The sequence below is a fragment of the Phaseolus vulgaris genome, chromosome 4 (genome assembly GCF_000499845.2).
Source record: "Phaseolus vulgaris cultivar G19833 chromosome 4, P. vulgaris v2.0, whole genome shotgun sequence".
NCBI lineage: Eukaryota > Viridiplantae > Streptophyta > Magnoliopsida > Fabales > Fabaceae > Phaseolus > Phaseolus vulgaris.
This window is the reverse complement of record NC_023756.2, coordinates 1,102,096-1,335,961: the sequence shown is the minus strand read 5'-3', so window position 1 is coordinate 1,335,961 and position 233,866 is coordinate 1,102,096. Positions and strand designations below refer to the sequence as shown.

General features: G+C 33.0%; 18 protein-coding genes, 1 long non-coding RNA gene and 1 pseudogene across 35 annotated transcripts; 15 read left to right on the top strand and 5 right to left on the bottom strand.

Moving 5' to 3' along the window:
• Positions 1-11,950: 11,950 nt before the first annotated feature.
• On the bottom strand, positions 11,951-15,185 carry LOC137836729 (uncharacterized). The gene is made up of 7 exons (XM_068645432.1): positions 15,016-15,185; positions 14,791-14,931; positions 13,933-14,007; positions 13,586-13,812; positions 13,233-13,280; positions 12,327-12,522; positions 11,951-12,238 (listed from the first exon to the last, which is right to left on the bottom strand). Exons 1-6 carry the CDS (start codon positions 15,131-15,133, stop codon positions 12,331-12,333), a joined length of 801 nt encoding a protein of 266 aa, XP_068501533.1. The 5' UTR covers positions 15,134-15,185; the 3' UTR covers positions 11,951-12,238; positions 12,327-12,330.
• Positions 15,186-15,991: 806 nt separating this feature from the next.
• Positions 15,992-20,677, bottom strand: LOC137836728 (sirohydrochlorin ferrochelatase, chloroplastic). 2 transcript variants are annotated; one of them, XM_068645430.1, is made up of 8 exons: positions 20,538-20,677; positions 18,647-18,823; positions 18,207-18,279; positions 17,864-18,081; positions 17,699-17,760; positions 17,116-17,226; positions 16,918-17,010; positions 15,992-16,427 (listed from the first exon to the last, which is right to left on the bottom strand). In XM_068645430.1, the coding sequence occupies exons 3-8, from the start codon at positions 18,242-18,244 to the stop codon at positions 16,320-16,322; spliced, it is 630 nt and encodes a 209-aa protein (XP_068501531.1). In that variant the 5' UTR covers positions 18,245-18,279; positions 18,647-18,823; positions 20,538-20,677; the 3' UTR covers positions 15,992-16,319. The 2 variants fall into 2 exon arrangements, with proteins under 2 accessions (XP_068501531.1, XP_068501532.1); XM_068645431.1 differs by having other exon boundaries at positions 18,739-18,823.
• A 16,210-nt stretch (positions 20,678-36,887) lies between these two features.
• On the bottom strand, positions 36,888-37,196 carry LOC137836574 (cyclin-dependent protein kinase inhibitor SMR6-like). Its single transcript, XM_068645237.1, has one exon. The coding sequence runs from the start codon at positions 37,194-37,196 to the stop codon at positions 36,888-36,890; it is 309 nt and encodes a 102-aa protein (XP_068501338.1).
• A 6,523-nt stretch (positions 37,197-43,719) lies between these two features.
• On the bottom strand, positions 43,720-47,563 carry LOC137836727 (polynucleotide 5'-hydroxyl-kinase NOL9-like). The gene is made up of 9 exons (XM_068645429.1): positions 47,425-47,563; positions 46,522-46,793; positions 46,400-46,433; positions 45,676-45,845; positions 45,357-45,540; positions 45,066-45,246; positions 44,614-44,713; positions 44,295-44,422; positions 43,720-43,945 (listed from the first exon to the last, which is right to left on the bottom strand). The coding sequence occupies exons 2-9, from the start codon at positions 46,781-46,783 to the stop codon at positions 43,892-43,894; spliced, it is 1,113 nt and encodes a 370-aa protein (XP_068501530.1). The 5' UTR covers positions 46,784-46,793; positions 47,425-47,563; the 3' UTR covers positions 43,720-43,891.
• A 1,024-nt stretch (positions 47,564-48,587) lies between these two features.
• LOC137836726 (uncharacterized) lies at positions 48,588-53,066 on the top strand. Its single transcript, XM_068645428.1, has 17 exons — positions 48,588-48,747; positions 48,822-48,934; positions 49,666-49,774; positions 49,884-49,948; positions 50,052-50,090; positions 50,312-50,408; positions 50,520-50,616; positions 50,719-50,782; positions 50,855-50,931; positions 51,027-51,105; positions 51,379-51,455; positions 51,546-51,630; positions 51,714-51,782; positions 51,875-51,942; positions 52,011-52,059; positions 52,238-52,708; positions 52,795-53,066. Exons 1-16 carry the CDS (start codon positions 48,681-48,683, stop codon positions 52,613-52,615), a joined length of 1,533 nt encoding a protein of 510 aa, XP_068501529.1. The 5' UTR covers positions 48,588-48,680; the 3' UTR covers positions 52,616-52,708; positions 52,795-53,066.
• Positions 53,067-53,686: 620 nt separating this feature from the next.
• On the bottom strand, positions 53,687-57,751 carry LOC137836725 (mitogen-activated protein kinase kinase 3). The gene is made up of 9 exons (XM_068645427.1): positions 57,375-57,751; positions 56,997-57,254; positions 56,336-56,554; positions 56,109-56,246; positions 55,797-55,964; positions 55,366-55,479; positions 54,972-55,079; positions 54,513-54,604; positions 53,687-54,216 (listed from the first exon to the last, which is right to left on the bottom strand). Exons 1-9 carry the CDS (start codon positions 57,474-57,476, stop codon positions 53,856-53,858), a joined length of 1,560 nt encoding a protein of 519 aa, XP_068501528.1. The 5' UTR covers positions 57,477-57,751; the 3' UTR covers positions 53,687-53,855.
• A 14,012-nt stretch (positions 57,752-71,763) lies between these two features.
• On the top strand, positions 71,764-73,756 carry LOC137836720 (LOB domain-containing protein 25-like). Its single transcript, XM_068645425.1, has 2 exons — positions 71,764-71,901; positions 73,054-73,756. The coding sequence occupies exon 2, from the start codon at positions 73,081-73,083 to the stop codon at positions 73,570-73,572; it is 492 nt and encodes a 163-aa protein (XP_068501526.1). The 5' UTR covers positions 71,764-71,901; positions 73,054-73,080; the 3' UTR covers positions 73,573-73,756.
• A 6,918-nt stretch (positions 73,757-80,674) lies between these two features.
• On the top strand, positions 80,675-93,107 carry LOC137836703 (protein RST1). Of its 5 annotated transcripts, none has more exons than XM_068645393.1 (25): positions 80,675-81,151; positions 81,823-82,107; positions 82,241-82,324; positions 82,440-82,716; positions 83,117-83,370; positions 83,592-83,775; positions 83,863-84,050; positions 84,163-84,263; positions 84,842-84,917; positions 85,846-85,977; positions 86,053-86,134; positions 86,271-86,343; positions 86,676-86,835; positions 86,948-87,078; positions 87,168-87,259; positions 87,464-87,555; positions 87,629-87,844; positions 87,963-88,040; positions 88,259-88,441; positions 88,816-89,709; positions 89,809-90,105; positions 90,774-91,424; positions 91,702-91,852; positions 91,980-92,098; positions 92,282-93,107. In XM_068645393.1, the coding sequence occupies exons 1-25, from the start codon at positions 80,762-80,764 to the stop codon at positions 92,678-92,680; spliced, it is 5,589 nt and encodes a 1,862-aa protein (XP_068501494.1). In that variant the 5' UTR covers positions 80,675-80,761; the 3' UTR covers positions 92,681-93,107. The 5 variants fall into 5 exon arrangements, with proteins under 5 accessions (XP_068501494.1, XP_068501492.1, XP_068501493.1 ...); XM_068645391.1 differs by having other exon boundaries at positions 80,689-81,151; positions 82,437-82,716; XM_068645392.1 differs by having other exon boundaries at positions 80,689-81,151; positions 82,437-82,716; positions 87,168-87,264; positions 87,469-87,555.
• Positions 93,108-94,384: 1,277 nt separating this feature from the next.
• LOC137836715 (pentatricopeptide repeat-containing protein At5g40400-like) lies at positions 94,385-96,837 on the top strand. The gene has a single exon (XM_068645420.1). It carries the CDS (start codon positions 94,672-94,674, stop codon positions 96,565-96,567), a length of 1,896 nt encoding a protein of 631 aa, XP_068501521.1. The 5' UTR covers positions 94,385-94,671; the 3' UTR covers positions 96,568-96,837.
• Positions 96,838-102,893: 6,056 nt separating this feature from the next.
• Positions 102,894-107,219, top strand: LOC137836679 (putative disease resistance RPP13-like protein 1). The gene is made up of 2 exons (XM_068645366.1): positions 102,894-106,199; positions 107,021-107,219. The coding sequence occupies exon 1, from the start codon at positions 102,980-102,982 to the stop codon at positions 106,160-106,162; it is 3,183 nt and encodes a 1,060-aa protein (XP_068501467.1). The 5' UTR covers positions 102,894-102,979; the 3' UTR covers positions 106,163-106,199; positions 107,021-107,219.
• An 11,267-nt stretch (positions 107,220-118,486) lies between these two features.
• Positions 118,487-132,482, top strand: LOC137836724 (uncharacterized). The gene is made up of 2 exons (XR_011085340.1): positions 118,487-118,622; positions 132,193-132,482. It is a non-coding gene; the product is annotated as an uncharacterized lncRNA (long non-coding RNA).
• Positions 123,719-127,280, top strand: LOC137836550 (protein RST1-like). The gene is made up of 6 exons (XM_068645219.1): positions 123,719-123,904; positions 124,024-124,101; positions 124,320-124,502; positions 124,877-125,791; positions 125,890-126,186; positions 126,860-127,280. Exons 1-6 carry the CDS (start codon positions 123,779-123,781, stop codon positions 126,992-126,994), a joined length of 1,734 nt encoding a protein of 577 aa, XP_068501320.1. The 5' UTR covers positions 123,719-123,778; the 3' UTR covers positions 126,995-127,280.
• Positions 128,118-232,873, top strand: LOC137836710 (putative disease resistance RPP13-like protein 1; annotated as a pseudogene).
• On the top strand, positions 160,602-174,641 carry LOC137836573 (putative disease resistance RPP13-like protein 1). Its single transcript, XM_068645236.1, has 5 exons — positions 160,602-163,617; positions 172,257-172,367; positions 172,475-172,772; positions 173,410-173,534; positions 174,432-174,641. The coding sequence occupies exon 1, from the start codon at positions 160,602-160,604 to the stop codon at positions 163,578-163,580; it is 2,979 nt and encodes a 992-aa protein (XP_068501337.1). The 3' UTR covers positions 163,581-163,617; positions 172,257-172,367; positions 172,475-172,772; positions 173,410-173,534; positions 174,432-174,641.
• Positions 164,190-167,370, top strand: LOC137836719 (E3 ubiquitin-protein ligase UPL6-like). Of its 2 annotated transcripts, none has more exons than XM_068645424.1 (3): positions 164,190-164,907; positions 166,753-166,849; positions 167,085-167,370. In XM_068645424.1, the coding sequence occupies exons 1-3, from the start codon at positions 164,894-164,896 to the stop codon at positions 167,211-167,213; spliced, it is 240 nt and encodes a 79-aa protein (XP_068501525.1). In that variant the 5' UTR covers positions 164,190-164,893; the 3' UTR covers positions 167,214-167,370. The 2 variants fall into 2 exon arrangements, with proteins under 2 accessions (XP_068501525.1, XP_068501524.1); XM_068645423.1 differs by lacking the exon at positions 164,190-164,907 and adding an exon at positions 166,326-166,635.
• Positions 175,751-181,646, top strand: LOC137836706 (putative disease resistance RPP13-like protein 1). 6 transcript variants are annotated; one of them, XM_068645408.1, is made up of 6 exons: positions 175,751-179,282; positions 180,131-180,198; positions 180,328-180,451; positions 180,695-180,782; positions 180,861-180,944; positions 181,056-181,646. In XM_068645408.1, exon 1 carries the CDS (start codon positions 175,867-175,869, stop codon positions 179,200-179,202), a length of 3,336 nt encoding a protein of 1,111 aa, XP_068501509.1. In that variant the 5' UTR covers positions 175,751-175,866; the 3' UTR covers positions 179,203-179,282; positions 180,131-180,198; positions 180,328-180,451; positions 180,695-180,782; positions 180,861-180,944; positions 181,056-181,646. The 6 variants fall into 6 exon arrangements, with proteins under 6 accessions (XP_068501509.1, XP_068501506.1, XP_068501508.1 ...); XM_068645405.1 differs by having other exon boundaries at positions 180,691-180,782; XM_068645407.1 differs by having other exon boundaries at positions 175,751-179,263; positions 180,691-180,944.
• Positions 186,410-189,593, top strand: LOC137836572 (putative disease resistance RPP13-like protein 1). The gene has a single exon (XM_068645235.1). It carries the CDS (start codon positions 186,486-186,488, stop codon positions 189,591-189,593), a length of 3,108 nt encoding a protein of 1,035 aa, XP_068501336.1. The 5' UTR covers positions 186,410-186,485.
• LOC137836571 (putative disease resistance RPP13-like protein 1) lies at positions 195,025-198,365 on the top strand. The gene is made up of 2 exons (XM_068645233.1): positions 195,025-195,148; positions 195,190-198,365. The coding sequence occupies exons 1-2, from the start codon at positions 195,025-195,027 to the stop codon at positions 198,363-198,365; spliced, it is 3,300 nt and encodes a 1,099-aa protein (XP_068501334.1).
• LOC137836704 (putative disease resistance RPP13-like protein 1) lies at positions 202,938-209,476 on the top strand. Of its 6 annotated transcripts, none has more exons than XM_068645401.1 (6): positions 202,938-206,756; positions 207,271-207,569; positions 208,335-208,393; positions 208,763-208,837; positions 208,928-208,996; positions 209,100-209,476. In XM_068645401.1, the coding sequence occupies exon 1, from the start codon at positions 203,333-203,335 to the stop codon at positions 206,693-206,695; it is 3,363 nt and encodes a 1,120-aa protein (XP_068501502.1). In that variant the 5' UTR covers positions 202,938-203,332; the 3' UTR covers positions 206,696-206,756; positions 207,271-207,569; positions 208,335-208,393; positions 208,763-208,837; positions 208,928-208,996; positions 209,100-209,476. The 6 variants fall into 6 exon arrangements, with proteins under 6 accessions (XP_068501502.1, XP_068501500.1, XP_068501501.1 ...); XM_068645399.1 differs by having other exon boundaries at positions 208,738-208,837; XM_068645400.1 differs by having other exon boundaries at positions 207,271-207,637.
• Positions 217,775-219,752, top strand: LOC137836549 (putative disease resistance RPP13-like protein 1). Its single transcript, XM_068645218.1, has one exon. The coding sequence runs from the start codon at positions 217,860-217,862 to the stop codon at positions 219,750-219,752; it is 1,893 nt and encodes a 630-aa protein (XP_068501319.1). The 5' UTR covers positions 217,775-217,859.
• Positions 232,874-233,866: the final 993 nt, after the last annotated feature.

The window sequence follows — 233,866 nt, the reverse complement described above, 5'->3', positions numbered from 1 at the left end:
TCGTCCCACAAGATTGGCAATAAATTTTTTATTCATCACTGCCAGGGCTGAAAGGAAGGTTCGTTTGTGTGTGAAACTGTTTGATTTTTTCGTGGGTGAATACTCATCCGTTTGACTTGAAATTTGTCGCATTTTGTCCCAAATTCAGTTGAGATTCTTACGTGGAATTTCAGGAAAAAACTATTCCGAGAGAATTTTTCAAAAATTTTGGGCAAACCAAAGGCTATCCTCTACCAAAACTCGTGAAATTTCGCCCTACTTTCCGAAATTTTAGTCTGGGTCCGTATTGCGCTGAAAATATTCACACAGGTACTTTCATATGTTGTTTGCACCCAGGTAAGGAGCACGTCCATAAACAAATCACAAAAAGAAGATACGGGGGAGAAAAGCCAGGACACCTGTTTTCGGAAAACCAGTTCTGTTCACTCTCGGTCTGGACTTACTACGCCCTACTCCCCGGGTATTCTGGTCTGAAATTTTTACCATACGTTCGTCACTGTGTCTACTGAGTTTTGACTGAGATTTCAGCCCCAGATTCGTCCCACAAGATTGGCAATAAATTTTTTATTCATCACTGCCAGGGCTGAAAGGAAGGTTCGTTTGTGTGTGAAACTGTTTGATTTTTTTCGTGGGTGAACACTCATCTGTTTGACTTGAAATTTGTCGCGTTTCGTCCCAAATTAAGTGGAGTTTCTTACGTGGAATTTCAGGAAACAACTATTTCGGGAGAATTTTTCAGAAATTTTGGACAAACCAAAGGCTATCCTCTACCAAAACTCGAGAAATTTCGCCTTACTTTCCGAAATTTTAGTCTGGGTCCGTATTGCGCTGAAAAAATTCACACAGGTACTTTCATATGTTGTTTGCACCTAGGTAAGGAGGCACGTCTATAAACAAATCACAAAAAGAAGATACGGGGGAGAAAAGCCAGGACGCTCTGTTTTCGGAAAACCAGTTTTGTTCACTCTCGGTCTGGGACTTACTACGCCCTACTTCCCAGGTATTCTGGTATGAAATTTTTACCAGACGTTCGTCACCGTGTCTACTGAGTTTTGGGTGAGATTTCAGCCCCAGATTCGTCCCACAAGATTGGCAATAAATTTTTTATTCATCACTGCCAGGGCTGAAAGGAAGGTTCGTTTGTGTGTGAAACTGTTTGATTTTTTTCGTGGGTGAATACTCATCCGTTTGACCTGAAATTTGTCGCGTTTTGTCCCAAATTCGGTGGAGATTCTTCAGTGGAGTTTCAGGAAAAAACTATTATGGGAGAATTTTTCAGAAGTTTTGGGCAAACCAAAGGCTATCTATCCTCTACCAAAACTCGTGAAATTTCCCCCTATTTTCCGAAATTTTAGTCTGGGTCCGTATTGCGCTGAAAAAATGCACACAGATACTTTCATATGTTGTTTGCGCCCAGGTAAGGAGGAACGTCCATAAACAAATCACAAAAAGAAGATACAGGTGAGAAAAGCCAGGACGCTCTATTTTAGGAAAACCAGTTTTCTTCACTCTCGGTCTGGGACTTACTACGCCCTACTCCCCGGGTATTCTGGTCTGAAATTTTTACCAGACGTTCGTCACTGCGTCTACTGAGTTTTGGCTGAGATTTGAGCCCCAGATTCGTCCCACTAGATTGGCAAAAAAAATTTTATTCATCACTGCCAGGGCTGAAAGGAATGTTCGTTTGTGTGTGAAACTGTTTGTTTTTTTTGTGGGTGAATACTCATCCGTTTGACCTGAAATTTGTCGCGTTTTGTCCCAAAATCGGTGGAGATTCTTACATGGAGTTTCAGGAAAAAACTATTCCGGGAGAATTTTTCAAAAAATTTGGGCAAACCAAAGGCTATCCCTCTACCAAAACTCGTGAAATTTCGCCCTACTTTCCGAAATTTTAGTCTGGGTTCGCATTGTGCTGATAAAATTCACACAGTAACTTTCATATGTTGTTTCCACCCAGGTAAGGAGGCACGTCCATAAACAAATCAAAGAAAGAAGATACGGGGGAGAAAAGCCAGGACGCTCTGATTTCGGAAAACCAGTTTTGTTCACTCTCGGTCTGGGACTTACTACGCCCTACTTCCCAGTTATTCTGGTCTAAAATTTTTACCAGACGTTCGTCACCGTGTCTACTAAGTTTTGACTGAGATTTGAGCCCCAGATTCGTCCCACAGGATTTGATATGAATTTTTTATTCATCACTGCCAGGGCTGAAAGGAAGGTTCGTTTGTGTGTGAAACTGTTTGATTTTTTTCGTGGGTGAATACTCATCTGTTTGACCTGAAATTTGTCGCGTTTCGTCCCAAATTCAGTGGAGATTCTTACGTGGAATTTCAGGAAACAACTATTCCGGGAGAATTTTTCAGAAATTTTGGGTAAACCAAAGGTTATCTTCTACCAAAACTCGTGAAATTTCGCCCTACTTTCCGAAATTTTAGTCTGGGTCCGTATTCCGCTGAAAAAATTCACACAGGTACTGTCATATGTTGCTTGCACCCAGGTAAGGAGGCACGTCCATAAACAAATCACAAAAAGAAGATACGGGGGAGAAAAGCCAGGACGCTCTGTTTTCGGAAAACCAGTTTGGTTCACTCTCGGTCTGGGACTTTCAACGCCCTACTCCACGGGTATTCTGGTCTGAAATTTTTTCCAGACGTTCGTCACTGTGTCTACTGAGTTTTGGCTGAGATTTGAGCCCCAGATTCGTCCCACAAGATTGACAATAATTTTTTTATTCATCACTGCCAGGACTTAAAGGAAGGTTCGTTTGTGTGTGAAACTGTTTGATTTTTTTCGTGGGTGAATACTCATCCGTTAGACCTGAAATTTGTCACGTTTTGTCCCAAATTCAGTGGAGATTCTTACGTGGAATTTCGGGAAAAAACTATTCCGGGAGAATTTTTCAGAAATTTTGGGCAAACAAAGGCTATCCTCTACCAAAACTCGTGAAATTTCACCCTACTTTCCGAAATTTTAGTCTGGGTCCGCATTGCGCTGAACAAATTCACACAGTAACTTTCATATGTTGTTTGCACCCAGGTAAGGAGGCACGTCCATAAAAAAATCACAGAAAGAAGATACGGGGGAGAAAAGCCAGGACGCTCTTTTTTCGGAAAACCAGTTTTGTTCACTCTCGGTCTGGGACTTACTACGCCCTACTCCCCGGGTATTTTGGTCTGAAATTTTTACCAGACGTTCGTCACTGTGTCTACTGAGTTTTGATTGAGATTTGAGCCCCAGATTCGTCCCACAGGATTGGCAATAAATTTTTTATTCATCACTGCCAGGGCTGAAAGGAAGGTTCGTTTGTGTGTGAAACTGTTTGATTTTTTTCGTGGTTGAATACTCATCTGTTTGAGCTGAAATTTGTCGCGTTTCGTCCCAAATTCAGTGGAGATTCTTACGTGGAATTTCAGGAAAAAACTATTCTGGGAGAATTTTTCAGAAATTTTGGGCAAACCAAAGGCTATCCTCTACCAAAACTCGTGAAATTTCGGCCTACTTTCCGAAATTTTAGTCTGGGTCCGTATTGTGCTGAAAAAATCCACACATGTACTTTCATATGTTGCTTGCACCCAGGTAAGGAGGCACGTCCATAAACAAATTTCAAAAAGAAGATACGGGGGAGAAAAGCCAGGACGCTCTGTTTGCAGAAAACCAGTGTTGTTCACTCTCGGTCTGGGACTTACTACGCCCTACTCCCCTGGTATTCTGGTCTAAAATTTTTACCAGACGTTCGTCACTGTGTCTACTGAGTTTTGACTGAGATTTGAGCCCCAGATTCGTCCCACAGGATTGGCAATAAATTTTTTATTCATCACTGCCAGGGCTGAAAGGAAGGTTCGTTTGTGTGTGAAACTGTTTGATTTTTTTCGTGGGTGAATACTCATCCGTTTGACCTGAAATTTGTCGCGTTTTTTCCCAAATTCAGTGGAGATTCTTGAGTGGAATTTCAGGAAAAAACTATTCTGGGAGAATTTTTCAGAAGTTTTGGGCAAACCAAAGGCTATATCCTCTACCAAAACTCGTGAAATTTCGCCCTACTTTCCGAAATTTTAGTCTGGGTCCGTATTGCGCTGAAAAAATCCACACATGTACTTTCATATGTTGCTTGCACCCAGGTAAGGAGGCACGTCCATAAACAAATCACAAAAAGAAGATACGGGGGAGAAAAGCCAGGACGCTCTGTTTTCAGAAAACCAGTTTTGTTCACTCTCGGTCTGGGACTTACTACACCCTACTCCCCAGGTATTCTGGTCTGAAATTTTTACCAGACGTTCGTCACTGTGTCTACTGAGTTTTGGCTGAGATTTGAGCCCCAGATTCGTCCCACAAGATTGGCAATAAATATTTTATTCATCACTGCTGAAAGGAAGGTTCGTTTGTTTGTGAAACTGTTTGATTTTTTTCGTGGGTGAATACTCATCCGTTTGACCTTAAATTTGTCGCGTTTTGTCCCAAATTCAGTGGAGATTCTTACGTGGAATTTCAAGAAAAAACTATTCCCGGAGAATTTTTCAGATATTTTGGGCAAACCAAGGCTATCCTCTACCAAAACTCGTGAAATTTCGCCCTACTTTCTGAAATTTTATTCTGGGTCCGCATTGCGCTGAAAAAATTCACACAGGCACTTTCATATGTTGTTTGCACCCAGGTAAGGAGGCACGTCCATAAACAAATCACAGAAAGAAGATACGGGAGAGAAAAGCCAGGACGCTCTATTTTCGGAAAACCAGTTTTGTTCACTCTCGGTCTGGGACTTACTACCCCCTACTCCCCGGGTATTCTGGTCTGTATTTTAACCAGACGTTCGTTACTGTGTCTGTCAAGTATTGGCTGAGATTTTAGCCCCAGATTTGTCCCACGGGACTGGCAATAAATTTTTTATTCATCATTGCCAATGCCGAAAGGAAGGTTCGTTTGTGTGCGAAACTGTTTGATTTTTTTCATGGGCGAATACTCATCCGTTTCACTTGAAATTTGTCGCGTTTTGTCCCAAATTCAGTGGAGATTCTTACGTTGATTTTCAATTAAAAAACTATTTCGGGAGAATTTTTCAAAAAATTTGTGCAAACCAAGGCTATCCTTTACCAAAACTTGTGAAATTTCGCCCTACTTTCTGCAATTTTATTCTGGCTCCGTATTGCGTTGACAAAATTCACACAAGTACTTTCATATGTTTTTCGCACCAAGGTAAGAAAAGCAAGGACGTTTAGTTTTCGGCATAAACAAATTACAGAAAGAAGATACGGGGAAGAAAAGCAAGGACGTTTAGTTTTCGGAAAACATGTTTTGTTCACTCTCGGTCCGGGACTTACCACGCCTTACTCCTTTGGTATTTTGGTCTGAAATTTTTACCAGACGTTTGTCACTGTGTCTGTCGCGTTTTGGCTGAGATTTGACCCCCAGATTCATCCCACAAGATTGGCAATAAATTTTTAATTCATCACTGCCAGGGCCGAAAGGAAGGTTCGTTTGTGTGCAAAAATGCTTGATTTTTTTCATTGGCGAATACTCATCTGTTTGACCTGAATTTTGTCGTGTTTTATCCCAAATTCAGAGGAGATTCTTACGTGGATTTTCAGGAATAAACTTTTTCGGGAGAACATTTCATAAATTTTTTGCAAACCAAGGCTATCCTCTACCAAAACTTGTGAAATTTCACCATACTTTTTGCAATTTTATTCTGGGTCGGTATTGCGCTGAAAAAATTCACACAAGTACTTTTATATGTTGTTTGCACCCAAGTAAGGAGGCACGACCATAAACAAATCACAGAAAGAAAATACGGGAAAGAAAAGGCAGGACGCTTTGTTTTCTGAAAACCAGTTTTATTCACTCTCGATCCGGGACTTACCACGCCTTACTCCTTCGGTATTTTGGTCTGTAATTTTCACAAACGTTCGTCACTGTGTCTGTCGAGTTTTGGTTGAGATTTGTGCCATAGATTAGTTCCACAGGATTGGCAATAAATTTTTTATTTATCACTGCCAAGGCCGAAAGGAAGGTTCGTTTGTGTGCGAAACTGTTTGATTTTTTTCGTGGGCGAATACTCATCCGTTTGACCTAAATTTTGTCGCGTTTTTTCCCAAATTTATTGGAGATTCTTACGTGGATTTTCAGGAAAAAACTATTTCGGGAGAATTTTTCAGAAATTTTGGGCAAACCAAAGGCTATCCTCTACCAAAACTCGTGAAATTTCGCCTTACTTTCTGAAATTTTAGTCTGGGTCCGTATTGCGCTGAAAATATTCACACAGGTACTTTCATATGTTGTTTGCACCCAGGTAAGGAGCACGTCCATAAACAAATCAAAAAAAGAAGATACGGGAAAGGAAAGGCAGGACGCTTTGTTTTCGGAAAGCCAGTTTTGTTCACTCTCGGTCCGGGACTTACCACGCCTTACTCCTTCGGTATTTTGGTTTAAAAATTTTACCAGACGTTCGTGACTGTGTCTATCGAGTTTTGGCCTAGATTTGAGCATCAGATTCGTTCCATAGGATTGGCAATAAAATTTTTATTCATCACTGCCAGGGCCGAAAGGAAGGTTCGTTTGTGTGCGAAACTGTTTGATTTTTTTCGTGGGCGAATACTAATCCGTTTGACCTGAAATTAGTCGCGTTTTATCCCAAATTCAGTAGAGATTCTTACGTGGGTTTTCAGGAAAAAACTTTTTCTGGAGAATTTTCATAATTTTTTTGCAAACCCTATCCTCTACCAAAACTTGTGAAATTTCGTCCTACTTTCTGCAATTTAATTATGGGTCCGTATTGCGCTGAAAAATTCACACAAGTACTTTCATATGTTGTTTGCACCCAGGTAAGGAGGCACGTCCATAAACAAATCACAGAAAGAAGATACGGGGAAGAAAACCCAGGACGCTTTGTTTTCGGAAAACAAGTTTTGTTCACTCTCGGTCCGGGACTTTCCACGCCTTACTCCTTGAGTATTTTTGTCTGAATCATTTACCAGACGTTCGCCACTGTGTCTGTCGAGTTTTGACTTAGATTTGAGCCCCAGATTCGATCCACAGGATTGGCAATAAAGGAAGAAAACCCAGGACGCTTTGTTTTCGGAAAACCAGTTTTGTTCACTCTCGGTTTGGGACTTACCACGCCTTACTCCTTGGGTATTTTGGTCTGAAATTTTTACCAGACGTTTGTCATTGTGTCTGTCGAGTTTTGGCTGAGTTTTGAGCCCCAGATTCGTCCCACAGGATTGGCAATAAATGTTTTATTCATCACTGCCAGGGCCGAAAGGAAGGTTCGTTTGTGTGCGAAACTGTTTGATTTTTTTCGTGGGGGAATACTCATCCGTTTGACCCGAAATTTGTCGCCTTTTGTCCCAAATTCAGTGGAGATTCTTACTTGAAATTTCATGAAAAAACTATTTCGGGAGAATTTTTCAGAAATTTTGTGCAAACCAAAGGCTATCCTTTACCTGAACTTGTGAAATTTTGCCTAACTTTCTGCAATTTTATTATGGGTTCGTATTGCGCTGAAAAAATTCACACAAGTACTTTCATATGTTGTTTGCACCCAGGTAAGGAGGCACGTCCATAAACAAATCACAGAAAGAAGATACGGGGAAGAAAAGCCAGGACGCTTTGTTTTTGGAAAACCAGTTTTGTTCACTCTCGGTCCGGGACTTACCACGCCTTACTCCTTGGGTATTTTGGTCTGAAATTTTTACCGGACGTTCGTCACTGTGTCTGTTGAGTTTTGGCTTAGAATTGAGCCCCATATTCGTTCTACAGGATTGACAATAATTTTTTTATTTATCAATCCCAAGGCCGAAAGGAATGTTCGTTTGTGTGCGAAACTGTTTGAGTTTTTTCGTGGGCGAATACTCATCCGTTTGACCTGAATTTTGTCGCGTTTTGTCCCAAATTCAGTGGAGTTTCTTACATGGATTTTCAGAAGAAAAAAAAAAAAACTATTTCGGGATAATTTTTCAGAAATTTTGTGCAAACCAAGGCCATCCTCTACCAAAACTTGTGAAATTTCGCCCTACTTTCTGCAATTTTATTCTAGGTCCGTATTGCGCTGAAAAAATCCACACAAGTACTTTCATTTGTTGTTTGCACCCAGGTAAGGAGGCACGTCCATAAACAAATCACAAAAAGAAGATACGGGGAATGAAAGGCAGGACGCTTTGTTTTCGGAAAGCCAGTTTTGTTCACTCTCGGTCCGGGACTTACCACGCCTTACTCCTTCGGTATTTTGGTTTAAAATTTTTACCAGACGTTCGTGACTGTGTCTATCGAGTTTTGGCCTAGATTTGAGCATCAGATTCGTTCCATAGGATTGGCAATAAATTTTTTATTCATCAGTGCCAGGGCCGAAAGGAAGGTTCGTTTGTGTGCGAAACTGTTTGATTTTTTTCGTGGGCGAATACTCATCCGTTTGACCTGAAATTTGTCGCGTTTTATCCCAAATTCAGTTGAGATTCTTACGTGGATTTTCAGGAAAAAAAAAATTTGGGAGAATTTTTCATAATTTTTTTGCAAACCATAGCGTGAAATTTCGTCCTACTTTCTTCAATTTAATTCTGGGTCCGTATTGCGCTGAAAAAATTCACACAAGTACTTTCATATGTTGTTTGCACCCAGGTAAGGAGGCACGTCCATAAACAAATCACAGAAAGAAGATACGGGGAAGAAAAGCCAGGACGCTTTGTTTTCGGAAAACAAGTTTTGTTCACTCTCGGTCCGGGACTTACCACGCCTTACTCCTTGAGTATTTTTGTCTGAATCATTTACCAGACGTTCGTCACTGTGTCTGTCGAGTTTTGACTTAGATTTGAGCCCCAGATTCGTTCCACAGGATTGGCAATAAATTTTTTATTCATCGCTGCCAGGGCCGAAAGGAAGGTTCGTTTGTGTGCGAAACTGTTTGATTTTTTTCGTGGGCGAATACTCATCTGTTTGACCTGAAATTTGTCTCGTTTTGTCCCAAATTCAGTGAAGATTCTTATTTGGATTTTCAGAAGTTTTGTGCAAATCAAGGCTATCTAATTCATGCATCTTAATTAGGTCATCCAAAAGTGAGGAAACAATTTTGGAAGTTTGATTCCCAAAATTCCATTTTTTTAGTCCCCAACCAACCTGCAAAAATAGGGATAGTTATATCAAAATTTATCTTCAAAATGGATTCAAATTGCCTCATAGTAACCAAGAAGAGGAACAAGAGATTTTCCAACACAAACAAACCACATGAGATAAAAATGGTTAAAAATTTTAAAATTTATCAAAATGGGTAAGTTGTGCCACCCTCACACAACTTTAGTTAAAATTTGATTTTACTGAAGTCGTGTCATCTTGTCACGACTTTAGTTCAAATGCACTAAAATTTTGTCGGTGCCACCTTAACACGACTTCTTCACAATAAAATCGTGTCACCTTGACACGATTTACCCATTTTGATGATTTTTTAAAATTTTATCCATTTTAGTAATTAAGTGGTAAAATTTTACCAAATAGTAAAAAAATTGATTTTTCATATTAAAGAAGTAAATTCTAATACTAGATTAGACATTGAGTAAATAGTTTAAATTTTTTTCATATGTATATTTTGGCATGTAAACACTTGTATAAGAATTCAATTTTGGCTTCTAAATCCTGATTCAAACCTTAAAGTTAATGCTTAACTACTATTGATCACCTTGTTTGTGGCATGACTAGTAATTATAACTGTTAAAGATGAGTTTACTTTTCAAAATTTGCTTGCTAATTAAAGATGTTAAAGACACATGAACAAAACTAGAAAGAAGAAATTGTGGTTATTAATATTTTTTTTTATCAGCAAAGAATGAAATTAAATTTAGAGAGATACAAAGGGTATTCCAATCCTTTTACACGGTATCCCAACCCTTTTACACGTGATTATTAATATCATGCATTCAAAATTCAACATGTTCATTCTTACAAACCCCACTTGTCTTCTTTAATTACAAGTGGGTCATCTACCCTTAGTTTGTTGACTTATAACATTGAAAGTGATGTAGCAACTTTCAAGATTTGAATAAGTGCTAATTCCATTTCTGATGTAACAGTTTGAGTTTCTTGATAAAAATGTTTTTTTTGGTGTTAATCAATGAGAGTTGGAAGTTTATGTTGAATATTCTCATAATAAAGTTCAGAACAGATTTGTAAATTAAGACATTGTTCATTTCTAAAAGGAGAACACTCTAAAAACACTAAAAAAACAAGAGTCCAGAATTATATTGAAGGCTCTAAATAAACTATCATATTTAAAGAGATTTTCAAATTTTTCTACTTTAGAACAAAATATAATAAAAACCAAAATAACATTACATGAAATATCAAATCACACCCTCTTTTTCTTATTCCAGAAAAAGTTGACCCTTTTAAGAATAAATAAACAAAGGAAGAGACCCCAAAAGCAATGTTGTTTGGTCTTTAGAACAAGTAGTCAATTTTTGGTGCAATTTCATTTTCAAGTGCAACTTTTGCCCACTCTTTGACCAGTTCTTTCTCATTTTTAAGACTTGCTTACACAAATTGCTTAAAATTTAACAATGTTGGTTAACAATTTTTTATGATGGAACAAATTTTTGGGAGTTGCTTTGATAAATGTTACTTAAATTACTTATACTATTAAGAAGTTTTTTCACCAACAAAATTTAATGACTTTAATTAAGCTCTCACTTTAACAATTTTAATATAATTTTTTTATGAAATTATTAAATTTATGTCACAAAGAACCACAAATTTGAGAGATAATCAACTTATTCTAAGAAGGATTTTTCTACAGTTAATCTTTTGGATAAATTTTAATCATTATCTTGTTTTCCCAATACCAATTTTCATATGTTTGCTATTTGGATGAGTAAGTAATATTTAAAGAAGATTAATTATAATTTTTTTTCTCGTTTATACTTTTTATTCTTTTCATTTCTACTTTTTCCTCTACATGAGTCTAATTAAAAAAATTAACATTTTTTAAATTATATAAGTATATGACTATTTTTTAATAAAAGTTATTTTATCAAAGTTAATTAATGTAGTACTAAATTACATTAAACGATATAATGGTGCTAAATTTATAACATTTTAAATGGATATTCCCAAAGAAATTCTACTTAAATACATGCAATGTAGCCAAGTAAAAATATAATAGTGTTATTAGTCTTACTTGCTTCGCCTTTAAAATTAAAAGTTCCTATAAAAAATATTAAATTTAAATTTAAAAATATTTTAATATAATTTATAACAATACTAGGACAAAAAAAAAACCTAATATTAATTAGATAATTTGACTTGATTAAAAAACAAAAACGCATTACACACTAATTTTTTATCTCGAAATCATTGCACACCATTTTATAAATTGGACAAGTCCTCTCTCTCCTATCTTTTTGGAAACAAAATGGTATAAAAATTGGAAATTAATGATTCTTAAATCTCACTTAGATTCTCTCATAATAAATACATGAAATCTATCATTGAAAAACCGCTTAAACAATTACACATTTGAGATGTTCTAACAATTTCTTAAGAATATTTGTTAAAAAAGTTAGAAGCAAAAACATTTATTTCACCATAAACTTTAATTTTTATCTTTAAATAACACTTGCTATAAAGTAATTCAGTGGAAGATTTGTATAAGGGTCAAAAAAATCGTGAAATATTTTTAACAGAAGAAATATATGCTCATCAATATATCATTCCTTTATTGTGTTTATACTTCTCTTATTCTACCCAATATACATTGTAAGTCAATACTAAAAATTATAGAAAAATAACAGAGTAAAACTTCAAATTACTTCCACTGAATTTGTAAAATAACAAAATTTCAAACAATGTAAAACTTCAAATTACTTCAAAATATCAGAGTGACGGAGGAAGAACAGGGGCTGAGTCTCTGACAAAATGTTGGCATGTCGATATCTGACAAAAATATGACTTTTTGAAAGTCACTAGCTATGCGAGATTTTAGCAGAATGCATGAAAAACTTAGATTCTATCTTCATTGTCGTCATTGTACACAAAAAAACGAAAGAAGAAGAAAGATACAAGTAATGAAAATTTGCATGTGACACTCATCAAGAAACAAGAAGGGAGTGACCTTATAGCATAGACAGCTCGTATTTGACAGGCTATTTTTAACTGCAAAAGTAATAATACAGTCCAGTCTAATTCATCATTCATCTATTCTTCCAGTCTCTCATTTTCTTCTTCAATGGTTTTGTTGAAGCTCCAAAAGGGGCAAAACAACTCCCTAAAATTAAAATGATTAGCTTTACATCATCACAAGAAGACTTGGAAATGGAGCAATATAGGATGCTAATTTTAAATTTGCAGTATACCTTGTTAAGTGGTTTTCACCAAGATACCTCCAATTCTATTTCTGACAAAAGAGAATGCTTCCCAAAATTGTAAATGTGGCAAAGTCCACCAATTACCAAGAATTCCAACCAAAGTGAACTTTTGATCTCTTACTTCAACGGCAGCCAAGCAAAGAAGCTTGTAGTCCTGCACTTCAACTTTGCTGGCGTATAGTGACTGCAGATAAAATGTGAAATGCAGAGCAAGAGTAAGATCTTAAGGGTTTGTTTGATTCTTTCTTATTTTTTGTGTTTAAAAGATTGTTCTCTGAAACAATTCCGCACTACTCAGTAGAATTTTTCATCCAAAATCTATTAAGTTTCGAAAATTCTTTCCAAAAAAAGTGTTTTAAAAATTAAAAAAAGAAACAACTGAGAGATGGTTTCTCATCCCCTTAATAATTTTTTCAAATGCTTTGCTCAAGTGCACGGGGCAATTTTTGGAAAATAAAAATGTATTGAGGAGGCAAACACTATCAAATGTGTTCAAGGGACAAATAAATCTTAAAAATCAGGAAAGTGTTTTTAAAGACAACAAACAAGCAAGACCAAAATGCCCTGTATTTTGACTTTAATAACACTACAGATTTAGAGTCAAAATATATGATATTTGTAGTATCGTCAAACATGCATGTTAGTTTGCTGGAACAAGCAAAACTTTAGGGACCTCAATTTTGCTTTCTGAAGGCCGCAGATAAGAAGGAAAAAGGAACTGGTTTCTAAACAAAATATGATTGAATGCCACAGGAACACTAACATCAAAAGAAATTCCACTATTCCATCAGTTTAGCATAAAATGATATTAGAATTAAAGTGGAAAAAACAAATAGTTACTAGACCTCCATAATAGAAAGTAGAAACATAACCAAATATGAGATGGCCATGCACCTTTAATTTAAGAAATCGAGCTTCTTGGCGCATAGATGTTTGACACAACTGCAACATAAGAAATTATAATCAAACATGGTCAAGAAAAATAAAATCATATAAACATTATCAGTGTTTTCAAAAAAATATTTAGTTAGTCAAAATAGAATAGACCTTGGATAACAATTAAGGCCACAGAAATTCTTACAAAAATGATGTTGTCACATAATGAAAACTCAGGTTACCCAATGAATTATGTTGAAGAAACCAAGTAGAAAAATCTTAAGGTGGTTTGAAATTGAAGGGGGAAAAACTACAAGATAATTCAGGTACATTCTTTAGTTACACCATCAAATTACTATGCAGTATCTGACCTGATCAACAAATACATAGACTGAGAAAGGGTTGGGTTTTGTGCTGAGGAGGAATAAAGTAAGTTTAATGCAAAATATAGTAATTGAGTCATCCAAGTTTGTCAACACCGTGACAAAGAAAAAAATAGGCAGCCAAAATTTTCTAGCCAATCTCCACAAGTATTGCCCATTTTCTTCCTTCTCTGAAAGTTCCTGTAATTCATCATCATCCACCAATGCATCCCCAGCTAGTTGCAGCAAACAAAAATACTCTTGTTAATGAAAGGGAAAAACAGCAGTGAGGACAGTTTCTAAGAAAATAAACAGAAAAGCAAAAGTACATAATACCAATCACATATGCAGCTCACCATCCATGGCATGAGCTATAATTGGTGCAGATACAATTGACACACCTAAAAGGGTTCCACTGCAAATGTAACTGCCTGGAATATGCACGCACAACAGCAACATGCGTCAAAGTGACATAAAATTTGATAATACTCACAAATGATCAGAAGGGTGTGCCAACTTTCAAGTACTTAAAATCAAATATAAGCAAAAACAATTAACATCATTCTTTCTTGTAATCACGGCATTGATTATTCATCACCGAAAACAACGATTAACACTATCGGAGACCAAGACTGCATACAATGTGAGTATTCCCCTCTCAAACACGGTTTATTACATACCTAAATGGACATCAGCAAGATAGGATTTAAATCCTGGATCACTTTGGTTGAAGGACACAAATCGCGCTTCCACATTCGTCAACCAACGTTGGTTAACACCATTGCCTAACGTCATTTTTTTATTTGTAGGAATTGAATTGGTTAACATCATTTAATTTCACTAATCTCAGTTCAAAATTAACATCATTAGAATCTGTTTATATTTAAGTTCCCGCATGCATAGCAACTTTTGCTGGTAGCCATCGGTAAGGAGTATCCACCCACCTCACCGAAGACAAATCTTCGTGACTGACCAATTAGGGAGTCAAGAGGTAGTAGATACTTACAAGTTAGAACTCAATGTGCATGGTTAATTACTTCATTTTTACAATAATTATCTCAAAAGTGATAGCAAAAATGGTTTATGACTAATGAACATTTTGTAAATAATTGCATGCTTGAAAATTAAACTCGAACTAAGGTAATAAAACGTTGGCAGTTAATTAACATTGAAAACTGAGGAATGGAAGAGAGCAAGAGAATCAGTTGATTTACCAGAAACGCGAAAATTGCGTAGGTAATTAGCAGCAACATTGAGAGGGGAAAGAGCGACGAAGGCGCGAGGAGAGAACGAGAGTGGAAGGTTCTTCACTTTCAGTAGAGTTCTCACCGAAGCGAATTTCCATTTACTGTAATCTGAATCAAAAATTAGAAGAGAGAAGAAAAATTATAACGAGAAAAGAGAGAGTAATGGTAGAAATCGAAGAAGAAGAAAATTACTGATTGAAGTAGTGAGAGCGAAGTGGTTGATGCGAGAACTTGAAGAAGAAGAAGAAGAAGACGAAACGCAGAATCTGAAAAGTGTAACAAACTTTGAAGGCTGTGTTTGGCACTTCATTTTTCTTTTTTCTTTCTTTCTTCCTTTCAGTGGTAGACCATAGTCACTGATGAAGAACATCATCTGACAAATATAAAAACTCTTCAAAATTAAAAATATAATAATAGAAATTGAAATTCCTACTAGGTAATTTATATTATTTAATATTATTAATCATCTTTTAAAGTGATTTTTTTAAAATGTCGATTTTATGATGATAAAATAAAAAAAATAAATCAAAAAATCCCAATCAACTATATGACATTTTCAGGATGGTATTATAAAATAAAATAATTAAAATTTATTTACATTCAAATCCGTTATTTTCTTTAATTATAATTGAATCCGGAATTTTAAGGTTAATAAAAAAAATGTATTTGCTCATTTTAAGAAAATTTAGTCTAAATTTTGTTTTATAAAAAGTATTACCATGATAAATAAGAGAAAAGATAAATAAATTAAGAAGGATTATTTCTTATTTCATTTTTAAAAAAAATTAAACATAATTTGTATTTAAAACAGTTGAATATGAAAAGTATCTTAAAACTATTTTTAAAATAATACCACTTTTCATATTATAATAAACAATATATATACACACACCTACTGTGTTCTTTAACATATTTGCAGTATCGAGTAAATAAGGAATCTTATTACAAAGAAAAACAAAGGGAAAAATGGATATTTTCGTGTTGATTTAAAATTATTTTTGAACGGATTCGAAACAAGAGAATGATTATCCTCCTTCTCGATCGATTTCCTGACAATCGTTCTTTCGGTTTTAATCCCGTTGGAGAATAAAAATTATAGAAATTGTATATAGAGAAACGTTATTACTGTTAAAATACTGATGCAGCTAGGAGTAAGAACAATAAAACATGACATCAGAATAAATGGTATAACATAATGTTGAAACTTGATCTGCATAATTGATAATTTGCCCTTGCAAATTATTTCATCGAACTATATTATACATATTCAACTTAACATTTGGGAAGCATGGCATGGTTGATAAGAACAAATTTGCTTTCAAACAAGAACAATGTGCTTGAGCAACCATTGAACAATCGACCTAATGGGTCATTGGCAAATCTGGACACTATATTAAACAACCTCACTGAATTCACAACTTCAGAACAATTGCAATTTACAGATTCTTGCTTCCAGCCTCATATACCTCAGAGACAGTATTCAAAACAATCTAGTTTCAGAAACTATAGAGCCTGCATTTTCCAGTCCCTGCACAAACTGAACACTCATCTGCATCTCCAGACACATGCTTTATGCAATGCTTGATTCTATCATTCACAACATCCTGCGGCACAAGTTCGTTAAATTTCAAAATGACATATACAATGCAAAACTGAGAAAAAAGAGAGAATGGTCATAGAGGACAAAAGCATGTGAAAAGCTCTATTGGTGAGAGAAAAACTATATGAACCATTGCTATGGCCACAACATGGTAAAGACGCTTTAAGAGAGGATAGTTGAGATCCTCAGTAAATTAGTGTAGTATAATATATATATATATATATATATATATATATCTGAATTCTGCTACAAGGATTATAGTTAGTCATGGGTTATCCCCTGAAAGAAGTTCCACCAAACCTGACTCATTAATGGCGTGTTTGGAATTTCATCCAATGCATATGTTTAAAAGACCACATCAAATTAGATTTACACACAGAATCTACAAAGTCTAGGCTCCAGCCAACACTTTATAAAGGAGAAACAAAGATGCATCAAAAAATTTAACAATTCAATTTGGGAAACTTATAACAAATAAAACAATTGTATCATACCACAAGTAGTTCATGTAGTCCGAGGGGTGCAGTTACAATGTAAGACACATCTGGGTGTTCCTTCGCTGCCTCAGCACTTAAAGAAGGAATATCCTGAGTAATGGTGACGTTTAAATTTTGTGCCTATTTTCTATCCTCATCAAGTCAAAGTATAATTTAGACTGTTTATAGAAAAGTACGAGGTTTATGTAGACCTACCTGACTCCAATGCCTTCCAGGAGAGAGAAAGAAGGGACTAACAATAATGCGATTTGCACCTTGTTGAACGCAAGATTGAAAAGCATCTCTTATTGATGGTTCAGCTAATTCCTGCAAATGTATAATACTTTTATGAAGCGTAAAGAATTTGTTCCATAGCTACAATTTTGTCAAGAAATGAAAAGAATGACAAGTTTAAATGCACAAAGAATTTTGGGTTATTACTATTGCTATTTCTGGCAGCTAAATCTAGATTCCAGGTGAGACATAGAGAAAGGGCAAGAAGCTCAACTCTATTTCCTCGTGAAAGAACATTAATGGTTTATTGTGCATGCCATAAAGTTCAAGCAAAGCACTAAAAATCCTAAAACAATGCTAGACTAACTCACATGCTAGAAAGTGATTTTCAAGACCGAAGAGGCCTTATCCTACAATTCAGGCATAAGATGACAATTCACAAATAGCCCATAGGCTATAGCAGATCAAGTATCTATCTACCATCATTCAGATTTCATGTTTTATCTTAATATGGTCTTTCTACGCTTGAAATGATGAAAAAACTCAACAGATTATAGAAGATTACCATATGAGCAGGCTCCACTATCTCATAACCAGTTTTATACTTAAACATCTTCACAAAGTCGTCTGACATTCAAAACAAAACAACTTTTAGACATCAAATTAAAGCATTCCCAGTACATAATCAATTTCAGAGACCGTAGAGAGGTAATAGATGGGTTTGGCTTACTAAGCATGAAATTGGACTCTTTGCGACGCGAACCATGATCCACAATTATCACTGCATCTCCATGACCGACTTCACCAGAGTTTTCTCTAAAGCTGCCATTTTGAGCGCTCAGACACAAAAATCCACTTAAATTCCGAGACTTGGAAGAACAGCAGAGAGAATTTGATGACTTGAAGGGCAGACATCTAGGTTTTGTTCCAGTTTCACATGAAGAAAAACTGTAGCAGCAACAAGAACAATGCTAATAAGAAAAAGGGGGGAAAGGAGAAATTTCAGATGTTGTATACAAAGAGAAAGAAAGGGGATATCCAAAAACTTAATTGAGAATTAAAGCAAAAAGTACCTATAGAAGGTATGAGATTGAACAGAGAGAGACTTCATCAGGATGGATGATCACAAGAAAGTCAACAACACTCCTACAACCAAGAGAGACAATATACTATAGTTCTGTTTTGGACTCCCTTCAAATTGTTATCATGTCAATGACTACAATGATCTATTAAATAGAAAGGGGCAACGGGACACAACCATCTCACTCAAACAACAATAATCCATCTCTAGTTATTTATTTTAAATAAATACAAATCTAAATAAATAATAGTAAACACAAGAGACCAATTTTGATCTGATTTACCATCCACATAAATAAACTAAGAGAACAACAATTCAATCTCAGAATTCACCATTCTTTACTCCAGAAAATGAACTAACACAATAATAAATGACAACTACGCCAAACAGACAAGAAGATAAGTGATACGGGCCAAATTGCAGAGCTCACACCACAAACTGTGAATAGTCACTGGTGACAGAGACCAAGCATGTAGGACACCAACTAACACGAACTAAACCTTGACCACTGCCAACAGCCGTGCCACACCAAGGAGACTGGCTTCAACATTCATGGAAAACCTGCAGCTTGGAAACCTTGTAGTCAAAGGCAGCACTTTAAGTCAGCATCTGCACATGTAGTTACCAAAGAGCAATGCAAGTCAAATACATCATATTTGACAACTAAAAAGATGGAGAGGGTAAAGTGCATGCTTCAACAGTAGAAAGGGGAGCCTGCTGCACCCACTCACTCCTTTTATGGTGTTGCACAAAGAGGTAACTCACTTTTATCATGAACATTATCAAAATTATAAAGTGTTTACTGTACATGCACCACCAGAAGGAATATTAATAACTTGAATGGAAGGGACAGCATGAAAAGTATCAATAGACCAACTTTACTAATTTGCATCAACTGTCATCATGGATAACAAAACAAATCAATCTCATCAACTTTTAATCGGAGGAATAAAGTACAGAGATTGCAGGAATAAATATGAGCCGAGTTTGATAACACAAATGATAAAGGTTTTGACACCAATGAAGAAGGGCTTCAATGAGCAAAACCTATGCTGAGTGAATGGGGACAGAAGATTCTACTCTTCACTTGGAGATCGAATTGCAAACAAACACTCTAGATTGATGATAGAAATCCACAGAATGACATTAGGTTTTGTGAAAGTATAGGGTCCTTGAGAGTGATGTTTGATTCCAAATTCGGAGATTTAAGTGTTCTTTAGCCTTCAGGGGTGGCAATGGTAATTGTCAAAATGTTGACAAAACTTTTCTAATACTTTAATCAAATAAATAGCTTTTAATAGTCCTCTATATTGAATATATGATGATATCTAATTACATAAATATTATGAATGCAAAACTGTACGATCATTATGTGTTTGATGCATTTATATTACTTAAATTAAAAACATCAAACTGTAAAAAGACAACAAACTCATAGTTGCAATTCAATTATCAGCTTAATTTGTCATATTTTGATTCAGCTGAACCAAAAATTAAATTAACAACTCAGTGCACATCCAACTAGAAACCTTATAAGTATTGATACTTAATCCATATCTTCACAAAATATAGAAAAGAAACCTATGAAACCAAAACGAGCCTCTATTCAGTATTCACAAGGCTAAGCTAAATGTTAACACATCATGATTTATGAAACTAGCTGCTATGAAAGCTCCATGTAACAAGTCTCTATTCAGTAGTCGCAAGGCTAATCTAAATTCTTAAACACAACATGATTTACGAAAATCACTAAGTTTATATCAAATCACTTTGTTTATAATCTTAAACAAATTGTTCCATTATGAAGAAAAAATAAATAACTAAGTTTCACCATATGTTAAAATTAATTTATGCATGAGTTTTTTTCGGATTAACTTCTCTAAAAACTAATTTGAACTAAATAAGTTAATTTTAGCTTTACAAGAAACTTTTATTTTTCTTATTTTCTTTCCCTATAAATACTTAACGAAAAACTCATCCACACATACTCTAAAACAGTGCCGCAAGGGCCAATACCAGTATCCAAGAAAATTACAAACTACAATTCCTACTTTTCATTTGTTCATTAGAAAATTGAGTTTGAGCATTGAACTTCTCTTGACCCTTCCACACTTTGAATCTTTCCCTGTGTTCTTCTCCGTTATCAAGTTACAGTGGGATGATGGAACAATCATAATTTTGAATGAGTTTTACGTTATGAGAACAAATAAATTAAACTCAAAAGTAACTAAAACCATAAAATCAATGCTGCAACATGAACCACCAATTTCGTTCATTCAAATTGAATACCTAAACATAGAACAAAGAGAGAGGAAGAATGGACCTGACGGTGGCGGAGGTCGCCGGCGAATATTCCGGCGGTGGCTCTTTCGAGAGACGACGCCAAGGAAACAAAAGCTCCAAAGATAACACAAAAATAGAGAAAGTTTTTTCTTCTTCTGAAATCTAAGATCTATATTATCCACTCTATTGAAAAAAAAATGCTTATTTATTTTTTTATAAAAAAAATAAAATAAACAAAATAATAACTTTTTAAAATAAAATAATAATAATAATAATAATAATGTTTACTTTATTTTTGTAGTAGTAACATGAAAAATTTGTACAAAATTGGTTCTTCTCAGATTTTTTGTTGAGAATGAATATTTTCTGTAAAAAAGTATTAGTGCTAATATTGAACATGGAAACAATGTTTAGTTCTTAATTTTGTAATAAATTACTGATGTAATCTGAATCATATTTTAGTTAACAAAAATAACATAAATAGATAAATTTTAAATTCAATTTTTTTTGCTAAATTTTAAATTTGAGTTTTACTTCCTTAGAAAAAAAAACCTTTTAGTGATGATTATACGATCATTTGACTATTAGATTTACTAAAATTTAATATCAGAGGCTAAACCATTATTTGAATCAAAGCTAGAGTAGTTTTATAAAGAAGTATACTAATTAAATAAATAAAAAATTCAAATCTTATATTTATATTTAAAAATAATGTAGTTCACTTCATTAAAAAATATCTGTCGGTTTTTTTCATAGAAATTAATCATTTTATAATAATAACATAGTGAAAAAAATAATGGCTTTGACCTAATTTTCTCATTTTATTATTTTATTATTATTATTATTATTATGGTTATTATTATTTATAAAGTACATATATGTTTTATTGCAAGTAATATTGTTTCATTTTTGTTTTTAAAAAATGGAATTGTTGTAGAATAACTAAGTCCACCCCTATTTTTTATACTGATTGTGAGACTAACGAGGCCCATGAATAAGGCCCAACATTATCATGTAGTTTGGGCCCTTACACTAATTTCTTTGATGAATGATGTTCATGAGTTGCTCTATGATATTTATTTTTTTCTTTTTAGATGAACTATTAATGATACTTTTTTTGAGATACTAATGTTATTTAAAAATTTAATTCTTTTAATATAAATTTTTCTAAATATCTAAATCAAGATCAAATTCTTAATTATATGCTTAAAATAAAATTATTTATCAATTATGTTATTCGATATTTTTCTTTTCCACAATAATTACATAGTGAGGTTATTTCACGTAGATTAATGACAACATTAAATATATCACTTTTTAAAGCATTTTACAATAATAGTTTCACCATTAAAAATTAACTACTTTCGTTCTTCACTATAGATTTTCTCAACTAATTTACACCTTTTGAAAAATCACTTCATTTATTTTGTTTTAAATGGTTGAATCTTTGATTTATTTTATTTTAATTTAATTATTGCATCTAAAGTTTAAGATAACATTATAACTTATTTTTTTATTTATACTTTTATTTTTCACCTAATTTTATACCGTAATAGTTTACATATTTGTAAAATAAAAAGAGATGACAAATGCTTTTTAATATAGTAATGGTAATATTGTTGCGTCTCATTATAATTTATATAATACGATAAAATATAATTATATGACGAAAAAAATTATAATATATCCTTTTAAGATACTCGATTATGTTTAATATATAATCAATTATCTTGATATTGAGGAAGTTTCAAACAATTATGAGTACAAAGATGAAGTGTAAATTTTTTATCTTAAGCAACAAGTAGGTGATGTTAAGACTTTGTCAGTTTAATGCATGTCTAAAAATACTACACTAATCTTTGATTTTATTTTTATGATTATTAATAATTAATTATTATATTCCTCATTACTTATGAACCATTTAACCTACTTATAATAAACATTATATATATTATTTAAATATTATATAAGGGAACTATGTAACACTCAATTTTAATGTTTACACTTAGGATGGTTTTAAAAAATACATAGACTAAAATTGTAAGATAGGTTTAATATATATATATATATATATATATATATATATATATATATATATTAATTTTTAACTATTTGGTTTTATTATAAAATCTCACAAACTCTTAAAAAACAATTTTCTTTCTTCTAAATTTTTTAAGTCATTTATTATATTTTTTCTTTTATTACAAGTCCAAATTTTAAAGATAACAGATATTAGGATAATTTTAACATACTAGATTATATTTTTGAGTAATTTTTATTGTATCGATAAAGTTCGTATGATCGATATTATGACTCGGCATCGATCCAAATCGATCGACATGACCAACAATGAGATTGATTAATGACTATGTGTTTGTTAATCTCCTTTTATTATGTATATTAATGACAATGGGCCCACAATAATTGTATAAACTAACACAGATCCCAAAGAATCATGTACGCAATCATCTAATTCATCTAATCCTAAATACTAAGTGTCAAGTGCTGAAGTCTGACTTGAACGTCATAATATCTTTTGCAGGTACCATCCGAGTCCGGAACTAGTGAGAAAGAGGAGTGAGTGAGAGCGTGGGAGTTCAACTAAAAGGAAGGAATGAGGTGCAGATCGTCTGACCGATGAGTTGATCGAATCGTTCTCTTAGTTTCAAATCCATTCGAGAACATTTATTTGTCGATCAAGCAAAAGTGTTATTACGGGAGAAAAAAATAAAGAATAACACCTATTCTTATGTTTTTATGACTGTTATGGTGAGAATGCCCGGAAATGTATAGTAATTTGGAGTTAGGATTAAGTACAAGACTTGTTAAGTAAAAAAAATATATTAATTTCACCTATAGTTTAGTCACGTAAATTAAGAATATCATGAAATTAAAAATAAATGAAATATTAATCACAATGTTAATGTTATATGATAAATGGAACTTACAACCCTAAAATTAAATAGTTGAGAATAAGATATTCCAATGGATCATATGTTAATCTTTTGTTGGAAATATTCAATATTAGTAATTCAGAAGTGTGTGAGAAAAAATACTAATAATTTAATTTTACATGAATTTTGTAAATATTGAATCCTTATTCAATGCTGTGTATTTGCTAGTACATGCAAAGTTTAAAAAATGATGATATTTTAAAGAAATAGACAACAATGACAAGTATAATAAGAAAGGTTAAAAGATTCTATTTATAACCCCTTTCTTAACATGGATAAGAAAAAAACAAAAAGAAAGAATAATGAAAGTAAAATTATGAATGAATTTAAAAAAAAAAAAAAAAAAAAAATGATGATGATGATTATGGAAGAATGAAAGGTAGGTATTATATTGTTACATGGAAGTGAGGGACAAGGCATATGAGAATGATGAGGTAAGTGTAGGTAGGACAGTGCAGTGTCATTATACACTATCATTGCCCTCTCTTTCTCCTCTCTCTGCCACACCCTTTTTTCCAATTCAATATTCATAACACAGTTACTTTTTCTGCCAAATGCCATTTCCACAACCCTTTCATAAACCTTTCAACACATCATCATTTTCAACTCTACACCTCTATTCCAACTCATCAACTTTCCAACACTCTATCATAAATTCTATAAAATATCTAAATCATCAATACCAATATATCAAAATAAATTACAACTTATTTTTTTAAAATAAAATTATATAGATTCAAATGTATAAATTTTTATCTCCTATTAAGGTTTATGATTTAGGGTTTAGGTTAAAATCGGATGAAACTTAAAAATTTTAATATCTGTTTTGACTGATTGACATATTTCAAAAATATTAAGATTAGAAAAAAATTAACAAATTTAAATCACACAGAAATATTAGGTAATATATTGTTAATTACGAATCAAAAGTTAACTCATATTAATAATAATATGTTCATAATAAGTATATAAATAATCACAAATTTTGATAAAAAAAAATACGTTATTTTTACGTATTAATTACACTAAGCACTGAATACTAAATACTTTCTTTAATATCATAACACTTTTTACAGGTATTATTCTGATTGAGAATCGACCAAAAAAATAAGAATTTGACTGAAATGAATGAGCGAGAACATAGAAGAAAAGTGTAAGCCAAATTAATTTAAAAAGTGTAAGAAAAGAACGTGAGTGAACCGATCGATCAAGAGAAAATTCAATAGGTAAAAATCCTCTCAATCTTAACTCTTATTATAATATATTTTAAATAACTTTAATATGAAATTAACTCAAATTTTAAAAAAATAAACTTATAGAATTATAAATATGGATCTCAATAACAGATATAAAAAATATGTATACACTCATTATCTTATATTTGAAATTGAAAATGATGTCTTTAAAATGTTCATGATTAGTACTGAAACACCAGACTCTTTTCAAGTAAAAAATCTAACTAAAATTTTAGATAATTTAAGCTTTATTTGTAGATAAATTAAATTAGTCTAACAGGAAAATTTGGAAGGATTAAAAAATGGAGCATTGATGGTGAGATGTGTAGGACGTAGGTCCCAGATGTGAGAGGACAAAGGGCATTTATGTAAATAAATATGCCCAAATTTGTTGTCGTGGGACACAGCAGCCGCCACAGCCCGCATTTCGCGGGCTACAAACATCGTTTCTGTCTGTCTTCACCGTTTTGGCGCCAACTCGCTTTGTTTCAAATTTTCACGGGCAGTTCGGGCAGATGTGACCCAAACCGCGTCATTACAGCCAAAATAATAATAATAAAATAATCAAAATATTGTAAGGGAAGGATTAGCAAGAAAAACAAGTAACTCAAATTCATAAATTTTAATGTTTTGGTTGAGTTTTTGTAAACAAAAATTATTTTATTGAAGACTGAAAATATTTTTTATTTAAATTTTCTGTTATTTAATTTTTTAAATGAAATAATTTGATAATTAATGAGCAAAGTAAAATTAAAATTATGTTGTTTTCTTGATGATAAAAAAGAGTAAAATATTTAAATAGATATAAAAAATTATTTAATAAAACAACTAAAATATATAACAATATAAAATACTTATAACTTAATTAAAATAAAGCTTAATAATATCAATATTTCTTACAAGAAATAATTCGTGGTAATATATATATATATATATATATATATATATATATATATATATTAAAATCTTAATTATGTGATAGTGAATGCACTCTTTAGCCATTTTATATTATTTAGTATTTTAACGAAGAGTAATAGTGATCTGCATTTAGTTATTTGTTTTTGTGAAATTTTAAGTTTATTCATAAATATTGTTATTAATGATTCACTTATATCCTTTATATATTTTTTTTCTCTTTAGTAAATCCAAGGAATTTGATTTATCAAAAATGTATTACAAATGTTAATATACTTATGAGAGTGTAATAATCTCTAAAACTCAAATTTCTGCATGTGAACATAACTCTAAATACGTGTAGGTTTGAGACATAAATTATTTTTATTTAATTGAAATTTTTATGTTTAAAATTTATTACTTTATCTAAAAATGAGTTATAGCATTATTAACATCAATCATCACATTTGATTTGTTTTGAAGATTGTTATTCCTACACAATTTTATTCTCTAAAGATGCTTAAGTGAATTTTGAAAGAAAAATAAATATATAAATTGTCTTAAACTCGATTTCTGGACGATGTAAAACTATATTATTGTCTTAAACTCGATTTCTGAACGATATAGAACTATATTGGACATAACCTATCCAGATTCTTTTATATAAATATTAATGAAAACATTATTCATTTTTTTTAAATGATTAAAGATGTAGATATTGTTGGATAGAGGAGAAAGAATCTTTGAGAAGGGAGAAAAAGTGACACGTAAGCAGTGTGGTATTATGTTGATGTTGGGTTCCAAATTTAGAATATTTGATATGCTTAGGATTCCTTGGAGACCCATGTGTAGGTGTCTCTACTTCTCTCTCTTCTCTTCTCTTTCTTTCATACATTGGATTCCTTCTTCTTTCCCCATTTTTTCTTCTCCAATTAATACCCTCACTCTTCACTTCTTTTCTTTTCTTCAATTCTTTATTTTTATTTCTTATGTCTATGCCATACAATCTCCACTTAAATGCACCTTGTTACCATACATTCCACCTACTTCCATCAACTTATCTCCTTCAAAATTCAAACTACTCTTATTTTCTCCATTTTAAATGAGATTAGAGTTTGTTTTTGACTTTAACATGGCAAAATAATCACTCTACAACTTATTTTTAAAATAAAATAATAATTTCTATAAGTGTCAAATGAATGGAATTGATATCAAGATATTATTGATCTTAAATCAGCATAACTTCACAAACTTTGTAAGAATTAAGAATACACTTAAACCCTCTCAGTATTATGTTTTTTTTTTCTTCTCTATCTATTCTTATAAAGTTATGGAATGCAAAAATAATACCAGCTCAATTACTTGTTACTTTTTTGTTAACATTTTGATTCACATAAAATTTCAAACTAACCATTTATGTGTGGTAAGGTTGGATGAAGGATCAACCTTTGTTAGACTATTGTTCTTATATAAGGAACTGAGAAAATTCTTTCTAATGGTTGAACAAGTTGTTTTTTTTATCGTATTCTTATTTTTCATTTAAACTTCTCTCAGTTAAAAATACATCTAAAAAAATTCTCCAAACGCTCGAGTAATGCAGCAATAAGAACATATATTTATTCTGATTATTGTGTCTTTTTATATGGTCTTAATGTACCGGATACAATATATAGGTCTAACAATACAATTATAATATTTATTTAGAAGATACTTATTGCATGATAAAAATAAAGTAATGAAATGAAATTGAATTGAAATATAGATATATGTAATATTGCATGATCTAAGGGGTTGGTAGTGGAAGTGGTGGACACCATAGTAGTTATAGGGAGAAAGGTAGAGTAGTAGAGTATGGACCAAGCTATGAGGTAAGCTAGAATCCATGGTGGTGACAAGTCACAGTCATTGCAAAATGGTAGCAGAGTTAGGGTTCCTGCACTGTCATACCACACTATATGTCAAAACCCTCTCTGCAAACTTTGTACTTCTACATTCATTTTTCCTCTTCTCAACCATCGCAATTTTCTCACAACAAAAACTCATAAACATGCTTCATGTATCAGTTACTCTCAGTCAAATCTTCTGAACATGTAGTAGAAATTAAATTCACAGTTTTTTTTCAATAAAATACCACCAAAATTCTACATAATAATAACTGATTTTTACTTTATTTTATCTTTAACAGCAGCTTTGTAGGTCCCTTCTTTTTTTCAGTGAATTTAGTTTTCATTTTTCTCCAAACGATGTAATTTTTTAACCAATTTTAACTTTTACATGGGTTTTTTTATTTTGACATTTTAATTAATTAAACTATTTTTTTGTATAATATGCTAGATATACTTTCAATGAAGAATAAAGTCATAAAATAAAATAAATCGATAATGTAAGACTTAAAAAAAAAATATCCATGTTAAAATCTAACCTGTTTTTTTATTACTTTATTTCATTTGGTTATTTGATTATTTTGATTATTTTCCCCTCTTATTTACGTAGATTGTGACTTGTGTTTATTGTATGAGTCATGCAAAGCGAAAAGGTTACTCACAAATGATAAAGTACTGATTAAAAAGAACATATCATTTTTTATAAAATTTATATAAAATGTTTACCGAATTTATATATGACTACTTTTATATATTTATATGAGAAATATATAAGAACTTTATTTAGAAAGTATATTATGTTAAAGAGGAAAATAAATATTATGAATATATATGTGTTCTTATGGGAAATGGATTTGAAAAATTTTGAGGTGGAAAAAATATGACTTGAACTTCACATTAATTGATCACAAAGAGAGAATGAAAGTTTACTTAAAAAAAAGTCTAAAAGGATTAATTCAGTAAAAATATAAAATATTTGTGAGAATAAAAAAAGTATGAAGAGATGTCTTACCATACATTTTATATTAAATTTGTTCTTTGAAAATACTTTTTTGAAAAAACTTATACTAAACAAATTATTCGAGTAACATTTTACTCAATTTAAAATCTTGATTTACAAAAGAATCATATATAATAAATTGAGGGATGTTTAATAAACCCAGAAAAATACATACAATTACATATTATTTATCACTTCAATTGAATTCATATAATAATATTGTATAAAATACATAATCATCCAAATTAATATAGTATAATATTATATCATCATTATACTTAATAACTGAACTAACAATTACACTCTCAAAATCTCACTTGAACAAAACTATTTTCCTTAAAACAAATTATAAAAGATAATATGTCTAACATGAAAGCATTTTTATAACAAAATTACAAAAGACAATAGAAAGATATATCACTAGTCACTTAAGTTATGCAGTGTTTTTAAATAAAAATATTTATCATTTGAACGTCTTACCAATACTTTAGTGATAAACTCATATAAAACACCTAACTAAATCTACCTAATCATCATAAGAAATTTAAAATACAATTTAAAATTAAAAAAATACATATTTCTAAAATAGCTAATAATTCTATATATTTAACCCTTCCAAATCATTAAATAAATATAAATATAGGGATTCATCAATTTCATTACACTAACAACTCATTAATATTAAAGAATAATAATATTCATACACAAATTAATAAGACAATTTTAGTTTGTAATAACTTTCTTTACTTAGAAGTTTCTTGAAATCCAAGTAATGATTGCAAAGAGATAGAATTTTATCAAATAATAAAAATCCTAGAACAACATAATCAAACCATTTAAGAAATCAGTCAAAAACTAAACTAGTCGAGTGAATAAATTTTCTCAATTAAATTAACCAATAATACCTCAAATACTAGTAGAAAGAAGATTTGAGAGTTTTTTTAAGTCAAGATATTTATTATAAATTGAAAGAGATAAGAATTGAGTGAAGTTTGAAAAGGAAAAAAGAAATAAGTGGGCTAAAAGAGAAAAGAAAAATAATGAAAGAAAAAAGAATGAGAAGAAAGAAAAAAAGGGAAAGATATAGCCCAAAATGTCCAAAAAAATTGAAAAGTGTGTAATGACTTGACCATGATTTAGTATGTTAACTAATTCCTTAATTTCAATAAACTAATATATTCTCTTTTTTTGTTGGGTGAAAATAATTTTAAACTTTATTTAACTTTAAAACTAACAACAATTGTGTTTTTCTTTTCAGAATGACAATTTTAATATTTTCAATTTAGATAATAAAAATGTAAAAAATTAAAATTATAAAAAAATAATAAATTTTAGTGATAACAGTTAATGAAGACAAATCAAATAAGTGATTAAAAATAAATAAATAACATGAAAAACTTAAAGAATTGATAAATAATAAATATAAATATGAACACACATATTTTATTAATCTTTTTTATTTTTATTAAAAAGTTAGTATATTATGCTATGTAGCATAAACACTAACACGGACACTGATACGACACGGACATGGACATAGAGATACGTAAAATCTCTAAAATGTGGAACACAAGGACATAAATCTATATATTATATAATTATGAATTATATAAATTGACAATAAAGATTTATGTTCAACAAGTATGTTCCAGATTATTTTTTGGAATAGAAAAATGTTTTTCATGACTGATTCACAAAGATTTGTTTTTTTATTTTTATAATCATAATAACAATTTATACAATAAAATTTGAATTTTTAAAAAATTAATGTATTTTTTCTTTTTAAAATTGTGTTAGAACCGTATTAGAATTGTTAGAAATCTAACAAATACTTTTTAAATTGGACACTTCATGAATACGCGTCCTACAGGTGTTATACGAGTGTCTCGAAAACCGACACGCCATTTAAGAGTAGTGTCCGAGCTTCATAGATATTATGTCGACCTTTGTTTCACCTCAAAAATAATATATATTTGACCTAATTTGATAATTATTTTTACATCATAAACTATGTAAAAGCACATTTCCACTAAATAATTTTTCTCTCAATGTTCCTTTACACATTTTTTTAATCTTTACTTCTTATATAATATAGTATAATTGATTCAGAACTTCTATCTCATTCTCACTTAAATTATTCTTTTAATTTCATCAAACTCAAAGTCTTAAATTACTGATAAAATGAATAATATTTATTAATTTTAAAAATAAATTATTTGTACTGATCCAAGATGGTGGATCTGCCATGAACCCTCTAGCAAGTAAGTAGTATGGGAAGAAGGGACGCAAACGTGTGTGGTAGAAAACACAATAAATGCTAAATTTTGCTACATTACCTTTGCCTTGCACTCAAACATAATGCTTTTAATTTTCTAGCTAATTAAGTACAAGAATAAAAACCCTACCCCCACCAAATAAATAACTTACAAATAAAATATTGTTATGAGATGAATGATGATAGGTTTTAATAACATGGAATATTTTTTTAAAAACAAAATTTTATTAAACAAAATATCATCATTCAATGGAAAATTACAAGAAAATCAACTCAAAAAGTTGTAATCTTTCATATGAAAGTAAAAACAAGAGAAATATAAAAAAAAAAAGACGAAGGTAAAAACAGGAAAAATGTAAAAAAAAAAAAAATCAAGATCAAAATGTGTTGTGTATCTATGCAACGCGATTTACACGATCTATCTTGAAACATTTTTATTTATTGATAAGCTCATCTAATGGATATAATTAAAACTTCTCTAATATATGAACCAAATATTCATAGAATAAAAATGTAATTGATATTACAGAAAATCATTAAATAGAAATTAATTTTAGATAAAAAAATAATTACTCACTATATTGACTAAATTAGATATTATTTCAGAGATTACAAAATTATTGGTATTTAATAGTTTCTAAATTTATAAATTAGAATCTAAAGTAGTTGGTAACTAAAACTTCGATAGTTAGATACCAATTTAAATTTAAAAACTACTTTAGATACCAATAATTTATGTAATCTATAAAAAGTCAATATAGTAACTAATTAGTTTTTGTCTCTAAAATTAATTTATATTTAATGACCTGCTAGTAATGTCAGTATAAAACAATAATGAATTTAATACAAATTAAAAACTTAAGTGTAACACCGAGTCCACCTTAAATAAAAATAAGATAGTTGAACAAAATTAAGATTTTGAGATAAAAAATAATTTGATAATAATATCTTATATAAATTTATTTATGATTGAATCTCCATAAAAGTGTATCCTCTTATAATGCATGACTTATCATTCAATGTTGAATCCTTATCATAAACATTCATTAATCATGTGAATAATAAATAATAGAAGTTTAGAAAAGAATGTTATAACACTATAGTAATAGATCATGTGTGTGTTTTTTTTTAATTTTTTGTCTTTGGATATATATTTTTGGTCCCCACAAAAAGAACATGTAGCTCCAAAAACTAGTTAAGAATTGACAAACATAAGATGCAAAAACAAATTCAGTGATGGTATTGATGAACATTACAATAATTCAGGAGTTGTATCTTTAACGAAAAGGATTGTTTGGTTAGTTCCAATTTGAAAGCTACAAAAATGTTACTTTCTAATTTCTCTCATCAAAATTGGTCACTATTATCAATTCATGCACACTATTGTTTTTTTAATTTATTATTATTATTGATTGAAATGCATTAAAAGCATTTTTTTTTCATGTATTTCGTTTCTTATTTAATGATTTGTTTTTCTGATTTTGATGGGTCTTTGTTAATTTAAAATAATCAAAGAAAGTGTGTTTGAAATAAAGTGATGTTAATTAGCATTTTTTTTCCACAATATTATTAGTACCAAGTGCCAATGAAATTTGTTGAAACATAATTTCTATTCAGAAACTTACTTGGATGTTAACATAGTAAGCAAAATAAGAGCATTTAATTACTTGTGATTTAGTGATGAATATTTGTCTGTGTTTATTAAAATTAAGTAAAAAGTGATTCATTTTAAAAATAATAGTTTCGATGTTTGTTTTTAATCTACGTTTTTTTTTGTCACAAATTAGGTATGATATTATAAGAAAATCATCAAATAAAAACTAATTTTAGAGATAAAAAAATAATTATAGTTATTATAGTGACTAAATTAAAGATATTTTAAAAATTAAAAAAAATTAGTTTCTAAATAATTGATAGTTAAAAACTTGGTAGCTAATTAGATACTACTTTAGAAACTATTTATCAATAATTAGATACTAATTTATAAATCAATAATTTGTTTAGTCTCTAATCCTTAATTTAATCACTATAACAACTAATTATTTTTAATATCTAAAATTGATTTTTATTTAATTTATAATATGAATAAACTATTTTATATAGAAGTACAAAAGAGTCGAGAAATTGAATTTGTCAACATTCTTAAGAATATATTCCCTACAAATTTAACTATAAGAAGGGGACAAATTAAAATTAAATATAAATAACACCTTATTTAAATATCATACAAAAAAAATCCATCAATTAACTGAGATTCTATTTTTTTTAATTTTTATATCGAGTTCCAATAAATGATACTCTGAAAAAATACAAATGTGATTGGTAAAATTAAATGCTATTCACTATAACTTTCTTAATTAAAAGTAATTAATTCATATATACTCGAGTCTGAAAAAAATTATAAATTTAAAATAAATAAATAAAATAGTTTAGGAAGCCAAGTAAAAAAAATCCAACTATTTTTTTAGAGTTTAATTTTGTTCATCGAGTCCATTAGAACATGCAAATAAATCCTTTTTTTACATTGTTTTTCAAAGTTTAACTAAGTTGTTTGAATCAAACTCAAATTATATATTCTAGTTAACCTAAAACTAATTTTCACTAAATGTTTTAAAAACACATTTTACCCTGCCTTTGAATACAAATTATATTTTTCTCAATCTCAAACACAAGATCAACCCAATTGAAGAAGCAAACCTAAGAATTTTTTTTCTTTCTTAAATAGAAAGAATCCAAGAATGTTGGTTTTCCTATTCATATATATATATATAAGTGATGAAGTAATTGGTGACATCATGGCTCCTAGCACAAGCTATTTTGTTGACTTAATGGAATTTAAATTAGGGTTAATGAATGATGTGGACATTGGTGTATAAAAGCTACAAGGTTTAATATTTTAGTCATAACTACCTATTTTGGCATGTTATTAAGAATGTGATTTCATAAATAAATGTAACAAAAACAAAAATCTCATTAGATCAAAGAGGTGCTTCCTAGAAGGAAGCAAGGGGCAAAGTCAAAAGTGAAAATGGATGAAATTTTTTTAATTTTTTTACTTAACTTTTCTTTTTCCTTATAGGAAAGCATCATTATGTGGTACCCATTTGTGCCATGATGGTAGAAACCCCATTGCAAATCCAATTCTAAAATGACCACAATGTGACAAAGTAAGAGCTATCTAAAATGACCACATTTACTACAACTTTACCATGTGCTTTCTTAAAAGAACCCTAATCCCTAGAAACCCTTTCTCATTATTCAACACCAAAGAGAACCTCATATTAGGTAAGCATTATCATCATCATCAACAACAACGACTTTTAAACAAATCCCTTTGTCATGCTAACCCTATCATGTCCACTCCTTAAACTAATGAAAGATTCTTATCCATGGTAAGAACATGCAAGGCCAAAAATCTCATCCACACAAACACAAATCTAATTAATACCCAAAATCATGCAAGCACTAAAGATTCAAAAGGGTCAATGAGATTGTTTGCTATGCTTAATCAAACCATTCATTTTGAAATAGTGACAATTGCATAGGATTCTAATCATCCAATGTACTTGCCTTAATAATTTCCACTTTTAATTATCTCAAGAGTGCTATGACCTTGGTTGTGGTGTGCAAGGGCAAGATAAAGTGGGTGGGGCATAGAAGAAGATTAAGGCAAGAGCTTTGAAGAGGGGTGTAAAAGGGTACTTGGGACTAGTAAGGTTGGAACAAGATTCATTTTAATTTGTCATCATCTATCAATTTGTGTTTTTAAAAAAAAAAACTAATTTCTGAAAATTTACCACTAACATGATTTTTTCCCTTTTTCTTGATGGATTCTTGTGTATGCATATAATAAGATATAATCAAAGTTCTATACATTGTTTTAAAAGTTCAACTACATATCAATTATACCACTAATTTGTATAAGAGAAGTGTGATACCATACCATACTTATGAATTTTTTTTTAGCATTAATTAAAAGTTATGAAATTTCACAATTTTTTGTGTACCCAATGATGTTAACTATTGAAAAGATTTTTTCTTTTGCATGGGTAAGGTAGCTTTAGACTAGTTAGACAATTTGACCCACACATGTACAATATAACACGCTTGTGTTTATGACTTTTGTGTATGGGACTTAGTGGAGAAAAAACTATTGAGTTGAAACCTACGAACCACAAGAAGTAAAAAGGAGTACGACTCTTTTTTTTAATTTTTTTAAAAAAAAACATAATAATAATAGGTAATTATTCTTAGTGTAGTTTTAGAGTAATTATCTATAAAAATTAATGAACTTGTCATGATGATTTATTATTAAATAATATTACTTTTTTAAATATTTGTTCTATAACTAGTACATATAAATGTAGATGATCTTTTTATACATTTTTCGTCTACTTATTTGAAGGGTCTACTTACAATAACTTTGTTAAATTTTCATGTTTTTTTATCTTTGTTTCTTCATGTTTGTCAATTTCTCATACAAATATTGTGTTTTAATGTTTTGTTTTACACCCTTTTATAAAATTAACTCAACTTTCTAAAGAATTGCATTGTAATATATTTAATATTGAAAAACTTAATCCAACTTTAAAAGAATTGCATGATTGCATTTCCAAAGATTAAAACTTTTTATTTACAATGAGATCAAATTAAATAAATAACAAAATTAAAAAAGCAAATAAGTTTTTTCTCAATGAAATCTGTGCTTAAAAATGGCAGATTTTCATTAAAAAAAATCAAATGCCAGTAAAAAAAAAACCTACTTAAAATATTCGTGGCTAAAAATGTTTTGAAGATAACTATATTTGAATTGATTTATTCACTTTTTAACACATCAGAAAGGTTCTTTTTTACAAAAAAAAAAAATATGTTTATTCCTCAAAAACTAATTACATATTTTTTGATATTCTAACATAGCAAGTGTTTCTTATTTCTGCATAATTTGCATATTTGAACATGAATTTGGATTAAAACTCAAACCTTTGATGCAGTTCCAAACACAAAAACAAATCATCCGTTTGGAGTGGGATTTCTTAAGAATATTAGAAGCATGGTGGGAGCAGAACAAAAGAGAGAAACATAATTTATGACAGAGAAAGAATTGAGTCAGAAAAAGTTTCTTCTTCTGCTGAAGATTTCAGATTTTGGAGTAACAAGTCCCAGCATGTCACATTAGTACATGGTCAGGGGATGAAAATTTTCACCAAATTTTTGATAAACTTTGATCTCAATAACTCCAACTCCCACACCCATGTGTGACAGTTTCACATTAATGCAAATAAAAAATTAGCATGAAATATTAGGTACTAAGAATTAAGCCCTTTTGGTCTAACACACCAAAAAATTAGGCATATCCAATTGCACATGAGATCCAGCAATAAAAGCAGAGAAGAACCAACCAAACTAACCCAAAAAGGGAAACAATAGCTGCACCAAACCACAACCACACCCTCTTCAAAAGGCTAAAACTTACACAAAAACAGAATCTTCACTCACAGCACAAAAGGGCCACACGGTGGAAAGCACAAAACCCCAAAACAAAAACTTACACAAGTCATGTTTGTCAAGTGTTGAACCCTCTCACTCAGTCACTCTCCAAGTCATTGGAATCCCATGATTTCATTTCACCCAAATAGCACCAAATATCAAGATATTTAAAGCTTCTCATTAATGAAAAAAAGGGTAAATAAACTACATAATAGCTTCTAACAAAAACTCAAAAAAAAAAACTACTCAATCCTCCTTTCTAACTTCTAAATATCATTCCTCTTTTCCTTCATACTTTATACACAAGTTCTTGCTTCTCAGCCTAGGAAAAGAAGAAAGAGCAATTACAAGCATTCAGAACCAAAAAATTCACCCCTCTAAGAACAAAGCAAGCAATTTCAACCACTCATGAACAACCCACAAACACATACATAACATATCATGTATGTGCAAGTAATGAAGCAAACACACATCATTTTCAAATGTGTCTGCAATATTAACCATTGATCTTCTTCTCATCACTTCTCATCACGAACAACTGAAATTACTTACTTCATCATATACATATATATAGAAATTGAATTTTGAGTTCCAAATAAAAGTACACTACCCAAATCTCTCTCTTCTAAGTCCCTGTTTGCTGTTAGTTGAATGAAGTCGAATCATTTGGCTTTATGAAACTTGAACACACTCTCCAAATCAGGTGGCGTGAAGAACTCTCTCACGCCGCCAGTGCCGCCGCCACACCTGGTCGGAAGTCTGCACTTTCGCGGCGCCGGCGGGCAGGGCAAATTGTCGGGTATCCTTGATTCCTTAGCTGTGGGTGTTGTGGAGAGTTCTTCAGCATTGTCGTCTTTGTTGTCGCCGCCATTGACGCGTTTGGTGTTGATGGGTTTGAGAGACCGAACAGCTATTCCGGCAATTACCCACTTCTTGGATTCTGATTCCAGGTCAGAATGAGAGAACCCCATGTTGGAAAAAAAGAGGGAAGAGAAGAACCTTGGGTGAAAGGTTACAGCTTTTGGGTGAAGAAGAGGAAGAAGAGGGAATAAGAGAAAAGGGTTTTCAGTTTTTGTCTTGAGGGATCAAAAGGAATGAAGAAAAAAAAGGAGTGAGGGATAACAACAAAAGGGTGTGTGAGATTTGAGAGGTTTTTTCATGGAGAAATATGAATTTTCAGAGAGAAAAAGAAGAGGGAAGAGAATGAGAGAGAAAGGGGGTGCCCGGGGTTTTACGGGCAGAACCAAGGCGAGATTTTGGCGCCAAAATTTCATTGATTTGGGCAGCAACGGCTCTTTTTCCCGCCTTTAGCTTTTGGCGGAATTTCCAATTTTATCCTTTTTTTTTTAATTTTAATTTTATTTATTTGTTTAATAAGTTTCTAGGGAGTGATGCTTTTTTTAGACAAGATGTGTAATTTTGTTTTACTTTTAAATTTTATTCTTGTTTCTAATTATTTATTTGTTTATTAGTAAATTAAAACTTTATTTATTTATTTATTTACTATATACCTCAAATGAATATGTGCAAATATAAGAGTCATTTAATTAAAATAAAAGAAACAAAAAAAATGCACAAAATTGAAAATTTAACCAAAACTACATGTTTTTTTGTCAAATGTCAGGAATATATAATTGATTTTGAGTTTAATTCATTTTAAATATTTGTGTACTGCATGAAAAAAATATATAAAAAATGTTTGAGTTTACTCTAAACTAATTTTTAATTGAAATTAATGTTATAAATTAAGTTAATATAAAATTAGTTTTTGCAGAAGATCAATCAAAGTCCAAAAAAATGTACTGTATCACTGAATTGCACGTGCACCTGCCAAATAACTAGGAAATCCAATCACTCAATTCGAAGCAAAAGATCATGCTAATAATAATAAAAAGAAAATAGTAATATATTCAGAAATTTACACAAAGTGAAAAATAGAATAATTGTAAAATCATAAATAAAATAAAATATATAAAGAAAGAGTGATTAAGATATATATAACATGTATCAAAAGATACATAAAATAAAGCTGGAATAATATTAAAAAAATTAGGGAATAAAAATATAAAATAAGAGATGTATAAAAAATAGTTGTTCAGCAAGTCATCAACATGTTTATAACCTTTGGCTTAACCAAGAAAATTATATTTTAATATTTATATGTCTTCAAAATGAATAAACTGCAATAATATTTAGTTTTATAATGAAAGTTAAATAGATGAAAAAACGTTTAAATAAATAAAATTGGTTAAATTTTTATTTATTTCTAATTTTAAAAACTGAAAGACTTATTATTTGGAGTTAAACAATTTACTTTGTAAGTTTTTAATAATTATTTTCTAACATTTGACTAACACTAAATTAATTTTTTTAAATTGTAGAAAAGGAATTGTTGACACTGTTCTTAAGTTTTTCTTATTTAATAATTATGTTTTTAATTATAATAATGACAAAATTATTAATAAACAATGCTGCTAAAAAATTAATCATGTTTTTCACTATTTTCATTCTCTTTTACACACTTATTATGATCAATTTTCTTATCCTAAATTCTTTGAATGATCATAATAACAAGACACAAAAAAGTAAACATTTAATATATATATATATATATATATATATATATATATATATATATATATATATATATATTCCATGCATCATACGCAAGATCTGAAACAGCTTCTGTTTTCAGAACAGTGCTGACAAAGGAAGAAGACATCTAGTGTTAGATGAAGCAATAGGTTCAGAAGCTATGTCATTCAGAAAGGGTAAATTCATATATAACATCATTTTCACAGTAAAAAACAGTGAATTTTTTTTAAAAAATTCAAATTTTATTGTGATGTATAATTAAAATAGGTATGTTAGAGTATTGCATTTATTATCATATTCTGCATGTAATAATAAACTGTGTAGTATATTGTGGATAAGAAATCATGACCATTTATTGCATGTTCTAGCTTATTTATGAAATTATTTAAAAGATTTCAAGTTGAATAAATTTGCAAACATTGAGTACATGCAATTTTAGTTTTCTTTTACAAATACCAAATTAAAAATCCATAATTTTTTCTAAAATTTTATATATTATTATTATTATTATTACTAGCAGGTTTGATTATATCTGTAGTTTTTTAACTTCAGGAAAACTTTTATTTTAGTCTTTAAAACTTAAAATATTTTAGTGCTTAAACATTAAATTTCTCATGGTAAATATGAGAATATTAACATATAATTTTAAAGAAGAACGAAACATGTAAAGAAACATCCCTAATAACAAAGATTAAAAGTGTTATAAATATTGGAACTATAACAATAATTATGATTAATCATCGATCAATTATCCTCATTATTATCACGATGCTCCATAATTCACGTTTGATGGTTGGACCTTCGTCAAATTTACAAAAAATGACATAATGTTGGATCAAGGAAACTATAAATGCTACCAATCATATTTTAGACATCTTCAACACTTACAAGGAAAAACATATCTCCAAAAGATATTAGTGACATGTGATAAAAAAAACATTTGTAACTTCTTGATCTTGGGTGCACAACAATTTGCTCCCAATCATCATCCTCTTCACGTGATTAAGTGTAACACCATTTGGGAACCTACATAATGTAAACATCTCACATTCATAATCAACAGAGACACAAAATGAATTATATGCATTCATTCCTTCCAAGTGAATAACTTTAAATTTCTTAAAATTACGCATCCTTCCACTCCTCCAACTACACCCATTTTATAGCAGAAGCGATGAAGGTGGGATAAAGTATAACCTTGACATGCATTGGGTGGTTGTGGTGGCTCAGTACACGTGTCATCAGATAGACATGCACACCGCCACATGTTTATACTTATCACAATCACTAGAAACACGTGTTGACTTAGACTGTGTTGGATGGAATGTAATCCTAACATGCATTGGGTTGTTGAGGTGGCTCAAGACGCGTGTCATAAGAAACATGTACACTGCCAAATGTTTATGACTTATTGTAGTCACTAAAACCGTGTGCTGACCTAGACTCTGATTGATGGGATGTAACCCTGACATGCATTGGATAAGATATAACTCTTACATTTTTATGAATTTCATAAATTTTTTCCAAAATTTTTCCCTTCATATTATTTAATTTAATAAATCAAAACACTAAAGAAAACCAACTCAAAATTATGTTCCCAATAAACAAATTTTAACTTATTTTCATCATCCTCTTCACGTGATTAAGTGTAACGCCATTTGGGAACCTACATAATGTAAACATCCCACATTCACAATCAACAAAGGCACAAAATGAATTATATGCATTCATTCCTTCAAAGTGAACAACTTTAAATTTCTTAAAATTATGCATCCTTCCACTCCTCCAACTAAACCCATTTTATAGCAGAAGCAATGAAGGTGGGATAAGGTGTAACCTTGCATGCATTGGGTGGTTGCGGTGGCTCAATACACGTGTCATCAGATAGACATGCACACTGCCACATGTTTATACTTATCACAATCACTAGAAACACGTGTTGACTTAGACTGTGTTGGATGAAATGTAATCCTAACATGCATTGGGTTGTTGAGGTGGCTCAAGACACGTGTCATAAGAAACATGTACACTGCCAAATGTTTATGACTTACTGTAGTCACTGGAAACATGTGCTGATTTAGACTCTGATTGATGGGATGTAACCCTAACATGCATTGGATAAGATATAACTCTTACATGTTTATGAATTTCATAATTTTTTTCCAAAATTTCTCCCTTCATATTATTTAATTTAATAAATCAAAACACTAAAGAAAACCAACTCAAAATTCAGTTCTCAATAAACAAATTTTAACTTATTTTCATCATCCTCTTCACGTGATTAAGTGTAACGTCATTTGGAAACCTACATAATGTAAACATCCCACATTCATAATCAACAGAGGCACAAAATGAATTATATGCATTCATTCCTTCAAAATGAACAACTTTAAATTTCTTAAAATTATGCATCCTTCCACTCCTCCAACCACACCCATTTTATAGCAGAAGAGATGAAGGTGGGATAAGGTGTAACCTTGACATGCATTTGGTGGTTGCGATGGCTCAGTACACGTGTCATCAGATAGACATGCACACCGCCACATGTTTATGGCTTATCACAATCACTAGAAACACGTGTTGACTTAGACTGTGTTGGATGGAATGTAATCTTAACATGCATTGGGTTGTTGGGGTGACTCAAGACACGTGTCATAAGAAACATGTACACTGCCAAATGTTAATGACTTACTGTAGTAACTGGAAACGTGTGCTGACCTAGACTCTGATTGATGGGATGTAATCCTAACATGCATTGGATAAAATATAACTCTTACATGTTTATGAATTTCATAAATTTTTTCCAAAATTTCTCCATTCATATTATTTAATTTAATAAATCAAAACACTAAAGAAACTAACTCAAAATTCAGTTTTCAATAAACAAATTTTAACTAATTTTTTACAATATTTAAATTAATTCAATATCAGAACTTGAATCCCGAATATAAAAGTATAGTCTAAAAACAAAATCTTAAATCCTAAATTATACAGTGTGATATTGGATAAATAAAAAACACAAACAATACTATCTGAGTGAAATTTTCTACCAATTAATTTTCACTTGAAAACATAAAAAAAAAAAACCCATAAACTACCTTGTTATGCTAAAAATGGACCCATTTAGAACAAATGTGTAAAACTCAACTATAAAATTTGAAGTTGAAGGAAACACATATTTATTGTATCAAACCCTAGAAGAAGATTAGTGACTAAAATAAAGCCAAGATCCCAAATGAAAAGAAAACCCATTTGGCTAAACATCTAAATCCAAAAGATGAATTGTGAGAAGAAAAATAGCAAGAAAAAAAAAGTAACACCATGGTACAATGGTGTGTTGTGAAGATGAAGGAGACATTTTTAGCATGAGTTGAATTAAATGGCTATGTAGTTTGATATATTTTGATAAAGTAGCTAGGCACATAGCCCCCACATAATTGATTTGGTAGTCTTAATTAGAGACCAAGGAGACACTGCCATTGGTACCCACCATTGGGTCACTTTAACCATATAAATACACATATTCTGCAGAAATAATGTTTGTAATAAGTTTTATCATCTTATCTCTTATCATTTAATATTTTAGGTAAAATTTTGCATGAACTCACTCAATATTATGTTGCAACGTGCAAGCTACTCAAGACTCAAATTTTACACCAAACACAGTAAGAATAAATTATGTTTTTTCAAATCATATTTACTTATATAATATGTAAAATAAATGATAATGTAATATTTTAAAAAATAGAGTGTGAATGTAATTTGAAAAAATATATCACTAGAAAAAATCATTAATAGACAAAAAAATTATTAATATTTAAAATAATTTATATTATTAATAAAAAAATATAAATTGGTTTCAACTTGGAATATTTGATATTGTTTTGGACCAAACTCTTCATAGTCACTTTCTATCAAAATCAATTTTCAATTCAAAAGAAAAGGTCTCAGTACTAAATTCAAATGCCAATGTTTTCTTTTACATTTTATAACTTTTTCAGATTGAACTTTATTAAAAGTATGCTATTGCTTTTAAATATGAATTATATAATATTTAAAATTTAACAATCGCTATCATTTTATAATTATTTATTGTGGGTATATTATCACTTTTAAGTTCTAACAAATTAACAATCATGCTTCCAACATTATACTACTGGTGAAAAATTGTTTGTTTTAATTGAAAAATAATTATTTGTATAAAAATTTATATGGACCACATCCAAGTTTTAATAACGAATAACAACAAATTCATAGGTGAACTTATTTAATTTGCCAATAACAACATGCAAGGACAATCTTTGACATTTGTATTATTTTTACTAGAACAGATAGAACCCATTTATCTTAATTGATTATATGACAATTAGTTATCATTAATATTTATTAATAAGGATGATTTTTTAAACCATTTTTGGTGTACACATTTTATTACTGATTTTATCTCTAAATATAAATAATTATCCTTGAATGCTATATAATTATAACATTATAAAAGTTAATACAAATTTTATTGTTATAACTTCATATTAATTATTTATAATTTTCATATAAATTTTAGTAATTTTTTATTTATTTTAATTCTTATAATATTTAATTTTTTTTATTATCATAAAACACATAAATGCTTACTTTTTCACTAGTTATAATAAAATAAATAATTAAAAAATTGAAATAAATTTAATTTCTTGCCGTAAAGTATATTTTTTTTGTGAAGATTTTATAATGATTTTTCTTTATGTTAATTCTAATATTATATTTCTAAAAATATTTTTTTGACATTAAATTATTTTACAAAATCACAAATAGTAATATGTATCAAATCTTCCAAGTACAATTTTAGGGATTAATAGACCATGAAAAAGATACTAAAATCCCAAACTCGAAAGGAAATAATCATACTGCAAACAATCATGAGTATAATTTACATGCTAAAATATCCATAGATGTACATCTGCTGTATATAAATATAAATAACTGAAAACAAAATTGGATTTTAGTAAATACAATGGCTATTACCCTGCTAATATGCTCTCTACTGTAATGGTTCTCTTTGCCAACAGATGAATAACTAGTTTATAGCCAAAGTATTTGCTGACATGTATGGTGAGATACATCCCTGAACCTGAAAGGAAGACATTTTTTACATAAGAAACAGAGTCAGAAATAATAATAATCATAATGTTAAGGGAAATGATGCTTTGACAATCTTGAGTGTTGTATACAATTCTTGATGTGATGATGGGTTTAGATATAAATATATATAAAGGATAAATTTGTAATTAAATGATATGAAAAAATATTAAAATAATAGTATTGTATTCATCTCAGGAATGTTTAACTGAACACATTTCTAGCAACTAGTAAAAAAGGCTCAGACAACAGAAAGGAAGCAGATTGAATAAACTTTCAACATATTGTCTTTCATTTCTATAAGATTATGTTAAGAAAAAGAATGTAAAACAACATCTTGCCTGCAACAAACAAGAGGGAATTTGGATATAACCCTGTAGCAAGAGGTTGACTTTTTCCAAGGAACTATGTGGCACAGGAGTAATGACAAAGAGCACACCTTGTACTGCGTCAATGCCCCTCACAATCCCTGAAACATAAGAAATCAAGATAAGCTAACTTACAAATGCACATTAGCTCACAGTATTTTTGTCTTGCAACCTTAATAGCTTTTTAATCTAAAAATTCAATTTTGCAGAAGTTTTCAGTAAAAATGATCCTCGGTTTCAGAACAGAACATGATGAAACATTTCGAATTCAGAAGTTAGTCAAATGACCTACCAAGACCAAAACACCAAGGTAAATTTTCAGGTCCTTCAGAATCAACAGCTAAGCCAACGATAGTAGCATTCAAACTGAAGAACATTTCAGAGCTTGGGACCTACAAAGATAGCGGGAGATTATTAAAAAAATTGTTATGCTTACCTTTATATAAATAAATAGATATATGAAATGAAATATTATTGAAATTCCTAACAAGAAAACAACATATTTATATCAATAAGATTTGAAAATCAAGTTGGATAAGAAATAAAAAATGGACCAAATGCATCAAAACCAAACTCATGAAGGGCAACTCGGTCACAAGACTCCACTGTTGTGGTGCCGGTGAAGAGTTAGATGCAAGCAACTTTAACTTCTAAATAGTCAGTAACAAGGTAGCAACAATACGGAGGATACTGAGGTGTGGTGTGACTCATTCAGAACAGGTAGCAAGCAAAATTTAAGCCAACCTCACAATGAAGATGCCGAATCTTTACACTTGCAATGGGAACTTCATAAGGACAGTGAGAGGCCAAGGCATGTGCAAGTTCCTTGATCGTAGAAATATTTGAATCACTAGAAAAGCACTGTCTGAAATAAGCCATTATTCGTAAATCACGTAGGGGACGTGCATCCTTCTGAAAAAGTACCCTGGGGAAACAAATAAGGATATTATATGTTACCTGAAGCATAAAGATAGTAATAAAAGGGCCAAACAAGCAGCCGTAATTGATAACAACTTTCATCAGATTTGAACTTACGATCTATTCGATGAATCCTGACGAGCTGAATTTATCTCAATTAGGTTAATCGTTCCATCATATTCTTCATCTAACCAGAATTCTCCAGCAGGCAGATTCTTATTTTCACTGGATATGTTTATCTTAACTACATGTGTTGGAGAAATATATTTCAACATGTCCACTAATACATCATAACCAACACCTGAAATGCCAGAAAAAAAGAAATCATGGAACAAAAACAGATGATATATCGCTACAATCCTATGAAAGAAATAGTTTCAAATACAAATGCAGGATAAAAAATAATCAGAATTACAGCTGAAGAAAGTGAGCTTACCTTTCACCCAGCCAGAAGTATTCACAATAAGAGGCAACTTGACATTACAAGGATTTTCTCCTTTCTCAGAGATGCAATACTCCTTTTGGTAATAATCATAAATGGCAAATACATAACTTAAGTATGTTGATGGATCTCTTTTAGAAGAAACGTCACCAAAGAAAAGACACCTGTTACAGAAAAAATGACAGATAGCCAAGGAAGTCTATCACATGTTTAATCATGTAATACACGAATTGGCTGACACATACAGATTTGAACACAAAGATTCAAGGCACAAAATATGTCATCCAACTGTCTACGAAAAATTTCATAGCGATCAGAAAAGACCCCTATCCCAACCACTACATTCCCCAAAAAGAGAGGCACAGAACAATGACTTCTACAGCATCTTAAGAAAAAGGAACAACCATGTACAGAACAAAATCATATGAAAAATATCAATGTAGAGTATTATTTCTATTTTTGTAAAACAGTGATCTGATGTCAAGGTGGCTTCTACTTAATCCAGAAGCATGAAATACACATCGGTAGCAATCATCTTGACCTAACTGACAATTGGAGAATACAACATGCCAAAAATCCACATGACTAATGAATAGATGTTAATGCTGTCACAAATCAGCAGCCTTGTCAAATGTTACAAAAGATTCAAAGCAAGATAACAAAAATTAAACAAACACAGTTTCAGCTCCCAAATTATTGAGATGAGATAGCACCATACCTCTCTGGTGTTTTCAGGCACGGAACTGTCAAATCTAAAATAATTAAAAATAAATAAATATTTTTGAAATAAATTATAAAATACTTTTTTGCAAAAAATAAGACAGGGATTCACAAACCAACCTGGAGTTACTTTATGAACAACGGTTAGTGACAGAAAAGCAGGAGGAGTAAACTCAGGTTGGCCAACATCAGTGTCAAGATAAGCTACTTTGGCGTATTTGTGCAGGAGGATATTTAGGAGATAGCGGGAAAAGGTTGTCTTCCCACAATTTTTGGCGCCACATATAAAAACAATAGGAGGTGTTGAACTGTAAGCAATGGACTCTGCAGCCTCAGACCATTGCTCCGGAATACATATGTCCCGTGAAGGAGAAGAATCCATCACTTTCTCTCTGTAAAATTGCAAGAAAGCTTTGATTGATTAGGCAGTTTCTTTTTTGCCAGTGAGTTATGCAAATTTCCAAATGGTGCAATCCAAAAATTAGTTTTAAAACCCACATTTCTCCTCAAACAAAATTTTAAAACATTTTTTTCTCCAAAATTAATTTTAAAAGAAATACAAGTAATGCATTGATTCTTTTTATAAAATTCAATCTTAAAAGTGTTTTTAATATATACCTGGAGAAACTATATGTACCAGCAACTAAAAAACCATATGCAACTAGCCACTAGCTATATTATAAATTGTTAAAAAGCAAAGTTAGGTGTTAAAACCTGATTATTCTGTGATCCACCTTTATTTGACCCTAGTCTACACAGAATATCATGTACAGCTAATAATTCTCACCACAAACCAAAACAAATCCTAAAAGTAAAAAACCGGCTGTAAAAATAAAATCGAATCCAAAAAAAAAACCTAACAAATCTAGCGAAAGCAATTGCAGAGTTCCTGAACAATCACAACCTGCGTTTGTACTGTACCAAACACTTCCTATAATTAAAAGGAAATAAAAATTTGATAGATTTTGAAGCTAAATATGAAGAAAATGCGAACGAAATTAACAATAATGTGAAAGAGAGAACCTGTTTGCGAGAACGGATTTTGAATGCGACGAGTGTTCAACGTTGGATTTTGATTCTGATAACAATGGGAAGAGAATAATGAAAGGGGTTTAGATTAGGGTTTTTTATTCAAAGAAAAAAAGAGACTTTTCCAAAACCCAATATATCGATATTTTTACTATAAATTTATATTAATAAGTAAATATTTTGTAGAAGTTATATTATATCAAAATATTTAATCTATTATCTTAGCTATAAATTTAGTCATTTATTTTAAAAAAATATATTTATTCTTTTATCTTCTAAGAGGGAGTGTATTTAGCAAAGTGAGGTAATGTAAATAGCAGGAGTACGGTGAAAAGTAATAAAACATTGGACATCTGGCCCATTATCGTCCTGAACCCCTACATTTTTCTTCCTAAACCCCCATAATGTTATACAAAGACAAACTTATCCCTAATATTTTCTAAAAACCCTAAAATGCACACAACACCCATACTTTACTCTTTCTTCTTCCTTTGCACACAAACAGACTGCATTACTCTTTCAACGGTGGTGCTACTTCATCTCTTGGCACAGGAAGACATTTCTCTTTGTGGTGATCGGTGTTGTCTCCGACGATTTAGTGGTGATTTGGTAATTTTTCTCAACGGTTCTCTGTTTGGAGAATAAGATAAATAATTTGTTTTTGGTTTACGGATCTATAGTTTTATTTTTATTGTGGATTTTCATTTCCACAGTGCATATATTGTGATTTTAGATAGCAAATAAGGAATTCACATTTTGTTTTTAGTCTTTGAAATATTGAATCTGTAAAACTTCCATATTGGTGCATCCATAAATTTTTCAGATTATTAGTGGGTCTAGTAATCTTCTAGATTTGCAGATCCGTAGTATGTTTCTGGATGTAATTCAAAAAATACAGGTGTCATTTCAAATAAAAGGTCAATGTTAATTTTGGAGTTTTAAATATTATGGAGGTGCAGGAAGAAAACCATATGGGTGCAGGAAGAAACTCCAAAAAAAATTAGGGAACCCAACAAAGCATTTATTTTTTATTAAAATATTTGACAGAATTTAATAAATTTTTAGTTCCGAAAATGAATTGAAGTTTGTTCCCGCGAATTTTCCCTCTCATTCATGGCGCCAAAACTCTCATCAAATATATTCATTCTTCTCTTCTCATTTCTTTTCTTCGCTCCCAAACCCAAAGCCAAATCAAATCCCAAATCCCATTCTTCATCTTCTTCTTCTTCTTCGGTTCTTCTTCTTCTCTAATGGCAATGGATACTGGAAGCTCTAACTCTCTCTTCACTCACATCGCCTCCAGAGAACTCTTCCGAGGTTCGTCTTTCTCGAACTCAATTTTCACTGGAAAACTCTCACGTCGTTTTCTCACTCTCTTTCTATGTTCGCAGTTCGAAAACGACCGCGAATGGACGGATTCGTCTCCGCCTTCAACGAAATCGGATCCCTCGCCATACAGCACAACGCCGAAGACACCGTTCCTCTCTCTCTGTCCTTCTGCAAGGTACTCACACTAATGAACCTTCCGTTTTCACTTTGTATACGTAGCTTCTATCAATGTTCTGTAAAACTGTTTGCAACCGCGGTTTTGCCACGTCGTCACCGTTTTTGAAGCCAAATCGACACCAGCTACATTGGTCTGTGATTTATCACGGCGTTGACTACGTATCGAGATTTTTGACGTCATTGTAATTGCGATTGCGCCAGTTGCATTTGTCCGGATTTTATTACGGTTTTTGACTGTGCTGTCAGTGCTTTTGAATTTAGATTTGAAGCTTTAGATTCGTCTTTTGCATGTGAAAAATGGAAGATGTTCGAAGTAACTTCCCTTTGAATGTGGAACACGGATTCATGTTTGACTTGAAATCAAATATGTACTTAAGGAATCGTGGCGATATTATTTGCAATTATACCCAAATTATTAGGAATTTGAATGCAGTGTTTAGGTTTTTAAAGTCACCGTGATTGCAATGCTTGCTGCATTCGTCCGCAGTTTGTTAGGACTAACTGCTGGGTTTGGGTTTTTGGAGTCATTTCAACCTCATCGTGGCTGCAGTGGCCTCATTTGTCTGCAATTTATTAGGATTTTGAGTGCAGCGTTGAGGTTTTTGAAGTCACTGTGATTGGGATTGCAGCTGCGTTGGCTGCATTTGTTTGCTGCAATATTCTACAATATCAAACGTTGTGATGAAACTGCTATTATAACCTGAACTCCTTGTTTATCTTTTCTCGCAGACTGCGAAATTTGCACACATTCTTGCTGTGTCTGATGAAGACGGTTATGTTAGCTTGTTTGATACTCGTCGCAAGTTCCCTGTTACCGCAAACTTTGGAGATAACATAGGTATTTTTTCTTATTTCTTTATTTGTTTTGAATTCTACGATGACATAATTATAGAAGCAGCAGAGTTTTGTGGTCGGTTGTGTGAAAATTTTCCCTATTTTACTCTCAGAAGATGAGAAGATCTGCAATTGGGTTTCGCATCAGAATGCTGTTTTTGATACTTGTTGGATTAAGGTACATAATTCATATATCTTTTAATCCATTTAATTAATTCTTAATCTCAGCTGTTTGTTTGTAGTTTTGTGTATGACTTGATATGGTTTGTAATTACTTGCAGGAGGATATGCAGATTCTCACGGCATCCGGTGATCAAACAGTAAGTCACTCTGTTGCGTGCACAGGACTTCATGACAGAACTTCATGACAGAACTTGTTGATTAAATTTAGATCAAATTAAGTCTATATAGATGCTGATTTAATGTTACTGAGATCGAATTGCATAAATTTTGTGATCATTGTGTAAATAGATATAGAAAATAATAAGCTGTTTTTCTTCAAGATAGTTTTGTGTTGAATCTTATTATTGTATGTTCACAGATAAAATTATGGGATGTTCAAGAACAGAAGTGTCTTGGTGTGTTGACTGGGCACACGGGAAGTGTAAAATCTATGTGTTCCCATCCAACTAATGCTGGTGATGTTTCGTTTTACCCGCGTCTCTGCCTTTATGCGTAAACTATGGATTTTTTATAACTGCATAGTGATTTATTAGCTATTAATATTCATTTTATACTAAAATTTTCAGATATTATTGTCTCTGGTTCTAGAGATGGATCCTTTCGTATTTGGGACTTGAGATGCAAGTCCACTGCTAAGAGTAGGCGTGGAGAAGTTAGCCTATGGTAAGTGACTTTTTTTTTTAAATTTGAAAAACTCATGAAATTATTGGTGTATTGACATTTATATTTTATTCAAAAATTCATTTATTATCATTTGATTGCTAGCTCAATGGGTGGTGTCAACGGAGCACATGTTTCATCTCAATCACGACGAACTAGGAGGGGAAAGGTTAGTTTCTGATGGATTTATGTTCATTTGTATTCTGCAAACTAAAATTTTCTAACAATTCCTAATTTTCAGGCTGCTTCCATGAGCATTACATCTGTTCTTTGTCTCAAAGACCAGGTTTCCGTAGCAACTGCTAGCGCAGTCGATAGGTTGGTTGGAAAAATTACTTATCTAAGTGAACATTTAATTTTCCAATGTTTTTACCCGAATTGATTAGTTTGACTAACAAATTGGTTTCTTTCAGCGTGTTGAAGTTTTGGGATACCAGAAATTTAAAAAGTAGTGTCGCTCAGACGTGTCCATGTCCTCAGTCAACTGAAAAGGTTGGTTGGAACTTTGCTCTAAAGGGATAATATTTTTTTATATATTTTCAGTAAGTTAGCAATTAACGATGTTGGATAAATTGGATCATGATTCTTAAGTTTAGTAAAAGGTTATAGTGTCAACTTGGAATAATCACTATAGCACCCGTAAAACTGTGGTTGGAAATGTCAGTTGTATTATGCCTTTCATGTCATTAGAATTTTTTTATATATTGGAAAGCTTAAATGATATTGTCTAGAGTCTCTTGACAGTCTTCTTCATTGTCATTTCAGCAAAATTTACACGGAATATCTAGCCTGTCCCAAGATGAAAGTGGACTTTTTCTTTCAGCCTCCTGCATGGATAACCGGTATCATCCTTCATAGTGTGTATGTTTTATTCTTCTAAGTTAAGAATATTCAGCTAAATATAAAATCTACCGTTTCTTTCTTTTTTGCAGAATTTATTTATATAACACTCTTCAACTTGAAAAAGGGCCTTTAAAATCTTTTTCTGGGTGCCTAATTGAATCATTTTTTGTAAAGGTGAGAATTGCACCTGTATTCCAAATCTTCTGCATTCAGTTTCTCTCCTGATTCCTGACTTTGTCTGACGTGTGCAATTTCAGTCTGCAATTAGCCCTGATGCCTCGAACATAGTCAGTGGTTCTAGTGATGGAAATGCCTATGTTTGGAAGGTTTCATTCTTACTTATAAATTACAATGAAATAATAAGTTTGATGCATATGTTGAAGTTGGGATATAATTTCACTGAACTTTCAAAATTCAGGTTGACAAGCCTCTGGAAGATCCTACTATTTTGAAAACTCTCGTTGGTGAAGTTACAGCAGTTAACTGGTAATTTGGAAACCTGGTGTGGTTCTAGTTTTCTTTAACATTCGTTTCTAACACTATTTATTTGACAGGTGTAGCTATGAAATTGGAAAATTTGCAACTTGTTCTGATGACTTTACTGTAAGCGAATCAAACTTTTTCTTATTCATTTAACTTGAAATTTATTTGACTTTAAACCAGATATTGCATTTTATCTGCAGTATCTTTCAGTTTAATTGTGTCTATTAATCGATTTGTTTAAAAAAGCCTCAAATCGTTTCTTTCAGCATTCTAATTTCCCTCAATATGCTATTTTCAGGTTCGAGTATGGAATAAAAACAGTTATGTCTCTAGAACACAATGTGCATCTGCCGTTCGAAGAAGAGTAATGGCAATTCCTAGTACAGAGTGCAAAATGCTTTTAAATAATGGGAAAAGGTACTCTAAAACAGACGAAGATGCTTTTTCACCCGATCATAAACTACATCCAATTTCCTCACCCACTCCAATCACACCACCTAAAATGAACATATCTGAAGGCCACTCGAACCAACTTTCCTCAGGATTTGATCCAAGTGCGGTTTCTCAAAAAACCCCTGAATCTTCTTTGAAAAGCCCCTCATCTGTATTGAACCCTCCATCCTCCCTAAAAAGAACTATCCGAGACTACTTTTCCGCATCTCCAAGAACCTTGTAGGCTTGTTAAACTACGGAATTCTTGATCAAGAAACAAGTTTTTGCACATATTGTTTGCATGGGTGGCTTGGAATCTCTTCATCCATGATTTTGTGTAAGCTTCATTTCTTAGGTTTTATACATCTCGTTATTTGCAGATGTAGAAGACATGATTCAAGGAATTTGTTTTTGTCTCCACAGGTTGTTTGAAATGTAAAGTACGTCAAAGCATTCGTTATAGCAAAAATATTTGTTTTATACCCCAAATTCAGATCAAGCTGGGGAGGGAGGGCAAAAGACTGAACATGAAAAGCTGCACAAATGTCTGCTTCTGCTTATTTGCGAGAGACAATTAGATTAGACAAACGGGGTGTGTTTGTATTTTATTTGATTTTGCATAAGAAACCTGAGTATCAGGTTTTACCCAATACAAGTACGAAAAAAAGTGATGCTGACTCAAATACCCACTTTAATCTGAATTAGAGAACAAATTCAATGGAAAGCATGGCTAGAAATAAAATGTAATAAACGTTTCAAAATAAACTAGAATAAACTTAATTAAATACTTGTCCGTCAATGTAAAATAGTGGTGTGTTCAAAAATCTATTGCGACATCTTTAAAATAAGATATTATGTATTGAATATTGATATACAAGTTAAGTGTTACTCAAAAAAATATTTATTAAATTTTTAATAATTTTATTATACTTTTAAAATAAAAAAATACATTAATTTTTTAAATTAAAACTTATTGTATAATTTTTTAAAATAATTATAAAAATAAAAAATAATTTTCTTAATTAGTTAATTTTTATTGTCAATTTATATAACTTATGATTATATTATATACATATATGTGTCTTGTATTTTAGATATTATATATATCTCTGAATTATCTTATTTTAAGAAGACTGAAGTTAATGATTTAAAAATTTATAAATATAAAAACCAGTTTAAGAAAAACAAAAATAAAAAAGCGTTTGGATTAGAGTCAAATAATAATTAACATTTTATACATTAAAACATCACATGACTATAGAGGAAAACTTTCTTCTAAAACTACTTTTAAAAAGGTGGAAAGGAGGTTCTAGAGTAGCTGAAACAAGATCAGATCAAATTTAAAAGAATTCATATCACTATCAACATTTTTTCAGAACATAGATACAACACAAATTTGTATACTTTACACGTGGGAGAACACGATTCTATGAAAGCCAAGACACTTCGTGTGACACAAACACACACCACAACTTAATATAACATTACTGATTAATGTATAGCTCTTGTTTCACAATGGAATAGCACCCAATAAGACTTGTTGGTTCCACCAAGAATTGTTCATGAAATGTTCCCATTCTTTTGCTAGCAATATCAATTCCAAGATCCTTGAAGTTTGGCAACCCCTCAACTTGAATGCCATCTCCACATATCAGGAACTGGTTTCCAATCATAAAGGATCCTGAAACTCTGATTGCAACTCCATCTTCACCATGAGCACGGCATTGAAGCTTCTCAACAACATGCACCAACTTCTCAGGAGGCCACTCACCAACCAGTGTAGCTCTAATACTTGATAGAGATGCAAAGATGTTATTTGGACCACAGTGTTGTTTTCCAGAGAAACTGCAAAATGTAGAAGGATAGTGTTCTTGTTAGTGATTGAGGTCTTGAGAAAACCATGGAATCAATCAAGTTAATCAGATGTCATCATCCCTTATTAATATTCTAAAATCATTAACCATAATCTACTTCATCTGAACATGCCCTTGATAATTATGTTCCATTTTCATAGGCATAACATAGGCTTTCATGCAAATTGTTTCTATTGTATTTTTTCTTTAATCTTAGTAAAAGAAGAGTGATGTGTTACAAATGTCATCTTCTTGATGCAGAAATAAAACATAGAAAACAGAACACACCTGAAAATTGAGGTTTCGTTATATAAGTTCCTTGTATGTTGCCAGAGATCATCAGGTCCATCAAATAGCAAGTAATAATGTATTGTCAACATCTGAAGAGGAAAAATGCAAAGTCAAAAGAAATATTCTGACATTAAGCACCAATTGAAGCCTCTCTAAATCTCTAAAATGTTGAGATAAACAATGAACACAGCAAGAACAGTATCCATGCAAAACAAGCAAATGAAATTCTAATTTTCTTTATTGTTAATTCATTTAGACAGTTTGGAAGAAGGCCTAAAATGAGAATTACAAACTTTATCTCATTATCATTAAGCAACCTGTGAAAAGAAGCACTTGTTCATTCACACTAAATAATGGCCACTCATTGTTTTATGTTTTTTACTCACATCACAACTATGGAATAAAATAAGTATGCCCTTTTAATAATACAGAGATAAAAAATTGGCAGCCACTTACGTCTGCCAAGTCTTTCATTCTTTGTGTAGGATCAAAAACGCTTCGAACGAATCCGGCTAAATCTACCTTTTCATTCTCATACTTTGTGATAAAAGGGTTCAAAAGCAGCTGCACTAGGACAACACAGAATCATAAACTCAGGCATCACAATATATAAAGCATCTAAAGATAAGATTGACTTGGTAAGCTCTATCACATTCCAGAGAAAACAATCTATTCTCCATCAGGAAAATATGCAAATTTCAGAAAGTTAGTAAAAAAAATGCATGATCGCCAACATGTTGATGTTTTGGTAAAGTGAAACACAAAACATAGCTTCAACAGCCACAAAATTGCATAGCATAGATGCTAGACAACATGGTTGTATCACATTAAGGTTTATCTCATTTCTCACCTGCTCTGCTGTTGGCCTTTTGTCTGGATCCTTTTGCAGACAAGCATCAACAAAGGAGCAGAATTCTGGTGAAAACTTGTTTTTTGATGGTGATGGAGATGGATCATCCAAGATCTGCACTAAATTAATCAGATTACTCAAACGGAATAGCCAATTCATACAGGGTTAGGACATATTTCTATATCATTGATTACATTGTATGCCTTACAACACATGGTATGAATCATCACAAATATCTGAAATTTATAGCATTATTAGAAAGCTAAATTATATATACTTTGTTTCCTTTTGTGTGATTAATGTTATTATCTCAGATGACAAGTTTTTATACAAGTGATAAGAAAAAGGCATGTAAATAACAATATTCTTCTACATTTACATTCAATCAAACAAAAGTAAACAAATAACATCAGTATGCATTGCACACACACCTGCAACATAAGATTCACAGGACCTTCATTAGCTGTATATGGGAATTCTCCAGTTCCACACTCTAGAAGGGCAAGACCAAGGCTCCAAATATCGGCCGGATAAGAATAGCTTTCATTTCGAATCCTCTCAGGTGACATGTATGTAACAGTTCCAACAAATGTAGCACACTGCGAAGGAGCAATTTTTTTTATGAACAAGAACTTCACAGCATGGTTGTAACAACAACCAAACAATAAAATCATTGACATTTGCAAACAATTCTATGGAAGCAATACATGACCAACATACTGAGACAGATAGAATATACTGACCATTGCCACTGAACTCTCTAAGCCAGCACTGATACCAAAATCAGTAATTTTTGGCTCTCCCTTCAAATTTACCAATAGATTTGCCGGCTTTATGTCTCTGTGAACTAGATGTCTGACTCCATGCAGATAGCTTAGACCCTTTCAAAAGATAAAAGGTGAACAGTTACATATCTTAGTCTTTCTGAAAGCGAAAACCGAAAACAAAAAATACAAGATTATTTTCCTACGTGTAGGAGCTTCTGAAACATGAACGATAGAATAGGTTCGGGTATCCTTCTATTCATTCGCAAGATATCTGCAAGTGATCCTCCATCCATATACTCCAAAGCTATGCTTATCTGTCCAGAATCTGGGGTGTAAAATGCTCCATGAAATTCTACAAGACCCTCATAACAAGGTGCTTCACATAATGTCCTTATCTCAGTAAGGAGCTGCTGCCTTTTCTCCTGATTAGCACAAACAATTACAAACATTGAGCAAACATGTGATAACAACAACTATTGCCACAACAATTGTGTGCTGTTTCGAAAACAAAGATCAAGAGTGTACTACCCAACCCAGCATCAATACAATACCACATTTAGATAGCAGGATAACATATTACAACAATGCATGCTTTGTTATCAATTATAAAGAGTATTAAGAAGTGGACTTGAAGCCTAATTCAACCTCATAAAACTTGCTTATAAGCCTAATTCGACCGAGTACAACGATGTGTGAATGGATGACAGAGTAACCTTTACATAGTATGCGCATTCTAATCAAATTGTTAGAAAATTTGAACAACTAAAAGTAACATGAAAAGACATAGTCCTATCTATTACCCCACGTGAGACTCAAATTAAATTAGCAACCACAAGAATCAAGGGCAGGAACAATTCTACCTACCTTCTCAAAGATATTGATCTTCTTCAGAGCCAGAATCCTATGTGTTGGTATATGCATGGCTCTCTGCACAACACTACTGGCACCACTACCAATTGCTCCAAAAATCCTCATTTCTTGGGAAGCACACTTGTACGTTTTCTCACTCTGATCAGTCACATCCAAAGACCTTGAAGACGTGCACTTCTGCAACCCAAGCTCGTTGATATTGTACACCCCATATGATCTACTCAACAAGTTCACAGTTCCACCATCCGAAAACTTCTCAATTGAACCAATCAACCAAAAACACAATAAAAAAATGAAATTAGACAAAATCATTGATACCCATTTCAATACAATTAAGAACAAACACTGGACAGTAGCGAGGGAGAAGGTTACTGTGTAAGAATCACAAGGGTCCAAGGTTGAACTTGATGAGAAACCCTTCTCGGCATCGAATAAAGGTGCAAGCTTTTTCCTCAATTCCTCCAACCCAGACATTGTTCTGAGAATTCACATGAAAAAAAATGAATGCAACCCTTTTGTAGCTCTAATCTAAGGCGAAAAAACAAAAGGGGCTTCAGTTCCAACGTGCGATTTAAGGTTTTTCCGTGGGTTGTTGGGGTGGGAAGGAACACAACGTGTTCGTGAGATTCAAGGTAACAAGCGGTGTGTTAGCAACGTCACGGTACTCAAACTCGTGGATTTGTGTCTAACATACGAAAAATCAAAATGTTGCATAAACAAAGTGAATATTTTTCCCTCGCATGTTCTTTATTAGTGAAAACACACACTTCACAATATAATAAATTAATATTTTTTTATTTTTTTTTAAATATTATTATATTATTATAAATAGTGTCAAATATATGTTGTTTACTCTTCTTCATGATATATTTATACTATTCTGTTTCTTTATCTTCTGAAAGATTTAATATTTACAAAAACTATTTAATCTTTTTAGTCAATCAAAATTGAGATTGGTCCTCTTATATTATTTCCATTTTCAAATGATAGTAGTCTTAATTTTTTTTTCTTAAATTTACTTTTAAAATAACTGAATAATTTAAAAAAAATATTATTTAAAATTTCATGTTTAAAACATAAAATCTAAATTGGTGAAGAAAGATATTTAAAAAAAGAGTCCAATGCACCAATACAAGATTCACTTCAGATTTCTGAAATTACTAATAATTTTTATATAAAGATTGACATGTAACTAACTTAAAAAGATTTTAAAATTATTTTATTTTATTTTTATTACTAATATTTTTTATTAAAATTGTTCTGTAATATTAATTTAAAAAAATTACAAATATTTTTTTAAAATATTCCTATGAAATAACAAAAATAATAAAATGAGACATATTAATAAAAAATAGAAACAGAATTTGTGTAAAAATAAAACGGTTGGGAAGGATAATATTTTTATATATAAGAAGATATATAGATATAGATGTGTTTGTATTATTAATCTTTGGATAATACTTTTATGGCATAAGTAATTGTTTTGTAAAATATTCTAATCAAATCATTAAACTTATTCATATTTATATTTTATAGAATATTTTCATAAATTAATATTAGGATTGGGTGAAGAACCAACAACGGCAGTTTCCCACTTTTTCATTGATGCAGCAACTATGAATGTATTTTATCATTATCTTTACTCTATCAAGAAAATAAATTGAAAATTTTGCACTTTAAACTGGTGAATAAGTGATAATTTTTTTTTAAAATTTTTTTAAAGATGTTCTTACTGAAGATGATATGTGGTTCTTTCGAGTTATTTGTCTAAATATTATGAGTTATTCGAGTTGTTCTACTGAGTGATGAGACATGTGTAGAAGATTTTTCAATTCACAAACAGTAAGAATATAGGTGATTTTGTAAATGAGTAAATGAATATGAGAGATTAGACGTACTTAGTGAGATAATGAATGTATTTATAAACACTTATGGACCTATCTAAATAGGAGCCCAATAGAATAACTACTTTATCATAAGGCATATTCTTCCTGCACCAGATCATTTTGGACTGCACCCAATATACATAAAGGAAAAGACTAAAATACCATTAATGAAATGAAAATAAGAGTTTAGGTAAAATGTGCACCCAACCCAAGAGTGCACCCTTCATTTTTCTGTGCTCACTGTGAAGCAGCGCGCGAAAACTTGGAAACTTAAACAAAGAGCAACCCAAGAACCTCCATTCTTATTATTCTCGTGACTGTGGCAGCATCTGAACTCGAAAGAGGCACTGCGATGATAGCAAACGAAGCCACCGGAGAAGGATTGAAGCCACCGGAGAAGGAGACGAAGCCATTGGAGAAGGACTGCTGCGAAACCTTGATTTGTTCCCAAAACATTAGAGTTTTCGCAGCATCACTGCTGGATTGGGTGTGGGTTGGGTGAACATTTTACCTAAACACTAATATTCATTTCATTAAGAGTATTTTGTCTTTTTCTTTGTATATATTGGGTGCAATCCAAAATGATATGGTGTAGGGAGAATCTGCCTTATCATAAATGTTAAGTCACGTTTTCTTACGTAGACCCTATTATGTTGGATACTTAATAGTTAAAATCGAGGGCAACTTCTTTCTGCACCTCTACAAATTTCTTCCTACACCCCATCATTTTCAGAGAAGACTGTATTACCCACTTTGAAAAATGATTTTTGGATTGTCTTTTTCGAAATATTTCCAGAACATCTTTTCCCGAATATGTTTTATGAATTCTGGATTTATCAATCTGAAAAGCGGAAAGCAAAAAAAAAATATGTGTTCCAAAATGATTTTTTATCTTCCAGATTTTCTATTTCAAAAATATCCTTTAGTTATGGAACCACTATCCCATAAACACCTAAAACTGTAAAGGATAATTTTAGTATTTTTGAAGAATGTAGAGGTGTAGGAAAAAAAATGTAAAGGTGCAAGAAGAAACACCCAAAATGGAATTATGAATAACGTGGATAGTTACTAACAAATTATAAGGTGAACTTTCATACTTTAATGACAGTTTTTATCCACTAGTACATAATTAATATATTTATTATAAATATATAAATATATATATATATATATAATAAATATCTATATTTTAGGAATGATAAGTAATAGTAATTTAGAAAGAAAAAAAAATTAATCAGATAAATATTGTGATAATTAAATCGTGTGAAGGACATTTTCAGTTGTCTTGGTGCAAAACTAGGGTATGGGTTAGTTGATTTCATTCTCGTATTGAATATTGAAAGTTAAAAGTTTATAAAAGATTAAAGGAAATTCTCTCTGTTTATTTCAAAAGTTTTTCTATATCCACATAATATTTTTTGTATTGTTTTTTATAATGAATGTTTTGATTTATTAATTGTCAAACTAAATAATTTTTTAGTTTACTTTTATATGTATTGTTATTACAACACTTATTATATTTTAAAATTATTAGGACAAATGAAATGATTTTTTTATACTTTTTTTAATTGCCAAATAAATGAGTGAAAGTAGTAGAATGTTCAAATGTGGGTGGTCAAATTTGTTTATTAGATGTTTGTTCAATAATGACTTAAAATTTGCTAATAAAATCAAAATGAATTCTTACTTTTGTATTTTAATTATTAAGGAAAAGGATTGAATAATTAATTTTCTGAAATTATTATTAAATTTTCATGTGAAAATAATTTAATATGTGTATAAATAAATAAAACATAAGTTTTTTAATAGTATAGCAAAGAGAGAAAAAAAACACCATTGTCATTGAATAATAGAGAAGGAGGAAATGAAATGAAAATCAAAGGAATGATCAAACATGGAAAAAATATATTCACATTAATATTAATATTATTATTATTAATAGTAATATTAATATTATTAGTATTTAATGACAATGAATTCTTACTTTTGTATTTTAATTATTAAGAAAAAGGATTGAAGAATTAATTTTCTGAAATTATTATTAATTTTTCATGTGAAAATAATTTAATATGTGTATAAATAAATAAAACATAAGTTTCTTTAAAAGTATAGCAAAGAGATAAAAAAATCAAAGGAATGATCAAACATAGAAAAAAATATATTCACATTAATATTAATATTATTATTATTAATAGTAATATTAATATTATTAGTATTTAATACAAATATAAATACACTATATATTTAATAAAATAAAATTATCAAACGGCGTCAATGATAACATCTTCTTTTAGCAATTCTAAATACTATATATAATTTAAAAAAATATTTTTAAGTTAAATTATCTAAAGATAATTCATATATAATCAAAATGAAATTGTCAAAATAAAAAAGATGTACAATATTTAAATTATTCATCTTTAAATAAAATAATAATTTATTTATTTATTTAATAAATAATTAAATTAATAATTTATTTTTATTTCAGAATAATTCAATAAGGTTTTGTTTTTACAAATAACGTTATATATGTATAATAATCATAATAATAATAGTTTACTTATATATATATAATTTATTTTAAATATGTTCAATTATGGTTATAATTTAATAAATAAAATTATTAACAAAAATATTACTTCTATAAATTCCCTTAAATAAAAATATGAAAAATATTTTTTTTGTCTCCTTTTTAAAAAATAATTTATTATTATATAAATAATTATCACATTTTAATTAATATTTTATTTTTGTATATAAAATAAAATTTGTAATAATATTTATAAATTTACGTCACATATTAATTCAATAAATTTTTTAATTATTATTAATTTATAATATAATATCTATAATAAAGAGAATAAATCAAAATTTCAAAGATATTATGAGAAAACAAACGTAATAACGTTTGTCTTTCCAACAATATTAATATTAATAATAATATTAAGAATAACATGGTTAATAATAATAACATTGTTAATAATAATAGGACTAATATTAATAATAGTAAAAATATGATTATTCTTATTTATACTAATATTATTATCATTATTAATTTTATTAAAATTAATATTAATATTATTAATAATAATATAAGCATAATTAATATTATTATTAACCTTATTAATAATTTAATAATATTATTATTGTATTTATTACTATTATTAATGTTGTTATTAATATTGATATTGTTATTAATATTATTAATATTGTTACCATTATTAATGTTATTAATATTATTAAAATTATCATTGTTAAAATATGTAGGTAGTATATATAGGTGTGTTTGTTTGATGTTTTATAGATTCAATCAAATTACAATAATGATGATTGGAAAGTTCAAAATTACACTAGCATTTTGTTTGTTAACAATATTTTTTGGTTCGCAATTGAAGTGTGTTAAGGCTGGTATTCCTTTCTTTCCTTCAAATGTAACAGTTCGTATAACCAATCGCTTTGACATGAGATATTTGGCTGTTCAGTGTAAAGACAAACACAATGATCTTGGGGTGCAGCAACTGAATGTTGGCCAAACATTTAGTTTTTCGTTTCTTCCAGATATTTTTTTCCCTGAAACCTTATACTTTTGTCATTTTGTATGGTTGGAAGGAGATCATTATTTTGACATATATGTCGAAAAGCGAGATACTTACTGTAAAGGAGATTCATGTTCTTGGGACATATTTGCGAATGGACCATGCAGAATGATATCGGGACATCGACAATGCTTTGGTTGGAATCCACCTGTCGTAGAAGAAAGGTTGCCTCTGCAACAAAGTAATAACACTTTATATGTATAACTTTTTCATCTCTCCTCAAAATTTATGGAGATTTCTCAGTAATAAAGAGAATACAAATAATGGTTATTATATATACATAAATGAGCAAGATAATTTTAGAACTTTACCACTCTTAATCTTACCTTTACAGCTCTTAATCTTACTCATAATCGTAGTAAAACATTATCCCTCGTATTATTAGATCTACAATTTGAAATAAAGATAAAATATATAGAATCAAAGACCTAATAAATACCAAATTAAAACTAATATGACAAAATTAAAACTTGTAAAATACCCATATGAAGTTTCCCTAAGACTTCCTCTCAAGTTGGTGAACAAGTGTTTTTCATTTTCAGTTTGGACTACAAAATTATTTACTATAACAAACTTCAAAACATTTCAACGGATTATTATATACAAATGTATGTAAATTGAATATTAATATGAATTAATACTCACATATACAAATTTATAGGTAAATTTAACATTACAATGCATATTTTTTTGACATAGTTGCGAGTAGATTAAGTAAGACTGGTTTGAAATTTTGAGAGTACTTTGGTAGGAATCCTCCCTTTGCATGAAGAAGATTGTTTGTGCAAAAAAAATAATAACATTTTATCAGTAAAACTTTTTCATTTTTTTTATCAAAATATATGGAGATTTATCAATAATAAAGAAGAATAATTTGTAGTATTTCTCATTACAAACATACATTAAATATATAAATAAATGGGTAAAATATTATGAAAATCTTATTATTCTTCCTTACCAACAACACAATGTCTCTCTAACAATCATATATTTTAACTGAAAATTACCTTTAACTTCGACTCCTAAATAATATGAGATTATTAACAATTATCCATAAATGCTGATCCAGTATACATGATAGATTAAAAAAAAAAAATAATATATCTTATTTTGTTCGTGATAACGACTTTAATAATCTAAGCTTTAATTCCGCAATGATATGTGTACCAACACACTTTAAGTATCTATAAGAATATTAACAATTAATTATTTAATAATCTAAATGTACCATAAAGTTATTGAACCTTATTTAATAATCTAATTCCAATTTAATAATATTTGTGTGTTTTGAACCTTTTGGCCATGTTATTGAAAACAGTTATTTTCAAATACCCCAAAGAAAAAAAATCACAAAGATGGTGGAAAATAATATTATGGGTATTTTTTTTATTAGAAATAATAACTCAACTCCTAGGTTAGAAATAAACTTATATGGAAGCTAAAATTGAAACAATATATTTCAAAAATACATAAATATAAAAAAACTTATTTTAAATTTATGAAAAGTATTTATACTGTAATATAAAGATATTTTTAATTATTACTATATTTAAATATTAAAATTTATCTAAGAAAAAGGAAATTAAGTATTACAATATAAAGAAAAATTCAATTATGATTTGTTTCCGTATCTAATGGATTCTAATTAATCTTAATACTAGGAGGAAAACAAGTATCTCTTTATAAATGGAAAATGTAGGTATATATGATAATAAAATATGTATATCGAAATCTCATATTTTTATTTAACGTATAGTTGTAAGTAAATATTAAAATAATTAGTAAGTATATTTTTATATAATGATTTTTTTAGTAAACAAACATTTATCAATATATAAATTATATTATAATTAAAATATATGATAAATAACTTTTTACTTATACTATAATTAAAATGTAAAATAAATTATTTTTAAAAAAATATATAAATGACATTATATATTTATTATAAAAAATTAATTATCATAACTTTATATGTTAGAATTTAATTACCAAAAAATAAGATGAAAATACCAAATAAAAAAAATAAAACTATAAAATTATGCATTCTAAGACGATAACCTCTAAAAACACTATTATTTAAGAAAACAAAATTCTAAAAACACCATCATTAATCATTTCTAAAAAAAACACTTACATTTAATATGGAGATTCAAAAATATAATATAAGACTAGAAAAAAATATTCACATTTAATATGGAGATTCAAAAATATAATATAAGACTAGTTGTTGATATTTTTACTTTAATGCAAATGTATGTGATCTCACTATGACTTCACTTTTGTGGAGTCTCTAAATTTGTCATGTAGATTTAATATCTTACACTAAAAGAAGTAATTTATTTTTCATCATTACCATTACATGGTTAGATACACATTAGTTTTATAATTTATATAGAATTCCAAAATAAATTGATGATTTTTTATTACATTCTTTCATAGTCTCATATGGATGAGGAGTCGAGATTAGAATTAATTTAATTACAATTTATTTATTTTTTAAAAATAAAATGTGATAGTACTCTAAACTCCAAAACGAATAATATTTCAAATGTGATAATTATACCTAATAATATCATCTCAAAAGACTTAAAATCGAAATTGATTGACCATAATATTATCATTTCAATAGACTTAAAATCGAAAATAATTGATTATAATATTATTATTTTACAGACTTGAAATTAAAATAATGGAGAAAGAGTAATGTAGTTTATTTTTTTTTAAAGCTTTCGTATTAGACATCAATGAAGTTTAACTATTTATTAATAGATTTTTTTTAATAATAAATTGTGAGGAATGATTTTGCCTACATTTTGAAATTTATTTTAAAATGTAAAATTTTAATATTTTGTTTTCATAATACTATTGTCGGTGGGGATGAAAAATGAAGAGTTAAAAAGGTAAAAATACGAAGTTGATTTAAAATCCAAAATCTTACCCTATTTTTCCCTTTTTTATGCATTTTTTTCCATTAAAAATAGTTACCAAAAACTTGGTATGAGAAAATATGAAAACAAAGTGAATTTTTTTGTCTTAATTCAATATATAAAATAAAATTTCTAATAATATTTATAAATTTACATCACATATTAATTCAATAAATTTTATAATTATTATTAATTTATAATATAATATCTATAATAAAGAGAATAAATCAAAATTTCAAAGATATTATGAACAAACAAACGTAATAACGTTTGTCTTTCCAACAATATTAATATTAATAATAATATTAAGAATAACATGATTAATAATAATAAGATTAATATTAATAATAACATTGTTAATAATAATAGGACTAATATTAATAATATTAATAATATTAAAAATATGATTACTCTTATTTATACTAATATTATTATCATTATTAATTTTATTAAAATTAATATTATTAATAATATTATAAGCATAATTAATATTATTATTAACCTTTTTAATAATTTAATAATATTATTATTGTATTTATTACTATTATTAATGTTGTTATTAATATTGATATTGTTATTAATATTATTAATATTGTTACTATTATTAATATTATTAAAATTATAATTGTTAAAATATGTAGGTAGTATATATAGGTGTGTTTGTCTGGTGTTTTATAGATTCAATCAAATTACAATAATGATGATTGGAAAGTTCAAAATTACACTAGCATTTTGTTTGTTAACAATACTTTTTGGTTTGCAATTGAAGTGTGTTAAGAGTGGTGTTCCTTTCTTTCCTTCCAAAGAAACAGTTAGTATAACCAATCGCTTAGACATGAGATATTTGGCTGTTCAGTGTAAAGACAAACACAATGATCTTGGGGTGCAACAACTGAATGTTGGCGAAACATTTAGTTTTAGGTTCCTTCCAGATATTTTTTTCCCTGAAACCTTGTACTTTTGTCATTTTGTATGGTTGGAAGGAGATCATTATTTTGACATATATGTCGAAAAGCGAGATTCTTATTGTATAGAAGATTCATGTTCTTGGGACATATTTGCGAATGGACCATGCAGAATAATATCGGGACATCGAGAGTGCTATGGTTGGAATCCACCTGTCGTAGGAGAAAGATTGTCTTTGCAACAAAGTAATAACACTTTATATGTATAACTTTTTCATCTCACCTCAAAATTTATGGAGATTTCTCTGTAATAAAGATAATACAAATAATGGTTATTATATACATAAATGAGCAAAAAAGAATCACAAAGGTGGTGGAAAAGAATATTATGGGTATTTTTTTATTAGAAATAATAACTCAACTCCTAGGTTAGAAATAAACTTACATGGAAGCTAAAATTGAAAGAATATATTTAAAAAATACATAAATATGAAAAAAACTTATTTTAAATTTATGAAAAGTATTTATACTGTAATATAAATATAATTTTAATTATTAATATATTTAAATATTAAAATTTATCTTAGAAAAAAGGAAATTAAGTATTACAATATAAAGAAAAATTCAATTATGATTTGTTTCCGTATCTAATGGATTCTAATTAATCTTAATACTAGGAGGAAAACAAGTATCTCTTTATAAATGGAAAATAATAAAATAAAATAAAATAAAATAGAAATAAAAAATATAAAAAAATATTGAATTATTATGTCAAGATAGTTATAGGAATGAAAAAGAAAGAATAATATAGGTATATATGATAATAAAATATGTATATCGAAAACTCATATTTTTCTTTAACGTATAGTTGTAAGTAAATATTAAAATAATTAGTAAGTATATTTTTATATAATGATCTTTTTAGTAAACAGACATTTATCAATAAATACATTATATTATAATTAAAATATATGATAAATAACTTTTTACTTATACTATAATTAAAATGTACAATAAATGATTTTTTTAAAAATATATAAATGACATTATATATTTATTATAAAAATTTAATTATCATAACTTTATATGTTAGAATTTAATTCCCAAAAAAAAGATGAAAATACCAAATAAAAAAGAATTATGCGATCTAAGACTATAACCCCTAAAAACACTATTATTTAAGAAAACAAAATTCTAAAAACACTATTATTAATCATTTCTATAAAAAAAAAACACTCACATTTAATATGGAGATTAAAAAATATAATATAAGACTAGTTGTTGATATTTTTACTTCAATGCACATGTATGTGATCTCACTATGACTTCACTTTTGTGGAGTCTCTAAATTTGTCATGTAGATTTAATATCTTACACATTAGTTTTATAATTTATATAGAATTCTTAAATAAATTGATGATTTTTTAGTACGTTAATACTTTTATTACTTTGATTAGGAGTCAAAATTAAAATTAATTTAATTATATATATTTTTTCTTAATTTTTTGAGACGTTATTTAGAAATAAAATCGTGATGGAGTTCTAAACTTCAAAGAAATAATACCTTATATGTGATTATTATAGTTAATGATATCTTCTTAACGAATTTGAAGTAAAAAATAATTGATCATAATGCTATCATCTCAACAGACTTAAAGTCGGTAATGATTGATTCATTACAACAAAATCATAAAATAGAAACCAATTTTTAGAGACCAAAATAATTAGTTAGTTGCAATAGTAACTAAATTAGAAACCATTTAAGAAACTAAAAAAAATTGGTTTCTAAATTAGTTTATATTATTGTTAAAAAGTTTATATATTGGTATCTAATTAACTACAAAAGTTTTAACTACCAATTATTTAGATACCAATTTAGAAACCATTTAACAATAATATACACTAATTTAGAAACCAAAAATTTATTTAGTCCCTAAAATAATCTCTAATTTAGTCATTATAGCAACTAATTAATTTTTATCTCTAAAAATAGTTTATATTTCATGATTTTCTTGTAGTGATTATAATTTATATCTCAACGAATTTGAGATTAAAACAATGGAAGAAGAATAATAATGATAGTGTAGTTTAACCATTTATTAATAGATTTTTTTTAATAATAAATTGTGAGGGATGATTTTGCTTCCATTTTGAAATGTAAGATTTCAATATTTTGTTTTCATAATACCATTGTCGGTGAAGATGAAAAAATGAAGAGATAATAAAAAGGTAAAAATACGAAGTTGATTAAAATCCAAAATCTTACCCTATATTTCCCCTTTTCTATTCATTTTTTTCCCATTAAAAATAGTTACCAAAAACTTGGTCTGAGAAAATATGAAAACAAAGTGAATTTTTTTGTCTTGAGCTAGTCTTTAGGGTTGAACTATTAGCATTATTTTTGTCTCTGACAACTTTCAGGAATCTGTTTTTGGTGACAGAAGTGATGGTATAGAACCAATAATGGAAGCTAAACAGTGTTTTTTTTAAATATATTTTCTTTCTTTCTTTCCCAAATGACCAATAATTGAGGACAACACAGTGTTTATACAGAAATTGAGAGGACAAAGATTTGCATGAGATATCTTGGAATAAAGCTTTATAGAAATGGATCCTTAAATGTGTGCCCTACAAAAAAGATGGGACACCTAATTTAGTATGCATCATCTCATCAAATACTTAAAACCACTTTGTTTCATCTTCATTGGAGTTCTTCCCTATATCATTATTTACATTTTTTTTTTCACTCATATAAAAAAAGTAGATTAGGTAAATAATTCCACTTATATATATATATATATGAATTCAACCAAGGAAATAATTAATGGGTTAAATCTAATAAAAAAATAGTTAACTTTGATTATTTACAATTTTTTTAAATATATTATGACTTTATTATTTTATTTATTTTTTGAGTCTAGAGTATAGATATGATTTTTTTTTTCAATACATTATGATTCTTTATTATTGTCAATATATGAACGATGTCAGGTACTTCTGATTAAAGATAGACGGTCATTACACCAAAACCTTTAAGATTGAGGTTCAATTGATGCAAGTCATGGGAAAAAACATCATATTTAATTGGTTATATACTCAATATTATGTATGTAATTATTGAACTAGACACTAATAAGATATCAAGACAAATTGGATAGTTAAACTAAACCCGTTTATGTAAAAGACTTACTAAATTGTTATAAATAGATGAAGATTTCAAAGTATATATTGTTCATTTATTACACATGTTTTATTTCATGTATATTTTTTTTATTTGCTTAAGCATCTGAGTATCTTTAGGAAGAAACTTATCTATCTGACAAGAAGGTAAAATTAATACATCTTAAATTAGTGGATGTGTGAGAGGAATAAGGTTTTAGATGTGAGGAGAAACAAAAAAGAAAACATTCATCCTATAAAATCACTTCAATTCATGAAAAAATATAAACATGAATATTTATTTTAGTACATCAAACAACTCATATGTTAATTTGAATTTAGAAAACATTTTTTCAAATTTGCATGGATATATAACTTGTAACCTTTTAAGACTAAAATAAAAGTTTTACAAATATAATTTGATGATACAACAAGCAATAGAATATGAGTTGTAAGACTTTTTTTTTCACGATGAATAATAATAAATCGTTTAATAAATAATAACCAAATAAATCAACATAAAAGTTTTATACTAATTTAACCCTCGATTTATGTATTAAGTAATTTTAACTTTATCAAATTTTGTCTTCCTCTCCCTACATATATCTTAGTATATTGTTATTTAAATAAATAAAAGTCTCGAAATTTATATTAAGAATTTGTTTACCCAAATCCCAAAAGACAGTTGACAAAAACAAGGAATTTTTGTTTGCCACTGCCGACTTTTACCTGTTCATAATCACTTTTTTAATATTTTTTTTATCAATTCTTAATTATACTTTATTCTTCTTTTTATAACTTTAATCAAATCTGGAAAACCTGGATACGTGTGAAAAAGTTATACTACTAGAAAAATATTAAATAAAAATCAATTTTACAGATAAAAAAAGTTAATTGTTATAGTAATTAAATTAGAGATATTTTAGAAATTAAAACTAAAAATTTATTATTATTGTTAAATTGTTTCTTAATTGGTATTTAATTAGCAATCAAGGTTTTAATTATCAATTATTTAGTTTCTAAATTTGGTAGCAAAAACTTTGGTCGCTAATTAAATAATAATTTAGAAACCATTTAACAATAATAAAAACTAATTTAGAAACCAACCAATTTTTATTCTCTAAAATGATATCTAATTTAGTCACTATAACAACTAATTATTTTTTATCACTAAAAATTAGTTTCTATTTCATAATTTTATGATAGTGTTACAACATAATTAACCGACAATGCTTCAATAGAAACATTAGAAACTTGTCACTGCCTTAGTTTTCATGTTATATTAATTGATTCCATTAAATTTAAATAAATATCTCATTTTATTAAATTGACCAGTTAAAGTAACTTTTTTCTCATCAAATATTAGCTTAGTGTTATTGATTTAGTTATTTTTAGATAATAATTTTGGTTCTAGATAAATATAAGAGAATTTTTTTTCTTGACCGATTTTTAACCTACATAGTGTATAACTATATCTTATTTTCTACATAAATTGGGTGTCTTGTAATTGAATTATCAATATATATTTATCTTTCAAAATACTGGTTTCCTATTATTTACTTGCTTAGTGGTGTCATTGCCTGTTAATTTGGGAAGCACAGAAAAATATTGTAATGTAAAGTCTACATATAAAAAATAGATTAAGAACAATTTTAATTTTAACTTCTTCTTGTAAAAAGTGATGTTTGATAGAATCAATTGATTAGTTATTTAAAAATGAAAAGTAATTAAAAGTTACAAAAATAAACAATTTTTAATTTATTTAATTAGAAACATTTAGTAATAACGGTTAAGCTTGGTAGTAAAAGGGTTCATGTTATATATCACTTTAACATCATTTTTTATTTTATAAAAAATATTGAAATAGAAGATTGTACTTTCTACATATATGTTGCCAATTTAAAATTTGTGCACTCTCAATCAACCACAAATTATGACTGAAAACGACTTTACAAAATTTGAGATTAGAAAAAATAGAAAAAGGTATTTACTTTTACATGTTAATGCATAAACTATTTATTATGGTCATGTGGGGTTGATTATATATTGCAATTAACATTGGATATTCTTGCATAGTGTTTGACATTATTATAAAGGTTTTGTCATAGTCATTCTTTTTCACTTTGTTTCCTCATTTTGGTTTTTTTTCCATTGCTCACATGAAAATGTTTCTTTTTCCATTGCTCACATGAAAATGCTCTTTGCCTCTCTTTGCCCTCATGTTTTTTTTTGTCTCACTATTAATTTGCGGGTTTCTCTCATCTTGTCTTGCAACTAACTAGGATTCTTCCCTCAACTTCACATCCAATAGTCACTTTCTAGAAAACTCTCTCTCACACACACTTAGATGCCACACTTTTTCACACCCAAATATTAAAGATTTAGCAGATCTTCAAAGACCAAGCCTCCACCTACATTTTAAGGTAAATCATCATATTATTCTTAATTTCTTCAAAGAAACCTAGCTAGTTTAGCTAGCTAGCTTCACCAGGTATATGTATATATTATCCATACTATCTTTTTTCATCCCAATTATATATAATTACCTCTTTTCTTGTAGTTGAAAACTTTGTCTTATAAATTAGTGTTTTTATCAGGTTTTTTTGATTTTTTTAAGAAAAATATACATGTATATGGTGATTGGTGTATCATCCAATAGAAAGAGATAACAATTGAGAAAATTCAATATGTACTACCAAAAGCTACTTGGTTGGTTTACCTTTTTCTTGCCTTGTAGCCACTTGCAACCGAGTTACACACATACAAAAGGGTATACCTACAGATTTAGAGAGATTTTACATGGAAATAGTCAGAATATGTAGAGAATATTGAACATGAAAAGAAACTGATAAAGCACAATTTATAAAATTTTCATGCATATATATATATATATATATATATATCATACTTTATGTGTATCTATCTTTGATTTCCTTTTCTTTTTAGTTTCTTTCCTCCATTTGTACAAAAAATGAAAAAAGAAGAAGAAGAAAACAAAGGTTCTGGGTACTGAGAATATGTGAATAGTGTAGCACTCAGTTTCAAAGAAGACTTTGGTACAAAAAGTTAATAAAAAAAGTTCAAAAAAGTGTAGCAGCAGCTAAGTGCTTTAACAAACAAGCAAAGTCTTCATAACCCTAAGTTTAATGAGACTTGGAAGAGCTTAATTAAGTTATGAAATAGCCCTATTACTTTCTAATCACTTCAAAATACTCAAACATCTTTCCATTCACGTGTCTATAATTCAATCATTTGAAATACCATTTGAGTTTGTTTGGTAGGTGTTGGGTTGTATGGTTATTTTAGTTTTTTATATGGGTTGGATCAACTCTTAAGTTGTTCATATGTATATATTGTTTTTTGTTGATAAAAAAAACCATTTGAGGTATCATGGTAATGACATTATATGATCACTTAGAATTTTTTTTATTATAAAAACTTTCATGTTAGGTATTACTATGCAACTTGACATCACAGCTAGACTGAAACGTCAAGTAACAACAATCATTTGTCATCACACCAACACTTAGAAGTTTACTATGTAGAGTTTGTGATTGTTATTTATTGGTATATAGTGTCTGAATTTGAGGCAAGTGAAGATCATGGCTTCTTCTAGCTACTCCAATTCTCCATGTGCAGCCTGCAAGTTTTTGAGGAGGAAGTGCATGCCAGATTGTCTTTTTGCTCCATATTTTCCCCCAGAGGAGCCTCAGAAGTTTGTGAATGTGCACAAGATCTTTGGTGCAAGCAATGTGAGCAAGATTTTGAACGAGGTGCAACCCTATCAGAGAGAGGACACTGTGAACTCTCTAGCCTATGAAGCAGAAGCAAGGATCAAAGATCCTGTGTATGGTTGTGTTGGTGCCATTTCAGTGCTCCAAAGACAAGTTCTTAAGCTCCAGAAGGAACTTGATGCTACAAATGTTGATTTGATCCGCTACAACACTTGCAATGAAATGCCAAATAGTAGTAATCATCATGAAGGAAGAAGCAAGATTATTAATGATGATGATGATTTATATTATGCTTCTTCTTCTACTAATTGGAACAATAATCCTTGTGATGAAAATGGGTACCCCAGAGGAGATATATAAGAAGAGTGTGTGCTTAATTCTCAACCCTCTATTCATCAATTGTCACGTATTAAATTTCAAGTTAGCCACTTAGGATTTTCTTATTGTAAAGTATTGAATCATGGGTCATATTCTGTGTATATATATCTATTTGAGGCCAAGTGTATGTATATATTAATATAATATGGTGTATATGTTATTGTGAGATGATTCTATAAATATATTAAAATCAATAAGTGTGTCTTTTGATTATATTTGAAGGTTGTAAAACAAAATCAAGTTTTATATAAAAAAAAATTATGTGTAAACAAATTTTTAAGAGTAACTAAACACATTACAAAACTAATTAATTAGTGTTTAAAGGACAAAAATAATAAATATATCACCAATTTTTAGTGAGGTGGTGTTGATAAGGTTGAGTTTTTTTGAATGAATGTTAATATAGGTGATGATATCTTATTTTTTTTTAAGGTTGAAGTACTAAAGTATTTATAATAAGGTTGGAGTATTCCTAAAATAGTTTATATTTATTTATTCATTATTTTTTCTTTTTTAGTAAGGTGGTGTTGGTAAGGTTGAGTTTTTTTTAATGAATGTTAAGTGATGATGATTTTATTGTGTTTTTGTTGTTCCCGATAGAATTTAGGTATCCTAAAATAATTCATATTTATTTATTATTGATTTTAGATAATAGAAAAAACCATCATTTTTCTTATTTTCTCATTGAAAAAAGACTCACAATGTAATTATCCACCATTAGTATAATCTCTTAAAAACCTTGAATGCAAATTGATATATGAACAAGTGAAGCAAAACAAATCTAGATAAGATGAAATTATTGTCTTTGGCATAACATAATACCTTAAATAACAAACACTTTCAAATGAAAAAAAAAAAAAAACTTGTGATGCTTTTTCTCATTGGCATGGTTAGATATGTGTCCTTTAATTTTGGCCACTAATTATATTCCACTATTTCTTTTTCTAAGAAAATTTATTTATATATATAAAAGGGCCCCCACTCATTATAAGGCATATATCGACAAGAGTTATTTAAGGTTGGGGTGTGTTAGCCAAATGGAATCTTATTACTTTTTTATTTAATACTTTCATACATCTTATATATTTCATTATATATAATGTCACCTACACCTTTTCAAGCATGCACTTGCACTTTCCATATATATATATATATATATTATTTATTCTTTAGGTGAAGTTCTCAAAATGGCCTTATCTATCAACCTTTTCAAGCATGCACTGCAGTTTCCACGAACCTTACTTATAATTTTTTAATATGAAAACAAGAATAACAAATATTAATAATATTATATATTAAAAATAAAAAAGCATAAATTATGCAAGTTTTTTTATTGTGCTATTCTTTTGAGTGATGATGTGAGTGGTTTTAAATAATCTTAACTATTTTTAAATGATTATATATCTCCAGGTTATTCTCTATATAAGAAAAGTCACTTTGTATAGCGCAATCTATAAATTATTATATTAAATTAAATTTATTTTGTTTTGTCTAATTATTTCTTAAAAAAATACATAGAAGATTTATAGAACAATTTTAAAAAAAATATTATCAATAGAGGAATGAATAATAAATGTGGAACATTTTAGGAGTGTTCTAATGTTATTACAAAATACTTAAGAAGTAAACTTTAAATCTAACTTAATCTTATAAGATCAAATCATCCGATAAAGTTTGCATCTATTTATTTATGAAATATTTTAATTTCTAATCGACATGAAATCTCTTTCACATGTTATATATGCATAACCCAAAAAACAACAAAGTTCATCAACACATATTATCAATCATCCATAAGCCGATTTTATAAGGTTGAGTTAGACTTATAACTTCTTAATATGGTATCAGAGCCATTTAGAGTCTATCTTAGCAGGAATTTGTTGGCTATAGATCTCGACGTGAGGATGTGTTGGAGATCTCACATCAAATATAAATAATGATATTTCATAATTTATAAGTAAGCGCAAACCTCATCTTATAAGTTCATTTTATAAAGTTAAGTTAAACTTAATGTATATCGAAGGGAAGAAGTGGAAGTGTTGACTTTCCTCCTTATGCATGTTGAGTTGAGTTGGTTTTTGTTTTTGGCAAAGAAAGAATGGTAACAAATATTTTGAGGAAGATATGATGTTTGGGGCAAAAGAAATATTTGCATGTCTTGCCTTCATTTCAACACTATGATTATGAGAATCAAGTGTGGCACAAATGCCTAGGGATGAGGATTGTTGTGTTGTTGTTCATGCATGTGATCACAATTGGGTCATTCAAGTTTCAACCAAGTGGGACAAGAAAACGTGCATGTTGTTGCCATATAGGGAACTTTCTTCCACATCTTCCTCCTCCTACTCTCTTCATATTAACCACTTTAACTTCTTACTATGGATTTTGGTACAAAATTAGTGGGTTATTTTATAATATTTTAAATTAATTCATAAATAATTTCACTACTAAATAATCATTAAATAAAAATCAAAAAGTTTAGATAAAAATAATTAGTTATTATATTAACTAAATTAGGTACTATTATAAAGATTAAAAATAATTACATATGGATCTCAAATTCGTTTGTAATAGTTACGTACAACAGTCTTACATACGGATTTTTGTCCGTAAATGATCTGTATGTAACTATGTTTTACATATGAATTTATTGTCTTACATACGAATTTGAGTTGGAGTTGTATGTAATATCAATTTTTTTTTGTAGTGTGCTATATAGACCTTATATAAGTATATATATTAATAATTTGTTAAGTTTCTAAAATAGTATATGATTTAGTTAATTAATATAATGATTAATTATTTTTTGTCTCTAAGATTAGTTTTTATTTAATAATTATCTTGTAGTGTAAATAAATAAAAGAGTTTATAAAAAAAGAATAAGAAGATTAAATGTTAGTTTTTAATGCTTTGTTGAACTTCGTATATTTTTGTTGTTGTAAGAAACATTGTAACATTTAAAATCAAATTCTAAAAGATTGTAATTGGATTTTTAATCTTCCTTTTTAATAGTAAAATATGAGAATTATAGAACTTTTGCATTTAAGTAAGAAAATGTTAAAAATAATGTGTCATAGTGTGATATAAAAAAACAATAAGATAGTGGATAACCTTATTAAGAGTCATTTTTATAGGTTGATTTAACAAAATTAAATGTTTCATATTATATTAACCTTAATACAAGAGATTATCTTAACAAAATTTATCAAATGTTTCATATTATATTATTCTATTATCATTGATGTGATAGATATAATATTATTATTTTTAAATGATAACAAATTAAATAATAATGTGAGAATCTGAATGTCTAATGTTGAGGTGTTGAATTTTACACATTATCAATATAAAAAAATTATTATCACTTAGTTAAAGATTAACGTAAGGTGTCAGCCTAACTATGTCAAGTCCTAACATAGAAAACTTTTTATAAAAAAAATTATTATTAAAAATTCTTATATATATTATCATTTTAAATGCATCAAACTGTTGGAATTATATATACATATTACCAATTTTTAAAAAATTACAATTTTTTTGGTAAAAAAAATTAAACCCTTTATCACTTAAATTAAACGAAGGTGTTATTTTTTCCACTATAATTGATTATTAGATTCTTCAGTTCGAGAAAAACATTACTTTCATTTTGAAAAAATAATATAAAAGGTAATTTTAATTTTTTTTTCGTAAAAAAAAACCCATTGATTACATCATGTTTCTATCTTTGGTTAAATTTTTATTTCGTAATTATTAAGGTGTGGTATTTATTTGTTAAACAATGAAAGAAAAAAAAGGAAATTAATTAATTTATAATTTACAAAAAGTAATTTGTCCAAATTATCATATTTAAGTTTTTTAAAATTTGATAATTTTTATTTGTGTATGAGGTAATCTTAATTTATGAAAATATTTATATAATTTTTTCTTATATATTTTTTTTATGGAAAAAGTTAGTTTTCAACCAAATAATTTTAAATTTTCAATATTTTTTTACCAAAATTACTTATCAAAGCTGTCTTTGAGCTAATTTATTCTTTTTTATTGTTGGACTATCACTCTTTGTATTGAAGTTTGTCCAATTAAATCTGAGTTTGACCTAAAAAGTTGGTGATTGTGTTCTAAGTCTTTTGGTTCTTGTTTAATATTTGGTAATTTATTTTTTTATCCATTGGTGTTAAAGCTAATTAGCTAGATTTTGAATTTCAAAAAGAAAGATTTGGGGAGAGATTAGGGTTAGGGTTAGGGTTAGGGTTAGGAAGGTAGAGACTATAGAATAGGAGAAGATGTTGGGAAAAGATACCAAACATATGGTCCTAATAATGTTCATCATTGTTTTCAAGAAAAACACAAAGTTGGTCTCTCAATTAATTACTTGGTAAAAATGGATGTTCTTTTTATTGTGGCATACATAAATATTATTACAAGATTTATAATTTAAAATAAAAAATTTGATAATATTAACATGGTATAATTATGGTATAATTAGTATTTTTATTAGAATAGATTCTAAATTACTCGAATATTATTAAAAAGTTAAATAATATTTAAATTATATTATAAGATAATTAGTATTATATTAATTAAATTAAGTTAAATATTATTTTATACATTAAAAGATTATTAATATTTAAAATAATTTTTATTATTAATAAAAATTTATAAAATAATTTTCAATTGATATAACATTATTAATAACAAAATTTATTTTAAATATTAATAATATTTTAATTTATAAAATAATATCCAACTTAATCGATATAATAATTGATTTTTTTCTTTAAATTGATATTTAATATTTTTCTTATGTTATTTTATTTGATTAATTTATAAAATAAAATTTACTTTCTTATTTATGTGTTATAATTTAATCATATTTTTAATTAATATAAAATCTTCAATATTAAAGAAGAACAAAATGCAACAATTAAAAATAAATAAGAGGGACAAATACAACAAATCTCATTAATTATTAATTTTTCATTATTTTTAACCAAACAAACAAAGTTAATTTTCTTATTTTTAAGGTCTTCAATTAATTTATATGATTGATGGATGAGACATTAGACATGCAAAAAATCAAAGCAAAAAATGGTAGGCACATGTCATGAGAACAAAAGTCTTCCATCAACATGCATGATTTGATATAGGTCACTAGCTCATACATAGCTATAACCTATTTTGTAAAATTAATGTCTAAACCTAATTTATTATTTTTTAACCTTTTTTTTTTAAATTAGTATGATTATTTTAAAGTGTTTTTTCACCTTTTTTCTATTAAAAACTCGTTTCATGTATAAATATGTTAGCATGTTAAATATTGGATAGACCACCATTTTAAAAATGTTACTAACATGTTTACTCATCGATTAGTGAAAAATTAAACTAAAATTAAAAGAAAACTAATTTTAAAAGCTAAAATTCAGTCTAAATTGCAAACTAAAATTTAAAAACTAAAATTAATTGTAATGTTTAGAATTTTTAAAACTTACAACCAAACAACAAAAGGATTTGGCTGATTAAATAAAGATCCAATAATATATACTAGTATTTTTATTATGTTATTTTGTTTTAATGAGTTAACTAGTTGCAATTATTCTTATACGACTTAAAAAAAAGTCAACAAACTTATCAAATAGTGTGGATTGTGATGAGATGAAAATATAATTTTGTTTACATAAAAAATATAAATTTCAATGTTTTTAATTTTCTTGAAGATAAAAAAAATATTTTAACCAAATTTTTTGGATATTATAACTATTTTAAAACCCATTTTGTGTTACAACAATTTAATAATTCTAAATAATATTAAATATTAAATCAAATTATTTAATTAAAATATAAATTATCTTTTTTGTTAAATATATAAAGAGACTCTAAGTTTAAAATATTCAATGTATTCTCCATACTAATGATATAGACCTAAAACCGATTAATATCCGCTCCTTTTAAGTGTAGTAAGTCTTGAGTGTCAAGACATATAACTTTTAGGAGTTGAATTACAAACCATATTCGTAAAGATAATTTCACCAAAATAGACATATTTTCTCGAAAAAATGAGATTTGAAAAATCACATACTTAAGTTAACCACCACATCCATAACAATCTAATTAGTTTGTCTAAGACATCATCCAATGTTTGAGTTGAATATAATTTGACGATATACAATCCCTAGTATCGACGCCAAAGGACATAGAGACTAAAACATCTAAATGCTTTTTAAGTTTTTTTCTACCTATATTGCATGTATAATGCTTGAATATGTATGCAATTAGTATCCAAGACACTTTAGAAAAAGTTGAGGTGTTTATAGCTAATGTAAATCTAATCAATTGTAAATCCTTTGAAGATTGAAATGAATGGACAAATTGTCGATGATGAACTTAACTTGATAAATAAGTATGACACACCATCACTCAAATAATAAATAATACAATTTTAACAACTAACTATAATAAAATATTTTCATTCAACAACTTAATTAAATTTAATTACATTTCAGTCTAGTATTGGCATGTTCATAATTAAACTTTATCAATTATTTTCCATTTGAAAAAGCATAACATAACATTGTACCAAAACTAAACCAAATTACTTTAAATTTGTTAAACAAATTTTCAAAGTTAAAAAAAATCTCAATTTTATCAATCATTAATTTTAAAATTAGTACATGCATAAGTTTAAAATTTATGTAAGTAACCATGTAATTCAATTATAATTTTACACATATACAAGCCCACACTCAACTTATATCAACTTAGGATTCAAACCCAAAGTTTCGGTACTTAAGTTTTAGAATGATACTTTTAGTATCAACATAGTTCTAATATTAAGTTGCATACTCATGCTTAAAATGAAATTTTTTATATAAAAAAATAAAATGTATGAGATTTATTTTTTTTTACGTTAAAAGTACATCTAATCCTCAAAACATGTTAAATTTTGGCTTAATTATAATTTTGGTCTTATTTTTTAAAAATCCGTAATTTTGATCATAATTTTTTTATGATTTACAAACTAAATTAATCAATATTATTTTAATTTATTAAAATATATAAAAAAATATTAAGCATAAAATTTTTCTGTAATTGTGTAAGAGTGTGATGAAGCTTCTTTGGTTTTGGTTGAATATGAAGTAATGAGTGAGAGAGAGTAACTAACTTTCTCACTGTGATGGAGTCTTACGGTCCTCTTCTAGAGAAGACCCGAGTGCCTCAACCGGGGCTCCAAAAGCTCGCGGTTGAATCCATTTTCTCGAAGCTTCGATCCGCGCCGAAGCATCTCGACCCGGAATCCGAACCCGGAAGACGCGCCATTTTCCTCTGCCTCACCTCGCCGTCTCCTCACGTCGTCGACCACTCCGTCCGCCTCCTCTGCCGCCTCGCCGCCGACTCAGTCGTCCCCGTCGCGCGCGCCTCGCTCGAGCTCCAGGCCGCGCTCGAAGGCTCCGACCCGAAACTCGTGCCTGTGTTCGTCAAGGGATTGGGCTTCCTCGCTCGCCACGAGTTCCGCAACAATGCCTCTTCACATTCCGCTTCTTCCCACACTCATCCGTTCGTTAGGGTTAGCCACTTACCACACTCACCACACTCAACGTGAAAATTATTCCGCCTTCGGAAATTGACTGAGTTGAATTCATTTTAAGTAGTTTTTCTTTGTGTTGGATAAAAAATATACTATAAGATTTGGTTCTCATTTGCTTTTGTGATGAAATCATGAGAATTCAGAATCACGTTTGATCAAAATATTTGCGAAATTAATTTCATCCAGAGGCCGAAGAAGCTGAAAGATAGAAACTTGATTATAATTACTGAAATGAGTGTGAGTTTGTTTTAAATTGAGGAAGTTCAGTGAAAGAAAATAATTGGGAAGGACATGGAGAGGGAGAGTGATATTTTCATGAACTATTTGATTTATGTGAATTATGTTATTGGTTAGATAGAGAAAGTTGTGTTGTGATGGATCAGTGTTATCATGTGCAAACATTGTTGTTTGTAGTTGACAAGAGAGCAAAAGAATAAACCCTGAGAATTTTGTATAACTTGATGCACTAGTTAACTTCACGAGCAAGGTTCCAAAGAATGGCTGTGACTGTGAATGTGCCCTCATTGACTGCATTTGCCTGCAATTTCTCACAATGTTAAGGATCGCGAAGAAATCATCACTGCAAGTGCTATGTGAAACCTTGCTCCTGACCTTGAATGAAGTTTGATATTTTATTTAATGTTTGGCAGGTGTTGTTGTGCCGGCCAGAGGTTCAGTCTGAACTTCTGCAGCAGGTGTTGCTGTTTATGTTGCAGAATAAGCAGGTGGGAATGGTGCGCGTTTGTGAGTTTTTAAGGCCGTTGTTGGATGTCTCAATCATAAAATTGTTAGTTTTGGAGTCATCCTCTTCCTCGTTTGCCATGCAACTGGTATCGTCTATGGTGACTTTCTGTTGCTCTTTTCCACATGACTCCATGCCTGTTTTTAAGCTGCTAATTGAGTGCCTTAAGTATCTTCCGCATGAGGGATCCGAAGTAAGTGTAATACGAGAATAAGCATTGGATATGTTGTGTTAAATTAGTTCTTTGTTCGTTTTGTTTTATTAGTTTAGTGATAGGTGGAGTGAAATGATTATCTTGTTGCTGTTTTGTTTTCGGACCTTCCCAGGACTACAGGAAATTAATATTTATTGTAGAACATATGGTGGAGGCATATATAGTTGTACTGAAATCTTTGGCTGGAATGAAATCAGTATGTCCCTTGTAATTTAAACTTCTCATTTGCGTTCCTTCCTTTTATGATGATGTTTTCTACTTCAATTTAATTAATGCCTTGCCCTTGTATTTTTGTTGATCCCTGTTAGCAGCTGATAACTGAAGCTCAACTGTGTGCTGTTGAATTTCTGGAAACAGTTCTTTCTCTATCTACATGTCTTCAATGGCACCCTGGTGGTCATGAGCCCGTATGTGAACTCTTTATGCGCTTGTTAACTGTACAGAAAGATATTGGGTTAGCATGGTTACCTGGTTTGTCATCAACTATTGTATCATTATTCATAATCATTGTTCAATCAGAACTTGAACACGAACAAATTTCTATACTGAAACTCCTTCTCTTGATCCTGAAGTGGAAATATGATAGTGGTATGTTTTCTATAGCTGTCTTGATTTTGAGGTTTAAGCATGCATGCAAGTCCAATGCACTTTCATTTTCCATCAAGTTCTAAGTCAATCTCTAAAGTGTTCATATTTCATATTTTCATGGAAAAGATGTTTATGAATTTTCCAGGATACTGCTCTTGCATACCCTTTCTTTGTCTAGTTGCAAAGAATTGGGTTCAGGATTGTAGGCGGTACTTGGCACTAGGGCTAAGTTTACAATATGCACACCACCTGTATATAATTCCACTGAAACATTTCTTTTTGACTCCTGCTGTAAAATGCTCTCTGCTCGAATTCATAAAATAATCCCTCTAATTATGCTCATTTGATACTGCTGTTAGTATCATCATTTTTTATAACTTATTTATTGTTAACGATGCAGATGCTGCTATAAGCAGGACTGAATTCTCTTTATTATTTGAAGAGACTTTGTTTCTTCTTCCCATTCTTAGTCTCATGTCTTCCCCTTCCAAATCTGTTAAAGGATTGGCAACTGATTTACTTCACCTTTTGGAGAAGCTCCTTGCCAACATGTTTGTGGCTCCAAAAGATAAACTAATCCTTGAGGAGGGAGTTCATTATCTCAGCACGCCAGGAATTATAGTTTTCAGACTTTTGCGTCATCTGTGGTATCAGGTATTTTGTCTGGGATATCATTTTTCTGTTTAAACGTTTATTTATATTATCTATGCAAATTGTATATACATTTTGACAGAAGCATTTATATGCTGTAGTACTATATGTAAACTCACAATTTATGTGACCAGGAAAGGGCAGTAAAATAGTATATTGTACCTATATCTAGTTTTCTACCCCAGCAATAATAGACTTTAAGAAATATGTATATGTTTTTTCAGGATGGAGAATCTTCTTCCAGAACTTCCCTTCTGAAGTTGACTTTACCGGGATTGAATCAAAGTGAAATAATGTATGATAGACCAGCATCTTGGGTTTCCCATTTAAGAGGGTTCTGTCTGTCAATTGTTGACCAACGAAAATCTTCATTACCTCTCTCACATTCTCAGGAAGTGTTTTTGAATGGTATAACCTTTTAGCTTTTGTGAAATGGAGTTATAGTTGTGTTAAAGGGTGCAAGAAATTAATGTTATTTCAATGTCTGCCTTGCAGAGATGCCCTTGTTACTCAGTTCTGTTCTCAATGTTTTATTGATACACCCATCAATGGGGGCTGCTTCTGTCGATTCTTTGTCTTCCATTGCCATTATGGATCCCAAACTAGGAGTTCCTTTGTTGCTAACAATTATGTTTTACAGTAATATATTCAGAAGAAATGATGTCAATTGCCATGATATGCTGGTAATTTCTCCATTTTGTAGTGACACTTATTGCATGTCTTACCTTGTTTTTTTGTCTCCCATTATATGTACATTATTTTTCTTCCTCTGTTGTTTTTTGGTTTTTTTTGCAGTTAAAAGTTTTTGAAATGCTGCCATCACTTGCTTCACACTCGGCAATGATTCCACTTGTTGTTCAAACTATCCTGCCAATGCTTAACAAAGACTCAAAAGTGTGCGTACACCCGCTAGATTGTGTAAATGTGTATTTTGTTTGGTTCTTTTAAAAATATATTATTATTATTATTATTATTATATTATTCTTGCTCATTAGTATCCTGTTTTTGGAGAGATGATGTGTACCATTGAGGTCCCTTTTTTAGCATTGAGTATAACATAAAAATGTAATCAAAGTATGTGAATTCTGAGCTGCTTTTGTTTTTAGTTGGAAAATGGAACATAATGACATCCAAAAGCCAATTTTGTATTTATAATTTCTGCTTTTCCTTTGTATTACTTTCAGGAGCCTTACTGGTTTTTGAATATTCTTTGCAAATGACATATCCCTTCTGTACTTGTGCCCGTAAATATAAGTACAAATCTAGTGCTCCGGATACGGTAGTATAGCCTAAATCTTCTTCTTCTTCTTCCTCAAGTCCCCATGGTGGAGGATGTTTGGTTTTTAAGATAGAAAATTCGTTGTGGTGCTTAAATGTCATCTTGGCCTTGAAACTAAAATATGGTCATTTTGCATTCTTAAAAATATTAAATATATATGCAATTTAGCTTTAAATACTTTTCCTCAACATGCAGCTCATTACATTCTACGGCAACTAGATTGCTTTGTCGAACCTGGGAGACTAATGATCGAGCCTTTGGGAGTTTACAGGTGAGCTTTTCACTCTACACTTTCCTGTATTTTCCATTGCAACAAATATTATTTTAGGCGGACATGTATTCATAACTATTTTATGCTGAAGATGAGATGACTTGAAATTTTGTAATTGATCGAAGAAATGTAATTGTGAACTCAATAAAATTGTAACTGTTTGTGAAAAGTTTTCTCAAGTAAATTTAAACACATTGAAATGGTGCTAGTATTCCGTTCTGTAACTCTATTATTTATTAAGATGTGCTACATATGATTAATATTTCCATTGTTCTTAAGAGTAGAATTTATTTCTAGAAAATTTATTTGTAGATAAATAAAGTAAATAACTTATTTTCTAAGCTTTTTACTTGGCTTTGATGATTAAAATCTGAGATAACTCCTGACATATTGATAAACGGTTAGTCCAAACTGTTTTTGAATTGGAAAGCTAGCTGCTAGAGTTAATGTATTTATTTATTCTTAAATTTGTTTGCATTTAAAATTGTTTGATATCTAGAAGTTAACATAGAAGTAGCAAGAATAATAGTTGCTTTTTTGCAAAAGATCCACACTTTTCTCATATTTTTGGAGAGGACATATTCACCCAAGCAAAGTTCAAACTTAAATCCACAATTCTTTGATGCTAAGTAAACAGTTCTTACACATAAAACCACAATTCTTTCTGTACTGTGATATATTCTTGTGAATCCATGAAAAGGACACATAAAAAGGTTTTCTATAAATTTATGTACAATCTGACAGTTTGGCATTTTGTCTGTCTCATTCTTTCTAACTTTTGTCCATGCAACATATTTCTTAGATTTTTATTGAGGATTGAAATTCCAATTTTATTTGAGTATTTTACAGTCCCTGGCCATGTCTTCAAAATCTTACTACAGTAAATTTTTCCTATATATATATATATTTTACATTTGTCTCTATCTAGGGTGTCTTGCTCCCTAAAGGGTTCACCAATTTCACATCTGAGAGAGAAATCTGCATCAGCATGGCTGCTTCCATTCGAGATGTTTGCCATAGAAGTCCTGATAGGGGTGTTGATCTCATCTTGTCTGTTTCGGTATGCTCTGCCTGTACTGTTTTCTTGATTTTCTTTTTGCAGTGCATCCTTTGATGAGAAATTACGGTTTAACAGTCTTGCATTGAGAACCAAGATCGTGTAATTAAAGCTCTAGGCTTGCAAAGCCTTGCCTTCCTGTGTGAAGCTGATGTGATTGGTAATTTTCTAAACATATTTGTGGAACAATACTATACCAAGGAATAGTAATTTATGCATTTACAATTGTTTGATACCAGATCATGTTCAATTTATTTGTTAAATAGCATTCTGATCTGATATGTTGACTTCTTTAGATTTTTACACTGCATGGGATGTCATTGCAAAGCATGTGCAAGGTTACAAAGATGATCCTATTCTTGCTCATAGGTAAGCATGTCTAAGATTCCTCTGCATACACTTATACGTTGTCGACATAGATTATAATAATGATGGTGGTGAATTATAGAAAATGAAAAATTAGAAGTTATATCCCAACTCATCAAGTGACATTGACAACTTCAGAATTTTTCATTCTTGAGGATCATGAATTTTCTTAAATAAAATATTGCTTTACGTATTTATCTTCTTCCAGTTAATAATATTTGATTCTGTGTAGTATTTAGATTGAGGTGTTCTTTCTCCATAAATTAATATATAATTTCCTAGTTTAAATTGTCATTCTGTTGTCTCATTAAAAGATATTTCCTGTATTATGGCAGCCTTTGCCTTCTGCTAAGGTGGGGTGCAATGGATGCAGAAGCATATTCAGAAGCATCAAAGAGTGTGCTTCCAATTGTTTGGAATGTAGTTACCTCCAGTCAAGATAGACAGTGGGCAAAAGCAAGAATTTCAGCCCTGGAGTCACTTTCCCAATATGAAGTATATCCACTGATACCAATGTTGCTCTTCTGCATGAGTGGACTGTTATTTTATTGAATGAAAGAGTAATTTACACTTGTTCCTTTAATATTGTTTTGCTGTCACTTTCCAGCTATCCCAACTTGAAAATAGTATTCCAGATTTCAAGAAAATGATTTTAGAGTTGTTCTTTTCTGAAACAAGCCCCAACGTTCTCAAGGCTATGGAGGATTTTCATGTCAAGATAATAGCATATGAGCACATGTAAATACTGCATCCTACAATTTACTTATATAGGATGGTGTAATCTTAGTATGATTGAATTTGTTATTTTTTATATCCATTTGCCTTAGAAATCGCCGAAGACTAGTCAAGGAAAAAAGAGTTACAGGAAGCAAGATTGAAAAATTGATGAATGTATTTCCACAGGTTATATTCTCTTCAGGTATGGTGGTATCAGCTTTCCATTGTGTTCTTTTCCCAAGAATTCTTGCAAGAAAAAATTCAGATCTGATGGTTGAAAAAATAAAATGAAATGCTTAAATCAAGTCTTTTGTTACCAATAGCTCTTATCAGACTCTGTCTGGTTTAATATAATGATTTTCTTGTGTTATTTGCATACGCCTTGATCTTAAGCAACTATTTACAGGAAAGATAAAGGAAACTAGAGAATTACCTGGTGCCGCTTTAATATGTTTTTCTTTCACTCCTAAAGATGTGAATGAACATCAAGCATCCAAAGTAAGATTTTGACAGTTAAATATAATCGGATTAGATTTGAATGAACTTTTGATCTGATATTATAAGTATTCAGAGGTTAAGAGATGTACATACTGGGTATGAAATTGCTCTAGTGGAAGTAGCTGCTTCTCTTCAGCTCTCAAGAAATATCTTGCTTGCGCTGATGGCACTGCAGTCATGGAAAGGCTTTGTGCGACGTTGGATGAAGGCTTACACACTGTCATATGATGCTAAGGCACAATTGAGTGTCCTAGATAAAACTTCTAAAGCTGCTAGTGACATTTTGAAGGTCAAGATTGGTCTTTTGTCATTATAAACCATCCTTTTTACCCATTTATCAGTTATTTGTATTGAATGCACAAGTTTGTCATGTCTGATTCAGGTTTTGTTACATGCTTTTTGTGCAGAGTATGATGGCTATGGCAGATGAGGCTATACCTAGAGCTGCTGAAAATATTGCACTGGCTATCGGTGCACTTTGTGTGGTGAGAAGGTTTTCTATGGTTATGCACTCATTTAAAATCTTTAAAGATTCTGCTTAATTATCATCTGTGCCACATGTTGGCATCTTAACATATACACTGTTTTCAAGATTATTGAACATGTAGTGAGTCAACTCTCTAATAATCTAGTTAGTAATGTAGCTTGTGTAATTAGCATAATAACATTTGCTTGCAACTAACTTTGGCCTTTCTATTGCCAGGTTTTGCCTCCTTCTGTTCACACAGTTAAATCTGCTGCTTCAAAGTTTCTTTTGGAATGGTTGCTCCAACATGAACATGAACACCGCCAATGGTCTGCTGCAATTTCTCTAGGATTAATCTCTAGTTGCCTTCATGTAACAGATCATAAACAGAGATATCATAACATCACCGGACTTCTTGAGGTATTCTTGTTCTCTATTTTTAATTAAAATTAAGTGCCGATGAAAGTAAGTTTGAATATCAAAAAAGCTATAACATTTTTTATGAATTTCTCTTGACATTTTAGATTAATCACAAGTGTTTATGGAACTTTTCATAAGTTCACCTTTTTCGCTTAGATTTTATGAATCAAAAGCTTTTTGGAGGTTCTATACATTTATGGGATTATATTAAGAGGTTGTAAGAATGCTATTACACACATGAAGGCTAAAGTCAGAGTTTTAAATGGATTATCCTGTCAATTTTTATTATTTTTTTTCAATTTGGTTCACTCTTGAGAGAAACTTGTTGATAAGATTTTCTGGCATTGCATTTAAGTGATTGTATGAACTTCCAGGTTCTTTTTGATGGCAGAAGTTCCCTTGTAAAAGGAGCATGTGGTGTTGGATTGGGTTTTTCTTGCCAAGATCTTCTTACTAGGGTTGAAACTTCTGTTACCTCTACTGTGATGAAAGAAACAGAGAAGATTCCAGAATCTGAATTGCTAGGAAGAATTATTACGGCCTTAGCTACAATGATACAACAGAAAACTCGATGTTCTTCTGATGTTTTACACAGTCTATGTTCTTGCTTTCCACTGGGTTCATATGACATAAGCAGTAAAGCATATGAACAGATATCTGACAACACCGAAGACTTGGAAGAAGATATCTGGGGTGTTGCTGGACTTGTTCTGGGTCTAGCTAACTCCATTAGTGCAATATACAGAGCTGGAGAGTTGGAGACAGTTATTAAGATAAAGAACTTGGTAATATCATGGCTTCCATATGTGCATTCACTAGTTGAAATAAAAACTTTTGTAGGGAAAGAATCTGAAATTGTTTTAGCACTAGGGTCCTGTATTGCACTTCCCACTATAGTAGCTTTTTGCCAGAGAATGGAATTGATGGATGATGCTGAGTTGGAGCACATTGTGATTGCCTATAAAGAGTTGATTTCCGAGTTAATTTCTGTGAAAAAGTCTGGCATTTTGCACCATAGTATGCTGATGGCATCATGTGCTGGAGCAGGGACTGTACTTTCTTGTATATTGAATGAAGGTGTTTACTCCATTGAGGCTCAACACGTTAAATGTTTACTGGAACTGTTCAGGAAATGTTACGTGAATCCTTTCCCTTCTCTTGTTCATCTTGGTGGCATGCTAGGAGTTGTTAATGCTATAGGAGCAGGTGCAGAAATTTTGGTCAATATGAATTTTCCAAAGTACACTAGGCAATCTGATTATCAGAAGGTAATTTACCTTTTTGATAAAAATTGATACCAGCTATCTCATCGTATTAGTTATTTTTTTCTTGCTTCATATTTAAATATCTTACTATTTAAAAAACAGGAGTCTTCCTCTGTAATGGGCCCTCTCCTATCAAGTTCTGATTTTGAACCATACTTGACATCATTGGTGCAAGAGTTGTTTCTTGTGGCACAGAATTCTGATACTCAGCAGCTACAACAGTTTGCTTCCTGGGTGCTTGCCTTCCTTCGACATCATTTATGGTCCAGGGAACTTTTGGGGGTTGATAGTGATAGCAGTGTAGCTGAAACTAGTTCAAAATCTGTTTCCCATAGTTTTTCTGAGAACAGTGTTGTTTTGAAGCTTAGTTTGTGGCTTATGGATTTCAAATACACTGAGGTAAATGTTTTATTTTGTATAAATTTTTATATGTATTTATTCATTTGCTTGCATTGGACTACTTTCCTTCCCATCTGTAACTCTTTTTTTCTGTTTATTCTCCTTTCTTTGTCCGATAGAAGGTGTGATCCTTTGCATTTAATGTCTAAGTTGATGCTTAATTTTTCTTTTTAGAATTATCTAAACAGATTTTCTTATCACGTTTGGGAGTTGAAAATCAAACTAACTACAAAAGTAGCTTAAAATCCATAAATCATTTAGTCATGATTATATATAAATTTGAAGTGTCCACTGGAAGCTAGTTGTGGGGATTTGAACTAAGTGTGTTTTTAGAAGTCTTATGAATGAATATAATATTACACTTTTTCGTGTACCCTTTTTAATTGCTGGCTTAAACAATAAAATCATCTTGATTTTTTGTTGATCTTGGTTATTCGATGATATTCATCATTGCATTATTTCTTACATGTTTTGTGCCATTGCGTAAACTGAATTCAACATAGTAACTACTTCTGCTTCTCCTATTTAATTATTTTTTTCTTTGATTTTGGCATGGGTGTATATGATAAACTTCCCTTGTACATCTATATTTTCTATTACAATAGTTTTATGATATGTTTTTTTGTTAGTACTTCTCATTTTTCTCTTATTTTGTCATCCAAATTCAGCCCGGAACTGTTGACACAGTCATTGCTGTATTAAGGTGTCTTTCTAGAGCTCCCAGGTTGCCAAGCTTGGATTGGGGCTCAATTATTAGGCGTTGTATGAGGTATGAGGTCAAAGTTGTTGAATTGCTACCCAAAGACTCTACTTGCAAGAATGGAACTCTTCGGGAGGAATCCACCATGTTTGCAATGGCTCATGCAAATCAATTTGATTCGCTTCTAACTTTTCTTGATGAGCTATCTGACTTTTCCAGATTGAGAACACTTGAAATAAATCTGCAGTCATGTCTGCTAAACCATCTGGCAGACCTTGTAAAAGTATTTTCAAACTCCAGGCTTGAGAAACTATTTGGTGATGTGAGCAATCACTTATTGTCTTTTACTTCATATATAGAGTCGGGCACTTACCACAAAAGCTTGTTATGTATTTCATGCTGGAAAGGTCTCTATGAATGCCTGGACGAGGTTTCTGTGGATACATCTAGTCACATATCTCATATTGAGAGGTGCATGGAGGTTCTATTTACTTTATTACCGGCAGTTCAATCTTCTGTAAGTGTAGTGTCAGGGGATGTTAGTTCTGCAGAGGAATGGTCCGAGGCTGTAAGATGCTTAGGGAAGGCTCCAGAAAGTTGGCTATTGGATTTCTTGAAGGTATGGTGTCCATACATGATATATTGTACGATATCTCTTCATCCAACTTTCCCCTCAAGAAAAATATTTTGAGTTGTCACACAATAATAGTAGTAATCTTTTACAATATGTGATAATTTCTGTTGTTTGTTGCCTGTATTATGTTACGAGATGTTTTGTTGTTTACCTTAAGCTAATTCTTCTTGTTGTTGATTCAAACTAATTGAGGTCTAGCTTATTATTAGGTACGAATTGTCACTTTAAACCTGTGATCTATGCTGACAGTTGCAATCCACAGGTTTCACATGAGGAGTTTGTTCAGAGTGCTGGAAAATCTATTGAAATCCAGAAAAAGGTTTGTGCTAAGATTAAGCTTGTGAAGACTGGTTCCCTTTCAGTGACTGAACTTGGAAAGATGAAATCCTACATTTTGAACTCCCAATCACAAGGTTAGTTTTCTGCTTTGGTACTCAATGTTTCTTTATTTTTTGGCAAAGGAAAGCTCATATCAGTTTGGGCTGAAATAATTGATTGTTCACATGTCAAATGTCAATACTATTGGTCTAATTTTTGCAGGACTCTGGGATATACTCTTTGAAGTTGTGGCAGCTTTGTACCGTGCGGAGGGAAGTATTAAAAAACAGTGGCTTATTGATGCTGTTGAAATTAGCTGCGTATCCAGTTTTCCTTCCACGGTAGTAGTTCCTTACTGATTATCACAACTTATTTGTAGTAACTTTCAGGCATATCATGGAAAAATTCAAAAAACTGAATTCAACAAGAATTGGTGTGCTATAAGGGTTGCATATTCTTTATTTGAAAAAGATTAATGCATTAATTTTCAGACATTCATTTGTTTTGGAGCTTACTTTGTGCAGGCACTGCAGTTTCTTGGTCTGTTATCTGCTTCATGCTGCAAGTATATGCCCTTTATGATCGTGGACCAACAAATGGTAGTGAATGATCTACCAGTCACCCTTGTGTCTCTTCTAGCAGACCAAAACTGGAATGTTGTTGCTGAGACTGTCACGTCGCACCTCTTTTCATCGACAGAACGCATATACAACTGGGCTGCGCAAATAGCAGACGGTTCCTATATTCCTGGTTCGCAACCCATAGATGAAAGTGAGAATCAAATGGCTGTTTTTCTGCTCAAAGTGATGCATCATACATGTGTATTACTTAAAAATTACTTGCCATTGGATAAGCAACTCCGGCTCTCCAGCATGGTTATTGCTCGAGATGGAAACTATAGTCCCCAAAATACAAGATTATGACACTGAAATTGTTGCATACTCAAAACAACACCCTCACTATCACCATGCTACACGCAGCACGACGTTCTTGGGAATTGAGCTTTGGCATTCATGGAATGTGGACAATTCTGAGTCATTTCTTCCATTCCTGATTCGGTTCCGAATTCAATTGAGAGAGGACACAGTGTTGAGCAGAAGCCAACCGTGTGGAATGTCTCTGACAAAGCATGGAGCTGTTCATACACATTTCAATGCATTAAAATTCGGCGGAAACATAATGCATGTTGTACCTTTATTTTTGTGTTCTTCTTACACATGTACTATAGTTCTAACCTTGGGGTTTTTCACCGAAATATGTAATGCATTTCGATTAGATTACACAAGAAAAATTATTGTGTTCCAAACCCTTGATTCCAAAGTTGAGTGAATGCTTCCATTGGAATGCCTAGTTTTTCTGTGACTTGATACAAATCCACGTAATGGTTGGAATCCTGAAAAAGTGTTCAAAAGTTGTTTTTATGAAAAAGTTCATTTAACTTTTTATACATTATATATGTGAATTTTTTAAAATGTAGAAAAGTGTTGGCTGTCTATTAAGTGCTGAAATTCCATACATCATAAAGTAGAAATAGAGGGATTATAAATTGTTATTAGGTAAGGAAGTTTCTTACAACCAGTTCAAAGTGTTTTGTTTCTCGATAAATTTGTTTCACAACTACTGTGTTGTTCTTCACATACTTGCTTGGTCTGGAGTGTTGTTGAGACTGTTCTCTAAGGCATGAAGTTATAAATAGAACCATAACATATTTTTTTTATACTCTAACAAATCACCCGCAAGAAATCTCCTTAGTTAGTTGCCTTGACCTTAGTAAGTTTTAATATTAAAGAAACTAGCATTTCTAATAAATTTCTCGACATTTTAGATGAAATGTAAGTGTTACTAAAACTTTTCATTGATTCACCCTTTTCCCCTTGATTTTTATGAATCAAAAGTTTTTTTTGGAGGTTGCAACACACTTTGTTCCAATTTGGTTCACTCTTGAGAGGAACTTGTTGATAAATTTTTCTTGCATTTTATGTCACTGGTTGTGTGAACTTCGAGGTTCTTTTGTATGGCAGAACTTCCCTTGTAAAAGGAGCATGTGGTGTTGGATTGGGTTTTTCTTGCCAAGATCTTCTTGCAAGGGTTGAAACAGTATGATGAAAGAAACAGAGAAGGTTCCAGAATCTGAATTACTAAGACTTATTACTGCCTTAATGATACAACAGAGAACTGTTATAGACAGTTTATGTTCATGCTAAAAAAAAAAGAAATAATAAAATGTCCAATTCACTAGTTGGAAAAAAAAGCAAACTTTCCAGAGAAAAGAGTCTGAAGTTAACATTACAACTAAACTTTTTTTTTAGAATAGTTGGTAACAATATAGTGATAGATTATGAAAAGAAACGTAGATGATAGAATAGTTTAAGATTTATTAATGAGTAAAAAAAAACTTTAGAAAATGAAACAATATGAAAACAATGTCATCTTACAGGTATTAAGGATTTTTTTATATATTAATACATATGTAAACATTTAATAAATTCGTAAAATTTATGAAATTAAAAATTATAGTAATTGAACTGAAGATGGAGTTAAAATAATAATAAAATGTCCAATTCACGTGCTAATTTTTAACGTGCTAAAATTTTATATTGAAGAACTTTAAAAAACAAGCCTTTCATGATGGTAAGGCATGTATCAGAACACAAATTTTCACTTCGTCACAGAAGCAGGTTTCAACAACAGTGACAAGGGTTCCTATCATCATTCCTCTTACGAGCATTTCTTACCCTAATTCTCCTTCCAACACTCCTGATTCCCTGACTCCAGACGAACTTTTTCAGCTTCATATCATTAGTTCCCATGGCTTTCTGAGCAAACTTCCTCATCTTCTTAAATGTGCAGCCATGGAGGTTAATGGTTTGGGAAGGGTTTCGGCAGCGTCCAACATTGTTCTTTCTTTCTCAACATGATTCGTCGACCTTCAATTTATCTTCCCACACTGTTTCAATCATTCTCCAACTCAACTTTCACCGATAAAACCCTTCTTTTTTCTTCTTCTACTCTCATCACTCTTCATGATTCTCACTCCAAACGCACTTTGAGTCCCTTTTACAATCTTCTGCCTCCCACCCAGAACCCCAACAACGTCGTAAACCTCATCTCCTCCATCCTCAAACACAAAAGTTCCCACCTTTCCCTTCTCCAAAGTAATGAAATCAAAGGGATTCTCCCCCAGTTGGGTCCCCATGAAATTTCAAGGGTCTTGCTCAGATGCCAGTCTGATCACTCTTCAGCCCTCACTTTCTTCAATTGGGTTAAAAATGATTTGAATATCACGCCAACAGTGCAAAACTACTGTGTAATTCTTCATGTACTTGCTTGGTCTAGAGTGTTCTCTCAGGCCATGGAGTTATTGGCTGAATTGATACAAATGGTTGAGGTTGAGGGTGTTTGTGCTTCTTCAAATGAGGGCATTTATGAGAATCTTGTGCGCTGTACTGAGGACTGTAATTGGAACCCTGTGATATTTGATATGCTCGTCAAGGCTTATGTGAAGGTGGGAATGGTTGAGAAGGCTTTGGAAACTTTTAGGAGGAACATTGAGACTCGTCTTATCCCCAATGTGATTGCTTGCAATTGTTTGCTGAGTGGGTTGTCTAGGTTTAATTACATTACTCAATGTTGGGAAGTGTATGAAGAGATGGGAAGACTTGGAGTACAGAGGAATGCTTATACTTTCAATATTATGACCCATGTTTTATGTAAAGATGGAGATACAGATAAGGTGACAGGGTTCTTGGAGAAGATGGAGGAGGAAGGATTTGAACCTGATTTGGTTACATATAACACACTTGTTAACAGTTATTGTAAGAAGAGGAGATTGGAGGATGCTTTTTATCTATACAAGATCATGTATGTCAGAGGTGTGATGCCTAATTTGATCACATATACAACCTTGATGAATGGTCTTTGCGAAGAAGGGAAGGTCAAGGAGGCTCATCAGCTTTTTCATCAGATGGTTCACAGAGGTATAGCTCCAGATATTGTGTCTTATAATACTCTTGTGTGTGGCTATTGCAGACATGGTGAGATGCAAATGTGTAGATCAATATTGTATGAAATGATAGGAAATAGGATTTGTCCTGACAGCATCACTTGTCGGGTTATAGTTGATGGATATGCCAGGGATGGAAAACTTCTTTCAGCCTTGAATACTGTTGAGGAGCTTAAGAGATTTAGAATTAAGATTCCTGAAGAAGTATATGATTATCTTGTAGTTGCACTGTGTAAGGAAGGTAAGCCATTTGCTGCTAGAAGTTTTCTGCATAGGATATCTGAGGATGGTTATACACCTAAAATGAACACATACAATAAACTGGTTGAGTCTCTATGTGAATTCAATAATGAGGAAGAAGCATTAATTTTGAAATCTGATATGGAAAATAAGAGCATGAAAGTGAATGCTGCTGCCTATAGAGCTGTTATAATCTGTTTGTGTAGAGTAAAGAGGACTGTGGAAGCTGAAGTTTTGTTGGAGGAAATTATTGGTTCAGATATGTTACCTGATGTAGAAATAAGCAGGGCATTAATAAAAGGGTATTGTGAGGAAAATAAGGTTGATAAAGCTGTGTCCTTGTTGAAACTCTTTGCCAAGGAGTTTCAAGTTTATGATACTGAAAGCTACAATGCAGTTGTTAAAGTGTTTTGTGATGTTGGGAATGTGACAGAGTTGATGGAGGTTGAGGATAAGCTGCTGAAAGTGGGGTATGTTCCTAACAAGTTAACATGCAGGCATGTGATCCATGGATTGCAGAAAGCTATGGAGCTAGATGATGAGATTTTGAACCATAGTTTGTCTTAGGACAATTTTGAAACATAATTTGAGTTCTTTCCATCTATGTAAATTATCATGTTTGAGCTTCATTTTTGTAAGTCTGTTCATATTAATTTTACTCACTTATATTATAAAAATGGTTCTTTATCACATAAGAGTTTGAAATCATAGCAAATGGAAATTTCAATTTACAATTCTTGTATATGCAAGGGATTACCTCTAGCTTTGAAAACAATTAGATGTCTTTTACACAAAAAAGACATTCATTTCCATTAAAAGAAGTTTTATGGAGTTCAATCAAGACTGAGTTTTCAGAAAAAATAGTAACAGAAATAGCTTGAATATTGTTCAGAATATGAGTGTTAAGCTGCCAAACCCTCATGAAGTTCTTTGGTGACAACCAAACTGCTATGCATAATGAACCTAAACTGAGACAATTTCAGTAATATTTTTAAAACAGGGTCTAATGTGTAAGGCCATGCATCCATCCAATTTAGTGTTCACCCACACAACCTTGTAATGGTCCAATTTTAGTTTCCTTAATATTCTGATCTTGAGACTCAAATTCATATTTTCAACTTTTTCCTGCTGAGACTGATCTCATAGTTTTCTGTTTGTATTCAAGAGTACTAAGATTCAATATCTTGAAAAAAGAGAAGCAAATAAATGTAACACTACTGCCTATTAGAAAAACAACTTTATACTCAATTGGTTCAGTAGTGTGAGTTATTGAAAACCTTCTGCTACTTGTGTTCAATTCCTACCATTAGAAAGAAAATCACATTTAGCCCTCAGTAAGATAAAACACAACTTGAGATATTTTATAAATTATTTGATTCATACACTGCTAGTTAGTTCATTTAATGCATTAGTTCAACTAAATAATATAAATACCTGGGATTAGAAATATCTTAATTTTAATTACTAATTTAAAGCATCTTTTATACGATACTTTGGCAATATGATTGTAGTGTTTCTCATATAATTAACAAATATTTCAACATTGAAATTCAGCCTTTTCTTTTATAGATATAAAGTGAGTTTGGTTCTGGTGACATGCCTTCTGCTTTTGGACTTACTCAGTTGTGAAATAGTGATCGATGGTTGTGACTTGAATATTCAGAAAGTCTTTCTCAGATAATTAACAAATATTCCAACATTGAAATTCAGCCTTTTGTTTTATAGATAAAGAGTGTGTTTGGTTCTGGTGACATGCCTTCAACTTTTGGACTTACTCAGTTGTGAAAATTCCCATGATCCATTACGACTTCCTTCAAGAAAGATGGTTGTGACTTGAATATTCAGAAAGTGGATGTGGACACTAAAAATTGTGAAGTGCAGAAGTTCTAGCATGTGGCGTTTATTCTCCAAAGATTACTCTGTAGTTGGAAGGTATGGTTCCATCCATCACCATCCTTTAGCTTGGTATTCCACAAAATTGATTTTTCTTGTCCACACTCATCCATCTTTCTTCTTGATCCATGCTTGGTGCGTTAAATTAATAAAGTTTCTGACAAAGAAAACAAACTTAATAGAATGCAGTTATTCACACCAGTTCAGTTTTCATGTTCTTGATTATTTTTGAATGAAAATACAGGTTGATGATATATTGAAAAGGCTGTCCATGATAAAATGAAGCTAGGGGTATTGACTGGAGACAAGATGAAAGGAAATCACTGAGAACATTGGGTACATTAAGAATGGCTTCTTCTGAATTCTGTTTCTAAGGAACTTGTATTGAATATAAACTAGTTTTATTTTCCTTTTCCTTTTACAGCTATGCTTTTGGTTTACTTTTAGATAAGACATTAAACAAATAGTGATCACTCTTCATTCTTGAGATATTATGTTGGCATGAGTGGTGTAGGAGGAATTCACGTCTAAATATTCACTTCATTATACCTATGTGGTCTATGCTTTTACCTGCCTTTAAAAAGATTAACATTCTCTGAATTCATAACAAATGAAGAAATTGAGGATTTTAATTCTAGCTAAGAAAGTCTTTTGAAGAGCTTATTGGAAGTGTATTTGAGCTTATGACTCGTATAATCTCTATTATTTCAATAAGCTTCTTAGATAACCTTTTCCCAAAAAACTCCTTTTAGCTTATTCCTTTAAGTTTAATGATCAAATTTAGAGAACAAACTCTAATTGATAATAACTTAAAGTTGTTTTCATGAACACATACTTAAGCTACCTTTTCCACACTCGTGTATTTGTTTCTGTGTTATTTAACATGTGGTCATAAAATGTGAAAAGGACTAGGTGGATTATGTTAAATTATGGAGAAATTGAATTATAGATAATCAACCAAAATGGGAAATTCCTACATATGCAGCACTGAATTTATTATGCAGACACTGTTTAGGACACTGAAAATTGTGAAGTGCAGAAGTTATTGGTAAAGTAATCAGTACAGATTATAACCCTTAGAAGTGGCTGTTGTACTCCATATTTTTCATAACTGTTTCTCTTTTATTTTCTTCTTTTCTTTGATAAAACCTTTCTCTGGAATAAAATTTTAAAGATTCTCAACAGCAACGAGGTCCATAATATGCTTATCCTATCTCCAATCCAATGTTGTTAAAAATATTTTCTTCTTTTGATGAAAGAAACATGTTTGCAACCATTTTACCTTCTTTTGATTAACTTTAACATTAAGGCTTCGGCATTTCCCAGCATGTAGGACTGAAAATTTATTATGCTAATGTATCGATGATGTGTTGACTTATCTTTTGTTAGGTTTCGATTTTAACTTAATGATTTAATTGGAAGATAAGAAGCTTTACTACTAATCAATCATTCATACCATCTTTTTTTACAGTATCCTTTTCTATATCTGGAGGGAGTAAAAGAGACCTCTTTAGAGATCTTACTCTTAATTAACCTCATTGGCATTGATGTTTCTCCTCTGCAATCAGTGGATGTGTGTATCATAAACTAATAACTAATTAGGTTGTAATGACTAACTATATAAAGATAACCTTTGCAACACTTACACGAAATGAAGTCCGTATAAATTTAACCAAATTCACTACTTGCTTACTCTTAACACATCTGAGTGTGAGTAAATCTCTGTTTTTTGAATTTGGTTCTCTTGAATGTTTATTACATATAAGATTAGAACCTTTAATTTCTGCTATCAGGCTTTGATGGGATGTTGGGAAAAGTTCCATATTGCTTGTCTCAAGTCTTAATGTGAAATGCTTTTAAGCTGAAATCTAACATGGTACAAGATTCTATAGCTCATTTGTGTTTAGTTACAACAAACTGAGACAATTTGAGCTTTGAAATTTTCTTAAAACAGGATCCAATGAGCAAGGCCATACATCTATCCAAGTAAACAACAACCAGAACCGTTTGTAAGCTTTTTAAAGTGCAACCAATTTGTTTCAGCAAAAAGTTTAAAACGAAGAAAAACCAAGAGAACCTGAAACTTAGACGATATGAGATAAAGCCACGTAAAACGCAAATATGCAACAACAAAAGCATCAAGAAAAGCTAAGTAATACCGAGATCCATTAAACGAATTGTATAGAAAAGGATCCCATATATAAAAAAAAACAAGTTCAAAGGGACAAGAGTAAACAATTTCAGAATCATGAAAAAGAAGTTGATGATGTTTAAAAACACAATAATTTTCAGAAAAAACAGAGAACGAGTACATGGAATTGCACAATCTCATTATTCTAGCCACACTGTTATAGATAGCATGACCAAGGCGAGTATGCATAGCTACAACTTCTGAAAATACCCTAAAATCACGAAACTATATAATTAATTACTAAAAACAAAACCTTGTTTGCATATATAGTATTTTAATCACACTATTACACATTGAAAACACCACAACATTATTCAAATAATGTTAAAAGATCACTACTCATCCATCTTCCTAAAATAGCTAACTACTCATTTCATCATTATACCATCCCTGCACTTAATCCATTTCAAATCACAAACTTCCATTCACTCCATTTCCAACTCCTACCATGACAGCAGAACTTGTTGGTGGTGCTCTTCAGTTGAAGATGCACTACAAGGGTCTGTGTCACCTCTCCACTCTCACACTCTTTTATTTCCCTTTGTCTGCAACTTCAACACCTCCTAATTCTGCACAATATCTCTCTACCTTTTCTATTACAATCTTCTTTGTTTCAAACACTAATCCTATAATTTTCAATTACTATTTTTCCACACTTTCTTTTACACCATCCCCTTTTATATCTGGAGGTAGTACAACACACTCATAAGTCTCCACTTAATATACTACTTTTACAAATAGAAAGAAAGAAAATAGAACAAAACTATTAAACTAAAAATTATATATCTTCCTATTCATTCATAAGTCTCATATTTATAGACTTTTTTAGCTTGAGCACTAGATATGAGTTACAGAGGCTGAAGAGCTGTGCCAAGATTGTTGGAGAAAGTGCAACGTTAATTGAATCTATGTGGATTCTCAGTGTGCTGCAAGTGGTTTAAGACTGAATGGTTGTGTTCTCAGAAAGACTCAGCATTGATTGGATCCAGATTTCACAACAGACACATTCAAACATCTAACTGTTCAAACATTATTCCAATAAAACCTCATTAAGTATCTATTCTCAAACAATTCTGATTATTCCAATAAAAAATCCTTTCTGTACTGTTTTATTTCACATCCTTCTAATCTCTCTTCCCATTAAAAAATAAAACTAAATTATATTTTACTATTTTATTACCTCTCCTCTAGAGTCTATATATTCTCTTGCAAGAGAAAAACTCTTGCTCTGCACTAAAAGTTTAAGGACTCTGAACAGCAACAACAAACTTACAAAAGTGTAAAGTTTCTTGTTTACCAAGTATTGTCTTGTATAGTTGGAGATAAAAAGTCAATTAGGAGCTAACTCCTTCCTACAAATCTTCTATGTTCAAAGAGTGGATTTAGAGTTTCATTAATTTTTTATTCATACACTTTATATGTAGCATAACTTTCTAAATATGTAAACCAAGTACAAAATTTCTATCATGAGATTCAAATATTAACATTATTTTACAACATACCTGTGTGTGTCAGTGAAGTTCATGATATTAATGTCAACTACAAGACTATAATAATAGTTCAATATTAGTATTATGGTCTTTCTAAGATTAAGAGGGTTTGATTTTCAAACTGGTGTATACTAAATACATATCGGAAGAAAGAAAGTTTAGTATTTTGGTTTGATGAGATAGGACCTTGCTTGTGTTGATTTTATAATTAAGATGAAAAGAAGTCTAAGAAGTATGAATAAAAAACTCAACAATATAATGAACACTTAAATAAGAGTGACAAACAAAAAGCTAATGTACATAAACATGCATTAATCCAAATTGAATCAGTTACTAATTTTCTCCACTTTAACCATCTGCAAAGATTGAACTAATTAGATAACTGACACTCTTAAAACAGAGAATAAGAATTTCTACAAAGAAAGGACATGGTTGCAACTACAAGAAAGCATGTTATTCAAAAGGACTTAAAGTTGATGATGCTTAAAGAGATAATTGTTTTCTGTCTTCACTGTAGTATAACTGCAGGGTCTGATGCTATAAAATTCTATAACTTGTCATATATAAATCAAAATATCATGAAAATCACCAATACCTCTTATTTAAATGGATTGCTTAACAATCTCAGGAAGTAAGATGAAATTCAATTAGCCAGCTTAATCTTGATCTACTGAACAAGTACATTAAAATAATTCTTAGGAAGAGCTTTTGTAAGATTGTGACTTCAACTCTCCAAATTTTATACACTCATATAATGTCTTTACATCAGGCACCATCTCAGAAAAACAACATTGAAAATATTTGCTTAATAATTTTTTAGGAAATCTTTAAGTTTTTTAAAAATATCTCTTACATAAATATAAAAATATATTCATTTATTATATAGAGTATATGAATAAATAAATCAAACTCCTCCAATATCATATATCTTTTATGTTTTTAAGGTATATTAAGTGATAAATAAAGAGAGAAAGAAACCAAATTAAGTGAATAAGGAAAGGATGCGAATTAGTACATCAACTAAATTTGCATGAATATAATATAAAAAATATTATTTGGAATCAGATATTATCCAAACAGTTAAAATATTGGTTTGGAACTACTGTCAGATTTCACTGATGATTTGTTTCATCTTATTATCAGATATCCATTCATGGATTACAGTTGTCAACACTTTTCTTATCAGAAACAGTTAACAATTATTGCTTCACTGGGGCCCACAACCCTCTTCCCATTCGTTCATTCATCACATCCAACAGCTCACATTTTATATTGGTTGAGTTCCCATTAAACAAAAACATCTTCTTTTTAAAGTCAAGTCATCTTTTCTAACTACTCTTCTCATCACTATACCATTCATTCCTGCACTCAATCCATTTCACTTCATTTCCAACTCACTCCTACTATGGCAGCAGCATTTGTTGGTGGTGCTCTTCTTTCGGCCTTTCTTAAGGTTGCGTTCGACAGGCTCGCTTCTCCTCAAGTTCTAGACTTCTTTCGTAGAAGAAAACTTGATGAGAAACTGCTCGCCAATTTGAACATCAAGCTGCATTCCATAAATGCTCTCGCTGATGATGCTGAACTAAAGCAGCTCACAGATCCACACGTCAAAGCATGGCTTGTTGCTGTCAAAGAGGCTGTCTTTGATGCAGAGGATCTGTTGGGTGAAATAGACTATGAACTCACCAGATGCCAAGTCAAAGCTCAATCCAAACCTCAAACCTGTACTTACAAGGTATCAAATATCTTCAACTCTATTTTCACTCCATTTAACAAGAAAATTGAATTTGGGATGAAAGAAGTCCTAGAGAAACTAGAATATCTTGCAAACCAAAAGGGTGATCTTCGTTTGAAGGAGGGTACTTATTCTGGTGATGGATCAGTTAGTAACATGCCACAAAAATTGCCATCATCTTCTTTGGTGGTAGAAAGTGTTATTTATGGGAGAGATGCTGATAAAGATATAATATTTAATTGGCTCACATCTGAAACTGACAATCCTAACCAACCATCAATACTTTCTATTGTGGGCATGGGTGGCTTGGGTAAGACCACCCTGGCCCAGCATGTGTACAGTGATCCTAAGATCGAAGATGCAAAATTTGATATCAAAGCATGGGTTTGTGTTTCTGATCATTTTCATGTTTTGACCATGACAAGAACAATTCTTGAGGCAATCACAAATGAAAAAGATGATAGTGTTAACCTACAAATGGTTCACAAAAAACTGAAAGAAAAATTGTCAGGAAAGAAATTTCTTCTTGTTTTGGATGATGTTTGGAACGAAAGACCAGCAGAATGGGAAGCTGTGCGAACTCCTCTTAGCTATGGGGCTCCAGGAAGTAGAATTCTTGTCACAACTCGCAGTGAGAAAGTTGCTTCTAGCATGAGGTCTGAAGTGCATCTTCTAAAGCAATTAGGAGAGGATGAATGCTGGAAAGTTTTTGAAAATCATGCATTAAAAGATGGTGGTATTGAATTGAATGATGAGTTAATGAAGGTTGGTAGAAGAATAGTTGAGAAGTGCAAGGGATTACCTCTAGCTCTGAAAACAATTGGACGTCTTTTGAGCACAAAGTCATCCATTTCAGATTGGAAGAACATATTGGAAAGTAACATATGGGAGCTACCAAAAGAACACAGTGAAATTATTCCTGCGTTATTTTTGAGCTATCGCCATCTTCCTTCTCATCTTAAAAGGTGCTTTGCTTATTGTGCCTTATTCCCCAAAGATTATGAGTTCGTGAAGGAGGAGTTAATTTTTTTGTGGATGGCCCAAAATTTTCTACTGAGTCCACAACAGATTAGACATCCAGAAGAAGTTGGTGAAGAGTACTTCAATGATCTACTGTCAAGGTGTTTTTTTAACCAATCAAGCATCGTAGGACGTTTCGTCATGCATGACCTTCTGAATGATTTGGCAAAATATGTATGTGCGGATTTCTGTTTCAGGTTGAAATTTGATAATGAAAAATGTATGCCGAAAACAACCCGTAATTTTTCATTTGAATTCTGTGACGTCAAAAGTTTTGATGGTTTTGAGAGTTTAACTGATGCTAAAAGACTTCGTTCATTTCTTCCTATCCCAGAAGCTTGCAGAGGTAGGTGGCATTTCAAGATTTCGATACATGATTTGTTTTCCAAAATAAAGTTTATACGCGTGTTATCTTTTCGTGGTTGTTTAGACCTTAGAGAGGTCCCAGATTCTGTAGGTGATCTTAAACATCTCCAATCGTTAGATCTTTCGTGTACTGGGATACAAAAGCTACCTGACTCGATATGTTTGCTCTATAACTTATTAATACTGAAGTTGAGCTCTTGTTCAATGTTGGAGGAGTTTCCCTTAAATTTGCATAAGCTTACCAAATTGCGTTGCCTGGAATTTGAAGGTACAAAAGTGAGAAAGATGCCAATGCATTTTGGAGAATTGAAGAATCTTCGAGTACTAAATCCGGTTTTTGTGGACAGAAATAGTGAGCTAAGTACTAAACAGCTGGGAGGACTCAATCAACATGGTAGGCTATCAATCAATGACGTGCAGAATATTTCCAATCCTTTGGATGCATTAGGAGCAAATATGAAAGATAAACACCTTGTGGAGCTAGAATTACAATGGAAGTGGGACCACATCCCTGATGATGCAAGGAAAGAAAATGAAGTACTTCAGAATCTACAACCTTCCAATCACTTGGAGAATTTGTCAATGAGTAACTACAGTGGTACAAAATTCCCAAGTTGGGTATCCGATAATTCATTATCAAATCTGGTGTTCTTAGAGTTGAGGAACTGTAAATACTGCCTATGTTTGCCTTCCCTTGGACTTTTGTCATCACTGAAGACCCTTGAGATTGAAGGGTTTGATGGAATAGTGAGCGTTGGTGCTGAATTTTATGGGAGCAACTCTTCGTTTGCATCCTTGGAGAGGTTGGAATTCAGGAATATGAAGGAATGGGAAGAATGGGAGTGTAAAACTACTTCTTTTCCACGTCTTGAATGGCTTTCTGTGTATGAATGTCCGAAACTGAAAGGTACGAAAGTAGTTGTTAGTGATGAGCTCAGAATTAGCGGAAACAGTATGGACACATCGCATACTGATTGCCCTCAATTTAAATCATTCCTGTTTCCGTCCCTTACTACTTTGGACATAACTAATTGTCCAGAAGTGGAGTTGTTCCCAGATGGAGGTTTGCCATTAAATATAAAACATATCTCTCTTTCATCTTTAAAACTTATCGCCTCCTTGAGAGACAAATTGGATCCCAACACATCTCTTCAAACCTTGTCTATGAGATATTTGGAGCTGGAGTGTTTTCCCGATGAAGTTTTGCTGCCACGCTCTCTCACCTCTCTAATAATCTATAATTGTTCAAATCTTAAAAAGATGCACTGCAAGGGTCTCTGCCACCTCTCCTCTCTCATACTTGAGGATTGTCCCAGCCTTGAATGCTTACCAGCGGAGGGTCTCCCCAAATCCATCTCTTCTCTTATAATCGTGAATTGTCCATTGATCAAGGAGCGTTGTCGGAATCCAGATGGCGAAGACTGGGGAAAGATTGCTCACATCCAAAAACTGTATGTTCAAAATTAGGCGTGCACCTATTTGAATTTGTCTGGCACTTCAACAGGTTAGAATTCTCCACCATATCTTTGTACCTTTTCGATTACCATTTTGTTAGTTGCAAACGGTAACCCTATAATTGCCATTTTTCAAACAAGAGCAGCACATGATATACTTGAACTCAACTACGTTTTTCATCAATCAATTACTTTTATTTTACTCTTATTTTCGTGCAAAATTATTTCAATTTTTCTGTTGAAATTAAATTCCAACCGAATGTTTTTCCTAATTTTAGAATACTACGAAAATCGTGAAGGTGGTTTGGCATTTGGCATCCATTCCGAACAGAGTATTCTGTGTTCTTATTTCATGTTACTACAGTTTCTGACAAAAAAATGAACTTAAACTTAATAATAGATCACTGGAACTAAATGATCCAAAAAATGAAGTTTTGAATGGAAACTGCAGTGGACATAAAGGACATTCTGTATCTAAGGAACTTGTAATTGGAATTTAAAAGTATATTTCATCAAGATTTTTAGGCATTAAAATAAGTCTTATGGTGTTCAATGAAGACTGAGTTTGATAGGATTTTGGGAAAAGTTCCAAATCTCTGAGTGTATTCAATTCAAGCTGTAGCTAGTCCAACTCCATTGCAGCACATTTGTTTATTTTAACACTTTTTTTATCTAAATATGAAGCTAGCTGTGAATGCAATTAACATTGTGAAGCTTTAGAACTGCACTTTAATTGGAAAAATCTAAACATGCAGCTCTATAAAAAATTTGTATGCTAATGTATTTATGATGGATACACCCATTCTTTCTTGATTTTTAAGTTAATGATTTAAATGAAACAATGTGCTTATGCTTTTTATTTCTTCCACAGGTCTTCCAAAGTTGGTGCTTATACAACCCTTAATTCTTAGAATGGAGTTTTGAAATGCAAATACTTTAAACATTAATTCTTAGAACATTGTAGATTGGAAAGTGGATTTCTGAACCAAACTGTTTTGTTGAACCTCTTAGTGGGTCTATTTCATTCTAAACTTGTCTTTGAAGGAATAAAATAGAACCCACTTTTCTTATTTGCATGCTACTGTTTCAATTATATTTTACTACTTTACTACCTCTCCTCTACAATCTGGAGATCCTCCTGCAACAGAAAAACTCTTGTTGTGCACTAAAAGTTTAAAGTCTGGAATTATTCAGTCCTCCAACTCATCAAAACCATTTCTTTCTGCTTCTCCTAAATTTCTAAACAACTTTCGTACAAGAAACTTCCATATAGCACTGCTCAACAAATTGAACATCAAAATGTTGTTGTCCATCAATGCCCTCACTGATCATGCAGAGCAAAAACAGTTCAATTTATCAGCACAATTATTTACTTTCCTAAAATATGAGAAATTTTGAAAACCGAACACATAACTGCATACACTAGAAGAAAATCATGAAATATAAATCAATTTTAGAGACAAAAAATAATTAGGATAAATAAACACATGTATTTAATCTTTTTCTTAATTTTCTTATATTTTCTAACGACCTTGTACACTTTTTTTAACCTTCTTTTTTTCTAATGAATGTTTCTCAATTTGTTTCTAGTGTAGTTCAAAATTTTCATTTTATGCATGCTTTTGAAAAAAAAAATCATTTACAAAGAAAATAAATCCTACTTTGATCAATGAATAGATATTACATTTTGCTTTTACATCTACCCTAACCTCTTTTAGGAAAATTTTAGTCAGAAACCTTTCTTTTTAAATATTTTGCATTATATAATACCTAAAATCTACAATATTTTTACAAGAATTTAACATGCCGCGAATTCTCTTAAAAGAGAGGGACACCTTCGGGAACGCGACCAATGGAAAATTTAATAAATCCTTTTATGAGGATAGACAAATTGTGACATCTGACATCTATTCATTACTCACGTTTAGTCCCAAATTCAGTGGAGATTCTTACGTGGAATTTCAGGAAAAAACTATTTCGGGAGAATTTTTCAGAAATTTTGTGCAAACCAAAGGTTATCCTCTACCAAAACTTGTGAAATTTCGCCCAACTTTCTACAATTTTATTCTGGGTCTGTATTGCGCTGAAAAAATTCACACAAGTACTTTCATAGGTTGTTTCCACCCCGGTAAGAGGACACGTCCATAAACAAATCACAGAAGGAAGTTACGGGGAAAAGCCAGGACGTTTTGTTTTCGGAGAACCAGTTTTGTTCACTCTCAGTCTGGGACTTACTACGCCTTTCTGCTTGGGTATATTGGTCTGAAATTTTTACCAGACGTTCGTCACTGTGTCTATTGAGTTTTGGCTGAGACTTGAGCTCCAAATTCGTCCCACAAGATTGACAATAAATTTTTTATTCATAACTGCCAGGGCTGAAAGGAAGGTTCATTTGTGTGTGAAACTGTTTGATTCTTTTTGTGGGTGAATACTCATCCGCTTGGCCCGAAATTTGTCGCGTTTTGTCCCAAACTCAGTGGAGATTCTTACATGGAATTTCAGGAAAAAACTATTTCCGGAGAATATTTCAGAAATTTTGTGCAAATCAAAGGCTCCTCTACCAAAACTTGTGAAATTTCGCCCAACTTTCTGCAATTTTATTCTGAGTCCGTATTGCGCTGAAAAAAATCACAAAAGTACTTTCATATGTTGTTTGCACCCAAGTAAGGAGGCACGTCCATTAACAAATCACAGAAGGAAGATACGGGGAAGAAAAGCCAGGACGGTTTGTTTATGGAAAACCAGTTTTGTTCACTCTCGGTCTGGGACTTACTACGCCTTACTCCTTGGGTATTTTGGTCTGAAATTTTTACCAGACGTTCGTCACTGTGTCTATTGAGTTTTGGCTGAGACTTGAGCTCCAGATTCGTCCCACAAGATTGGCAATAAATTTTTTATTCATCACTGCCATTGCTGAAAGGAAGGTTCGTTTGTGTGTGAAACTATGTGATTCTTTTCGTGGGTGAATACTCATCCGTTTGGCCAGAAATTTATCGCGTTTTGTCCCAAATTTAGTGGAGATTGTTACGTGGAATTTCATGAGAAAACTATTTCGGGAGAATTTTTCAGAAATTTTGTGCAAACCAAAGGCTATGTTCTAGCAAAATGGGTGAAATTTCGCCCAACTTTTTGCAATTTTATTCTCGGTCTGTATTGTGCTGAAAAAATTCACACAAGTACTTTCATATGTTGTTTGCACCCAAGTAAGGAGGCACGTCCATAAAAAAATCACAGAAGGAAGATACGGGAAAGAAAAGCCATGACGTTTTGTTTTCGGAAAACCAGTTTTGTTCACTCTCGGTCCTGGACTTACTACGCCTTTCTGCTTGGGTATTTTGGTTTGAAATTTTTACCATACGTTTGTCACTGTGTCTATTGAGTTTTGGCTGAGACTTGAGTTCCTGATTCGTCCCACAAGATAAGCAATAAATTTTTTATTCATCACTGCCAGGGCTGAAAGGAAGGTTCATTTGTGTGTGAAACTGTTTGACTATTTTCGTGGGTGAATACTCATCCGTTTGACCCAAAATTTGTCGCGTTTCGTCCCTAACTCAGTGGAGATTCTTACGTGGAAGTTTAGGAAAAAACTATTTCAGGAGAATTTTTCAGAAATTTTGTGCAAACCAAAGGCTATCCTCTACCAAAACTTGTGAAATTTCGCTTAACTTTCTGCAATTTTATTCTGGGTCCGTATTGCACTGAAAAAATTCACACAAGTACTTTCATATGTTGTTTGCACCCAGGTAAGGAGACACGTCCATAAACAAATCACAGAAGAAGGATACGGGAAAGAAAAGCCAGGACATTTTGTTTTCGGAAAACCAATTTTGTTCACTCTCGGTCTGGGACTTACTACGCCTTACTCCTTGGGTATTTTGGTCTAAAATTTTTACCAGACGTTCGTAACTATGTCTATTGAGTTTTGGCTAAGACTTGAGCTCCAGATTCGTCCCACAAGATTGGCAATAAATTTTTTATTCATAACTGCCAGGGCTGAAAGGAAGGTTCGTTTGTGTGTGAAACTGTTTGATTCTTTTCGCTGGTGAATACTCATCCGTTTGGTCCGAAATTTGTCGCGTTTTGTCCCAAATTCAGTGCAGATTCTTACGTGAAATTTCAGGAAAAAAATTATTTCGGGAGAATTTTTCAGAAATTTAATGAAAACCAAAGGCTATCCTCTACCAAAACTTGTGAAATTTAGGCCAAATATTCTTCAATTTTATTCTGGGTCCGTATTGCGCTGAAAATACTCCCACAAGTATTTTCATATGTTGTTTGCACCCAAGTAAGGAGGCACGTCCATTAACAAATCACAGAAGGAAGATACGGGGAAGAAAAGCCAGGACGGTTTGTTTATGGAAAACCAGTTTTGTTCACTCTCGGTCTGGGACTTACTACGCCTTTATCCTTGGGTATTTTGGTCTGAAATTTTTACCAGACGTTCGTCACTATGTGTATTGAATTTTGGTTGAGACAGGAGCTCCATATTCGTCCCACAAGATGGCAAGAAATATTTTATTCATCACTGCGAGGGCTTAAAGGAAGGTTCGTTTGTGTGTGAAACTGTTTGATTCTTTTTGTGGGTGAATCCACATCCTCTACCAAAATTGGTGAAATTTCGCGCAACTTTGTGCAATTTTATTCTCAGTCTGTATTGCGCTGAAAAAATACACACAAGTACTTTCATATGTTGTTTGCACCCAGGTAAGGAGGCACGTCCATAAACAAATCACAGAAGGAAGATACGGGGAAGAAAAGCTATGACGTTTTGTTTTCGGAAAACCAGTTTTGTTCACTCTCGGTCCTGGACTTACTACGCCTTTCTGCTTGGGTAATTTGGTCTGAAATTTTTATCATACGTTCGTCACTGTGTCTATTGAGTTTTGGCTGAGACTTGAGTTCCAGATTCGTCCCACAAGATAGGCAATAAATTTTTTATTCATCACTGCCAGCGCTGAAAGGAAGGTTCGTTTGTGTGTGAAACTGTTTGACTATTTTCGTGCGTAAATATTCATCCGTTTGACCCAAAATTTGTCGCGTTTCGTCCCTAACTCAGTGGAGATTCTTACGTGGAAGTTCAGGAAAAAACTATTTCGGGAGAATTTTTCAGAAATTTTGTGCAAACCAAAGGCTATCCTTAACCAAAACTTGTGAAATTTCGTCCAACTATCAGCAATTTTATTCTGGGTCCGTATTAAGCTGAAAAAATTCACACAAGTACTTTCATATGTTGTTTGCACCCAGGTAAGGAGGCACGTCCATAAACAAATCACAGAAGGAAGATACGGGAAAGAAAAGATAGGACGCTTTGTTTTCGGAATACCAATTTTGTTCACTCTCGGCCTGGGACTTACTACGCCTTACTCCTTGGGTATTTTGGTCTAAAAATTTTACCAGACATTCGTCACTATGTCTATTGAGTTTTGGTTGAGACTTGAGCTCCAGATTCGTCCCACAAGATTGGGAATAAATTTTTTATTCATAACTGCCAGGGCTGAAAGGAAGGTTCGTTTGTGTGTGAAACTGTTTGATTCTTTTCGCTGGTGAATACTCATCCGTTTGGTCCGAAATTTGTCGCGTTTTGTCCCAAATTCAGTGCAGATTCTTACGTGAAATTTCAGGAAAAAAACTATTTCGGGAGAATTTTTCAGAAATTTAATGAAAACCAAAGGCTATCCTCTACCAAAACTTGTGAAATTTCACCCAAATATTCTTCAATTTTATTCTGGGTCCGTATTGCGCTGAAAATATTCCCACAAGTATTTTCATATGTTGTTTGCACCCAGGTAAGGAGGCACGTCCATTAACAAATCACAGAAGGAAGATACGGGGAAGAAAAGCCAGGACGCTTTGTTTTCAGAAAACCAGTTTTGTTCACTCTCGATCTGGGACTTACTACGCCTTTATCCTTGGGTATTTTGGTCTGAAATTTTTACCAGACGTTCGTCACTATGTCTATTCAATTTTGGTTGAGACAAGAGCTCCATATTCGTCCCACAAGATGGCAAGAAATATTTTATTCATCACTGCGAGGGCTTAAAGGAAGGTACGTTTGTGTGTGAAACTGTTTGATTCTTTTTGTGGGTGAATCCACATCCTCTACCAAAATTGGTGAAATTTCGCCCAACTTTGTGCAATTTTATTCTCGGTCTGTATTGCGCTGAAAAAATTCACACAAGTACTTTCATATGTTGTTTCCACCCAGATAAGAAGGCACGTCCATAAACAAATCACAGAACGAAGATACGGGGAAGAAAAGCCATGACGTTTTGTTTTCGGAAAACCAGTTTTGTTCACTCTCGGTCCTGGACTTACTACGCCTTTCTGCTTGGGTATTTTGGTCTAAAATTTTTACCATACGTTTGTCACTGTGTCTATTGAGTTTTGGCTGAGACTTGAGTTCCAGATTCGTCCCACAAGATAGGCAATAAATTTTTTATTCATCACTGCCAGGGCTGAAAGGAAGGTTCGTTTGTGTGTGAAACTGTTTGACTATTTTCGTGGGTGAATACTCATCCGTTTGACCCAAAATTTGTCGCGTTTCATCCCTAACTCAGTGGAGATTCTTACGTGGAAGTTCAGGAAAAAACTATTTCGGGAGAATTTTTCAGAAATTTTGTGCAAACCAAAGGCTATCCTCTACCAAAACTTGTGAAATTTCGCTTAACTTTCTGCAATTTTATTCTGGGTCCGTATTGCACTGAAAAAATTCACACAAGTACTTTCATATGTTGTTTGCACCCAGGTAAGGAGGCACGTCCATAAACAAATCACAGAAGCAAGATACGGGAAAGCAAAGCCAGGACGTTTTGTTTTCGGAAAACCAATTTTGTTCACTCTCGGTCTGGGACTTTCTACACCTTACTCCTTGGGTATTTTGGTCTGAAATTTTTACCAGACGTCTGTCACTATGTCTATTGAGTTTTGGCTGAGACTTGAGCTCCAGATTCGTCCCACAAGATTGGCAATAAATTTTTTATTCATAACTTCAAGGGCTGAAAGGAAGGTTCGTTTGTGTGTGAAACTGTTTGATTCTTTTCGTGGGTGAATACTCATCCGTTTAACCCGAAATTTGTCGCGTTTTGTTCCAAATTCAGTGGAGATTCTTATGTGGAATTTTAGGAAAAAAACTATTTCGGGAGAATTTTTCAAAAATTTTGTGTAAACTAAAGGCTATCCTCTACCAAAACTTGTGAAATTTCGCTTAACTTTCTGCAATTTTATTCTGGGTCCGTATTGCGCTGAAAAAATTCACACAAGTACTTTCATATGTTGTTTGCGCTCAGGTAAGGAGGCACATCCATAACCAAATCACAAAAGGTGATGAGAATGAAAAATACATGAAGATGACCAAGGATGCTATACTCTAAAGGTATTCTCAACAAGCAATTACAGAGGCCATCAATAAGAGGAATGGTCAAGGACAACAATAGTTGAAGTTCTTCCTAGTAGTCTTCTTAAAAATATGAGGCCCAAGCCCAACATAAAGCCCAAGCTCAAGTCATAACTCAAAGAACTACTAGGAGCAAGGGCACAAGCATTAAATAAATGAGCATCACCACTCTTGTATAGTTGTAGGAGGTGTGGATATTAAAATAGGAGTGGGAATGTACAAAATAAAGTCACATTGTCCATGTGACTTAGGGGGATGGTGTAGGAGTAGTTTAAGAGGTTCCAAAATACAAAAAAAAAGGTCACACCTTCCATGTGACTCAAGTTTGGCTCCAAATTTGAATTAGATTTAGAGGGAAATTTGAATTTGGTTAGCTTTTCATTTCAGCACCTCTAAGGCTATAAATAGAGGTGCTTGCTCTTGTAAAATTCAGATTTCAAAATAGAGTAAAGTTACTATGCTCAATTTGTGAGTGATTGTGAGACTAGTTCTCCTCTTCCTTGTCTTATCTTGTGATGCATTGGGAGCATTCAAGTGGCGGCAAATCTGCACTTATCTTGGAACATTCATCATCCAAGTGGCGTGTCCATTTCCCAAACCAAGCTTCAACCACATAAGTTTCATCTTCCTTCATCTTGTTTCTTCAATTTCAATCGGTAGATTCATTTCTTCTTTCAATTCTGTCCAGTTTTTGCAATTACACATTTCAATTGTTTTTCTATTTGTGTTCTTGTTTTGTTCTTGCTTTCCTTTCAATTCCGCCAAGTGTTTGTGATATTGACATGGCACTCATTGTTTGAATGAGTTTGGCTTCTCTTTTGGATGACATTATCCTCCATTGAGATGACCTTAAGCCTCCTTATATATTGTGTATCTTGTTTAGTGTCAATCCAGCTCATATCATGTGGTATCTAGAGCTATGGTTGTGCTGAAAATTTTTTTTGAGTTGTTGGACACTTTGATTCTGTTTTTGTGTTAGTAATTCTGTTTTTGCTTTATTTTAAGTCTTTTTTGCTATTTTTAATTGGTGAAATTCATTGTGTTTGAGTCATTTTGATTTTAGAATTCATACTTGTTTTGTCTAGTCATGTTTTTCCTACAATGTCATCAATTCCTTGTAGTCCTTTTATTGCTAATTTTGGTTGATTGCTTTTATTTGAGTACAGTTTTATTTGTGAATATGTTTTTATAATGTCAACTGAGATGTCAAGTTGCATAATAATGTCTAACATGAAAGCTTTTACAAAATATATATATACATATATATATATATAATATAATATAATTTATATTTGATATTTTAATGTATGTATATATATAATTAGTGTCCTGCGTTAATATATTTTTTCAGAATATAATTTTATTTTTTAATTTTATTTTCATATTTACAATTTACCTTTCGGTAATTTCTACATGTCCAGATTGTTATCCAACCACAACATATAATAGTAAGCGTGTTAACAAAATATCGTTGTTCCATCCTTCAAAAGAATATCGAGACATTTATTTTAACTCAAAATTAGTTACATAATTTTGAACAGGTAACACTAGTTTAATTATTTATTACTTAATCTTTTATAATTAAAAAATTCTTATTGTATATGGGGATAAAAAAAAATATAATCTTTATTATTGCATTTAAGACTCTAACCCTAATATTATGGAAAGGCTAGAGACGTGAATTATTGATATTGGATAGTAATATATTTTTATGATTTTGGATTGTATTTTCCTATTTAGATTTTATGTTTCAAAAGGAATATGTTGGATTGACTTTTGAGATAATTATTTAGATTTTATTTGAATGTTATTTCTAATTATTATTTAGTGTTTTTTATATGATATTTAGAATTACCATTTATTGATATTATTATTATTATACATATACATATATATTATAGTCATTATATGCATATTGATTTTAGTTTTCATATTAGAAAATTATAAGAGAAAGAAAAAAACTAAACTAAAACGTTACCATTTTTAAAAAATGAAGTTAACCCATCAATTTGTAATGGAGTAGGCTGGGTAAGACGAAATTACCCTCTAGGGTTTTAAAATTAAAAATAGATTTTGGTTTTCCTTCTCCTCCATTGTAGTTCCATTGGAGTGCACTATTTTTTCTTTCGTCTTGGTTGAGTTTTGTGGACCACTATATTTGGTTGGTTATTAGCACTTGTGTGTGATGATTAAGACTGCTTCTTCCTCAACTTCAATACCTTCTTCCTCCATACTAAATATGAAAATACCATTTTATTCTTTTTTTTATATTTATAAAATCCTTAAGTTTTTTTTGGATTTGAAATAAACCTATAGATTATATAATCCAGAAACTAATCACGCATTTGGAAAAAAAAAAAGACTTCTGAATTATATAATCTGAAAGCTAATCTCATATCTAGAAAAGACTCTCAAATTAATGTAAATTGAAAGTTAATCACACATCTGAAAAAAATACTTCTGGATTATATAATTCAAAAGCTAATCTCATGTATAGAAAAGACTTCTGGATTATGTAATACGGAAGCTAATCACAAAGACTTTCAAATTACATAATCCATAAGCCAATTACGAATTTAGAAAAACACTTCTAGATTATGTAATCCAGAACATTAAAAAATTATATTTTTAGAATATAAATATTTAAGAGGGTGGTCCAAGAAAGTATGGAAGTGCATGAAGAAGTAGTTGATGATTCACCGTGTTTTCGAATGGTTTTTGGAATCCATTTTAGATGCATTCCATCATTGTAGAAAGGTAAGATCAATTATTTTAACTTTCGAATTTAGGATTCTGGAAAATATAATCTAGGAATACATTCTAGACTCCTAAATCAAGAAGTTAAAAATCATGCTCCTAATCCTATTCCAGAGTTCAAATTCTGGTAATACATTGTAGAATCCAAAATCTGGAAGTAAAAAAACTGAAATGGGTGTCAAAAACCACCAAACCACCAAAGCATTCTGAACGACCAAACACAAGTGCAAATAATGAGAATCACAGCCACCAGAAGAGTGCACACGAATGGAGAAGAAGGAAAGCCAAAACCTAATTTGAATTTTAAAACCATGGAGGGTAATCTCGTATTTTCATTACGGTTATTGGGTGCAGGTCCCAATTCGTATGATGCAAGAAGCAATAGCCTTTTTTTAAACAAACTTGATAGGACAATACCCAACCCCTTTTGGACTGCTTCTTCCTCCACTTCCATACCTTCTTGTGCCACCCTCATACCAAATATGAAAATACTTTTTTATCCTTATGTGTCACCCCATACATAATCCAGATGATGTTTTTGAATCCGGAAATGTTCTTTAAGATTTATGAAATCCATAAGTCCTTTTTAGATTTGAGATAAACTTATGAATTGTGTAATCCAAAAGCTAATCACGCATTTGAAAAAAGACTTCCAGATTACATAATCCGGAAACTAATCTCAATCCAAAAAAGACTTTCAGTAAGCTAATCAAGCATTTGAAAAAAAAATGCTTTCAGATTACATAATCCAGAAGCTAAAAAAATCACACATTTGAAAAAAGACTTCTGGATTACATAATCTGAAAACTAATCTCAATCCAAAAAAACATTTCCAAAAGTTAATCTCATGTATAAAAAAAGACTTCTGGATTATGTAATCCAGAAACTAATCACAAAAAACTTCCGGACTACATAATCCAAAATATTAGAGAAGGATATTTTTAGAATAAAAAAACTTATGGAGGTGGCACATGGAGGTGCAGGACGAAGCTCCCCTTTTGATACAGCTCCAATGATACATACATAAAAACTCACAAAAATGTAAAAAATTATCAAATACTCGTAAATAAAATATTATATTATACATAAAGATAAATGTGAACGTGATTTTTTTTTTCTTAATTTAGAAATTAAATAATAAATAATTGTAATTCTTCCGTGAAATCACTCAAATGTCATATCCAGTATTCAAGGATAATATTCTAAGTCATAAGTAAACATATTTCAATCATAGTCATCTAATATAATCATTTTAAGATTTAAATTAAAAAAAATTATTTACATAATTTATTTATTATAGTGTTCATATATAATATAAATATAAATTATGAGAGAAAACAAGTTGAGTATTATAATACACATACTTGCACTCATTCTAAAATAAGCATGTATTCCCTAAGGTTTGAGTAGAGTTTATGATTCCTAACCACAACCATCATTATTCCCAATACAATCACTTCTACAATTATCACCACCACTTATTATTGTCTGCATGTCTACCACCATTCATGACACTACTACTACCACCACTTCATCAAGCAACATCACCACAGTCTCCACCACCATCCTCATTGATACTGTTATTATTACCTCTATTATCAACATCCCTATTATTATTACCTCTATTATCCACATCAAGTACTACCATAGACAATGTCTTCATTGTTGTCATCAATGCCAACATCACTGCTACTAGATTTACTATAATAGGGATAATATAACCGATAATTAATTTATAGGTATAAAAATTTATATCATATGGGCAATAATATGATATAGAATAATAATAACAAAATTTTCTTAAAAAAAACTGAAATGTTTTGTCCCAACACTTGGCATAATGTAGAATAGCTGCTAGAGTTCTTTGAGTCCTTGTAGAAACAGCAGATTAGATAAATAAATGATAGCATCAGAGTACATCAACTCATACATAAAAAGATCAGTTGCAAGCCCTCAGCCTAATGCACTTAGGCAAAAAACAATTCCACACCCAAACATACATTTGCACAGAAAATAGGGATACCCCAACTAAATCATTCACTGAACATATTACATAAGTCCCGGAAACTAACCTTGCTATAACATTTACATATTGCAAAATCAAAAATTGCTTCTTATGTAGAAAGGAATGGCAATCAACATATATAACCACCTAATAAGAAGAAAAACAACTTGGTCCAGGAATGTGAGCGTTGTCGGAATCCAGATGGCGAAGATTGGGGAAAGATTGCTCACATCCAAAAACTGGGTGTTTGGTGATAAGATGAGTCAGAAGTTCAAAATTAGGCGTGCACCTATTTCAATTTGTCTGCCACTTCAACAGGTTCCTATTCTCCACAATATCTTTGTTCCTTTAATATTGTTCAATATCTTGTTCCTTTAATATTGTTTTGCTGTCACTTTCCAGGTATCCCAACTTGAAAATAGTATTCCAGATTTCAAGAAAATGATTTTGGAGTTGTTCTTTTCTGAAACAAACCCCAACGTTCTCAAGGCTATGGAGGATTTTCATATGAAGATAATAACATATGAGCACATGTAACTACTGCATTCTACAATTTACTTATATAGGATGGTGTAATGTTAGTATGATTGCATTTCTTATTTTTTTATATCCATTTGCCTTAGAAATCGCCGAAGACTAGTCAAGGAAAAAAGAGTTACAGGAAGCAAGATTGAAAAATTGATGAATGTATTTCCACAGGTTATATTCTCTTCAGGTATGGTGTGTTGTTGTAGTGCAAGTTATCATGGTTGTGAAGCATAGTTTTCTGTTAGCCTTGTAACTAACACCATGCTGTTATGGCATTGACAGTAAGAAGTAGTTAGAGTTAGTTAGATTAGTTTTGCCTATACAATAGAGGTTGTAAATAGAACTAAAGATGTGTGTGAGAGATTGATTTTTCCTTGAGATTACATTGTTGCTGTAATGCTCTGTTTTCAACTAATAAATTCACGTTAGCTTTCAATCACAATTAAGTGCCTTGTTCCAACAAACTGGTATCAAGAGCATTGGTTAAGATCCAATTTCCGCAATGGCAAATCAAGGTACGACGAGTTCCCAATTTCCAGCGAATCTTCCGGTGTTCAAAGGCGAGAATTATGATCGGTGGTGTGCGCAGATGAAGGTCATATTCAGATTTCAAGATGTGCTTGAAATTGTGAATGATGGAGTTGCAGAATTGGCAGCAGATACCAATGAGGCTGCAAGAACCTTGCATCATGATATGAAGAAGAAAGATGGAAAGGCTTTGTTCATCATACATCAATGCGTTGATGGTAATGTCTTTGAGAAGATCATTGAGGAAGAAACGGTGAAGGGAGCATGGGCGACTCTAAAAAGGCTCTATGGAGGTGATGAAAAGTTAAAGAAGGTGAAGTTACAGGCTTTGAGGAAGCAGTATGAGGTGTTGAATATGAAAGAAGGTGAAGCCATATCAGAATTCTTTTCAAGATTGGTAGTCTTGACCAATCAGATGAAAACATGTGGTGAAAAGGTCACTGATTTGCAGAAGATTGAGAAGGTGTTGAGGGCCCTAACTGCAAATTTTGATCACATTATGCAAGAGATTGTCCAAGTAGAGGATCAAACAATCAAGGGAAAGATGAGGCCCAGCTGGCAGAAAGTGACTCAGATGATGCAATGTTGATGGCTACAACACAATTGGATGATGACACATCAAATGTGTGGTACCTAGACACAGGTTGCAGCAACCACATGACTGGAAACAGAGGTTGGTTTGTAGATCTAGATGAATCTAGTTCTAGAGGAATCAGATTTGCAGACAATAGTCAAGTGAATTCTGAGGGCATTGGAAGCATCATGGTAAAGAGGAAGGATGGCAAAGAGGCTATCATCACAGATGTGTTGTATGTGCCACGCATGAGGAGTAACTTGATTAGTGTTGGTCAATTACTTGAGAAGAATTATACAGTGAAGATGGTGGATAAAGAAATGAAGCTGTTTGATTCAAAAGAGAGATTGGTTCTTAAAGCTCCACTGTCAAGCAACAAAACCTTCAAAGTGTGCATTAACATGATTGATCACAAATGTTTTGTTACCACTGTTGCTGATGATCAGAATTGGACATGGCATCATAGATATGGCCATTTGAATTTTAGGAACCTGAGCATGTTGAATGCAAAGGGTATGGTGACTGGTCTTCCTAAAATTCAGGTTCCAAGACAACTTTGCAAAGAATGCTGCATTGCTAAGTCTGCAAGAAAGGCATTCAAGCATGATTTACCCATGAAATCATCACAGAAATTGCAAGTTGTACATTCTGATTTGTGTGGTCCTATGGAGGCTCAATCTATTGGAGGTAATCACTATTTTCTCACTTTCATTGATGAGTACACTAGACATGTGTGGATATATATGATTGAGAAAAAGAGTGACACCTTCCCACAGTTCAAGAAATTTAAGCTACTTGTTGAGAAGGACAGTGGTTGTAGCATTAAGAAATTGAGATCTGATGTTGGAGGTGAATACACTTCCCTGGAATTTGCCAAATTCTGTGAGAATGAGGGCATAATTCATGAGATTGTAGCTCCATACACACCACAACATAATGGCATTGCTGAGAGGAAGAATAGGAGCATAATGAATATGGCTAGAAGTATGCTCAATGGAAAAGGAATGCCAAAGAGGTTCTGGGCAGAAGCTGCTGCTACTGCAGTGTACATTCTGAATAGAAGTCCTACAAAGAAGCTGCAAGGTGTGACACCTTATGAAGCATGGACTGGTGAGAAGCCAAGTGTTAGTCACTTTAGGGTGTTTGGCTCACTGTGCTATAGACATGTACCAGAACAATTGAGGAAAAAGTTGGATGATAGAAGTCAAACAATGGTGTTCGTTGGTTATCACTCAACTGGTGCTTACAAATTGTATTCACCAACAGATCACAAGATGGTCAAGAGTAGGGATGTACAATTTGATGAGGCAAGAGGCTGGTGCTGGAATGAAAATTCAACACAGAGAGAAATTGTACCACCTACAGTGAGAGCCACTCTTGATGACTGTGATGCTGAAGAGAATCCTATCAGGGTTGGTACTGAAACTGGACCTGAACAACCAGTGGTCAGAAGATCAACTAGAACAAGGGTACCTTCAGTGAGATTGACAGATTATGATGTGTTTCCTGATCAAGCAATAGGCCAAGAAGGTGAATTACTTGAGGAAAACATGTTAGCTGAATCAGAACCAATAAATCTCGAATTAGCAATGAGAGATTCAAATTGGCTAGATGCTATGAAAGAGGAATTGGCAGCTATTGAGAAGAATAAGACTTGGGTACTTGTGTCACAAACTGAGAAGAAGGCAATTGATGTAAAGTGGGTTTACAAGCTGAAGCTGAGGCCAAATGGTGAGATTGCAAAGTATAAGGCAAGGTTGGTAGCAAAGGGGTTTCTGCAGAGGGCAGGTATTGACTTTAATGAGGTATATGCACCAGTAGCTAGACTAGAAACTGTCAGGATCTTGGTAGCAATAGCAACACAGTATGGATGGAATTTGCATCAACTGGATGTAAAATCTGCATTTTTGAATGGTCCATTAGAAGAGGAAGTCTATGTGAAGCAGCCACCAGGTTTTGAAGTTAAGGGTCAAGAGAGCAAGGTGTATAGGCTCAAGAAGGCACTGTATGGGCTGAAACAAGCTCCAAGAGCTTGGAATAAGAGGATTGATAGTTTTCTGATGAAGGCAGGATGCACTAAGTGTGTTTCAGAACATGGAGTATATGTGAAGGGCTCTAGTAAGTCTGATCATATAATCCTATGTCTTTATGTGGATGATCTACTGACCACAGGTGCAAATGAGCAAGAAAATATGAAGTTCAAGTCAATGCTGATGAAGGAATTTGAGATGAGTGATATAGGAAATTTGTCATATTTTCTAGGGATGGAATTTAAATTCACTGACAGAGGGGTCTTTCTTCATCAAAAGAAGTATGCTGAAGACATTTTGAAGAGGTTCAAAATGGCAAACTGCAATCCAGATATTACACCTATGGAGACTGGTTTGAAACTGAGCAGAGAATCACCAGGGGAGCTTGTAGATGCTACACTGTACAAACAGATCATTGGTTCACTGAGATACTTGTGCAACACTAGACCTGATATCAGTCATAGTGTTGGGTTATTGAGCAGATTCATGGAACAGCCAAGGTCATGCCACTTGCTTGCAGTCAAGAGAATTTTGAGGTTTATAAAAGGAACTACTGATCATGGTGTGTTGATGCCAAGTGAAAACAATTTGAAGAAAATTGAAGTTTTGGGGTATTCAGATTCTGACTGGGGAGGTGATGTGGATGATAAGAAGAGTACTGCTGGGTATTTGTTCATGATTGGGAAGGCATTGATATGCTGGAGCTCAAAGAAACAGGATGTGGTAGCTTTGTCATCATGTGAGGCAGAGTATGTAGCTGCATCATATGCTGCTTGTCAAGCTATGTGGATTAAAATGCTATTGGAAGAAATGAGGACTTGTGACAGTACCAAGGTGAAGCTGCTGATTGATAACAGGTCTGCAATTGATCTTGCAAAACACCCTGTTAGTCATGGCAGGAGCAAGCACATTGAGAGGAGGTATCATTTTCTTAGAGAACAAGTGAATGAAGACAAGCTTGATGTGGAACATTGTAGAACCGAGGTTCAGTTGGCTGACATACTGACCAAACCTCTCAAGAGAGTGAGGTTTGAGGAATTGAAGAAGCTTATGGGAATGGAAAGCTTGGATAACTTGTACTAGGAGGTGTGTTGTTGTAGTGCAAGTTATCATGGTTGTGAAGCATAGTTTTCTGTTAGCCTTGTAACTAACACCATGCTGTTATGGCATTGACAGTAAGAAGTAGTTAGAGTTAGTTAGATTAGTTTTGCCTATACAATAGAGGTTGTAAACAGAACTAAAGATGTGTGTGAGAGATTGATTTTTCCTTGAGATTACATTGTTGCTGTAATGCTCTGTTTTCAACTAATAAATTCACGTTAGCTTTCAATCACAATTAAGTGCCTTGTTCCAACATGGTGGTGGTATCAGCTTTCCATTGTGTTCTTTTCCCAAGAATTCTTGCAAGAAGAAATTTAGATATGATGGTTGAAAAAATAAAATGAAATGCTTAAATCAAGTCTTTTGTTACCAATAGCTCTTATCAGACTCTGTCTGGTTTAATATAATGATTTTCTTGTGTTATTTGCTTACGCCTTGATGTTAAGCATCTATTTACAGGAAAGATAAAGGAAACTAGAGAATTACCTGGTGCCGCTTTAATATGTTTTTCTTTCACTCCTAAAGATGTGAATGAACATCAAGCATCCAAAGTAAGATATTGGCAGTTAAACATATTCTGATTAGATTTGAATGAACTTTTGATCTTATATTATAAGTATTCAGAGGTTAAGAGATGTACATACTGGGATGAAATTGCTCTAGTGGAAGTAGCTGCTTCTCTTCAGCTCTCAAGAAATATCTTGCTTGTGCTGATGGCACTGCAGTCATGGAAAGGCTTTGTGCGACGTTGGATGAAGGCTTACACACTGTCATATGATGCTAAGGCACAATTGAGTGTCCTAGATAAAACTTCTAAAGCTGCTAGTGACATTTTGAAGGTCAAGATTGGTCTTTTGTCATTACAAACCATCTTTTTTTACCCATTTATCAGTTATTTGTATTGAATGCACAAGTTTGTCATGTCTGATTTAGGTTTTTTTACATGCTTTTTGTGCAGAGTATGATGGCTATAGCAGATGAGGCTATACCTAGAGCTGCTGAAAATATTGCACTGGCTATCGGAGCACTTTGTGTGGTGAGAAGGTTTTCTATGGTTATGCACTCATTTAAAATCTTTAAAGATTCTGCTTAATTATCCTCTGTGCCACATGTTGGCATCTTAACATATACACTGTTTTCAAGATTATTGAACATGTAGTGAGTCAGCTCTCTAATAATCTAGTTAGTAATGTATCTTGTGTAATTAGCATAATAACATTTGCTTGCAACTAACTTTGGCCTTTCTATTGTCAGGTTTTGCCTCCTTCTGTTCACACAGTTAAATCTGCTGCTTCAAAGTTTCTTTTGGAATGGTTGCTCCAACATGAACAAGAACACCGCCAATGGTCTGCTGCAATTTCTCTAGGATTAATCTCTAGTTGCCTTCATGTAACAGATCATAAACAGAGATATCATAACATCACCGGACTTCTTGAGGTATTCTTGTTCTCTATTTTTAATTAAAATTAAGTGCCGATGAAAGTAAGTTTGAATATCAAAAAAGCTATAACATTTTTTATGAATTTCTCTTGACATTTTAGATTAATCACAAGTGTTTATGGAACTTTTCATAAGTTCACCTTTTTCGCTTAGATTTTATGAATCAAAAGCTTTTTGGAGGTTCTATACACTTATGGGATTATATTAAGAGGTTGTAAGAATGCTATTACACACATGAAGGCTAAAGTCAGAGTTTTAAATGGATTATCCTGTCAATTTTTATTATTTTTTTTCAATTTGGTTCACTCTTGAGAGAAACTTGTTGATAAGATTTTCTGGCATTGCATTTAAGTGATTGTATGAACTTCCAGCTTCTTTTTGATGGCAGAAGTTCCCTTGTAAAAGGAGCATGTGGTGTTGGATTGGGTTTTTCTTGCCAAGATCTTCTTACCAGGGTTGAAACTTCTGTTACCTCTACTGTGATGAAAGAAACAGAGAAGATTCCAGAATCTGAATTGCTAGGAAGAATTATTACTGCCTTAGCTACAATGATACAACAGAGAACTCAATGTTCTTCTGATGTTTTACACAGTCTATGTTCTTGCTTTCCACTGGGTTCATATGACATAAGTGGTAAAGCATATGAACATATATCTGACAGCACTGAAGACTTGGAAGAAGATATCTGGGGTGTTGCTGGACTTGTTCTTGGTCTAGCTAACTCCATTAGTGCAATATACAGAGCTGGAGAGTTGGAGACAGTTATTAAGATAAAGAACTTGGTAATATCATGGCTTCCATATGTGCATTCAGTAGTTGAAATAAAAACTTTCCTAGGGAAAGAATCTGAAATTGTTTTAGCACTAGGATCCTGTATAGCACTTCCCACTATAGTAGCTTTTTGCCAGAGAATGGAATTGATGGATGATGCTGAGTTGGACCACATTGTGATTGCCTATAAAGAGTTGATTTCCGAGTTAATTTCTGTGAAAAAGTCTGGCATTTTGCACCATAGTATGTTGATGGCATCATGTGCTGGAGCAGGGACTGTACTTTCTTGTATATTGAAGGAAGGTGTTTACTCTTTTGAGGCTGAACAGGTTAAATGTTTACTGGAACTGTTCAGAAAATGTTACGTATTGAAGGAAGGTGTTTACTTGAATGCTTTCCCTTCTCTTGTTCATCTTGGTGGCATGCTAGGAGTTGTTAATGCTATTGGAGCAGGTGCAGAAATTTTGGTCAATATGAATTTTCCAAAGTACACTAGGCAATCTGATTATCAGAAGGTAATTTACCTTTTTGATAAAATTGCTACCAGCTATCTCATCGTATTATTTATTTTTTTCTTGCTTCATATTTAAATATCTTACTATTTAAAAAACAGGAGTCTTCCTCTGTAATGGGCCCTCCCCTATCAAGTTCTGATTTTGAACCATATTTGACATCATTGGTGCAAGAGTTGTTTCTTGTGGCACAGAATTCTGATACTCAGCAGCTACAACAGTTTGCTTCCTGGGTGCTTGCCTTCCTTCGACATCATTTATGGTCCAGGGAACTTTTGGGGGTTGATAGTGATAGCAGTGTAGCTGAAACTAGTTCAAAATCTGTTTCCCATAGTTTTTCTGAGGACAGTGTTGTTTTGAAGCTTAGTTTGTGGCTTATGGATTTCAAATACACTGAGGTAAATGTTTTATTTTGTATAAATTTTTATATATATTTATTCATTTTCTTGCTTGCATTGGACTACTTTCCTTCCCATCTGTCACTCTTTTTTTCTGTTTATTCTCCTTTCTTTGTCCGATAGAAGGTGTGATCCTTTGCATTTAATGTCTAAGTTGATGCTTAATTTTTCTTTTTAGAATTATCTAAACAGATTTTCTTATCACGTTTGGGAGTTGAAAATCAAACTAACTACAAAAGTAGCTTAAAATCCATAAATCATTTAGTCATGATTATATATAAATTTGAAGTGTCCACTGGAAGCTAGTTGTTGGGATTTGAACTTAAGTGTTTTTTTAGAAGTCTTGTGAATGAATTTAATATTACACTTTTTCGTGTACCCTTTTTAATTACTGGCTTAAACTATAAAATCATCTTGGTTTTTTGTTGATCTTGGTTATTCGATGATATTCATCATTGCATTATTTCTTACATGTTTTGTGCCATTGCGTAAACTGAATTCAACACAGTAACTACTTCTGCTTCTCCTATTTAATTATTTTTTTCTTTGATTTTGGCATGGGTGTATATGATAAACTTCCGTTGTACATCTATATTTTCTATTACAATAGTTTTATGATATGTTTTTTTGTTAGTACTTCTCATTTTTCTCTTATTTTGTCATCCAAATTCAGTCCGGAACTGTTGACACAGTCATTGCTGTATTAAGGTGTCTTTCTAGAGCTCCCAGGTTGCCAAGCTTGGATTGGGGCTCAATTATTAGGCGTTGTATGAGGTATGAGGTCAAAGTTGTTGCATACTCAAAATAACACCCTCACCATCACCATGCTACACGCAACACCATGTAATGCATTTTGTGTTCTTCTTACACAACCCTTATGTACTATAGTTCTAACCTTGGGGTTGTTCACGGAAATATGTAATGCATTTCGATTAGATTACACAAGAAAAATTATTGTGTTCCAAACCCTTGATTCCAAAGTTGAGTGAATGCTTCCATTGGAATGCCTAGTTATAGACAGTTTATGTTCATGCTTTCCAGTGGGATCTTAAAACATAAGTGCTAAAGTATGTATGAAGACTTGGAAGAAGATATTGGGACTGTTGCTGGGTCTAGCTAACTCCATTCATGCATTATACAGACCTGGAGTATATATATATATATATATGTAAACATTTAATAAATTAGTAAAATATATAAAATAATAATAAAATGTCCAATGCAGGTGCTAATTTTTAACGTGCTAAAATTTTATATTGAAGAACATAAAAAACAAGCCTTTCAGGATGGTAACACATGTATCAGAACACAAATTTTGACTTCATCACAGAAGCAGGTTTCAACAACAGTGACAAGGTTCCTTGGCATCTTCATCATCATGAAAAAGCAATTGATGATATTTAGCAACAATAGAATCTTAAAAAAATAGAGCATCTAATACATGGAATTTTGCACCAGTTTCATTATTCTAGTCGTCACAGTATTATAGTAGCATGACCAAGACGATTATGCCAAACTTTTAAAAATATTCTTCAACATTTTTATAGTAACTTCTTCCCAAAATTTGTCAAAATGCAAAATGTTTTTGTTTCCACTAAAAAAACATTTCCTATTTATTTAAGAATAAATATCTAGCTTTATAAGACCCTTTAAGTATCCCACCATCTTATTTCATTCTGTCCCTATATACACAAGTTCTAAAAAACACCTCATACGTTACAAATCATGAGATACGCAATTAAGTGAATAAAGAAAGGATGAGAATTAGTACATAAAATAGATATGCTTAATTATAATATATCTGAAGTTAGAGAATATGAAAGCAATTAAAGTTTACGAGGCATATTTGTTTATTGCATCTTATTGTGAGACATTCATTCATGGATTACAGCTGTGAATATTTTTTTGTATCAGAAACCATTGATGGGAAGACTTAAAAAAGGTCTTGGTTGAGCAGCCATCAAAGAGAAAGATTCCTTGCACTTAATCACTGTCCATTTCAAATCACACACTTCCATTCACTTCATTTCCAACTCCTTCCTACGATGGCAGCAGAACTTGTTGGTGGTGCTCTTCTTTCCGCCTTTCTTCAGGTTGCATTCGACAGGCTCGCTTCTCCTCAACTTCTAGACTTCTTTCGTAGAAGAAAACTTGATGAGAAACTGCTCGCCAATTTGAACATCAAGCTGCATTCCATAAATGCTCTCGCTGATGATGCTGAACTAAAGCAGCTCACAGATCCACACGTCAAAGCATGGCTTGTTGCTGTCAAAGAGGCTGTCTTTGATGCAGAGGATCTGTTGGGTGAAATAGACTATGAACTCACCAGATGCCAAGTCAAAGCTCAATCCAAACCTCAAACCTGTACTTACAAGGTATCAAATATCTTCAACTCTATTTTCACTTCATTTAATAAGAAAATTGAATTTGGGATGAAAGAAGTCCTGGAGAAACTAGAATATCTTGCAAACCAAAAGGGTGCTCTTGGTTTGAAGGAGGGTACTTATTCTGGTGATGGATCAGGTAGTAACGTGCCACAGAAATTGCCATCATCTTCTTTGGTGGTTGAAAGTGTTATTTACGGCAGAGATGCTGACAAAGATATAATCATTAATTGGCTCACATCTGAAATCGACAATCCTAACCACCCATCAATACTTTCCATTGTGGGCATGGGTGGCTTGGGTAAGACTACACTCGCCCAACATGTGTACAGTGACCCAAAGATCGAGGATGCAAAATTTGATATCAAAGCATGGGTCTGTGTTTCTGATCATTTTCATGTTTTGACCGTGACAAGAACAATTCTTGAGGCAATCACAAATCAAAAAGATAATAGTGGAAACCTAGAAATGGTTCACAAAAACCTGAAAGAAAAATTGTCAGGAAAGAAGTTTCTTCTTGTTTTGGATGATGTTTGGAACGAAAGACCAACAGAATGGGAAGCTGTGCGAACTCCTCTTAGCTATGGGGCTCCAGGAAGTAAAATTCTTGTCACAGCTCGCAGTGAGAAAGTTGCTTCTAGCATGAGGTCTGAAGTGCATCTTCTAAAGCAATTAGGAGAGGATGAATGCTGGAGAGTTTTTGAAAATCATGCATTAAAAGATGGTGATCTTGAATTGAATGATGAGTTAATGACGGTTGGTAGAAGAATAGTTGAGAAGTGCAAGGGATTACCTCTAGCTCTCAAAACAATTGGATGTCTTTTGAGCACAAAGTCATCCGTTTCAGATTGGAAGAACATAATGGAAAGTGACATATGGGAGTTACCCAAAGAACACAGTGAAATTATTCCTGCGTTATTTTTGAGCTATCGCCATCTTCCTTCTCATCTTAAAAGGTGTTTTGCTTATTGTGCCTTATTCCCCAAAGATTATGAGTTTGTGAAGGAGGAGTTAATTTTTTTGTGGATGGCCCAAAATTTTCTACTGAGTCCACAACATATTAGAGATCCAGAAGAAATTGGTGAAGAGTACTTCAATGATCTACTGTCAAGGTGTTTTTTTAACCAATCAAGCGTCGTAGGGTGTTTCGTCATGCATGACCTTCTGAATGATTTGGCAAAATATGTCTGTGCGGATTTCTGTTTCAGGTTGAAATTTGATAAAGGCCGATGTATACCGAAAACAACCCGTCATTTTTCATTTGAATTTTGTGACGTCAAAAGTTTTGATGGTTTTGAGAGTTTAACTGATGGTAAAAGACTTCGTTCATTTCTTCCTATCTCAGAAACGAGAGCTTGGTGGCATTTCAAGATTTCGATACATGATTTGTTTTCCAAAATTAAGTTTATACGCGTGTTATCTTTTCATGGTTGTTTAGAACTTAGAGAGGTCCCAGATTCTGTAGGTGATCTTAAACATCTCCATTCGTTAGATCTTTCGCGTACTGGGATACAAAAGCTACCTGACTCGATATGTTTGCTTTATAACTTACTAATTCTGAAGTTGAACAATTGTTACGAGTTGGAGGAATTGCCCATAAATTTGCATAAGCTTACCAAATTGCGTTGCCTGGAATTTAAAGTTACAATAGTGAGAAAGATGCCAATGCATTTTGGAGAATTGAAGAATCTTCAAGTACTAAGTACGTTTTTGGTGGATAAAAATAGTGAGCTAAGTACTAAGCAACTGGGCGGATTGGGAGGACTCAATCTTCATGGAAGGCTATCAATCATTGACGTGCAGAATATTGGGAATCCTTTGGATGCATTAAAAGCAAATTTGAAAGATAAACGTCTTGTGAAGCTAGAATTAAATTGGAAGTGGAACCACGTCCCTGATGATCCAAAGAAAGAAAAGGAAGTACTTCAGAATCTACAACCTTCCAATCACTTGAAGAAATTGTCAATCAGGAACTACAATGGTAGAGAATTCCCAAGTTGGGAATTCGATAATTCAAATATGGTGATCTTAAAGTTGGGGAACTGTAAATACTGCCTATGTTTGCCTCCCCTTGGACTTTTGTCATCACTGAAGACCCTTATGATTGAAAGGCTTGATGGAATAGTGAGCGTTGGTGATGAATTTTATGGGAGCAACTCTTCGTTTGCATCCTTGGAGAAGCTGACATTCTCCAATATGAAGGAATGGGAAGAATGGGAGTGTAAAACTACTTCTTTTCCACGTCTTGAAGAGCTTTATGTGTATAAATGTCCGAAACTGAAAGGTACGAAAGTAGTTGTTAGTGATGAGCTCAGAATTAGCGGAAACAGTATGGACACATCGCATACTGATGGAGGCACCGACTCTCTTACAATCTTTCCACTACATTTCTTTCCAAAGCTCCGTTCTCTTAAACTGATAGGCTGCCACCATATAGAAAGAATTTCACAGGAGTACGCTACGCTCATAATCATCTCATGAATCTATATATTTTTAATTGCCGTAATCTTAAAAAGATGCACTACAAGGGTATCTGCCACCTCTCCTCTCTCAGACTTCTTCAATGTCCCAGCCTTGAATGCTTACCAGCGGAGGGTCTCCCCAAATCCATCTCTTCTCTCTCAATATGGCGTTGTCCATTGCTGAAGGAACGTTGTCAGAATCCAGATGGCGAAGACTGGGGAAAGATTGCTCACATCCAAAAACTGCATGTTTGGTTATAAGATGAGTGAGAAGTTCAAAATTAGGCGTGCACCTATTTGAATTTGTCTGGCACTTCAACAGGTTCGAATTCTCCACAATATCTTTGTACCTTTTCGATTACCATTTTCTTAGTTGCAAACGGTAACCCTATAATTGCCATTTTTCAAACAAGAGCAGCACATGATATACTTGAACTCAACTACGTTTTTCATCAATCAATTACTTTTATTTTACTCTTATTTTCGTGCAAAATTATTTCAATTTTTCTGTTGAAATTAAATTCCAACCGAATGTTTTTCCTAATTTTAGAATACTACGAAAATCGTGAAGGTGGTTTGGCATTTGGCATCCATTCCGAACAGAGTATTCTGTGTTCTTATTTCATGTTACTACAGTTTCTGACAAAAAAATGAACTTAAACTTAATAATAGATCACTGGAACTAAATGATCCAAAAAATGAAGTTTTGAATGGAAACTGCAGTGGACATAAAGGACATTCTGTATCTAAGGAACTTGTAATTGGAATTTAAAAGTATATTTCATCAAGATTTTTAGTCATTAAAATAAGTCTTATGGTGTTCAATGAAGACTGAGTTTGATAGGATTTTGGGAAAAGTTCCAAATCTCTGAGTGTATTCAATTCAAGCTGTAGCTAGTCCAACTCCATTGCAGCACATTTGTTTATTTTAACACTTTTTTTTTTATCTAAATATGAAGCTAGCTGTGAATGCAATTAACATTGTGAAGCTTTAGAACTGCACTTTAATTGGAAAAATCTAAACATGCAGCTCTATAAAAAATTTGTATGCTAATGTATTTATGATGGATACACCCATTCTTTCTTGATTTTTAAGTTAATGATTTAAATGGAACAATGTGCTTATGCTTTTGTTTCTTTCTACCTTATTTCTTCCACAGCTCTTCCAAAGTTGGTGTGTAGCAGTGTACCATGATATTATACAGAGGAAATAAGTATGAAATTGGGTTCTGATGTGGAGTTCCTATACAGTTCCCGAGCAAACTCCAACATCTGAGAGGCAAATTGAAACAATGGAGTTTTGAAATGCAAATACTTTAAACATTAATTCTTAGAACATTGTAGATTGGAAATTGGATTTCTGAACCAAACTGTTTTGTTGAACCTCTTAGTGGGTCTATCTGATTCTAAACTTGTCTTTGAAGGAATAAAATAGAACCCACTTTTCTTATTTGTATGTTACTGTTTCAATTATATTTGTTGTCCATCAATGCTCTCACTCATCATGCAGAGCAAAAGCAGATCACAATTATTTCCTTTCCTAAATTATGAGAAATTTTGAAATCCATGCGAACACATAACTGCATACACTAGACAAAAAATCATGACATATAAACCAATTTTAGAAACAAAAAATAATTAGGATAAATAAACACATGTATTTAATCTTTTTCTTAATTTTCTTATATTTTCTAACGACCTTCTATACTTTTTAATCTTCTTTTTTTCTAATGAATGTTTCTCAATTTGTTTCTAGTGTAGTTCAAAAGTTTCATTTTATGCATGCTTTTGAAAAAAAAAATCACTTACAAAGAAAATAAATCCTACTTTTATCAACCAATATATATTACATTTTTCTTTTACAACTACCCTAACCTCTTTTAGGAAAATTTTAGTGAGAAGCCTTTCTTTTTAAATTTTTTGCAATATAATACCTAAAATCTACAATATTTTTACAAGGATTTAACATGCCGCGAATTCTCTTAAAAGAGAGGGACGCCTTCAGGAACGCGGGAACGCGAACAATGGAAAATTTAATAAATCCTCTGATGAGGATAGACAAATTGTGACATCTGACATCTATTCATTACTTGGGTGTGATTGACATTTGACATCTATTCATTACTTGGGTGTGATTGACATTTGACATCTATTCTTTACCTCGAGGAGGAATGCTGGGAAATGTTCTTAACAAGGTCAACGTAATATGAACTCAAAATAAAATTGCAGAAATTAGGGAAAAATTTCACAAATCTAGAAAGAGGATAGTTTTGGAGTGCAAGAAATTTCAGAATTTTTTTCCCGAAACAGTTTCTCATTGAAATTCTGTGTAAGAATCCCAACAAAATTTGGGACCAAACGCAATAAATTTCAGCATAAACAGATGAGAATTCAATTAGAAAAAAAAATAAAACAGTTTCACAAAGAAACGAACCTTCGTAGGATTCGTCCCACAAGATTGGCAATAAATTTTTTAAACACAATTAAAAATTATGAAGGTTCGTTTGTGTATTAATCTGTTTGATTTTTTTCGTGGGTGAATACTCATCTGTTTGACCAGAAATTTTTCGCGTTTTGTCCCAAATTTAGTGCAGATTCTTACGTGGAATTTCAAGAAAAAACTATTTCGGGAGATTTTTTCAGAAATTTTGTGCAAACCAAAGGCTATCCTCTATCAAAACTTGTGAAATTTCCCTCAACTTTCTGCAATTTTATTCTGGGTCCGTATTGCGCTGAAAAAATTCTTACAAGTACTTTCATATATTGTTTGCACCCAGGTAAGGCGGCACGTCCATAAACAAATCACAAAAGGAAGATACGGAGAAGAAAAGCATGTACGTTTTTTTTTCGGAAAACCAATTTTGTTCACTCTCGGTCTGGGACTTACTACGCATTACTCCTTGGGTATTTTGGTCTAAAATTTTTACCAGACAATCGTCACTATATCTATTGAGTTTTGGCTGAGACTCGAGCTCCAGATTCGTCCCACAAAATTGGCAATAAATTTTTTATTCACCACTGCCAGGGCTGAAAGAGAGGTTAGTTTGTGTGTGAAACTGTTTGATTTTTTTCGTTGGTGAATAGTCATCCGTTTGACCCGAAATTTGTCGTGCTTTGTCCCAAATTAAGTGGAGATTCTTATGTAGAATTTCAGGAAAAAACTATTTCAGGAGAATTTTTCAGAAATTTTGTGCAAACCAAGGGATATCCTCTACCAAAACTTATGAAATTTCGCCCAACTTTGTGAAATTTTATTTTGGGTCCGTATTGCGCTGAAAAAATTCACACAAGTACTTTCATATGTTTTTTGCACCCAGGTAAGGAGGCACATCCATAAACAAATCACAAAAGGAAGATACGGGGAAGAAAAGCAAGGACGTTTTGTTTCCGGAAAACCAGTTTTGTTCACTCTCGGTCTGCGACTTACTACGCCTTACTCCTTGGGTATTTTGGTCTGAAATTTTTACCAGCCGTAAGTCACTGTGTCTATTGTGTTTTTTGGCTGAGACTTGAGCTCTAGATTCGTCCCACAAGATTGGCAATAAATTTTTTTATTCATCACTGCCAGGGCTGAAAGGAAGGTTCGTTTCTGTGTGAAACTGTTTGATTTGTTTCGTGGGTGAATACTTATCCGTTTAACCAGAAATTTGTCGCGTTTTTTCCCAAATTCATTGGAGATTATTACGTGGAATTTCAGAAAAAAACTATTTCTGAAGAATTTTTCAGAAATTTTGTACAAATCAAAGGCTATTTATCATCTACCAAAACTTGTGAAATTTCGCCCAACTTTGTGCAATTTTATTCTTGGTTCGTATTGCGCTGAAAAAATTAACACAAGAACTTTCATATGTTGTTTGCACCCAGGTAAGGAGGCACGTCCATAAACAAATCACAAAAGGAAAATACGGGGAAGAAAAGCCAGGACATTTTGTTTTCAGAAAACCAAATTTGTTCACTCTCGGTCTAGGACTTACTCCGCATTACTACTTGGGTATTTTGGTCTAAAATTTTTACAAGACGTTCGTCATTGTGTCTATTTAGTTTTGGCTGAGACTTGAGCTCTTGATTCGTCCCACAAGATTGGAAATAATTTTTTTATTCATCACTGCCATGGCTGAAAGGAAGGTTCGTTTGTGTGTGATACTGTTTGATTTTTTTCGTGGGGGAATACTCATCCCTTTGTCCCGAAATTTGTCGCGTTTTGTCCCAAATTCAGTGGAGATTCTTACGTGGAATTGCAAAAAAAACCTATTTAGGGGGAATTTTTCAGAAATTTTGTACAAACTAAGGGCTATCCTCTACCAAAACTTGTGAAATTTCGCCCAACTTTGTGCAATTATATATTGGTTCCGTATTACGCTTAAAAAAACTTCACACAAGTACTTTCATATGTTGTTTGCACCCAGGTAAGGAGGCACGTCCATAAACAAATCACAAAAGGAAGATACGGGGAAGAAAAGCCAGGACGTTTTGTTTTCGAAAAACCAGTTTTGTTCACTCTCGGTCTGGGACTTACTACGCCTTACTCCTTGGGTGTTTTGGTCTGAAATTTTTACTAGAGGTTTGTCACTGTGTCTATTGAGTTTTGGCTGAGACTTGAGCTCCAGATTCGTCCCACAAGATTGGCAATAATCTTTTTATTCATCACTGACAGGGCTGAAAGGAAGGTTTGTTTGTGTGTGAAACTGTTTGATTTTTTTCGTGGGTGAATACTCATCCGTTTGACCCGAAATTTGTCGCGTTTTGTCCCAAATTCAGTGGAATTTCTTACGTGGAATTTCAGGAAAAAACTATTTCGGGAGAATTTTTCAAAAATTTTTTGCAAACCAAAGGCTATCCCTTATCAAAACTTCTGAAATACGCCCAACTTTCTGCCATTTTATTCTGGGTCTGTATTGCGCTGAAAAAATTCACACAAGTACTTTCATATGTTGTTTGCAACCAGGACGTTTTGTTTTCGGAAAACCAATATTTTTCACTCTAGGTCTCGGACTTACTACGCCTTACTCCTTGAGTATGTTGGTCTAAAACAATTACAAGACGTTCGTCACTTTGTCTATTGAGTTTGAGCTGAGACTTGAGCTCCAGATTCGTCCCACAAGATTGGCAATAATTTTTTTATAAATCACTGTCAGGGATGAAATGAAGGATCGTTTGAGTGTGAAACTATTTAATTTTTTTTCGTGGGTAAATACTCATCCGTTTGACCCAAAATTTGTCGCGTTTTTTCCAAATTTCAGTGGAGATTCATATGTGGAATTTCAGAAAAAACTATTTCGGTGGAATTTTTCAGAAATTTTTTGCAAAACAAAGGCTATCCTCTACCAAAACTTATGAAATTCCGCCCAACTTTCTACAATTTTATTCTGGGTTTGTATTGCGCTGAAAAAATTCACACAAGTACTTTCATATGTTGTTTGCATCCAGGTAAGAAGGCACGTCCATAAACAAAACACAAAAGGAAGATACGGCGAAGGAAAAACCATGACATTTTGTTTTCGGAAAACCAGTTTTGTTCACTCTCAGTCTGGGACTTACTACGCCTTATTCCTTGGGTATTTTGGTCTAAAATTTTTACCAGACGTTTTTCACTGTGTCTGTTGTGTTTTTGCTAAGACTTGAGCTCAAGATTCGTCCCACAAGATTGGCAATAAACTTTTTATTCATCACTGCCAGAGCTGAAAGGAAGGTTCGTTTGTGTGTGAAACTCGTTGATTTTTTGTGTGGGTGAATACTCATCCGTTGAACCCAAAAATTGTCACGTTTTGTTCCAAATTCAAAGGAGATTCTTACGTGGAATTTCAGAAAAAACTATTTCGGAAGAAATTTTCATAAATTTTGTACAAACCAAAGGCTATCCTCTACCAAAACTTGTGAAATTTCGCCTAACTTTCTGCAATTTTATTCTGGGTCCGTATTGCGCTGAAAAAATTCTTACAAGTATTTTCATATGTTGTTTGCACCCAGGTAAGGAGGAACGTCCTTAAACAAATCACAAAACGAAGATACGGGGAAGAAAAGCCAGGACGTTTTGTTTTCGGAAAACTAGTTTTGTTCACTCTCAGTCTGGGACTTACTACGCCTTATTCCTTGGGTATTTTGGTCTGAAATTTTTACCAGACGTTTTTCACTGTGTCTATTGTGTTTTTGCTGAGACTTGAGCTCGAGATTCGTCCCACAAGATTGGTAATAAACTTTTTATTCATCAATGCCAGGGCTGAAAGGAAGGTTCGTTTGTGTGTGAAACTCTTTGAATTTTTTCGTGGGTGAATACTCATCCGTTTGACCCAAAATTTGTCACGTTTTGTTCCAAATTCAATGGTGATTATTACGTAGAATTTCAAAAAAAACCTATTTAAGGGGAATTTTTCAGAAATTTTGTACAAACTAAGGGCTATCCTCTACCAAAACTTGTGAAATTTCGCCCAACTTTGTGCAATTATATATTGGTTCCGTATTGCGCTTAAAAAAACTTCACACAAGTACTTTCATATGTTGTTTGCACCCAGGTAAGGAGGCACGTCCATAAACAAATCACAAAAGGAAGATACGGGGAAGAAAAGCCAGGACGTTTTGTTTTCGAAAAACTAGTTTTGTTCACTCTCGGTCGGGGACTTACTACGCCTTACTCCTTGAGTATTTTGGTCTGAAAATTTTACCAGACTTTTGTCACTGTGACTATTGAGTTTTGGCTGAGACTTGAGCTCGAGATTCGTCCCACAAGATTGGCAATAAACTTTTTTTTCATCACTGCCAGGGCTGAAAGGAAGGTTCGTTTGTGTGTGAAACTGTTTGATTTTTTTCGTGAGTGAATACTCATCCATTTGACCCGAAATTTGTCGCGTTTTGTCCCAATTTCAGTGGAGATTGTTATGTGGAATTTCAGGAAAAAACTATTTCGGGAGAATTTTTCAGAAGTTTTGTGCAAACTAAAGGCTATCCTCTACCAAAACTTGTGAAATTTCGCCCAACTTTTTGCAATTTTATTCTGGGTCCGTATTGCGCTGAAAAAATTCTTACAAGTATTTTCATATGTTGTTTGCACCCAGGTAAGGAGGAACGTCCTTAAACAAATCACAAAACGAAGATACGGGGAAGAAAAGCCAGGACGTTTTGTTTTCGGAAAACTAGTTTTGTTCACTCTCAGTCTGGGACTTACTACGCCTTATTCCTTGGGTATTTTGGTCTGAAATTTTTACCAGACGTTTTTCACTGTGTCTATTGTGTTTTTGCTGAGACTTGAGCTCGAGATTCGTCCCACAAGATTGGTAATAAACTTTTTATTCATCAATGCCAGGGCTGAAAGGAAGGTTCGTTTGTGTGTGAAACTCTTTGAATTTTTTCGTGGGTGAATACTCATCCGTTTGACCCAAAATTTGTCACGTTTTGTTCCAAATTCAATGGTGATTATTACGTAGAATTTCAAAAAAAACCTATTTAGGGGGAATTTTTCAGAAATTTTGTACAAACTAAGGGCTATCCTCTACCAAAACTTGTGAAATTTCGCCCAACTTTGTGCAATTATATATTGGTTCCGTATTGCGCTTAAAAAAACTTCACACAAGTACTTTCATATGTTGTTTGCACCCAGGTAAGGAGGCACGTCCATAAACAAATCACAAAAGGAAGATACGGGGAAGAAAAGCCAGGACGTTTTGTTTTCGAAAAACCAGTTTTGTTCACTCTCGGTCGGGGACTTACTACGCCTTACTCCTTGAGTATTTTGGTCTGAAAATTTTACCAGACTTTTGTCACTGTGTCTATTGAGTTTTGGCTGAGACTTGAGCTCGAGATTCGTCCCACAAGATTGGCAATAAACTTTTTTTTCATCACTGCCAGGGCTGAAAGGAAGGTTCGTTTGTGTGTGAAACTGTTTGATTTTTTTCGTGAGTGAATACTCATCCATTTGACCCGAAATTTGTCGCGTTTTGTCCCAATTTCAGTGGTGATTATTACGTGGAATTTCAGGTAAAAACTATTTCGGCATAATTTTTCAGAAATTTTGTGCAAACAAAAGACTATCCTCTACCAAAACTTGTGAAATTTCGCCCAACTTTCTGCAACTTTATTCTGGGTCCGTATGATGCTGAAAAAATTCACACAAGTACTTTCATATATTTTTTGCACTCAGGTAAGGAGGCACGTCCATAAACAAATCACAAAAGGTGATGAGAATAAAAAATACATGAAGATGACCAAGGATGCTATACTTGAAGGGTCATCTCAACAAGCAATTACAGAGGCCATCAATAGGAGGAATGGTCAAGGACCACAATATTTGAAGTTCTTCCTATTAGTCTTCTTAAAAAGATGAGGCCCAAGCCCAACATGAAGGCCCAAGCTCAAGTCATAACTCAAAGAACTACTAGGAGCAAGGGCACAAGCATTAAATAAATGAGCATCATTTGGTGACTCTTCTTGTAATTACTCTTGTATAGTTGTAGGAGGTGTGGATATTAAAATAGGAGTGGGAATGTACAAAATAAAGTCACATTGTCCATGTGACTTAGGGGGATGGTGTAGGAGTAGTTTAAGAGGTGCCAAAATAGAAAAAAGGTCACACCTTCCATGTGACTCAAGTTTGGCTCCAAATTTGAATTAGATTTAGAGGGAAATTTGAATTTGATTAGCTTTTTATTTCAACACCTCTAAGGCTATAAATAGAGGTGCTTGCTCTTGTAAAATTCAGATTTGAAAATAGAGTAAAGTTACTATGCTCAATTTGTGAGTGATTGTGAGACTAGTTCTCCTCTTCCTTGTCTTATCTCGTGATGCATTGGGAGCATTCAAGTGGCGGCAAATCTGCACTTATCTTGGAACATTCATCATCCAAGTGGCGTGTCCATTTCCCAAACCAAGCTTCAACCACATAAGTTTCATCTTCCTTCATCTTGTTTCTTCAATTTCAATAGATAGATTCATTTCTTCTTTCAATTCTTTCCAGTTTTTGCAATTACACATTTCAATTGTTTTTCTATTTGTGTTCTTATTTTGTTCTTGCTTTCCTTTCAATTTCGCCAAGTGTTTGTGATAATGACGTGGCACTCATTGTTTGAATGAGTTTGGCTTCTCTTTTGGATGGCATTATCCTCCATTGAGATGACCTTAAGCCTCCTTATATGTTGTGTATCTTGTTTAGTGTCAATCCAGCTCATATCATGTGGTATCTAGAGTTATGGTTGTGCTGAAATTTTTTTTTGAGTTGTTGGATACTTCGATTCTGTTTTTGTGTTAGTAATTCTGTTTTTGCTTTATTTTGAGTCTTTCTTGCTATTTTTAATTGGTGAAATTCATTGTGTTTGAGTCATTTTGATTTTAGAATCCATATTTATTTTGTCTAGTCATGTTTTTCCTACAATGTCATCAATTCCTTGTAGTCCTTTTATTGCTAATTTTGATTGATTACTTTTATTTGAGTACAGTTTTGTGAATCTGTTTTTAAAATGTCAACCTACCTGAGATGTCAAGTTGCATAATAATGTCTAACATGAAAGCTTTTACAATAAATATATATATATATATAATATAATTTATATTTGATATTTTAATGTATGTATATATATAATTAGTGTCCTGCGTTAATATATTTTTTCAGAATATAATTTTATTTTTTAATTTTATTTTCATATTTACAATTTATAACCTTTCGGTAATTTCTACATGTCCAGATTGTTATCCAACCACCACATATAATAGTAAGCGTGTGTTAACCAAATATCGTTGTTCCATCCTTCAAAAAAATATCGAGACATTTATTTTAACTCAAAATTAGTTACATAATATGAACAGGTACCATTAGTTTAATTATTTATTACTTAATCTTTTATAATTAAAAAAATCTTATTGTATATGGGGATAAAAAAAAAAAATATAATCTTTATTATTGCATTCAAGACTCTAACCCTAATATTATGTAAAGGCTAGAGACGTGAATTATTGATATTGGATAGTAATATATTTTTATGATTTTGGATTGTATTTTCCTATTTAGATTTTATGTTTCAAAAGGAATATGTTGGATTGACTTTTGAGATAATTATTTAGATTTTATTTGAATGTTATTTCTAATTATTATTTAGTGTTTTTTATATGATATTTAGAATTACCATTTATTGATATTATTATTATTATTATTATTATTATTATTATTATTATTATTATTATTATTATTATTATTATTATTATTATTATTATTATACATATACATATATATTATAGTCAATATATGCATATTGATTTTAGTTTTCATATTAGAAAATAATAAGAGAAAGAAAAAAAACTAAACTAAAACGTTACCATTTTTAAAAAATGAAGTTAACCCATCAATTTGTAATGGAGTAGGCTGGGTAAGACGAAATTACCCTCTAGGGTTTTAAAATTAAAAATAGATTTTGGTTTTCCTTCTCCTCCATTGAAGTTCCATTGGATTCCAGGTTCTCATTTTTTCTTTCGTCTTGGTTGAGTTTTGTGGACCACTATATTTGGTTGGTTTTTAGCACTTGTGTGTGATGAATAAGACTGCTTCTTCCTCAACTTCAATACTTTCTACCTCCATACTAAATATGAAAATACCATTTTATTCTTTTTCTTTATATTTATAAAATCCTTAAGTTTTTTTTGGATTTGAAATACCTATAAATTATATAATCCAAAAGCTAATCACGCAATTGAAAAAAAAAAAAGACTTCTGAATTATATAATCTGAAAGCTAATCTCATATCTAAAAAAGACTCTCAAATTAATGTAAATTGAAAGTTAATAACACATCTGAAAAAAAATACTTCCGGATTATATAATTCAAAAGTTAATCTCATGTATAGAAAAGACTTCTGGATTATATAATACGGAAGCTAATCACAAAGACTTTCAAATTACATAATCCATAAGTCAATTACGAATTTAGAAAAACACTTCTTGGATTATGTAATCCAGAACATTAAAAAATTATATTTTAGGAATATAAATATTTAAGAGGGTGGCCCAAGAAAGTATGGAAGTGCATGAAGAAGATTCACTGTGTTTTCGAATGGTTTTTGGAATCCATTTTAGACGCATTCCATCATTGTAGAAAGGTAAGATCAATTTATTTTAACTTTCGAATTTAAGATTCTGGAAAATATAATCTAGGAATACATTCTAGACTCCTAAATCAAGAAATTAAAAATCATGCTCCTAATCCTATTCCAGAATTCAAATTCTGGTAATACATTGTAGAATCCAAAATTTGGAAGTAAAAAAACTGAAATGGGTGCCAAAAACCACCAAAGACAACCACCAAACACAAGTGCAAATAATGAAAATCACAGCCACCAGAAGAGTGCACACGACTGGAGAAGAAGGAAAGCCAAAACCTATTTTGAATTTTAAAACCATGGAGGGTAATCTCGTATTTTCCTTACAGTAATTGGGTGCAGGTCCCAATTCGTATGATGCAAGAAGCTATAGCCTTTTTTTACACACACTTGATAGGACAATACCCAACCCCTTTTGGACTGTTTCTTCCTGCACCCCATACCTTCTTGTGCCACCCCATACTAAATATGAAAATACTTTTTTATCCTTTTGTGTCACCCATACATAATCCAGAAGATGTGTTTGGATCCTGAAATGTTCTTTAGATTTATAAAATTAATAAATCTTTTTTTAATTTGAGATAAACTTACGGATTATGCAATCCATAAGCTTACGCATTTGAAAAAAGACTTCCAAATTACGTAATCCATAAGCTAATCAAGCATCTGAAAAAAAAAAAAAAAAGTTTTCGGATTACATAATTCAGAAACTAATCTCATGTATAGAAAAGACTTCTAAATTATATAATCCAGCAACTAATTACAAAAGACTTTTGATTACATAATCCGAAAACTAATTAAAAAAATAGTTGTTAGTGATGAGATCACAATTAGCGGAAACAGTATGATAAGAAAATTATTATTTTTATTTAATTAATATATTAAAATTATAAATACTCAAAAAACACCTAAAATATATTCAAAGTGATCGATATTTATGTGTATATTTTTTTTCCACAAGTTAAGTTAGAATTAGGAAAATTCAACAGTTAGACATTAAATAGGTTTGTCATATCAGAAAATTCAACAATTATTGATTGATTTGGGGCATCAACCTTGTTTAGATGCAGATTTTGTACACTATGGATTTATGAACTCACAAGTACAACTCATCAAAACCGTTGAATAAAAGTCAATCTGCTTAAGTTTGAACCATCCACTACTAATCCAACTATCACTCTTTCTTATTGGTGGCTAGATCAGGGAATTCATGAAGTTTGAACCATTCAGTACTAATTAATCCAACTATCACTCTTTCCTATTCGTGGCTGCATCAGGGAACTAAACTGAGAATATATATTATGAATTCATGGGAAGCATTAGCAAGGGATTTGAAAAATAAAACACACCTTGTGAGGTTAAAGTTAAAATGAAATAAGAACCACATCCCTGATGATCCAAGGAAACAAAAGGAACTACTTGAGATTCTCCAGCCCTCCAAACACTTGGAGGTTTGTCAATCAAGAACTACACCAAGTTGGATATTTGATAATTCGTTATCAAATCTGGTGTTCTTAAGGTTAGAGGACTGTAAATATGGTCTATGTTTGCCTCCCTTGGTCTTTTGTCATCTCTGAAGACTCTCAAAATTAGACGGCTTGATAGAATAGTGAGCATTGTTACTGAATTTTATGGAACCAACTCTTCATTTACGTTCTTGGAAAGGTTGGAATTCTACAACATGAAGGAATGAATGAAAGGGAAGAATGGGAATGTAAAACTACTTCTTTTCCACGTCTTCAACATCTTTCTGTGGATCAATGTCCCAAGCTGAAAGGTCTGTCAGAGCAACTTCTTCATTTAAAGAAATTATTTATTTGTCACTGTGATAAGCTCATCATGAGCATTATGGATACATCGTCGCTTCAACTCTTTGAAATTGTTTCATGCCCACTTGTGAATGTTCCCATGACCCATTACAATTTCCTTGAACAATTGACTATTGATGCTAGCTGCAACTCTCTTACAATCTTCCGGCTAGATTTCTTTCCAAAGATCCGTTTAATTCATCTGAGAAGGTGCCAAAATCTGAGAAGAATTTCACAGGAGCACACTCATAATCATCTCAAAGAATTGGCAATTAATGATTGCCCTCAATTTGAATCATTTCCGGGTGAAGGATTAACTTGGGAATGTTCATTGCTGAAACAGAGTTGTCAGAATCCAGAAGGCGAAGACTGGGGGAAAGATTGATCACTTTCAGAAACTGAGTGTTAGGTAATAAGATGAGGCACAAGTTCAGAAATAGATGTGGAGAAAATCCCATTTGTCTTTCTCTTCTACAGGTGCTAATTAATTTTCCACACAATATCTCTGTACCTTTTCAATTACAATTTTCTTAAGTTGCAAATATTTCACTCTGTAGTAGGCATTTACTAAACCTTCAGAAGTAATGGTAACCTGTTATGCATGTGTTTCAAAGTCTGTTTGTACCATTGGACGATGAAATACGGAGAAAACAAGTAAAAGGGTTTGAAATTGTGACTCTCCATGAGAGAAGGAAATTGAAGCATTGAAGCAGTGAGCATTGCAAATACCTTTTACTTCTGACATTACCTGACTGTTATTTTGTGTAATTGTTGAACTGTAAAAGGTATACACTTGTTTTCTAGTTAAACTTCATGTTGTCCACCAACCTAGCCTAGGTATTTGTCAGACTATACCTTCAACAAATGTTTGGAGACATTAGCTACAATTTATTTTTTCTTTGATAACAACTTTAACTTGAAATTCTTCTAAAATAAGGCACATGTATTTCTTAATGGAAGAAGCTTTAGATATTTTACCTGTGGCAGCATAGAACAAAACCAATTTATCCTTGTCAACGTGAACTGAACTATTATTGATTACTTCAGCAAACTAGTTATGTACTAAAAAATTGAATTGAACTGTTATAGACTTCTAAACTTCATTTTTCTAAATAAACTGTTTTGCTGAACTTCTTCATGGGTCTATTTGCTTTTCAAGGAAGAAAATAGAGCGCACTTTTCTGCAATGCACACCACTGTTTCAATTAATTATGCCACTTTCAGTTTTGGAAACAAACAATCAAAGTAAGAAAATTGAAAAAAAGTGATGAATATAGAAAGACAAATAGACTAAATATTATGCAAGATGTACCAAATAATATGTCAGGCACTGATAATCCAGCATGCAATAATTATAAACCAAGACAAATGAACTTTTCCCAGAGCACTCATTATGCCATCAACCCTCTAGCAGAAACAAAAACTAGATGAAATTAAAGGTAAAAGATCTCAAACCAGATATGAAATGTGAATGAAAGAAATTCAACAGTTCAGACGTGATTGTTTGAAATTCAGCACAGTCAATATTAAAGAAATAAGACCCTTTCCTTCTTCATACATTGTTTCCTAAATATATATATAAATATAAAAGCAAAATTATGTATGATATGTTAATATCAACATGTTTGCTCTATAATTTGTTAATACTGAAGCTAACTTTTGTTACAACCTGGAGGAGGTGCCCTCAAATTTTCATAAACTCACAAAGTTGCCTTGAATTTACAATAACAAGTGACAAAGATGCCAATGCATTTGGGAAAATTGAAGAATCTTAAAGTACTAAGTACATAGATATGACCCAAGTTAAAAGGTTTTTCAAAGCAACTTCTTCGTTTAAAGGAAATATATATTTGTGATAACATGGAAGCATGGTGCTTACCAGAGGGTATAACTAGATCCATTTCAACTCCTGAAATCTTTAATTTTTTTAAAAATATCTCTTGCATAAATATAAAAATATATTCCTTTATTATTTATATTTAAGACATTCAGATTGAGAAATTGTTAATATTTGATATTTTGTTATATTTTACTCTATATATAGAGTATATGAATAAATAAATCAAACTCCTCGATATCATATATCTTTTAAATTTGCATGAATATAATATAATTGTTGCATAGAAGATATTATTTGAAGTCAGAGATTATCCAAGCAATTAAAATTTTGGTTTCGAAATACTCTCAGATTTCATTTGTTTCATCTTATTATCATTATTATCAGACATTCATTCATGGATTACAGTTGTCAACACTTTTCTTATCAGAAACAGTCAACAATTATTCCTTCACTGGGGCCCACAACCCTCTTCCCATATCAGGATTTCATACTTTCATTCATCACAACCAAATGTGTTATACTTAAACTGATGATATTTGTTAAAGGAGGATGGCTCAGCTACGTTTTTCATGATTCAATTACTTTTATTTTATTCTTATTTTCGTGCAAAATTATTTCAATTGTTCTCTTGAAATTAAATTCCAACCAAATGTGTTTCCTAATTTTAGAATACTACGAAAATCGTGAAGGTGGTCTGGCATTTGGCATCCATTCGGAACGAGTATTCTGTAGTTGGAAGTTATGGCGGCATCATCTTCATTTATCTAGCTTTCTTTGTATATTTGTTTTCATTTCCACATTTTTTCCTTCTATCTTCTTATTTCATGCTGCTACAGTTTCTGACAAAAAAAAATGAACTTAAACCTAATAATAGATCACTGAAACTGGGGAGAAAATGACCCCAAAAATAAAATTCAGTTGTTAACTATGGAAAATGACCCCATAAAAAGAAAAGGTTCAATTATGGATTTTTTTAATTTATTGGATGATAGAAATTATAGTTATAGGGAAACTTTCCTTTCTGCAAAATCATATGTAGAGGGAAAGACTCTCAAAAAGTGTCCTTCTTAAATCTGGTTTAAGGATGAAAGATTGAGGGGAAGAATTAAAGCCTTTCATGTTTGGAAGAATATTGGCTGAAAAAGGAGAACAGTAAAGGTCATAAGATTCAATATCTTGAAAAAGAGAAGCAAAATAAATGTAAACTAAATTTACTAACTACAAGAAAATCAGCTTTACCATAGGAGTCGTCTAACTCAATTAGTTGAGTAGTGTGGTGTGTTTTTTTTATCAGCAAGAAAAAATAAATAAATATGAATCATTTCAGGGGTGGTCCAACCCTTATATATCTTGCACCGAAAGTCCATAACAATCAAAACAAACAACATAGTTGAGTAGTGTGTGAGTTGTTGAAAACCTCCTAGTACCTATATTCAGTTCCAATGAATAAAAGAATCATCTTTAACTCTTAATAAGAGAAAATTATACTTGAAATTTTGTAAATGATTTGATTCATGTAGTGCCAATGAGTGGTATATATTTCGAGTTTGTATTCTTTGTCTTTATTTCTGATAAACTCTGTCAACAGGTTTGAACCTGTTTGATATATTTGGTCCATGCAGAGAGAGTGATTTAAGAAGCTTTGAAAAAGTCTTTACATAGCATATTATAATTTTGACGCATTTTCATTTGTTTTAAATGTGTGTTTAATTTAGTGTTCATTGGGTTAATTTTTGACCAGCTTCTCATGTGTTAGAGTTCAGCAGTTCCCGCAAAAGAATGTCAGTGATAGTGAGGAATGAGGAAAATCAATTATTGCTCCTATGCAAGGGTGCAGACAGGTTTCAATTAATATCTCATGCTTTTTGAATGATGGAGTTGTTATTAGCATGTAGTAACGTCAAATTGTGTATTTCCCTGCATATATTCAGTGTAATGTTTGAAAGGCTCTCATAGCATGGAAGACAGTTTGAGTTTGAAACCAGAGATCATATCAAAAGGTACGCCAAGACTGGTTTAAGAACCCTTGTGAACTTGATGAAGAAGAATATTATTTGAAGTCAGAGATTATCCAACCAATTAAAATTTTGGTTTCGAAATACTCTCAGATTTCATTTGTTTCATCTTATTATCAGACATCCATTCATGGATTACAGTTGTCAACACTTTTCTTATCAGAAACAGTCAACAATTATTCCTTCACTGGGGCCCACAACCCTCTTCCCATATCAGGCATTTGGCATCCATTGAGAACAGAGTATTCTGTAGTTGGAAGTTATGGCTATCTAAGTATATTTGTTTTCATAGCCACATTTTTCCTTCTATCTTCTTATTCTTGCTACTACAGTTTCTGACAAAAAAATTGAACTTAAACTAAATAATAGATCACTAAAACTAAATGATCCCAAGAATGAAGTTATGGGTTTTGAGTGAGGAAAGATGAATGGAAACTGTAGTGGACATAAGGGACATGTGTTGTGTTTAAGATTCTATAGCTTAGCAGGCATGTGTTTAATTACAATAAACTGATGAGCCTTAGAATGTGATGAACCAAATGTTTCCCTGTGTCCAACATTTTCCATCATTTTCCATGTGATGGTAGAGAGGTTCTGAAAGTAGGAATTAGAATATACATTAATGGCAGAGACATGTGCTTTATCATTCATCAACTACATCACTCACTCACCAACTCAATTCAAGCTGTATGTAGCTACTCCAACCCCATTGCAGAATCTCCTTTAATCAATATTTCTATACAATTCCCGAGCAAACTCCAACATTAATTCTTATAACATTGTAGATTGGAAAGTGGATTGTTGAACCAAACTGTTTAACTTTTCAAAATTTATTTCCTTCGGATTGGATTAGATGGATGGTCCTTGGTGATGATTATTGTAGTGTTGTTTTAAAACCTCATTAAGTATCCATTCTCAAAAAAATCTGATTCTTCCAATAAAAAACCATGTGTCTCCTGTTTTATTTCACATCCTTTTAATCTCTCTTCCCATTAAAAAATAACAGTTAATTATATTTTACTACTTTATTACCTCTCCTCTACAATCTGGAGATCCTCCTGCAACAGAAAAACTCTTGCTCTGCACTAAAAGTTTAAAGACTCTGAACAGCAACAACAAAGTTACAGAAGTGTAAAGTTTCTTGTTGACCAAGTATTGTCTTGTATAGTTGGAGATAAAAACTGATTATTGGGAGGCAACACCTCTCTACAAAATATACTTTTACAAGAAGAGGAGATCTATCATACGGAAGAGTTTCATTAATTTTTTAATCATACACTTTATATATAGTATAACTTTCTTACATATAAACCAAATACAAAATTTCTATCATGAGATTCAAATAGTAACATTATTTTCATTTTAAAAGCAACATTTTATATCTAACTGATAAGAAAATTATTATTTTTATTTAAATAATATATTAAAATTAGAAATACTCAAAAAAATCCTAAAATTTATTCAAGTGATCAATATTTAGGTGTATATTTTTTCTACAAGTTGAAGCTAGAGTTAGAATACTTGATTTCGTGGAAAACAAAAAATCAAAGTACTATTTTGCGCTCTTCGTCCGAAACCGAATATCGAGCTCTTGTTACTACTGCATAGTAAAATCCAATGGCTCATTTTTCTTCTACAAGATCTTCATATCAATATTCAACAAAATGTCCATTTGTTCTGCGACAATCAAGTTGTCGGACACATTGTTTCAAATTTATTTTTCTCAAACATATGAAACATATTGAAATAGATTGTCACGTCGTTAGAGAAAAACTACAATGTGAATTATTTCATCTTCTCCCTTTCAAGAGTTCTGAGAAATATGCTGACATTTTCACCAAGGTCCTTGATCAATCCATATTCGGTAAATGGTTTCCAAGCTCGGGTTGAAAAATTATCAACCTCCAGCTTGAGGAAGGCTATTGGGCTTCATTATTTTTGTGGTTAATTTTCTATTGGGCTTGGTTTTGTTTTTCCTAATGGGCCTTCTTACTTAGGTTCCTTTCTTTTACAAATAGCAATCTGTTGTTTTCTGTCCAGAAAATGAATAACAAAGTAAGAAATTGTTCATCTTTTCTCTGTTCTTGCTCTTTTCGTTTGTTCCTCTTTGGTGCGTGCTCAATGTCTTCCATTATCCCTGTATGAGCATTTTGGTCTTCTGCTATCTTATGTGCACCATGGAAACTCAATACTCCACATGATATTCGTCAACATAGTAACTTCTTCTTTAAATTTGAATACATATGTCAAATACAAAATATTTTATGGCCAAATTAATACCTAATTACTACCAACCTGAAAACATAATACTAAATCGGTATTAAGTCCCACTGTAGAGTTAGTCAATGAAACAATATTAGAAAAAAAAAAGATTGTGTCAATTTTTAAATGAAAGTAAAACCAATTTGAGATCTTTCAAAACAATAAAATAAAATTATGTCGAGACTATGAATCTTGACGGAGAAACTAATCTGAAATTAAAGCATGCTTTGGAGGTGACAACTCATCTTCATGATGAAAAATCTCTCCAAAAGTTCAGGGCTGATGTTGATGGTGGATCCTCTGATTTCTTGGGCCAGAGTAATTAGGCAAGTGAGACTCTGCATCCAATTAAGGGCTTTAGTTTTAGTGAATGGGCAATGGGTTAATGAACCATGTTCAGACTTCATACAGAAATTCTTTCGAGTTTTAGCTATTTGTCACACAGCTATTCCAGATGAAGATAATGAATCTGGAGAAATTTCCTATGAAGCCGAATCACCAGATGAAGCAGCTTTTGTCATAGCTGCAAGGGAGCTTGGTTTTGAGTTTTTTGCAAGGACACAATCAAGCATATCATTGCACGAATTGCATTATGAAAGTGGAAAAAAGGTTGACAGGTTGGATAACTCCTTTTACCATGTTCCCTTTTCTAATATGTTCCCCACAATGTTGGTGGCCAAATTTGTCATCTCAGATGAGATCATATAACTTCTATTTAATAGAGTAGTTCAGCTTCTGTTGTCAACAAAGTTTTATCTGGCTTCTCACTAAAACAAAATTATAATAGGATTTTCAAAGCTTTGGTTTGCCCTTCCTTTTACATCTTCATATATCTATTCAACTAGTTTCATTGTATATAAGACCCATAAAAGAAAAAAGTTCGATTATGGAATTTTGGATGGTATAAATTATAGTTATAGGGAAATTTTCCTTTCTGCAAAATCATATGTAAAGGGAAAGACTCTCAGAAAGTGTCTGGGCTCTTAAATCTGGTTTTAGGATGAAAGATTGAGGAGAAGAATTAAAGCCTTTCATGTTTGGAAGAATATTGGCTGAAAAAGGAGAATAGTAAAGGTCGTAAGATTCAATATCTTGAAAAAGAGAAGCAAAATAAGTGTAAACAATATTTACTAACTACAAGAAAATCATCTTTACCACAGGGGCCGTCTAACTCAATTAGTTTAGTGTGTGTGAGTTGTTGAAAACCTCCTAGTACCTATATTCAGTTCCAATGAATAAAAGAATCATTATTAAGTCTTAATAAGAGAAAATTCTACTTGAAATTTAATAAATGTTTTGGTTCATGTGGTGCCAATGAGTGGTATATATTTATAGTTTGTATTCTTTGTCTTTATTTCTGATAAACTCTATCAATAGGTCTGAACCTGTTTGATATATTTGGTCGATGCAGAGAGAGTGATTTAAGAAGCTTTGAACAAGTCTTTACATAGCATATTATAATTTTGACACATTTTCATTATTTTAAAATTTGAGTTTAATTTACTATTCATTGGGTTAAATTTTGACTAGCAGAGTGTATCAGCTTCTACATGTGTTAGAGTTCAGCAGTTCCCGCAAAAGAACGTCAGTGATAGTGAGTGATAGTGAGGAATGAGGAAAATGAATTATTGCTCCTATGCAAGGGTGCAGACAGGTTTCAATTAATATCCCATGCTTTTTGAATGATGGAGTTGTTAGTAGCATGTAGTAACGTCAAATTGTGTATTTCCCTGCATATATTCAGTGTAATGTTTGAAAGGCTCTCACAGCATGGAAGACAGTTTGAGGTTGAAACCAGAGATCATATAAAAAGACAGTTTATGGGTCACATACCGTGAACTTGATGAAGAAGAATATAACTTATGGGACAAGGAGTTTTCAATGGTCAAAAACTTCTGTAACAGAAGACCGAGATGCACTGGTGGATGCAGCTGCTCACAAGATGGAAAGAGATTTGATATTTCTTGGTGTTACTGCAGTTGAGGATAGACTGCAAAAAGGGGCAAGTGTAAACTTTTAAATCTTCCTACTCCTAATTATGTAAGTCTTTGCATTTATTATTTTTAGAATTTGGGTTAAGGGCCGAACTCAATCTCAGAAAATCAAATTGTAAAGTGATATTTGTCTAAGTTTTATTTAAGTCATATTTCTAATCGATGTGAAATCAGAGTGAACTAGGGGTCACTTGAATGAAGACAACTTTACAACAACGGCTTGATAAAGGTTGATAAAGGAACGTCTTCTGGGTTTGGCTTGATAATCGATGGAAAGTCCTTGGATTATTCTCTTAACAAGAATTTGGAAAAGTCCTTCTTTGAGCTTGCCATTAATTGTGCTTCTGTCATATGTTGCCGATCTTCACCCAAACAAAAAGCTCGTGTGAGTACTATGGGTGTGAAATTTGAATTCCTGTCATATAAATAATATTATTTCCTTGAGTAGTTGTGTATAATCATAGCTTGGGTTGTTAAAATATTATAACCATGTCAGCCAAAAAAATATGCAGGTTACAAGGTTGGTAAAATTGGGAACTGGGAAGACAACATTATGTATTGGTGATGGGGCAAATGATGTTGGCATGCTTCAGGAGGCTGATATTGGAGTTGGCATTAGTGGTGCTGAAGGGATGCAGGTCTAAAGATACATTTGATTATTCTTATCAGGGCTTCTCTTTTACCTGTCCTTAAGAAAGTTTATATTCTCCGAAACCATAATAAATGAAGAGTTTCTAATATAACTTAGGGAGTGTTAAAGAGCTTCTTTAGGGACTTTATTTGAGCTTATGATAATAATTGATGATTCTTAATAGAGTTGTTAGAAAGTGACTATGCCAATCAATAAGGAAAGAAATCCAGAACTTTAATTTCTGCAGAGGCAAAGGGATTAAAACCTTCACTTCTAAGCTTTATATAAAAGTAACTGTATTGCCAATCAAAAAAAAAAAAAAAGTTTAAAACAATACCACAATTGCAAGGAGAACAAATAAAAAGTAACCATCATTAAATAACTAGTAATAGGTATATAAAAACATTTGATTTAGTAACAAAACAACTACTCCACACTAGCAGTCCTAAACACATCATTAAGATTTCTGAATGTACATGCCAACTTTTGTATGATAAGCTAATGTTTGAATGACTGTTTCTGATATTTGTAAATAAATGTTGTCTACAGGCTATCATGGCAACTGATTTTGCAATAGCTCAATTCCGGTTTCTGGAGCGTTTGTTGTTGGTACATGGCCATTGGTCTTTCGAAAGTGGGTTTGTACCAATGGACCATGATATTATACAGAGAGAATAAGTAGAAGGGATTGAAATTGGGTTATGGCCTTTCTTTTACATGTTCTAAGATAAAGAGGTTTTGATTTTCAAACTGGTGTATAGTAAATATATATTGGAAGAAAGAAAGTTTAGTATTTTGGTTTGATGAGATTGGACCTTGCTTGTGTTGATTTTATAATTAAGATGAAAAGAAGTCTAAGAAGTATGAATAAAAAACTCAACAATATAATGAACACTTAAATAAGAGTGACAAACAAAAAGCTAATGTACATAAACATGCATTAATCCAAATAGAATCCAGTTGCTAATTTTCTCCACTTTAACCATCTGCAAAGATGGAACTAATTAGATAGCTGACACACTTAAAACAGAGAATAAGAATTTCTACAAAGAAATGACATTGTTGCAACTACAAGAAAGCATGTTATTCAAAAGGACTTAAAAGTTGATGATGCTTAAAGAGATAATTGTTTTCTGTCTTCACTGTAGTATAACTGCAGGGTCTGATGCTATAAAATTCTATAACTTGTCATATATAAATCAAAATGTCATGAAAATCATGAATACCACTTATTTAAATGGATTGCTTAACAATCTCAGGAAGTGAGATGCAATTCAATTAGCTAGCTTAATCTTGATCTACTGAACAAGTACATTAAAACAAGAGCAGCACATTTATACTTAAACTCATGATATTTATTAAAGGAGGATGGACGTTTTTCTTGAATCAATTACTTTTATTTTACTCTTATTTTGGTGCAAAATTATTTCGATTGTTCTGTTGAAATTAAATTCCAACCAAATGTGTTTCCTATTTTTAGAACACTACGAAAATCGTGAAGGTGGTCTGGCATTTGGCATCCATTCCGAACAGAGTATCTAGCTATCTAAGTATATTTGTTTTCATAGCCACATTTTCCCTTTTTTTTTTATCAGCAATATCCCTTCTTTCTTCTTATTTAATGTACTACAGTTTCTGACAAAACAATGAACTTAAACTTAATAATAGATCACTGGAACTAAATGATCCTCAAAATTAAGTTATGGGTTTTGAGTGGAGGAAAGATGAATGGAAACTGCAGTGGACATAAGGGATCTAAGGAACTTGTAATTGGAATTTAAAAGTATTTTTAAACCACTTTTTACTTTATTAAAAAGCTCTTGTGATATTCCATCAATATTTTTAAACATTAAAACCATTAAAGAAGTCTTATGGTGTTCAATCAAGACTCAGTTTTACAGAAAAAATAGAAGTAGAAATAGCTTGAATATTGTTCAGAATATGAGTTCTTTGGTGACAACCAAACTGCTATGCATAATGAACCTAAACTGAGAAAATTTCAGTAATATTTTTAAAACAGTGTCTAATATGTAAGGCCATGCATTCATCCATTTTAGTGTTCACCCACACAATGTTGTCATGGTCCAATTTTAGTTTCCTTAATATTCTGATCGAGACTGAAATTCATATTTTCAACTTTTTCCTGCTGAGACTGATCTCATAGTTTTCTGTTTGTATTCTAAGAGTACTAAGATTCATTATCTTGAAAAAAGAGAAGCAAATAAATGTAACACTACTGCCTATTAGAAAAACAACTTTATACTCAATTGGTTCAGTAGTGTGAGTTATTGAAAACCTTGTGTTCAATTCCTACCATTAGAAAAAAAAATCATATTTAGCCCTCAATAAGATAAAACACAACTTGAGATATTTTATAAATTATTTGATTCATACACTGCTAGTTAGTTCATTTAATGCATGAGTTCAACTAAATAATATAAATACCTGGGATTAGAAATATCTTAATTTTAATTACTATTTTAAAGCATCTTTTATACGATACTTTTGGCAATATGATGGTATTCTTTCTCAGATAATTAACAAATATTCCAACATTGAAATTCAGCCTTTTGTTTTATAGATAAAGAGTGTGTTTGGTTCTGGTGACATGCCTTCAGCTTATGGACTTAGTTGTGAAAATTCCCATGATCCATTACGACTTCCTTCAAGAAATAGTGATCGATGGTTGTGACTTGAATATTCAGAAAGTGGATGTGGACACTAAAAATTGTGAAGTGCATGAAGTTCTAGCATGTGGCGTTTGTTCTCTAAAGATTACTCTGTTGTTGGAAGGTATTGTTCCATCCATCACCATCCTGTAGCTTGGTATTCCACAAAATTGATTTTTCTTGTCCACACTCATCCATCTTTCTTCTTGATCCATGCTTGGTGCGTTAAATTAATAAAGTTTCTGAGAAAGAAAACAAACTTAATAGAATGCAGTTATTCACACCAGTTCAGTTTTCATGTTCTTGATTATTTTTGAATGAAAATACAGGTTCATGATATATTGAAAAGGGAAGCTAGGGGTATTGACTGGAGACAAGATGAAAGGAAATCACTGAGAACATTGGGTACATTAAGAATGGCTTCTTCTGAATTCTGTTTCCAAGGAACTTGTATTGAATATAAACTAGTTTTATTTTCCTTTTCCTTTTACAGCTATGCTTTTGGTTTACTTTTAGATAAGACATTAAACAAATAGTGATCACTCTTCATTCTGAGATATCCTGCCATTGGAAAAACATGGAAGTTATTATTATGTTGGCATGAGTGGTGTAGGAGGAATTCACGTCTAAATATTCACTTGATTATACCTATGTGGTCTATGCTTTTACCTGCCTTTAAAAAGATTAACATTCTCTGAATTCATAACAAATGAAGAAATTGAGGATTTTAATTCTAGCTAAGGAAGTATTTTGAAGAGCTTATTGGAAGTGTATTTGAGCTTATGACTCGTATAATCTCTATTATTTCAATAAACTTCTTGGATAACCTTTTTCCAAAAAACTCCTTTTAGCTTATTCCTTTAAGTTTAATGATCAAATTTAGAGAACAAACTCAAATTGATAATAACTTAAAGTTGTTTTCATGAACACATACTTAAGCTACCTTTTCCACACTCGTGTATTTGTTTCTGTGTAATGGAAAAGGAGTAGGTGGATTATGTTAAATTATAGAGAAATTGAATTATAGATAATCAACCAAGCTGTGAAACCCCTACATATGCAGCATTGAATTTATTATGCAGACACTGTTTAGGACACTGAAAATTGTGAAGTGCAGAAGTTATTGGTAAAGTAATCAGTACAGAATATAACCCTTAGAAGTGGCTGTTGTACTCCATATTTTTCATAACTGTTTCTCTTTTATTTTCTTCTTTTCTTTCTTTTCTTTGAATAAACCTTTCTCTGGAATTAAATTTTAAAGATTCTCAACAGCAACGAGGTCCATAATATGCTTATCCTATCTCCAATCCAATGTTGTTAAAAATATTTTCTTCTTTTGATGAAAGAAACATGTTTGCAACCATTTTACCTTCTTTTGATTAACTTTAACATTAAGGCTTCGGCATTTCCCAGCATGCAGGACTGAAAATTTATTATGCTAATGTATCGATGATGTGTTGACTTATCTTTTGTTAGGTTTCGATTTTAAATTAATGATTTAATTGGAAGATAAGAAGCTTTACTAATCAATCATTCATACTATCTTTTTTTACAGTATCCTTTTCTATATCTGGAGGCTGGAGGGAGTAAAAGAGACCTCTTTAGAGATCTTACTCTTAATTAACCTCATTGGCATTGATGTTTCTCCTCTGCAATCAGTGGATGTGTGTATCATAAACTAATAACTAATTAGGTTGTAATGACTAACTATGTAAAGATAACCTTTGCAACACTTATACCAAATGAAGTCCGTATAAATTTAACCAAATTCAATACTTGCTTACTCTTAACTCATCTGAGTGTGAGTAAATCTCTGTTTTTTTGAATTTGGTTCTCTTGAATGTTTATTCAGAAATGTTATGCTAAATCATGGAGAAATTGAATTATATATAATAAACCATGTTATTATGAAACAACCCCTACACGTTCAAAGATGGCTATTCATAATGTTAATGTGCTATACTCTTATCTTTTTTATCAGCTCTTTCTCTTTTCTTTTCTTAGATATTAGATTAGAACCTTTAATTTCTGCTATGAGGCTTTGATGGGATGCTGGGAAAAGTTCCATATTGCTTGTCTCAAGTCTTAATGTGAAATGCTTTTAAGCTGAAATCTAACATGGTATAAGATTCTATAGCTCATTTGTGTTTAGTTACAACAAACTGAGACAATTTGAGCTTTGAAATTTTCTTAAAACAGGATCCAATGAGCAAGGCCATACATCCATCCAAGTAACAACAACCAGAACCGTTTGCCAATTTGTTTCAGCAAAAAGTTTAAAACCAAGAAAAACCAAGAGTAAACGAATTGTATAGAAAAGGATCCCATATATATAAAAAAAAACAAGTTCAAAGGGACAAGAGTAAACAATTTCAGAATCATGAAAAGGAAGTTGATGATGTTTAAAAACACAATAATTTTCAGAAAAAACAGAGAATCGAGTACATGGAATTGCACAATCTCATTATTCTAGCCACACTGTTATAGATAGCATGACCAAGGCGAGTATGCATAGCTACAACTTCTGAAAATACCCTAAAATCACGAAACTATATAATTAATTACTAAAAACAAAACCTTGTTTGCATATATAGTATTTTAATCACACTATTACACATTGAAAACACCACAACATTATTCAAATAATGTTAAAAGATCACTACTCATCCATCTTCCTAAAATAGCTAACTACTCATTTCATCATTATACCATCCCTGCACTTAATCCATTTCAAATCACAAACTTCCATTCACTCCATTTCCAACTCCTACCATGACAGCAGAACTTGTTGGTGGTGCTCTTCAGTTGAAGATGCACTAGTGATGCTTCAGTGTCCACTAGTGATGCTTCAGTATCACAAACTTCCATTCACTCCATTTCCAACTCCTTCCTTCAGTGTCCACTGGGACGTTTTAGTGATGAATTGTGGTCTATTTCATAATTCTATTAGTCTTGTTTGCATAGTATTTTAAGCACACTATTATACATAGAACAACAAACACCACAACATTATTCAAATAATTGCAAAATTACACTTACCTTATGAAATAAATGTAGAACCAACAATGTACATCAATTCACCATGACTGATAAAGATAACAACGTCATTGTATTCTTCTAAAATCACATCAAAATATCATCCAAATTTAATACGTAACTACAATAATACCAAATCAATGTTAAGTCCCACTCTAAAGTTATTCAATGAAACAATATTAAAATATCTTTTCTGACTAATTTTAAATAAAAGTAAAACTAATTTGAGACCTTTCATAAATAATAAAAGTATAAATAAAGAGATAAAAATTACTATTGAACCAAATTAAAAAAATGATAAATAAAGAGACAAAGAAAGACGATAAACCAAATTAAGTGAATAAAGAAAGGATGGGAATTAGTACATCAACTAACTTTGCATGAATATAATATAATTGTTACATAAAAGATATTATTTCGAGTCAGATATTATCCAACCAATTAAAATTTCGAGTCAGATATCATTTAATATTTCACCTAATGATGAGACATACATTCATGGATTACAGTTGTAAAAAATTATTGCATTGTACGTTCCTCTTCCCGCCGTACTTTCATTCATCACAACCGTTGAATGAATATCCAACAGCTCACATTTTATATCTAACTACTCTTTTCATCACTCTTCCATTCATTCCTGCACTCAATCCATTTCAATCCATTTCCGCATTCGTGAAAGAAAACTTGATGAGAAACTGCTCGCCAATTTGAACATCATGCTGCATTTCATCAATGCTGTCGCTGATGATCCTGAACTACTGCAGTTCAGATATCCATGCGTCAAAGAATGGCTTGTCGATGTCAAAGAGGCTGTCTTTGATGCAGAGGATCTGTTGGGTGAAATAGACTATTTTTTTTTTTGATCAGCAATGAATGAATTAAATTAAGAGGGATACTTTAGGGGTATCCCAACCCGTTTACAAACCACACACTGCTTATACCACTGGGCAGCCATAAAGAGGCTATGCCTGCAGCGATAGAAACAAGAACACCCTGCAAAAAAGGATCATAGCAGCAGAATTGAGCTAACACACCCACTAAACCCTTCCTCCACACAAACATGAGGATGGTGCTCTTAGCTTATGATCTAACCTTTAAAAAGGTCCTAAGAAAACCTCAAAACCTCAAAAACAGCAAAACCCTGACATTTTAAAATCTCAACTGCAGCAGAAACATCCAACACCAAAGTGTTTATATACATCACTGCTGCAGGCTTCAGCAACTGATGTTTTCTTTTGCACTCCAACCCACCACACCCATTTCTACCCCTGCATGTTCTTCCAGGACCACCCCTTCCATCTATAAAAAAGCAAAGCCATCGTCCAACACCAGCACCTATATATACCTACTGTTTTCCTTCCATGCTCCACCCTTCCATATCTTCCTCTGCTATAACCTTCTCCAACTTACCCATGCCAAGTAAAACCAACAGACCTTGTCTGTATGAACACGCTGTGCATCCTCCAAGCTCCGGCAAGACTGTCCTGCACCACTAAACCAGTTCCAGAATACGCCTATTACAGCACCTGAACTAACTCTCCCATGATCCCTATTTCCAGTCAAAACCTTCTTCTCCAGCTAACAAAAACAGCTCATCTATTCCCCTGTATCTGCAGCAAGGACTTGCCTGGAAACATTACTTAAAGCTCGTAATGCATATAAGAGGATTAAGAACCCAATCAACGAAGGAATAATTAAAGGAATGCGCTTTATGCTTCAGCCATAGCCAAGACTTAAGTTGAGCCTTTTGGAAGACTTCCTCCACGTCAACTACCCCATGCTGGAAAACAACCATGTTTCTTTGATCCCATATGCTCCTAACAACATTTGCCCAAACACCTTTCCATAGCAGATTTTGTTTGCTACTAACTTGGGATAAGAAAAAGCTTTGAAAATGCACCTTTAAATCATTATGCTGGACAGATAAAATACCTATCCAATTAAAGCATAACGACCATACCCGTTGAGCGTGTTTGCATTCCAAGAAGACGTGTTGACATGACTCCTCCTCCAACTGGCATAAAGGACACAACGTAGAGGTCATCAACACCCCTTTCCTGCTCAAACCCACTCTTGTAGGTATTCTTCCCACAAGTACCCTCCAAGCTGTCGTGACTATGAACTCACCAGATGCCAAGTCGAAGCTCAATACGAACCTCAAACCTTTACTCACAAGGTATCAAATTTCTTCAACTCTATTTTCAGTTCATTTAACAAGAAAATTAAGAAAATTGAATCAGGGATGAAAGAAGTCCTGGAGAAACTAGAATATCTTGCAGACCGAAAGGGTGATCTTGGTTTGAAGGAGGGTACTTATTCTGGTGATGGATCATGTGGTAAAGTACCATCATCTTCTTTGGTGGTTGAAAGTGTTATTTACGGCAGAGATGCTGACAAAGATATAATCATTAATTGGCTCACATCTGAAACCAACAATCCAAACCAGCCATCAATACTTTCCATTGTGGGCATGGGTGGGTTGGGTAAGACCACACTCGCCCAACATGTGTACAGTGACCCAAGGATCGAAGATGCAAAATTTGATATCAAAGCATGGGTCTGTGTTTCTGATCATTTTCATGTTTTGACCGTAACAAGAACAATTCTTCAGGCAATCACTAAACAAAAAGAGGACAATGGGGACCTAGAAATGGTTCACAAAAAACTGAAAGAAAAATTGTCAGGAAGGAAATTTCTTATTGTTTTGGATGATGTTTGGAATGAAAGACCAGCGGAATGGGAAGCTGTGCGAACACCTCTTAGCTATGGAGCTCCAGGAAGTAGAATTCTTGTCACAACTCGTAGTGAGAAAGTTGCTTCTAGCATGAGGTCTGAAGTGCATCTTTTAAAGCAATTAGGAGAGGATGACTGCTGGAAAGTTTTTGAAAACCTTGCATTAAAAGATAGTGATCTTGAATTCAATGATGAGTTAATGAAGGTTAGTAGAAGAATAGTTGAGAAGTGCAAGGGATTACCTCTAGCTCTAGAAACAATTGGATGTCTTTTACGAAAGTCATCCATTTCAGATTGGAAGAACATATTGGAAAGTGACATATGGGAGTTACCAATAGAAGACAGTAAAATTATCCCTGCGTTATTTTTGAGCTATCGCTATCTTCCTTCTCATCTTAAAAGGTGCTTTGCTTATTGTGCCTTATTCCCCAAAGATTATGAGTTTGTGAAGGAGGAGTTAATTTTGTTGTGGATGGCGCAAAATTTTCTACTGAGTCCACAACAAATTAGACATCCAGAAGAAGTTGGTGAACAGTATTTCAATGATCTATTGTCAAGGTCTTTCTTTCAACAATCAGGTGGCGGGAGTCGTTTCCTCATGCATGACCTTATGAATGATTTGCCAAAATATGTTTTTGGGGATTTCTGTTTTAGGTTGAAATTTGATAAAGACAAATGTATGCTGAAAACAACCCGTCATTTTTCTTTTCAATTATGTGACGTCAACAGTTTTGATGGTTTTGAGAGTTTATCTGACGCTAAAAGACTTCGTTCATTTCTTCCTATCTCACAATATGGGAGATCTCAATGGCATTTCAAGATTTCGATACATGATTTGTTCTCCAAGATTAAGTTTTTAGGCGTCTTATCTTTTTCTTCTTGTTCAGATCTTCGAGAGGTCCCAGATTCTGTTGGTGATCTTAAACATCTCCATTCATTAGATCTTTCGTGTACTGGGATACAAAAGCTACCTGACTCGATATGTTTGCTCTATAACTTACTCATACTAAAGTTGAACTCTTGTTCAAAGTTGGAGGAGTTGCCGTTAAATTTGCATAAACTTACCAAATTGCGTTTCCTGGAATTTGAAGGTACAAAAGTGAGAAAGATGCCAATGCATTTTGGAGAATTGAAGAATCTTCAAGTACTAAGTACGTTTTTCGTGGATAGAAATAGTGAGCTAAGTACTAAGCAACTGCGCGGATTGGGAGGACTAAATCTTCATGGATGGCTATCAATCAATGACTTGCAGAATATTTTCAATCCTTTAGATGCATCAGAAGCAAATGTGAAGGATAAACACCTTGTGCATCTAGAATTAGAATGGAAGTCGGACCACATCTCTGATGATCCAAGGAAAGAAAAGAAAGTACTTGAGAATCTACAACCTCACAAACACTTAGAGCTTTTGTTCATCTGTAACTACAGTGGTATAGAATTCCCAAGTTGGGTATTCGATAATTTGTTATCAAATCTGGTGTTCTTAAAGTTGGAGGACTGTAAATATTGCCTATGTTTGCCTCCCCTTGGACTTTTGTCATCACTGAAGACCCTTGAGATTTTAGGGCTTGATGGAATAGTGAGCATTGGTGCTGAATTTTATGGGAGCAACTCTTCATTTGCATGCTTGGAGAGTCTGACATTCCATCATATGAAGGAATGGGAAGAATGGGAGTGTAAAACTACTTCTTTTCCACGTCTTCAACAACTTTATGTGATTGAATGTCCCAAACTGAAAGGTACGAAAGTAGTTGTTAGTGATGAGCTCAGAATTAGCGGAAACAGTATGGACACATCGCATATTGATGGAGGCAGCGACTCTCTTACAATCTTTCGGTTAGATTTCTTTCCAAAGCTCCGTTCTTTTACACTGACAAATTGCCAAAACATAAGAAGAATTTCACAGGAGTCCACTAATAATCATCTCATAAACCTATATATTGATGGTTGCCTTCAATTTAAATCCTCCATGTTTCCCAAACCCATGCAAATCCTGTTTCCGTCCCTTACCAGACTGCGTATAACTAATTGTCCAGAAGTTGAGTTGTTCCCAGATGGAAGTTTGCCATTAAATATAAAACATATTTTTTTTTCATGTTTTAAAGTTATTGCCTCCTTGAGAGACACCTTGGATCCCAACACATGTCTTGAATGCTTGTCTATTGTAAATTTGGACGTGGAGTGTTTTCCTGATGAAGTTTTGCTGCCACGCTCTCTCACCTCTCTACAAATCTATGATTGCCCAAATCTTAAAACGATGCACTTGAAGGGTCTCTGCCACCTCTCCACTCTCCTCCTTCGTGAGTGTCCCAACCTTCAATGCTTAGCAGCGGAGGGTCTCCCCAAATCCATCTCTTCTCTTACAATCCTTAATTGTCCATTGCTGAAGGAGCGTTGTCGGAATTCAGATGGAGAAGACTGGGAAAAGATTGCTCACATCCAAAAACGGCATGTTTGGTCAAAAGACGAGTCACAAGTTCAAAATTAGACGTGAATCTATTTCAATTTGTCTGCCACTTCAACAGGTTCGAATTCAATTTTCTTAGTTGCAAACGCTAACCCTATAATTGCCAGTTTCAATTACTTCTCAGCTACGTTTTTTCATGAATCAATTACTTTTATTTTACTCTTATTTTCGTGCAAAATTATTTCAATTCTTCTGTTGAAAATAAATTTCAACCAAATATGTTTCTTATTTTTAGACAGTGAAGGTTGTCTGTATTTGGAAGTTGTGGTGGCCTCATCTTCATTTATCTAGCTATATGAATACGAGTATATTTGTTTTCATAGTCACATCTTTCCTTCTTTCTTCTATTCATGCTATGGTTGTTTCTGACAAAGAAAAATGAACTTAAACTTAATAATAGATCACTGAAACTGGAGAAAAAATGACCCCAAAAATTCAGTTGTTAACACCACTACTGATTCCTGAATGTATTATTGAAAAGCTTGTCCAGGCTAAAATGAAGTTAAGGGTTTTGAGTGGAGAACATGTGGATTTCAACATGTGTCTCTTTCAAGTTTCAAACTTATGGCCTCCCTGAGAGAGACCTCTTCTACATGTGCTAATTAATTTTCCACAGTATCTCTGTTCCTTTTCAATTACAATTTTCTGAACTTGCAAATGTTTCACTCTGTAATCGGCATTTACTAAACAAAAGAAACTCTAAGTTTTAGAGGAGATGACCAGATGAGTTTTAATTGATTATTTGTTAATTGGCAATAATATAATTATTTTTTCCAAATCAAACATTTTTCTAGAAGTTGCCTTTTTGCTGTTGTTATCTGTTATTGCTTTTGAACAAAATTAGTAATAATGTCATAGCATTGCAAATATCACTATGGATTTGTTGATTACAAAATTGTTAAAGTAATCACATTAGTAATTTTTATTATTTTGTTGTTCTGCTAAATTTCACATTGGATAAGTCTGATTTCCAACATCTTTCCTGTCATGGTAGAGCTTCTTGAACTATAGCAATTAGAATACATACACATATATATATATCAAATGCATTAGTAACTGAGCATAGTAAATTGTAGCTGATCTCAGCTATGTGATTGTAGAATCTCATTGAAGCAATATGATTTATCAGAGATTTGTTTGATCTCCCACACTTTGATCTAAAAATGTAGGTGTAAAAAAGCTCTTATGCTAATGTATTATGTATTCATGACTTGTCTACTGATTTCTTTTGTTGGTTTGATAATTTCAAATTAATGATTTGATTGATAATCACATTATCTTTTTCACAGTATTCCAATCTTCGGTTGGCAGAGGATCCTAATCTTCGGTTGGGAATGGCATTGAAGCAGTGAGCATTGCAAATAGCTTTTACTTTTGACATTACATTTTCCTTCTCAAATTTCCATTTATTTATAAAATTTAACTGTAAAAGGTTTTCTAGTTAAACTTAATGTTGTCCACCAACCTCTTCATGGGTCTATTGCTTCTAAATTTGCTTTTCAAAGAACAAAATAGAGCGCACTTTTCTGCAATGCACACCACTGTTTCAATTAATTATGCCACTTTCAGTTTTGAAAACTAACAATCAAAGTAAGAAAATTGAAAAAAAGTGATGAATATAGAAAGACAAATAGACTAAATATTATCCAAGATGTACCAAATACTATGTCAGGCAGTGATAATTCAGCATGCTATAAACCTTGCTTCTGTTACGACATTTTTGTTGGAATCATATCCATCTCCGACAAGACAAGATCTGATGGTAGAGAGAGTATGATTTCTGATCAGACCTTCAAGCTTTTCTTATTAAAGATACTATTTTCTTTGTTAAACTTTATTGACAAATATCATATTTCTTCTCTTTAAAAGAAGGAAGAATGTATTGTTACAATTACATCTATATCTACATACATACTACTAGGCAATAACCTAACCCTTTAATCGAGGAAATAAGCTAACCCTTTAATCAAGGATGGATCACCTTCCCAATATAAACAATCCTCAATATATTACTTCTGTAACATCACAGCCTAGTTTTACCTTCAAACTGCAAAAGAGTGGAAGGATACACTTTTTTTAGAACCCCAAGCAAAGTAATCTATCATAGAGAAGTCAACTTACTATGCAAAAATAAGTGTGCAACTTTTTCTATGTTAGATTTGAGCATAACTCACTACAAAAAAATCATCAAATAGAAACTAATTTTTAGAAACCAAAATAATTAGTTGCAATAGTAACTAAATTAGAGACCATTTTAGAAACTAAAACAAAAATTGGTTTCTAAATTAGTTTCTATTATTGTTAAATAGTTTCTAAATTGGTATCTAATTAGCAACCAAAGTTTTAACTACCAATTATTTAGTTTCTAAATTTAGTCTCTAAAACCTTGGTTGCTAATTAGATACCAATTTAGAAACTATTTAACAATAATAGAAAATAATAGAAACTAATTTAGAAACCAATTTTTGTTTTAGTTTTCAAAATGGTCTCTAATTTAGTTACTATTGCAACTAATTATTTTGGTTTCTAAAAATTGGTTTCTATTTTATGATTTTCTTGTAGTGACTCTGAAGCTTGGTTACTATATTTAATCATAATTATTAAATATTATTTTTTTGTGTGTGTATGGGAGATTATTCTCTCTCTTACCATTTGTTTTTAAGCTGTGTGTAGTTTTAATTTCAGACTCTAAAATTGCTGAGGATGAAATGACTGGAGAAGATGAAGTCATGGAGGTAGTTTTGGATAGGAAATTGATTCAACAAATCTCTAATGCCATAGATACTCGCTTCCTTCTCCAACTGGTATACCATCTTGCAAATGATTTCTGTATCAAGTGTCAAAAAACATTTTTGGGGTGCCAGAGGACAGGGAGGTTGCAGTTTGTGGATTTTTACATGTTATATTCAACACATTGCCTCTTGAAGAGATTATTTCTGTACTTGCCTACAGAACTGAACTTGTTCCTAAACTTTGGAATTTTATGAAATGGTGCCATGAACAAAAAATTATCATACCTCTCTGGCGATGCACCAGGTTGGCTGTTGTCTCTTTCTGTATTCTGTCCTGCTTACAAGTAAGAATCTTTTATACTATTGGCTTGTTTAATAAAATGCTTGTGTTGATGCATGAATTGCAGTTTCTACGCTGTTTTAGTATTTCTTTTAATCATAACCTGTTCTTCTTTAATCAGGCATATGCTCATGATAGTTGATAATGAGGAATATTACGAGCAGGAGATACCACTATCACTGAAGGATATTAGAAGTCTTATCATTCTGCTAAGGCAGGTAATGTTATGGAATGGAATGCCTGTTGTTTTAGTGAGACAAAACAAGGTGTGTCAAATTTTTTCGAAGGGTGTCTACCAATGTGTATGTACATAAGAGTTCAAAGAATGGAACTAAGTTACATTTTGGAAAATTGGTGTGTCAAAAACATCCTTAAAGTTTTAGTGCAATGCCCCTTACAACTGTAACCTGCTTTGAAGTAGCTACTAGTTTTTGAAGTTTGTTATTTCTGCAGGCTCTGTGGCAGCTATTGTGGGTGAATCATATCACATCAGCTAATTTGGTAAAATTTGTTCTAGTCAGCACAGCAATTAAAAAGCAGTTCGAAGCCATTCTGTGGCAGTTCGAAGCCATTCAACAATAGTTTCATGTTTCCTCTCTGTTGAACTTGGAAGATTTCATGATATTATGATGTTTTATCAAGGGCACTACTAAAAAGGACCCGTTTCCCTCACCAAGAAAATGAAAGTGACGTCAAATTGTCTTTAGGATTTTGTTCCAAAACAATTAACTATTTTATAATAAGAATCGAATCTAAACCTTTATGTTTATTATTCTAACACCTTCTGGTTATTAGATGGATCTTAATGAATAAGATAAATGAATTAGTAAATGATATGTATTTTTTACATTAATATAATTATTCGGCATTAATAATGTTAATTACATACTACACACATTTTTTACATTAATAATTCAATGTCTATATTTTTATTATGAAAAAATTATACCAATATAGTATTATGAAACATTGGAAAGTAAATAAAAAAAAAAGTTGAAAAATGGTAGTGTATTAGTGTTAGGTAGTAGAAGAGGAACACAAGACCTCAGAAGACCGTTAGACTATTTTGCTTCAACATTTTTATTATTTGTCATCTACTTTTTTATATGTGCACCTCCTAAAAGTAACGGAGGTTTCAAAATCGCCGGGAACTGCCGGAAATAATAGGAGTTTTGAAAACACTGGGAATTACGGGGGTTTCAAAACCGTTAGGAATTACAAGAGTTTAAAAAATTACGGGAGTTTCTAAACCGTCGGGAAATAACGGGGTTTCAAAATTGTCGAAAAATAATTATTTTCCAAGATTCGTAAAAATCGTCAATAATCCGTTAGTGACTATGGATTTTCTAGGAACATAGCAAACTGCTAGTAATGCAGGTTAAAACCGCCGGAAATGTCAAAAATAACCCCACAATTTTTTTATTTTTTTTTAGTGAGAGTAGCACATGTTATATTTCACATCCTTCTAATCTCTCTTCCCATTCAAAAATAAAACTAAATTATATTTTACTATTTTATTACCTCTCCTCTAGAGTCTATAGATTCTCTGAAAAACTCTTGCTCTGCACATGTTTGCAACCATTTTACCTTCTTTTGATTAACTTTAACATTAAGGCTTCGGCATTTCCCAGCATGTAGGACTGAAAATTTGCGGAAAAAAAACTGGATGAAATTAAAGATAAAAGATTGCAAGCCATGCCCATAAGCTGTGAATCAAAGAAATTCAAGAACACCATCCATCCCCCTACTCAAGCTTAGATATGAGTTACAAAGGATCACGAGCAAACTAGTGCCAAGATTGTTGGAGAAAGTGCAACATTAATTGAATCTATGGATTCTCAGTGTGCTGCGAGTGGTTTAAGACTGAATGGTTGTGTTCTCCGAAAGACTCAGCATTGATTGGATCCAGATTTCACAACACACACATTCAAACATTTAACTGTTCAAAATTTGTATAATGCATGAGTTCAACTAAATAATATAAATACCTGGGATTAGAAATATCTTAATTTTAATTACTATTTTAAAGCATCTTTTATACGATACTTTTGGCAATATGATGGTAGTCTTTCTCAGATAATTAACAAATATTCCAACATTGAAATTCAGCCTTTTGTTTTATAGATAAAGAGTGTGTTTGGTTATGGTGACATGCCTTCAGCTTTTGGACTTACCCAGTTGTGAAAATTCCCATGATCCATTACGACTTCCTTCAAGAAATAGTGATCGATGGTTGTGACTTGAATATTCAGAAAGTGGACGTGGACACTAAAACTTGTGAAGTGCATGAAGTTTTAGCATGTGGCGTTTACTCTCTAAAGATTACTCTAAAGATTACTCTCAAAACGCGCTAGAAATTTCAGGTCACAGGGATGAGTATTCAACCACGAAAAAAATCAAACAGTTTCACACACAAACAAACCTTCCTTTCAGCCCTGGCAGTGATAAATTAAAAATTGATTGCCAATCTTGTGGGACGAATCTGGGGCTCAAATCTCAGCCAAAACTCAGTAGACACAGTGCTGAACGTCTGGTAAAAATTTCAGACAAGAATACCCGGGGAGTAGGGCGTCATAAGTCCCAGACCGTGAGTGAACAAAACTGGTGTTCCGAAAACAGAGAGTCCTGGCTTTTCTCCCCCGTATCTTCTTTTTGTGATTTTTTTATGGACGTGTCTCGTTACCTGAGTGCAAGCAACATATGAAAGTACCTGTGTGAATTTTTTTCAGCGCAATACGAACCCATACTAAAATTTCGGAAAGTAGGGCGAAATTTCACGAGTTTTGGTAGAGGATAGCCTTGGTTTGTCCAAAATTTCTGAAAAATTCTCCCGGAATAGTTTTTTCCTGAAATTCCACGTAAGAATCTCCACTGAATTTGGGACAAAACACGACAAATTTCAGGTCAAACGAATGAGTATTCACCCACGAAAAAAATCAAACAGTTTCACACACAAACAAACCTTCGTTTCAGCCATGGCAGTGATGAATAAAAAATTTATTGCCATCTTTGTGGGACGAATCTGGGGCCGAAATCTCAGTCAAAACTCATTAGACACAGTGACGAACGTCTTGTAAAAATTTCATACTAGAATACCCCCGTATCTTCTTTTTGTGATTTTTTTATGGACGTGCCTCCTTACCTGGGTGCAAACAACATATGAAAGTACCTGTGTGAATTTTTTCAGCGCAATACGGACCTAAACTAAAATTTCGGAAAGTAGGGCGAAATTTCACGAGTTTTGCCCAAAATTTCTGAAAAATTCTCCTAGAATAGTTTTTTCCTGAAATTCCACGTAAGAATCTCAACTGAATTTGGGACAAAACGCAACAAATTTCAGGTCAAACGGATGAGTAACATATAAACCAAATACAAAAATTTTGTCATGAGATTCAAATATTAACATTATTTTCATTTTAAAAGCAACATTTTTTATCTAACTGATAAGAAAATTATTATTTTTATTTAAATAATATATTAAAATTAGAAATACTCAAAAACACTCCTAAAATTTATTCCAGTGATCAATATTTAGGTGTATATTTTTTCCACAAGTTGAAGCCAGAGTTAGAATACTTGATTTCGTGGAAAACAAAAAAAAAATACTATTTTGCGCTCTTCGTCCGAAACCGAATATCGAGCTCTTGTTACTACTGCATAGTAAAATCCAATGGCTCATTTTTCTTCTACAAGATCTTCATATCAATATTCAACAAAATGTCCATTTGTTCTGCGACAATCAAGTTGTCGGACACATTGCTTCAAATCTTTTTTTTCTCAAACGCATGAAACATATTGAAATAGATTGTCACGTCGTTACAGAAAAACTACAATCTGAATTATTTCATTTTCTCCCTTTCAAGAGTTCTGAGCAACATGCTGACATTTTCACCAAGGTCCTTGATCAATCCATATTCGGTAAATGGTTTCCAAGCTTGGGTTGAAAAATTATCAACCTCCAGCTTGAGGAAGGCTATTGGGCTTCATTATTTTTGTAGTTTATTTTCTATTGGGCTTGGTTTTGTTTTTCCTAATGGGCCTTCTTACTTAGGTTCCTTTCTTTTACAAATAGCAATCTGTTGTTTTCTGTCCAGAAAATGAATAACAAAGTAAGAAATTGTTCATCTTTTCTCTGTTCTTGCTCTTTTCGTTTGTTCCTCTTTGGTGCGTGCTCAATGTCTTCCATTATCCCTGTATGAGCATTTTGGTCTTCTGCTATCTTATGTGCACCATGGAAACTCAATACTCCACATGATATTCGTCAACATAATAACTTCTTCTTTAAATTTGAATACATATGTCAAATACAAAATATTTTATGGCCAAATTAATACCTAATTACTACCAACCTGAAAACATAATACTAAATCGGTATTAAGTCCCACTGTAGAGTTAGTCAATGAAACAATATTAGAAAAAAAAAGATTGTGTCAATTTTTAAATGAAAGTAAAACCAATTTGAGATCTTTCAAAACAATAAAATAAAATTATGTCGAGACTATGAATCTTGACGGAGAAACTAATCTGAAATTAAAGCATGCTTTGGAGGTGACAACTCATCTTCATGATGAAAAATCTCTCCAAAAGTTCAGGGCTGATGTTGATGGTGGATCCTCTGATTTCTTGGGCCAGAGTAATTAGGCAAGTGAGACTCTGCATCCAATTAAGGGCTTTAGTTTTAGTGAATGGGCAATGGGTTAATGAACCATGTTCAGACTTCATACAGAAATTCTTTCGAGTTTTAGCTATTTGTCACACAGCTATTCCAGATGAAGATAATGAATCTGGAGAAATTTCCTATGAAGCCGAATCACCAGATGAAGCAGCTTTTGTCATAGCTGCAAGGGAGCTTGGTTTTGAGTTTTTTGCAAGGACACAATCAAGCATATCATTGCACGAATTGCATTATGAAAGTGGAAAAAAGGTTGACAGGTTGGCTAACTCCTTTTACCATGTTCCCTTTTCTAATATGTTCCCCACAATGTTGGTGGCCAAATTTGTCATCTCAGATGAGATCATATAACTTCTATTTAATAGAGTAGTTCAGCTTCTATTGTCAACAAAGTTTTATCTGGCTTCTCACTAAAACAAAATTATAATAGGATTTTCAAAGCTTTGGTTTGCCCTTCCTTTTACATCTTCATATATCTATTCAACTAGTTTCATTGTATATAAGACCCATAAAAGAAAAAGTTCAATTATGGATTTTTCGTATGGTATAAATTATAGTTATAGGGAAATTTTCCTTTCTGCAAAATCATATGTAAAGGGAAAGACTCTCAGAAAGTGTCTGGGCTCTTAAATCTGGTTTTAGTAAGAGAATCATTATAAAAGAATCATTATTAACTCTTAATAAGAGAAAATTCTACTTGAAATTTAATAAATGTTATGGTTCATGTAGTGCCAATGAGTGGTATATATTTATAGTTTGCATTCTTTGTCTTTATTTCTGATAAACTCTATCAATAGGTCTGAACCTGTTTGATATATTTGGTCGATGCAGAGAGAGTGATTTAAGAAGCTTTGAACAAGTCTTTACATAGCATATTATAATTTTGACACATTTTCATTATTTTAAAATTTGAGTTTAATTTACTATTCATTGGGTTAAATTTTGACTAGCAGAGTGTATCAGCTTCTACATGTGTTAGAGTTCAGCAGTTCCCGCAAAAGAATGTCAGTGATAGTGAGGAATGAGGAAAATCAATTATTGCTCCTATGCAAGGGTGCAGACAGGTTTCAATTATTGCTTCCCATGCTTTTTGAATGATGGAGTTGTTAGTAGCATGTAGTAACGTCAAATTGTGTATTTCCCTGCATATATTCAGTGTAATGTTTGAAAGGCTCTCAGCATGGAAGACAGTTTGAGGTTGAAACCAGAGATCATATCAAAAGGTACGCCGAGGCTGGTTTAAGAACCCTTGTAATCACATACCGTGAACTTGATGAAGAAGAATATAAGTTATGGGACGAGGAGTTTTCAAAGGTCAAAACTTCTGTAACAGAAGACCAAGATGCACTGGTGGATGCAGCTGCTGACAATATGGAAAGAGATTTGATACTTCTTGGTGCTACTGCAGTTGAGGATAGACTGCAAAAAGGGGCAAGTGTAAACTTTTAAATCTTCCTACTTCTAATTATGTAAGTCTTTGCATTTATTATTTTTAGAATTTGGGTTAAGGGCCGAACTCAATCTCAGAAAATCAAATTGTAAAGTGATATTTGTCTAAGTTTTAAAGCTTATTCGACATGGAAATAGAGGTTCCTGAGTGTATTGAAAAGCTTGCACGGGCAAAAATCAAGTTATGGGTATTGACTGGAGACAAGATGGAAACTGCAGTCAACATAGGGTACATTAGCAAGGCTTGTTCTAGATTCTTTTTATGAGAAAGTTGTATAAATTTGAAGTTATTTTCTTAGGCTTCTCTTGAAAGCCTTAAGAAGCAAATTGGAGAAGGAATCTCACAAATTAACTCTGCCAAAGAGAGTTCTAATGCAAATAAAGGAACGTCTTCTGGGTTTGGCTTGATAATCGATGGGAAGTCCTTGGATTATTCTCTTAACAAGAATTTGGAAAAGTCCTTCTTTGAGCTTGCCATTAATTGTGCTTCTGTCATATGTTGCCGATCTTCACCCAAACAAAAAGCTCGTGTGAGTACTATGGGTGTGCAATTTGAATTTCTGTCATAAAAATAATATTATTTCCTTGAGTAGTTATGTATAATAATAGCTTTGGTTGTTAAAATATTATAACCATGTCAGCCAAAAAAATATGCAGGTTACAAGGTTGGTAAAATTGGGAACTGGGAAGACAACATTATGTATTGGTGATGGGGCAAATGATGTTGGCATGCTTCAGGAGGCTGATATTGGAGTTGCATTAATGGTGCTGAAGGGATGCAGGTCTAAAGATACATTTGATTATTCTTATCTGGGCTGCTCTTTTACCTGTTCTTAAGAAAGATTATATTCTCCAAAACCATAATAAATGAAGAAACTGAAGAGATTCTAATATAACTTAGGGAGTGTCAAAGAGCTTATAGGGACTTTATTTGAGCTTATGATAATAATTGATGATTCTTATAATTATAACCTCTTTAGCTTATTTCAATGAGCTTCATAGTCAAGCTTATCAAAATAAGTTGTTATTAGCCTATTCCAATCACTTCTATGTTCCTATTATGACAAATGATCTTATATGAGATAATAACTTATTGAAGATGTGCTTAATGAAGATATTTTTACCCGAATGTGTCATTAGTCTAACCAGGTCTACATGTTCTTAACTCCTTTGTGCTGTTTAGCATGTGGTCTTAATATGTTATTGCATTTGGATTGTTTTAAATTATGGAGAAATTCACTTAAGCATAATGAACCAAGTTGTCAAACCAACATGCATGCAACATAAGTTATCAGTAATGTTATTGTGTACTTAATAGAGTTGTTAGAAAGTGACTATGCCAATCAATAAGGAAAGAAATCTAGAACTTTAATTTCTGCAGAGGCAAAGGGATTAAAACCTTCACTTCTAAGCTTTATATAAAAGTAACTGTATTGCCAATAAAAAAAAAAAAGTTTAAAACAATACCACAATTGCAAGGAGAACAAATAAAAAGTAACCATCATTAAATAACTAGTAATAGGTATATAAAAACATTTGATTTAGTAACAAAACAACTACTCCACACTAGCAGTCCTAAACACATCATTAAGATTTCTGAATGTACATGCCAACTTTTGTATGATAAGCTAATGTTTGAATGACTGTTTCTGATATTTGTAAATAAATGTTGTCTACAGGCTATCATGGCAACTGATTTTGCAATAGCTCAATTCCGGTTTCTGGAGCGTTTGTTGTTGGTACATGGCCATTGGTCTTTCCAAAGTGGGTTTGTACCAATGTACCATGATAGCCTTTTTTTTACATGTTCTAAGATAAAGAGGTTTTGATTTTCAAACTGGTGTATAGTAAATATATATTGGAAGAAAGAAATTTTAGTATTTTGGTTAGATGAGATAGGACCTTGCTTGTGTTGATTTTATAATTAAGATGAAAAGAAGTCTAAGAAGTATGAATAAAAAACTCAACAATATAATGAACACTTAAATAAGAGTGACAAACAAAAAGCTAATGTACATAAACATGCATTAATCCAAATAGAATCCAGTTGCTAATTTTCTCCACTTTAACCATCTGCAAAGATGGAACTAATTAGATAGCTGACACACTTAAAACAGAGAATAAGAATTTCTACAAAGAAATGACATTGTTGCAACTACAAGAAAGCATGTTATTCAAAAGGACTTAAAAGTTGATGATGCTTAAAGAGATAATTGTTTTCTGTCTTCACTGTAGTATAACTGCAGGGGCTGATGCTATAAAATTCTATAACTTGTCATATATAAATCAAAATGTCATGAAAATCATGAATACCACTTATTTAAATGGATTGCTTAATCTCAAGAAGTAAGATGGCATTCAATTAGCTAGCTTAATCTTGATCTACTGAACAAGTATATTAAAATAATTCTTAGGAAATGCTTTTGTAAGATTGTGACTTCAACTCTCCAAATTTTATACACTCATAGTGTCTTTACATCAGGCACCATCTCAGAAAAACAACATTGAAAATATTTGCTTAATAATTTTTTAGGAAATCTTTAAGTTTTTTAAAAATATCTCTTACATAAATATAAAAATATATTCATTTATTATATAGAGTATATGAATAAATAAATCAAACTCCTCCAATATCATATATCTTTTATGTTTTTAAGGTATATTAAGTGATAAATAAAGAGACAAAGAAACAAAATTAAGTGAATAAGGAAAGGATGCGAATTAGTACATCAATTAAATTTGCATGAATATAATATCAAAAATATTATTTGGAATGAGATATTATCCAAACAGTTAAAATTTTGGTTTGGAACTACTGTCAGATTTCACTGATGATTTGTTTCATCTTATTATCAGACATCCATTCATGGATTACAGTTGTCAACACTTTTCTTATCAGAAACAGTTAACAATTATTGCTTCACTGGGGCCCACAACCCTCTTCCCATTCGTTCATTCATCACAACCAACAGCTCACATTTTATATTGGTTGAGTTCCCATTAAACAAAAACATGTTCTTTTTAAAGTCAAGTCATCCTTTCTAACTACTCTTCTTATCACTTTGCCATTCATTCCTGCATTCAATCCATTTCACTTCATTTCCAACTCCTACTATGGCAGCAGCACTTGTTGGTGGTGCTCTTCTTTCCGCCTTTCTTCAGGTTGCATTCGACAGGCTCGCTTCTCCTCAATTTCTAGACTTCTTTCGTAGAAGAAAACTTGATGAGAAACTGCTCGCCAATTTGAACATCATGCTGCATTCCATAAATGCTCTCGCTGATGATGCTGAACTAAAGCAGCTCACAGATCCACACGTCAAAGCATGGCTTGTTGCTGTCAAAGAGGCTGTCTTTGATGCAGAGGATCTGTTGGGTGAAATAGACCATAAGCTCACCAGATGCCAAGTCGAAGCTCAATCCCAACCTCAAACTTGTACTTACAAGGTATCAAATTTCTTCAACTCTACTTTCAGTTCATTTAACAAGAAAATTGAATCAGGGATGAAAGAAGTCCTGCGGAGACTAGAATATCTTGCAAACCAAAAGGATGCTCTTGGTTTGAAAAAGGGTACTTATTCTGATGATAATGATAGATCAGGCAGTAGAGTGTCACAGAAATTGCCATCATCTTCTTTGGTGGTTGAAAGTGTTATTTACGGTAGAGATGCTGACAAAGATATAATCTTTAATTGGCTCACATCTGAAATCGACAATCCTAACCAGCCATCAATACTTTCCATTGTGGGCATGGGTGGGTTGGGTAAGACCACACTCGCCCAGCATGTGTACAGTGACCCAAAGATCGAAGATACAAAATTTGATATAAAAGCATGGGTCTGTGTTTCTGATCATTTTCAAGTTTTGACGGTGACAAGAACAATTCTTGAGGCAATCACAAATCAAAAAGATGATAGTGTTAACCTAGAAATGGTTCACAAAAAACTGAAAGAAAAATTGTCAAGAAAGAAATTTCTTCTTGTTTTGGATGATGTTTGGAACGAAAGACCAGCTGAATGGGAAGCTGTGGGAACTCCTCTTAGCTATGGGGCTCCAGGAAGTAAAATTCTTGTCACAACTCGCAGTGAGAAAGTTGCTTCTAGCATGAGGTCTGAAGTGCATCTTCTAAAGCAATTAGGAGAGGGTGAATGCTGGAAAGTTTTTGAAAATAATGCATTAAAAGATGGTGATCTTGAATTGAATGATGAGTTAATGAAGGTTGGTAGAAGAATAGTTGAGAAGTGCAAGGGATTACCTCTAGCTCTGAAAACAATTGGACGTCTTTTGAGCACAAAGTCATCCTTTTCAGATTGGAAGAACATATTGGAAAGTGACATATGGGAGCTACCAAAAGAACACAGTGAAATTATTCCTGCGTTATTTTTGAGCTATCGCCATCTTCCTTCTCATCTTAAAAGGTGCTTTGCTTATTGTGCCTTATTCCCCAAAGATTATGAGTTTGTGAAGGAGGAGTTAATATTGATGTGGATGACGCAAAATTTTCTATTGTGTCCAGAACAAATTAGACTTCCAGAAGAAGTTGGTGAAGAGTACTTCAATGATCTACTGTCAAGGTGTTTTTTTAACCAATCAAGCATCGTAGGACGTTTCGTCATGCATGACCTTCTGAATGATTTGGCAAAATATGTATGTGCGGATTTCTGTTTCAGGTTGAAATTTGATAATGAAAAATGTATGCCGAAAACAACCCGTAATTTTTCATTTGAATTCTGTGACGTCAAAAGTTTTGATGGTTTTGAGAGTTTAACTGATGCTAAAAGACTTCGTTCATTTCTTCCTATCCCAGAAGCTTGCAGAGGTAGGTGGCATTTCAAGATTTCGATACATGATTTGTTTTCCAAAATAAAGTTTATACGCGTGTTATCTTTTCGTGGTTGTTTAGACCTTAGAGAGGTCCCAGATTCTGTAGGTGATCTTAAACATCTCCAATCGTTAGATCTTTCGTGTACTGGGATACAAAAGCTACCTGACTCGATATGTTTGCTCTATAACTTATTAATACTGAAGTTGAGCTCTTGTTCAATGTTGGAGGAGTTTCCCTTAAATTTGCATAAGCTTACCAAATTGCGTTGCCTGGAATTTGAAGGTACAAAAGTGAGAAAGATGCCAATGCATTTTGGAGAATTGAAGAATCTTCGAGTACTGAATCCGGTTTTTGTGGACAGAAATAGTGAGCTAAGTACTAAACAGCTGGGAGGACTCAATCAACATGGTAGGCTATCAATCAATGACGTGCAGAATATTTCCAATCCTTTGGATGCATTAGGAGCAAATATGAAAGATAAACACCTTGTGGAGCTAGAATTACAATGGAAGTGGGACCACATCCCTGATGATGCAAGGAAAGAAAATGAAGTACTTCAGAATCTACAACCTTCCAATCACTTGGAGAATTTGTCAATGAGTAACTACAGTGGTACAAAATTCCCAAGTTGGGTATCCGATAATTCATTATCAAATCTGGTGATCTTGCATTTGCATAACTGTAAATACTGCCTATGTTTGCCTTCCCTTGGACTTTTGTCATCACTGAAGACCCTCATAATTAGAGGGTTTGATGGAATAGTGAGCGTTGGTGCTGAATTTTATGGGAGCAACTCTTCGTTTGCATCCTTGGAGAGGTTGGAATTCCACAATATGAAGGAATGGGAAGAATGGGAGTGTAAAACTACTTCTTTTCCACGTCTTCAAAGGCTTCATGTGAATGAATGTCCGAAACTGAAAGGTACGAAAGAAGTTGTTAGTGATGAGGTCAGAATTAGCGGAAACAGTATGGACACATCGCATACTGATGGCATCTTTCGACTACATTTCTTTCCAAAGCTCCGTTCTCTTTTTCTGATGGACTGCCACCACATAGAAAGAATTTCACAGGAGTACGCTCATAATCATCTCATGAATCTATATATTTATGATTGCCCTCAATTTAAATCATTCCTGTTTCCCAAACCCATGCAAATCCTGTTTCCGTCCCTTACCGGGCTGCATATAATTAAGTGTCCAGAAGTTGAGTTGTTCCGAGATGGAGGTTTGCCATTAAATATAAAAAGAACGTCTCTTTCATGTTTAAAACTTATCGCCTCCTTGAGAGACAACTTGGATCCCAACACATCTCTTCAAGGCTTGACTATTCAACAGTTGGACGTGGAGTGTTTTCCCGATGAAGTTTTGCTGCCACGCTCTCTCACCTTTCTAGGAATCCATGAATGCCGAAATCTTAAAAAGATGCACTACAAGGGTCTCTGCCACCTCTCCTTTCTCTCACTTGAGGATTGTCCCAGCCTTGAATGCTTACCAGCGGAGGGTCTCCCCAAATCCATCTCTTGTCTTACAATATGGCGTTGTCCATTGCTGAAGGAACGTTGTCGGAATCCAGATGGCGAAGACTGGACAAAGATTGCTCACATCCAACAACTGCAAGTTTGGTCATAAGATGAGTCACAAGTTCAAAATTAAACGTGGAACTATTTCAATTTGTCTGCCACTTCAACAGGTTCCAATTCTCCACAACGGTAACCCTTTAATTGCCATTCTCCAAACAAATGCAGCACATGTTATACTTAAACTGATTATATTTATTAAATGAGGATGGCTCAGCTACGTTTTTCATGAATCAATTACTTTTATTTTATTCTTATTTTTGTGGAAAATTATTTCAATTGTTCCGTTGAAATTAAATTCCAACCAAATCTGTTTCCTATTTTTAGAATACTACCAAAATCGTGAAGGTGGTCTTGCATTTGTCATCTATTCCCAATAGAGTATTATGTAGTTGGAAGTTATGGCGGCATCATCTTCATCTATCTAGCTATCTAAGTATATTTGTTTTCATAGCCACATTTTTTCTTCTATCTTCTTATTTCGTGCTACTACAGTTTCTGGGAAAAAAAATAAAAAAATTGAACTTAAACTTAATAATAATAGATCACTGAAACTAAATGATCCCAAGAATTAAGTTATTATGGGTTGAGTGGAGGAAAGATGAATGGAAACTGCAGTGGACATAAGGGACATTCTGTGTCTAAGGAACTTTAGTTGGAATTTAAAGTATTTTTAAACCACTTTTTTCTTTATTAAAAAGCTCTTGGGATATTCCATCAAGATTTTTAAATCATATTTAGCCCTCAGTAAGATAAAACTCAACTTTATATTTTATAAATTATTTGATTCATACACTGCTAGTTAGTTCATTTAATGCATGACTTCAACTAAATAATATAAATACCTGGGATTAGAAATATCTTAACTTTATTTACTAATTGAAAGCATCTTTTATACGATACTTTGGCAATATGATTGTAGTCTTTGTCAGATAATTAACAAATATTCCAACACTGAAATTCAGCTTTTTGTTTTATAGATATAGAGTGAGTTTGGTTCTGGTGCTGTGGAATAGGTGACATGCTATGACTGGTCTCAATTCTTGGGGTATGACTTAGGCAACTTCACTTAATGTGAAATGCGTTTAAGCTGAAATCTAACTTGGTGTAAGATTCTATACCTCATTTGGTAATTAATTAGAATAAACTGATGAGTCTTGAAATTTTCTTAAAAAAGGGTCCAATGTGCAAGGCCACACATCCATCCATTTCAGTGCCAAACCCACACAAAGCCTTCTTCACTTCAACTAATCGCTCTAGACATCTTCTATCAAGTTGTTTCTGCAAAACTTTGTCTGAAGGTACAAAATTTTATTAATTTTTAAAATTGCTTCTGTCTGAATTAAAGAATATTTCCTCTATATAAAATGTTAACTTCAGAAGCAATTTAGAAACATGAATGGAAACTGCAGAGGACATAAGGGACATTCTGTATCTAAGGAACTTGTAATTGGAATTAAAAGGCATGTGTTTAAGATTGTATAGCTCAGCAGGCATGTGTTAATTACAATAAACTGATGAGCCTTGAAATTTTCTTTAGCCAGACCTCCTTGTGTCCAACATTTTCCATGTGATGGCAGAGACATGTGCTTTATCAACTACATCACTCACTCAGCATACTCAATTCAAGCTGTATGTAGCTACTCCAACCCCATTGCAGAATCTCCTTTAATCAATATGGCTCAACACATTTGTTATCTAAACATGCAGCTTGCTGCGAATGCAATTAACATTGTGAAGCTTTAGCACTGCAATTTAATGGGAAAAATCTAAACATGAAGCTCTATAAAATCAGTAAGCTGATGTATTTATGATGGATACATTCATTCTTTCTTGATTTTTAAGTTAATGATTTAAATGAAACAATGTTCTTATGCTTTTGTTTCTACCTTATTTCTTCCACAGCTCTTCCAAAGTTGGTTTGTAGCAGTGTACCATGATATTTATTATACAGAGAAAATAAGTACAATGGCGTGTTACAAACACCATCCATCTCCCTACTCAAGCTTAGATATGAGTTCCAGAGGATGAAGAGCAAACTTGTGGCAAGATTGTTGGAGAAAGTGCAACGTTAATTTAATCTGTGTGGAGGGTTTCTGAGTGTGCTCTCTTCTTTTGTTTTATTTCATATCCATTCTCAAACAAATCTGATTCTTCCAATAAAAAAACCATGTCTCTCCTGTTTTATTTCACATCCTAGTATACTCTCTTCCCATTCAAAAATAAGAGTTAATTATATTTTACTACTTTATTACCTCCTCTACAATCTGGGGATCCTTCTGCAACAGAAAAAGTCTTGCTCTGCACTAAAAGTTTAAAGACTCTGAACAGCAACAACAAAGTTACATAAGTGTAAATTTTCTTGTTCACCAAGTATTGTCTTGTATAGTTGGAGATAAAAACTGATTATTGGGAGCCAACACCTCCTCTTACAAATCTTGTATATTCAAAGAGAGGATTTAGAATCTTTTACCAATAAAGATTTTCTTTCACTCCCTCTCACTTTGCTAAATGCATGTGATTGTGAATGCACAGTACAAAATATATTTGTACAAGAAGAAATCTATCGTATGGAAGAGTTTCATTAATTTTGTAATCATACACTTTATATATAGCATAACTTTCTTACATATAAACCAAATACAAAATTTCTATCATGAGATTCAAATATTAACATTATTTTCATTTTAAAAGCAACATTTTATATCTAACTGATAAGAAAATTATTATTTTTATTTAAATAATATATTAAAATTAGAAATACTCAAAAAATACCTAAAATTTATTCAAGTGATCAATATATTTTTTCCACAAGTTGAAGCTAGAGTTAGAATACTTGATTTCGTGGAAAACAAAAAAAAAGTACTATTTTGCGCTCTTCGTCCGAAACTGAATATCGAGCTCTTGCTACCACTGCATAGTAAAATCCAATGGCTCATTTTTCTTCTGCAAGATCTTCAGATCAATATTCAACAAAATGCCAATCTGTTCTGCGATAATCAAGTTGTCCGACACATTGTTTCAAATCTTATTTTTCTCAAACACATGAAACATATCGAAATAGAGTGTCACGTCTTTAGAGATAAACTACAATCTGAATTATTTCATCTTCTCCCTTTCAAGGGTTCTGAGCAACATGTTGACATTGTCACCAAGGTCCTTGATCAATCCATATTGGGTAGATGGTTTCCAAGCTTGGGTTGAAAAATTATCAACCTCCAGCTTGAGGAAGGCTATTGGGCTTCATTATTTTTGTAGTTTATTTTCTATTGGGCTTGGTTTTGTTTTTCCTAATGGGCCTTCTTACTTAGGTTCCTTTCTTTTACAAATAGCAATCTGTTGTTTTCTGTCCAGAAAATGAATAACAAAGTAAGAAATTGTTCATCTTTTCTCTGTTTTTGCTCTTTCCGTTTGTTCCTCTTTGGTGCGTGGTCAATGTCTTCCATTATCCCTGAATGAGCATTTTGGCCTTCTTCTATGTTCTGTGCACCATGGAAACTCAATACTCCACATGATATTCTTCAACATATTAACTTCTTCTTTAAATTTGAATACATATGTCAAATACAAAATCTTTTATGGCCTATAGGTGAAAGCTTGTTAATATATTTAATATCACTATAACTAAAACACCATACTTCCATCACAAAAGCATATCCTGCTGATAAAAAAAATTTAAATCATATCCTACTTCAAAATAAGATGAGTAAAATATCCTAAAGTCACAAAACTATATAATTAATTGCTAGAAACAAAGAAAACCTTGTTTGCGCATAGTATTTTAATCACACTATTACACATTGGAAAAACCACTACATTATTCAAAACATTGCTAAAAAACTACACTAACCTTATGAAACAAACATAGAACCAACAAAGTGCATCAATCCACAGTGACTTTAAAGATAACCTTAAATTGCAGCTAACAACCACCACAGTATTCTTCCTTTCAAAATCGCATATCAAAATCTCATCCAAATTTAATACCTAATTACTACCAACCTGAAAAAATAATACTAAATCGGTATTAAGTCCCACTGTAGAGTTAGTAAATGAAACAATATTAGAAAAAAAAAAGATTGTGACAATTTTTAAATGAAAGTAAAACCAATTTGAGATCTTTCAAAACAATAAAATAAAATTATGTCGAGACTATGAATCTTGACGGAGAAACTAATCTGATATTAAAGCATGCTTTGGAGGTGACAACTCATCTTCATGATGAAAAATCTCTCCAAAAGTTCAGGGCCATGGTTAAATGTGAGGATCCTAATGAAAATCTGTACTCATTTATTGGAACTTTACAACATGATGGTAAAGAATATCCTCTTTCCTTGCAGCAGATCCTGTTAAGAGATTCTAAGTTGAAAAACACTTATGTTCAGAAATTCTTTCGAGTTTTAACTATTTTTTTGCAAGGACACAAACAAGCACGAATTGAATGATCTCATGAGTCTATATTAAGGGTGGGCAAAAAATCCAAATTACAAAATCCAATCCATAAGGATCCAAATCCATATTAGTTTTAATCCATTTAAATGGATTTATCTTAAATCCAAATCCATATTTTTGGATTTTAAATCCAATCCATTTAATTGGATATGGATTAGATATGGATTGGATACATTTTTGGATTATCCAAATTGCATTTTGGGTTGGGTTTCGACTTGGCCCGATCCAAGTTGAGCCAAGACAATCCGGGCCGATGTGGAGCAGAGCAGGCCCGAACCGATGTCGGGTCGTTCGGACCCGGGTCGTTGTCAAGTGTCCGGGCCCGAACCGATGTCGAGTCGTCCGGGCCGACGCCGATTCAGAGCTGAGCGGGCCAAGGTCAATATTGAGCCGAGCGGGCCCATGTCGATGTCAAGTTGAACGAGCCCGGGCTGATGTCAAGTCGAGCGGGCCCGAGCCGATGTCGAGTCGAGCGGGCTCGGGCCGTTGTCATGGACCTAGACTGATGTTGAGCTGAGCAGGCCCGGGCCGATGTCGAGTCGTACGGGCCTGGGCCGATCTGGAGTCGTACGGGCCCGAGCCAATCTCGAGTCGTATAGGCTCGGGCCAATCTCGAGTCGTGCGGGCTCAGGCTGATCTCGAGTCGAGTTGTACGGGCCCGGGCCAATGTCGAGTTGTACGGGCCTGGGCCGCTGTCGAGTCGTACGGGCCCAGGCCGATCTCGAGTCGTACGGGCCCGGGCCGATGTCGAGTCGTACGGGCCCGGGCCGATCTCTAGTCGTACGGGCCCGGGCCGATGTCGAGTCGTACGGGCCCAGGCCGATCTCGAGTCGTATAGGTCCGGGCCTCTAGTCGTGCTGGCCCAGGCAGATCTCGAGTCGTACGAGCCCGGTCCGATGTCGAGTCGTACGGGCCCGGGCCGATGTCGAGTCGTACGGGCCCGGGTCGATGTCTAGTCGTACGGGCCCGGGCCGATGTCTAGTCGTATGGGCCCGGGCCGATGTCTAGTCGTACGGGCCCGGGCCGTTGTCTAGTCGTACGGGCCCGGGCCGATGTCGAGTCGTACGGGCCCGGGCCGATGTCGAGTCGTACGGGCCCGGGCCGATGTCGAGTCGTACGGGCCCGGGCCGATGTCGAGTCGTACGGGCCGGGGCCGATGTCAAGTCGTACGGGCCCGGGACGATCTCGAGTCATACGGGCCCGGGCCGATCTCGAGTCATACGGGCCCGGGCCGATCTCAAGTCGTACGGGCCCGTATCGATCTTGAATTGTACGGGCCCAGGCTGATGTTGAGTTGTTCGGTCCTGGGCCTAATGTCTTGTCGTCTGGGCTCGGGCCGATGTCGAGTTGTCCGGTCCCGGGCATGATGTCTTGTCGTCTGGGCTCGGGCCGATGTCGAGCTGAGAGGGCACGTTCGATGTCGAGTTGTCCGGGCCTGGGCCGATATCGAGTAGTCCGAGCCCAGGCTGATGTCGAGTCGTCCAGGCCCGAGTTGATTTTGGTGTGCGTCCAGGTTGAGTCGGCTTAGGCCCAGTTTGAGCCAAGTTAGTGTATGTTCATATCAAAATGGATTTAATGTAATTGACAAAATGGATTTAACAAAGTGGATTTAATCTAGATCGAATCCACTTTAAATGGATTTAAAAAAAAATCCAAATATATATGGATTTGTTAAAGTGGATATGGATTTTAAATCCAATCCATTTATTTGGATTTGGATTGGATGTAGATTGGATTTTGGAAAATCCAATCCATGCCCACCCCTAGTCTATATACTGATGAGTGAAGGATTATCTGCAATATCTGAGTCTCACCTATCTGTCACCTCTCCACTCTCACACTCTTTTATTTTCCTTTACAATATCTGAAACTTCAACACCTGCTAGTTCTGCTCAATATCTCTCTACCTTTTCCATTACAATCTTCTTTGTTTCAAACACTAATCCTATAATTTTCAATTACTATTTTTCCACACTTTCTTTTACACCATTCCCTTTTATATCTGGAGGTAGTACAACACACTCATAAGTCTCCACTTAATATACTACTTTTACAAATAGAAAGAAAGAAAATAGAACAAAACTATTAAACTAAAAATTATATATCTCCCTATTCATTCATAAGTCTCATATTTATAGATTTTTTTAGCTTGAGCACTAGATTGAGCTAGGACATTTTTGCTCCTTCCTTCAGTGTACACTGGGACGTTTTAGTGATGAATTGTGGTCTATTTCACTTTTAATATTGTTGAAACTACAGAAAGCATGTTATTCAAAAGGACTTAAAGTTGATGATGCTTAAAGAGATAGTTGTTTTCTGTCTTCACTGTAATATAAATGCAGGGTCTGAGGCTATAAAATTCTGTAATTAGAAGGAATTAAAGGAAAAAAACCTAAAAAAGAGGGTGGTCAAGACTCATACTTCTATTAGTCTTGTTTGCATAGTATTTTAACCACACTATTATACATAGAACAAATAATTGCAAAATTACAGTTATCTTATGAAATAAATGTAGAACCAACAAAGTACATCAATTCACGATGACTCATAAAGATAAAAACGTCACTGTATTCAAACAATTAAAATTATTGTTTCACCTAATATTGGTAAGGATAAAAATCATTTAATATTTCACCTAATGATGAGACATACATTCATGGATTACAGTTGTCAACAATTATTGCATTGTACGTTCCTCTTCCCGCCGTACTTTCATTCATCACAACCGTTGAATCAATATCCAACAGCTCACATTTTATATTGGTTGAGTTCCCATTAAACAAAAATATGTTCTTTTTAAAGTCAAGTCATCTTTTGTAACTACTCTTCTCATCACTTTGCCATTCATTCCTGCATTCAATCCATTTCACTTCATTTCCAACCATGGCAGCAGAAGTTGTTGGTGGTGCTTTTCTTTCCGCCTTTCTTCAGGTTTTATTCGACAGGCTCGCTTCTTTGGTGGATTCTGGTGATGGATCAGGTAGTAACGCTTCACAGAAATTGCCATCATCTTCTTTGGTGGCTGAAAGTGTTATTTACGGTAGAGATGCTGATAAAGATATAATCATTAATTGGCTCACATCTGAAATCGACAATCCTAACCACCCATCAATACTTTCCATTGTGGGCATGGGAGGGTTGGGTAAGACCACACTCGCCCAGCATGTGTACAATGACCCAAAGATCGAAGATGTAAAATTTGATATCAAAGCCTGGGTTTGTGTTTCTGATCATTTTCATGTTTTGACCGTGACAAGAACAATTCTTGAGGCAATCGCAAATCAAAAAGATGATAATGGGAACCTAGAAATGGTTCACAAAAAACTGAAAGAAAAATTGTCAGGAAAGAAATTTTTTCTTGTTTTGGATGATGTTTGGAACGAAAAACCAGCAGAATGGGAAGCTGTGCGAACTCCTCTTAGCTGTGGAGCTCCAGGAAGTAGAATTCTTGTCACAACTCGTGGTGAGAAAGTTGCTTCTAGCATGAGGTCTGAAGTGCATCTTCTGAAGCAATTAGGAGAGGATGAATGCTGGAAAGTTTTTAAAAATCATGCATTAAAAGATGGTGATCTTGAATTGAATGATGAGTTAATGAAGGTTGGTAGAAGGATAGTTGAGAGGTGCAAGGGATTACCTTTAGCTTTGAAAACAATTGGATGTCTTTTACGCACAAAGTCATCCATTTCAGATTGGAAGAACATATTGGAAAGTGAGATATGGGAGTTACCAAAAGAACACAGTGAAATTATTCCTGCGTTATTTTTGAGCTATCGCTATCTTCCTTCTCATCTTAAAAGGTGCTTTGCTTATTGTGCCTTATTCCCCAAAGATTATGAGTTTGTGAAGGAAGAGTTAATTTTGTTGTGGATGGCGCAAAATTTTCTAAAGAGTCCACAACAAATTAGACATCCAGAAGAAGTTGGTGAAGAGTACTTCAATGATCTACTGTCAAGGTCTTTTTTTCAACAATCAAGCATCGTAGGGCATTTCGTCATGCATGACCTTCTGAATGATTTGGCAAAATATGTATGTGCGGATTTCTGTTTCAAGTTGAAATTTGATAATGAAAAATGTATGCCTAAAACAACCCGTCATTTTTCATTTGAATTCTGTGACGTCAAAAGTTTTGATGGTTTTGAGAGTTTAACTGATGCTAAAAGACTTCGTTCATTTCTTCCTATCTCAAATCCTTGGAGAGCTAAATGGCATTTCAAGATTTTGATACATAATTTCTTTTCCGAAATTAAGTTTATACGCGTGTTATCTTTCCGTGGTTGTTTAGACCTTAGAGAGGTCCCAGATTCTGTAGGTGATCTTAAACATCTCCAATCGTTAGATCTTTCGCGTACTGGGATACAAAAACTACCTGACACGATATGTTTGCTCTATAACTTACTAATACTGAAGTTAAACAGTTGTTCAGAGTTGGAGGATTTGCCCTTAAATTTGCATAAACTTACCAAATTGCGTTGTTTGGAATTTAAGGATACAAGAGTGAGGAAGATGCCAATGCATTTTGGAGAATTGAAGAATCTTCAAGTACTGAGTCCATTTCTCGTGGATAGAAATAGTGAGCTAAGTACTAAGCAACTGGGAGGACTCAATCTTCATGGAAGGCTATCAATGAGTGACGTGCAGAATATTTTCAATCCTTTGGATGCATTAGAAGCAAATATGAAAGATAAAGACCTTGTGGAGCTAGAATTAAAATGGAAGTCGGACCACATCCCTGATGATCCAAGAAAAGAAAAGAAAGTACTTGAGAATCTACAACCTCACACACACTTGGAGCGTTTGTCAATCGGGAACTACAGTGGTACCGAATTCTCAAGTTGGGTATTCGATAATTCGTTATCAAATCTGGTGTTCTTAAAGTTGGAGAACTGTAAATACTGCCTATGTTTGCCTCCCCTTGGACTTTTGTCATCACTGAAGACCCTTGAGATTACAGGGCTTGATGGAATAGTGAGCATTGGAGCTGAATTTTATGGGAGTAACTCTTCATTTGCATCCTTAGAGAGATTGAAGTTCGACAATATGAAGGAATGGGAAGAATGGGAATGTAAAACTACTTCTTTTCCACGTCTTCAAGATCTTTCTATGCGTGATTGTCCAAAGTTGAAAGGTTTGTTAGAGCAACATCTTCAATTAAAGAAAGTGGTTGTTAGTGGTGAGCTCATAATTAGCGGAAACAGTATGAACACATCTACGCTTGAAACCTTGGATATTTGTTCATGCCTACCTGTGAATATTCCCATGATCCATTTCAATTTACTTCGTGAAATGAGTTTTTCTGGTGGTTGCCACTCTCTTACAATCTTTCGACTAGATTTCTTTCCCAAGCTCCATTGTCTTTATCTGAATAACTGCCAAAACTTGAGAAGAATTTCACAGGACCACGCACACAATCATCTCGTGAGTCTATGCATTGATGAATGCCCACAATTTGAATCATTCTTGAGTGAAGGATTATCTACACCATTAATAGGGGATGAGAATTTGAAGTTGTTGGGGAAACCCATGCAAATTTTTTTTCCGTCTCTTACTGTGTTGCAGATATTCGGATGTCCAAAATTGGAGATGTTCCTAGTTGGAGGTTTGCCATTAAATTTAGAATATATGACTCTTTCAAGTTTAAAACATATCGCCTCCTTGAGAGAGAGCTTGGATCCCAACACATGTCTTGAACACTTGACTATTGAAACTTTGGAAGTGGAGTTTCCTGATGAAGTTTTGCTGCCAAGCTCTCTCACCTATCTAGACATCGGGAATTGTCCAAATCTTAAAAATATGGAGTACAAGGGTCTCTGCCACCTCTCCTCTCTCAAACTTGTTAATTGTCCCAGCCTTCAATGCTTACCAAAGGAGGGTCTGCCCAAATCATTGTCTTCTCTTACAATCCAGAATTGTCCATTGCTGAAAGAGCGTTGTCAGAATCCAGAAGGCGAAGATTGGGGAAAGATTGCTCACATCCAAGATCTGAATATTTAGTAATAAGATGAGCCACAAGTTAAAAATTAGACAGACCTATTTCCATTCTGCCACTTCACAATAGGTGCTAATTCTCGACAATATCTCTATTCCTATTCAATTGCAATTTTTTTACATTACAAGAAAATCATTAAATAAAAATTACTTTTAGACAAAAAAATAATTAATTATTACAATGACCAAATTAGAGACCATTTTGGAGATTCTAAATTTGAAAATCTTGGTAACTAATTAGATACCAATTTAAAAATCATTTAACAATAATAGAAAATAATTTAGAAACCAAATTTTTTTCAGTATTTAAAATGGTCTTTAATTTAGTCAATATAACAACTAATTATTTTTTGTCTCTAAAATTGGTTTCTAATAAATGATTGTCTTGTAGTGTTAGTTGCAAACACAACACTGTAATTGTCATTTTCCAAATGAAGAGTATCACATGTTATACTTAAAATGATGATATTTATTAAAGGAGGAATTCTCAGCTACGTTTTTCATGGTTCAATTACTTAAATCACATTCTTATTTTTGTGCAAAATTATTTCAATTGTCGTGTTGTAATTAAATTTCAACCAGATATGTTTCCTATTTTTAGATCGTGAAGGTTGTCTGTAGTAGGAAGTTGTGGTGGCATCATCTTCATTTATCTAGCTATATGAGTATATTTGTTTTCATAGTCACATTTTTCCTTCTTTCTTCTACTTCATGCTATGGCAGTTTCTGACAGAGAAAAATGAACTTGAACTTAATAATAGATCACTTAAACTGGAGAAAAAATGACCCCAAAAATTCAGTTGTTAAATTCCAACCAAATGTGTTTCCTATTTTTACTACGAAAATCGTGAAGGTGGTATAGCATTTGGCATCCATTCCAAACAGAGTATTCTGTGGTTGGAAGTTATGGCGGCATCATCTTCATTTATCTAGCTATCTAAGTATATTGGTTTTCATAGTCACATTTTTCCTTCCATCTTCTTATTTCATGCTACTACAGTTTCTGACCAAACAAAAAAATGAACTTAAACTTAATGATAGATCATTGAAACTGACGAACTTGTAAGTGGAAATTAAAAATATTTTAAAACATTTTTTTCTTTATTAAAAAGGTCTTGTGATATTCAATGAAGATTTTTAAACATTAAAAGAAGTCTAATGTGTTCAATCAAGACTGAGTTTTACAGAAAAAATAGTAAAAATAACAGGTTGAATATTGTCAAAACAATATAATCACTTCAGCCAAAAAATACATATGCAGGCGTGCAACAGTCTCAGGGAAGACAACATTATCTGTCAGTGATGCAGATAATGATGGTGAAGGGATGCAGGTCTAATGACACATTTGATTATACATATCTGGTCTGCGTTTTTACCTGTCTTTCAAAAAAATTATATTCTCAGAATTCATAATAAATGAAGAAATTACCTGTCTGAGCCTTTATCAACCAAGTTATGAAACCAATGTTGTTTATTAGTAATGATAGAAATAACTATGCTACTTCCTCTTTTTCATACTCTTTTTTCTTCTTCTTTTCACGGATAAAACCTTAATATGTTTTCAGATATTATCGGGCTGATATTTGTTGAATAAAAATATGAACACAATATATGTTTTCACGGATATTTGTTTTCAACATTGTTAAAGTAATCACATTAGTAATTTTTATTATTTTGTTGTTCTACTAAATTTTACATTGGATAAGCCTGATTTCCAACATCTTTCCTGTCATGGTAGAGCTTCTTAAACTAGCAATTAGAATACATAGACATATATATATCAAATGCATTAGTAACTGAGCATAGTAAATTGTAGCTGATCCTAGCTATGTGATTGTAGAATCTGATTGAAGCAATATGATTAAACTATAATTTATTAGAGATTTGTTTGATCTAAAAATGTAGCTGTACAAAATCTCTTATGCTAATGTATTATGTATCATGACTCGTCTACTGATTTCTTTGTTAGTTTGTTAATTTTAAATTAATGATTTGATTGATAAGCACATTTTATTTTTTACAGTATTCCAATCTGAATCCGGAGAGAGACATCCTCTTCGGCTGACAAAGGATTGTAAGCAATTGTTTAGGGATGTTCTTCTTGACCCCTCATTCTACCTTGATGCAAACCTTCAGAAGTGATGGTAACCTGTTATGCATGTGTTGCAACCCTATTTCTTCCACAGGTCTTTCAAAGTTTGTTTGTATCATTGTACGATGAAATACAGAGAAAACAAGTAAAAGGGTTTGAAATTGTGATTCCTACATGAGAGAGGGAAATAGAAGCAGAGGGAGTTGTGAAATGTAAATACTTTTAAACTTCCTTTCATAGAAGTTGAAGTTGTATTTGTGCTCATGCTGTGTTGGGAGTGGCATTGAAGCAGTGAGCATTGCAAATACCTTTTACTTCTGACATTACATTTTCCTCCTTAGATTTCCATTTATTTATAAAATTTGCAGAGGCAGGATGGTGTAGCCTGTCACCTGACATGTTAGGTATGTAAAGCTTGTGTAATTATTGAACTGTAAAAGGTATACCTGTTTGTTTTTGGAAGCAACATTAGATATTTTACAATGTTTGGAGACATTAGCTACGAATGCACACCTAACAACTTTAACTTGAAATTCTCCTTAAAAAAAGGCACATGTATTTGTTAATGGAAGAAGCTTTAGATAATTTAAAATATATTTTACCTGTGCCAGCGAACAAGTTATGTACTACAAAATTGAATTGAACTGTTAGAGACTTCTGAACCTCTTCATGGGTCTATTGCTTCTAAATTTGCTTTTCAAGTAACAAAATAAAGCGCACTTTTTCCCCTTTCAATTAATTTTGCCCCTTTTAATTTTGGAAACTAATAATCAAATACTATCAGCAGAGTCATGAATATAAAACCAAGACAAATAAATAAACTAAAATATTATGCAAAGTACTAAGCCATGTACCAAATACTATATCAGATGAAATTAAAGGTAAAAGATTTCAAACCAGATATTTTTTGTTTTTATCATAAATAAATTAATAGAATAAAATGAGACACTTAAGGGGTGTCCCAACCCTTATACATAATAAGACCTTTATAGTTTAAACAGACAACAATACATAGCAGAGTTAAGGGAGTGCTTAAAACTTAAGATATGAAGGATTCCCAAACCAAAGAAATTTGGTTAGCACAAACAATAGCAGAAAATAGACTGTTGGAATATGAGAAGAGAACTCCCTCCCAATGTGAATGAAAGAAATTCAACAGTTCAGACGTGATTGTTTGAAATTCAGCACAATAGACATTAAAGAAATAAGACCCTTTCCTTCCTCATACATTGTTTCCTAAATATATATATAAATATAAAAGCAAAATTATGTATGCTATGTTATTATCAACATGTTTGCTCTATAACTTGTTAATACTGAAGCTGAACATTTGTTACGACCTGAAGGAGTTGTCCTCAAATTGGCATAAACTAACCAACTTGAATTTACACTTACAAAAATGACAAATATGCCAATGCATTTGAGAAAATTGAAGAATCTTAGAGTACTAAGTACATTTTTGTCGATACAAATTGCAGTTCAGTAGTAATAGTGAGCATTGGTGCAGAATTTTATGGAAGCAAGTCTTCTTCATTTCTGTCTTTGGAAAGATTGGAATTCTACAACATGAATGAATGGAATGTAAAACTGCTACTTTTCCGAGTCTTCAATAGCTTTCTACATAGGTATGTCCCAAGTTAAAACTTTTTCAAAGAAACTTCTTCATTTAAAGGAATTATATATTTGTGATAGCATGGAAGCACCAGCTGAAAAGGTATGTAAAAACTATCTTATGTACTGATTCTTGTATTAGAAGAAGAAAAAAATTGTCATACGACATAATACATGAAAGAACACCCAAGAAGAAACAATGATAATGAAAAACATGACAATGTGTATGATGAAAACTATATTAATATTAATATTAATAATATAAGATAATAGTCTATGCTTATAAAAGGAAAAAAAAGAAGCAGAACATGATGAGAAGATGTAGTGCAGAAGCTTAGTAGAAAGAGGTGACTTCTGTCTTGTGACCTTAATTAACTCAAACAATTGAAATTCCTTTGTCTGCCACTTCAACACCTACTAATTCTGTACAATATCTCTCTACCTTTTCGATTACAATCTTCTTTGTTTCAAACACTAATCCTATAATTTTCAATTACTATTTTTCCACACTTTCTTTTACACCATCCCTTTTATATCTGGAGGTGGTAGAACACACTCATAAGTCTCCACTTAATATACTACTTTTACAGATTGAAAGAAAGAAAATAGAACAAAACTATTAAACTAAAAATTATATATCTCCCTATTCATTCATAAGTCTCATATTTATAGATTCTTTTAGCTTGAGCACTAGATTGAGCTAGGACATTTTTGCTCCTTCCTTCAGTGTCCACTGGTACGTTTTAGTGATGAATTGTGGTCTATTTCACTTTTAACATTGTTGAAACTACAAGAAAGCATGGTATTCAAAAGGACTTAAAGTTGATGATGCTTAAAGAGATAATTGTTTTCTGTCTTCACTGTAATATAACTGCAAGGTCTGAGGCTATAAAATTCTATAACTTGTCATATATAAATCAAAATATCATGAAAATCATCACGAAGTATGATGACATTCAATTAGCCAGCTTAATCTTGATCTACTGAACAAGTACATTAAAATAATTCTTAGGAAATGCTTTTGTAAGATTGTGACTTCAACTCTCCAAATTTTATACACTCATAGTGTCTTTACATCAGGCACCATCTCAGAAAAACAACATTGAAAATATTTGCTTAATAATTTTTTAGAAAATCTTTAAGTTTTTTAAAGATATCTCTTACATAAATATAAAAATATATTCATTTATTATTTAGATTTAGGAAATTGAGATTGAGATATTATTAATATTTGATAGTTTGGTATATTTGACTCTATATATAGAGTATATGAATAAATAAATCAAACTCCTCCATATCATATATCTTTTATGTTTTTAAGGTATATTAAGTAATAAATAAAGAGATAAAGAAACCAAATTAAGTGAATAACGAAAGGATGCGAATTAGTACATCAAGTAAATTTGCATGAATATAATATAATTGTTACATAAAAGATATTATTTGAACTACTTTCAGATTCCACTGATGATTTGTTTCATCTTATTATCACACATCCATTCATGTAGTACAGTCATTCATGGTCTTTTCTTATCCGAAACAGTCAACAATTATTGATTCACTGGGCCCAAATTTATTCATCACATTCGTTCCTTCATCACAACAGTTGAATGAATATCCAACACCTCAAATTTTATATTGGTTGAGTTGCCATTAAAGAAAAACATGTTCTTAAAGTCAACTCATCGTTTCTAACTTCTCTTTTCATCACTTCATTTCCAACTCCTTCCTACCATGGCAGCAGAAGTTGTTGGTGGTGCTCTTCTTTCCGCCTTTCTTCAGGTTGCATTCGACAGGCTCGCTTCTCCTCAATTTCTACACTTCTTTCGTAGAAGAAAACTTGATGAGAAGCTCCTCGGTAATTTGAACATCATGCTGCACTCCATAACACTCTAGCAGATGATGCTGAACTAAAGCAGTTCACAGATCCACACGTCAAAGCATGGCTTTTTGCTGTCAAAGAGGCTGTCTTTGATGCAGAGGATCTTTTGGGTGAAATAGACTATGAACTCACCAGATGCCAAGTCCAAGCTCAATCCCAACCTCAAACCTTTACTTACAAGGTATCAAATCTCTTCAACTCTACTTTCACTTCATTTAACAAGAAAATTGAATCAGAGATGAAAGAAGTCCTGGAGAAACTAGAATATCTTACACACCAAAAGGGTGATCTTGGTTTGAAGGAGGGTACTTATTCTGGTGATGGATCAGGTAGTAAAGTGCCATCATCTTCTTTGGTAGTTGAAAGTGTTATTTATGGCAGAGATGCTGACATAGATATAATCATTAATTGGCTCACATCTGAAACCAATAATCCTAACCAACCATCAATACTATCCATTGTGGGCATGGGTGGGTTGGGTAAGACCACACTCGTCCAGCATGTGTACAGTGACCCAAAGATTGAAGATGCAAAATTTGATATCAAAGCATGGGTCTGTGTTTCTGATCATTTTCATGTTTTGACGGTGACAAGAACAATTCTTGAGGCAATCACAAATAAAAAAGATGACAGTGGGAACCTAGAAATGGTTCACAAAAAACTGAAAGAAAAATTGTTAGGAAAGAAATTTCTTCTTGTTTTAGATGATGTTTGGAACGAAAGAGCAGTACAATGGGAAGCTGTGCAAACTCCTCTTAGCTATGGGGCTCCAGGAAGTAGAATTCTTGTCACAACTCGTGGTGAGAAAGTTGCTTCTAGCATGAGGTCTGAAGTGCATCTTCTAAAGCAATTACGAAAGGATGAATGCTGGAAAGTTTTTGAAAATCATGCATTAAAAGATGGTGATCTTGAATTGAATGATGAGTTAATGAAGGTTGGTAGAAGAATAGTTGAGAAGTGCAAGGGATTACCTCTAGCTCTGAAAACAATTGGGTGTCTTTTACGCACAAAGTCATCCATTTCAGATTGGAAGAACATATTGGAAAGTGACATATGGGAGTTACCAAAAGAACACTGTGAAATTATTCCTGCGTTGTTTTTGAGCTATCGCTATCTTCCTTCTCATCTTAAAAGGTGCTTTGCTTATTGTGCCTTATTCCCCAAAGATTATGAGTTTGTGAAGAAGGAGTTAATTTTGATGTGGATAGCCCAAAATTTTCTACAGAGTCCACAACAGATGATAGATCTAGAAGAAGTTGGTGAAGAGTACTTCAATGATCTACTGTCAAGGTCTTTTTTTCAACAATCAAACCTCGTAGGATGTTTCGTCATGCATGACCTTCTGAATGATTTGGCAAAATATGTATGTGCGGATTTTTGTTTCAGGTTGAAATTTGATAAAGGCCGACGTATACCGAAAACAGCCCGTCATTTTTCATTTAAATTCAGTGACATCAAAAGTTTTGATGGTTTTGGGAGTTTGACTGATGCTAAAAGACTTCGTTCATTTCTTCCTATTTCACAATGTTGGGATTCTCAATGGAATTTCAAGATTTCCATACATGATTTGTTTTCCAAGATTAAGTTTATACGCATGTTATCTCTTCGTTGTTCATTCCTTAGAGAGGTCCCGGATTCTGTCGGTGATCTTAAACATCTCCATTCGTTAGATCTTTCCTCTACAGCGATACAAAAGCTACCTGACTCAATATGTTTGCTTTATAACTTACTAATACTGAAGTTGAACCAATGTTTCATGTTGGAGGAATTGCCCATAAATTTGCATAAACTTACCAAATTGCGTTGCCTGGAATTTGAAGGTACAAGAGTGTCAAAGATGCCAATGCATTTTGGAGAATTGAAAAATCTTCAAGTACTGAATCCGTTTTTTGTGGATAGAAATAGTGAGCTAAGTACTAAACAGCTTGGAGGACTCAATCAACATGGAAGGCTATCAATCAATGATGTGCAGAATATTTTGAATCCTTTGGATGCATTAGAAGCAAATGTGAAAGATAAACATCTTGTGAAGCTAGAATTAAAATGGAAGTCAGACCACATTCCTGATGATCCAAGGAAAGAAAAGGAAGTAATTCAGAATCTACAACCCTCCAAACACTTGGAGGATTTAAAAATCTGGAACTACAATGGTACAGAATTCCCAAGTTGGGTATTCGATAATTCGTTATCAAATCTGGTGTTCTTAAAGTTGAACGACTGTAAATACTGCCTATGTTTGCCTCCCCTTGGACTTTTGTCATCACTGAAGACCCTCGAGATTACAGGGTTTGATGGAATAGTGAGCGTTGGTGCTGAATTTTATGGGAGCAACTCTTCATTTGCATCCTTGGAGTGGTTGGAATTCTCCAATATGAAGGAATGGGAAGAATGGGAGTGTGAAACTACTTCTTTTCCACGTCTTCAAGAGCTTTATGTGGGTAATTGTCCCAAACTGAAAGGTACTCATTTGAAGAAAGTAGTTGTTAGTGATGAGCTCAGAATTAGCGGAAACAGTATGGACACATCGCATACTGATGGAGGCAGCGACTCTCTTACAATCTTTCGACTACATTTCTTTCCAAAGCTCCGTTCTCTTCAACTGATAGACTGCCAAAACCTAAGAAGAGTTTCACAGGAGTACGCTCATAATCATCTCATGAATCTAAGTATTGATGATTGCCCTCAATTTAAATCATTCTTGTTTCCCAAACCCATGCAAATCATGTTTCCGTCCCTTACCTTGCTGCATATAACTATGTGTCCAGAAGTTGAGTTGTTCCCAGATGGAGGTTTGCCATTAAATGTAAGATATATGACTCTTTCATGTTTAAAACTTATCGCCTCCTTGAGAGACAACTTGGATCCCAACACATGTCTTCAAAGCTTGACTATTCAACAGTTGGAGGTGGAGTGTTTTCCCGATGAAGTTTTGCTGCCACGCTCTCTCACCTCTCTAGAAATCCAATATTGCCAAAATCTTAAAAAGATGCACTACAAGGGTCTCTGCCACCTCTCCTCTCTCTCACTTCTTTATTGTCCCAGCCTTGAATGCTTACCAGCGGAGGGTCTCCCCAAATCCATCTCTTCTCTTGAAATCTTTAATTGTCCATTGCTGAAGGAGCGTTGTCAGAGTCCAGATGGAGAAGATTGGGAAAAGATTGCTCACATAAAAAAACTGCATGTTTGGCCATAAGATGAGTAAGAAGTTCAAAATTAGGCGTGCACCTATTTCAATTTGTCTGCCACTTCAACAGGTTCTAATTCTCCACAATATTTTGTACCTTTTCGATTACAATTTTCTTAGTTGCATCTGGAAATAGGAATTAGAATATACATTAATGGCAGAGACATGTGCTTTATGATTCATCAACTACATCACTCACTCACCATACTCTATTCAAGCTGTATGTAGCTACTCCAACCCCATTGCAGAATCTCCTTTAATCAATATGGCTCAACAATAATTTATCTTAAATTTGTTTAATTTCGCATATTTTTAATCTAAACATGGAGCTAGCAGTGAATGGAATTAGCATTGTGTTGTGAAGCTTTAGCACTGCACTTTAATTGGAAAAATCTAAATATGAAGCTCTAAAAAATTTGTATGCTGATGTACATTCTTTTTTGGGGTCTTGATTTTGAAGTGAATGAGTTAATGACACTATCTTGTTTACAGTATTTGTTTGTATGTATGGAGGGAGTAGAAGGAAGTCTCTTCAGCTCACCAGGATTCTGAGCAGGACACTGAACAATGTTCTTAGACTTTATGTGAATCGAGCCTTCTGGGTGTTATGCGTTTCTTTGTACCTTATTTCATCCACACCTCTTCCAAAGTCACACTCTTTTTTTTTTTTATCAGCAAAGAATGAAATTAAATTAAGAGGGATACAAAAGGGGTATCCCAACCCTTTTACATAAACCAAACCACATTAAGGATCTCCAAGAACACTACAAGAAAATCATCAAATAGAAACCAATTTTTAGAAACCAAAATAATTAGTTGCAATAATAACTAAATTAGAGACCATTTTAGAAACTAAAACAAAAATTGGTTTCTAAATTAGTTTATATTATTTTTTATTATTGTTAAATAGTTTCTAAATTGGTATCTAATTAGCAACCAATGTTTTATCTACCAATTATTTAGTTTCTAAATTTAGTCTCTAAAACCTTGGTTGCTAATTAGCGACCAATTAAGAAACTATTTAACAATAATAGAAAATAATAGAAACTAATTTAGAAACCAATTTTTGTTTTAGTTTCCAAAATGGTCTTTAATTTAGTTACTATTGCAACTAATTATTTTGGTCTCTAAAAATTGGTTTCTATTTCATCATTTTCTTGTAGTGGAACAAAGAGATGAACAAACACCCCAGAAGTGCATAAGCTAGACATCCTATTCCAGCTAGCACCGTGCTCGTATTGGAATGCTATAAGCACTGCAAACTGTAGCTACAAAACCATCAAAATACACCAAAATATTGGTTATCTCCACCACCTCATTAACATTCCTTCTACCTAGCTTGCAGTGGCACGATTGTAGCACTTGTCACATAATTAATCACTTCAATGCAGCATCTTCCATTCGCTCCTTTTTGGAGTTTGGCTTCCCCCTGTTTGCTCCTTTTAAGCTCACTTTTATCAGACTCTGTAGTTCTGTTTAGTTCTGAATGTCAATGGAAGACTTAACAACTATTTGTTGACTTGTTCCATAACCTTCCAGTAAACACATGTTTCATAAAATAGCTAATTTGTTATTACTTGTGTATCTATGCAAACCCTGTATTGTACTATTCCCAGCATGACAGCAGAATGCGTTGGTGATATGCAGATATGCTATTTTTACAATAAAAACATTGCATTTGGATTTACCCTTTTTTGGTTTGAGGCATATGCTTTGCTTACAATAATTGGTACATGTCATTTTACAATGTCTTCTTCACTTCACTTCCAGTAATCGCTCTAGGTGTTTTTCATCAGGATGTCACTGCAGAAGTGGATATAGGCTATAGCAGTTGTGACCTGAGGGATTCCTATTCCTGTGACAAGTGGCCCCAAAATGACTCCTCCATCCACCGAGACCAACCCACACGTACAAAAAACCACTAACTTCCTTACATGCAAACCTCTGTATCATCACCCAAAGATGCTATCACTCTCTTCCCTTTGTATAGAACCATGGCCTCATAAGAAATTGTTCCCGCAGTGATAGGAACAAAGTCATTCTGCTATGGCAATAAAACACAACAAGCTTTATCAAAAACAGCAAAGAAAAGCATGCATATTGTTTATACTCTCCTTCAAACCTTCACACCCTTTTGCCATCATGCTGCTGCCCAGAGCCAAACATCTATTGCTGAAACACCAGTCCCTTCATTCCTGCATTGGATACGGCCTTGTCCTCCTCTTTCATAGTCACCCCTGTTTCTTTCGCCTGCGGCATACCTTCTTGCCCTGGAAAATAAAACTACCTTCCTAGCCTTTCATCTAAGACATAGAGCCATAAAAAGAAAAACTATGCTGTGATGCATAACCTGATTGTACAGATACAAAGCAGCACCTACAAACACCTGCGCTACCACATCCTACTCCCTGCTGTTTTTTACCCTTCCTTTCAATTTTTGCCCGCCTAAGAACAACTTTTTATGCATATATAAGGATTCAGACACCAATCCGAAAATGAGAAGTTAAAGGACAACTTCCTATACTTCAACCATAACCAGGTTTTGAGTTGTGCCATACATAATATTTCTTCCGCATCAACTTTACCTTGCTTGAAAACAATCCTATTCCTTTGGTCCCAGATACTTCACAGTATTGTCGTGTCCTTTCCGCACAAGATTTTGTTTGGCATTAACATGTACCAAGAAGAAGTTCTCAAAGTGACTTTTTAAATCCTTATGTTGGACAAAAAGAATACCAATCCATCTAAAACAGTTGCTCCAAACGAAGCAACAAACTTACACTCCTAGAACAAGTGTTGAGATGATTCTTCCTTTTCATGACAAAAAGCACAAGAAAGTGAGTTAACCATAACCCCCCTCCCGGCTAGGTTCACTCTGGTAGGTAATCTATTCAGCAAAGCCCGCCAGGTTGTTGTTAGGATATTCGGTAAAGCTTTAGACATCCAGAGATTTTTGAAGATTAACTGCCAAGGTTACTTTTTGAGACACAATCATATTCTTTTTTAACTGAGAAATCCTCACCCTCCCAAGTCATTGTGTCCTTTCCACACCTATTAAGCGTAACACTAGACAAAGAGGTCAACATTTCTTCCCGTAATGCATTTTCCCATTCAAATCCATTGCGTCTCCAGCTTAGCTTCCAATACCATACCGAATCTACCCATTCTCCAACCTCACCCACCTTTAGTCCTTTGCCTAATGACATAGAATATAACCTGGGATATACCAATTTTAGATTATTATTGTTGAACCAGTAGTCTTCCCAACATCTAACTTTATCCCCAGCTACCAATTATTTAGATTCTAAATTTGGTAGAAAAACCAAATTATTTAGACATGTCTACTAATTTTTTCTGTGGCTCTTGATTTTATATAATGATTTGTTAAGAGCCAAGATTCTGTGCTAATCAATAATCATATTGTCTGTTTTACAGTATCCCGTTCTATATCTAGAGGGCGTAGAAGACACCCTCTTCAGCTGGCTCAGGATTCTTGGGTGGATGTTGAATGGAGTCCTTAGTTCTTTAGTGATCTTCTTCTTAACCACTAATTCTGTGTTGAATGAAGCCTTGAGAAGAGATGGTAAGGTGGTTGATTTTGAAATACTTGGGGTCACAATGTATACATGTGTGGTCTGGACTTTGAATGGCCAAATGGCACTATCCATCAATTACTTTACTTGGATACAACATTTTTTTATATGGGGCAGCATTGCCTTCTGGTATGTGTTTGTCTTGGTCTATGGTTACCTCTCCAGCAATATTCACAACAGCTTACAGGGTACCATGATATTATACAGAGAAAACAAGTAGAAGGGATTGAAATTGGGTTATCAGATGATGAGTTACCTCAGAGAAAGATTGAAGCAAAGGGAGTTGTGAAATGTAAATGCTTCTAAACATACATTCTTAGACCTTGGAATTGTATTTGATTTCTTGCTGAGTTGGGAGGTGGCATTCAAGTAGTGAGCATTGCAAATAACTTTTAATTTTTTTTTCTTTTCCTCCTTGGATTTCAATTTGTTTATGAAATTAGGAGAGGAGAATTTGTGTAGCAGTCAGCTGATGTAGATTAGCTGTCAATTTGTTGTACCTAATTCCTTTTATTTGTTAATGGAAGAAGCAATAGATGTTTTACAATATACCTGTGTGTGTCAGTGAAGTTCATGATATTAATGTCAACTACAACACTATAATAATAGTTCAATATTAGTATTAGTCTGAGGCTATAAAATTCTATAACTTAAAAATTCATCACCAATGCTCACTATTCCATCAAACCCTGTAATTTGTAGGATCTTCAGAGATGAAAAAAAGTCCAAAGGGAAGGTAAATATACAGTCTTCCAACTATAAGAACACCAGATTTAATACCGAATTTGTATTGCTATGTAAGCCATTAAAGTCATTAAAGGGCCTTTTCTGATTAAAAAAAAGTCATAAATGTCTAGTAATAATAAAATTAAATTAAAAATTATAAATAAAGAGATATTAAACCAAATTAAGTGAATAAAGAAAGGTTGTAGAAAAGATATTGCTTTTTATATTTTCAAGTCAGAGAATATTATTTATTGTCACACATCCATTAATGGATTACAATTGTGAACACTTTTCTTATCAGAAAGACTCAATAATTATTGCTTAACTTGGGCCCACAACCCTCTCTCCATATCAGGATCTAATACTTTCACCACAACTGTTAAATGAATATCAAACAGCTTCCATTTTATATTGCTGAATCAAACTTATCCAATTCATAATTGTGGAACAAAGCTGACAAAGTTTGCGTTTGTTGTCGGAAAAAGATTTAAAAGTTATTGGTTGAGTAGCCATCAAAGAAAAAGATGTTCCACTCTACTTAAAGTGACTAATTTTTCTTCGTAAAGTAGCTACTACTCATTTCATCACTATACCAATCCATGCACTTAATCCATTTCAAATCACACACTTCCCTTCACTCCATTTCCAGCTCCTACCATGGCGGCAGAAGTTGTTGGTGGTGCTCTTCTTTCCGCTTTTCTTCAGGTTGCATTCGACAGGCTCGCTTCTCCTCAATTTCTACACTTCTTTCGTGGAAGAAAACTTGACGAGAAACTGCTCACCAATTTGAAAATCATGCTGCACTCCATCAATGCTCTCGCTGATGATGCTGAAATAAAGCAGTTCACAGATCCGCACGTCAAAGCATGCCTTGTTGATGTCAAAGAGGCTGTCTTTGATGCAGAGGATCTCTTGGGTGAAATAGACTATGAACTCACCAGATGCCAAGTGGAAGCTCAATACGAACCTCAAACCTTTACTTACAAGGTATCAAATTTCTTCAACTCTACTTTCACTTCATTTAACAAGAAAATTGAATCAGAGATGAAAGATGTCCTGGAGAAACTAGAATATCTTGCAAACCAAAAGGGTGCTCTTAGTTTGAAGGAGGGTACTTATTCTGGTGATGGATCAGGGAGTAACGCGCCACTGAAACTGCCATCATCTTCTTTGGTGGTTGAAAGTGTTATTTATGGGAGAGATGCTGACAAAGATATAATCATTAATTGGCTCACATCTGAAACCGACAATCCTAACCAGCCATCCATACTTTCCATTGTGGGCATGGGTGGATTGGGTAAGACCACACTCGCCCAGCATGTGTACAGTGACCCAAAGATCGAAGATGCAAAATTTGATATCAAAGCATGGGTATGTGTTTCTGATCATTTTCATGTTTTGACCGTGACAAGAACAATTCTTGAGGCAATCACAAATAAAAAAGATGACAGTGGGAACCTAGAAATGGTTCATAAAAAACTGAAAGAAAAATTGTCAGGAAAGAAATTTTTTCTTGTTTTGGATGATGTTTGGAACGAAAGACCAGCAGAATGGGAAGCTGTGCAAACTCCTCTTAGTTATGGGGCTCCAGGAAGTAGAATTCTTGTCACAACTCGTGTTGAGAAAGTTGCTTCTAGCATGAGGTCTGAAGTGCATCTTCTAAAGATATTACGAGAGGATGAATGCTGGAAAGTTTTTGAAAATCATGCATTAAAAGATGGTGATCTTGAATTGAATGATGAGTTAATGAAGGTTGGTAGAAGAATAGTTGAGAAGTGCAAGGGATTACCTCTAGCTCTGAAAACAATTGGATGTCTTTTACGCACAAAGTCATCCATTTCAGATTGGAAGAACATACTGGAAAGTGACATATGGGAGTTACCAAAAGAACACAGTGAAATTATTCCTGCATTATTTTTGAGCTATCGCTATCTTCCTTCTCATCTTAAAAGGTGCTTTGCTTATTGTGGCTTATTTCCCAAAGATTATGAGTTTGTGAAGGAGGAGTTAATTTTGATGTGGATGGCCCAAAATTTTCTACCTAGTTCACAACATATTAGACATCCAGAAGAAGTTGGTGAAGAGTACTTCACTGATCTATTGTCAAGGTCTTTCTTTCAACAATCAAGCAACAATAGGCATTTCATCATGCATGACCTTATGAATGATTTGGCAAAATATGTTTGTGGGGATTTCTGTTTTAGGTTGAAATTTGATAAAGACAAATGTATGCCGAAAACAACCCGTCATTTTTCATTTGATTTCAGTGACGTCAAAAGTTTTGATGGTTTTGAGAGTTTAAGTGACGCTAAAAGACTTCGTTCATTTCTTCCTATCTCACAATATGGGAGATGGCATTTCAAGATTTCGATACATGATTTGTTTTCCAAGATTAAGTTTATACGCGTGTTATCTTTCTATGGTTGTTCAGGCCTTAGAGAGGTCCCAGATTCTGTAGGTGATCTTAAACATCTCCATTTGTTAGATCTTTCATTGTGTGCTGCGATAAAAAAGCTACCTGACTCAATATGTTTGCTCTATGACTTACTAATACTGAAGTTGAACTGTTGTTTAAAGTTGAAGAAATTGCCCATAAATTTGCATAAACTCACCAAATTGCGTTGCCTGGAATTTGAAGGTACAAGAGTGTCAAAGATGCCAATGCATTTTGGAGAATTGAAGAATCTTCAAGTACTGAGTACATTTTTCGTTGACAAAAACAGTGAGCTAAGTACTAAGCAACTGGGAGGATTGGGAGGACTCAATCTTCATGGAAGGCTATCAATCAATGACGTGCAGAATATTTTGAAACCTTTGGATGCATTAGAAGCAAATGTGAAAGATAAACACCTTGTGGAGCTAGAATTACAATGGAAGTCAGAGCACATCCCTGATGATCCAAGGAAAGAAAAGAGAGTACTTGAGAATCTGCAACCTCACAAACACTTAAAGCGTTTGTCAATCTGGAACTACAGTGGTACAGAATTCCCGAGTTGGGTATTCGATAATTCGTTATCAAATCTGGTGTTTTTACGGTTGGAGAAGTGTAAATACTGCCTATGTTTGCCTCCCCTTGGACTTTTGTCATCACTGAAGACTCTCGAGATTAGAGGGTTTGATGGAATAGTGAGCGTTGGTGCTGAATTTTATGGGAGCAACTCTTCATTTGCACAATTGAAGAAGCTGACATTCTACAATATGAAGGAATGGGAAGAATGGGAGTGTAAAACTACTTCTTTTCCACGTCTTCAAAAGATTTCTGTGAATAAATGTCCCAAACTGAATGGTACTCATTTAAAGAAAGTAGTTGTTAGTGATAAGCTCGCAATTAGCGGAAACAGTATGGACACATCGCATACTGATGGAGGCAGCGACTCTCTTACAATCTTTCGATTACATTTCTTTCCAAAGCTCCGTTCTCTTCAACTGATAGACTGCCAAAACCTAAAAGGAATTTCACAGGAGTACGCTCATAATCATCTCATGAATCTACGTATTGATGATTGCCCTCAATTTAAATCATTCCTGTTTCCCAAACCCATGCAAATCCTGTTTCCGTCTCTTATCGAGATGCATATAACTAAGTGTCCAGAAGTTGAGTTGTTCCCAGATGGAGGTTTGCCATTAAATATAAAACATATCTCTCTTTCATCTTTAAAACTTATCGCCTCCTTGAGAGACAACTTGGATCCCAACACATCTCTTCAAACCTTGTATATTCTAGATTTGGAGGTGGAGTGTTTTCCCGATGAAGTTTTGCTTCCACGCTCTCTCACCTCTCTAGCAATCCAAAATTGCCGAAATCTTAAAAAGATGCACTACAAGGATCTCTGCTACCTCTCCTCTCTCACACTTCATCATTGTCCCAGCCTTCAATGCTTACCATCGGAGGGTCTCCCCAAATCCATCTCTTCTCTTGAAATCTTGAATTGTCTATTGCTGAAGGAGCGTTGTCAGAGTCCAGATGGCGAAGACTGGGGAAAGATTGCTCACATCCAAAAACTGGATATTCGATCATAAGATGAGTCAGAAGTTCAAAATTAGGCGTGCAGCTATTTGAATTTGTCTGGCACTTCAACAGGTTCGAATTCTCCACAATATCTTTGTACCTTTTCGATTACCATTTTCTTAGTTGCAAACGGTAACCCTATAATTTCCATTTTCCAAAAAAGAGCAGCACATGTTATACTTCTTAAACTCATGATATTTATTAAAGGAGGATGGCTCAACTACGTTTTTCATGAATCAATTATTTTATTTTACTCTTATTTTCCGTGCAAAATTATTTCAATTGTTCTGTTGAAATTAAATTCCAACCAAATGTGTTTCCTATTTTTAGATCGTGAAGGTTGTCTGTATTTGGAAGTTGTGGTGGCCTCATCTTCATTTATCTAGCTATATGAATATGAGTATATTTGTTTTCATAGTCACATTTTCCCGTCTTTCATCTACTTCATGCCATGGCAGTTTCTGACAAAGAAAACTGAACTTAAACTTAATAATAGATCACTGAAACTGGAGAAAAAATGACTCCAAAAATTCAGTTGTTAACACCACTACTGATTCCTGAATGTATTATTGAAAACCTTGTCCAGGCTAAAATGAAGTTAAGGGTTTAGAGTGGAGAAAAGATGACTGGAAACTGCAGTGCACATAAAGGACATTCAATGTGTCTCTTTCAAGTTTCAAACTTATGGCCTCCCTGAGAGAGACCTTGGATGTAAACACATGTCTTGCAAGCTTGTATATTGAAAAGGTTGACATGGAGTCTTTTCTCGATGAAGTTCTGCTGCCACACTTACAGTTTGAGAATGTTCATTGCTCAAACAACATTGTCAGAATCCAGAAGGCAAAGCTGGGGAAAGATTGCTCACATTGAAAAACTGAGTGTTAGGTAATAAGATGAAGCACAAGTTCAAAATTAGATGTGTAGCAATTTCCATTTGTCTGCCTCTTCTACAGGTGCTAATTAATTTTCCACAGTATCTCTGTTCCTTTTCATTACAATTTTCTGAAGTTGCAAATCTTTCACTCTGTAATCGGCATTTACTAAACAAAAGAAACTCTAAGTTTTAGAGGAGATGGCCACATGAGTTTTAATTGATTATTTGTTAATTGGCAATAATATAATTCTTTTTTCCAAATCAAACATTTTTCTAGAAGTTTCCTTTTTGCTGTTGTTATCTGTTATTGCTTTTGAACAAAATTAGTAATAATGTCACAGCATTGCAAATATCACTATAGATTTGTTGATTACAAAATTGTTAAAGTATTCACATTAGTAGTTTTTATTATTTTGTTGTTCTGCTAAATTTCACATTGGACAAGTCTGATTTCCAACATGTTTCCTTTCATGGTAGAGCTTCTTGAACTATAGCAATTAGAATACATACACTTACACATATATATCAAATGCATTAGTAACTGAGCATAGTAAATTGTAGCTGATCTCAGCTATGTGATTATAGAATCTCATTGAAGCAATATGATTTATCAGAGATTTGTTTGATCTCCCACACTTTGATCTAAAAATGTAGGTGTAAAAAAGCTCTTATGCTAATGTATTATGTATTCATGACTTGTCTACTGATTTCTTTTGTTGGTTTGATAATTTCAAATTAATGATTTGATTGATAATCACATTATCTTTTTTTCACAGTATTCCAATCTTCGGTTGGCAGAGGATCCTAATCTTCGGTTGGGAGTGGCATTGAAGCAGTGAGCATTGCAAATAGCTTTTACTTTTGACATTACATTTTCCAATGAATAAAAGAATCATCTTTAACTCTTAATAAGAGAAAATTATACTTGAAATTTTGTAAATGATTTGATTCATGTAGTGCCAATGAGTGGTATATATTTCTAGTTTGTATTCTTTGTCTTTATTTCTGATAAACTCTGTCAATAGGTTTGAACCTGTTTGATATATTTGGTCGATGCAGAGAGAGTGATTTAAGAAGCTTTGAACAAGTCTTTACATAGCATATTATAATTTTGACGCATTTTCATTTGTTTTAAATGTGTGTTTAATTTAGTGTTCATTGGGTTAATTTTTTGACCAGCTTCTAATGTGTTAGAGTTCAGCAGTTCCCGCAAAAGAATGTCAGTGATAGTGAGGAATGAGGAAAATCAATTATTGCTCCTATGCAAGGGTGCAGACAGGTTTCAATTAATATCCCATGCTTTTTGAATGATGGAGTTGTTATTAGCATGTAGTAACGTCAAATTGTGTATTTCCCTGCATATATTCAGTGTAATGTTTGAAAGGCTCTCACAGCATGGAAGACAGTTTGAGGTTGAAACCAGAGATCATAGAAAAAGGTACGCCGAGGCTGTATTTGACATGGAAATAGAGGTTCCTGAGTGTATTGAAAAGCTTGCACGGGCAAAAATCAAGTTATGGGTATTGACTGGAAATATGCAGGTTACAAGGTTGGTAAAATTGGGAACTGAGAAGACAACATTATGTATTGGTGATGGGGCAAATGATGTTGGCATGCTTCAGGAGGCTGATATTGGAGTTGCATTAATGGTGCTGAAGGGATGCAGGTCTAAAGATACATTTGATTATTCTTATCTGGGCTGCTCTTTTACCTGTCCTTAAGAAAGTTTATATTCTCAGAAACCATAATAAATGAAGAAACTGAAGAGTTTCTAATATAACTTAGGAGTGTTAAAGAGCATATAGGGACTTTATTTGAGCTTATGATAATAATTGATGATTCTTATAACCTCTTTAGCTTATTTCAATGAGCTTCATAGTCAAGCTTATCAAAATAAGTTGTTATTAGCCTATTCCAATTACCTCTATGTTCATATTTATGAGAATTAGTATATCGAGGCTCAGACACTTCTCTTAAATGACATATCCGTGTTAGACACACGTATCGGTGTTAACACTGGTACGATACTTATCGGTGAAGTGTTCAATTAAAAAAAAATTTGTTAGATTTCTGAAAATTCTTGTATAGTTTTAACACAGTTTTAAAAAAGATAAATACAATAATTTTCTGATACACAGTTTTGGTAGAGGATAGCCTTTGTTTTGCACAAAACTTCTGAAAAATACTCCCGAAATAGTTTTTTCCTGAAATTCCACGTAAAAATCTCCACTGAATTTGAGACAAAATGCGACAAATTTCGGATCAAACGGATGAGTATTCACCCACGAAAAAAATCAAACAGTTTCACACACAAACGAACCTTCCTTTTAGCCCTGGCAGTGATGAATAAAAAATTAATTCCCAATCTCGTGGGACGAATCTTGAGCTCAAGTCTCAGCCAAAAACTCGATAGACACAGTGACTAACGTCTGGTAAAATTTTCAGACCAAAATACCCAAGGAGTAAGGCATTGTAAGTCCCAGACCGAGAGTGAACAAAACTGGTTTTCCGAAAACAAAACGTTCTGGCTTATCTTCCCCGTATCTTCCTTTTGTGATTTGTTTATGGACGTGCCTCCTCACATGGGTGCACACAACATATGAATAAAAAATTTATTGTCAATCTTGTGGGACGAATCTGGGGCTCAAATCTCAGCCAAAACTCAATAGACACAGTGACGAACGTCTTGTAAACATGTCAGACCAGAATACCCGGAGAGTACGGCATAGTAAGTCCCAGACCAAGAGTGAACAAAACTGGTTTTCCGAAAACAGAGCGTCCTTGCTTTTCTCCCCTGTATCTTTTTTATTTTTTTATTTTTTTATGGACGTGCCGCCTTACCTGGGTGAAAACAACATATGAAGGTACCTGTGTGAATTTTTTCAGCGCAATAAGGACCCAGACTAAAATTTCAGAAAATAGGGCGAAATTACACGAGTTTTGGTAGAGGATAGCCTTGGTTTGCCAAAAATTTCTGAAAAATTCTCCCCGAATAGTTTTTGCCTAAAATTTCACGTAAGAATCTCCACTGAATTTGGGACAAAATAAGACAAATTTCAGGTCAAACGGATGAGTATTCAGCCACGAAAAAAATCAAACAGTTTCACACACAAACGGACCTTCCTTTCTGCCCTGGCAGTGATGAAGAAAAAATTTATTGTCAATCTTGTGGGACGAATCTGGGGCTCAAATCTAAGCCAAAACTTAGTAGACACAGTGACAAACGTCTGGTAAATATGTCAGACCAGAATACCCGGAGAGTAGGGTTGGATTGCCAAAAATTTCTGAAAAATTCTCCCGAAATAGTTTTTTCCTGAAATTCCACGTAAGAATCTCCACCGAATTTGGGACAAAACGCGACAAATTTCAGGTCAAACGGATGAGTATTCAGCAACGACAAAAATCAAACAGTTTCACACACAAACGAACCTTCCTTTCTGCCCTGGCAGTGATTAATAAAATATTTATTGCCAATCTTGTGGAACGAATCTGGGGCTCAAATCTCAGCCAAAACTCAATAGACACAATGACGAACGTCTGGTAAAAATGTCAGACCAGAATACCCGGAGAGTAGGGCATAGTAAGTCCCAGACTGAGAGTAAACAAAACTGGTTTTCCGAAAACAAAGCGTCCTGGCTTTTCTCCCACGTATCTTCTTTTTGTGATTTGTTTATGGACGTGCCTCCTTACCTGGGTGCAAACAACATATGAAGGTACCTGTGTGAATTTTTTCAGCACAATACGGACCCAGACTAAAATTTCGGAAAGTAGGGCGAAATTTCACGAGTTTTGATAGAGGATAGCCTTAGTTTCCCCAAAATTTCTGAAAAATTCTCCTGGAATAGTTTTTTCCTGAAATTCCACGTAAGAATCTCCACTGAATTTTTGGGACAAAACGCGACAAATTTCAGGTCAAACGGATGAGTATTCACCCGCGAAAAAAATCAAACAGTTTCACACACAAACAAACCTTCCTTTCATCCTTGGGAGTGATGAATAAAAAATTTATTGCACATCTTGTGGGACGAATCTGGGGCTCAAATCTCAGCCAAAACTCAGTAGACACAGTGACGAACGTTTGGTATAAATTTCATTCCAGATGACCAAGGGAGTAGGGCGTAGTAAGTCCCATACCGAGAGTGAACAAACCTGGTTTTCCGAAAACAGAGCGACCTGACTTTTCTCCTCGTATCATCTTTTTGAGATTTGTTTGTTGACGTGCCTCCTTACCTGGGTGCAAACAACATATGAAAGTACCTGTGTGAATTTTTTCAGCGCAATACGAACCCAGACAAAAATTTCGGAAAGTAGGGCGAAATTTCACGAGTTTTGGTAGAGGATAGCCTGTGTTTGCCCAAAATTTCTGAAAAATTCTCCCGGAATAGTTTTTTCCTGAAATTTCACCTAAGAATCTCCACTGAATTTGGGACAAAACGCGATAAATTTCAGGTCAAACGGATGAGTATTCACCCACGAAAAAAATCAAACAGTTTCACACACAAATGTACCTTCCTTTCAGCCCTGGCAGTGACGAATAAAAGTTTTCTTGTCAATCTTTTTGGACGAATATACGGCTCTAATCTCAGTCAAAACTCAGTAGACACAGTGACAAACGTTGGGTAAAATTTTCGGACCAGAATACTCGGTGATTAGGGCGTAGTAACTCCAAGACCGAGAGTGAACAAAGTTGGTTTTCCGATAACAGAGCGTCCTGGCTTTTCTCCCCCGTATCCTCTTTTTGTGATTGGTTTTTGGACCTGCCTCCTTACCTGGGCGCAAACAACAAACGAAAGTACCTGTGTGAATTTTTATAGCGCAATACGGACCCAGAATAAAATTTCGGAACGTTGGGCGAAATTTCACGAGTTTTGGTAAAAGGATACCCTTGGTTTGCCCATAATTTCTGAAAAATTCTCCCGGAATAGTTTTTTCCTGAAATTCCACGTAATAATCTCCAATGAATTTGGGACAAAACGCGACAAATTTCAGGTCAAAGGGATGAGTATTCACCCATGAAAAAAATCAAACAGTTTCACACACAAACGAACCTTCCTTTCGACTCTGGCACTGACGAATAAAAAGTTTATTGCCAATCTTGTGTGACAAATATGGGGCTCAAATCATAGCCAAAACTCAGTAGAAACAGTGACGAACGTCTGGTAAATATTTCCGACCAGAATACCCAGAGAGTAGGGCGTAGTAAGTCCTAGACCGAGAGTGAACAATGCTGGTTTTCCAAAAACAGAGGGTCCTGGCTTTTCTCCCCCGAATCTTCTTTTTGTGATTTGTTTATGGACGTGCCTCCTTACCTGGGTGGAAACAACATATGAAAGTACTTGTGTGACTTTTTTCAGCGCAATACGGACCCAGAATGAAATTGCACAAGTTTTGGTAGAGGATAGCCTTGGTTTGCACAAAATTTATGAAAAATTCTCCCGAAATAGTTATTTCCTGAAATTCCACGTAAAAATCTCCACTAAATTTGGGACAAAACGCGATAAATTTCGGATCAAACGGATGAGTATTCACCCACGAAAAAAATGAATCAATTTCACACACAAACGAACCTTCCTTTCAGCTCTGGCAGTGACGAATAAAAAATTTATGGCCAATCTTGTGGGACGAATCTGGGGCTCAAATCTCACCAAAAACTCAGTAGACACAATGACGAACGTCTGGTAAATATTTCAGACCAAAATACCCGGGGAGTAGGTCGTAGGAAGTCCCAGACCGAGAGTGAAAAAAACTGGTTTTCCGAAAACAGAGCATCCTTGCTTTTCTCCCCCGTATCTTCTTTTTGTGATTTGTTTATGGACGTGCTTCCTTACCTTGGTGCAAAAAACATATGAAAGTACCTGTGTGAATTTTTTCAGCGCAATGCGGACCCAGACTAAAATTTTGGAAAGTAGGTCGAAATTTCACGAGTTTTGGTAGAGGATAGCCTTCGCTTGCCCAGAATTTCTGAAAAATTCTATTCGAATAGTTTTTTCCTGAAATTCCACGTAAGAATCTTCACATAATGTGGGATAAAACGCGACAAATTTCAGGTCAAACGGATGAGTATTCACCAATGAAAAAAATCAAACTGTTTCACACACAAACAAACCTTCCTTTCAGCCATGGCAGTGATGAATAAAAAATTTATTGCCAATCTTGTGGGACGAATCTGGGGCTCAAATCCTAGCCAAAACTCAGTAGACACAGTGACGAACGTCTGGTAAATATTTCAGACCAGAATACCCGGGGAGTAGGGCGTCGTAAGTCCCAGGCCGAAGGTGAACAAAATTGGTTTTCCGAAAATAGAGTGTCCTGGCTATTCTCCCCCGTATCTTCTTTTTTGTGATTTTTTTTATGGACGTGCCTCCTTACCTGGGTGCAAACAACATATGAAAGTACCTGTGTGAATTTTTTCAGCGTAATGCGGACCCAGACTAAAATTTTGGAAAGTAGGTCGAAATTTCACGAGTTTTGGTAGAGGATAGCCTTCGCTTGCCCAGAATTTCTGAAAAATTCTATTCGAATAGTTTTTTCCTGAAATTCCACGTAAGAATCTTCACATAATGTGGGATAAAACGCGACAAATTTCAGGTCAAACGGATGAGTATTCACCAATGAAAAAAATCAAACTGTTTCACACACAAACAAACCTTCCTTTCAGCCATGGCAGTGATGAATAAAAAATTTATTGCCAATCTTGTGGGACGAATCTGGGGCTCAAATCCTAGCCAAAACTCAGTAGACACAGTGACGAACGTCTGGTAAATATTTCAGACCAGAATACCCGGGGAGTAGGGCGTCGTAAGTCCCAGGCCGAAGGTGAACAAAATTGGTTTTCCGAAAATAGAGTGTCCTGGCTATTCTCCCCCGTATCTTCTTTTTTGTGATTTTTTTTATGGACGTGCCTCCTTACCTGGGTGCAAACAACATATGAAAGTACCTGTGTAAATTTTTTCAGCGTAATGCGGACCCAGACTAAAATTTTGGAAAGTAGGTTGAAATTTTAGTTTTGGTAGAGGATAGCCTTGGTTTGCCCAAAATTTCTGAAAAATTCTCCCGGAATAGTATTTTCCTGAAATTCCACGTAAGAATCTCCACAAAATGTGTGATAAAACGCGACAAATTTCAGGTCAAACGGATGAGTATTCACCCATGAAAAAATCAAACAGTTTCACACACAAACAAACCTTCCTTTCAGCCATTGCAGTGATGAATAAAAAATTTATTGCCAATCTTGTGGGACGAATCTGGGGCTTAAATCTCAGCCAACACTCAGTAGGCACAGTGACGAACGTCTGGTAAATATTTCAGACCAGAATACCCGGGGAGTAGGGCATCGTAAGTCCCAGGCCGAGAGTGAACAAAACTGGTTTTCCGAAAACAGAGCGTCCTGGCTATTCTCCCCCGTATCTTCTTTTTTGTGATTTGTTTATGGACGTGCCTCCTTACCTGGGTGCAAATAACATATGAAAGTACCTTTGTGAATTTCTTCAGTGCAATACGGACCCAGACTAAAATTTCAGAAAGTAGGGCGAAATTTTACGAGTTTTGGTAGAGTATAGCCTTGATTTGCCCAGAATTTCTTAAAAATTATTTCGGAATAGTTTTTTCCTGAAATTCCACGTAAGAATCTCCACTGAATTTGAGACAAAACGCGACAAATTTCAGGTCAAACGAATGAGTATCCACCCACGAAAAAAATCAAACAGTTTCACACACTAACAAACCTTCTTTTCAGCCCTGGCAGTGATGAATAAAAAATTTATTGCCAATTTTGTGGGACGAATCTGGGGCTCAAATCTCAGCCAAATTTATTCCAGTGATCAATATTTCGGTGTATATTTTTTCCACAAGTTGAAGTTAGAGTTAGAATACTTATTTCGTGGAAAACAAAAAAAAAAGTACTATTTTGCGCTCTTAGTCCGAAACCGAATATCGAGCTCATGTTACTACTGCATAGTAAAATCCTATGGCTCATTTTTCTTTTGCAAGATCTTCATATCAATATTCAACAAAATGTCCCTCTGTTATGCGACAATCAAGTTGTTCGACACATTTCTTCAAATCTTATTTTTTTCAAACGCATGAAACATATTGGAATAGATTATCACGTCGTTAAGAAAAATTACAATTTGAATTATTTCATCTTCTCCCTTTCAAGAGTTCTGAGCAACATGCTGACATCTTCACCAAGGTCCTTGATAAATCCATATTCGGTAGATGGTTTCGAAGCTTGGGTTGAAAAATTATCAACCTCCAGCTTGAGGAAGGCTATTGGACTTCATTATTTTTGTAGTTTATTTTCTATTGGGCTTGGTTTTGTTTTTCCTATTGGACCTTCTTACTTAGGTTCCTTTCTTTTACAAATAGCAATCTGTTGTTTTCTGTCCAGAAAATGAATAACAAAGTAAGAAATTGTTCATCTTTTCTCTGTTCTTGCTCTTTTTGTTTGTTCCTCTTTGGTGCGTGCTCAATGTCTTCCATTAGCCCTGAATGAGCATTTTGGCCTTCTGCTATCTTATGTGCACCATGGAAACTCAATACTCCACATGATACTTCTTCTTAAAATTTGAATACATATTTTAGTTCAAATACAAAATATTTTATGGCCTAATTTACTACCAATTTTAGTACCTAATTACTACCAACCAGAAAACATAATACTAAATCGGTATTAAGTCCCACTGTAGAGTTAGTCAATGAAACAATATTAGAAAAAAAAAAGATTGTGTCAATTTTTAAATGAAAGTAAAACCAATTTGAGATTCAGGGCTATGGTTAAATGTGAGGATCCTAATGAAAATTTATACTCATTTATTGGAACTTTTCAACATGATGGTTAAGAGATTCTAAGTTGAAAAACACTGATTTTATCTATGGCATATCATTTTCACTCTCACACTCTTTTATTTCCCTTTGTCTGCAACTTCAACACCTGCTAATTCTGCACAATATCTCTCTATCTTTTCTATTACAATCTTCTTTGTTTCAGACACTAATCCTATAATTTTCAATTACTATTTTTCCACACTTTATTTTACACCATCCCCTTTTATATCTGGAGGTGGTAGAACACACTCATAAGTCTCCACTTAACATACTACTTTTACAAAAAGAAAGAAAATAGAACAAAACTATTAAACTAAAAATTATATATCTCCCTATTCATTCATAAGTCTCATATTTATAGAATTTTTTAGCTTGAGCACTAGATTGAGCTAGGACATTTTTGCTCCTTCCTTCAGTGTCCACTGGGACGTTTTAGTGATGAATTGTGGTCTATTTCACTTTTAACATTGTTGAAACTACAAGAAAGCATGTTATTCAAAAGGACTTAAAGTTGATGATGCTTAAAGAGATAAATATTTCTGTCTTCAATGTAATATAAATGCAGGGTCTGAGGCTATAAAATTCTGTAATTAGAAGGAATTAAAGGAAAAAAAAAACCTAAAAAAGAGGGTGGTCAAGAGTCATACTTCTATTAGTCTTGTTTGCATAGTATTTTAACCACACTATTATACATAGAACAACAAACACCACAACATTATTCAAATAATTGCAAAATTACAGTTACCTTATGAAATAAATGTAGAACCAACAAAGTACATCAATTCACGATGACTCATAAAGATAACAACGTCACTGTATTCTTCTAAAATCACATCAAAATATCATCCAAATTTAATACGTAACTACAATAATACCAAATCAATGTTAAGTCCCACTCTAAAGTTATTCAATGAAAAAATATTAAAATATCTTTTCTGACTAATTTTAAATAAAAGTAAAATAATTTGAGACCTTTCATAAATAATAAAAGTATAAATAAAGAGATAAAAATTACTATTGAACCAAATTAAAAAAATGATAAATAAAGAGACAAAGAAAGACAGATAAACCAAATTAAGTGAATAACGAAAGATACGAATTAGTACATCAACTAAATTTGCATGAATATAATATAATTGTTACATAAAAGATATTATTTGGAGTCAGATATTATCCAACCAATTAAAATTTCGAGTCAGATATCATTTAATATTTCACCTAATAATCAGACATACATTCATTGATTACAGTTGTGACAATTATTGCATTGTACGTTCCTCTTCCTGCCGTACTTTCATTCATCACAACCGTTGAATCAATATCCAACAGCTCACATTTTATGTTGGTTGAGTTCCCATTAAAGAAAAACATGTTCTTTTTAAAGTCAAGTCATCCTTTCTAACTACTCTTTTCATCACTCTTCCATTCATTCCTGCACTCAATCCATTTCACTTCATTTCCAACTCCTTCCTACCATGGCTGCAGAACTTGTTGGTGGTGCTCTTCTTTCCGCCTTTCTTCAGGTTGCATTCGACAGGCTCGCTTCTCCTCAACTTCTAGACTTCTTTCGTAGAAGAAAACTTGATGAGAAACTGCTCGCCAATTTGAACATCATGCTGCATTTCATCAATGCTCTCGCTGATGATGCTGAACTAAAGCAGTTCACAGAATCATACGTCAAAGAATGGCTTGTCGATGTTAAAGAGGCTGTCTTTGATGCAGAGGATCTGTTGGGTGAAATAGACTATGAACTCACCAGATGCCAAGTGGAAGCTCAATACGAACCTCAAACCTTTACTCACAAGGTATCAAATTTCTTCAACTCTATTTTCAGTTCATTTAACAAGAAAAATAAGAAAATTGAATCAGGGATGAAAGAAGTCCTGGAGAAACTAGAATATCTTGCAAACCAAAAGGGTGATCTTGGTTTGAAGGAGGGTACTTATTCTGATGATAATGATAGATCAGGCAGTAGAGTGTCACAGAAATTGCCATCATCTTCTTTGGTGGTTGAAAGTGTTATTTACGGTAGAGATGCTGAGAAAGATATAATCATTAATTGGCTCACATCTGAAACTGACAATCCTAACCAGCCATCAATACTTTCCATTGTGGGCATGGGTGGCTTGGGTAAGACCACCCTGGCCCAGCATGTGTACAGTGATCCTAAGATCGAAGATGCAAAATTTGATATCAAAGCATGGGTTTGTGTTTCTGATCATTTTCATGTTTTGACCGTGACAAGAACAATTCTGGAGGCAATCACAAATCAAAAAGATGACAGTGAGAACCTAGAAATGGTTCACAAAAAACTGAAAGAAAAATTGTTAGGAAAGAGATTTCTTCTTGTTTTGGATGATGTTTGGAACGAAAAACGAGAAGAATGGGAAGCTGTGCGAACTTCTCTTAGATATGGGGCTCCAGGAAGTAGAATTATTGTCACAACTCGTGATGAGAAAGTTGCTTCTAACATGAGGTCTGAAGTGCATCTTCTAAAGCAATTAGGAGAGGATGAATGCTGGAAAGTTTTTGAAAATCATGCATTAAAAGATGGTGATTTTGAATTGAATGATGAGTTAATGAAGGTTGGTAGAAGGATAGTCAAGAAGTGCAAGGGATTACCTCTAGCTCTGAAAACAATTGGATGTCTTTTACGCACAAAGTCATCCATTTCAGATTGGAAGAACATATTGGAAAGTGATATATGGGAGTTACCAAAAGAACACAATGAAATTATTCCTGCGTTATTTTTGAGCTATCACTATCTTCCTTCTCATCTTAAAAGGTGTTTTGCTTATTGTGCCTTATTCCCCAAAGATTATGAGTTTGTGAAGGAGGAGTTAATATTGATGTGGATGACGCAAAATTTTCTATTGTGTCCAGAACAAATTAGACTTCCAGAAGAAGTTGGTGAAGAGTACTTCAATGATCTACTGTCAAGGTGTTTTTTTAACCAATCAAGCGTCGTAGGGTGTTTCATCATGCCTGACTTTCTGAATAATTTGGCAAAATATGTATGTGCAGATTTCTGTTTCAGATTGAAATTTGATAATGAAAAATGTATGCCGAAAACAACCCGTCATTTTTCATTTGAATTCCGTGACGTCGAAAGTTTTGATGGTTTTGAGAGTTTAACTGATGCTAAAAGACTTCGTTCATTTCTTCCTTTATCACGAGATTGGATTTTTCAATGGGATTTCAAGATTTCCATACACGATTTGTTTTCCAAGATTAAGTTTATACGCATGTTATCTTTCGGTGGTTGTTTTTTCCTTAGAGAGGTCCCAGATTCTGTAGGTGATCTTAAACATCTCCATTCCACTAGTGCAGAAATGGCAAACAACGACCCTTTATTTAGTGCGGCTTAGCGCTTAAACGCATTTGTAAAAAACGCGGTGGCATTTTTGAAATTAAATTGTTTTACAAATGCGGTCATGCCCTACAACCGCATTTGTAAAACAATTCTGAATTGATTTACAGATGCGGTCATAGTAAAGACCGCATCTGTAAATCAATTCAGATGTTTTACAAATGCGTTTATACCCTACAACCGCATTTGTAAAACAATTTTACCCTAAAAATAGAAGCGCGCCACTCATTTTCACTCTCATTTCGTCTTCTCCGCTCTTCTTTTCAAACGCTCTCAGCCTCTAAGCCTCTTCGTTTCAAACGTTCAGCTCTCTCTGCTTCAAGGTATGTTTTCGTTTTCGTCTTTGTCATTGCCATTATTCACTTCGTCATTTCGTTTCGTTTCCTTACTCGTTTTCTGCATATAGGTGGTTACTGTTCTATTGGTTCCCTGGTTTTTTCTGCTCCGCCACTGCTTCCGCCGCTGCCTCCGCCACCGCCTTCGCCTTCCCCTTCGTCTTCCTCTCCGATCACCATCAAGGTTAGTATTGTATTTATTTAATATTTTGAATTTTTTTTTCATATTTTGAATTTTAATTTTTCTGCATTATAATATATATTTAATTAATATATTTGTGTATATTTGTGTGTATTTTGAATTTTTGTATTATATAATTTCTATTTTAGTAATTTTTCTGTTTATTTTTCTGTTTATTTTTTATCTTTAATTTTGATTTAGTAATTTTTCTGTTTATTTTTCTGTTTATTTTAGTAATTTTTCTGTTTATTTTTCTGTTTATTTTTTATCTTTAATTTAATCTTTATTGAATTATAATTCTATAGTGTATTAAACTTTATTCTAGAATTTTAATTTTAGAAGTGACATATTTAGTTAGTTGTTAATTACATTTTAATAAAAGTTTTATGTTATGTTAGTTAGTTACTTTTAGAATAGAAATATCGTGTTTGGATTGAGTCCGAGGGTGTTCGACCCTCGGCAAATGTGTGAGATTGAAGAGAATACTAATTATTAGAAAATCCTAACTATATTCCAGAATATATAATGGATCGAAGTTGGATTAATGCTGTTCGTATAAGTGATGAGTACGAAAGGGGAGTAGAGGAATTTATACAATTTGCGCAGCGTAACGCGATTATTAGTGGTCATGATGGAGCAAAGATCAGGTGTCCGTGCGTTAACTGTTTGAATGGAAGGATACTGGATGTGAATATCATGAGGGAACACCTGCTATGTGATGGGTTTCTTCGATCTTATACAACTTGGACATGGCATGGTGAATTATTAAATTTACCACGTGTTTCCGTAACTGAAGAATATGTGGGTTCTACCATGGATGAAGCAGTACACGATGATGGAGATGATGATCGATTGGAGGACATGATTCGTGATGTGGGAGCTGAGTGTTTTGCAAAAGCGCATGGATATGAAAGTATGTCAAAAGATGCAGAGACTCCTTTGTATCCTGGATCAACTAACTTCACACGGTTGTCCGCGGTGTTAAGATTGATGAATTTGAAGGCAATAAACGGATGGACTGATAAAAGCTTCACAGAATTGCTCCAGCTGTTGAAGGATATGCTTCCAGAGGGAAATAGTCTACCTAATCGTAATTACGAGGCCAAAAAGATTCTTTGTCCAATGGGTATGGAGTACAAAAAGATACATGCATGTCCTAATGATTGTATATTATACCGGAAAGATTTTGAATTGTTGAAAAGTTGTCCGAGGTGTGGGTTATCACGTTATAAGTTGAAACAAAAAGATGATGATTCTATTGATGACATGGAAAAGCATGGACCCCCAATGAAGGTTATGTGGTATCTTCCCATCATTCCAAGGATGAAGCGTTTGTTTGCAAACCCAGACGATGCTAAGAATCTTAGATGGCATGCAGATGAGAGGAAATGCGATGGCATGTACCGACATCCAGCTGATTCTATTCAATGGAAGAAATTTGATGATGACTTTCCAGAATTTGGTAAAGAATCAAGAAATATCCGACTTGGTTTAGCTACAGACGGAATGAATCCGTTTGGTAATATGAGTACAAATCACAGTTCATGGCCTGTATTACTAGTTATTTACAACTTACCTCCTGGATTGTGCATGAAGCGAAAATACATGATGTTGTCTATGATGATATCCGGTCCGAAACAACCAGGGAATGATATTGATGTTTATCTAAGTCCCCTAATTGAAGATTTGAAGTTAATGTGGGACCAGGGTGTCGAAGTATTTGACGGATTTGCTAATGAAACTTTCAAGCTTCATGCCATGTTATTTTGCACCATCAATGACTTTCCGGCATATGGTAACTTATCAGGTTATAGTGTTAAGGGTCACAAAGCGTGTCCAATATGCGAAGAAGACACTGCTTCTCAACAATTGAAACATGGAAGGAAAACAGTATATCTTCGGCATCGGAGGTTTCTTAGAAGTCATCATCCTTACCGGAGGTTGAAAAAAGCCTTTAATGGACACCAAGAGGGTAGTGGTCCACCAACTCCATTAACCGGTGTTGAGGTTTACGAAAAGGTAAATAACATAGACCACACCTTCGGCAAGTCCAAAAAAAAGTCATCTGTGACAAATATTTGGAAGAAGAAATCAATCTTCTTTGATCTTCCGTACTGGTCGAGGTTAGAAGTCAGACATTGTATAGATGTAATGCATGTTGAGAAGAATGTGTGTGATAGCTTAATTGGTACACTTCTTAACATTAACGGGAAGACGAAGGATGGTCTAAATGCTCGTTTAGATTTGATTGAGATGAACATACGCGGCGAGTTGGCACCCATAGAAATGGGTAAGCGTACATATTTGCCCCCAGCCTGTTACACAATGTCAAAAGATGAAAAAATTAGTTTTTGTCAATGTCTAAAGGGTGTGAAAGTGCCACAAGGACATTCCTCAAATGTGAAGAGTCTAGTGTCAATGCAAGATTTGAAGTTAATTGGGTTGAAGTCTCATGATTGTCACATCTTGATGCAACAGTTGTTGCCGGTAGCTATCCGTGGGATCTTACCAAAAAATGTTAGACACACCATAACCCGTTTGTGCTCATTCTTCTCTTCCATCTGTTGTAAAGTCATTGATCCCTCAAAACTAGATGAACTTCAAAATGAAATTGTTGTTATCTTGTGTGAATTGGAAATGTATTTTCCTCCTTCTTTTTTTGACATCATGGTTCATCTAGTGGTGCATCTGGTAAGAGAGGTTAGATTGTGTGGACCAGTGTACTTAAGATGGATGTATCCTGTTGAGCGGTATATGAAAATTTTGAAAGGTTATGTGAAAAATCATTATCGTCCAGAGGCTTCAATGATTGAAAGGTACATAGCTGAAGAAAGTATTGAATTTTGTTCAGAGTACATGACAAAAGCAAATCCAATAGGTGTTCCAGCTAATTCATGGCACCACAGGCGTTCTACAACTAAATGTTTACGTGGTGTGAATATTGTAAGCAAATCTCGATCAGAAGTCTTGCAAGCACATTTGTACATATTGAATAACACAGATGAAGTTGTACCTTACATAGAAGCTCATAAAGCCATTGTGAAGGCAAATAACCCAAGACAAGCAGAGAAATGGGTCTTGATGGAACATAATAGAACTTTCATGCCTTGGTTTAAAGATGAGGTGTTCAAGGATTCAACGGCATCAGAGACCTTGACTTGGTTGGCTGCTGGATTGAAGTTTGATGTCATCTCATGTACAGCGTACGAAGTGAATAATTGTATATTTTACACGAAGTCCCTGGATGAAAAGAGTACAGTTCAAAATTCTGGTGTTACTCTTGAAGCCGAGTCAATGCAGTTTTCGACTTCGAAAGATACAAATCCAGTACTTGGATCAATGGCATACTATGGGTTTATAGAAGAGATATGGGAGATTGACTACACTAAGTTTTCCGTTCCAGTTTTCAAGTGTAAATGGGTTGATAATAAAAGTGGGGTTAAAATTGATGAATCAGGATTCACACTAGTGGACTTTCGAAAGATAGGGTATCGAGATGAGCCATTTATAATGGTTCAACAAGCATCTCAGGTTTTCTATGTGAAAGATCCTACGTCAGAACATTGGTATGTCGTTCTACACGGGAAAAAACAAGGGGAAGCCATAGATGATATTGAATATGGCGAAACTCGTTCATTCACACCAATGATAACTAATAAAGATGACGATGTACTTGATGATGTACATGCAACCCGTAAAGACCATAGTGAAGGAATTTACATATAAACATTCAACCCACATGCAACATGTAAATAAACATTTAGAATTTTTTGTATTATTTTTATATGATTTTAATTCGATGCACATTAACTAATGTTTGTTACCTAATTTTTTTAACAGAGACATGGATGACGACCAGACTCCAAACAGACCTCGATCTGGACGAGGCAATAGAGGACCTACTAGATTGAAGCGTCTTGCATTGAGACGTGCTGCTGGTGAGAAGACACATGTTGACATTGACGTCAACACTGGAGTGGCTTTTGGTCCTAAGGCAGATGAGTTTATGAGCTATCTTGGAGTTGTTTCTCGTGAGAGGCTCTCCATTTTGACTAATTCATGGGATGAGGTTTCAGAGGTTGATCGGAACATGCTATGGGAGGATGTTCTGGTAAGCTTTACATTATTATTGTTATCATATAATGCTTTTTAATATTGATTAATTAATTTTAATTTGATGATGTTATTTTCTAGGCAAACTTTGACATTCCTGATGTGGAACCGCTTCGATCAAAGATATTATCCAATATCGCACTTAAATTTCGTACCTTTAAGTCAAGACTGACTTCGAGATACATTTTTGGCGACCTTAAAGACGAAAATCCATGTTTAAAGTACCAACATATTGATGAAGAGACATGGCGTCTTTTTAGAGAAAGCCGTGAAAATGAGGCTTGGATGGTAAGTGAAGTAACTTTTTTGTTTATATAACATTAATAAGTTTATCTTATTTACTTCAGTTTGTTTATTTCAATTATGACAGGATCGTCGGAAGAAAGCTCAAGAGATAGCTTTGAAGAATCTTACCCCGCACGTTATGTCTCGTTCGGGGTATAAAAAACTTGAGCAAACACTGATCGTGGAAAAGGAGAAATCTCAACAGGGGACGTATTCTGAGAATGTGGAAACAGGGGTCACTTCTCCTCCACCACCTTTTCGCCATGAAAAATGGAAGAGGGCCCGAATTAAAAAGTCGGGTGCACCAAGTTCCGAGCAATCCGGGGTTATAATCGACAAAATTGTAAGTTATTTTTGTTATTTTCAATTTTTTTAAAGCATTAATTATATTAATGATTGAAAATATGATTTTTGTGTACTCTTGCAGGATTCCTTGGAATCCTCGGGTAAATTTGTTGCTCAAGGTCGTCACGATATCCTGGTTGAAGCAATTGGACGACCTGAACACTCTGGTCGTGTTCGTGCCGCTGGACAAGGGGTCGGAATTAGACATTATTTTGGAGTTTCAGAACGACAGCCATCCTCCTCCTCCAAGGAGACTAAGTTACGTCAAGAAATAATGGAGGAGATGAGAAAGGAGAATGATTTCATGTGGCAGGAGCTGAAAAAGGAGAATGATCGAATGCGACAAGAGTTTCTATCGCAACAAGTTTGTGCTGAGCCGATTGAACCCCTTGTTAGTCCCACTCCCAAGAGCACAAAGGGGAGTTGTGCGGCTCCTCCAGCATCAGGGGATGATATCAATGGGCAGACAGAGGATTGTGAGCTACTGGTAGTGGGCGGCAAACTTCCTCGGGTGGTGGCACTTGGAAAAGTCTATAAAAACGCCACCACCTTACATAACGTTCCTCTCTCCCCTGATGTGGCGAAGGTAACAGTTGAAAAAGTACGATTTCCTGATGCTCGTGTTCCACTACCTTCTGATGAGGTAACCACTGTGGGCGATGCATTTCAGACATTCGTTGCCTGGCCCAGAGAGCTCATTCGATCTATGCCTGAACCTCACGTAATAATTTCGTTTCATTATATTATTTTTTATTTATATTTATATATTACATATAATTTAATACAAATGTTGTTTATCTTGTAGGAACCTTTTCAGCCACCAAGTCCGAAAAAGAAGCGTGAGGTTCCAGTTGACGATCCTATGGCTTCCCTACGTCTCATTGCTAGTGAGATTGGCAATGATCCTTTTCCAGTTCCGTGGGATAATACATTTTTTCAAACAAACACTGAACTGCCACTGATGATTTACAACACAGATTTGTCAGAATTTATATCTGGGAAACAGGAGCTGAATATAAGTATAATTCAATTTTTTATGATGTAAGTATCTTTACCTATTATTCAATTTACTTTATGTTAAATTATTATTGATTATGCTTTAACTAAAAACTTGTAGGTTTTTGCATAGAGTCTGTATCACTGAGGGGACCGAAAATATCTACGGATTCTTAGATCCTGCATATACTAATCCCATTGGACCAAACTCATCTGAGACTCAAGCATACATCACTAACACCCTGGAAAAAGAGGGAAAACAAATTTATTTATGCCCTTATATTAATGAGTAAGTTTAATTATATGTCATCAATTATTATTATTTCATGTTTTAAATATTTACTAACTCTTTTCATTGATGATATAGGCATCATTGGCAGTTACTTGTCTTATCAATGGTTGATAAGACTGCTGTGTGGTTCTGTTCCCTACACAAGAGCATGCCCACAAAATTGAAGGATATCATTGATACGTAAGTATAGTATAAACTTAACTTTGTATATGTTACTAATTAACCATCTACTAACGAGGTTTTTTGTATTAACCAGTTCATGGCGTGGATATAACATCCTAAAAGGTCGATCCACTTCAAATAATTTGAACTACATAAGAATAAAGGTTTGTAATTTTTTTCTTTCTCTATTATCATTGTTTTTCAATATACTAACATATTACTTTTTATTGAATTATATAGTGTAATAAACAACCAGGAAGCTATGAGTGTGGCTATTACATTATGCAATGGATGATTACCATTATAAGACTAGGTGTTACAACTGGTTGGAAGGAGGTATATATGTTAGGTCATTTTTATAATTCTTGAACATATATATATCTAGAAACTAATTTATGTCAACTTTGCATTGCAGTTATTCACAGAAGAAACACCAATGAGTGAGGAAGGCATTTCATATGTTAGAGATTCTTGGTCCACATACTTTACTAATTTTTATAACTCTAGCGTAGGTAAACATAATTAGTGGTTTTATTATATGTAATTTGATCACTTGTAAAACATTTTGATGATTTAAATTGGTTACTACATTTTTGTCACATTGTCTGGCTGGGTTTGATCTTTATGCAGGTTATTTAAATATATGGTTTCTGCACAAAACTGTATCTGTTTTAAAAAAAAAAATCACTATTTACAAATGCGGTCATTTACCAAGACCGCATTTGTAAATAGCGAATTCGCATTTACAAATGCGGTCTTGGTAAATGACCGCATTTGTAAATAGAGATTTATGAATGCGGTGTTTACCAAGACCGCATTCATAAATCCTAAACCCCCAAAACCCCCCAAATTCAGAATAAAATACAAATGCGGTTGTTATAGGGAACCGCATTTGTAAATTTGATTTATGAATGCGGTCATAGGACCGCATTTGTAAATTCCAGATTTACAACTGCGTGTTGATCAAATACGGTTCTATGACCGCATTTGTAAAATGAAAATAACCGCATTTGTTTTACTTATCTGCACTAGTGTTCGTTAGATCTTTCGCGTACTAGAATACAAAAGCTACCTGACTCAATATGTTTGCTCTATAACTTACTAATACTAAAGTTGAATTCTTGTTCAATGTTGGAGGAGTTGCCCATAAATTTGCATAAACTTACCAAATTGTGTTGCCTGGAATTTGAAGGTACAAGAGTGTCAAAGATGCCAATGCATTTTGGAGAAATGAAGAATGTTCAAGTACTAAGTACGTTTTTCGTGGATAAAAATAATGAGCTGATTAATAAGCAACTGGGCGGATTGGGAGGACTCAATCTTCATGGAAGCCTATCAATTAATGATGTGCAAAATATTTTGAATCCCTTGGATGCATCAGAAGCAAATATGAAAGATAAACATCTTGTGAGGCTTGAATTAAAATGGAAGTGGAACTACGTCACTGATGATGCAAAAAAAGAAAAGGAAGTACTTCAGAATCTACAACCTTCCAATCACTTGGAGAATTTGTCAATGAGGGACTACAGTGGTACAGAATTCCCAAGTTGGGTATTTGATAATTCATTATCAAAGTTGGTGTTCTTACGGTTGCAGAACTGTAAATACTGCCTATGTTTGCCTCCCCTTGGACTTTTGTCATCACTGAAGACCCTCAAGATTACAGGGTTTGATGGAATAGTGAGCATTGGTGCTGAATTTTATGGGAGCAACTCTTCGTTTCCATCCTTGGAGAGGTTGGAATTCTTCAATATGAAGGAATGGGAAGAATGGGAGTGTAAAACTACTTCTTTTCCACGTCTTCAAGACCTTTATGTGGGTAAATGTCCGAAACTGAAAGGTACGAAAGTAGTTGTTAGTGATGAGCTCAGAATTAGCGGAAACAGTACGGACACATCGCATACTGATGAAGGCAGCGACTCTCTTACAAACTTTCGACTAGATTTCTTTCCAAAGCTCCGTTCTCTTGAACTGAGAAACTGCGAAAACCTAAGAAGAATTTCACAGGAGTCCGTTAATAATCATCTCATAGACCTAGATATTTTTGATTGCCCTCAATTAAAATCATTCCTGTTTCCCAAACCCATGCAAATCCTTTTCCCGTCCCTTACCAGGCTGAATAATTTTCCAGAAGTTTAGTTGTTTGAGATGGTTGAGAGTGAACTTGGATCCCAACACATGTCTTCAAAGGTTGTCTATTGAACATTTGGAGGTGGAGTGTTTTCCCGATGAAGTTTTGCTGCCACGCTCTCTCACCTCTCTACAAATCTATGATCTGCCACCTCTCCTTTCTCACACTTCAACAGGTTCGTATTCTCCACAATATCTTTGTTCCTTTTCGATTACAATTTTCTTAGTTGCAAACGGTAAACCTAGAATTGCCATTTTCCAAACAAGAGCAGCACATGTTATACTTAAACTCATGATATGTATTAAAGGAGGATGGCTCAGTTACGTTTTTCATCAATCAATTACTTTTCTTTTATTCTTATTTTCCTGCAAAATTATTTCAATTGTTCTGTTGAAATTAAATTCCAACCAAATGTGTTTCCTAATTTTAGAGTACTACGAAAATCGTGAAGGTGGTTTGGCATTTGGCATCCATTCCGAACAGAGTATTCTGTGTTCTTATTTCATGTTACTACAGTTTCTGACAAACAAATGAACTTAAACTTAATAAGAGATCATTGGAACTAAATGATCCAAAATATGAAGTTATGGGTTTTGAGTGGAGGAAAGATGAATGGAAACTGCAGTGGACATAAAGGACATTCTGTATCTAAGGAACTTGTAATTGAAATTTAAAAGTATTTTTAAACCACTTTTTTCTTTATTAAAAAGCTCTTGTGATATTCCATCAAGATATTTAAACATTAAAAGAAGTTTTATGGGGTTCAATCAACACTGAGTAATAGTAATAGAAATAGCTTGAATATTGTTCAGAATGAGTCTTAAGCTGCCAAACCCTCATGAAGTTCTTTGGTGACAACCAAACTGCTATGCATAATGAACCTAAACTGAGAAAATTTCAGTAATATTTTTAAAACAGGGTCTAATATGTAAGGCCATGCATCCATCCATTTTAGTGTTCACCCACACAACCTTGTAATGGTCCAATTTTAGTTTCCTTAATATTCTGATCTTGAGACTCAAATTCATATTTTCAACTTTTTCCTGCTGAGACTGATCTCATAGTTTTCTGTTTGTATTCAAGAGTACTAAGATTCAATATCTTGAAAAAAGAGAAGCAAATAAATGTAACACTACTGCCCATTAGAAAAACAACTTTATACTCAATTGGTTCAGTAGTGTGAGTTATTGAAAACCTTCTGCTACTTGTGTTCAATTCCTACCATTAGAAAAAAAATCACATTTAGCCCTCAGTAAGATAAAACACAACTTGAGATATTTTATAAATTATTTGATTCATACACTGCTAGTTAGTTCATTTAATGCATGACTTCGACTAAATAATATAAATACCTGGGATTAGAAATATCTTAATTTTAATTACTATTTTAAAGCATCTTTTATACGATACTTTTGGCAATATGATGGTAGTCTTTCTCAGATAATTAACAAATATTCCAACATTGATAGATAAAGAGTGTGTTTGGTTCTGGTGACATGCCTTCAGCTTTTGGACTTACCCAGTTGTGAAAATTCCCATGATCCATTACGACTTCCTTCAAGAAATAGTGATCGATGGTTGTGACTTGAATATTCAGAAAGTGGATGTGGACACTAAAAATTGTGAAGTGCAGAAGTTCTAGCATGTGGCGTTTATTCTCCAAAGATTACTCTGTAGTTGGAAGGTATGGTTCCATCCATCACCATCCTTTAGCTTGGTATTCCAGAAAATTTATTTTCTTGTCCACACTTATTCATCTTTCTTCTTAATCCATGCTTGGTGCGTTAAATTAATAAAGTTTCTGACAAAGAAAACAAACTTAATAGAATGCAGTTAAAATATTCAATCAAACTTAATAGAATGTTCAACTAATCGCTCTAGACATCTTCTATCAAGTTGTTTCTGCAAAACTTTGTCTGAAGGTACAAAATTTTATTAATTATTAAAATTGCTTCTGTCTGAATTAAAGAATATTTCCTCTATATAAAATGTTAACTTCAGAAGCAATTTAGAAACATGAATGGAAACTGCAGTGGACATAAGGGACATTCTGTATCTAAGGAACTTGTAATTGGAATTTAAAAGGCATGTGTTTAAGATTGTATAGCTCAGCAGGCATGTGTTAATTACAATAAATGTGTTAATTACAATAAATGTGCGTTAAATTAATAAAGTTTCTGACAAAGAAAACAAACTTAATAGAATGCAGTTATTCACACCAGTTCAGTTTTCATGTTCTTGATTATTTTTGAATGAAAATACAGGTTCATGATATATTGAAAAGGCTGTCCATGATAAAATGAAGCTAGGGGTATTGACTGGAGACAAGATGAAAGGAAATCACTGAGAACATTGGGTACATTAAGAATGGCTTCTTCTGAATTCTGTTTCCAAGGAACTTGTATTGAATATAAACTAGTTTTATTTTCCTTTTCCTTTTACAGCTATGCTTTTGGTTTACTTTTAGATAAGACATTAAACAAATAGTGATCACTCTTCATTCTTGAGATATCCTGCCATTGTATAACAAGGGAGAAGGAGTGTCCAGCAAAGGTAAACTTGGAAGTTATTTCCAAATAATTTGTTCTCTCTGCTTTATATGTTTACACAATGATTGCTTAGGCCTCTCTTGAAATCATTAAGGGATTTGGCAAATAAATTTTTTGAAACAGAGTTCTAATATAAATAAAGGAAGTCCTTCAATTATTCTCTGAACATGATTTTGGAGAGGTCCTTTCTGAGTATGCTACAAATCATACTGTGCTTCTGTCAAACATAGTCATTGCTTGAGGTATCAAAAAATTATAATCACATCAGCCAAAACACAAAATATGTAGTACAGGGTCAGGGGAGACAACATTCTCTATCAGTGATGGGGCAAATTGTGTTGGCATCAGTGGTGTTGAAAGAATTCATGTCTAAAGATTCACTTGATTATACCTATGTGGTCTATGCTTTTACCTTCCTTTAAAAAGATTAGCGTTCTCTGAATTCACAACAAATGAAGAAATTTAGGATTTTAATTCTATCTATGGAAGTATTTTGAAGAGCTTATTGGAAGTTTATTTGAGCTTATGACTCGTATAATCTCTATTATTTCAATAAGCTTCTTAGATAACCTTTTTCTAAAGAACTCCTTTTAGCTTATTCCATTATGTTCAATGCTCAAATTTAGAGAACAAGAATAACTTATTGTTTTCATGAACACATACTTAAGCTACCTTTTCCACACTCACATGTGATATTTTTTCTGTGTTATTTAACATGTGGTCCTAAAATGTGAACAGGACTTGGTGTATTATGTTAAATTATGAAGAAATTGAATTGTAGATAATCAACCAACCTGTGAAACCCCTACATTTGCACCTGAGGTTATTGGTAAAGTTATCAGTACAGAATCTAACTGTTAGAAGTGCCTGTGCTACTCCATCATTTTCATCAACTGTTTCTCTTTTATTTTCTTCTTTTCTTTGATAGAACCTTGGTCTGCAATAAAAGTTTAAAGACTATCAACAGCAACAAGGTCCATCATATGCTTATCCAATCCACAATCCAATGCTAATGTATCGATGATGTGTTGACTTGTCTTTTGTTAGGTTTTGATTTTAAATTAATGATTTTATTGGAAGACAAGAAGCTTTACTAATCAATCATTCATACTATCGCTTTTTACAGTATCCTTTTCTATATCTGGAGGGAGTAGAAGAGACCCTCTTTAGAGATCTTACTCTTGACCACTGTTTTTGTCTTGAATCAAGCCTTGAGAAGAGAGAGTAAGGTGGCTGTTTTTGAAATACTTATGGTCACAGTGTGTTGTGTGGAGTGTGATATTATAAGTCTTTCCAAAGTCTGTTCTACCCATGTGTCAAGATATGATGAAGAGAAAACAAGTACAAGGGTTTGAAGTTGGATTATGAGAGGATGAGTTACCTAAACAAGTCCAGGGAAAACTACATCTGATAGAGAGATTGAAGCAATGGGAGTTGTGAAATGTAAATGCTTCTAAGCATCCATTCTTAGAACTTGAAATTGTACATGCTTTCTTACTGAGGTAGGAAATAGCATTCAAGTTGTTTGTGAGCATTTCATGTAACTTCTATTTTTTATTTCTTTTGTTTCCATCTGTGTTGCGTAATCAGGAGAATTATTCTCTAATTAAGTGTAGATTTCATTCTCTATTTATTAGGACAGTTTTGTTAGTGATTTATTTTGATTTGATTTGTACAGCTGTAATCACATATTATTTCTTGCTTTCATTATTTAATAGTTCTTTCCTTAATTAGGTTGTAATTTTATAAATTGAGACTGTAATCACATTTGTAAATTATCTCAAAAAATATATTTTATCTATTTCTTTCAATTTGGTATCAGAGCTCCTGATCTTGGAGACTATGCTTCTGCAATCTTTTTTTTAGCATCCTTCATTGTTGAAGTTATTTTTCTGAGCAGCCTTCATTGCTGCAATTCTTTTTTTTTTTTGCAGCTTTAATTGCTGCAAACTTTTTTTCCTTCCCTTTTCTCCATTGACCACCACCTTGCACCATTGAACTTTACTGCCACCGCCATTGACTGCCGAAAACTTGAAGGGTAGAGAGGCACTAGATAGCAAAGCTAAACCTATCTCAATAATATGTATATGTTTTCTTTCATTTTGCTAATGTATGTGAGGGCAGATTAACCTATGATGTATTCTGTTATTATTTAGTTATGATGCAAGAGCAAGAAATTCTTTAACATAATCTGTTTGTAAGCTTTTTAAAGTGTAATCAGTTTGTTGTTAGCAAAAAGTTTAAACGATACGAATTTAAACCACTTAAAAAAAAATTGAGTAATACCGAGATCCATTAGACTAATTGTATGGAAAAAAAACTCCATATATCAACAAAAACAAACTCAAAATGACAAAAATAAATAATTTCAGAATTATGAAAAAACAATTGATGATATTTAGAAACAATAGAATCTTAAAAAAAAAAATAGAGCTTTTAATACATGGAACTTTGCACAGTTTTATTATTCTAGTCGTCACAGTATTATATTATGCCAAAGTTTTAAAAATATTCTTCGACATTTTTATAGTAACTTCTTCCCAAAATTTGTCAAAATGCAAAATGTTTTGAGGTGCTGGTAAAATCTTTTTATATCTTTAATATCGCCATCAATAGAACACTATCTTTCCACTCCCAAAAACATATCCTATTTATTTAAGAATAAATATCCTGCTTTATAAGACCCTTTAAGTATCCCACCATCTTATTTCATTCTGTCCCTA

What these genes read in the sequence shown, in the direction of transcription:
- LOC137836729 (XM_068645432.1), bottom strand. Translation starts at nt 15,133, where the DNA reads ATGAAGTGCCAAACACAGCCTTCAAAGTTTGTTACACTTTTCAGATTC. An exon ending in ACGCAATTTTCGCGTTTCTG is followed by an intron (nt 14,008 to 14,790) that starts GTAAATCAACTG and finishes TGCATATTCCAG; the next exon opens with GCAGTTACATTTGCAGTGGA. An exon ending in TCTATGTATTTGTTGATCAG is followed by an intron (nt 13,281 to 13,585) that starts GTCAGATACTGC and finishes CTTATGTTGCAG; the next exon opens with TTGTGTCAAACATCTATGCG.
- LOC137836728 (XM_068645430.1), bottom strand. Translation starts at nt 18,244, where the DNA reads ATGAAGTCTCTCTCTGTTCAATCTCATACCTTCTATAG. An exon ending in CAATCTCATACCTTCTATAG is followed by an intron (nt 18,082 to 18,206) that starts GTACTTTTTGCT and finishes TTGCTGCTACAG; the next exon opens with TTTTTCTTCATGTGAAACTG. An exon ending in AGAGTCCAATTTCATGCTTA is followed by an intron (nt 17,761 to 17,863) that starts GTAAGCCAAACC and finishes TTTGAATGTCAG; the next exon opens with ACGACTTTGTGAAGATGTTT.
- LOC137836574 (XM_068645237.1), bottom strand. Translation starts at nt 37,196, where the DNA reads ATGGGGTTCTCTCATTCTGACCTGGAATCAGAATCCAAGAAGTGGGTA.
- LOC137836727 (XM_068645429.1), bottom strand. Translation starts at nt 46,783, where the DNA reads ATGGATTCTTCTCCTTCACGGGACATATGTATTCCGGAGCAATGGTCT. An exon ending in TGTTCATAAAGTAACTCCAG is followed by an intron (nt 46,434 to 46,521) that starts GTTGGTTTGTGA and finishes TAATTATTTTAG; the next exon opens with ATTTGACAGTTCCGTGCCTG. An exon ending in TTCGGCATCTTCATTGTGAG is followed by an intron (nt 44,714 to 45,065) that starts GTTGGCTTAAAT and finishes CTATCTTTGTAG; the next exon opens with GTCCCAAGCTCTGAAATGTT.
- LOC137836726 (XM_068645428.1), top strand. Translation starts at nt 48,681, where the DNA reads ATGGCAATGGATACTGGAAGCTCTAACTCTCTCTTCACTCACATCGCC. An exon ending in CGTGGAGAAGTTAGCCTATG is followed by an intron (nt 50,617 to 50,718) that starts GTAAGTGACTTT and finishes TTTGATTGCTAG; the next exon opens with CTCAATGGGTGGTGTCAACG. An exon ending in GTCCTCAGTCAACTGAAAAG is followed by an intron (nt 51,106 to 51,378) that starts GTTGGTTGGAAC and finishes TTGTCATTTCAG; the next exon opens with CAAAATTTACACGGAATATC.
- LOC137836725 (XM_068645427.1), bottom strand. Translation starts at nt 57,476, where the DNA reads ATGTCTGGGTTGGAGGAATTGAGGAAAAAGCTTGCACCTTTATTCGAT. An exon ending in TGTTTCAGAAGCTCCTACAC is followed by an intron (nt 56,247 to 56,335) that starts GTAGGAAAATAA and finishes ATCTTTTGAAAG; the next exon opens with GGTCTAAGCTATCTGCATGG. An exon ending in TAGAGAGTTCAGTGGCAATG is followed by an intron (nt 55,965 to 56,108) that starts GTCAGTATATTC and finishes GCTCCTTCGCAG; the next exon opens with TGTGCTACATTTGTTGGAAC.
- LOC137836720 (XM_068645425.1), top strand. Translation starts at nt 73,081, where the DNA reads ATGGCTTCTTCTAGCTACTCCAATTCTCCATGTGCAGCCTGCAAGTTT.
- LOC137836703 (XM_068645391.1), top strand. Translation starts at nt 80,762, where the DNA reads ATGGAGTCTTACGGTCCTCTTCTAGAGAAGACCCGAGTGCCTCAACCG. An exon ending in TGCGTCATCTGTGGTATCAG is followed by an intron (nt 83,371 to 83,591) that starts GTATTTTGTCTG and finishes ATGTTTTTTCAG; the next exon opens with GATGGAGAATCTTCTTCCAG. An exon ending in AGTCACTTTCCCAATATGAA is followed by an intron (nt 86,836 to 86,947) that starts GTATATCCACTG and finishes GTCACTTTCCAG; the next exon opens with CTATCCCAACTTGAAAATAG.
- LOC137836715 (XM_068645420.1), top strand. Translation starts at nt 94,672, where the DNA reads ATGATTCGTCGACCTTCAATTTATCTTCCCACACTGTTTCAATCATTC.
- LOC137836679 (XM_068645366.1), top strand. Translation starts at nt 102,980, where the DNA reads ATGGCAGCAGCATTTGTTGGTGGTGCTCTTCTTTCGGCCTTTCTTAAG.
- LOC137836550 (XM_068645219.1), top strand. Translation starts at nt 123,779, where the DNA reads ATGGCACTGCAGTCATGGAAAGGCTTTGTGCGACGTTGGATGAAGGCT. An exon ending in ACATCACCGGACTTCTTGAG is followed by an intron (nt 124,503 to 124,876) that starts GTATTCTTGTTC and finishes ATGAACTTCCAG; the next exon opens with CTTCTTTTTGATGGCAGAAG. An exon ending in GGCAATCTGATTATCAGAAG is followed by an intron (nt 125,792 to 125,889) that starts GTAATTTACCTT and finishes TTTAAAAAACAG; the next exon opens with GAGTCTTCCTCTGTAATGGG.
- LOC137836573 (XM_068645236.1), top strand. Translation starts at nt 160,602, where the DNA reads ATGAAAGAAGTCCTGGAGAAACTAGAATATCTTGCAGACCGAAAGGGT.
- LOC137836719 (XM_068645423.1), top strand. Translation starts at nt 166,556, where the DNA reads ATGAACAAAAAATTATCATACCTCTCTGGCGATGCACCAGGTTGGCTG. An exon ending in GTATTCTGTCCTGCTTACAA is followed by an intron (nt 166,636 to 166,752) that starts GTAAGAATCTTT and finishes TTCTTTAATCAG; the next exon opens with GCATATGCTCATGATAGTTG. An exon ending in TTATCATTCTGCTAAGGCAG is followed by an intron (nt 166,850 to 167,084) that starts GTAATGTTATGG and finishes TTATTTCTGCAG; the next exon opens with GCTCTGTGGCAGCTATTGTG.
- LOC137836706 (XM_068645407.1), top strand. Translation starts at nt 175,867, where the DNA reads ATGGCAGCAGCACTTGTTGGTGGTGCTCTTCTTTCCGCCTTTCTTCAG.
- LOC137836572 (XM_068645235.1), top strand. Translation starts at nt 186,486, where the DNA reads ATGGCAGCAGAAGTTGTTGGTGGTGCTTTTCTTTCCGCCTTTCTTCAG.
- LOC137836571 (XM_068645233.1), top strand. Translation starts at nt 195,025, where the DNA reads ATGGCAGCAGAAGTTGTTGGTGGTGCTCTTCTTTCCGCCTTTCTTCAG. An exon ending in ACTTGATGAGAAGCTCCTCG is followed by an intron (nt 195,149 to 195,189) that starts GTAATTTGAACA and finishes ACACTCTAGCAG; the next exon opens with ATGATGCTGAACTAAAGCAG.
- LOC137836704 (XM_068645401.1), top strand. Translation starts at nt 203,333, where the DNA reads ATGGCGGCAGAAGTTGTTGGTGGTGCTCTTCTTTCCGCTTTTCTTCAG.
- LOC137836549 (XM_068645218.1), top strand. Translation starts at nt 217,860, where the DNA reads ATGGCTGCAGAACTTGTTGGTGGTGCTCTTCTTTCCGCCTTTCTTCAG.